The sequence below is a fragment of the Panthera tigris genome, chromosome F2, assembly GCF_018350195.1.
Source record: "Panthera tigris isolate Pti1 chromosome F2, P.tigris_Pti1_mat1.1, whole genome shotgun sequence".
In the NCBI taxonomy this organism is placed as follows: domain Eukaryota; kingdom Metazoa; phylum Chordata; class Mammalia; order Carnivora; family Felidae; genus Panthera; species Panthera tigris.
In genome coordinates this window covers 41,156,960-41,445,317 of record NC_056676.1, presented here as the reverse complement: position 1 = coordinate 41,445,317, position 288,358 = coordinate 41,156,960, and the positions used below count along the sequence as shown (strand labels likewise).

Genomic DNA, 288,358 nt, shown 5'->3' with positions numbered 1-288,358 from the left:
GATGGTAGGATTTGGGACTGGTTCACCAAAGCTGCTTAGGCCCAGTCTCAAGAAACAGCCAGTTCCCAAGAGATCGAGTCCACATGGGTCCTCCTTACTTCTGAGGTTCTCTCTGGCACCTCTGCTGTCCCCTCTGAGGACTCTGAGGTCCCCTCACTGCGGTGTCCTGTCCTCCTTCCTGGCACAGGAAGAAAAGCAATCTAGTAAAATTATAGCCTGGTAAGATGTGGGTGTCACTCTTCCCAGAAGTGAGAAGTGCAATTCAGCAGAGGGAGAGCAGTGATTGGGTAAAGGGGTCAGAACCGGGTTGCTGACTAGGCCCGACTCGTTGGGCAAGTGGCTATCACCTTCACTTTTTCTCCCTCCCCTGGCTTTCAAATCTGTGCTCTTGGTTCCCTCTTCCCCACTGGGGGACTGTATCTTAGGAAGATCCCAAAACATTTTGGCCATTTTCAGATATTAACAAATGATCCTTATTTTCAGGGATTAAAAGTGCCAAGCCAATCTCAGTGAGATCTTGAAGGTCTCAGCCAGTTTATTCCTTCACCTTCATCCCCCACCCCATCTTCCACCCCCACACCTGACCCAGACACAGAAACCTGCCATGAGAAGGGCTATCATCTCTTCTTTGTCTCTTCCTTTGAGTATTTCTACTCCTCTGTCACATTCACCACCTTCTTTCAGGCTCTCTGGGTTTGGGGCAAGAAGGAGAAATGAGAAGAGACATTTCTAAAAGGGGCAAAATGTCCTTTTAATTAAAGGGCTTTCTACTCCCCTCTGGCCAAAATCAGCAAGGAAAAAAACCCAGATGCCCAGTTAAATGTGAATGTCAGATAAACAAGGAATAATTTTTTGGTAACAGAAAGTGGCATACCATATCTGGGCATCTTGTGTTTCATTTGGAAACTATACTCTGGCTGCTAAGTGCCTCCAAGTCATGGAAGGTGTATGAGTTTCCCATTGCTGCTGTAACAAACCACCACAAACTTGGAGGCTTAAAACAACACACATTTATTTTCTCATGGTTCTGCAGGTCAGAAGTCTAAAATGGGTTGGCAGAGCTGCATTCCTTCTGAAGGCTCCAGAGGAGAATATGGTTCCTTGACTCTTTCAGTTTCTGGAGGCCACCGGCATTCCTTAGCATGTAGACAGCATCCCCCATCCACCCGTACCCCCCCGCCGCCCCCCCCCCCCCCCCCCCCCCCCCCCCCGCCATCCTCAGAACCAGCTGCAGAGCATCTTGTCTCCTCTCTGACTTCTGCTTCCATCCTTACATCTTCACTTTAGTAGCAACCCTTGTGATTGCATTGGGTCCACTTGGGTAATTCAGGATAATTTCTCCATTTCAAGACCCTCAGCCTAATCACTTCTGCAAAGTTCTTTTTGAGGTTAGCATGTGGATATCTTCTGGGGTCTGTTATTTAGTGGTTGTCTACAGGAAGACTCTTTCCCTATACCTCAAGGGGATCTTTAGTGAGTTCTTTATTTTTTTTAACTTTTTAAAAATTATTTTTAATATCCTGTACTCATTAGGAAATTTTCAAACAACAGAGAAAAGAATAAAGAAAATAAGTGAAATTTACCTTAAACCTTCCCACCCCAAAATAGCCAATTTTACTGGGTCTTTGAAATCTTCACTACCTCTGCCACCTTTGGATTGCACACAGAGGTGATGGAGCTCAGGAACCGGGATAGGAGCTGGATCCAGAATCAGTGAGCTCAGAAGCACGTCCTAATGTTAGCTCTTGCTCAAATTTTATTCAAGTCCCTTGGTCTCCTTGTGCCTCAGCTTCCCTTTGCCCCTTTAGGGAAAAATGTGTCAATGGCAGAGCCCAATAGTAATGGCTACCATTTATTGGATGCCTTTTAGATAGACATGATATTGTATTATACGTTTCTGTATCCAGGAAATTAACTTACTCTCATATTTACCCAAGGAGATAGGCACAATCACTGAGGCTGTGAGAGTGGCTTGCTTAAGGTCTTACAGCTGCTAGCAGCAACTAAATTAACATCTACCTAATGAACCCAGATCTACCCAACCTGAGAACTGTCTGCATAGCCACGACTCTGTGACTTCGTATACCATGTGTTGCAAATATCAGTCACTTTTACTGATGTCTCAGCTCCTGTCAAATACCCTTGCTTATGTTTGGGGAAACTTCAGACCTGTGCGTTTCACCTCTACAATGTAGAACCTAGAAAACTCAAATCAGATTCCAGCCTTTCTTGCAACTTGGATGAAGGCACGTGTCTCAGATTCTGTCAGATACAATCCTATGCTTTTTTTTTTATTTCTGCAATATTTTTTCTTTTAATTATTTTTTTCATCATGAGAAGTGAATTCTTTAATCTCCATCCCCTATTTCACCGATCTTCCACCCACCTCCTCATCAGTTTTTGTTTATAGTTATGACTCTGTTTCTTAGTTTGTTTCCCTTTTTTCCTTTTGCTCATTTATTTTGCTTCTTAAATTCCACATATGAATGAGATCATTTGGTATTTGTCTTTTACTGACTGACTTATTTTGCTTAGCATAACACTCTCTAGCTCCATCCATGTTGTTGCAAATGGCAAGATTTCATTCTTTTTTATGGCTGAATGATATTCCATTGTATATATATACCATTCCAGTGTGTGTGTGTGTGTGTGTGTGTGTGTGTGTGTATATATATATATATATATATATATACCACATCTTCTTTATCTGTTCATCTATAGGTGGACACTTGGGCTGCTTCCATAATTTGGCTATTGTAAGTCATGCTGCAATAAACAGTGGTGCATGTATCCCTTTGAATTGGTATTTTTGTATTTTGGGGATAAATACCCAGGATTGTGATTACTGGATGATAAGGAAGTTCTATTTTTAACTTTCTGAGGAATCTCCATATTGTTTTCCACCAATATGGCTGCACCAATTTGCATTCCCACCAACAGTGCACAAGGGTTCCTTCTTCACATCCTCACCAATACTCATTGTTTCTTGTGTTTTTGATTGTAGCCATTCTGACAGGTGTGAGGTGATATCTCATTGTAGTTTTGATTTGCATTCCCCTGATGATGAGTGATATTGAGCATATTTTCACGGGTCTGTTGGCCATCTGTATGTCTGCTTTGGATAAATGTCTGTTCATGTCTTCTGCCCATTTTTAAATTGGATTATTTGTTTTTTGGGTATTAGGTTGTATCAGTTCTTTACAGATTTTGGATATTAACCCTTTATCGGATATGTCATTTGCAAATATCTTCTCCCATTCAGTGGGTTGCCTTTTTAGTTTTGTTGATTGTTTCCTTTGCTGTGCAGAAACTTTTTATTTTGATGTAGTCCTAATAGTTTATTTTTGCTTTTATTCCCCTTGCCTCAGGAGACATAGCTAGGAAAATGTTGCTATGGCTGATGTCAGAGACATTACTGCCTGTGCTCTCTTCAAGGATTTTTATGGTTTCAGGCCTCACATTTAGGTCTTTCATTCATTTTCAGTTTATTTTCATGTACGGTAAAAGAAGGTGGTCCAGTGTCTTCCTTTTGCATATGGCTGTCCAGTTTTTCCAATACCATTTGTTGAAGACTGTCTTTTTCCCACTGTATATTTATTCCTCCTTTTCAAAGATTAGTTGGCCATATAATTGTGGGTTTATTTCTAGGTTTTCTGTTTATGCGTATTTTTATGCCAATACCATACTGTTTTAATTACTACCACTTTGTAATATAACTTGAAATCAGAAATTGTGATTCCTCTAGTTTTGTTTTTTCTTTTTCAACATCGTTTTAGCTATTCGAGGTCTTTTGTGGTTCCATACAGATTTTAAGATTGTTCTAGTTTTGTAAAAAATGCCATTGGTATTTTGATAGGGATTGCATTAAATGTGTAGATTGCTTTGGGTAGTAAAGACATTTTAATAATATTTGTTATTCCAACCCACGAGCATGGAATGTTTTTCCATTTCTTTGTGTCGTCTTGAATTTCTTTCACCAGTGTTTTATAGTTTTCAGAGTACAGGTCTTTCACATTTTTGGTTAAGTTTATTCCTAGGTATCTCATTGTTTTGGGTGCAATTATAAATGGGATTGATTTCTTAATTTCACTTTCCGCTGCTTCTTTATTAGTGTATGGGAATGCAACAGATTTCTGCGCATTGATTCTACATCCTGTGACTTTCTGAATTCATTTATCAGTTGTAGTAGTTTTTTGGTGGAGTCTTTGGGGTTTTCTATATATAGTACCATGTCATTTGCAAACAGTAAGAGTTTTACTTCTTCCTTACCAATTTGGATGCCTTTTATTTCTTTATGTTGCCTAATTGCTGTGGCTAGGACTTCCAGGACTATGTTGAATAAAAGTGGTGAGAGTGGACATCCTTGTTTTGTTCCTGACCTTAGGGGAAAAGCTCTCAGTTTTTCACCATTGAATATGATGTTGGACATGGGTTTTTCATGTAAGGCCTTTATTCTGTTGTGGTATGTTCCCTCTAGACTTACTTTGTTGAGGGTTTTTATCATGAATGAATGTTGTATTTTGTTGAATGCTTTTTCTGCATCTACTGAAATGATGATATGGTTTTTATCCTTTCGTTTATTGATGTGACATATCACATTGATCATTTTGTGAGTATTGAACCCCTCTTACATCCCAGGAATAAATCCCACTTGATTGTGATGTATGATTTTTTTTGATGTATTGCTGGATTCAGTCTGCTAATATATTGTTGAGGATTTTTGCATGCATATTCGTGAGAGATATTGGCCTATGGTTCTCTTTGCTTGTGGTATTTTTATGTGGTTTTAGTATGAGGGTGATACTGGCCTCATAGAATGAATTTGGAAGTTTTCCTTTCTCTTGTATTTTAGTGGGCTCTCTGATCCAACGGGGAATCTCCAGTGCTGCCCCATTCTCTGATCCAGGCAACATGGGTGATACCCTCTCCAGCTAACTTTCTACAAAAATTCCTCAGTACCTGCTTGAAGGTATAACCCAAGAGGTACTTTCTGCTGGGTTCTCCTCTCCTGAACAGGCAGAAATTGGGGTGGGGTACTTTCAAGTCCCTCAAGCCTGGCTACCACCCAAGGTGTCGGGTCACATTGGACCCCAAGGAAACATTCCAGCCCAGGCCCCAACAAATTCTAGAAGTGTATGCCACTCCGAAGAAACAATTTAATGGAGTACCATCAAGTGGCCTGCACATTCTTTCTGATTAAAGAAATCCTTGACTCTCTAAACAGTCTTTAGCCTTTTCTTGGAACTAGGCTGGAGGTGGGTGATGTGCCAAGATCAGAAGTTGCAGGACCAGTTTGGATACTTCTTAGCAAGCTCTTCATGGATGGTCTAGCACCTCTCTTAAAAATACATGTGTGTTGGCAGAGGTGAAAGTGGTAGGGGTGGGAGTCACTTATTATTCTAAGCCTTGGGATTTAACCAATATCCCAGAGAGCCAGAAAACTCTAGCGTATCCATCCAGACAAAGAAAAAAGTGAGCTAGAGTATAAATTCACAGGAAAGTACAGCTATCACCTAATCCCAAATGTTTTACTGGTATTTTTTTACTGGTATTTTACTGGTACTGATGTTTTAACAGAGGAGAGGGCAATGATTGACTTGAAGGTATGCATTGATAATGAAAAAATGGTCCATATCCACTTCCACTTTCACAGGAAGCCTGTTATATACCTGGTGCTGCCTTTCTGAGCCCAGCACCAGTATTCTTCAGGGGAGGTTGGGCCCTAAGATTCACCTGAGCTGGCCCAAATAGCTTATAATGACCAATCGGAAAGCAGCTTGGATAGCACTAGAATGGCTCATGGTCTTGGTCCACAGGTCCATCCTGCATGTAAACAGCCACCCACTGTATTTGGAAGGGTATTGAGGCTGCCCTGGATTCAGTGGGAGAGTGTGCCATAATCACCTTAGTGGGTTGAATCCTGGCTTCTCACTTACAAGTTGTGTTTACAAGTTATGTGACATTGCTGCTTAAACTCTGGGAGTTCGCTTCATTTTTTTTGTTGTTTTATTTATTTATTTTGAGAGAGAGAGAGAGAGAGAGAGAGAGAGAGAGAACGAGTGGGGGAGGGGCAGAGAGAGAGGGGAAGGGAGAGAATCCCAAGCTGACTGCACACCATCAACGCAGAGCCCAGTGCAGGACTTGATCCCACGAACCACAAGATCATGACCTGAGCCAAAACCAAGAGCTGGATGCTCAACTGACTGAGCCATCCAGGTGCCCCAGGAGCTCACTTCTATAAACTAATAAGACCTATTTATGGTAGGGGCATCTGGGCAGCTGTCAGAGCAGAACCTGCTTGGGATTCTCTCTCTCCCTCTCTTTCTGTCCTGCCCCAGCTCACACTGCTCTTTTTCTTTCTCTGAAAAATAAATAAATAAACTTAAACAAATAATATATTAGGGGCACCTGGGTGGCTCAGTCAGGTAAGCTTCAGACTCCTGGTTTCAGCTCAGGTCATGATATCACAGTTCATGAGTTCAAGCCCTGCATTGGGCTCTGTGTTGACAGCACAGAGCCTGCTTCAGATTCTCTGTCTCCCTCTCTCTCTCTCTGCCCCTCCCCTGCTCGTGCTCACTGTCTCTCGAAAATAAATTAATAAACATTATAAAATAAAATAAAATAAAATAAACCCATTAGGGGTGCCTGGATGACTCAGTCAGTTAAGCATCTAGCTCTTATCTCAGCTCCAGTCATGATCCCACAGTTTGTGGGATCAAGCCCCACATTGGACTCTGTGCTGACAGGTCAGAGTCTGCTTGGGATTCTTTCTCTCCCTCTCTCTCTCTGCCCTTCCCCCACTCGCTCTCTCTTTCTATCTCTCAAAACAAATAAATTTAGAAACAAAATACTGTACTAAAGACTTACTTATGATATGGAATTTTATGAAGATTAAATGAAGTGATGTTTGCGGAACACCTAGCACTCATTTGCACCCAGTAAGTGTTATCTTCCTTCTTTCCATATCTAAGATCGGTCTACCTTCTCTCCATGTCTATATGTTGGTGAGTGTACAAACTGGAAGCAGTATTTACCATTTAGTCCCTGCATCACATAGATGCAAACCCACCTGGGACTAAGGACAGAGACATCATTAAATCCATCAATGGCCCATCTTGGGTGTGACAAAATTCCTTTGGCATTGTCTTTCTGGTTGGCATTCTGAAGGGACAGGTTTTCATACCTGAAGAGACAGGTATAAGAATTAGGTGGTTTTGCCATGAGCCCGTGAGATAATCACCCCCTCCGTACTGAACACGGACACACACATACACCACTTCCCAGAGGTGGTTGGAGGGATCGGAAAGAACCTGTCTCCTAGGACATCCATCCCCAGGACACCTGTAGAAAGCAGGGTATGGGGGAATCTTTTCAGCTTACTCAGGGAAAACCACTTAAACTCAACTGCAGAGTTGCTTTTCCTTGTCTTATTAGCGAGGTGCTAGACTAAGTGCTTTGGTTCCTTCTCACACAACCCGGTGAAGCTGGCAGTTCATCGTACCTAATTTGCACAAGGAACTGGGCACAAAGAAGTGCTCATATGGGGTTATGGTATGTGCACAAGAGCTCAGCACTGGTCTACAGGGCTCTGTTCTCCCCTGGGCGAGAGCTGCTCCCTGCAAGTCATCTGACCCGATACAGGTCTGTGCAGAGCTCCCAGCTTGGTGTGCTTCCCTCCCTAAAATGACTGACCCGTTTTGCCTCACCCACACCCCAAGCACCCCCAAAAGGCAGAAGGAAAGTGCACTGCACTTATCCGCCCTGTCCTCTGACGCTGGTAGGTGGCTCATCACTTTACCTACCCAACAGGGACCTGGCCACACGGGGAAGCCTTTTTTTGGCTTCAGCAGGCCACCAGGACTGGGGAGGTGTTGAGTAGACAGCACAAGGCCTGGGCTCCGCTGTGCCTCTTCCTGCGAAGGGGATGTAGCCGACACAGCACCCAGGGGACATCTGAAGTTGTGGCCCAGGGCAAAAATCTGCTCTTTGACTTTATCGTTCTCAAGAGCCCAGAAAGGAATCTCTACCGTGGGGCAGGCAGGAGGGTTCATGCCTTCAGAGGGCCTAGAATAAAGTGCTGACTCATGGACAGGTGTGAGCAGAGCTAGGGAGGGGTTGCTGGAGGGGTGCGGCTTTGCTAGCCTGGAGGTGCTAATCCCAGCTTCTCCCCTGACCTTCTGATGACCCGAGCCCTCCCTCTGCACTGATGTCAGGCTTCCTAGGGATCTAGGAGAGGTGGAAGATACCACATTAAGCTCCTGAAAGAGATCAAATGCCATTCTTTTGGAGTTTCCAGTTTAAAAGGAGGCCTGCAGGGGCGCCTGGGTGGCTCCACTGGTTAAGCGTCTGACTTCAGCTCAGTGCATGATCTCACAGTTCGTGGGTTCGAGCCCCATGTTGGGCTCTGGGCTGACAGCTCAGAGCCTGGAGCCTGCTTCGGATTCTGTGTCTCCCTCTCTCTGCCCCTCCCCTGCTCACACTCTGTCTCTCTCTCTCTCAAAAATTAATAAACATTAAAAAATACTTAAAAAATAAGGAGGCCTGTAGGGGCACCTGGGTTGCTTAGTCGGTTAAGCAGCGTCTGACTCTTGATCTCAGCTCAGAACTTGATTTCAAGTTCAGACCCTGTGTTGGGCTCTGTGTTGAGTGTGAAGCTTATTTTAAAAAAATAAAAATAAAAAATAAAATAAATAAACAAAAAGAGGCCTGCAAAAAAAATGAAATAGTTACTACAATACCAACGGCTCATGTTTGAATGGCACTTAACCTTTTTCAGGGCATTTCATAATGCCCAAGCCAGAAACCTGGTTAATCTGTATTCCTTTCCCTTCACAAACCTTTCTGTACCAGCCCAACAATGCTTTGTTGGTTGAATCCATTCATGGGAATTAATGAGATCCTCACAGTGACCTGGGAGGCAGCCAGAGTTACAAAATCATGCTTACAGATGGTAAGAAGGAAAGGGAACTGACATCTGTTAGGGGGTAAGGGTGCCACATTTAGCAAATCAAAGTATAGGATCCCCAGTTAAAGTTGAATTTCAGATAAATAGCCAATAATTTTTTAGTATAAGTGTATCCTATGAATGTCTGGGATATACTTATACTAAAAAATTCACTTGCTGTCTATCTGAAATTCAAATTTAACTGGGTGTCCTATATTCTATCAAGTGACCCTAGTCAGAGGCCTACTGCACACCAGAAGTTGTCTCTATATTCTCTCATTTGATCCGCATTCAGCCCTGAGAGGAATCGATGATTAAGTTACATTGACCTTCTTGTACGGATGAGAAAAGGGATACTTTGGGAAGTAACCTGATTTGCTTCATGTACCACAGCTCAGAAAAATTGGGTGGTACTGGAACCTCCAACCCTTGATCTCTCACCCTACTTTTTAGTGGGTTGGGGTTTGCAGGGTGAGATAAGGTTATGGCTGGCCTGAGCCATAGGGGGCAGCGGGAGGGGGGGGGTCCCACAGTATTATAGTCAGAGAAGACAGGTCCCAGGCAGGAGACTCAGTTCTTAGAGTGGAGCCCAGGCACATAGACCAAGTTCACCTGGGTCCCTGTGGGCAACACTACACAGGCAGGCAGGGATGCCCCAGTGGCACCTGTCCACAGTTCATAACTGATGCCTTTGCACCCAAGTGGTTTAAGATCATACGTGGAATGCTTGAATGCTACACAAATAATAACAATGCAGTGATGACAGTAAGTAGTGTGTATGTACTAACCAACATACTAGTGTATTCATGTATTGGTATAAGTATGCGCCAGGCATTGTGACAACTCTTTATATCCATTACTTCTTTTAATCCCCACCACCACCAAAAAAACCCCAATAGTTTTATTACTAGTACTGATGGCCACCATTTGTTGAGTGTTACTTCCAAAAAAATATTTTAATGATTCTCGCAGTAGGCAATCATATCATCTTCAAACAGAGATTATTTTGCCTCCTTACCTCCAATAGTTAGACATCTTGTTTAGCAATCTTGTTCGTTGTGTTGACAAGCGCTTTTTAACAAGGAGATGACAGTGACACATGTCTTTTTCTGACTTTTTGAAAAAATTTTTTTGAATGTTTACTTATTTTTGACAGAGAGAGACAGAACATGAGCAGGGGAGGGGCAGAGGGAGAGGGAGACACAGAATCCGAAACAGGCTCCAGGCTCTGAGCTGTCAGCACAGAGCACTACACAGGACTCGAACTCATGAACCACGAGATCATGACCTGCGCCCGAGTTGGGATGCTCAACCCACTGAGACACCCAGGCACCCCTCTTTTTCTGACTTTAACAGGACTGTCTAATTAAGCATAATTCAGTTTGAGATTTTTTACAAATCACATTATAAATTTTTATATGACTTTTCAGTATCACGATCATAAGAAGTTTTTATATAAGACTGATTATATTAATAGATTTCCTAATATTGTTATCTCTGCACTCCTGGATGAACTTCACCTGGCCATAGTACATTTCTTAAGTTATATTCTATTGCTAATATTTTATTTGATATTTTTCATCCACGTTTATAAATAAGTTTGAAATGTGGGATATGTGTGCATATGCTGTGTGCTATCGTTTCTGTCTTGGACAATTAAAGTTTGTGCTCTGCTTTTTGTTTGGGAAAACGCATAAGCTGTAATGCATGTTCAGTGTTTGCCTTCATATCCAGGGCAGAAAAACAAAGGGCAGCATAATGGTAACAGTGGTTATCTAAATACTGGGATTACAGGGTTTTTCCCTTCATTTTCTATGCTAATTGGGTATTATTTTTATAACAAAATGTTCTAAATACATGCCTTTAGAAAAGATTGAATGGCATTCTGCCAGCAGTTATCTCTAGAAGGGGGAATGAGATAGGATTTTTATCTTCTCTCTCTTGCTGTGAATCTCTCCAGCCATCAGCACCTCCCCATTTCTGTCCAGGCCTCCACCCTGCTGACCAAAAAATATAAATATACATGCTTACATAATTACTTTTGTAAGTGCTACCAACTCAGGACTTCTCAAATTAGAAGAAGCCAATATAAACAGATATAATGTATTCTCAGGACAAAATGGACAGGAGATTCTGTGGCTATTAAGGGAGGGTAGGTCAGAGAAGGCTATCAGCTCTGAATGTCACATTTTGGAAACTGGAGTCAGGTATAAGTTATGCCTTTTTATATAAATCAGACAATTTGTCTCGGGATCTCAGCAAAATTAGGAAGTCCTGCTTCCTTTAGGAAGTTAGCATCTTCACTTTAATGGGACAAGAGGGATTTTATTATTATTATTATTTTAATTTTTATAAGTTTATTTCTTTATTTGGAGAGAGAGAGAGAAACAGAGAGAGTGAGTGGGGGAGGAGCAGAGAAAGAGAGAGAGAGAGAGAGAGAGAGAGAGAATCCCAAGCGGGCTCTGCATTGTCAGCGCAAAGCCTGACACAGGGCTGGAACCCACGAACTATGAGATCATGACCTGAGCCAAAATCAAGAGTCAGGTGTTCAACCAATTCGGCCACCCAGGCGTTCCGGGATAAGAGGGATTTTAAACAGCTTGCAGACTTATACAATGCACCTGCAGCCTTATATTATGCACTAGTATGTAGATACTGGCATCTTTCTTCCAAAGATTCTCAAGTACTGCACCCATTTTGACTAACTTTCTTGAGCTGTTAAAAAAAAAAAAATTGCTGGAGGTGTGAGTCTTAAAAAGTAAAAAAATGTATTCTCTTTATCTGGTTGATCAGGTTAGCTCTAGACTGAAGGCAAGGGCAGGGCTTGGCCCAGCAGGGTCCCCTAGCCCCTGAGGACATTTTATCAGGCCACCAGGGGACTATACAAACTGTTAGAGTAGAAAAATTAGTAGTTCCGCCAGCAAAGAAGTTCATTTTACTTTCCATCCCCAAAAAATGTCATAGCTTACCGACTCTGCCACTGGGCCATGTACAGAAGGTATAACACCACCACTACTCAAATCCTGATCTCAAGCTGCCCTTGTCTCCCTCAACAGCATTTGGAGGCCAAGAGTTTTGTCATTGCTCTGAGTTGGTAGATCATAATGCATATTCATCATCTGAAAAGGTCAAAGTTCAGATTTTCCAATGCAGGGTCATGATATAATTTCAAGTTGGCCAGACTAAAGAAGATTATTTTCAAAAACAACTTGCTCTGCGAGGTCAGATTTTGCATTCTCTGTGTCTTCCAAGCATTAAACGTTATTTGACCTCTATCATGAAAAATGTTTACTCATTCAACAGTTTTCTTTATGCACTCACAGCCCTGGCATTCGCTGAGTATTGCCAGACACGGCTATCGACCATGGCAAAATAAAGAGATGAAGAGTTTTTCTTCCCAAAGAGCTCATAGTCTAGAGGGGAGACAGATTTTGAGAACACAATTACATTGAGATCAGGACCCATAGAACGATAAACACAGGGTGTGATGAGAACACAGAGTTAGGGCGCCTACTGGCCTCCCAAGCTGAAAAGATACGTCAAGGCAGCCAGGCCAAGGAGGCTCCATAAGGAGGCAGGGACAGAACCCCGGCCCCTTGGGAGAACCTCAACCACTGTGCTTCCTTGATTCTAAGGCACCATGGACTGTAAGATACACCATGGATTTCTCAGCTATTGAGGAAGAAATAATAAGCTATATTTAAACTCAGGGCCAATCTAGGGTGGAACAAGTGAGGTACATAGGACACAAAATGTAAGGAGGCACTCACTCTCACTTGTGCCAGACCCCGAAAGTGACCTCCTTCGTATATTTCTTCCTAGGCACCGCTCCCCTTACTCTAATTCTGCTTAAATTACATAAATTTTTCAACTATCAATAGCATACATTGGTCAAAATACCAACATGTCACTTTCTTCTTTATATTATATTAATGATATATTATATTATGTTATGTTATGTTATGTTATGTTATGTTATGTTATGTTATGTTATAATTAAGTCAAAGCCTGCTTTGTATTCAACATCTGAAGAGCCTTGGAAATTATTTTTGGCCATTGGCAGTTTTGCAAGATTATGCAAAGGCATCCCACCTTCCATAACCAGGACTTGTGACCTTGACTTCTATAATACCTATAAAATTAAGAGTATAAGTTCAAGGTCTGTGGATGAATCATAGAATTGCTTGCATTTTCTAGGTCCCCTTGACGTTTCTGAAGTTTTTGGCAAAGTGTCCATTACTCTAGCTTTTCGGAATTTTGAAAATTTGGGGATGTATTCTGAGGGACTTGGCCATATCTACTGTTTCATTTCCATCACCTGGCATGCGCAAGCCATCTTCTGAACTTTCATTTCAATGCCGTGTCATTGTGTGATCTTTCTGAAGATGTGAAGTAATAATTAAGAATCTAAAGTTAAAATTCAGTCATGTGAGGTACCATCTAAGTAAATAAGTCAGTGAAGTGCACATCTGATAAGCAGATGCGTCAGGCCAAGTTCTCACACATACAGATGCTAAGATACTCATGATAGAGCTTGTCCTCTGCCTGGCTGGCAAATTTCTTTTGACAGGTTTAAAAGCCCCAGGGTTGGCAAACTAGGGCTGAATTCCTGCTCCTGATTGGCCCAGGGGCCCAAAATAGTTTCTACATCAATAAATGGTTTTAAAAAATTGAAAGAATAATTCTTCATGACAAGTGAAAATTATGGGAAATTCAAATTTCAGCATCTATAAAAAACATTTTATTGGAACACACATAAGATACAGCACAATTTTAGAAATAGTACAATGTGAAAAGCTGTAATGTCCTCGGATAGAACTGATAAGGGAATAAAAAGTCTCCATTATCTCCCCAGGTATTTGGACAGAAGGGATGTGAAGAGATGGGGCCGTAGATGGAGAGGGAAAAAAGGGAGGATTTTATTTGCTGATGCTTTTTTTTTAAGTTTATTTATTTTGAGTGGGGGATGAGAGGCAGGGTGAGGGGGGAGAGAATCCCAAGAAGGCCAAGCAGACTCCAAGCTGTCAGCACAGAGCCTAAAGCAGGGCTTGAGCTCACAAACCATGAGATCATGGCCTGAGCCGAAATCAAAAGTTGGACACTTAACCGACTGAGCCACCCAGGTGCCCCTTGCTGATGCTTTTCTTAATTTTTTAAGATGAGAGATGCCTGTGGGCATTTATATGAGAGTCAGGAGAGACAGAAAGAAATACAGAGGGAGAGGAAGAGAGGGAAAGAGGAAAAAAGTGGGCGGGGGAAGACAGAAACAGAGACAGAGAGACAGAGATAAATAGAAATAGATTGGCTAAAAATACAATATAGAACGGAATGAACTAATAGAGCATGTCCTGGAAATCTAGCTTGCCTTTTAAGCTCTCAAAAACAAGCTTTTAGAAACTATTGATTTCACATTTTTTATGATATCTCACAAAATTGTTCATGAAAAACAAACGGAATATTGAGTGGAAGTCATGCTCCTTCAGAAAGCAAACATTTTAGCCTTAAAGAGACAGTAAAAGTGTTTCCAAACAATCATCTTGTATGTATGTCCATCTCCAGGTTTCCCAGTGCTTTTGAAAACAATGCTTAATTTGATCCAAAAAAACCACCTACAATGGAGACAAGGCAGATACCCTCATTCCTGATGTAAACAGCTTTAATTTTGCCAGGGACCACTAGGTGCCCAGGACTGGCCTAAGTATCAAAAACCTTGTATCATTTAATCCTCCCAACAACACCCTGAGGTTAAGTACAATTATTACCCCCAGTTTACAGCCAAGAGAACTGAAGAGTTAAGGAAGTTAAGTAAATGCAAATTTGCACAAATTCCTTCTTCTTTTTTCTTAATGTTTATTTATTACTGACAGACAGAGACAGAGCATGAGCATGAAAGGGGCAGAGAGAGAGGGAGACACAGAACCTGAAGCAGGCTCCAGGCTCCGAGCTGTCAGCACAGAGCCTGATGTGGGGCTTGAACTCAAAAACCACGAGGTCATGACCTGAGCCAAAGTCGGATGCTTAACCGACTGAGCCACTCAAGCACCCCAAATTTGCACAAATTCTTAAGTCCTCTTGATACAAATGAGGGAACTGAGGCCTGGACAAAGTCAAGTTACTCGTGCAAGTTACTCATATTCATAACTGGTTGAAGCAAGTCTTAACCCCATGCAGGTCTGACTCCAAAGCCCATGTCCTTCACCACCAGATTGCCCACCTCTCCTAGGTCATAGGTAAGTTAACACAGAGACAGTGCCTAAGGTCAACAGTCAGCATGGGAGTCAGAAGCCTGGCTACTCCTCATCAAAGATCTGTTTCTATACCACACCACTTCCCTGTTAAGACCTACACTGCTGATTCTGAGATTTCTAGATAGAGTTTTCAAACTTTTTCTGGTGAAAATTTCCCTTGGGAGAATCAGATGATGTCAAATATCCTTCTACTGCTGACATGGAATGATTCTAAGAAAATGTACAGAAACTCAGAATTTTAATAACAGAGGGCATCCCTCTCATGTAATAAAAGAAAAACGGACTAATGGGGCACGTGGGTGGCTCAGTTGGTTAAGCATCTGACTCTTGGTTTTGTCTCAGGTCATGATCTCAAAGTTCCTGAGTTAGAGCCCCATGTCAAGCTCTGCACTGACAGGACAGAGCCTGCTTGGGATTCATTCTCTCTCTCTCTCTCTCTCTCTCTCTCTCTCCCTCTCTCCCTCTCTCCCTCTCACCCTTCCTCCCTCCCCTTCTCTCCCTCTCTCTCTGCTCCTCCCCTCTCAAAATAAATAAATAAATTTGAAAAAAAATTAAAAAAGAAAAAGAAAAGCAGACTGAGTGCGACTTCCTCAGGGTTCATGAATATATTTTAAGAATGTCCCCAAGAGGCCAAACAAGCAAAGGGAAAATGCCAGGGACACTGGGCATATACCCAAGTGTATCCACAGGAGCAGCACAGGCTACTGCTGTGACCAGTAAGCCCCTGGAGTGTGACTCCTTCCTACCCAAAGGATGATGCTTTCCTTGTCATCCTCTCCAGCCGGCTAGTGCCAGGTGGCACCCTAAGTCACACGGAAGGGTCTAGAGTTATCACTTCCTCCTTCCCACAACAGAGGCCCTCTGCCAAGTGGTTGTGCCCACACATGCCTCCACCTACAACTTGCAAGGAACCATGAGCCTCACACTCTGGAATGACTCCCAAAGCTGGGGTGGCCACTTCTTCCTCAGCACTCTGTTGGATGACAGGGGACAGTGGAACCAACATGAAACACACTAAGTCAAGATAAAAGAGAGGAAGCGATGCAGCAGTGACTGATCTCGTAATAATTGCAATTCAAAAATAAAACAAGTCCCTGCTCCCAGGGTGTCTCATGCTCCAGCCAAAGGGAGGTTGGCTCAGGCCACTGAAGGAATCCATGCACCTTGGCAAGGCTTTGCAACTAGGGGCCAGAGGTGTGACTTCACCACTTAGTTGTGGCCTGGGGATATACAGCTGAAGTATTTTTATCTGTCCCTTTTTCTTTCCATGCAGGGACTGGGGGTAGGAGGAGCCCTAGAGGGGTCACCAGGCAGCCCCAGCAGGGGAAGAAATAACAGAAGGATGAAGGAATTCCAGCCCAATCTTCCTGGTTGTTCTCCACCTCCTCTGAGTACTGAGTAGCTCAGTATATTTGTTCCAGCAACAAGCCTAAAATTTCACTTGGTAAATAAAGGGGGACTAAGACGCTGCAGAACACTTATCTTGAGCTTCTAGAGAAAGAATAAGCAGCTTGACTACTTTTCAGACAATAAACCCATGAGAGAGGAACACCCCCACACATAGCCCTCCTACCCCTGGGAGGTAGTGGCCAAGTGTTTATGGTGGGGCTTGGCCAGGTTAAGGGTTCAAAAAAGATCCACTCTGTAATCCTGGTTACATGTTCACTTAACCAGGGGAGCTGTCAATAAACTGATGTCCAGGCTCACAAGACAGTTAAATCATAACCTCAGGGAGAAGTCCCCGGGCATTGGTTATTTTTACAGAACCTTCTCCTCTCCCCACCCCACCTCCCAACCAGGCCAGGTGTGCAGCCAGGGTTGAGAAGCACTGGCCTCAAAGCTAGGAAAGCCCATAGCAGCCGTGGTGATGTTCAGACATGAAGCATGTCTCAGCATCCCCAAACTACAGACCCCAACCTATGAAATAGTGTTCCAGGCACATTTCTTTCCTCTCCACCCATCCCCCAAGGCTGCTCCAATAGTGGCCATGTGGGGTTATGATAGACATCTGTTGCTTTTGGAGACAAATATCTCCTTGTTTCTTTAGGGGCAGTCCTTACTAGGCCTGTCCATTATGGTCCCTCTTCCTGGCTGGCGGAGGGGCAGACCCAGACTAAACCAATGCAGCCCTTTCTTCCTGAAATCTGATTCTTGTGGGGAGTACCACAGGAGCTGAATTATGTTGGTATGTGCCCATAAATAACTGAGAGTCCTCGAGATGCTCTGCTGCCTAAGACCTGGATGTTTCTTCAAGCCTCTGAGCTGCCCCAGGATCTAACACATCCCTTTATGCCTTAATTAGCTGTAATTGGTTTCTAGTGCTTGCAATCAAAGAACTCTGATTAATGATTTTATCGATCAGAGTAGGTCAGGTTATGCTCTGGTAATGCTCCATGCCATGGAACTGGGCTCTGTTCCATGTTATCCCCTCACCGGGCCCCAGGCTGATGGAGTAGTCATCCCTGGAATATTGCCAGTCACTATAACAGACGGGAAAAAGCACCTCAGAGGGCCTCACCCCGTCCATTAAGTGCTCATGCCCTGAGTGGCACATGCCAGTACTCACAGCTTAACGGCTAAAACCAACCAGAATTCCCACCCAACTGTTCAGTGCAAACCTGGAGGGCAATACTTGGCAAACAGCACTAATAGTCTTCAGCTACATTAATCCAATAATTCAAATATACTAAAGCAACCTGCCGTATTACTGCTTCAGTAGGTTTTTGAGAGCTAGCTCGGCAGACTGACCACTCTTCAAAACAGTGTTCCTATGAGAAAATACATGCCAAGTTCCAAGCAGCTGGCTTATAAAATAAAGTAGAATGCAATCTGTTGGTAAGTTGGGCTTCCTGTCCTTACAATTTTATTTTAGAAACATAGTCCCAGAATTTGACAGTGTGGATTGAAGTGCTCAACTGCAGCCATGACAAACAGATCCGGCCACATAATTTGTGGGCCCCGATCCTGGGGCCCCTTGTTCAAAAAGTAAGGGAAAAGTGCTGTTAAAGGTACTGAAATATAAAGCTTTTTCCTTTCTTCCATGGGTGTTTTTAATTTACTATTTAATATTGTTCTCAGCAAAGAAAAGTAAACTTTTAAAGTATTAGCATGAATTAGGGCACCTGGGTGGCTCAGTCAGTTAACCCGGCTGGATCATGGTCAACTCAGGTCATGATCTCACAGTTTGTGGGCTCAAGCTCTGCTTCAGGCTCTGGGCTGACAGCATGGAGTCTGCTTGGGATTCTCTACCCGCCCCCCCCCCGGCTCTCTGCCCCTCCCCTGCTTGCACACGCTCACTTGCTCTCTCTCTCAAAAAAAATAAACTTTAAAAAGAAAAGTACTAGAATGAATTATACTGTTCATCTTTATATTGTGCAATGCCAGTTTTAAACGCAAATATAAAAGCATTTTACAAAGTTTCTATTTCAGAGTTGGTACTTGCATATGTATTTCATTTTTAACAGTGGAAATGTACAAAACTAACTCAGCTGATATTATTTCACTTAATACAAAACGGAGTACCAACAGAAATGCCAAAGGATATGATAAGAGTCCTTTGTTCACTCGTGTTTCTCACCTTCTTTATGTGTTCAAAGCAAGTCCTGATTCAAACAAAAATGTACAGTCCCCCAGGCTGTTAGAGCTCCCGCTCACCCAGGCAGAGATCACATACCAACCTTGCACCTGCTTTAGTCTCACTGAACTCCTGTACATCGTGGGTCCACCAGAACGCTGTGTCCCGAGGGCATCATGAACATTATATGTAAATGGGATGGTGAGGAGTGGCATTGAACACTCATATTGTGTAAGTCTGTCTCTCACGTGCATCCTCCATTGTCCCGCTGGACTTCACTTATGAAGCAGAAGTTCAAAGAAAACAGTTATTAGGAATTTTGGCACAGTGACAGCAGAGCATTAAATCCAGCACAGGACCTTCTGAGACCCTATGCGACTGCACAGAGCACACCCAGGAAGCTGACCGTGATGACAACCATATCCCCTCTCGTCTCATATTTAGCAACTCTGAGTGACACTGATCTAAGAGGTGTGAACAGAGCTTGAGCGATATGGCCTGCCATTATTTGTTCATCACAAATATTTATTGAGCATTTACTATGTGCCAGGCACTGTTTGGAGTGCTGGAGATAACACAATAAACAAAACAGAAAGCCCTGGCCTCATAAAGCTGAACTTCTGCAAGAGAGACAACACAGTGTGTAAACAAAATAAATAGTGTGTTAGATGCTGGTAGATGCTAAGGAAGAAAAAAATAACAAGGAAAGGAGTAGGAAAGACTGGAGTGAGGGTACAGCTTTATATATTCATGTTTAACCTTTAACAGCCATTTACTGCCACAGTTAAACATAGATAAAGTATCATAAGAGAAAGCTGAGAAAGCTGATGGGGAAAAAAGCAGATCCTGGTAGTTAGAGAATAGGAGGGTTTTCCAAAGAGGGGGCCTATGCTGGACAAACCAACCCTCCCCCCACACAGGCAGGGTGCCTGAAAGGGGGGCTTCCTGTCTTTTCCAGCCAAGATCATCTATTGTGTGTAAACGTGAAATGAGACTCGTTAAAAGAGTTTCCCTGAATGTAAGGACTAAACAAATTATGAGCTTTTGTAGCACCAGGAAAGTTCGGTAACCTACATTTAAATCAACTTTTCAGTCAAACCGTTCACATCCATGGTTAGATGAGCTCGTAGATCAGGCACCATAATTTAAGCCCCAAATGGGGGGGGGGGGTCCCAAGTCCTGGGAACCAGATAGCCAATTTTCCTAAGTGAAAGAGAGAAGGTGAGGTATCTTCTGCCAGGGCTTTATTCTGCTGGTTGAGTACAAAGCAACACCAGACCTTCAAGAACACTGTCCTTGCCAGTCTGTCTTTTTAGACATCTCTAAAAGTCATTCAATTTACTCCAAGAGAATTGCTCACTAAGCAGATTATTTAAAAAAATTTTTTTTAATGTTTATTCATTTTTGAGAGAGAGACACATAGAGCATGAGCAGGGGAGGGGCAGAGAGAGGGAGACACAGAATCCGAAGCAGGCTCCAGGCTCTGAGCTGTCAGCACAGAGCCCGATGTGGGACTTGAACCCTTGAACTGCAAGATCATGACCCAAGCTTATATTGGATGCTCAACCGACTGAGCCACCAGGCGCCTCTCAGATTATTTTTTAAATGAGGTTATAATGCATTTCTCGACAAATGTAACATTTGACAATAGGCATTAAGATGGAAAACTTTGGAAAAAACAAAAATTTCCTCTTTACCCTTTGCTTTTATGATGTTTTTCTACTCTTCTAGTAAATTAATGGACAAAGATTATCAGAAGGCTCTCTGGGGGACGCCTGGGTGGCTCAGTCAGTTAATCCACCACCTCTTGATGTTGGCTCAGGTCGTGATCTCGAGTCATAGGATCAAGCCCCTCATCTGTCTCTTCACTGACAGAGCAGAACCTGCTTGGGATTCTCTCTCCCTCTTTCTCTGCTCCTTTCTCTGCTCATGCACTAGTGCATGCTCTCTCTCTCTCTCTCTCTCTCTCTCTCTTTCTAAATAAATAAATAAATGAACTTAAAAAAAAAAAAGGCTCTCTGGGAACTTGTTCTTGAGTCACTTTCACATCCTGGGTTCAAATTCCACTTCTATTAATTTTTAAGACACCCGGTAGTTTGGGGAGAAGAAATTATAATTTCTGCAACTAAAGTGTGGTGACCTTGTAAAAAAGAAATCAGCATCAAATATGCTAACCATCCAGGGACACCTGGGTGGCTCAGTTGGTTAAACGTCAGACTTCAGCTCAGGTCATGGTCTCAGGGATCACGAGTTCAAGCTCTGCATCAGGCTGTCCATTGTCAGTTTGGAGCCCACTTGGGATCCTCTGTCTCCTTCTCTCTCTGCCCTTCCCCTGCTCATTCTCTCTCTCTCTCTCTCTCTCTCTCTCTCTCTCTCTCTCAAAATAAATAAACTTTAAAAAACTATGTTAACCATCCAGACACAGAGCCACGTACTATTGTCTCCTCGTCCCCTCTTTAATCTGGGCAGAGCTTGACTTGAAAATTAATGCTTAGCCAAATCTTCCTGCCTGGCTCCCCAAACTTGTGCCTGCAGGCTGGCAAGGGAAGAGGCGCTGGGGCAGCCAGCCGAGGAAACAGTCACTGGAGGTTGGGGAGCGGCCCACATGGGCACCGTTTATTCTGTGCTCTCAGGCAGAACGAAGAGGGCTGGTGGGGATGCTCGTTACTCATTCACCACTCCTACTCAGAACTCGGTCTGAATGGCTTCGTGTTATTATTTGTTGGCAGATTCTGCCCACGTCCCTTCAGCGTAAACCCTGGCTTCTCTGAAGCTGGCTTTGTCTCTCACCCCATGGTTGGGTGCGAGCTGCTTGCATTTTGAGGCCCTTAAAGAACTTCACGAAGTAGAAGAGACAAGAAAAGAGGCAGTCACACAGGACACACTGGGTGTACTATTCTTACCAGTCCTTCTAATTCCAAGGAACTCCCACATCTTGAATAGTTAATGAAAGTTAATGCACAGCTGGGCCCCACTGACCTGATAACCTTATCCTAACATGCCGGATAAAGGGTGTCCTTAGGAGGGCTCCCGGAACACAGGGATGACAGGACGACCACTTTACAGAAAAATTTATATTTGCAAATAGTATAGTTAAAAAAATAAAAAGCCAATGTAGGCTCATTGATTATAACAAAGGTATCACTCTGATGCCCCATGATTACTATGGGGAAGGCTGTGAGTGGTGGGGAGAGGGCACACATGGGAACTCTGTACTTTCTACTCAATGTTTCTATGAACCTAAAACACTTCAAAAAATAAAGTTCATTAAAGACTAAAAAAAAAAAAAATCTATGGGGATATCTCCCTATTCAGAATAGTTTCATAGCCCAACCATTTTTTTTATCTTCAGGCAGCAGCTATTTGCTGTAACTTAAAATACAAGTGTTAAATTTATTATTTTTTAATGTTTATTTATTGTGAGAGAGAGAGCAGGAGGGAGGGCAGAGAGAGAGGGAGAGAGAGAATCCCAAGCAGGTTCTGTGCTGTTAGCATAAAGCCTGATGTGGAGCTTGAACTCACAAACTGTGAGATCATGACCTGAGCCAAAATCAACAGTTGGACATTCAGCTGACTGAGCCACCCAGGCACCCACAAGTGTTAAATTTAAAACTCAAAATCTTGGGGCATCTGGGTGGCTCAGTCAGTTAAGCATCTGACTCTTGACTTCAACTCAGGTTGTGATCTCACGGTTCATGGGTTCAAGCCCCACATTGGGCTCTGTGCTGATAGGCCAGAGCCTGCTTGGGACTCTCTCTCTCTCTCTCTCTCTCTCTCTCTCTCTTTCTGCCCATCCCTCAGTCACACACAGTCTCTCAAAATAAATAAATTAATTTTTAAAAAACCTGAAAAGCTTAATGTTTTTAATGTTTATTTATTTTCAAGAGAGAGAGAGAGAGCAGGTGAGGGGCAGAGAGAGGGAGACACAGAATCCAAAGCAGGATCCAGACTCTGAGCTGTCAGCATAGAGCCCGATGCAGGGCTCAAACTCACAAACCATAAGATCATGACCTGAGCCCAAGCAACTGACTTGAGGCCAAGTCAGTTGCTTAACTGACTGAGCCACCCAGGCACCACCCCCCAAGAAACTGAAAATCTTAATAGTTACCATTAGTTAAACATTTGCTATTTCCAAGCTAAGCACTTTAATTATCTCATGGGCTTCTTAAAAACAACTCTACCAGAAAGGTGCTATTATTACTCCTATTTCGCAGAAGAGGAAATAGGCTTAAAAAGGTGAAGAAAATTGTATCCAGTCATACAACCAATAAATGACCAGCTAGGAAATTAGCATTAACTGAAAAAAAAAAAAATTAAGGCGAGGAGAAGCCATCAAATATTTTTTGCCTAAAAACAAACAAAATAAACACTCAAAATTTTAAAAAAAATAAAATAAAAAAAAACCCTTACCCTAGAAGATAAACAAGCTGTAGTTGACAAGCTTGGGCGAAGGGAGAGATAAAGGAGTAAACAGAGGGACATAGAAAGTGGGTATCATTTTCTAAGCAAGATACAGCTAGTGGGGGGAAGGGGTGGTTAAAAGAATTCTCCCAGAAAAAAAAAAAAAAGCTAAATTTGGAGAAAGAAAGGAAAGGGAAGCATAGGAGAAGAGAGAGAGAAGAGTATCGAGAGGATGGGTCATCTCATTTATTTGACTTTCATATTAGAATTAATTGGTTTCGGGGGGCCTGGGTGGCTCAGTCGGTTAAGCGTCCGACTTCAGCTCAGGTCACGATCTCGCGGTCCGCGAGTTCAAGCCCCACGTCGGGCTCTGGGCTGATGGCTCAGAGCCTGGAGCTTGCTTCTGATTCTGTGTCTCCCTCTCTCTCTGCCCCTCCCCCGTTCATGCTGTGTCTCTCTCTGTCTCAAAAATAAATAAACGTTAAAAAAAAAAAATAAAGAATTAATTGGTTTCAACAAAATCATAGTCTCTGGTGGCATCAAATGGGCAAATATGCCTTAAAATACTTAAATTCAATTATACAGTTCAATAAAAAAGGCTTTAAATAGTTTTTAGTTTTTATGTAGTGTGGCTGCTTCTGCCTGCCTTCTGTGTCTTAGAGTTTACACTACTGTGTCCGGGGCCCCTGGTGGGGTGAGGATCTCACTGCGCAATACTTAAAATATGTGTTTTGGGAGACACCTGGGGGGCTCAGTCGGTTGAGAGTCCAATTTTGGCTCAAGTCACGATCTCACAGTCTGTGATTTCGAGCCCCTCATCGGACCCTCTGCTGTCAGTGTAGAGCCCACTTTGGATCGTCTGTCCCCCTCACCTGCCCCACTTGCACTCTTTGTCTCAAAATAAATAAACATTAAAAAAATTTTTTAAAAAAAAGATGTGTGTCTGGGGTACACCGTGGCCCCAAATGCAAGCCAGTGGCTTCACCTGGTGCTTAAATGAAGAAACAGCCACCTGTTCCTAAACTGGAGAAAACGCTGTGTTTGTCTTCCTGAGGCTGTATGCTGGTCTCTTCCTGAAGGATTTTCAGAAGGAGCCTTAACTTTGCTGGAATTCTGCCCCCATGTGCTATTGTAGAATGTAAGCCCCACGGATGGATGGACTCGAGGGGCAGCTGTCCTTCTACTTCCTACCCAGCTGTCCCCAAACACTAGAACCATGTGTCAGGAGAAGCCACACCCAATATCAACGATGAATCTCTTGCTCTCTGTTCTCTTCATTAAGACATTCATTTTAAAGGACACACCTTCATTTCAGAATTCTTTACCAAAATTACACTGGGACCTCAATCATTCCAATTAGCAAATACCACCAAGTAACTAGGAAATTGGGTTGTCGGCAGGCCCCTGTCTCACGGCCTCAGGTAGGTCATCACCTTGCATCTCACATTCCTTATCTGGACACACAGGAGTGGGTCAGGTGACCTTAAGCCCTTCCAGATACAAACTTCTATTATTGTGTTCACCTCGAGCCGCATAGCAGGCAAAAGCTAGAGTTAAAAAGAACTCTAAATCTCAAACTCTGACCAATGAATGAACTTTGGATATATTACCCAAGACAGACCAGTTCACACTCAGACATAAGATCACACACACTGCACAAATATACTCATGTACATGGCCTCTACCTTATATACCGCATGCAGCCTAAAAAAGTTGTATCTCAGGGCACCTGGGTGGCACCAGTTGGTTGAGCGTCTGACTTTGGCTCAGGTCATGATCTTGTGGTTCATGGGTTCAAGCCCTGCATCAAGCTCTGTGCTGACAGCTCGGAGCCTGGAGCCTGCTTTGCATTCTGTGTCTCCCTCCCTCTCTGTCCCTCCACTGCTCGCACTCTGTCTCTCTCTCTTTCTGTCTCTCAAGAATAAATAAACATTTAAAAAAAAAGTTGTATCTCATGCACGTAAAATAAGAAAAACAGTCTCTGTTATTGCCCTGGTATTCCATGAGAACATCTTAGGACAAATTGATAATAAGGTCAGCAAAATGAGCTGTCCTTTATGGGTCATATGACTGAACTTCCAAACCTGTACAGACTCCTGCTGTTATTATTACAAAACAGCAAAAGGAATAAAATAGTGATGAGTTAATATTTAATTGTTGAGCAATCGTGGAGAAACCCAGACTGAATTCAGAATGTTTAAACATCCAAATGGTGGATGACTCTGAGAATAGCACATCTAACAGTCACTGTGTGAGTTTACTGATCCCTGTAGCACTTCGGAGCCTCAAATCCTGCATTGGCTCTCTAGTTAGATTTTTACTTCAGTTACCTTTTATTTATTTAGTCTGTCTTTTGTTTCTGAATTACTTACCCCTGGATTTTTAATTAAAGAAGTCCAGGCATGAATAAATTCATAAATCAAGAATAACAATGTCTCATTTAAGGATTTTCAGGTGGCGAGGTCACTGCAGCTTCAATGACGTACATATATTTGGTTTCTAGTGAGTTTGGGGTCTTAGATTAAATTACAAGAGATTTAGTACAGTTAATAATCACCATTTACAAGAAGGGAGGATAACAAACTACATCTGCATGTTCACGTAGGTCACGTAGGTCCTGACAAAAGCAAAATGTACAGAAAAATCTGTTCCTATTTAGGGTGGGATGGAGTCAGTGCAGCAAGGGTCAGAACCTCAGCATTCTGGAGCTCCCCCCAACCACAGTCTGCATTCAGCCACTGTCCCCACCGGCATCACGTAACTAGTCACGGCACATCTCTGCTTACAAACACTTGAGCAGGCGCTGTACCAGTCACTCTTCCACAAACACTGTGTCCCAGCCCCACCAGTCACTCTTCCACAAACACTGTGTCCCAGCCCCACTGAACTACTTAGTCATTGGTCCCTGGTAGTGTGAAACTCCCTCTTGTGCCTCGGACCATACCCTTCCCTCATTGGGAAAATCTACTCTCTCCAATCCAGAGAAGGCTGCTTTTTTCCAGAAATACCTGAGTCTTAATGGCTCTCCCATCAACTGAAGGGACTTCTGAACTTGTGTCTTTGGAACACTTACAGCTCACCAGTTCTTCCAAGCACCAGATTCCTATTATCTTTGAGCAATGGCCAAAAGGTGAGCCCTTCCCACTCCCTGACGGCCCTGGTCATCTCTTTGCCTACTCTAACGCCCAAAGAGCTCTGAGCTTCCTTGCCATTGATCAACTTCCTACTGCTCCTTTCTCTCTGTAACCTTTACCTGAGCCCTATACAACTTCATTGCATGTTACAATGTCTCTCATCCGTAATCATGTCATCAATGTGTCCTTCCCTCCACCTCCTTAGGCTAAACGAACTCCAGCTCATCCCTACAAGGACACCACTTTTCCTTGGCAATCTTCCTGAGGAGATGCCATTCATTCTCCTTCACCCCACAAACTATACCCAGGAGTTGAGAGAACCCCAATGTCAGTTTCAGATAACACAATTCCTTTACCCAGTCAGGCTAATGCTAAACTAGCCTTTACACTACATCCTGTCAACGTCAAAGTGCTGACCTCCAGACATTCCTCCTCCTCATTCAAGGAGCCTTTGGCACTTTGCCCAATCTTCCTTTCCACCCCAAATCCTGCCATTATGCTGGATAGCTTCAAGATCTTGGTTCTGTGGTCTCAAAAGAATGTCCCCTCAATGCCACTTAAGCTATCCTTCCCCTGGCCACCTCCTAAACCTTGTCATCACCCAGAATTGTTCTACCTATGAAGTCTTAAATTCAACAGCCTACTCTGATCACAAACTATCACTTTTCATTTCAATTACCATCACCATATCTGTATTTTATTTCAGCAAGACTTTCAGGATCCTGACTCCTCTGCTGTCTCCTTTTCTATCAACCTATTTTTACTTCCCTCCCTGTCAAACTAAGACTCTATGACACATCACATTAATCACTGTCTTACAAATACCCTCAACTCCACTGCTAAGTTCATTATCTTTCCATTGCACTCTCCCTTGATAATCTCATGTCCTCTGTTTGGGTATTTCTGATATATAATTTCTTTTTCTATAGAAGATGTGAAGTCATTTGCTTTGCAATTTCTTTTCACGAGACTGTAAAATCTCTGTACTTAATTTTTTTGAGCTAGAGAATTATCTTGACACAAATACAGGTATAAAATACTGCCAAAAATTTGCTCCCGATGCATGTTTATAGCATTTTTATGAGAAGTTTCCCAAATCATGATAGCCACATGTTTTGCACATTTATTGCATGCCAAGCATGAGTATTCAAGCTTTGTGAACTCTAGGGTCTACCCCAAAATTCTGCAAGATATTTTCTTTTTTTAATGTTTATTTACTTATCTGAAAGAGAGAGAGAGTGCACACGAGCAGAGGAGGGGCAGAGGGAAAGAAATCCCAAGCAGGCTCCATGCCGACAGCCAGAGCTGGAAAGGGGCCTTGAACTCACAACCCCGGGATCATGACCTGAGCTGAATCCAAGAGTCGGAGGCTCAATCGACTGAGTCAGCCAGGCATCCCTCTGCAAGGTATTACTGACCTCAGCTCTCAAATGAAGAAACTAAGACTCAGACCGATTATATGAAACCAACAAGGTCCTGCTGCAAGTCTGCAACAGCATGGGCTGGGCTGGAGTTCTGGTTCTGAAGGAAGCTAAAGTCCATCTGCTTCCCACTTGCTTGCTTCTCCAGTGTGGGAATTTCTGTACCCATCCAGTTCAGTGATGGTCTTCTTACCAATGCTAACTGGAGAATATTTGTTATCTGTGACATGGAAACAATATGCAACAGTATAATCAATAGCTAAAGGACCAGAGATTTTCCCTAGAGTTGACGTTATGGATGACATCTCTTTAATTTTTTTTTTACATTTTCTTTAACATTTATTTATTTTTGAGAGACAGAGACAAAGTGCAATCAGGGGAGGGGCAGAGAGAGAGAGAGGCAGACACAGACTCAGAAGCAGGCTCTAGGCTCCAGGCTCCGAGCTGTCAGCACAGAGCCCGAGGCTGGGCTCGAACGCACGAACTGTGGGATCATGACCTGAGCCGAAGCTGGACGCTCAACCGACAGAGCCACCCAGGCATCCCATGGATGGCATCTCTTAAAGAGATTACTCCATGCCCAGGCCACGTATTTTTTAATATTACATGATTTCCTTTACTGAAACATACCATACCCATATCGTGCTTTATAAAGCCTTACTATAAGGAAATCCTATTAAAAAGCCAGTTCCCAACTTTCTTTTTTTTGCCATTAGAAACAATATTGATACCAACTTTCAAAGTTCCTTTTTTCTAAATTCTGATCACCATAACATCTGGGAGAGATTTCTAAGATCTTGAATTTTTCTTCAGTCATACAGCCTACAATGGGATACTGACTAAAATGTTAGCAGTCACCAGAAGAAAATGATATTTTTCTCTATACACATCCCTGATCCCTTTAACATGCCATATTTTTTGAAGCTACAAACTGATCAGTCTTACCCTCTGCCTCAACAAAGAGGCAAGCTTTTGGTTTCTCTGTTCATCAGAAAAGAGAGAAGCAGGTCCTCGAAATTTAAATAAACAGATCCAAATTGTTCCCAAAGGGAAGTCAGTAGCAAAGCTTTTCCAAAGCTTTGCAAGGCAGTGGAAAGCAATTTGAAGTCTGCCTAAACTTAGTATTCTTATACTGGTTTGAGGGGGGATTTGAGTAGCTGAGGTAAGAAATCAGGAAAGAGGTAATGATGAGTAGCAGAGACATTCTTCACTTTGGGTAGGATAGCTTTTGTCATTTCCAAAGCGCACTTTGAAAAGGAAAAACCTGCTGAATCTTCTTTTGCAGATATGTGAAAATCAAGAAAAGGCCCCTGCTTGGCAAAGGCAGAGCACAGAACTGTGAAGAGGCCCAGATGCCTTGCAAAGGGAAATCCCTGCCATGGGCTTCTCCTTCTGACACTTGGAACACAAGGCTGGGAGAGCCGCCTCTCCTGTCACACCCACAGAGCTGGCCTGTTAAGCAGGAACAAGCAGCCTGGCATTCCTTGGCACCCTGGCACTGGATGAATTAAAATGTCAACAAGCTGTAGCACTTCCTTTAAGCTTGCAACACTTGCTTCAAGAAAATAATGTATGTATACAGGCTCAGGAGACATTTATCTTTCTCCTGAGAGAGGATGTTCAAGTGGATACTTTTATCACATTTAATTCAATTAGCAATTATTGAGCACCTACTATATGTCAGGCACTGACTGTGTGAAGTGCTGATGATAAAAGTAATGAACAAAACAAACCCCGGCTTTATGAGTCCCACAAAAGCCTAAGAAAGAGCCATGAGAAAGCAACTCTAAGACAACAGAAGCAGATTAGACTAGCAGATGAGTGCAGTTCTGTTGGGAGGCAGGGCATGGAGAGGGGGAGGGGCTAAAGGGAGAGCACAGCAGGGGAAAGTGGTCACTTTGGAGCTGGGTTTTCTCCAAAACTTCAAGCCAGGAAGCCCATCTCAATCTTTCCTTTCAAGGTTCACTGTTCTAAGAACTCACAAAGGCCTGGAAAGAGCTACATTCTTTAGATACATAATATCCTAATTAGTGGCCATCCTCGGAAGCCAAACAAATCAGTGGGGCAGCAGACTTCAAAGCCACTCATCTGATGACAGGCTAGGACACAGAATGACTTTAAATAAGAATAAGCCCTGACTGTGCTGCATTTTGCTAACATCCCAGTTATGACCATTCCCAGCATGCCTAATTTTTTCACTCCTAAATTTTTTTTCTCTTTGTCATGCCAGAGCAAGATAAATCTGTCTTCAGTAATCCACAAAGGGAAATCTTAACAATTCATTTATTTTTTATTTTTATTTTATTTTTTTGAGACAGAGAGAGACAGAGCATGAGCAGGGGAGGGGCAGAGAGAGAGAGGGAGACACAGAATCCGAAGCAGGCTCCAGGCTTCGAGCTGTCAGCACAGAGTCCGATGCAGGGCTCGAACTCACAGACTGTGAGATCATGACCTGAGCTGAAGTTGGACGCTCAGCCAACTGAGCCACCCAGGTGCCCCAACAATTCATTAATTTAAAAATGCATATAAACTTGATCCTAAAAGTTATCATTCTGTTTGAATTTAGTAAGTGAGCAAAAGTTCTTGAATCCAACTGACATATTTCCCAGCAGGGCCTAGCTTCCTCTTGGTCTAGAGGCCAACTTTATTTTTTAAACTATAGGTTACGTAAGCAAATGTTCAGCCTTCAGAATAGAATTATAACCTAATAGTTGGTTCTAGCTTAGGACAGGAGACTACATCTCTATCTTGAGCTGTAACATGCATTCATTCCAAAATTTCTGAAGTACCAGTTATGTACATTAGCAGGGGTTCAAAACTGGAGCCCTCTCCACCTCTCTCCATCTGTCACACCAACCTCATTTTCATCATAGAATTTATCCTAGCTGGCATTGTAGGATGTGATATACTAGAACAAAAGCTTCATGAGGGCAGGAACTTCAGTACCTTTGATTTTAGCTTTGATCACTGCTATAATCCCAGAGCCTAAAACAGTGCCTGGTGGAAAGTACTTGCTCAATGAGCTACATGATGGTTCATCCAGGTGAATAGATGAGCCAGGCATTGTGCTGTGTAGTTGACATGAATTTACAGGACACAGAAGTAGCTACCTCATTTCTACATAAAAGTAGTTGATGGGTTTCAGTCTAGAGCAGGATGGAAGGATGTGCCTTCAGGCTGATTTGCTTTAGCAAGCACATTGTTTCCACTTAGATCATGGATTGATTTGGGGTGATTTGACGTAGAGAATAATGGAGATTATGGAAAAGCAGCTAAATTCCCTCCAATAAGTGGATAAATAAATAAAAGAATAAGTGTGTTTGATTGAATATCAAAGTTTCTAAAATAGCAATCTGGGATCCTTTCCCTCAGGATGTTACATTTAGTAGGGTAAATAGACACATTATGGTAAACACAGTGGATGCAAAACACACATAAATAAAGTGTTGAAGAAGCCCCAGAAAATCAACAATTAAATAAAAAAGACAGGTGAGGTTATTGAGCTGAGGCTTATCGTAAGAATAAGAATTTGCCAGTTTTGCTCATTTGCAAAAATCTTCAGTAGTTCCCTCAAATACCCACAGAGACTTCCCCGACTTTGTGTAGCCTGTTCAGATTAGACATAGCAGCATGACTTTGAGCCAAACTGGCTGGGTTCATATCATGGGCTGGCCAATTATTAGATGTGTAAACTATGTCACTATCCTTACAAGTTATCCAACAATACTAATATACCTACCTCACAAGGTTGACAGAAGAATTAACTGACTTAATAACTGTGCTTAGAATAGGGCCTGTCATTAGAAGCAACATCAAGTGATAGTTGCTATGATCTGTTATTGTTATTAATGGAATCACTATTACTGTTGTTGCTATGAACAGAATAGCATGCCTAGAGGTGAAAAAAATTACCAATTATGATTTAAAGGCAGTTCTAGTTTCCATCCTAGGCAGTGAGGTCAACGGGGTCTGCAAACGACGACCCATGCCAGAGAGAAAGCCAATTTTAACAGTCTAGGTAAATCTTGCCCCCAAAACACATAGCACAGCCTTTAATATAAAGGGATGTTAAATTGAGCTAGTCACATATATACAACATGAGCTTAGATAACAGATGCATTACAGAAGGGAAGTTCCCCAGGACGCCTAGTGGCTTAGTCTTTTAAGCGTCCTGACTTTGGCTCAGGTCATGATCTCGCAGTTCACAAGTTCGAGTCCCGCGTCAGGCTCTGTGCTGACAGCTTGGAGCCTGGAGCCTGCTTTGGATTCTGTGTCTCCCCTTCTCTCTGTCCCTCCCCTGCTCATGGTCTGTTTCTCTCTCTGTTAAAAACAAATTAAAAAAAAAAAACTTAAAAAAAAAAAGGGGGAAGCTCCCAATGAAAATACATAATTACTACTTATTGATAACGGGATAATTAATTGGTAAAAGGAAAAAAAATGGGAAAACCTAAATGTTCAACAGCAGTGGAAGATGTAGAATACTATATAGTCATTTAAGAGTCTCATGCTTTACCAACTGAGCTAGCTGGGCAGTTTATAGTCATTTAAATAATTGTGCACAATCCATCTTCTGCCTCTATTGTTGACTCCTAGTTGAAAATTAAGCTTTTCGAAGTCGCTGTGCTCTTAAAGAACTAATTTCTAGAACTTAAAGTCACAGACTGGGAAGCCTAGGATGTGATGACTGTGGAGTGCTTTGGAAAATCCTGCTAAGTGGCGACTCACCTGTTGCTTGTTAGGGATCTTGAGGGCTGCGCACATTACCAGGACCTACTTTGTTTTCTGAAGTCAAGCCCTCGACTGAAGCAGAGGATGGTGTACAGACCTACTTTGTTTCCTGAATTCTAGAGCTGGGCTGGAAAAGAGGCTGCTGTTGCAGGTGTTTGAGAGAGATTTCTGGTCGGTTCTGAATCCCTTTGTCTGCAGTTGCTATGAAACATTTAAAAGGTGAGAGGCGGTCCTTTATTTCCTATAGCTCCTTGTTTATAAAGGGTTTTATACAGGTGAGAGCAGCTGATGCCTTAGTGGGAATATTCTGATCTGGAGTCTCTTCTGCTTCCCCAGAGTGAATTTCTTAACAGATTGAAAAATTCAAATTAGTGTTCATTGGCTACATCTTGAGTGTTCCCCGAATTGGGAAGAGGTGTAGAGAGCACTGAACAATGAAACAATGAACTGGCTGCAGTCAGGGGGAAAGGTGTGAAACCTCATCGACCACAGCTTCTTAGACCACAGAGGGAGAAAATGCAGAGAAAATTAGTTGAGCCGTGGCTATGGGGCAGCTGGAAAACCTCGTAAGTGCAGTGGCCGCGATTTCTGAGTTAAATATTGGTGTTCTGAGTATAGACCAAAACTGAGCTCTGTTGGAATATTTGGAATATGTGATTTCCTAATTCTGCAAAATCTTAATGGGAAATCAGACAGATTGTGTCCCAAGAAGAAGAAAACCTAGTAGCTGCACTTGAGAAATCTTGAGGAAGTTGAAAAGTAAATGGATGATTTGAGAAATCTGAGAAAACTGGAATTTGAAGACAGGTGTTTAAAAATTTTTTTTCTTAAGGTTGTTTATTTGAAGAGAGTTTGAGCATGCGTGTGGGGGAGGGGCAGAGAGCAGAAGAGAGAGAATCTCCAGTAGGCTCTGCATTGTCAGCTCAGAGCTCGACTCAGGGCTCAATCTCACAAACCAAGCGTTCATGACCTGAACTGAGGTCAACAGTTGGATGCTTAATAGACTGAGCCACCCAGGTGCCCCTAAAACTATTTTTTAATTTAAAAAATGTTTATTGTAGAAAATTTGGAAAATACAAAACAGCATAAAGAAAATAAACTGTCTGTAATCTCACCACCGCGAAGTAACAACTCCTGGTGTTTTGTTGTATTTTCTTCTAGTTTTGAAAATTGAATGTGTAATGTTTAAAAACTATGGTAAAATACACATAACAAAATTTATCATATTGCTCAGTTGCTAAATTTTTTCTTTAATGTTTATTTACTTTTGAGAGACAGAGTGTGAGTGGGGGAGAGGTAGAGACAGGGGGAGACACAGAATCCGAAGCAGCTCCAGTCTCTGAGCTGTCAGCACAGAGCCCAACTCGGGGCTCGAACTCACAGATCATGAGATCATGACCTGAGCCAAAGCCGGAAGCTTAACCGACTGAGCCACCCAGGCACCCCTCATTTTACTCAGTTTTAAGTGTGCAGTTCAGTGGCATTAAGTACATTCACACTATTGTGCAGATACTACCACCATCCATGTCCAAAACACTTCTCCCCTCAACACACTGGAACTCTGTGCCCATTAATCACTAACTCCCTCCCTCCAGCTCCTGGCAGCCACCATTCTACTTTGTCTCTATGATTTTAATCGAACACATAGTTTTTATTTAAAATTAAAATTATACTGTATATAGAGTTTTGTGCCCTGCTCTTTTTAACTAATATTGTATCCCTCATTAATAGTCTTGTCAATGTCATTTTGTAATATATTCTATACGGATGTCTCTTCCTTTTTTTTTCCATTTTCTTTTAAAATTGTCCATATGCATACTTAAACAAAGTTTTGTGAGTAAGCGACATTCTGTAGAGTGTTTAAGTAACTCCATAAAATTAACAGCTGTTGAAATCTTTTGGGAAAAACAAGATTAATGCTGTCACGCAGTGTCTTCTCGTTTGATTTTGATAAACAAGCTACACTTGTTAGAACAGAAACAAGAAAAATACTTACCTAATCTAAGTGAATTTTCTGAGGCCATCTTAACATGATAAACACCTGTGCCAACATTCTACATTTGTTCCCAGTATAATTATTTACATAGAAAAAGAGAGGATTATAAAACATAAAGGAACCTACAGTTTTCTATAACACTATCTTTCCTAGGAGAGTTATAAGATTTTTGGCCTTACTTCCACTATTTTTTTTTAGACTAAATGCAGAAAAACCTAGGTGGTGGTTACTCTTAACCTAAAACACTTACCAAGAAGAAAATTTTTCAATTGTGACATGAGACTAGGAAAACAGGACAGTCTTCTTTGGAGGCCCCATCCCACTCCCATCACCCCTTGGCTCATCTGTTAAGGTATTAATGGGATTTTCTGTGTGGTGTTGGGATCTTTGTGGAGCAGGCATTGCGTCACTCCCTTCCCTGGGTCTAGAGCGCCTCTCCTGAGGGAAAGAGCAAAATTTACAGTTGTGGCCTAGGTGAGGGAAAATCCCTGAATCTTAAAAGCCTGTTTCTTCCTAGGGCCTCATTTTCCAACAAACCAAGCCCTCCCCAGGACTGTGCACTATGAAAGGAAGTGTCTTTTTCCTTTAAACCTTAGAAAATACACCCATGCTGAATCAGCCATGTTCCAAGCATATTAAAATAAGCCATTGCTAATGGTAGATTTCAACTAGATCTGTTCTCCACTGTACAGACCTCAAAGTCTTCAGTACCATTGAGGACTCTGTTCTTATTTTCCAGTGTGATGGGAGCACCACCCCAATCCAGAGAAATCTAGTTTCCTTGAAAGCTGGCTTTGCTCTCAGGGCATGTTCTTATGGGTGGCCACCGGTTCTCCCGGGCTTCCGATTGGCCAACAAAAATGGCCATGTTCACCATCCCTGCCTCCACATTCTCTCCATTCCATGACTTCCACTGCCTGGCCAAAAACTTCTATGGTTCATGCCAGGGGTTGATGACGAAGAGTTCCTAGTACTTTCCCTGTCCTAAATGCAGAGGAGAGCTCCTGTAGTGATGGTCCCTGGAGACCAGCCTCTTGAATGTTCTACCCAGGTTACAGAGCCCCAGCTTTCTCACTGGGGCTTTCTGGAGCCACCCACCCCCTCCCTGGTGTTTGGTTCTCATTCCTAACCACCCCATTTCTACTGTCTCATCTCTAAAGTGTTTCCTATAATTGGGCAACTTCAAGTGCCTGTACAATAATTAACCTTCCATTAGTAGAAGTTTGACTTCTAATGCTTTCTCTGGTACCCCTCTCATTGCTTTAGGCTTCTGGAGAATATCTGCAATTGTGCTTTCCCAAGCCCTCTCCCTCTGAGGCTCCAAGAGTGTGGGATCTTTTGCATTGGTCTGGGCTGCAGAGAATGATCCCCTCAATCGTACATAAAGCATTAGGATGAATTGAATGTGGATGAGCCTGTCTGATCTAGAAATTGATTTTAACCAATCAGGGAAGCTACATTGTAAAGGCTCAATCCAGAGGCAGTCTCTACCCTTCTCAGCTCCTAATCAATTCCTGTTGTTCCTCATCCTGTGTGAGAAATAAATTGGCAATTGCAAAAAGTTCCCGAAATGAGGATATCCGTAAGAGTTAGGTTTTAACAGTGATTTCCTCCTCAAGTCGATATTCAAAATATAAATAGAGGGAACAATAGTAAACAGAAGGACAAAGCAAATAGTTAAACTTGAAAGCAAGTTTGCCTCCACAAAAACCCTGACGGAGTTGTGGTTGCATTTATTTTTCCTCTTAAAGAAAAGAAAATGAAAATTATTGATAGTGAAAAGGAAATGGTCTGAGTTGCTGAAATGTTTGGTTTAGAGGATTACTTCATATAAGGTCAAATGCAAAGTTGCCTTTGGCTTTCTGAATATCTTGTACCTTTGAGTACTGATTTTCTATAGGTTTTAGTTTCACTTTCTGTGTGTTTTTCATATATGTTAAATCAATTTATATCGTATGCTAATAACTGGCTAGTTTGGGATCAGGTATTTTTAAAAGTTATATTAATTCAGAAGGTGTTGGGAAATATTGGCCCAATAATGCAGCTTTCAGTATAATTTATGACCAGAAATCTTTGCATTAAAAAATCTTCTGAGTCACTGTATCAATTATGTCCATAGAAGAATACATTGTTTTCTATTTTTGTAGGCATTTCCTGTTTCACTTTTACATATTCTGTAATGTAGGTACAACTATTGTTTTGTTGATTCTTGTACTTGGACAAACCAAAGTTCAGCAACACCGAGTTTTTTTCTTCTTCCCCTCCACGCCTCCCTCTCTTGCCCCAAGGTCACTATAAAAAGCAGGAATAAAGTGCATGTTGGCTGTCTCCCAGCTCAATGTTCCATACTTTGGGTGAAGCCGGATCTTGGAGCACTTTTCAGTTACCTACTCATTTATGCAATCTGAGTCAGGTAAATATGCTTAAGCCAAATCAAAGCCAAGTGTTTAATATGCTTATTTTCAGAATGATTTTATTTACAGTAATTGCTTTCCTGTTTTTTACGCAATACATTGTGTTCTTAGCAGGGCAGAGAAGTGTATTTAAACCCCCTATCTGGTGACTTGGCCCATTTTCTCTGCATCTGATGATAGCATCTGGCAGGACCCAAAGCTCCAATCCCAAGTGATTCACATAATGTACAATGTTACCCTTGTCTGGTTTTCTCTTCACTAGGACTGTCTAATAGGATTTGGACTAAAGAATTTCCACAAACTTAAAAGTTGAATCTTAGATTTGGATGGGATCTTTCAGTTCATTAAGTGCATTTCCCACCCAATGCAATAATCTCTTCCATAGCCTACCTGACAGTGGTTATCACCCCTTATCCCCCAACACCTCCAAGGACAGGCCCTCACAGTGGATGAGGCCGTTCATTCCACTCTGAACAATGAATTCCTGGAAAGTTCTTCTTCAGGTCTTCATGATGAACAGATATTTTTGTCTCTAATTTCCACCCATTGGTCCTACTTTGATCATCAGATGACAAATTACATCATGGTCATAAAATTAGAATTGACCTTAACATTTTTTTTTCAGTGTATTTACTTATTTTGAGAGAGAGAGAAGCAGGGGACAGAGCCCAACACGGGGCTCAATCTCACAAACGTGAGATCATGACCTGAGCTGAAATCAAGTCGGTTGCTTAACCAACTGAGCCACCCAGGCACCCCTTGACTGTAACATTTAAATTCTTCTTTCACACAGTGAAAATGTAAATAATTCTCATACTACCTCCTAAGAAGGTGACCTTTATTATCCAGGTAGATATTTCTCGTTCTTTTAACTGTTCATTCTCCTTTTATGGCTCACATAATTGAGATTCTTCAACTTTCCAGAGGCAGGAAACCCAACTCAAAATGGCTCAAATGAAGAAAAAAAGTATTGATTTACTAATTGAAAAGTCCAGAGGAAGAGGAAGGTTCTGGCCCAGCCAATGCCATTAGGGCTAGGTCTCACTTGCCATCTGTGTCATTCAGTGTCCCATCAGGAGAAACAAGCCACACAATCATTTGAACAGGGAAATTTTATTTATTTTTTTATTTTTTTAAACTTTGTTTTAAATATAATTTATTGTCAAATTGGTTTCCATACAACACCCAGTGCTCCTCCCAACAAGTGCCCTCCTCAATCCCATCACCCACTTTCCCCTCTCCCCAACCCCCATCAACCCTCAGTTTGTTATCAGTATTTAAGAGTTTCTTATGGTTTGCCTCCCTCCCTCCCTCTCTGTAACTCCCCCCGCCCCCTGGGTCATAGGGTAGATTTATTTTGAAATTTTTTGAGGAACCTCCACACTGTTTTCCAGAGCAGCTGCACCACCAACAGTGCAAGAGGGTTCCCATTCCTTCACATCCTTGTCAGCATCTATAGTCTCCTGATTTGTTCATTTTAGCCACTCTGACCGGCATGAGGTGGCATCTCAGTGTGGTTTTGATTTGTATTTCCCTGATGAGGAGCAACGTTGACCATCTTTTCATGTGTCTGTTGGCCATCTGGATGTCTTCTTTAGAAAAGTGTCTATTCATGTCTTCTGCCCATTTCTTCACTGGATTATTTGTTTTTCAGGTGTGGAGTTTGGTGAGTTCTTTATAGATTTTGGATACTAGCCCTTTATCCAATATGTCATTTGCAAATATCTTTTCCCATTCCGTCGGTTGCCTTTTAATTTTGTTGATTGTTTCCTTTGCAGTGCAGAAGCTTTTTATCTTCATGACGTCCTAATAGTTCATTTTTGCTTTTAATTCCCTTCCCTTTGGAGATGTGTCGAGTAAGAAATTGCTGCAGCTGAGGTCAAAGAGGTTTCTTCCTGCTTTCTCCTCTAGGGTTTTGATGGTTTCCTGTCTCACATTCAGGTCCTTCATCCATTTTGAGTTTATTTTTGTGAATGGTGTAAGAAAGTGGTCTAGTTTCATTCTTCTGAATGTTGCTGTCCAGTTCTCCCAGCACCATTTGTTAAAGAGACTGCCTTTTTTTCCATTGGATATTCTTTCCTTCTTTGTCAAAGATTAGTTGGCCACACATTTGTGGGTCCAATTCTGGGGTCGCTATTCTATTCCATTAGTCTATGTATCTATTTTTGTGCCAATACCATACTGTCTTAATGATTACAGCTTTGTAGTAGAGGCTAATGTCTGGAATTGTGATGCCTCCCACTTTGGTTTTCTTCTTCAATATTACTTTGGCTATTCGGGGTCTTTTGTGGTTCCATACAAATCTTAGGACTGCTTGCTCTAGCTTTGAGAAGAATGCTGGTGCTGCTTTTATTGGGATTGCATTGAATGTGTAGATTGCTTTGGGTAGTATTGACATTTTAATGATATTTATTCTTCCAATCCATGAGCATGGAGTATTTTTCCATTTCTTTGTATCTTCTTCAATTTCCTTCATAAGCTTTCTATAGTTTTCAGCATACAGATCTTTTACATCTTTGGTTAGGTTTATTCCTAGGTACTTTATGATTCTTGGTGCAATTGTGAAAGGGATCAGATTCTTTATTTCTCTTTCTGTTGCTTCATTATTGGTGTATATAAATGCAACCAATTTCTATACATTGATTTTGTGCCCTGCAACTTTGCTGAATTCATGTATCAATTCTAGCGGACTTTTGGTGGAGTCGGTCAGATTTTCCATGTACAGTATCATGTCTTCTGTGAAAAGGGAAAGTTTGACTTCATCTTTGCCAATTTTGATGCCTTTAATTTCATTTTGTTGTCTGATTGCTGATGCTAGGACTTCCAACACTATGTTAAACAACAGTGGTGAGAGTGGACATTGAACAGGGAAATTTTAATCTAAAGAATTATTAACTATAACAAGGGATTGGAATAACAATTTATTTCTTGGCTTTCAAGAAATAAGGAGAATTCTAAAAAATGCAGGAGTAGCACATATAAGGAGCAATATTCCGCCTGGGGCTGGGATAGAGTACCAAGGAAGAACCAACCATTCCCATCCCCTGACCCTGAGATGAGATCCAGACCTTGTTGGAGAGGTCACAGCTCTATCACAGCTCTATTTCACTGATTGTCAGAGGAGTAGCTCTCATGCTGTTTCAGGGGAACTTCCTGGAAATTTACCCCCTGGAATTTGCTGGAAATTCATCTTCTTAGGATGCTGGGGAAAGTGTAGATGCTGATGAAGTATAACATTATGACAGCTACTAAAGAAAAAATATTTGAGGGCCCATGTACATTTTTGCAGAGCAGACAATAAATTGGGGCTGAATAAATTGGGGTTGAATCTGGGGCTAAGAGACAATAAATTGATAACTGGCAAACAACCATTATATTCCTTTCCTTTCTTCAGGCTCTATGCTCACTCTCCCATGGTAACAAGATGGCTGCCAGCAGCTCCAAGTTCCTATCTCTTCCTCTAGGTGACTCAGCTGGGAAGAGAAGACTCTCCCAAATATTACACTGGATCACGGTTAATCAAGTCTAACACAAGGTTAATCAAGATCTTGTAACACAAGAATGTGTTCATTCCTGAACCAATCACAGTATCCAGGTGGCTCTGTTGCCCTGATTGGCCAGGCCTGAGATATCCTACCCCTGGAGGTAGGGGTGAGTCAACCTCACCCCTATCAAATGTACAGAGAAAGTTCCAAGTAAAATCAAGCTGTTGATCCAGAAGAGGGAGTGGCTGATAAGCAGGCAAAACCACACTTACGGTCGTTAGGGGCAAAAATCTCAATCAGCCAATGCCTCTCTTTTCTCACCTTGGTAAAGTACAAACAATAATAATGTCTATTTGAGTTAGAAGGGATTTTTAAAATGCCACACCTTTATTCCTGCTCACATTTAGAAAAACTTGACAAATAGGCTCAAGAGCCAGTGGGATGCAGTATAGCATGTTAGCTTTATTAGGGAGAAAGGCCAATATCAAATGCCATTCAGGGGCTGTCACCATCTCTGGTAGCACTAAACAGCCCACAGGACCCTACATACCTCCCTGCCCCTCAGGCCATATGAACTGGCAACTGTAAAACTTATGAACTTATGGCATAGACAGAGATGAGTAGACCAAATCTTGTGTTCTTTGTAGCTAGACAAATCTCAAAGAGGAGAGTAGTGAGCTGATCCAGATATGCACAATTCTTTTTTTTTTTTTTGATGGGGGGGGGCACAAGTGAATAAAGGGAAGAGAAAGAGAGAGAGAGAGAGAGAGAGAGAGAGAGAGAGAAAATCCCAAGAGGGGCAGAGGGAGAGACAGAAAGAGAAAGCGGGGCTCACCCAAAGCAGGGCTTGTGTTTTTATCCCAAGTGGGGCTTGTGTTCACCAGAAGCAGGATTTGTGTTCTCTCAGTGTGGGACTTGAACTCATGAACCGTGAGATCATGACCTGAGTGGAAGTCAGGTATTTAACAACTGAGCCACCCAGGTGCCCCACAACTCTTCTTTGTAAACACTCCCTGCCCCTGCAAAATAAACTATTCTTCTTCCCCTGGGAAGAATACGTGAGGGTGGGGCAAGAGAACAGGAATGTAATTCTAGCAGAGTCCCATCTACACTCTCTAGCTTGGTTAATTGGGTTTACCCATTAAGATTATGGTTACCTGAAGTTTTAGCTACCTCCTTGGAGGATCAGGCATCTGTCAGATCTGGCTCCCTCCTTAATGGGGCTCTGTCAGTTCCAACCACTTTTCCTATGGGTTATTTTCTGGGCACTTGCAGTATTTTATTTTATTTTATTTTATTTTATTTTATTTTATTTTATTTTCCAATATACGAAGTTTATTGTCAAATTGGTTTCCATACAACACCCAGTGCTCATCCCAACAGGTGCCCTCCTTAATACCCATCCCCCACCCTCCCCTCCCTCCCACCCCCCATCAACCCTCAGTTTGTTCTCAGTTTTTAAGAGTCTCTTATGCTTTGGCTCTCTCCCACTCTAACCTCTTTTTTTTTTTTTTTTTCCTTCCGCTCCCCCCATGGGTTTTGTTAAGTTTCTCAGGATCCACATAAGAGTGAAAACATATGGTATCTGTCTTTCTCTGTATGGCTTATTTCACTTAGCATCACACTCTCCAGTTCCATCCACGTTGCTACAAAAGGCCATATTTTATTCTTTCTCCTTGCCATGTAGTACTCCATTGTGTCTATAAACCACAATTTCTTTCTCCATTCATCAGTTGATGGACATTTAGGCTCTTTCCACAATTTGGCTATCGTTGAGAGTGCTGCTACAAACATTGGGGTACGGCACTTGCAGTATTTTAAATTTGCATTGGTTGCAACATTTAAAGAGGGGGTGATATCACATACAAATCTCATTTCAGGTTCTTTGGGTGAAAAAAAATAAGTGACTTAGAACCCTCATTCTCACAATGAAACGATCTGCTCGACCTGAGTAGCAGCTGCCACCTTGAGATTGAGGATGATCTCTCCTGTTTGCTGTAGTCCACACAAATCCCATTTATTACAACTGGCCACCTCACTCATTTACTTACCTGCCTGGCCAATGTAGGCATTTAAACATATAACCCCTGTGCTAGACCCCCTATAACTGGTGCCTTCCCTGCCATTCTGGGTGGCCTGGTTCCACTAGGTGGATGCCCATCCGTACTCTTTTAGGTGGGACTAGCCAACTCTTACCAAGTGAGCCTAGAAGGGCGCAGGCAAAGGCTGATCTATTTCTGTAATTCTTAAAAGAATAAAATGACAATAGGCATGTTACCTGTGCAGTTAAGCATGGCTGTGGTTATTATAATGGTATAACCACCATGCAGAAAAGAATTTAGAATGTCCACATTCACATTCATGAACAGCCTGGAATAGAGGAAGATGGCGGCGTAGGAGGACGCTGGGCTCACCGGGCATCCTGCTGATCACTTAGATTCCACCTACACCTGCCTAAGTAACCCAGAAAACCGCCAGAAGACTAGCAGAACGGAGTCTCTGGAGCCAAGCGCAGACGAGAGGCCCACGGAAGAGGGTAGGAAGGGCGGTGAGGCGGTGCGTGCTCCACGGACTGGCGGGAGGGAGCCAGGGCGGAGGGGCAGCCTGCCGGCCAAGCAGAGCCCCCAAATCTGGCTGGCAAAGCGGAGGGGCCAGACGGAGTGTGTTCCGACAGCAAGCGGGCTTGACATCTGGAAGGTTATAAGCTAACAGCTCTGCTTGGAGAACGGGAGGGCTGGAGGACAATGGGAGGGAGAGTTGTTGAGCCCCGCACGACAGAGTGCAGTTTGGCGGGGAACAAAGGCTCTCGCCAGCGCCATCTCCCTTGCCCATCCCCCAGCCAAAATCCCAAAGGGGACCAGCTCCTGCCAGGGAACTTGCTTGCACCGCGCAAACACCCAACGCTGTGCTTCTGCGGATCCATCCCCCGAGTGGGTCTGACTCCCTCCCGGTGCTGCAGGGCCCCTCCCAAAGCAGATCTCCGAAGGAAAAGCGAGCTGAGCCTGCCCCTCCCACCCCTGTGCACCTTGCCGATCCACCCCGGCTAATACGCCAGATCCCCAGCACCACAAGCCTGGCAGTGTGCAAGTAGCCCAGACAGTGAATCCCGCCCCTAGGAGAGGGGAAGAGAAGGCACACGCCAGTCTGACTGTGGCCCCAGCGGTGGGCTGGGGGCAGACATCAGGTCTGACTGTGGCCCCGCCCACCAACGCAAGTTATTCAAGACAGCACAGGGGAAGTGTCCCTCAGTCCCGCACCACTCCAGGGACTATCCAAAATCACGAAACGGAAGAATTCCCCTCAGAAAAACGTCCAGGAAATAACAACAGCTAATGAACTGATCAAAAATGATTTAAACAATATAACAGAAAGTGAATTTAGAATAATAGTCATAAAATTAATCGCTGGGCTTGAAAATAGTATAAAGGACAGCAGAGAATCTCTTGCTACAGAGATCAAGGGACTAAGGAACAGCCAGGAGGAGCTAAAAAATGCTATCAATGAACTGCAAAATAAAATGGAGACAACTACGGCTCGGATTGAAGAGGCAGAGGAGAGAACAGGTGAACTAGAAGATAAAATTATGGAAAAAGAAGAAGCTGAGAAAAAGAGAGATAAAAAAATCCAGGAGTATGAGGGGAAAATTAGAGAACTAAGTGATGCACTAAAGAGAAATAATATACGCATAATTGGTATTCCAGAGGAGGAAGAGAGAGGGAAAGGTGCTGAAGGTGTACTTGAAGAAATAATAGCTGAGAACTTCCCGGATCTGGGGAAGGAAAAAGGCATTGAAATCCAAGAGGCACAGAGAACTCCCTTCAGACGTAACTTGAATCGATCTTCTGCACGACATATCATAGTGAAACTGGCAAAATACAAGGATAAAGAGAAAATTCTGAAAGCAGCTAGAGATAAACGTGCTCTAACATATAAAGGGAGACCTATAAGACCCGTGACCGATCTCTCTACTGAAACTTGGCAGGCCAGAAAGGAATGGCAGGAGATCTTCCATGTGATGAACAGAAAAAAATATGCAGCCGAGAATCCTTTATCCAGCAAGTCTGTCATTTAGAATAGAAGGAGAGATAAAGGTCTTCCCAAACAAACAAAAAGTGAAGGAATTCGTCACCACTAAACCAGCCCTACAAGAGATCCTAAGGGGGATCCTGTGAGACAAACTACCAGAGACATCGCTACAAGCATGAAACCTACAGACATCACAATGACTCTAAACCCATATCTTTCTATAATAACACTGAATATAAATGGACTAAATGTGCCAACCAAAAGACATAGGGTATCAGAATGGATAAAAAAACAAGACCCATCTATTTGCTGTCTACAAGAGACTCATTTTAGACCTGAGGACACCTTCAGATTGAGAGTGAGGGGATGGAGAACTATTTATCATGCCACTGGAAGTCAAAAGAAAGCTGGAGTAGCCATACTTATATCAGACAAACTAGACTTTAAATTAAAGGCTGTAACAAGAGATGAAGAAGGGCATTAGATAATAATCACAGGGTCTATCCATCAGGAAGAGCTAACAGTTATAAACGTCTATGCGCTGAATACAGGAGCCCCAAATATATAAAACGATTACTCACAAATAAAAGCAACCTTATTGATAAGAATGTGGTCATTGCAGGGGACTTTAACACTCCACTTACAGAAATGGATAGATCATCTAGACACACGGTCAATAAAGAAACAAGGGCCCTGAATGATACAATGGATCAGATGGACTTGACAGACATATTTAGAACTCTGCATCCCAAAGCAACAGAATATACTTTCTTCTCGAGTGCACATGGAACCTTCTCCAAGATAGATCGCATACTGGGTCACAAAACAGCCCTTCATAAGTATACAAGAATTGAGATCATACCATGCATACTTTCAGACCACAATGCTGTGAAGCTTGAAATCAACCACAGGAAAAAGTCTGGAAAACCTCCAAAAGCATGGAGGTTAAAGAACACCCTACTAAAGAATGAATGGGTCAACCAGGCAATTAGAGAAGAAATTAAAAAATATATGGAAACAAATGAAAATGAAAATACAGCAATCCAAACGCTTTGGGATGCAGCGAAGGCAATCCTGAGAGGAAAATACATTGCAATCCAGGCCTATCTCAAGAAACAAGAAAAATTCCAAATACAAAATCTAACAGCACACCTGAAAGAAATAGAAACAGAACAGCAAAGACAGCCTAAATCCAGCAGAAGAAGAGAAATAATAAAGATCAGAGCAGAAATAAACAATATAGAATCTAAAAAAACTGTAGAGCAGGTCAACGAAGCCAAGAGTTGGTTTTTTGAAAAAATTCATGAACAGCCCATCACAGCGTACCCAATAGAATCCTATGATCGTCACAGTATTTACACACACGCACACACACACACACACACACACACACACACACAGTGAGGAGAAGAGATTTGCCGGTAACTACTGTTGGGAGACAATTCTTCATGGATCTTCAGTGTTTCTGTATGGCTTGCAAGGACAGGTACTGACCTCCCTTTATTCTAGATCGTATTTCTTAGCCTCATCTAAGGATGTTTATACAGTGAATAGCCTTGGAATATAGAAATAGTGTCTCCCTGCAGAGCAAAGGGCAGTCATGTTTACAGTCCAGTATAATAAAAGATGATGTCTCCTCAGGAGCAAAGGGTATTATTACTGCCCATTGTAAAACAAGATTTGTGTTTCCTAACCATAGGCTTCCCTCCTGTAACTTACCCCATTGTGTGTGTAGTTCCCACTGGGTTCTCTTCACATTACACCAACAGCTGTGTTTCTTTATTATGTGACTTCAGTCCCCGCTCATGGCAAAGAAAATTGGGCCAGTGTGGGCCCCTAATTCCAGGACAGCATTACATTAGCTGGTCAACACTTACCCTGTGGTCTGGCTGGGCAAGATAAGCCTGGCCAATCAGAATTCTCTTTTGAGAGAATAAAGTTGCTAGTAACAGGAGCAGGAAGGGAAAGGATGCCTAGAAAGACTGAAGACAAATTAGAATTGGGGACACAAAATGGTAACAGCAAGTCAAATTTTGAGCAGAACAGATCCACACAGAGAAACAATGTTGCTATAGGAAACAGAGACAGAGATAGAGTAGCCCAAGAAAAAGAGAGAAAAAGTAGCTTTGGTTCCTGATGGCTTCCTAGTTTCTGTTAACAAATATCTTTATCATAAATGCTCTTTTTCTAAAGATTTGAGTGACTCTTTGTTTCAATCAACCAAAGGACCCTGACCAAGACAGCTGGCCATGCCTGTAAACAGGCATCTAGCTGAGAAACAGTACACTATTGCTCTATCACAAAATACTCCTCTTCAGAAAGGGACCGTGAATGTGGGAGCAACCATGTTAATTACCCTTAGGAAACAGAAAGTTGCCTTTAAGAATGTTACTTTAAAATGATGAATTTTGTGGTATTGAATTATATCTCAATAAAGCTGTTGATTTTAAAAAGTGTTTTTTTAAGGGGTGCCTGTGTGGCTCAATCAGTTAAGCATCTGACTTGGCTCAGGTCGTGATCTCGAGGTTCATTAGTTCTAGCCTGGTGTCAGGCTCCATGCTGACAGCTCAGAACCTGGAGCCTGCTTCAAATTCTGTGTCTCCCTCTCTCTCTGCCTCTCCCCCACTTGCACTCTGTCTGTCTGTCTGTCTGTCTCTCAAAAATAAATAAACATTAAAAAAAATTTTAAGTGCTTTTAAAAGAAAAGCTAATGTAATACAAATTATTGGGTTTTTTGAAGGTACCAGGGAAGTCATTAAGGACAAATGTGTGGGACAGATTGAGTCTGCCTTTAAGGAATAGGAGGAGCTTGGGAGTGTATAACCACATGCCCTGGGTCATTTGGATTTGTGACCTAAGAGCTTGGACAGTCCCAAGGAAACCTGAGGGGACCAGGATGGCCCCTGACTGTGGTATTAAATAGTCTGGGCAGCAGGTGTCTACTTAGGTAGTATTGACAATCCCTCCCACTCAAATGATCTTAACATCTGCTAGTGTTTCTCATCCATTAGGATGGCTATTAACAAAAGAATAGAAAACCGCAAATGTTGGTGTGGATGTGGAGAAATTGGAACCCTTGTGCTTTGCTGATGGGAATGTAAAATGATGCAGCCACTGTAAAGAAATTGCTATACTATTTTGTACAGAAAAGGAAACCAGTTACATGGAGGTGACTGTCTAAGTGGAGACTGTGGAGTGGAGAATGCCTAAGAAGGAATGCAGTGAGATTAACCCAGATAGGGCATTAAATGACACCAGAGACCATCACTCAGGTTTTAGCAAAATAAAGGACCCAGAAGAATTGAGCAGAGGCTTGAGATGACTCTCAGACCAACATGGAATTCTTAGGGGCTCTTCTCTCTGTAGCTCCAAGCTCATGCATAAATATTCATATTCATATTGTTTTGAGTCTGCAAATTGGAATATCATAAATGTACATGGCATCTAGGCCCAAGAACATTGGGACAGGCTAAGGGGAGGACGTGCTGTGTGAGACTTGAGGAGAAAAGCCTTGTCTGAGCCAGGTGAACTTTGCTGCAGGTGCACTGGGGGCATCATAAATGAGATGCTCCTCACTACAGACCCTCTAGGATAGTGTTTCTAATGCGTCATGTGAGATTCTGCATGTTCTAGGTAAGAAAGGATTTGGTCTTCCAATAAGGCTGATCTAGGTCACTGTCTGCAACCTCCCTACTCCCTTTGCTGATAAGGAAACAAACTTTAATTTGTGAAATAAAGGTGACTTATCCAAGATTATGCAGGCAGGGCCATCTCTGCCTCTTCTCATAGAATATTTTGCTACACTTCCAAACAATTTGAAGTTGTGTATCAGTAGGTCTTTATAACAATTCTACTTTTCTCTATTTTCTTTGAATTACCTTTATCCAGCACCCTGAATGATGATAGAATGCATTCTTATTAATTCAGGAAGGGGATCCTAATGTTGCCCATGGAGTTGGGGCAGTTTCTCCAATAATGGCGCCCTTAGCCCAATAGTAGCAAATAATGGTGGCCAGGCATCCTTAGGACTAGTGGTATATACCTCAGAGATGGTTAGAGAAGCAAAGGCCTCATTTGGGGGTCATGGGACAGAATGAACATATTGAACTCTACAGCTGTGGTCCCATTAGCATCTTGCCTAACCAAAAAACCACACACCAGACAGAATATGCTTCGGGTCCCTACCCAGCAACTTTTAAGATGCCTTTGCGAAACTCTGTATCAACAGACACAATTTCATTGCTCTGTGATGTATCTATCATTCATGGGTGCCATTTACTTCAGACGCCAGACGGGCTGCTTAAGCAGTTTCCACTGTCAGTGGTGTAGAGTGTTGGACACATTCCAGTAAAATTAAAACTAATACGTGTTGAGTGTTTGCTATGTCCCAGGGACTGTTCTAAGTGTTTTTTAATTTTGTTTTAACATTTATTCATTTTTGAGAGACAGAGCACGAGTGGGGGAGGGGCAGAGAGAGAAGGAGACACAGAATCCAAAGCAGGCTCCAGGCTCCCACCTGTCGGCACAGAGCCCTACGTGGGACTCAAACTCACAAGACTGTGAGATCATGACCTGAGCTGAAGTCGGATGCTCACCCGACTGAGCCACCCACGTGCCCCTCTAAGTGCTTTCTATACATTTATTCATGTAATCTTCAAAACAACCCAGTAAGGTAGAGGCTATTATTATTCTGATTGAGCACGTGTAGAAACTAAAATAAAGAGCTGTTAAGTTAAGTCACTTTTCTGAAAGCGGCAGCCAGTAAGTGGCAGAGCTGGGATTTGAGCCCAGAAAATCTGGAGTCAGAATCTGTGCTTTTAAATCTTTACACTATTCTGCCTCTCGTGTACTATATGGTTTAATATAATGGGTAATTATACATCAGAACTACATTGTCTTTCAGTCTCCTGAAGGGCATTTTGACCTTCTTCAGGGTTGACTATCCCCCCCCACCCCAACCCTTTATCAAGAGGCCATTGGTTAATATCCTTTCTGGATCCCAATGTTTAGTGTCAGTGCTATAATTTGTGTTGCTATGGAAAATTTCTGGCTGAATGCAGTTTTCCTTATGTTGATTAGTAAATAACTTGTAATTTTTTCAGGCAAAGAGTTTCTAAAAAGGAATTACTGGGTTTTTTTAAGATTTTATTTTTTTTAAGTAAATTCTACACCCAATGTGGGACTCGAACTCACAACCCCTAGATCAAGAGTCACATGCTCTACCAACTGAGCCAGCCAGGCATCCCTAGAAAGGAATTATTATCCCATGTCTCTAATCCTCTACTTGGAGGTGAAGCCTGGTGGGCTGTCCCTGCTTATCTGACCCAGAGTAGCCTGGGCAGGGAGCCTGAGGTTCTCACCATGGCTATGAAGTTGGAACCAAGACTCTCAGACAGATTGGGGACATACATACAGACAGATAATGAACTCAGGAGTTTTATTCTAGCAGGGTCACCTAAACAAAGTAGCACTGAGGTGGGTCAAAAGAGCTAAAGCAGAGTGGAATGGGTTGAGAAACCCAGCAAAGATAGGAGAAGGAAGAGGCAAGCCAAAAGGAATCATTAGCGGGCTTTCCAGGCAACTTTGACTGACTCTGTGCAAGATCAGAGAAAGGAAGCTGTTGCCAGAAGTACTGACATGTTTGAATAAACTTCCCAAACTTCAGAGAATGCTTAAAACTCTATTCAAATCTTTATTAATTTTCACATCCCTTAAATATGCATATAATCAGTGTGAACAATTCTGTGTGCTCTTTCACTTAGTGTTAATAAAGCATTTCTAGGAATCAACACAGTCCACATTCTTGGCTCTTTGATGACATTCCTTCCTATTGCTCTTTGGCCATTTCCCTACCCTTGAAGCAATTCCAATATCTTTCTCTACTGGACAATGCTTGATAAGGTGTTGTGGACCTGTGCCTGCTAAGGCAGAATTCTCCCAGGCACACGTACACCTGGGCTCGTACTCATTGTGGGCATAGAATCTTGAATTCTGAATAGTCATCCGGGTCCACCTTGCCCAGCTGGCTACCTCCAACAATAACCAAAGGTGTCCTGGGACTCAGGGCCTCATAAAATCCATAAAGAATTAATTTAAAAAGACCAAACCCAGATTGAAAGAAGAAAAACTTATTATGTACCAGTTATCCTACACATAACCAGATATCAAATATTGTCTAGAGTGATTCTATGTTAACTTTAAAAATCCTCTGGTCGTGGTTAACACTTCTGTCCTTGCAATCCAGTGTGATTCTTCTTCTGCTTCTGTCATCCTGATTCTGTTGATTCCATTCTCTTACTTAAAACCCACCACTGAGTTCTGGGCTCTTAGGATGAAACCCAAGTTCCCAACTCCGGTCAACAGAATTATGGCCCCAACGGGGTTCACATCTTAATCCCTAGAGCCTGATTATATTATCGTACATGGCAAAAGAGACTCTGCTGATATAATAAAATAAGGATCTTGAAACAGGAAGATTACCCTGGATTATCTGGGTGGGCCCAACATAATCATAAGGGTCCTTATAAAAGGGAAACAGGAGGGCCAGGGTCAGAGAAAGAAGATGTAAATAGGTAGCCTCCAGAAGCTGGTAAAATGAAAAAACTGATTCTCCCCTAGAGCCAGAACAGAAGAATGGTGCTGAGGAACATTTCTAAGTGCCGAGGTTCCCACATTATCCTCTTTGATGTCATAGAATTAGTCTTCTGAAAATCCGTAGACATATATCAGCCACAATATTTATTAAGTGCCCTCTGTGTGCAAAGATCTCTGCTTTAGTACATAATTATAGTTGGTTGAATAGTGGTACCCCCAAAATGTGTTCAAGTCCTAACCCCTACAACCTGTGAATATGACCTTATTTTGAAAAAAAGTTCCTGGGGCACCTGGGTGGCTCAGTTGGTTAAGCATCTGACTCTTGATTTCAGCTCAGGTCATGATCTCACGATTCGTGAAATTGAGCCCTGTGTGGGGCTCTGGGCTGACAGTGCGGAGCCTGCTTGGGATTTCTCTCCCTCTCTCTCTGCCCCTCCTATGCTCTGTGTGTGCATGTGCTCTCTCCCTCTTTCTCAAGGTAAGTAAACTTAAACAAACATAAATTTTTTAAAAAGAGAAAGAAAAATGTCCTTGCAGATATAATTACATTAAGGATCTCAAGATAAAATCATCCTGGCATTGAGGTGGCCCTAACTCCAACAACAGATGTCCTTATAAGAGAAAGACAGAAGGAGGGGTGCCTGGGTGGCTTAGTTGGTTAAGTGCCAATTCGGTTTAGGTCACGATCTCACAGTTCATGAGTTGGAGCCCCACGTGGGGCTCTGTGCTGACGACTCAGAGCCTGGACCCTGCTTCAGATTGTGTCTCCCTCTCTCTCTGCCCCTCCCCCGATCACACTCTGTCTCTCTCAAAAATAAATAAACATTAAAAAAAAATTTTAAGAGAAAGACAGAAGGAGATTTGAGGCACAGAGACGCACAGGGGCAAGGCTATGTGAAGACAGTGGTAAAGATTGGAGTTATGTTGCCAGAAGCCAAGGAAAGCTTGGAGATGCTAGAAGCTGGAAGAAACAAGGAATGATTCTCTTCAGAGGGAGTACAACCTGGCTAACACCTTCAGAGGGAATCCAGACTTCTGGCCTCCAGAACTGTGAGAGAGTCACTTTCTGTTGTTTTAAAACCCTTTCTGTGGTCATTTGTTATGGCAGCCACAGACAATACTACAACAACCTTCCCTACACTTCTCTGTTCTGTAAGCCACTAAGATCCTGTTTGCCTATCACACTACAGACAAAAGACACCTTTCCATCCTGCTCTTTCCCATCCCTCCACGCTTCCGCTTGTGGTTCCTGTCTACCTCTCCTGTGCTTTAACCACCTGTTAGTACACACTTCTCTGAGTGACTTTGCTTTCAACACAAAAGCAACCGGTGCTGACCGGCCTGAATGGACGCTGGCTGCCATGATGGAGCAAAGTCCAGGAGGCCTCTGCTGTGTCAGGCATTACCTCTTTAGGTGCTGGATCATGGCTAGCAGATATTGGCAAGAGTCCCAACGGGAATTCTTGTTGTGTACCCAGAACTGTGCTAAGTGGCCTATATCTTTGAAACCACACCACAACTAGATGGGTGAGGAAACTGAGGCTAAAAAAGGTTCAGTGATGTGCCATATGTCACTAGTTAGCAAGCAAGTAGCAGAGTAGGGGCTGGAAGCCAGGCAGCTTGACTCTGAGTTCTGTTGTGGAGCAGCTGAGGAAATGCATGGAGACGGTCATTTCTCTATGGAGTAGAGAATAGTTGGAAAGAAGTGCCATCCAGTCTGGGACCCTCAGAAACAGGAATTATTTATTTCAGAAAAATGGCATCAGAGGAGATACAAGTTGACTCATCATTCGGTCCCAGCTGGAGCCTCAGAGCCAAGGAATGCATCAACCCCAGGGGAAAGTGAGCAGGGGTGTGGAGCACTCTCCCACTGGTACCCCAGGGAGGGGTGAGCTCCAAGCTCGGGATACAACCATGGCAGAGAACTCAGAGTACATGGAAGGCAGAAGGACTTTTGGGGAAGCTGGGAATGACAGCCAGAACCCCAAAGGCGGGAACTTGGTAAGATTCCCTGAGGCCTGAGGTTTCCCGCATTAGCCGTTCTTTCCCCTCCCGCCTCCCTGAGCTGACCCTGTGAAACCTTGGCACGGAAAGGACACATGCGCTTATTTGAGTGATGCGCAGACTGGGTAAAACAAGCCAACCTGTGTCTCCAGCCTTGGAGTGGAGAAGTGAAGCCAGAGATAGAATGGGTAGTGTTGCCTTGAAAGAGGGAAGGGCCCTCAGCAGCCCGAGGCCTGTAGTAGAGAAAAAGGAGAACCAAGGAGACCTACCTCAGCCTCAGCCACAGGCATGGCCCCTGGGGCTTAACCACTGAACACTCAGTGCTCCCTGCACAGACAGGTGGAGGGAAAGTGAGGGGAGCCGACTTAAAAGTGAAGAGCAGCTGGTACCATGGAACTTACCAGTGCATGACCTCCTTGCTTTTACTCCCCAACCCCCCATATTATGATGGCCATGTTTGCTGACAGTCGGTGGCCTTTTCTGGTACTACGTATGTAGGTGTGCCTTACAGGGATTTTAAAATAAATCTAGTCCCAAGTGATTCATTATTCTATTACATTAGTTAGCTGTTGGCAGATTTGTCACACCGTATACAAAAGCTGAGCTATTTTTGTGCTTGTACTTATGAGTCATCTCGCCAACTTTCTGTATATATTTTCTACCACTGTTCTATAATCACATTTTTTCATTCTGGGAATACAGGTGTTAATTATGTTTTTACTTTCTCCTACATTCTTTTTATTCTGAGACCAAAATAGCAACAACAAACAAAAATATCTTTATTTCTTTAATATCCCATGGAGATGTCTAAAACTGACTTTGACACCCGTGCTGCAACTTAGATCTGAAGTTAGAAATAAGCTACTGTAAATGATCTTCTGAGATTTGCAATCAGCAAAAGTGTATATCAAGATAGCCTTGCATTTGTAGAGCCTGTCATAGTGTGTGCTCATCTTACCAAATGACTAAGTCTTCAAAAATTCTTTTTTGTGTTCACTAGATCTGCCTTGTCCATCATTGCTATTGAACTTTAAAAAGTTCATCTTAAACCCTCAATATGTGTTTACACCAAGAGAGCTGAAGGAGAGAGGGAAAAATATACAGTGACTCAAGAAAAGATGGATTTGGGGGCGCGTGGGTGGCTCAGTCGGTTGAGCGTCCGACTTCGGCTCAGGTCATGATCTCTGTCCATGAGTTCGAGCCCCGCGTCGGGCTCTGTGCTGACTGCTCAGAGCCTGGAGCCTGTTTCAGATTCTGTGTCTCCCTCTCTCTCTGACCCTCCCCCATTCATGCTCTGTCTCTCTCTGTCTCAAAAATAAATAAACGTTAAAAAAAAATTAAAAAAAAAAAAGGAAGGATGGATTTGTATGGCAGAGAAGACTACAAAACATGTGTTTCATTTACTACACTATTTCTGGAAGGTCTCCCTTTGGCAACTTTAAAAACATTTTTTTTTCATGTTTATTTTTGAGAGAGAGAGAGAGAGAGAGAGAGAGAGAGAGAGACTGCGCATGTGCGCGTGTGCAGGGGAGGGGCACAGAGAGAGGGAGAAAGAGAATCCCAAGCAGGCTCCCTACTGTCAGCACAAAGCCCAACGTGGGACTCAATCCCACCAACTGCAAGATCATGACCTGAGCCGAAATCAAAAGTCAGCCACTTAACCAACTGAGCCACCAAGGCGCCCCACCTTGGCAACTTTTAAGTGTTGTTATATCATTTCTTGGAGGCTTCTCTAGCTGTTCAAATGTGGTGAAAAGATGAGAGAATTGTAATATGAAGGTAAGGGAGGGTCTGGCTCCTCTGATTGAAAAACGTTTTTCCATTTTCCCCTTTTATGTCACCTCGAAACCCTGTCGAGTTGACTCAGTCACACTGGCTGGAGCTGAGTTGCAGATACTTGAAGGGACACACACTTCCCCATTCATATGACCACACTGGGAAGTTAGAAGCATAACTTTGACTCAACAGGAATTTTTCTGTCCACATACTTTCCATATCCAAGCTGTCAGGCCTCAGATGAAGGTCTTTACACTGTGCCAAAGTTTATTCTCATGGGCATCAAACCCAATTGCTCAACAGATAGCTTGTTGTTGCTGCTGCTGTTGTTGTTGTTGTTATTTGTTTTTAAGTAAACTCTACACTCAACATGAGGCTTGAACTCACGACCCTGAGATCAAGAGTCACATGCTCTACCAACTGAGCCAGCCAAGCACCTCTCAACAGATAGTTTTGAGAGAAATTTGGACCTCAGAGAGCTTCCCATAGTCATTTGTCCAGACCGATGCCCTAAAATTACTGATGTCCACAAGTCAACTTGTGGACTTAAGGGATGACACTTAAGGAATGACACTCCTCAACAGCTGAAAATATGAGATGTTCTTGATTTTTTAAAATATTTCATAGATGCTGCAGATGATAATTTTGTTCTGCAACCATAACAACAGGGGCCCGGACCACTCTTTTTGTGGTAACTATTCTCAATATATTTTCGGCTCAGTTTCACCTTATTTTGAAGTGAAAATACACATATTCTAGAGAACCGAAGGTAGTGCAGGGTGGCTGGATCATTGTTGGTATTAATTAATAACAATCAGTCTTTTTGTTGAAATCAACAGAAAATCCAATTTACACTGATTTAACAAAAGAAATTCATTGTCTCACCTAAAAGGCAAGAGGTTGTTCAGGCCAGAGATGATTCAGGCCATAGAGATAAGTCTTGATGGTGTCAAGGGCCTCATTTCTTTTCCTCTCTCTGTTCTGGCTTCTACTATGGAAGCTGTACCCCCAGGCAGACTTCCTTCATGGTTGCAAGATGAATGTCAATAGTCCTGAGGTCATATGATTCCTTGTTCATGTCAGAAGGACAGAGAACATCTTTTTCTTCAATTATCAAATAAACTCCTGGGTTTCATTCCAGGAATGGGACCATTTACTGGATCCAGGAATATGGGGTAGCATGCTGGGCAAAAGTAAGCTCATCCCTGGAGCAGAGGGAGAATTAATCACATGTAAACTGTTTTGCTGAGAATGGGGTAGAAATGGTTATGCAAAAGAAAATGGGGGCAATGTTTTACCAAAAGAGGAGTATATGGATACAAGGAGGGAAAAACAACCAACATCCTTTATGGAGTGTTGGGAGGAAAATTGTAAACTACCCAGAAAAGTAGTCATAGTTATGCCCAGAATTTGTGATCCCCCAAATACCGCCAGGGAGCCGAGTCCGATGTAAAAGCAAAAGAGCCTTTATTCAGGCTAGCTCGAGCTCAATCCCCTACCTGCACCGACGCAGCGGTGAGATACCGGGGAGAGAGAGCAAGTTTCAAAAGGACAAAGGTTTTATTGGGGCCTAGGGGCAGTTGGTGAGGTAATGGCTATGGCCTCAGCCAATTGGCTGGGGAAGGGTCTGAGTCCTGTTAGGCAGGTGAGGGGGGGGTTACTCAAGGGGAGGAGGTGTGGTCAAGGTGAAGGACACAGAACAAGATGGAGTTGGCCTGCGTAGGCCCGCCCTTTCATTCCCCCCTTGTCATGTAGCTGAGGGACCCAATCATGGGACCGGCTGCATTTATGGTGACAAGGGGAACAGAGTTTGGAGGTTTACGCCAAGTTCTGGGAACCAAGTGTCCCTGGGGTGGCTCTGGGAGGTCTGATTAAGTATTGTCCCCAAGCTGGTGTCTATGATCTGCCAGGTGATGTTTTGAGGGGCGTGGGGACTCCCGGCAGCATGAGCAATGACAAGCAGAGTTAACAGAGTTACCAATATTAGGTGGGTCGAATGCGCTGTAGCTTGAGCTTGAGCAGGTTGTGTTGGTCCCGACTGATGGCCCATCGCGTGACAAAGTCCTTCCGGATCGAGGAGGGGTCCGCTGGCCGAACGTGGGTGTGATGGACCCAGGTCGCGATGCTGTCTACCTTGAGAGCGGTGGGGGTTGTCAACACCACGATGTAGGGTTCCTTCCAGAGCGGCTCGAGGGTCTCTCGGTGGTGCCTCTTGACATAGACCGTCTCCCGGCCTGTACTGATGAGGTGTCGGGGTCGGGCCAGCCTCATAGATGGCACGGAGGCGCGGCCAAATGTCCTCGTGCACCCTCTGGAGCCCTCTCAAGGAAAGAAAAAGTTCTTGATCTTTAAACTCTGCAAGAAGTTCAGCTCGAAGGCTGGGAATAACAGGGGGTGGCCTGCCAAACATGATCTCGTAGGGAGTAAAACCCAGAGTGTAAGGAGTGTTTCTAACCCGGTAAAGGGCGTACGGTAGGAGAGTCACCCAGTCCCCGCCAGTCTCCATGGTTAATTTGGTAAGGGTCTCTTTTAGGGTTCTATTCATTCTTTCTACCTATCCTGAGCTCTGGGGCCTATAAGCACAATGTAATTTCCAGTTTGCCCCCACCGCCTTGGCTACTGCCTGTGTTACCTGCGAGATAAAAGCTGGTCCATTGTCTGATCCTACCATGGCAGGAAAACCATACCTGGGTAAGATGTCTTCTAGTAGCTTCTTAGCCACCGTCTGAGCCGTTCCATGCTTGGCTGGGTATGCCTCCACCCAGCCAGAGAAGGTGTCTGTAAATACCAGGTCCTCGTGTAGTGCCTCGTCAAAGATGGTGGGTGAGTTTTTGAATCCCTGAGGTAGCCGTGTCCAGGTGAGTTGCCCACTGTAGCCTTCCTCCAGATCATGCCACTCAAAGGCGAACAAGGGTTGGCTCTGGGGTGCCAACGGCAGACTGAAGGCGTCCTTTAAATCTAGTACAGTATACCAGACCCTGGAGGGCGCCAAGGAGCTCAAGAGAGTATATGGGTTGGGAACAGTTGGGTGTATGTCCACGACCCTCTTATTTACTTCCCGGAGGTCTTGTACCAGTCGGTAGTCATTTGTGTGAGGCTTTTTGACCGGCAGTAAGGGGGTGTTCCAGGCAGACTGGCAAGGAACTAGTACCCCTAGGCTTCGTAGTCTCTGGATGTGTGTCTGGATCCCCTTCCAGGCCTCCTGAGACATGGGGTATTGTTTGATCCTTACCGGACTCTCTCCTGGCTTGAGCTCTACCAGGACTGGGGTCCTGTGAGCGGCTAGTCCCATCCCCCCTGTCTCTGCCCAAACCGAGGGGAATTCTTGTAGCCATCTGTCTATATTATTCTCTCTCGGGAGCGCCTCCTGGTGGAGGAGGTATTCATCCTCCAGTTTCATGGTCAGGATCTGGATGGGGTGGCCCTTGCCATCGGTGACCTGAGGCCCCCCTTGTCTGAAAGTTATCTGAGCTCCAATCTTGGTCAGTAAGTCCCATCCTAACAGCGGGTAGGGGCATTCTGGTATTACCATAAAGGAGTGGGATACCCGGCCCGTTCCCAAATCTACTGTTCTTCGGGTAGTCCATGAATACTGGCTCATACCAGTTGCCCCTTGTACCCAGGACTTCTTGCTAGCTGGTTTTCCTTGTGGGGTGCAGAGGACCGAATGTTGTGCTCCGGTGTCGACAAGGAAGTCAACAGGGGTCCCCTCCACTTTAACAGTTACCCTGGGTTCGGGGAGAGGGTCCGAACCCTGACTCCCCTAATCACTTAGTTCATCTAGCTCTAGGACTTTTACTCGATCAGTCTTGCTTCCCTTCTCGCCGGCCCTTTTTGGACAATCTGGGGCCCAATGCCCTATCTCCTTGCAGTATGCGCACTGATCCTTCTGCAGCCTCTGCTTCCCCCCCTTGGTGGTTCCTTTACCTTTTCTTGCGTCGTCCGCCAGCTGCCGGAGACGGCGGTCTCGTTCCTCAGGGAAGTCAGCAGTGGTAGCTAGTAGTATTCTGGCCAGGTCTCGAGTCTGCTTACTGCTGGCAGCCGCCATGGCGCGAGCCTGCTTGTCCTCAGGAGGCTCCCGGTTATTATATACCTTTTTAGCTACCACCAGTAAGTCCTGCAGACTTTTTTCTCCTAGTCTATCTATTTTCTGTAATTTTCTCCTAATGTCTATGGCCGATTGGTTTACAAAGGCCATGATAACAGCTGCCTTGCTTTCCGGAGCCTCTGGATCCATGGGGGTATAGGTACAGAATGCCTCCATGATCCATCCTAAAAAGGCAGCCGGAGATTCATCTTTTCCCTGTTGTACATTTCCTACCTTGGCCAAATTGGTTGGCTTTCTAGCAGCCATTCGGAGACCCCCCATTAGAGTCTGGCGGTAGACCCGGAGCCTCTCCTTACCTTCTGCTGTGTTGAAATCCCACTGGGGCCGAGTTAAGGGGAAGGAGGCATCTATCTGAGCCTGGTTGGTGGTGAGATTCCCGTCTGCGCCCGGAACTAGTTTTCGGGCCTGATTGAGGATTCTTTCTCTTTCTTCAGTCGTGAACAGGACCTGCAAAAGCTGCTGGCAATCATCCCACGTGGGCTGATGGGTAAAAAGAACAGAGTCTAATAAATCAATAAGCCCTGCCGGTTTCTCGGAAAACTTAGGATTATGAGCTTTCCAATTGTAGAGGTCACTAGTGGCGAAAGGCCAATAGTGATGGGGCTGATTCCCCTCCGCGTCTGGGGGTTTGGTGGCTCGCAGGGGCAGAATAGTGGAGTAGGCGGCGGAGGCGGGTTGCTCCCTCTGAGCCCTTTGTCTGGTAAAGGGCGGGCTTCCCACTGGAGCGTTTCCGCCTCCCGCTCTCAGAACAGCGTCTGCCTCCCCCAGAGGGGGAGGATGGTGTTCTTCCAGCATCCTAGAGGGGTTATACGGGGGAGGAAAAAATTAATTTTTCTTCAGTACCCCCCTGTAGGACAGGGTAGAGGGGTGCTCAAGGCTGGGTAAGACTTTTCTTCTTCTTTGTCCCCTGCAAAGCAAGAATGGGTTTGGCTCCGGAGGGAGCGGGGCTAGGAAGGGCTTAAGCCAAGAGGGTGGGTCTTCTACAAGGTCCTGCCAAGTGATAATGTAAGGGAGCTGATCAAGATGGCCCATCTTAGGCTGAGAGATGATACTCCTGACTCGGTGGATGGTAGGGAGGTCGAAGGTCCCCTCTGGTGGCCATCCGACATTGAAAGTTGGCCACTCGCTAGAACAAAAAAACTGCAACCGACCCTTTCGGACTTCCACACTGAGGTTGTTAGCTCTTCCCCTCACATCCTTAAAGTGATCAATCATAATACTTAGAGGAGTAGTCTGAGTCTGTCCCATAATGTCCATCAAGTCCACAGAACAAAACAGAGAAACACAAAAACAGACAAACAGAGGGCCCCTAGAAAGTCTTCCAACTCCATAGAAGCAAAACTGAGAGCTAGCTTAGACATTTGAGGGGATTCCACGTCCCTCCAAAACCGATGAGGGGATTCCACGTCCCTCCAAAGACGACGGCCTCACGCCGACCAGTGGGAGCGACCCGCCTCGTCTCAGACCTTTGAGGGGATTCCACGTCCCTCCAGAAGGGAGGATCGGAACGTCTTCCGAAACTCCCAGCCCATGGTCCTCCAGTGCGTCCACTTAGACCACGTCGGGCACTACCAGAATTCCAGAAATGAGCTCACACAGAAAAGACAGAACAAACAGACACTAACCGTGGCCAGTCAGGCTCTCCGGGTGGGGGCTCCCTCAGGGGTCTTGGGGATCCCGGACGAGCCCCCAAATGTTATGCCCAGAATTCCTGATCCCCAAATACCGCCAGGGAGCCGAGTCCGATGTAAAAGCAAAAGAGCCTTTATTCAGGCTAGCTCGAGCTCAATCCCCTACCTGCACCGACGCAGCGGTGAGATACCAGGGAGAGCGAGTTTCAAAAGGACAAAGGTTTTATTGGGGCCTAGGGGCAGTTGGTGAGGTAATGGCTATGGCCTTGGCCGATTGGCTGGGGAAGGGTCCGAGTCCTGTTAGGCAGGTGAGGGGGGGGTTACTCAAGGGGAGGAGGTGTGGTCAAGGTGAAGGACACAGAACAAGATGGAGTCGGCCTGCGTAGGCCCGCCCTTTCAACAGTGAAGGGGTTTGTTAAGGAGTCTGAACTCGACATCCTTTGAAGGGTTATAATCAGCTATTATCACCCAACATCTACAGAAAGATCTCCAGAGCCATTTAATAAGGCTTTTTTTGTGTGGTTGTAAGAGTTTGATGTCTGGTTAGTGAGTACATGGATGCCTATTATTTTCGTCTTTGTATTCTTTTGTTATGTTTAGAATATTTTACAATTAAAAAGTGAAAGTAATGTAAAGTCATAGTAGACATTATATCATTTTTTCTCCTTGCCTCATACCCAAGAAACTATATTTCCTTGTTTACCTTGTGCTGACCTATAGGCTGTAGGCAGCCTATATGATATCTATCCCTTCTGGGCTGAGGTAGAGAAAGGTCCTGTGTAAACTTTTAGTTCTGCCTTCTCCTTTAGGATGATAATGATGGCCAGCTGTTGAGATGATGGAGCCACAAGAGCAAAGCAGCTTCCTTGGAAAGTAAGTAGTCACATACTCTGGTTATCAATTTCTGTGTGTCAAATAACTCTAAAACTTACTGGCTTAAAGCAATAATTTTGTATTACCTCCCATAGTTCTGTGTGCTGAGTGGGCTCGGCTTGACCATTCTCCCTAGGGGTCTCTCATACTGTTGCAGAAAGTTGTTGGCTAAATCTGCAGTCTTTTGACCACTCACCTGAGTTGGAAGTCCAAAATGGTTAGAATTGATGCTATCAACTGGGTGCTCTGGAGCTATCAACCACAGCACCTGTATGTCTTGGGCTTCTTACTGCATGGGTCCTAGGTTCTGAGAGGAAGCAGCCCAAGAGTGTGTGTCCCAAGAGACCCAGGAGGAATTAAAAGTTTTCTTATGACCTATCCTCAGATGTCACACACCATCATTGCTGCCATATTCTATTGATCAAGGCAAGTCACCAAGACCAATCCAGATTCAAAGCAAGGGAAATTGGACTCCTACATTTGATATAGGGAGTAGCATGTGGTACAGGGAGGGTAAATACTGATAGTGGCCATCTTTTATTATCTGCTATATCTGACGTGACCTACAGTGGACTTGAGATGAGCAAAAAATAAATTTTATGTGTGAAGCCATAGAAATTTGGGGGGTTGTCTGTTACCTTAGCATAAGACTCACTTAAGCTATCAAACAGAATGGGAATTATAGAAAATATGAAAAAGTCCAAAGAAAAAGAATGACCGTGATTAACCTTTCATATTTCCTTCTTACCTTTTATTCATATTTTAATATAGTGATCATGCCATGTGGATAAGTTTATAGTGTTTTTTCCCCACTTAGAATTTTAATATAAATATAGCCCTTTCTTATACAGAAGTCTTAGTAAAGACTTTAAATTATTATTTTTTGAAGATTTTATTTTTAAGTAATCCCTACACTCAACATGGGGCTCGAACTTACAACCCCAAGATCAAGAGTCACATGCTCTACAGACTGATGCAGCCAGGTGCCTCAAGACTTTAAATTATTGAATATTTCATTGATAAAGCACTCAACTGCTTCAAAATACACATTTAGTGTTTTCCCCCTTTACTTAATGTCATAAATAATGCTGCCATAAATATCTTTGTGCATAAAGCATTATTTCTTTTTGATAAATTATATTCATTCATCTTTAGATCCTTGATTTTATAAGGTTTTATCCTAATAAATGTCTTGACATCATCCCTAACTGTATTTCCTGTGGACAGTGCCCCAGTTTATAGTTCTAGTCCTGATCTCTCCACTTACTCTAGACTTGACATCACTAGTTGTGATCACTAATAGGCATTTCAAACCAAATATGTCAAATTATTCTTGATTCTCCTTCCATTTCTCAAACCAGTTCCTTTCCTAGGCATCCTTATCCCAGTCGATGAGGCCATGATCTGCTCAACTGCTTACGCCTAAGCCTGGGAGTTACTCTGCATTCCTCCCATTCCCTTGCCTTCTTGCAGTCAGTTAGCAAGTCCTACCTGTTTTATCTCCAAGGTATACCTCATTTGTCCATTTCTCCTTCCAAAGCTGCCCACAAGGCCATGCTATCATCATCTTCCTCTGAGCTACTGTGATGTTTTGCTGAGAGGTCTTCCTGTTTCCATTTTTGTTTTCAATTCTGAGTTAAATCTGTTAAAACTGTAAATCAAATAGCGTCACTCTCCTGCTTATAGCCAGGCCCCTCTGGTTCAGCCCAGAACGCTTCTGGCTTCTACCTACCTCACTTAGCTCTTAACACCAGCTCCTCCCCTGCCACACTGATCTCTCTACTCTGAGTTCACTATAAACTCTTTCTGCCTCAGGGCCTTTGCATAATGTTCCTTCCTGTCCTTGAACACTTTTCTCTACCTCTTCCTGGAGTTGCCTCTTTCTCATCTTTCAATTCGATTGTCTTGTCGATTGTCGTCTTCTTAGAGAAGCTGTATGGACTATTCTATTTAAAATAGCCAGTCACTTTCCATTAAGTACTCTGTGATGGCTCCAGAACTTTTATTGAAGAATAGTTTAGGGACAATAAATAATCTGGTTGAGAATGTGGGATGGTGGGAAGGGCTATGACACGTGTCTTGAAGATTCATTTACATAGCAGTTTACATTAGACTGAGAGACTATCAGTAGTCTTCTCAAAGACCAGTAATAGTGGTGGTGAGGTTGATGAATATTATGGGGATAAAACACCTCCCACCCTAAACACTCCTGGGTGATGTCATTGTACTTACCATATCTGTTTCCTTTACTGCACTCATCACTGTCTGTAATTATCTTATTTTCTGTGCTTTCTCCCCTTGCTAGAATCTAGGCTCCTTAAAAACATAGTTCTTGTCTGATTTCCCTCCATACCCCATGCTACCCCCAACTCTAAGAACAATATCTAACTCATAGCAGTCAATAGATATTTTTAATAAGTTAATGAATTGCTTTATAGATAAATAGGACTAATTTACTCTATTTTATATTTCCACCCCAACCTTATCACCAAGTAGATGTCCATGGATTATTTTGGTTTTCAAATCCAAGATGTGCATATTTATGTTTCTATACATATACATGACACTCCATTTCTGGGAAAGTAGAATGTGTGTCAGGATTCCTCACACAGGAAGGCGGAAGCTAGGAGAAAATAAGGTAAAGATATGCTGGAGATGATATGGAAAAAAAAAAAGACAGTAAAAGGGTTCAGTACTTGGAGAATATGGAAAGAAGGTGCTGCATGCAGAGGAGACCATTCATACCTTTGCATTATCATTAAAAAGCTATTCAGTGTTTTCCAGATCAAAATGTTCTTTCTAACCTTTAGGAGTTTTGACCCCAGCTTTAGAAATAGTACTCTGCACCACGTCCTATGGTCTCTGGCTGTAAGCCTGTCTCTTGACTGTGTTCCCTGTTTCTTGGCTGGTTTCCTGCCTTGCCACTCAGTTTCATTTCCAAATTCGGGTTTCCTTATGTGTGAGTCATAGTTCAATAAACAGTGATTGTATGTGCTGAGGCTCAAATGAGGCAGAGCAGGGCTACTACTCTGCAAAGACTTTGGACATTTTCTCCAGAGTACTCTTGGTCCAGGCACCTCACCCCTCTTCTAGAACCAGGGGCCCTGTTGTATTTGGCCATGCCTGCCTGTTCTGGCACCCACCGGGCCTGGTGGCTGAACTTGGGCTAAGAAGTGAAGAAACATATGGGTGGGTTTGGATAGAAGTCAGGGACTGAGATGGGTGCTGGGGGCTGCTCCATACAGAGCCAGAGGGAGACTAGGTAAGGAGTGCAGTTGGGTGGTTACAACTGAATGATGGCTTGTTTTCATAGGATTTGTTCTGCTTGTGAACATTCTTCATTTTGTTGTCAATCTAGAGTGTATGAAGAGTCACTAAAGAGGCACAGATATGAAGGAAGGACCTTTGCAAGAACTGGCCAGAGATCTATAAATCAGGCATGTCAAGGTTTAATATACTATTTCCTGCCTTGTCACATAAGTGATAAAATTTATATTTTATTAATAATTTCAACAGCAATAACATTTAGTACTATAACATTACCACCACATCCACTGTTTATTTAAGACCCTCTATTTTCCAGGCATCTACTATTTGCTATGTGCTTTGCTTATATTAGCCCCAATCTTTATAATCCTAGGGCATAGGGGATTATTTTCCCATTTTTACCAATTTTTACTAACAAGAAAATTGAACAGAACAGTTAAGCCATTTACACAAGGTTATAAGCTAATAAGTTGTAGAATCAGAATTTGAACTCAGGTCTATCTGGCTTCAAACTATGAAAGTTTTTATTTTTATTTTAAAATGAATTTTTAATTAAATCATGCTTAAATTTCTTCCCTTTCCATAAAAGTATGAACAACCTGTTTACACTACTACTCCAGAAAAGTATATTGCTTTTTAAAATAGATTCTTTCAATAATATTTGGATTTAAAGTTACTGTTGGATTTTATTTAATCTGGCACCAACTTTTAAAAACATAATACAGTATTCTCATTTTGCAGTTTCCATACTTATTTTAAGCTAGTTTATAGAAGGTAAACTTTTTCAATAACTGCTTGTGGAGGTCAACGTTTTGTCATTTACAAGAGTTAATGTTGAGAAATAAGGCATTTGTTGTATAATTCCACTCAACTGGCAGGGAAGGTAATGTGCAAATAATTTAGGAATTTTCTACAGAAGAAAGCAGACATTGTGCCTTTTTGTGTATAGAGTACTTGAATATGATTTTTACTTCATTGAAAAACTTACCCATGATTATGCCTTGTGTTTTTTTTTAATAAAACAATACATACTTATTGTAGAATATTGGTAAAACACATAAGAAAAAGAATCATGTATAATTCTACCAAAGATAAAAAAAATTAATGTAGTTGTATATTTTACATGTCCCTTTTATACAAAAGTTTCCATATTTTACATGTAATTTACTATCCTACCTGGAATTTATTTCAGGATGGGGTGTTGAGCCTTATGTTTCTAGAAAAACAGAGATGAGCATGGAACTAGTTCCTTAGTTTCCAATATGACGTGATGTCCCTGTTGGAAATATATAAACTCAGTTTGAAGTGAGACAAATCCCTGATCAATTTATACCCACTGTTGGAAAAATTCACAAGATTCTTGATGTATACTAGATGCATATGTTAAAACTCCCAAGATCAAGATAAAAAAAATTTAAGTTTATTTATTTATTTTGAGGGAGGGAGGGAGAGAGAGAGAGAGAGAGAGAGAGAGAGAGAAAGCACACGCAGAGGAGGGGCAGAGAGAGAGGGAAACAGAGAATCCCAAGCAGGTTCCATGCAGGGCAGAGTCCAACGTGGGGCTCAATCCCAGAACCCTGGAATCAGGAGCTGAGCTGAAATCAAGAGTCAGATGCTCAACTGACTGAGCCATCCAGGTGTCCCAACATCAAATTTCTGCCAAGAAAATTTATTTTTTTTTATATTAATAAGGTTCTGTGTTCAAATTTAAATGTCATTTTTGAAGGGCATCTTGGTGGCTCATGGTTGATTTCGGCTCAGGTCACGATCCCAGAGTTATAGGATCAAGCTCTGTGTTGGGCTCTGCCCTGAGTGTGGAGCCTGCTGAAGAGTCTCTCTCTCTCTCTCTCTCTCTCTCTCTCTCTCTCTCTCTCCCTCTGCCCGTCTCTCCTGCTCACACTCTCTCTCTAAAATAAAAAAAAATAATAATAAAAATGTCATTTTTTGATTCTGAGGTAAGATAGCTTGACAGATTGTTAAAAGCGCAGTAGTCGAGAAATACAATTTACAATAAATCTTTCAAGAAATGAATTAAAATTCCTTCCAAAAAGCTTCTCAACTCCCCAGCCTTAAATTCTAACCTTTCCAAGAGACATATGCAATATTTTTTTCCCTTTGTATGGATTTTATTTTTTAGAGCAGTTTTAGGTTCACAGCAAAATTGGGTGGAAAGTACAGAGTTCCATAAATCTCCTGCCCTTACACAAGCAAGCCTCCACCACTCTCAACAGCCTGCACCAGAGTGGTGCATTTGTTACAGTCAATGAACCTACACTGACGTGTCCTTATCACCCAAAGTCCATAGTTTATATTAAGTTCCCCCCTGCTATAAATTTTGACAAATTATATAGTGACATGTATCCACCATTATAGTATCATATAGAAGTTTCACTGCCCTAAAAATCCTATTTATCCCTCCCTTCCCCCTAATGTCTGGCAACCACTGATCATTTTACTGTCTTGCAATATTTTTGAGAGAATTTTCTTTGTCATTTAATCGGAAAACATTTCTAAATGATCTTCTAAGACATGACTATAAGGCTCTCTAATAAAATAGCATAGAACTACATTTCCACGAATCACGAGGCCTTCTTGCGTTAAAGCAAAAAGTAGACAATGATGCAATTGGGGGATGTGGTTATAACTTGGATTATTCTCTTCACATAATGAAGTTTTATAAGGAATATAGTATCTGTTCCTACTTCCTGCAGCCCAGGATGTGATTGTGCCAAACTAGTTTGTACGACACAGTGGCGAGCAAAGCCACAAACATCCCATATTTAAATGTTTAGAAAGACCCACTGTGTATGATAGATTATAGCCAGGGAGCATCTTGTCTTCTGCAAGAAGAAAAAATTCACTTTTTGTTCACTGAGGAATTAGAAAACATAAAGTACATTGTTTTTTAATCATGTTGCTGTCAGTCTGGACCTATTTTGAGACTGGATATTTAAGACAGCTATCCTAGTTTGTTTTGAATTATTTAGTATTGTTTCTTTAGTGCTTTATTATATATATATATTTTTTTTTTAAATGGGTTTTTTTGTTTTTTTGGTTTTTTTTGGGGGGGGGGGTAATTTCAAACTCACAGTTTGCACAAACAGAAATTATAGCAAGAACATCCATAAACTCTTTACCCGGATTCATCTACTAACATTTTACTCCATTTGCTTTATCAGTTATGTAAGTGATTTCTTTCTTTTAGAGGTAATATTTACATTATATGTTATGTATGAAATATTTTCTGAATCATTTGAGGGTATATTATATACCTCATCGTCTTTTACCCCTAAATAGTGTGTATATCCTAATAGGGACTTTCTCTTAAATGACCAAGACAGTAAATTTAACTTTAATATAATACCTTTGTCTACTTTTCTGTTCATATTCCGATTTTTTCAATTGGCCCAATAATGTCCTTTGTAGCGTTCTTCCCTTCCTCTAGAGGGCCTAGTCTAGGGTCAGGTATTATATTTAGTTGCCATGTCTTTTCACCTCTTTTATTTTATTTATTTATTTTTTAAGTTTGTTTATTTATTTATTCTGAGAGAGACAGAGACAGCACAAGCAGAGGGAGGGGTAGAGAGAAAGGGAGAGGGAGAATCCCAAGCAGGCTCCACACGTCGGCGCAGAGCCCAAAGTGGGGCTCAAACCCACAAACTGTGAGATCATGACCTGAGCCAAAACCAAGAGTTGGACGCTTAACAGACTGAGCCACCCAGGAGTCCCTCACCTCTTTTAATCTGGAACATTTCCACTGCCCTTTTTAAGAATACAGCCCCACCACCCCTTTCAAAAACGGAATATTACGTTTTCAGGTTTGTCTGATATTTTCCCAGAAGTCTATGGAAACAGCCCTCTCTAATCTGAGCTGTTTGAAGCTGTGCTGGAGAATAATGGTTTCTCCTTTTCTTCTGCTTTTCAAATTTCACACATGTGTCTCCATTGGCGGGATTTAACCTGGAAACATTTAAGGAAAAGTCTTCTGGAAAATGGAATTCTAAACTTTCTCCCACAGTGCACAGAGGGGTGGCAATAGTGCTAAGTTGACCATGGAGAAGCTGGGGATAGAACAAAGAAGACCGTGAACTCCCCGTCCTCATGGAGCGTACTGTCTCCAGGGAGATCTATAAGTGCCATGAGGGAAACACAGGGCTGTAACCCAGAATAACAGGGGCACTCTCTCGGGGCACAGAGAACTGAAAGATGACAAGGAGCCACAGCTATGTGAAGGGTGGGGTGCGATGGGCTTGACTTTCTAGGTAGAGAAGTGGCCAGGACAGCGGGTCCCCTAGCAGAAAAGAGCTTGGTATATTTTTAAAACAACAGGAGATCAATATGACTGGAATTTGGTGGAGCTTGGCATTATTTTATGGTGGAGAGGATGGCAGAGGTTGTATTGTGCTGGGGTTTATAGGACCTAGTGATCAACTGGCATTTTGTTCAAAGTGAAATAGAAATGTTCCTACCCCATGTGGCACCTTTGGGCAAATTAGAAAAGAGCATCCACTTCTCAAAGCATTTCCATCTTGTTGGGAAATTGTTGTAAAATACTTTTAGTAGAACAAGGCACTTCACTGAAATCTGCCAGAGAATACTTGTAATAAATACAAAATTTTGGGGCACCTGGGTGGCTCAGTCAGTTGAGCGTCTGACTGCGGCTCAGGTCATGATCTCACGGTCCGTGAGTTCGAGCCTCACATTGGGCTCTGTGCTGACAGCTCAGAGCCTGGAGCCTGTTTCAGATTCTGTGTCTCCTTCTCTCTCTGACCCTCCCCCATTCATGCTCTGTCTCTCTCTGTCTCAAAAATAAATAAACGTTAAAAAAAAATTTTTTTTTAAATACAAAATTTACAGTGTTCCAATTTGAAAGGCAGTCTTCCAAAGGGTGGGTTGTTCTACTACAACCTGTACAACTGCATATTGCAGCCTCCATGGGGAGTCATAGAAGGCTTTCTGTGGGGAAGTTGAACAATCCTGTGTTGTCCCTCTGTGGAGGGGACACAAGGAGAGGAGAGGATTTCAGATGAGGTGTTTTGCAGGCAGATCCTACAATATTTTAGAAGCAAAGAGACTGGATGAAGGAGATAGGAAAGAGGATGAGATGGTGATGACTCATCAGGTTTGAGGGTAGCAGTGCCATTTTGCTGAGATGGGCACAACTGGGAGAAGACGGGGGCCTATGGGTGGGGAGAACAAAGAAATCAAGGAGTAATTAAAATCCAGGCGTTTGCCATCTCCCCTTGAATGCTCTTTTCAACTAAAAGTTTACCAAATTCTTAACTTTTTAAAAAATAAATATCCTTGAAAAACTTACCCATTAGAATCAAGGACAATTATAAACCTTTCAGGTTTATCAAATTGGGTAAAACTCAAATATTACCAATATTTTCAAGTTCCTCTATGTTTTAAGTATTCTGCCAGAGACTTTACATACCTTATCTCATTTCCTCTGCTCAGCAGTCCATGAGGTAGTTCCCATTTTATAGAGGAGATGTGAGGCTCAGAGAAAGATCTTATCACTGGATTTGAACATGGTGCCATGGTTACAGGTCCTAGTCACAAGTTGATCCTACTGCCTTAGTCCCTTGTTGATTTCAGCTTTATCAGTGCTATCCAAGAGTACATTCTGCAACGAAGGAAATATTTTATATCTGCACTGTCCAGTAGTCATGTGGCTATTAAGTACTTGAAATGTGGTCAGTGTGACTGAGGAACTGAATTTTTAATAACTACATGTGGTTAGTGGCTACCATATTTGTCAGTATAGCTCTAAATCAGTGAGGTCCAAAGAGGGTTGTGCTACAACCCAGGGAAGGTACAGAACACGCAGAGTGCAGAAAGAAAACACAAACAATGTTTTACATAATTACTTCTGATTTTTTGTGTGTATGTTTTATAATGTACCTAATATAGATATACTAGGTATATAATAATAGATGTATATCTGCATACCATATATTACATACATTATTACATATGCAATTAATATACATCCTATACAATTTTTATCTAGCACTTACATAGCACTTACCATGTACCAGGCACTATACTTTACAAATATTAACTCATTTCACCTTCATAATGAGACTATGACGTAGATACTTTCATTATAGTTCTTTTAGTTTCTAACTCCATGCATTTTACGTTAAGCTAAATAAGTATGCTGGGAAGGGAGAGAGGGCAAATATGTTCACTGATGGCTGAATGACCAAAAATGTTTGGTGACTAGACATAGCAATTCCTAATCTCAAAATTTAAAGAGATTTTGGAGATGATCAAGCCCATCTTTTTCCCCACTGAAATGTGCTTTGCACATAGAGGGATGAGGCTGAATGAAGGTGGGGTAGGGTGATGGTTGAGACAAGTGTCCTGGAGACATTTGTACTTGTCTACAGAGACAACCACAGCTAACATATGTTAAGATTTGTGTAATGATCCTAAAAGTTTCCCCATTAAAAAAAGTTCATCCTTGGGGCGGGCACCTGGGTGGCTCAGTAGGTTGAGCTCCAACTTTGGCTCAGGTCATGATCTAGTGATTTGTGAGTTCGAACCCCAGATTGGGCTCTGCGCTGACAGTTCAGAGGCTGGAGACTGCTTCAGATTCTGTGCCCCCTCTCTCTCTGCCCCTCCCCCCTAGCTGTCTCTCTCTCTCTCTCTCTCTCTCTCTCAAAAATAAAAAATAAAAACATTAAAATTTTTTAAAGTTCACCGTTGCTAGTTTTGTTCTAGCTACTAATTAAAAAAAAAATTTATTTTTGTTTCTGAGATGTTGAAATAGGAGAGGATAGGAGCCGAAGACCTAAAGATGATAGAATCCCACATCAAAAGAAAGCGGATCAGGATCAAGGCCTGCTCATGTTCCCTTGGTGGGTGCTCAGTTATGTGCAGCTCGGATGCTGGCGGCTCTAATTCAAGAACTGTCAAACAAAGGTTAAATATTCTTGAAATAATACCCGAATCTAATTTACACCTACACACTTTTTGTGTTGAGTATGCCGCAGTCCCCTTCCCCCATTCCTTGTCCATTCTCAGACATCTTTGATATTTCTGCATGTACCCATCAGCGCGCTTAGCAAACAGTTGCTGCGGTATGAGGAAGGGCGGGTTAACCTTATATACTATCATCACTGTTTCCAAGCCTGTTGAAGTAGGTAGATGAGGTTTTGCAGCGTCAGAGAAAAGTTCTGGGAAGACGAGAGTTCTAAGGCAGGCAATAAAGGCATGCCCTTAAAGGGCTGTGCAAAGTACATGGGGTAGGTGTTGTAACCGCAGTCCTTTCGGTTTCAAGAGGTAGGGGCTTTACGGAGAGCAAATGAAACATGTGATGGGCAGGAACGCCGCGCTAAGCGGAACTAGCAAACAGACGTACGCCCGGACGCCTTTGCGAATCTACATTTACAAAGCCTGTCTTTCCCGCCTGTAGAAAGTTCTTAAGTTCCCTGGGGAGGCCCGTTCGTGGTAGGGGAAAGGGAACCCAGCCTTCCTTCCCTTCTTCCCAAGAACCTCGTAAAGAGATGAACAATCCTTTCCAAAGGAATGCCAGAGCCACGCAAACCAGGTAAGCCTTCCCACGTGCACCCGAGGGGCCCCGGAGAGCCTGACTGCACAAGGAGCGGAGGAACGAACCCTCTGCCTCGGACTGCCTAGGTGGGTGTGTCCACTACAGAGGCCCCGCCCCCTCGAGCACGTCGCGCGGGCCGCACGGGCGGGGCGAGGGAACAAGCAAGAAAGGGCGGGGTAGTGAGTGGTGTGGGTGTGCTCGTGCCCGAGCGCTCGCGTCTGGCGTGTGGGCGGCGGCGCGCCCGTGCACGCGCAGGGGAGAGGCCAGCCCCGGCGGCCGTTGTGGGGTTCGACTGGAGGGGCGGGGGAGTCACCTGCGAGCGGCTGTGCCGGTCGTCCGCCCGCCCGCCGCGTCCGGATCGCGCCGCCTGCGCGGGGCCGCTGGCTGCACACACCCTGGGAGACTGGGGCGGAGGAACGGGCAGAGTCCGCGCCCGGCGCCCGGGACGACGAGGAGTCGGACCTTCGCTGCCGTCGCCGCCGCCCGCGCCCGGCCGGGTAGGTGAAGCCCGAGGTTGGTTGTGCGCCCGTCCCTGGCGGGCCGGGAGAGGAGAAGCGAAACTTTCCGGCGCTTGCCTCCGCGGTCTCCGGGCCGTCTGCGGCGCGGGGAGGTGTCGTCGTCGCGGGCGGCGGCCGACGCCATGTTGGGGTCTGTGAGAAACGGGGCGCTCCCGGGCCGCTCCCCGCGCGCTGGCGTTGGCCCGCGGGCGCCGGCAGCGAGCCTCGCCCGCCCGTAGAACACAGCCGCCTGCGCCCGCGGGCTCGGGGGCCGTCCGGAGGGTCCGCGCTGGTGCCTGCCGGGGCCGCGGGACCGCGGGCGGGGGGCGGGCCGAGGCGCCAGCGGGGCCCCGAGGTCCGGCGAGAAGAGAAGTTGCGGGGCGTGAGGACTGGGGTCCGGTTCGCGGCCGGTGGCGTCCTGGGGCCCCATCGTTTTTCTTTCCGAAAAGTTTGCAGTGTCTGGGCATCAGGGACGGTGTAAGTCGAACAGCATATTTTTATGTGACTTGGCAAAATACGGCACCGCAGAATTTGCTCGGATAGAAGCGTTGGCTCCAACGCATTGTTTATTTCGAGTCTTTTAAAGTTGTATGATCTTCTGCCGAATTTATTTTTTCTTTTTTTTAAAATGTTACGGAGGGCCAACAGCTTGCTGCTCATGTTGCTTGAATTCCCTTGTGTGTTCTTTCATCATAGCAATCACTTGTGAGTGTGCGATGGCAATGGTAGTATTAAGGTTACAGATAACTAAACCCTTTTGTAAGACTCACAAAGTATGTAAGTTGTTAAATAGCTTCTTTGTTGTGTTTTATAGTACGTTACAGAGGAGACTAAAGACTTACGAACTTTGAGGGACTTACAGGCATGTGTCATAAGGTGAAGTGATCTTTTTTCATTACGAAGTTTTTTTTCTCCTTTTCATTTTTTAAAGGTGCATGCCTGCCATTTTTTTTGAGCATTTACCTTTTTCTGTATTCTCGTGGCTCACGGGGTCCTCAGGTTAATTCAGTATTAACGAAGGCTTCTATTTTTAATCTATTTGGGTCCTGACGGCGCTGGAGGTGAATGGTATTAAGTTTCTGTCCTTAATTGGAAAGCACATGCTATCGCCTCAAAAAATAAAACTGGTGTACTCACCAAGGCATCAGAGATTCAGCTGGAATTACCCCAGTAAATGAATGTAAATTGATATTTTTAAACAGAGGCATCTTAGCTTTAAAATTCTGTTAAATGAACTGAGGGGACTCTTAACCACAAGTAAGATAAACCCTAAATCATGTCTTGGAGAATTTCTTTTCTTAATCTAAAGGTAAAGATAGTTTCTGCTCAGATTTGGTTGCTAATTTCCTTAGTTCTTAAAAAAAAAAAAAAATCCTTTTTGTTTTGCTTCATTGTCAAGTAAACACCATTATACACATTTGTTTTTCTGGATGAAGAATTAACCTAGAAATGAGGTGACTTAACTAACTTCACAGATCTAGCAACCAAACTGGTATTTCACTGAGGTCTTTAGGATTCTGAAGCCTTCTTGTTTTTCCTGTAGCATAACTTTGTAGAATACATAACTCCCAGTTGTGGGGCAATCTCTGTCCACCTTGTCTCCTCTGTCTTTGCTGCTCTTCTTGATTTTAGTTCTTCAGTATACTTATTTCCTAGAGAGCTGACTGACAGGGGTTCTTGTGGTGAAATTTTCACTTGAGCCTAACTTTTTGAAACCTTTCCTATGCTGTTCTCCTTACCATAACCCCCTTTTCTCCTCAAGAATAAATCACTTATCACATTGCATTCCAATAAATATTACATTGATCTGTCTTCGCACCTCCTTGACCACAGACACCGCACGGAATCTGATTTACGTCTTCATCCCCAGTGTGCCGAGAACACAGCAGATGCTCACTCAGTAAAGGTTTGAATGGATGAAGACACACATGTCCCATATAAATGTACTTCATGAATTTCTTATTAAATTGCCCTTTCCATGGGCATAGAAGTTAAATCTTCTCTAATGCCTCTTTCTTTCTTTTTTTCTTTCTTTCAGAATTTGTTAACTCAATAAATTTTGGCCTAGGGATACAGAACTTGAATGTTTATGAAATTTCCATGTAGATAATGGGCTGAAGTATAATCAACAAAGAAGAAGCAGTGTGTCAGCAAAAGAATAATCATTTTAAAGTGTAAAATATAGAGAGAATGCCGGATAAATTTGAAGGTCATGTTTATACATTGAAGCTCTTTGGTAGAGCAACTCTCATTTCTCTGTCAATTTTTCAGAATTGTCTTAAAATTTTGGTTTAGAATGCCTTACTCGATGCAAAGCATTTAAAAATTGCTTTTCTATTGATAAGCTTATCTTTGAGAACTGGCTTTGTATGCCAGCTGCATGCTTAATAGCAATGTTCTTGTTGGCTTAACTGAATAAAGCATATATGTAGATACACTTTCAGAGTGCTGTTTCAAGTTGCAGGTCTCTCTAGGTGAAGGGGTTTAGTAATTCTATAATGAAATTACTGTAGAATTTGAGGTCAATTTTCTGCCCCCATCCAAAGTAACTTTCTCTCCAATTGATCCATAAACCAAAAATTGGTATGCTCAATTTGGGAAGCATTCAAGTAGTTGCTGTGAGTGCTAGAAAAAGCAGGTTGCTTATATGATAGACTTGAACAAATAACCAACAAATTTGAATTCTAGCTCTCCTCCTTACTAGCTTGTGACTCCTGAACAAGTTGCTTCATTTCTCTAAACTTCACTGGACTCATTTTTGAAATGGACACAAATATTGCCTCAAAGAGTTGTGAGGATCTACTAAAATATGTTTGTGAAAGTGCCTGGTGCATGATACTCAGTAAGTTATATTAGCAAATGAACAAAGTGGCTGTCATTTACATAGAATCATAGAATTTTAAAAGGAAGCAACCTTAGAAATAGGCAGTTTAGTTCTCAGCCTTGCCGGCACATTAGGATTCCTTGAGGAGCTTCTTAAAAATACTGATGCCTGAACTCCACCCTAGAACAAATCAGAATTACTGACTTTGGGGTCAGGCATAGGTAGTTTTGCCTGTTTTTTGTTTGTTTGTTTGTTTGTTTTGTTTTTTTTAAACCACCCGTGATTTTAATGTTCTGTCAGAGTTTGAGAATCATTGATTTAATTCATTATCCCATCTCCTTATTCTCCTCATTTCTGGTTGAATCAAATGCAGAGAGAAGTTAAGTGCCACCCAGATTCCTATCTCTCAGGCTGAAAAGGATGTATCTGAGTCAAAGGAAAGTAAAGGATTGCAGAGGTTAAAGTAACAGTTATAGTCATTTCAGACCATAAAGGTGGGCCACATTTGTAACTACAGTTCACTAACTCCAGTGACCTTCACCTCTACTCTACATCAGTAACCTACGTGGATGACTGAGTTACTTAACCTTGTCATCATCCTTAACTACCTCAAGTCTTAAAATCACCAGAGGTGATGATTCAAGAGCCCGTGTTTCTGTTTCTGTTTTCCATCATACCTGATGAACCAGCTTTGTGTCCTCATTGTCACCTCCCAGGCTGTTATTTTTCTTCCTTCTTTCCAGTACTGAACCTTATAGTTCATATTCTGTGAACTCACTAGCACCTCATATTCTTCTCCTTGACCTTTGCTGTGTATAACTGGTCAATTCTCAACCTGTAAATACCGCCATTTCCTTTTTCTGCCTAGCACTCCTGATAAAAGTCACAGCTTTGGTAACTTAAATATTTCTTTTCCAGCTGCCTGTGTACTAGTTGCTTTCTAATCCTTTTCTCATCCCAAAGTTGACTCATTTTCTCTGTTCTGTTTTTACTTTAACTCAGGTTGCAAACCCCAATCTTGACATTGTTGTCTCTTAGAGATGAACATGCTTCCTTCTAATATGATTAAGATTTTGTGATGTGAATTTTCTATTTTCCTCTTTGTATCAACTTTTTCATCTTTCTTTCTTTACATTTTTTGTAAGTGGAGCTATCCTTTTTTTTTTTTAATTAAAAAAAAAATATTTTTATTTATTTTTGAGACAGAGAGAGACAGAACCTGAGCAGGGGAGGGGCAGAGAGAGAGGGAGACACAGAATCCGAAGCAAGCTCCAGGCTCTGAGCTGTCAGCGCAGAGCCCAACGTGGGGCTCAGACTCACAGACTGTGAGATTGTGACCTGGGCCGAATTCGGACGCTTAACCGACTGAGCCAGGTGCTCCTATCCTTAATTCTTTATACTTGTTTAATTTAACAGTAGTTGGGGGGAGGGGGGGAATTAAAAAGATCTTTTTTTTTTTTTTATCAATTGTACCTATAACTTTGCATTTGTTTTTTTACACCTGATTTTTTCTACATGTTCTTTGCGTTTTGTTACTTAAGAAGGTTTATTCTTTTTTTTTTTTATTTTTTTTATTTTTTTTATTTTTTTTCAATGTTTTTTATTTATTTTTGGGACAGAGAGAGACAGAGCATGAACGGGGGAGGGGCAGAGAGAGAGGGAGACACAGAATCCGAAACAGGCTCCAGGCTCCGAGCCATCAGCCCAGAGCCTGATGCGGGGCTCGAACTCACAGACCGCGAGATCGTGACCTGGCTGAAGTCGGACGCTTAACCGACTGCGCCACCCAGGCGCCCCCTTTTTTTTTTTTTTTTTTTAATCAGAGAATATGTGTTCATTATAAAATAATTAGGCAGTACAGGAGTGCCTGGGGGGCTCAGTGGATTAAGCGTCCGACTTTGGCTCAGGTCATGATATCACAGTTCATGAGTTTGAGCACCCTGCATTGGGCTCCACACTGACAGCTCTGAGCCTGGAGCCTGCTTTGGACTCTGTCTCCCTCTCTCTCTGGCCCTCCCTCACTCGCACTTTGTCTCTCTCTCAAAATGAATAAAAACATTAAAAAAATAACAATTGGGCAATATTGGCATATTTTACCCTAGTGCTCAGAGACAACCTATACTAAATTTTCGATGTGTATTTTCTAGACTTAAAAAGAAAAAAAGTTTATATGTGCTGTTTAGAAACCTTTATTTAAGAAACTGCCTTATTTAACAACTTTCCACATTAAATATTAATCTCTGTTCTGTCAAGAAAATCCATTATATAGATAATGCCATTATTTACTTAACCAGTCTCCTATTGTTGAATGTTTAGGTTATTTCTGACTTTTCAACATTACTAAGACAAAGCCACAGTATGTGAATAACTTTGTACAATGATTTAAATTTTTTTGCATATATACTTGGAAATAGAATTTTTGTGTAAACTTTCTAAAGTGCTTCTGTTGCCAAAAATGGTATTCAGAAAAGTTGTTCCAGTGTGTTTTGTCAAGAATATGAGTGCCCATTTTCCCCATATCATGGAGAGGTGAATAATACATCATTTCCCTTTTTATTTCTTTGATTAGTACTGAGAACCAACATTTTTCTATTTACTGGTCATTCTTATTTGTTTTGGAAATTGCCATTTGTATCTTACCCATTTTTCTTTGGGGATATTTTACTTTTTTCTTATTGATTTAATTACATGGGCCCTTTGTATCTTAAAAATGTTGACCCTTTGTCATAGGTTACAGATATTTTTCTTAACATTAATGCTTTTTCCTTTCAATGTTGAAGTTTTAAAATTTTATGTGGTAGATGTTTTCTTTTAAGATATTTGGCTTTTCATGTTACATTTAACCATTCCTGTCTATGGCTAGGAATTTAGATTCCATTTTCACTATTAGAGTTAATGCCAGAGGGAAAATTTTTTATGCACAGATGTGTGCCCCTCCCCCTGCCCTCCTCAAGAGTTTCTCAGGATAAATTTCTGTGATTAAAAATTCCAGGGTCAAAGGGCATTGCTTTCTGAAGTATTTTATTATTATACATTACCATTAGTCCTCGATTTGTCCACATGTTTCACTGCTTATTGTGGCCTTTTGGCACAATAAGGTTATTTAGTCTGTGAGGCTTGTGAGACATGTGCAATTATGTTGAAAAGGTGCTTTGTGCTCTGTTTTCTCCCCTTCTCTTGCTTCCTCTCTAGGTGTTCCTGAGAGGTCAGTCCTTTGCACTCTTCTTTCTTCCAGAGTATCAGTCAGTATCTCTACATGAATGACTACTCCATCTTTTTAGTCCTGGAGCTCCCTGCTCATCCTAGCATTTCTGTTTGTCTGACAGATGTCTGTCTTGTGGATATGCTGAAGGTACTTCAAGATAAATATGTCCCAAACTGATTTCTTGTCCCTCCTGAAGCAAAACCAGCACCTGCCAGTGGCTTATGCTTAGACCTTTGAAGTCATCTTTCACTCACTTTTCATCCACATGTTCAGTTGGTCTCTAAATACTGTCCTCTATACCTCACTAATTCTCTCTTCCCCTTCTTATTTCTGCTGTTAATTATTGTGACTCAGGCTTTTGTTAATTTTCTGGGTTTTTGGGTTTTTTTGTTTGCCTTCAGTCTAGTTTCAGGAGTCTCTCCAGTCCATCCTGTGTACTGCTTTTGTATATGGATTGATATTTTCCTATTTGAAGGCCTTAATCTTCCTGTTGCCTGTATAATAAAGTCTAAACTGTTCAGTCTGATACTTACTTTTCTTTGCGGTTTGCTTTTCCCTATCTTACCAGATTTCTATTCAACCACTGTACTTTCTCCTGGCCCTACCCCCTCTAGCATGGACTCAACTGTTTCTTCTGTGGGGAAAATGTTTGTACATCATCGTCCCCCTTGTCTTCCTCTCTCCCTCTCCCCCAAATAGTTTGACCTACTATTGCATTAAGGCCCAGCTTGAATTTCTAGTCATTATAGAGTTGTTTCTAGATGTTCCCCCTGTCTACAGTTATCTCCCAACTAAACTTTTTGGCCCTGGGCTTTATCACTCTTAATTTTTTGAAAATATTTTTAGTTTGTTCTTCTCTGCTCCTTTATTTTTTTTTTATAATGTTTAGTATTTATTTTTGAGAGAGAGACAGCATGAGCGGGGAAGGGCCACAGAGAGGGGGAGACACAGACTCTGAAGCAGACTCCCGGGTTCTGAACTGTCAGCACAGAGCCCAATGCAGGGCTTATACTCACAAGCCATGAGATCATGACCTGAGCCAAAGCCAGACATTTAACCGACCGAGCCACCCAGGCGCCCCTAGTTTTGAGTGCTTCTTTTATCACTACTTTGTACAAAGTAAGGGTCAATAAATGTTTGCTACTACTTCATGTTTATTGAAAGTTAATACTAGTTTTACCAGCTTCCTCGCTGCTTAGACCAAAAATCTGTGGAGTTAATTTCAGCTTTATTCTTCCATATCTAGTCAGTCATAGCAATCCTGGACCTGATCTCTATTCTTTCTTTTTCTGTTGCAAACTTCACTCTTATCAATTCTTACCAGACCACTCCTTCCAAAAGCTTCAGAAAAAACTGTGAGGAACAAAAACTCACCGTAGTCTTGTTTTTTCCTCTCCCCATTTTTCTACTAAATGTCTCTGTCTAGCCTCGGCTGCAGACGTACGTGTGAATTTCTGTCTTATTTTATTTATAATGTTTATTTTTAAGAGAGAGACAGAGTGGAGCGGGGGAGGGGCAGAAAGAGGGGAAGATACAGAATCTGAAGCAGGCTCCAGGCTCCAGGCTGTCAGCACAGAGCCTGAAGTGGGGCTCAAACTCACGAACCGTGAGATCATGACCTGAGCTGAAGACAGACGCTCAACAAACTGAGCCACTCAGGCACCGCACATGTGACTTTTTTTTTTGAAACAGATATTTTCCTGTAGAGCTTTGTGCCTTTACCATTGTTTTACTTTCTGAGGTTCCACATATTGTTCACACCTATTTCAAGTGTTCAAATGCTACATTCTTTAAGCCATATCTTCACTCTTCCTTTTTTGCTTCCTTACCACTTTATTATTTTTATCACAGTATTTATCTTATTGTGCTTTTCATTAAAATTTTGTGGTAACGTGTCTTGATTCCCAGCATCTCATTCATTCTTTCCCTCTGACACAAAGCATAAAGCCTTGAATGTGGTGAGCAGATTATAACTGCTTTGAAAAATACTAAAGAAAATTTATTAGGGATGTGATGGAATAATCAACTCCACAGTAGCATTTTAGTTGAGCTTTACTAGCTTTGTTTTTCAATATTATACGGTGGGTTTTTTGTTGTTGTTTTCAGCAGTCAGCCCTGTACAGCTGCCCCTGTACAAATACTTTTTGAAATGATGCACTTTTTTATCTGAATTTTGTTGATGGTAAAAATATGCACACATCATCATTTTTTGTTTGCTAACTAAACAGCTGTGCTTCTTGGCAAGAGAAGAAATAATTTTTATATATTATCATGAGATTGAGATTTTTTTAAAACAGGATCTGCCATGCTCAATACTTAGAATTTATAATTAGATGCTAGCTGAATGGACCTGAACATTTGCTTGTAAATTTAAATTCTGTGGGTCTAGTGAAGCAGTTGATGTATAGGGTGTGGTTCCTGTTTTCTGTGAATATTAGTACAGATGTCAAAAATGAAGTCTTTGATTTTCTTTAAACTCTAGGTTGAGAAGCTTCTGCTTCTGCTGGTTATACTCACCTCAGTACAGATTGATGGCATATATATGCAAGCATTTTTGTAAGTGTTTTGGGGAATACAAAATTGTACGAAATAATATTCTTCTAGGAACCTCCAAATATTTTAGGGAAAAGTAGGTATATAAATCTTGATTCAAACCTGATAGAACATAAAGTGCCGTGAAGTGGTACAGATAAAATGATAGGAGAATTTAAAGATGAAACAATATCTCTGGGTGTGAAGCTACTGAGCTGACTACATCTTGAAGAATTGGTAAGATTTCAGAATGGCAGGGGAGAGGGGCACATATTGGGCTCAGAGGTAGGTGAGGAAGCCAGAGTATATTCTAGGAACAGGTGGTAATCTGGTTTGATTATAATAGAACATATAGAAAGAGGTAAAACTAGAAAAATAGACTGAGGACAAGCTTAGGCATGACTGATGGGCTTTGAATGCCAGGTTAAAGATTTTTTATTTGATTTGGTTGGCCAGGGAACCTTTGGTTTTTGAATAAGGAGTTAACCTGATTATAGTATAGTTAAAGAATATTAATCTTGCCTTGGGTTATATGGCTTAAATGCTAGTTAAAGTCTGGAGGTCTTGTTTAAAACCTGAGGTCCTTATTCTTCCCTCTATCTCCAACTTTTCTAAAGATCTTTTGTAACTCCCAGTGTCTTTATTCTGTTTTTCCAATTTTTTTAAAATTCTCAACTATGACTTAGTTCTTACACACCATGGTGAATTTCTCTACCAAGCCTAACCTGTTTGAAATTGCCTTTACTGACACCCTAAAGTAGTCACAGCTTTTACTTTTTACTCCCTTATAGTATTTGAATGATTACTTTTAGCATTTTAATACTTATTACCATATTTCAGTTCTTTTCCTCAGTGGCTTTCCCCAAATACATAATAAGGTTCACATAAGTTAAATATTTCTATAATGTTTATTTCTGAAGGTAACAATGTATATTAGAAAAAAATTGCATTTTTATAAAAACTAGCTGTGAGACCATGGGAAAATTGTTTATACATGACTCAATTTATTTTTTTGTAAAACGTATGTAATTACCACTTAACAAAATTTAGATCATTAAAACAGTAAAATGTGGAAATGCCTAACACTTGTATAGGTGTTGAGTACATGTTAATTTTTCTTTTTTCCTTTTCTGGCTAAGCCTGTAGAATAATGCATTTGAGTCTGCTCTTCAGTAATGGGCAGATTGGTGCCTAGAGGAGACTTCTTAAAAAATTACTGTGGCTTCTCTCTATATGTGGTTTAAAATTTTGGTTTCAGTTCCTCTCAACTCAGCTTTATATGAGTTTAAAATTAAAATACAAAAGCTTGTCCCTCTTTTTCTTATCTAAGAAATGTACTTTTTAAAAAATCATTACTAATTTCTGTAATATGTTGTGGAAGAGTGTTCAAGATGCTGGCATAGGAACTCCCTCCTCCGATGGACACATCAAATCTACAGCTACCTATGGGACAGTTTCCTCTGAATAAAACTTGAAAACTAGCCAAACAACTCCTTCACAACAAACTGTTAAAAGGACCACATTGAGACAGGTAGAAAAGGCAGAGATACAGTCTTGCCAAAAACTCCACCCTCATTGTGGGAACCCTCAGTTGGGATGGATCTCACAAATGGAGCTTCTCCCTGAGGAACCAGGGGGTTCTGCCCTGATAAAGTAATGATCATAAAGATGCTCACTGAACTTGGGAGAAGAATGAACCCAGTGAAGACTTCAGAGATAGAGAAGTAAGAAAGTACTAAACAAGTCACAGAACTGAAGAATACAATAAGTGGACTGAAAAATACTCTAGAGCTGTTCAGCAGCAGACTAGATGAAGCAGAAGAAGGGATCAGTAGTCTAGAAGTCAGGGGAGTGTATAACTCACCCCAACACAGCAGCAAAAAGAAAAAAGAATTCTAAAAAATGAAGATAGTTTAAATGACCTATTGGATAATATCAGGCAGAATAGCATTTGCATTATCAGGGTCCCAGAAGGAGAAGAAAGGAGAGAAAACTTATTTGAAGACCTAATGGCTGAAAACTTTCTTAACCTGGGAAGGAAACAGACATTCAGATCAGGGAAGCCCAGAGAGTTCCAAATGAGATGAACCCCAAAAGACCCACACCAAGACATATTGTAATTAAAATGTTCGGGGTACCTGGGTGGCTCAGTTAGTTAAGCATCCGACTTCAGCTCAGGTCATGATCTCACTGTTCATTAGTTCAAGCCCCACATCAGGCTCTCTGCTATCAGCGTAGAGCCTGCTTCAAATCCTCTTCCCCTTTCTCTCTCTGCCCTTACCCCACTCAAGTGCACTTTCTCTCTCTCTCTCAAAAATAAGTATAAATTAATAAATAAGTAAAATGTAAAAAATTAGAGCACCTTAAAAGCAGCAAGAGAAAAAACAACTGGTAACAAAAGAAGGCACTGTCAGCGTACTTTTCAGTAGAAGCTTTGCACACCAGAGGGGAGTGTGGCACAGTGTATTGCAATGCCGAAAGGTAGTAGTAACTTTCAACGAAGAATGCTCTACCTGACAAGGTTATCATTCAGAATTGAAGGAGAGAGTTTTTCCAGATAAGCAAAAGCCTGCTTCAGATTCTGTATCTCCCTCTCTCTCTCTGACCCTCCCCCATTCGTAGTCTCTCTCAAAAATAAAAACGTTAAAAAAAATTTTTTTAATAAAAAAAAAAGAACATCCTATCAAAGAATGAATTGGTTAACGAGGAAATTAAAAAGTACATGGAAGCCAATGAAAATGATAACATGACAGCCCAAAACTTGTGGGATGCAGCAAAAGCAGTCATAAGGGGGAAATATATGGCAATCCAGGCCTTCCTAAAGAAGAAAAAAGGTCTCAGATACACAATCTAACCTTACACCTCAAAGAGTTGGAAAAAGAACAGCAAATAATACCCCAAACCAGCAGAAGACAGGAAGTAATAAAGATTAGAGCAGAAATCAATGCTATCAAAATTTTTAAAAACCAGTAGAACAGATCAGTGAAACCAGAAGCTGGTTCTTTGAAAGAATTCACAAAATTGATAAACCAGTGGCCAGTTTGATCGAAAACAAAAAGGAAAGGACCCAAATAAAATCAGGAATGAAAGAGGAGAGATCACAACCAACACTGCAGAAATACAATAATAAGAGAATATTGTGAGCAACTATATGCCAATAAAATGGGCAATCTGGAAGAAATGGACAAATTCCTAGAAACATATAAACTACCAAAACTGAAACAGAAAGAAATAGAAAATTTGAACAGACCCATAACCAGTAAAGAAATCGAATCCATAATCAAAAATCTCCCAACAAACAAGAATCCAGGACTGGTTGGCTTCCCAGGGAAATTCTACCAAACATTTAAGGAAGAGTTAACACCTATTCTCTTGAAGGTGTTCCAAAAAATAAAAATGGAAGGAAAACTTCCAAACTTGTTCTTTGAGGCCAACATTACCTTGATTCCAAAACTAGACAAAAACTCCACCAAAAAGGAGAACTATAGACCAATTTCCCTGATGAACATGGATGCAGAAATTCTCAACAAGATGCTAGCCAACCAGATCCAATAATACTTTAAAAGAATTATTCACGATGATCAAGTGGGACTTACACTTGGGATTTAGGGCTGGTTCAGTATCCACAAATCAATCAATATGATACATCACATTAATAAAAGAAAGGACAAGAACCACATGATCCTCTCAATAGATATAGAGAAAACATTTGACAAAATACAGCATCCTTTCATAATAAAAACCATCAAGAAAGTAGGGATAGAAGATCATACCTCAAGGGGGCACCTGGGTGGCTCAGTCGGTTGAGCGTCCAACTTTGGCTCAGGTCATGATCTTGCAGTTTGTGAGTTTGAGCCCCACGTCAGGCTCTGTGCTGACATCTCAGAGCCTGGAGCCTGCTTCAGATTCTGTGTCTCCCTCTCTCTCTGCCCCTTCCCTGCTCACACTCTGTCTGTCTCTCCTTCAAAAATAAACATTAAAAAAAAAATTTAAGAAGATCATACCTCAAGATCATAAAAGCCATGTGTGAAAGATCCACCACTAATATCATTCTCAGTGGGGAAAAACAGCTTCCCCCCCTAAGGTCAGGAACACGACAGGGATGTCCACTCTCATCACTGTTATTCAACATAATATTGGAAGTCCTAGCCTCAGCAGGCCGACAACACAAAGAAATAAAAGGCATCCCAGTTGGCAAGGAGGAAGTCAAACTTTCACTGTTCACAGGCAACGTGATACTCTATATGGAAAATCCAAGATTCCACCAAAAAACTGCTAGAACTGATCCATGAATTCAGCAGAGTCGCAGGATATAAAATCAATGCACAAAAATCGGTTACATTTCTATACACCAATAATGAAGCAGCAGAAAGTGAAACCAAGGAATCGATCCCATTTACATTTGCACCAAAACCCATAAAATAACTAGGAATAAACCTAGCCAAAGAGGTGAAAAAGCTACACATTGAAAACTATAGCAAGCTAGTTGAAAGAAGTTGAAGAAGACACCAAAAAATGAAAAAATATTCCATGCTCATGGATTGGAAGAGAAAGTATTGTTAAAATGTTGATACTCCTCAAAGCAATCTACATATTCAATGCAATTTCTATCAACACTGGAATTCTTCACAGAGTTAGAACAAACAGTCCTAAAATTTGTACGGAACTAGAAAAGACCCCAAATACCCAAAGCGATCCTGAAAACGAAAGCTGGAAGCATCACAATTCTGGACTTCAAGTTGTCTTACAAAGCTGTAATCATCAAGGCAGAATGGTACTGGCACAAAAATAGACACTTAGATCAGTGAAACAAAATAGAGAACGCAGAAATTGACCCACAAACGTATGGCCAACTAATCTTTGACAAAACAGGAAAGAATATCCAGTGGAATAAAGACAGTTTCTTCTGCAAATTGTGTTGGGAAAACTGGACAGCAACATCAGAAGGATGAACCTGGACCACGTTCTTATACCATACGCAAAAATAAACTCAAAATGGAGGAAAGACGTAAATGTAAGACAGGAAGCCATCAGAATCCTAGAGGAGAAAGTAGGCAAAAACCTCTTTAACCTTGGCCACAGCAACTTCTTACTCAAAATGTCTCTGGAGGCAAGGGAAACAAAAGCAAAAATGAACTATTGGGACCTCATCAAGGTAAAAAGCTTCTACACGGTAAAGGAAGCAATCAGCAAAAGTAAAAGGGATCCGACAGAATGGGAGAAGTTATTTGCAAATGACATATCGGACAAAGGGTTAGTATCCGAAAACTAAAGAACTTATCAAAGTCAACGCCTAAAAAACAATAATCCAGTGAAGAAATGGGCAAAAGACATGAATAGACACTTTTCCAAAGAAAACATCCAGATGACAGACAACATGAAAAATTCTCAACATCATCATCAGGGAAATACAAATCAAAACCACAATGAGGGGGCACCTGGGTGGCTCAGCCAGTTAAGCGTCTGACTTAGGCTCAGGTCATGATCTCATGGTTCTTGGGTTCAAGCCCTGCGTTGGGCTCTGCTGACAGCTCAAAACCTGGAGCCTGCTTTGGATTTGGTGTCTTCCCCTCTCTCTGCCCCTCCCCTGCTCATGCTCTGTCTCTCAAAAATAAACATTAAAAGAATAATAAAAAACCACAATGAGATACCACATCACACCAGCCAGAATGACTAAAATCAACAACTCAGGCAATGACAGATATTGACAAGGATGCAGAGAAAGAGGAACCCTTTTGCACCATTGGTGGAAATGCAAACTGGTACAGCCACTCTGGAAAACCATATGGAGTTTCCTCAAAAAATTAAAAATAGAACTACCTTACAAACCAGCAATTGCATTACTAGGTATTTGTCCAAAAGATACAGGTGTGCTGTTTCAAAGGGGCATATGCATCCCAATGTGTATAGTGGCACTATTGACAATAGCCCAAGTATGGAAAGATCCTAAATGTCCATCGACAGATAAATGGATAAAGAAGATGTGGTGTGTATATATATATATACACACACACACACACACACACACACACACACACACACACACACAATGGAGTATTATTCGGCAATCAAAAAGAATGAAATCTTGCCATTTGCAACAACGTGGATGGAACTGGAGTGTATTACGCTAAGTGAAATAAGTCAGAGAAAGACAAATATGACTTCACTCATGTGGAATTTAAACAGATGTGGAATTAAACATATGTGGATATAAAAATGAACATAAGGGAAGGAAAGCAAAAATAATATAAAAACAGGGAGGAGGACTAAACATAAGAGACTCTTAAATATAGAGAACAAACTGAGGATTACTGGAGGGGTTGTGGTGGGGATGGGCTAAATGGGCAAGGGGCATTAGGAAAGACACTTGCTGGGATGAGCACTGGGTGTTATACATAGGGGATGAATCACTGGATTCTACTCCTGAAATCATTATTGCACTATCTGCTAACTAACTTGGATATAAATTTAAAATGTGTGTGTGTGTGTGTGTGTGTGTGTGTGTGTAAAATGGTGTATGCCCCCACCCTAAGCAGTTAGGTAATTTTTATGAAATCTCTCATTTTAGTGCCTGAGCTGAGATTAGAATCCAGGTCTTTTGGTTCATAGTTTATTAGTTTTTCCAACTATAATGCACAGTTGAATATTGAAGTTCACTGATATCAGATGTCATGGGTATGTGTAAGAAATTAATTAGATGACTTTTTGTTTTAAACTCAACTGCAAAGATGAGATAGTAAGTTTTGATTTTCATTGAGAACTGGGCCATAGTACTGTGACTGTTGGGCTCTCTTCTCCATTGTAAGTAGTGTTCTCTTTTTTTTTAGAAGAATTTTTGCCTCTTCTAGTGTTACATTTTTAACAGGTGGTAGGCCTCCACTGAAGAGCATATTGAGAAACAAGATGTAACCAAAGACTAAGGTGGAGCTTGAACAATTGAAATGTAGTTCTTGTCTGCAGTTGTGAAGGAGATAACTTGAAGCTTTGGATTGTTTAATTTTTTTAATTGGTATGTAAATCTGGCTTTATGAAAGTTAAAAGGTTTTTTTTTTGTTTTTACAATTTTTTCGGTTTTTTTTTTTTTGGTTTTTGTTTTTTATTCTTTTGCCTTAGTTCTTCCCTTTGTAATTATGAAATAGTGCTGCCAGACGCTGTTTGCTGAAAAAGAAGACAAAGGGGAAATCATTTGGAAAACTGGGAATTTATAAATTTCTGTGAAATGGCTGGGCATGGGGGAGAAAAAACAGAAATATCAGTAGTTTTCTTATCAATAGTAGTAATAACAAATTAGAAAATACAATGGGGAAAAGATTAGATTCAAAATAGCAACAAAAAGCATGAAATACCTGGGAACCTACTAAAGAAATGTCTCTTGTTAGAAGAAACCTACAAAATTATTGGGCTACCAAGGAAGATTTGAAACCTTAGGAAAAGAGATTATCAACCTGGCTAGGAACAATAAAAACTTAGGATGTTGGGGTGTCTGGCTGGCTTGCTCAGTGGAGCATGTGACTCTTGATTTTGGGGTTGTGAATTTGAGCCCCATGTTGGGTGTAGAGATTGCTTAAAAATAAAATCTTAAAAAAGAAAAAGGAAGATGGGAACTTACTCTAAATTAACATATGGTTGTAGCATGAAGTCCATAAAAATTTTAGTGGATTTTGTTCTTTAGTTATTGTAATTGAAAAATGGTCCTAATCCTTGGCTGCACATTAGAATTACCTGCAGGAGGGGTGCCTGTGTGGCTCAGTTGATTAAGCAGTTAGACATCTGACTTCAGCTCAGGTCATGATCTCACGGTTGGTGGTTTGAGCCCCGCATCCCCAGGCTGTGTGCTGACAGCTCAGAGCCTGAAGCCTGCTTTGTTTGGATTCTGTGATTCCCTCTCTCTCTCTGCCCCTCTACCACTCGTGTTCTCTCTCTCAAAAATAAATAAGCAGTAAAAAAAATTTTTTTAATAAAAATAAAAAATAGAGTTACCCAGGGAGCTTTTTAAAATATTCCAGTGTCCAGCCATACCTTTCATACCCCAGACCAATAAAATTAGAGTATTTTATTTTGGGGGAGGGACCTAGGAATCAGTATTTCTGTAACACTTTGTATTTATCATTAGTCCATTAGTCCAAAATGGCTTCCATTTTGGTTTTTGAGTTTCTATTTTAAGCAGTTCAATTATCATAGTAATTGATGTTTTGTAACCTTTATTTCTTAGAGATCTGCAAAACAAACAAGAAAATTACTTAATAAAAAGTAGAATAAGGGGTGCCTGGGTGGCTCAATTGTTGAGCATCTGACTCTTGATTTCATCTCAGGGCATGGTCCCAGGATCGTGGTTCAAGCCCCATGTTGGGCTCCACATGCAGCCTGGAGCCTGCTTGCGATTCTTTTTCTCTATACGGGATCTTAATGATCTTGCTTTTCTGCATTTTGAAGCATTTAACTATTTTGGTGTCCTATCATACCTTTCAGTTTTATAATGGCCTTGCCGAAAGTACTGCATCATCTTTCAAAAAGATACAAAAACAGTGTGCAGATATTCATCCTTCTTATTCTTTTGTTTGTTTTAAGCCTACATTTAACATATTTGAGAATTTAGATTTTTCAATTTTTAATTTTCCATCTTTAACTGCAAAGAAAAAAATCAAAAGAGGTAGGCATTTCAGAACTAGTCAGAAGATGAGTGTAAAGAAACAGCAATACTTAAACTAATAATATTGGCAAATCATTATAGTGAAGTCTCTGAGTGTTCAGATGATTTTCTAGATGAGGTTTTTCCAACTCAGAATTAATAAACAGTACTGAAGACAGAAATGAATATATTACAGGGGCACCTGGGTGGCTCAGTCAGTTAAGCCAACAACTTTGGGTCAGGTCATGATCTCAAGGTTCGTGGGTTTGAGCCCTGCCTCAAGCTCTGTGCTGATAGCCTAGAGTCTGCTTTGGATTCTGTCTCCCTCTCTCTCTGACCCTTTCCAGCTCACACTGTTTCTCTCTCTCTCTCTCTCTCTCTCTCTCTCTCTCTCTTTTTTCCCCTCCCTCCCCCCATCCCCTCCTCCCCCCTCTTCCCCCTCCCCCTCTCCTTCTCCCTCTCCCAAAAATAGTTTTCTAAATTTTTTACAAAAGAAATGAATATATTATAGACTCAGGTGTTATAATTTATGAGCAATTAGTTGCTTTTTTGGATATATATACCTTCAATAACAAATGTGGGATAAGAAATTTGCTGTTTAAATTCTTATAGTTTTTAAAATCTTTTTTTTTATTATTCCTTTATTCTTATTTCTATAAATTAGTCATAAAATGGCTTAAAATATAGTAAGAGGGGTATTTTAAACTTAGTAGATTGAGATGGTTGGTTTTTTCCGGTATATTGAAAGTCAGTGCTTTCCTGTGGTTCCAGTGTGCAGCTAAGGTTGGGAAGTACTCTCCTAGTAAATTTCACCTGGACAAATAAACAGAGGAGATTAGGTAAAACGTTTTTAAAAGGTTAAGTAATGAGGATAGCCTGGATTAGTCCTACCAGATGCATAGTAATCACACAAGAATTAGAAAACAGGATAATGGATTAGACCAAACAGCCCAGAAGCAGATGTTAGAATATATAAAAGTTCACTATAAAGAGGGTGTTGTAAATCAGTAGCTTAGATTAATACCATTAATAAATGTTGCCACTTTTTGACTACTTGCTGAACATTTTATATGCATTATCATTTAATCCTCTTCCTGACAAAGCTGTTGCTATTATTATTCCCATTTACAAGTGAGGAAACCTGAGGTCACTTAGTATTTGGCCATTCTAAAGCAGTTGGCTAGCTCTTTTAGAATGCAAATGTTCAAAAAGAAAAAAGGAATTTTTACCTATGTCAGAATAAATTTCAGGTAGATAACAGAATTAAACATAAAGTTCATATCATAAACATAGATAATAAATACAGGTATCCCCCACTTTTTGAACTTTATGAAAGACCTACATTAGTACTTCTGTTCACTGGCTGAAAGAAACCCAAGGTGGATTTTTATTTTTACAAAAAAAGGTGAAACAAGTGAAAATAGTGTTTGTTTTGTGGCACCTGGCTGGCTCAGTCAGTAGAGCATGCATCTCTCTCTCTCTCTCTCTCTCTTTTTTTTTTAACTAGGCTCCATACCCAACGTGGGGCTTAAATTCATGAACCCAGGATCAAGAGTTGCATGCTCTACCGACTGAGCCAGCCAGGCACCCCAAGCATGCAACCGTTGATCTCCAGGTTGTGAGGTTGAGCCCCACATTGGGTGTAAAGATTCCTTAAAAATTAAAATAAATAAATAAATAAATAAGTAAATAAATAGGGGCACCTGGGTGGCTGAGTTGGTTAAGTGGCTTGGGCCGTGATCTCACAGTTTGTGGGTTCAAGCCCTGCATTGGGCTCTCTGCTGTCATTGCAGAGCCCACTTTGTATCCTCTGTTCCCCTTTTTCTCTATACCTCCCCCCTCTCAAAAATAAACATTCAGAATAGAGAAAGAGAAAGAAGAGAAAACAGAGAAAAGAAATGAGAAAAGAGGAAAATAGTATTTGTTTTGCAGTGAGCCATCTTAGAGTTAGTACATACCCCGAGCAGTGACAGTGGCACCACCAAGCTCCTCTCCTGGAGTTCAGCATCTCTGCATCAAGCCACATAGTTTTGAACTGTGTCTTAGATAATGCATCTGTGTTTTATCTTGATTTATTTTTGTGTATACATTAGCAAGATTTGTCCTAAGGTATCAGAAAAGCCTAAAAGTGGGGGATTTTTTTGGTCTGGGAACACCCAAAAATGTTTCCATATAAATTAATGGGAATTGCTTTTTTGCTTTTAGCCTTTTCGGTTTACAAAAGGTTTCCTGGGAAGGCTCTACTTTCTAATAGTAGATGAAACCTGTAGGTGCACCTGATATCTGGATAAGGAGAGCTTAGGAGTAATGGAAGACAGATCACAAAGGGAAATGTCTAAGTTTAACTAAGAAATAAAACTGCCTCTGTGTCAACCACCATAAAATACAGTTTAATATACTAGGAAAAGCAAAGAAATAAATGGGTTAATAGCCTTTATGTGTGAAACACTCATACAAATTAATAATTCCTAAATATACAAGCTTAGAAATACAGGTGGTTAATAAACACTTTAGAAAGTGGTTGGCTTCACTAGGTAGCTGTGAAATAAAACACTGAATTAAATTAAAAGTAAAAGATGGGATTTGAAGAGGGCATTTGTTGGGATGAGCACTGGGTGTTGTATGTAAGCGATAAATCATGGGAATCTACCCCCAAAACCAAGAGCACACTGTACACACTGTATGTTAGACAACTTGACAATAAATTATACTAAAAAAAAAAAGTAGTATATTATTTTTGTCTCAGGACCTTTGCCCGTAGTATTAGGTCCTTTGCATGGCTGACCTCCCTATCCTTTAAGACTCAGTGTGTTGCACCATCTCAGAGAACCCTTTTTGAATTACTTAGTAAATGAGTTTTTCCCTGTATCTTGACACCCTGCTGATTTCCTTCATTGCACTTCACCTTTCAGAATCGTTTACTGCCTTTCTCCTTCAGTAGACTGTGCTCTGAGAGGAGAATAAGAATGCCATCTAAAAAGTGTTCAATAAATGTTAAATAAAAAAGTAAATGAAAGTAATAGAGTGACATGCCATTTTTGGTATCTAGTTTGCTGACATTTTTGAGGAAAAATATGTGAGACAAGATTAGGTATGTACAGTCATTGTGCTGCTTGGTAAATTGGTGTTACCTCTCAGAAGGGAAATTTTGTAAAAGGTAACAGCCTTAAATATTCATGCCTTTTGACCAAGTAATTTTATTTCTTGGAAACTGTTCTAAAATCATCTCTGCCAGAGGATGGGGAAGCTTTCTTCCTAACTCTTCGTATAGTCAGTGGTATTCCTTCCTAAGAAAAGTAGATAAAAATTTAATTAGGCCATGTCTTAGAGTTGTCTTCTCCTTTTTCTGTGCCCCTCATTGAGTAAGTTATGCAAAGGACTCCTTCCTTGACTGGCTGAGTAATCTTACATTCTATATTCTCACAAAAGTCTTTAACAGTTCTTACTGCTTGAGGCACCTCACTGTGCTCTTGGTAAATTTGAATTTGGGCTTTGGGGGAAGGCAGAGGCCCTGTTTAGGCCCTGAGTGAAAGGGTAGTACCCTAATCCAGTTTACCAAAGAACCTTGCTTTGGGGTATCTAGCAGTAATCCAGCTAAAAGTGGTACTTTGATTTTGCTTTTGGTGACTTCCCCCTATTCTCCCATCCCTCTATGTGCTGTCCCTGCTGGACACCCAACTATTTCTGTTATGTGTGTGTGCTTGCGCGCACAGGGCATTTGTGTATTCCTGGGTTTTTTAGCTCAGTGCTTCCCTTCTTCATGTCCTTCTTCATGTCCATACAGAAATATTTTAGGACCAACAGGGATAATGGAGAGGTCTTTATGCTCATTGTTGTTCAAATATAGGTCACAATCCATTAGTGAAATCAATCAAGTGGGCTTGCAACTATCATTAAAATAAATGAAGATAACAGAATACATTATTTATAGTTGGAAGAATTATGAGTATGTATTTGTAATCCTGCAGTATGAAATGTATTTTTTATGTGGGTCACTGTCAAACTTTGAAAGCTATTTGTTCTAGCCAAATATCAATTAATGATGCCCAAACATCTCTTTTGTTTGTTCATTCTTAAATGGGGCAAGATTTATGAACAGAGATTCAGGCTTAAAATTGTAAAATTTGAAGAATGATCCATTCAGGAGACTGGCTAAATAAAGCATGATGACTTGTCCTTTCAGGTTATTTTTTCTCAAGTTGGTATTCTTTTCTTTCTTTTTTTTAGGGTTTGCAGTGAAGGTCCAAAGGTTAGCAATAGCTTTCTTAATTCTTGTAGAATCAATGGAGCCTTAAGGAATAATTAGTGTACCATAATATACTGGTAACAGCACAGAGGAATCACATTGGAGCCCCAGTTCTGTGACAGCCTTGGACAGCGTTCTTAACTCCTTTATATCTGTTTACCCATCTATAAAATGGAGCTAATAGTGCATTTCTATTGTAAGGTTGCCCTGAGTAGGATATACAGTAATGCATGCAATGCTCAGCCGGGTGCTTGGACTCCCAATGAGTAGAATAACTTCCAGGCTGTTTTGCCTTGGACATTATTGAATGTCTGTCTTTGTGCCTTAGTTTCTCCTTCAGCTCACATTTCAGCAAATATTATTAGATGCTTCTTTGGAAGATGTAAAAACTTGTTTAATTACTTCACAGGAATTTGAGACCATTAAAGTCAGAAAATAATGAATGTAAAAAGTATTGCACAAATTTGGATGGTATTAATTCCAGTAGTAGCAATAATAGGAAACCTGTTTGCACTGCATTTGAGCTGATTAATATCTGTATGTCCAAAGAAGTAAAATCTGCCGTTGATTTAGATGGAAATAAATAGATACTTTCAGTTCTCTAAAAGCACCAATCTCTTCTGCCTTAGGACCTTCAGTTACTTCTTTTGCTTGAAATATACTTCTCTGTCTCCACGCCTCATGTCTGTGTATCTAGTTCCTCCTTATCAGCTGAAAGAATACCACTTTAGAAAGGCCTTCCCTGACCATCTAGTCTGAGTAGCTTCTTAGTTCTTTTTTTCAAAAATCACTTTAAGGGGTGCCTGGGTGGCTCAGCCCGTTAAGCATCCGACTTCAGCTCAGGTCATGATCTCATGGTTGGTGAGTTCGAGCCCTGCATTGGGCTCTCTGCTGACAGCATGGAGACTGGAGCCTACTTTGTCTCCCTCTCTCTTTTACCCTTCCCTGCTCACGCTGTCTTTGTCTCTCTCAAAAATAAACATTTTTTAAAAAATCACTTTAAAAAATCAGTACATTAATTTACAACTTGGTTCTCGATTTTGTTTTCTGTTTCCCTTCTCACCAGCTAGGATGTAAGCCTTGAGCAAGGACATTGCATGTGTTGTATATTATTTTTTCTCCTGCACCTAGATTAGTGATTAACAAAATAAATACTTGTTGAATGTTTAAAGATAGTGTAAAGTATGAAAATTATCTATAATTGTACTTCTTAGAGATAAGTAACCATTGTTGACATTATATAGTTTTCTAGTTTTATTTTCTTTTTTTTTTTTTTAACATTTATTTATTTATTTTTTTTTTTTTTTGAGACAGAGAGAGACAGAGCATGAACAGGGGAGGGGCAGAGAGAGAGGGAGACACAGAATCGGAAGCAGGCTCCAGGCTCTGAGCCATCAGCCCAGAGCCCGACGCGGGGCTCGAACTCACGGACCGTGAGATCATGACCTGAGCCGAAGTCGGACGCTCAACCGACTGAGCCACCCAGGCGCCCCTCTAGTTTTATTTTCTATGTGTGTGCTTACATATTTATAAGTGCCTATGATTATATGTTAAACCATATTTCACTGTGTGTAAAGATGAACATGTTTTACTGATGTCTCAATTTGGGGTGTCATATAATCAGGGGCATGCCATGATGTAATTGTCAGCATTTTTCATTTTCAGTGGCACATAAAATGAGGATGTGTCTTATAGTATCTTAGATTTGATGAAACACAGTATATATTTGAAACAAATGAGATTATGACATTCAACTCTTTCCCCACCTAAATATCTTGAGCATTTTCCCATATCACTATGTTTAGACCTATCTCATTATTAACATATACTTAGCATATTATTATGAGTGTATCATAAATTGTTCAGCCAGTTTCTCTTGTGGACACATTTGGAGCTTCTCCAACTTTTTTGTGTGTGTTACAAACAGTGCTATGTTGGATATACTTGCACATATGTTTATGCACTCGACTGGAATTTCTTTTGATAAAATACTTAGATCAGTGAGTATACATATTTTCTGTAGTGTACAAGAGTGCCTGTTTCCCTGTATCCTCAGTAGTACTTCATCTTAGGAAATTTAAAAAATTTGTGTTAATCGGATTAGTAAAAAATATCCTAATGTTGTATATCATTGAATTATGAATGAGATTGAGACTCTTTTAGTGTTAATGAGGTGTTTTTATTTCCTCTCCTGTGACGCACTGTGCATAGAACAGTAAACCTTTAATTGGTTGGCACATTTGCTGCAATTAGAAAAAGAAGTCATCACAGTTTGGAGCCATGCCTTATCATATAAATTCTTTGGAACAACTTTAAGGGTAGAGCCTACCCTTGTGGAGGGCAAGAGAGCTTTATAAGGACCCAAGATTGGAGGAGAGACAAATTCAGGAATAATCAGAATCTTTGTAATGGAGACCAAAAAGTGGTACAGTGTCATCAATTTATGAACTGAATACTGGAATTTAGACTGTGTTCTTCATCTTTAAACTTTAAATGCTCCTCTTTAATATGATTTGGTTGTGGTAGTATTAGGTTAGTAAGTTTGAAATAGGGCACAACTCAAGGACTTGAATGAAGTCAATATTGGATCTAGAGATTAAATCTATGGTCATTTAAGATTAGATTAATATGAAATGCCAAAATGTTCTTGTCAACATTTTTGAGCACCTTTGCTGTGCTGGAGGGTGTCATTTTCGGAGATAAAGATCAGATAGCCTCTGTCTTTTAGGTTCCATTGCAGCCTTGAAGGAGACAGATTTCATCCTTTGGTAAGAATGAAACCAAAAGGTACATGGAATGTAAAGAGCATAGAGGAATGTATTTAGTCTAATAGAGTTTAAGGGAGACTTCTGAATTAGATATAACCTAAACTGAGTCTTGAAGGATCAGTAAGAGTTAGGTGTGAGTAGTAAGTATTAAAGGATATACGACAGCATAAGAGAAGGTACATGTGATGAAATGGACTGTAAATAGTAGGATATTAGAACAAGTTTGAGGTGAAGAGTGACTTCTGATGAGTCTAAGAGGGTAAGCAAGAACTAGATAATGAACAGCCTTGTATGCCATGCTAAAAATTCTGCATTTTATAGATCAAAGGGAGTTCTTTTGAATAATGACATGGTGAGATTTGCATTTGAGAAATCACTGCCTGAAGATTGATTTATGGGGCAAGACCAAAGGCAAGGAGACACGTCAGGAGACAGTCTGGTAATCCAGATGAGAGGAATAAGGCCTTAGCTCAATGGTAATAGCTTAATTAATTTCTCTTATTCAGAACCCCTCTGAGATTAAATTTCATGGGACTGGGATTATTATTTTGCAGAGAGGACTTCTATTTATCATCCAGTTGCTTATTCCTTTATGTCTGTAAGAAGTTTATGCTTTTCATAAGTACCTAATTCAGTAGTATAGTGCTATATTGAGATGGTTAACCTTTTTTGTATGCTTTGTAATTTTCTTAGAGGGAAACAATTTTGTTGGAGTATTTTGCCTATAAGTAAAAGTATGGATTTGTTAAATTTAGGTTATATAATCTTTAACTTACATAAATTTCCAATTTCTATGTGCTAATTTCTTCTTCTTTTTTTCCCAAAGGCTACTAGCAGAAGATGGTGGATCGCTTGGCAAACAGCGAAGCAAATACTAGACGTATAAATATAGTAGAAAACTGTTTTGGAGCAGCTGGTCAACCCTTAACTATACCAGGAAGGGTTCTTATTGGAGAAGGAGTATTGACTAAGTTGTGCAGAAAAAAGCCCAAAGCAAGGCAGTTTTTCTTATTTAATGATATTCTTGTATATGGCAATATTGTCATCCAGAAGAAAAAATATAACAAACAACATATTATTCCCCTGGAAAATGTCACTATTGATTCCATCAAAGATGAGGGAGACTTAAGGAATGGATGGCTTATCAAGACACCAACTAAATCATTTGCAGTTTATGCTGCCACTGCCACTGAGAAATCAGAATGGATGAATCACATAAATAAATGTGTTACTGACTTACTCTCCAAAAGTGGGAAGACACCCAGTAATGAACATGCTGCTGTCTGGGTTCCTGACTCTGAGGCAACTGTATGTATGCGTTGTCAGAAAGCAAAATTCACACCTGTTAATCGTCGTCACCATTGCCGCAAATGTGGTTTTGTTGTCTGTGGGCCCTGCTCTGAAAAGAGATTTCTTCTTCCAAGCCAGTCCTCTAAGCCTGTGCGGATTTGTGACTTCTGCTATGACCTGCTTTCCACCGGGGACATGGCCACGTGCCAGCCTACTAGATCAGACTCTTACAGTCAATCATTGAAGTCTCCTTTAAATGATGTATCTGATGATGATGATGATGATGATAGTAGTGACTAAGGACATATTTTGAAATATTTAATTGGGTGTGACTACCTGAGAAATCAGCTCTGGGGGAACATAGAATTCTGAGCTTTCTCTCAGTTTTGCTCTAGCCGTGAATTTGCCTGAGAATCTTTTAACCTATGTGCCTCGATATATTCTATAGACAATAGGTCCTGTCATTTTGTCCCCCCACCCCCACCCAACTCCCCGCTCTTCTACAGGGATAGACTTTTGCAAATCTACCAGATAAATTTTTGGTTTCTTATTCTTGTTTAATTTTAGATTATTTTGTTGGAAGGTTGAGAAAATATTTTTTTTTTAACAGATCATGTATTACATTGATGTTTACTATATGTTCTGTTATATGGAAATACTAAAAGCAAAAAATGATGGAAAAAGTTGTATAACGCAGTTAGCTAATATTATTAGCTTTTTTCCTAACCATTCTATGTAATGGTTAAGACACCAGTAACAAAAAAACGTGATTTGAAAATACTTTGTTCGGCTTTTTCATATACCAAGTGGTGCCTTATCGTAATAGCACTGTTACATGAAATAAGCCCCTACCTTCTCACTTTTAGTTTGTTTTGAAAATACACTGGTGCTCTTTGAGGTGATAAAATGAGCGTTTATGAATGGGTATACTTAGAAAATACTTCTCATCTGCAAGCTACAAATAACTAAATTTAGAGCTTCTTCATTTTATATGAATATTTTTCCATAAAATAGTTGTGATTATATTTTTATGTTTTATAGGTACCAAATTGTCAAATATATATTTTAAATTAATAGGTTGTCATTCTTAGGGATTTGATTTGAAATTTATCAAATACAGAATTGTCACACTGCATTAGTTTCTACTTTTAGTAAAGCATATTTGTAGGTATAAATTCATCTGCTTTAACATTATTTCTGGAATGAAAAATCTTACAAAACTTTTGAAATTAAACAATCTCTTTAAAAAAAAAAAAAAATCCCACGATAGAGCATAGATCTACTTGGGCTGAAGACTTGGAAGAAATAATGTGTAAGAATGATGAAGACGGACCAGTTAAGTTTGACTAGACTTATATTGGTGGAAGTATTGTCTATTTCAGTGTGAAACTATCTTGAATTTGCAAATATAGTGTTATATTTTATAAAGTTTTGTAAAGTCCCAAATGATACTTCTATTTTTGTAAAACAATTATATGTTAATCTGTTTCTGAAATCATTTTGCAATCTATAGAAATAGAGTAGCAATTGATCTTTCTAAATTGTAAACTTTATTGAGTCAGCCTAGATTGCTTTTGAGAATTAGTAATTTTTCACTTTTTGCTTTTGAGGCAGCCATTTAGGTTGAAAGTATATTTATCATATAAAACTTGATGCATTTTGCACTATTCTCTCCATTTGTATGCTGCAAATAACTACAGTCTTTCAAATATGAAAAAATCAGCCTAAAGTTTATTTTAAATTCCAAACTTCTGTGTTTTTAAATATTTAAATCTGGATATATTGCAGATGTCATGACTGTTTGATTCAGTAATATGACAGAGAATTTTTGGGTTTGGTTAAGGCACTAACTTTACTGTTAGATTGTGAAAGCATCTGAGATACATAGATTTCCCTGTAGGAAATGTGAAACAAAGCCACAACAGGTTTTTTTGTTTGTTTTAATATCATATGGACATTTGTTTCCAAGCAATATATACAGTATAATTGCAGTATAATTAATCAACATATCTCAAAAAGACCATGAAGCCTGAGAAGTGCTAATGGAGACTTTCTGGTACATAGCAACCCAGCAAATTCAAGAACCAAGGGGAAATCTGGGATGACATTTGCATTGTCAACCTCTGTTGACTGTTCTTACAATAAAAAATATTTTACAACTTAACTCTCTGTTTCTTGCATACTGTGACTTGAAGATTTTTCTCCCTTTCTAAGGTAATGAAGATATTCTGCATATTTTACCTCTTTCAGTAGCTGTGGGGTACCTTTTATGTGCCAGGCATTGTTCTAAGCACTAGGGACAGAGCAGTAAACAGAATTTCCCTCCTTTTAATAGAGTTTACATGCAAAATGGAATCCAAGATGTATTTTCTTCCAGAATTTGTTCTGTAATGTTTAAAGCTTCTGTAAATCTTTGGTGCCTATTTCTTATGCCATTCCTCTTGAATAAAATTTACTTGGACTGTACCTGCAGTACATTAACCAAATTGGTAACTTTTGATGTAAAGGAAGCAAGATTCCATAGATGCCAACCAAAAATATTAAATTGAATACACCTTATTACAGTACATAAAATGTCCATAGTTAAAGTCATTTTGTTTCTATATCTTTATTACCTTCATGCTGAAATTCTTATATTCAATTATAATATTGAATTGTAATATTCAATTATAAGTACTCAATTGTATACCTAATGATTCTTGAAAGGTTCTAGTACTTTAGCCACACTCTTTTCTCTCAGATAGGCTAATTTTGTTCTCAAATACTTTGTATCTTTAAAGCGTATAATAGCAATGATTTGCACATCCACACGTATTAGATTGCTATACATTTTACAAGATAAATAAAACTTAAGAGTGAAGTCTAGGATTAAAATGCATGAAATTTATTGATGGTAATTTTAAGGCTTTATTTCTTATTTTTTTTATTTTTATTTTTATTTTTAGAGTGTGCGCCAGCAGAGGAGAGGAGCAGAGGAAGAGCAGGAGTGAGAGAATCTCAGTCAGGGCCCACACTCATCCCGACAAAGTGCTCGAACCCTGGAACCATGAGATCATGACCTGGGCCAAAAATCAAGGGCCACTCGGGCACCCCTAAAATAACTTAGTTTTGAAAGAAAGCCTTGGGGCACCTGGGTGGCCCAGTTGGTTGAGCGTCTGACTCTGATTTGGGCCCAGATCATGATCTCACACACAGTTTATAGGATTGTGTGTGGCTGCAGGCTGACAGGGTGGAGCCTGCTTGGGATTCTCTCTCTCCCACTCTCTGCCTTTCCCTCGCTTGTACGTGTGCTTGCTCTCTCAAATAAAAAATATAACGTTATTTTAGATCATTTATTAATTATCTGTTCTGTCAGGCTCCATAGATTTAGTGTTGGGTGTTCTAAACTTTAAAGGTACATTTTTGTAAAGGTTATTATCAGTGGCATTCTCTTAAACATCAAGTCAAATTTCTTAAAAATTACGTTATACTTGGCATCTGCACTAATTGAAAATGTTTACAACAGTATACTCATATATACAATTGGTTGGCATGATAACCCTGTCATTTTAATTTATCAAGAATTAAAGAGCAGAGGAAGTTGGTTGAAAATATTGCTAACATTGTCTTTGCTTCAGCATCCAAACTGTTATTGTTACATTATTTATACTAGTTAAAATGATTCTCTAGTAGTTTTTTCAAGAACAAAGTAGCAGTAAGTACCACTTTAATCAGACTTTGTATGCTCCTGTTATCTTAGTGTTGAGAGAAAATACATACTTTACTATTCTTTATTTTTAGCAGCTTTGAGATATAATTCACATACCACACAATTAACTGATTTAAAGTATAAAAGTCAGTGGCTTTTGGTATATTCTCTAAAACCGTGCCACTATTTCCAGAACATTTTCATCACCATAAAAAAGAAATGCTGCACCATTAGCAGTCTCTCCTTGCTCCTTCCCCAATCCCCTGACCCTAAGCAGCCGCTAATCCACTTTCTATCTCTGTAGATGTCCTTATCTAGACATTTCACAAATGAAATCATACATTATTTGGTCTTTGCTGACTGGTTTCTTTCACTTTTTATGTTTTTAAGTTTCCTTCATGTATCAAGCATGAGTACTTCTTCCTTTGTATTGCCGGATAATATTCTATGATATGGATGTCCTGTATTTATTCATCAGTTGACATTTGGGTTGTTTCCACTTTGGGGCTATTATGAATAATGTTGCTGTGAACATTTTGTGTTCAGGCTTTTGTGTTGACCTGTGTTCCTTTCTCTTGAGTATATACCTCAAAATGGAACTGCTGGGTTATATGTTACCTCTATGTTTAACTTTTTGAGGCATCGCCAAACTTTTCCAAAGTGGTTGCACCATTTTACTTTCCCATTAGCAGTACAGGAGGGTTCCTCTTTCCCAACACCTGCTGTCTCTGATTACAGCATGTGAAGTCTCTCTGGTTTTCATTTACATTTTCCTAAGGGTTAATGACGGTGTGGATCTTTTCATGTGCTTATTGGCTATTTGCATGTCTTCTTAGAAGTGTCTATTACATCCTTTGTTCTAGGTTGTTATCAGTGAGTTGTAGGAGTTATTTATGTAATCTGAATACAATACTCTCATCAAAAGCACCATTTACAAATGTTTTCTCCCATTCTGTAAGTTGTCTTTTCACTTTCTTGGTGGTATTGTTTGAAGCACGAGTTTAATGAAGTCCAGTTTATCAATTTTTTCTTTTATTGGTTGTGCTTCTGGTGTCATTGCCTAACATAAGATCATGAAGATTTACTTCAGTGTTTTCTTCTAACTCTGAGTCTGATTAGGACTCTTGGTTATTGATACCCAGAACATATCGTTAATATTACCTCCAAAATTAGAGTTGGAAATGATTTCCTAGTAAATTAAATCATTCGTTAGCAAATTTCCAGGCAAGTGAAACAGCAGTGCGTTCCTATCAGCCTTCTGTTTCAAGCCAGTAGGGTAAAACCTTTTGGATGTACTGCGGGCAGACTCAGAAAAATATTCCATATGCTGATGACATGGTTTATTGTTATTTGGAGCTGCCTTAATATATATTTGGTTTTGTACTCCAATTACTATCAGAATGTCTCAAGATAAACTAAGTTTTTTTGTTTGTTTGTTTTTTTGGGTGTGTGTGTGTGTGTGGTTTTTTTAAGAGCGAGAGAGCATGAGCTAGCAGGGCAAAGACAGGAAAAGAGAATCCCTAGCAGGCTTTTCCCTGACAGCACAGAGCCTGACTGGGGGCTTGAACTCATGAACCGTGAGATTGTGACCTGAGCCAAAACCAAGAGCTGGAGGCTTAACTGACAGAGCCACCCAAGCACCCCTAGATAAACTATTGTGAAAGTAATAGGGTAAAACTGTTAAGTTTAAATTTTTTATATATTTTATAGGAATATTTTGATGACTTGAAGAAACCAAAATTCCAGAGCTACTTAAGGCAAACTTTGTACCTCATAAACATGTATTGAGCACTTTTAATGTGTCTACTACTGTGGAAAAGAATGAGCTGTTTAAACTCACGATTCTCATGATTTTCATGACCTTGGTATTTCTAAAGATGATGCACCAGTGATCTTTAGGATGCCCCTCAGTGGAAGTTTGTCTGATAATTCCTTATTATTAAATTCAGTTACGCATCTGTGTAGCAGGAGTATCACAGAAGCTGTGTTTCCTCATCATGTCAGGTGTGCTCAATTTCAATTTGTCCCATTACTTATGTTCACTTTGATCGCTTCATTGGGTGGTATATGCTAGACTTTTTCATTATAAAGTCACTTTTTCTAATAAGTATTTTGTGAAGTTATACTTTGGAGACTATGTAGAAATTATATTCCTCATCAAACTTTCATTTTGTTCATTTCTTTAATGGACTCATGGTTTCTTAGTTCAGTGGTTCTCAAACTTGAGTGTCTGAGAATGCCTTGGAGGGCTTCTGAAAACAGACTGCTAGACTCTCATCTCCAGAGTTCCTGATTTTGTAGGTCGGAGTAGGACCTGAAAATTTGCATTTCAGACCAGTTTCCAGGTGCTGCTGTTGCTGCTGGCCCAGGAACCATACTTCATTACCCTTTATTATCAGAATTTATTTTGATGCTCCTATTGTCCCTAAATTTGGTCAGTGGCAAGTTGGCTCCTGTGGTCTACTGACAAGTCATTATTTGAGTCCTTTACATTTTTGCTACAATAGTATGTTCTAGACTCATCTTGAATTTTCCCTGCCGCAACCCAGGAATTGGCCATTTCTCCAAAGAGCTGTTGTGTTTTTTAGTGGAGAGTGCTTTAAAGCCAAGGTCTGGGCAGTAGGTGTGCCTGTTGCTTTGGGAAGAGTACCACCCCCAGGTCCGTTTAGGAGACAAATCTAGGGAACATGTGTATGTGTGTGTGTAGATAGAAATCTAGATTTCTACCTATCTCTATTGAAATTATGACTTCATACTGATACTCCAAATATAACAACACTATAGGGTTTCTCTCTTCTCTGAGAGTAAAAGACTGGTTCTCATTAGCTTTAGTATTTTTAAATTATTTGATCAGTCTCCCTGTAGGTAACTTGTCTCTCATCACCACTGCTACCTCTCTCTCATATGGATACCTCTAACCCCATTCAGGCTCTGATGCTTCATACCAGGCTTTTCCTATCATGGATGCCCCCCTTATCCCACTTAGGCTCTAATACCCCATGCTGGGCCTCCCCCACTTCCACACTTCTGTGGATGTCTTCACCATGATTGTTCTCTAACACCTCATTCTAGGCTGCCCTCACATATGGATACCCTCCACACTTGGGTTCCAGTCCTCATTAGTGGACTCCTTTTCTGTGGGGATACTCTCATCACCCTGCCTATCTCTGACATCCCACTCTGAGCCATCCGCACACAAGGACCCTTCACCCTGTGAGGTCTCTGACTTCCTCATACCTGAGCACCCTCCTCACCCTGCTTGGGCTTTGACACCAGGCCCCCAGCCTTCCTCCTGTGTGAATGACCTTTTCACCATGCTTGGGATATAGAACTATGCTGCCCCCATGGAAGGATACCTCTCTCATTCTGCTCAGGTTCCAACCACCAGGCTATCTGCCCTCCCCCACCCATCACACCCCCTCCACACACTCTCCTCTAGTCTCTGACACCCCACACCAGCTGCTCCTTTGCACAGACCCCTGCTTTGTTCTGGCCCACCTAACGTCTGTAGGACTGAATTGTGCAGATGGAGAAGGGAAGGACTGCACATTATGTAACTCCTAACAAAGAAAGGGAGGTAGAGGAGAGAAAAAAGAGCAAGCAGGCAAAATGAACTCACTGGTAGCATATACAAATAAGACAGATAAAAGGAGAGGTCCGGAGGCAGGGTTGGAAAGCAGGAACCAGGCCCGCCCCTCACTCATCCTAACTTCACCCTAAGACCCCAAGGGGATTTGGAAACCATTATCAGTTGATATTTGTCAGAACACCCAAGTGTTAGGTTTCCCAAGATAACTTGGTTCCCACTTGTTCTTATTTAATGATGATTAAAAAGTAAAGGCGTAAAGTTATTTTCAGAGCTTTAGTTTAACTTACAAGTAAATCTGGGGCGCCTGGGTGGTTCAGTCGGCTGAGCGTCTGGCCTTGGCACAGATCATGATCTCACGGTCCGTGGGTTCGAGCCCTGCGTTGGGCTCTGTGCTGACAGCTCAGAGCCTGGAGCCTGCTTCGGATTCTGTGTCTCCCTCTCTCTCTTCCCCTCCCCTGCTCATGCTCTGTCTCTGTCTCAAAAATAAATAAAAACATTAAAAAAATAATAACTTACAAGTAAATCGCAAATCAACTTGCTTTAACAGTGGTAGGACCTGACATAGAGTAAACTTGAGGTAGGAGACTTAGACCTCAGTCTGGATGAGGACTTCATGAATGAAATTTATTAAACTGTGAGAGAGTTTTAGTGAAAGGGCTTGAAGTGGATTTGAAGCACTCAGTTCTCTAGAAATTACTTTAAAATGTATTTCTGTGTTAGGAAAAATAAGTGGCCACTGTTACATACAATCCTATGCTTGCACATTTGAGCCAATATGATACACCATGGTGTGTTTCAGAAAAATAAAATATGTAAATAGAAACTTTGGTATTCACATGTACAAACGGAATGTTGCGAAATAAATGAACGTAATTATACAGAGCATTGTGTCAAGAAATAGAAGGAGAGCAAACTGCTATAGCAAGGGCAGTGAGGTTACAAGATTATATTTTTGAGTAGCTGGCTTTTTTTGAAACCAGTTTATTTTTAACTTGGTATAATAAAGCATATTTTGGCTTTTCAATTTTCATATTTGGCTTCTCAATTTTATAGGCTTCTATCTTTTAAAAGCAGTTCTCAGGGCTATTTTATCTAAATCTGCCAGTAGAGAAACTAAAAGCTGTGCTAATAAAAGTCAGGTTTTGGGGCGCCTGGGTGGCTCAGTCGGTTGACCGTCGGACTTCAGCTCAGGTCACAATCTCGTGGTCCGTGAGTTCGAGCCCCGCGTCAGGCTCTGGGCTGATGGCTCTGAGCCTGGAGCCTGTTTCCAATTCTGTGTCTCCCTCTCTCTCTGCCCCTCCCCTGTTCATGCTCTGTCTCTCTCTGTCCCAAAAATAAATAAAAAACGTTGAAAAAAAAATTAAAAAAAAAAAAGTCAGGTTTTTCCTTGTTGCTTTGCATGAATAAAGGAGTGAAAAAGCATATCTGATGTATAAACAAATGACTTATAAAATTGTTAATGGTTTCCTAAGATTTAGATACCATTATAGAGAAGCATCAGTGTAACATCAAGTTTACAGTGATAGTTTGACGTTTTACATCTAATGGTTTAGAAATACCTCTTGTGACTTGGAATATTTTGTAGTAACTTTTAAGATATTAAAACCAGAAAGAATCGATGGCAAATATTAAAAGCAGTTTTCACTTGGCCAGTTGCTGAAATGCCAAATTATCTTAATGCCAACCAAAGCAAGTTGTAGAGTCTAGACTAGAAGGTGTAAATTAATATATGGTTGACCCTTGAACAACAAACACAGAGGATGGGGTGCCAATCACCACGTGGTGGGACATCTGTGTATAACTTTTTACTCCCCCAAAACTTTACTAACAGCCTACTGTTGACCAAAAGACTCACGGATAAAATAAAGTCAAGTAACAAATATTTCGTATAAGTATTTTACACTCTATTCTTACAACAAGGGGAGCTAGAGGAAAGGAAATTATTAAGAAAGGCATAAGGAAGAGAAAATGCATTTGCAGTACTGTACCATATTTATCAATACCATAAGTTTATATTTTCTGTTTACAAGATGAATCATCTGTCATTACCTATGTCAATATTGTCTCGTATGATACAAAACACTGTAGCTATTATTATTGTTAACACTGGGCATCAAAAATGAAAAGATAATAAGAAAAAGAAATTCTTATTTACAAATACAACAATTCATGCATTGATAGTGAAGAAGCAGCAATATGATTGCTCTATGGTATCCCACTGTAATCAGTAGGATTGCTTCACAGTAGCCTAGTTTGTACACTAATGAATGGTTACAAACGTTTTTACGGCATACCACATTACCATCATATTTATAATACAGTATTAGAAGCATTGTTACATTTTTAAAAAACCACTTGCCTGTGATAACAGGCTAATGTGTAGTTTCTCCAATTATGAGAGAGGCACACTGTATGGCAATGTAATTCTCTGAAAGCAAGGTTATAAAACAGTAAGATAACTAACATATTACTTATTTTCTATTAACTATCACTCACTTCATGCCTATGTGAGGATAAGCTATCTACTTCCATACAAGTCTGGCACACGATGTTCTCCACAATGAATACTTAGGCGTGATGATGATGATGGCACCAAAACGTCTCCTACAGTTCTTGCTGGACAGTTATCAGGTTTTCACACAAAGACACACACATACACAACAGATAGGTTTTTCAGCTATACAGCATGATGATTATTTACTATTCAGTAAGTGGAAGTGGATCATCATCACGGTCTTCATCCTCCTCGTCTTCACATAGGCTGAGGAGGAATAGGGGTTGGTCTTGCTCTCCCAGGGGTGGCAGAGACACAAGGCGTGGCAGACGTGGAAGCAGAGGCAGGTGAGGCAGGCACACTGAGTGGAACTTTATGGAAATGCATCAAATTCCTGACTGTCTCACTTTTTTTTTATTTCTCTAAAACTATTTCTATATGGTACCGATCCTTCCACCATTTGCTTTCGTTTCAGTGCCCATGTCTCAGAAGGGTCCGTGTCATAACAGAAGTCAAGAGCAGTCTTGAATAACCAGAACCCTTCCACAAGTTTGTCTAATGTCAGTTTGTTTTCTGGCACCGCTTCTTGTACGTCTTCTTCCTCATCAGCTGGCCCTGGTTTGGACTAACTCATCTCCATTGGGTGTTCTTCTGTTAATTCCTCTGGTGTGGTGTCTGTTAGCTCTTGAATTTCTCTAAGATCCATATCTTGAAACCTTTCACTTTCCACCTTTTTCTTTTCTTTCTTTCTTTCTTTTTTTTTTTTTTTTTTTTTTTTTTTGCTATATCCACAATCTCTTTCATGATTTCCAGGATTGGTTCTGCTGTAAATCCTGTGAAGTCATGCACAACATCTAGACACAGTTTTCTGCAGCAGGAATTTATTGTTTCAGGCTTGATGGCTTACATAGCTTTTTCTGTAACAACAGTATCTTCAGTGGTGTAACTCTTCCAAACTTTCATGCTGTTCTGTCTGTTGGGGTTCTCCTCTGTAGTGTTGACAATCTTTTCTACAGAGTACCATATGTAATAAGCTTTAAAGGTCCTCACGACTCCCTGATCTAAAGGCTGAATTAGAAACGTTATATTTGGGGACAAGTAAACACCTTCACCTTTGAACTCATGGAGTTCTAGGCGGTCAGAGCATTTGTCCAATATCAAAACAACTTTAGAAGGCAGTCCCTTATTGACAGGGTACTTCCTGACTTCAGGGACAAAGCATTGATGGAATAAATACAGAAAAGTGTTTCTCATTGTCCATGCCTTCTTATTGTACAACCAAATACCTGATAGCTTGTGTTTTACCTCTTTCCTTCAAGGCTTGGGTGTTAGCAACTTTATAAATAAGGGTAGTCCTGATCATAAACCCATAAACTACATTTGCATTTGCCTATCCCTTCCTGCCTTAAATCCTGGTGCTCGCTTCTCTTCCTTACTAATAAATGTCCTTTATGGCATTTTTTCCCCACAGAATAGGGTACTTTGACCTGCATTAAAATTTTTTCAGGTAGATATCCTGATTCTCCTCAGTGATTTTCTTTTCTTTTCTTTTCTTTTTTTCTTTTTTGTTTTGTTTATTTTATTTTACATAGAGAGCAGGGAGGGGTGGGGTGTACGGGTAGAGGGGCAGAGGGAGAGAGATGATCCCAAGCAGGCTCCACACTCAGCATGGAGCCTGATGCGGGGCTCCATCCCACAACCCTGGGATCATGACCTGAGCTGAAGTAAAGAGTCAGGTGCTCAACTGACTGAGCCATCCAGGCGCCCTTCTTTTCTTTTCTTTTCTTTTTTAAGTTTATATATTTTTCTTTTCTTTTTTAAATATTTATTCATTTTGAGAGAAAGAGAGAGAGAGCACAAGCATGAGTGGGGGAGGGACAGAAAGAGAGGGGCTGTCGGTACAGAGCCCAACTCAGGGCTCAAACTCACAAACCATGAGATCATGACCTGAGCTGAAGTCAGATGCTTAACTGACTGAGCCACCCAGGCGCCCTTGTTTCTGCTTTTTTAAATGTTTGTTTGGTTTTTAGATTCTACCTGTAAGTGAAATCATATGGTATTTGAGATATTTCACTTAGCATAATACTCTCTAGGTCCATCCATGTTCTCAAAATGGCAAGATCTCATTCTTTTCTATAACCAAGTTATACTCTATTTTATATATATATATTTATTTACATATAAATATATATTTACATATAAATATATATAAATATATATATATATATATATATATATATATATATATATATAATATGCCACATCTCCTTATCCATTCACTATCAGTAAACATTTAGGTTGCTTCCATATCTTGGCTATTGTAAATAATGCTGCAATAAACATAGAGGTGCATTATCTTTTTGAGTTAGTGTTTTCATTTTCTTTGGGTAAATACCAGTAGTGGGATTACTGGATCATATGGTATTTCTATTTTTAATTTTTTTTAGGAATTTCCCTACTGTTGTCCACAGCGGCTGCACCAATTTACATTCCCAACAGTGCACAAGTGTTCCTTCTCCACATTCTCGCCAACATTTGTTATTTCTTGTCTTTTTGATATTAGACAGTCCAACAGGTGTAAGGTAATAGTGATTTTAATTTACATTTCCCTGATGATTAGTTATATTGAGCATCTTTTCATATATCTTTTGTCCTCAACAGTTTTCTTATTGGTGTCTGGGATGTCATCTGTGACCTCTCGGTCATCAGAAACTGCTCCTCCTGTTATCTTGACATTTTTTAAGCCAAACCTCTTTCTAAAATTATTAAACCATCCTTTACTGGCACTAAATTCTCCAGCTTTAGATCTTCCACCTTTCTTTTGCTTTAAGTTGTCATATAATGACTTTGCTTTCTCTCGAATCATATTAGAGTCCATAGGTGTGCCTTTCTTCTAGCAATCCTGCACCCACGTGAAAGCTGCATTTTCAATATATAAAATAAAACAGTATTTTGCAAAGAGTGCAAGGTTTTTGCACCTGCTGGCATAGCTGCAGCAACAACTTCATGAATTTCCTTCTCTTTTTTTACAATGATCCTGACGCTGGATTCATTTATCTTGAAATGGTGGGCAACTGCGAGGTGCAGACCTTAGTCTATGGTACATACCTTGCAATTCAACTTCCTCTTGTAATGTCACAACTTTTCTCTGCTTCTTGGGAGCACTTGTGGCATCACTAGTGGCACTTCACATGGGTCTCAGGATGTTATTCCAGGTTTATGGTACTGTCCTCACATGATAAAAAATATGTGGGAACCATGAGAGATCAGTGTTTACGGTGATACACAATCACTGGAAAGAAGCTCTTCACGGAGATGATTAGCATCACATGACTTTTTAGACGGGTCCTCACATTGGAGCTCAGTGCAACAGCAGCAACAGGAGGTGGCTATGAAATTATTGCAGTAGCACCGTAATTTTATGCAATTATGATTTAATACCACATCTGTACGTTTGTTTATATTTTCTCAACTGCGAATAGCAACATGTACAATCGGTGTTTGTGTGCATAAATTTTGATAAGTTTTAACTTTGTATAAGACATTTGTGTATATTTTATGGTAGTGATAAAATAGCCTAGAATCTATACGTATTTTATACATTCATGACATACTTAATTTTCTTCGATATTTCTAGGCTACACAGTTTGTAACTTTCTCTAAATTTTCACAAATCTTCAAAAACATTTCCAATATATTTATTGAAAAAAATTTACATATAAGTGGACCCATGCATTCAAACCCATGTTGTTCAAGGATCAGTTGTATTTTGGATATTATTTCTACACATAAGGATGGATGTAGGAGAGTTTTAAGAGGCCTTATGAGCCTAATAAAAGGTGCTTGACCAAGCTTGGGGTCTAGCCTGGAGATGATTAGTACAGAATCAAACTATGTCAAAGAAAATTAAAAATAGACTTACCCTATGACCCAGCAGTAGCACTGCTAGGAATTTACCCCAGGGATACAGGAGTACTGATGCATAGGGGCACTTTTACCCCAATGTTTATAGCAGCACTCTCAACAATAGCCAAATTATGGAAAGACCCTAAATGTCCATCAACTGACGAATGGATAAAGAAGTTGTGGTTTATATACACAATGGAGTACTACGTGGCAATGAGAAAGAATGAAATATGGCCCTTTGTAGCAACATGGATGGAACTGGAGAGTGTGATGCTAAGTGAAATAAGCCATACAGAGAAAGACAGATACCATATGGTTTCACTCTTATGTGGATCCTGAGAAACTTAACAGAAACCCATGGGGGAGGGGAAGGAAAAAAAAAAGAGGTTAGAGTGGGAGAGAGCATAAGAGACTCTTAAAAACTGAGACCAAACTGAGGGTTGATGGGGGGTGGGAGGGAGAGGAGGGTGGGTGATGGGTATTGAGGAGGGCACCTTTTGGGATGAGCACTGGGTATTGTACGGAAACCAATTTGACAATAAATTTCATATACTGAAAAAAATAACTATGTCAAAGAGGAATTTGAGGTTAACCACATGCTAGATAATTCCATTTAGACACAGTAGAAGACACACAGGTGTGATTCAAAACCCTTGGGTGCAATGTGACGTTGGGAACACTGGTCTAGATGGAAGTGAGAAAGTATAAGCATGAAAGATAAACAAGACCAGTTGTTTACAGCTAACATACAGTTAGGCAAATTGCTCAAGAGCATGACAAAATTAGAAGGAGGTGGGCAGAGTCGGGCTTGGCTGAAGGGCATATGAAAGAAAGGGGAAGAGGAACAAATGAGTTATTTTCATTTGTCCGAAAGAATGAAGGGAAGAATTTCGGGGAGGGGGGGTGGTACGTAAAAGAATGGGGAGTTTTCCTGGAAAAGCTTCCAGGAGAAAACATAGAAGATAGATCTCAGCTTGGTGTGGGTGTTGGGAGGATGGGACAGATGACTTTCATGACAGTAAGCAATAAACAAGAGCAGCAGCAAGAAATAGTAAGTGGGAGAAGATTGCTCTTAAGAGGAAACGAGAGGACCGTGATTCAAGTTTGTCTCAAGCCAGCAGAGGAGGAAAAGGAGGGAGAGGAGACCACCCAGGGGAATTAACAAGGGAAAGGTGAGATGGGATAAGAATAAGAGGTTCACTGTAGAAATGTCAAGTCTCCCAGAAAAGAGATATTGAAGCATAGAACCAGAGAAACCAGTAGAACATGAGATAAAGGCAGAGCAGGAGAAGAAGGATATTAACATCGTAACACTTGAGTAGGGGGTACAACCATGCTACTTAAGTAGGCGAGGAATGAGAAATTCTAGAGATGGGGCCTCTAGATGGAAAACTCCAATGTGATACAGAGAGGGCTGCTTCCTGTGCAGGGGGTTCTCCCCCACCACAATGGGTTATTTGGGAAAGGGGGGGCCCGGTGGGTAGATTCGCGTGTGATCTGAAATACCTAACAAGAGCTTCCCACACCAATCAGAAGGTGACACCTGCTGAGGCACAAGGTCCTGGAGCCCTCACACTGTGCCCGGGACACAGGAGGTAGGGGAAGACATCCCAGAGGAAGGGCTGGGAAGAGCCCATCGTCGGGGGGGGACCAGGGAGGCAGATATTTGCCCAACCAGTAGGAAAGTACAGTAAACTGCACAATAGTATAATAAGTGGTGGCCAGTATTTAAACACAAAACACAGTCCTCACTATTGTGAAGTTAATTAAGAATAGTATTTTTCAGGGGTGCCTGGGTGGCTGAGTTGGTTGAGTGTCCCACTTCGGCTCAGGTCATGATCTCATGGTTTGTGAGTGCAAGCTCCACGTCGGGCTCTGTGCTTCAGATTCTGTGTCTCCCTCTCTCTCTGCCCCTCCCTGCTCGTATTCTCTCTCTCACACACACAAAAATAAAATAAAACGTTAAAAAAAAAAAAAAGAAGAAGAAGAAGAAGAATAGTATTTTTCAGGGCACCTAGGTGGCTCAGTCAGGTAAGCATCTGACTCTTGGTTTCAGCTCAGGTCATGATCTCACGGTTTGTGGGTTCGAGCCCTGCATCCAGCTCTGTGCTGACAGTGTGAAGCCTGCTTGGGATTCTCTCTCCTTCTCTCTTTGCCCCTCCCCTGCTTGCTCTCTCCCTCTCAAAAGCAAATCAATAAACTTTAAAAAAGAAGAAGAATATTTTTCAAAATATTTTCACAAAAAGCACACACGATAGAGAAGCTTATTCTGAGCCCAGCTGACCCCACACTGAACTCAACAAGCGCAAATGATCCCCAGGCTGTGAGCTGACTAACCTTGCCCCACCCCCAAGATAGGAACTACCACCAGCTTGGAAGACAGGTGCCCATTGCCGGTTGTGCCACATCCCACTTCTCCCATGGAAGGGTACCACCGGGGTTTGAGGGAGCAAGTGGGGCACAGCCATGCTGGAACTTTCTGAGAACGACTGCTTCCATCCAGGAAAAAAGCACTAAAGCTCTGAGGTTTAAGAGGATGGTTGGAGATATAAATTGTAGAGGGAAAAATTCTGTTATCAAATATGAAAAGTAAGAATATTGACAACTCCCCCTTCCTTTCTCTCCTAAATAGTTGATAACCTATGTACATTTCTTCTAAATAAAGTGGCACCGGAAGGGAATTTCAGAGGGATGTTTAGGAAGGTAGTTTGGCTGAAAATAATCTTATGCCCGATTTCTGAAGCCAACGCCTTAGGTCACTGTGTGAGTAGTAGAGCCAGAATCTCCAGCACACTGTGAACAAGGGGAGTTGGCAGAGAGGAGCTACCACTGCAGACCCATCCTGGTGGGTTTACAACGTGTGGGAGACTTAGTGGGGGGGGGGGGGGGGGGTGTTGTGGGGTGGGAACTGAGTGAAGTCGGGGTAGAAAGAAGCAGAACCAGTCAGACAGTGTACAATAGAAGAATATTCAGCTCTTGCACCACTTGGGGGAAGGTAACGACTTTGAACCTTTCACTTCCATTTTCCGGAGGGAATCTAGAAAGAACCTAGCATGGGCGAGGCGTCACATTGGGACGCCATCTAATGTACATGCCTGTCCCTCTCCAGTCCTGGCAGGGCTCTAGGGGTCCAGAATCGGCCAGTCTGCAGCAGAGGTGAGAGAGTGATCACAGCGGGTAGAGGCCGTCAAGCCAGGTGGGCGCCCTGGACTCTAGGGCTCCGGCAGTAGGGAGGACTGCAGGGGGCGCTGTGCGTGGCAAGTGCAGGCACCTGCGATAAGACCCCGCGTGTGGACGAGATACTCCGCCCTGCGGCGGGAGGGAGGGACGGAGGGCTGGTGAGCGTTGGCCTTCGGCCTTCGTCTCCCAACGCCCCGGGGCGAGACTGGACTTTCCACAGTTAGCTGGACGAGGGGAGTCTTGAGAAATGGCGTTTTGTTGTAATCGGGTGTGTGCCACTCCCCGGCCCTGAACCGAATGTGCAAGAAAGATTGGAGGTTGTGAAATCCAAATCGGAAGACGCTGCCTCACTGCGGATACTGTGGTAAGAGTGGAAATGGGGGCCTCAAAGGCCGGGGGAGTGGGGGGGGGGGGTCAGCGTTACCCAGCACTTGGCGACTGTGTGTTACAAAGAAATGCAAAGTAAAATAAAAGGACAAGGGAAGGATATTTGGATCTCTTTTCAAGGAAGTACAGAATGGTAGGCAATGTTTTTTAAATGTTTTAAAAACACTTGGGGAGCCTGGGTGGCCGAGTCAGTTAAGCGTCCGACTTCGGCTCCGGTCATGATCTCGCAGCCTGTGAGTTCAAGCCCCGCGTTGGGCTCTGTGCTGACAGCTCAGAGCCTGGAGCCTGCTTCGGATTCTGTGCCTCCCTCTCTCTCTGCCCCTCCCCTGCTCATGCTCTGTCTCTCTCTCTCTCTCTGTCAAAAATAAATAAAACATTTTTTAAAAAGTTTTAAAATAAAAACACTTAAGGTGAAAGCCAACGAAAGGTTTTAAACAGCAAGCAGTCATATGGCTGCACAGAAGTTTAAATGAAAGGCATAGGTCAAGGACACAAAGGCTGAGAAATGATACAGCAGCCAGAAAAGTGCAATTGTCATAGCCAAATGATAGAATGAAGAAAAGGTCTAGGGGATTTTAGGGGAAATATAAAAGGGAACAGAGTGTCTTACAACAAGAAAGAAAAAAAAAAGTACCAAGTATCAGATATGGGGATGAAGAGTCTGGATAGCAGAAATATGGACTCCTACAAATGTGTAAGAAGCAGCCAGAAACAGGAAAAAGCAATGTAGAAAGGAGAAAGGGGAAGGTGTAAGCATGAAATTTGGCCCCTGGTAACCCCCCAAAACAACCATCTGTTCACCCAGAAGATAGCACACCCCTCCCTCAGGCGATGGTGGTGACCACCTTACAGCCATAGACTTCCTGTGGCTGGACATTAGGATGTACTGACCTGATTGCAGTGAGGGAGGGCGCTCCAGAGGACCACAGCATCTTTCCTCAGGATTCTGAGGAGAGTGTAAGAGAAGGGGCCACTTCCAGATTGACTGCTGGTTCTCAGGCAGCATTAGGAGAAGCTGAGATTAACTGAGAATTGAGTGCTGTTTGTGGCTGAGCAGTGGGCTATCCACAATGATAAAGGTAAATAGCAAGGTAGATCTGGGGGCGTCATTGATACGAATCAATTAGCACTCAGAGAGCGTTATTGAGGCATTTTACAGCCTTGACAGAAAAATATTTTCTGTTTATTTTGCAGCCGGCCTTATCTGTCTGTCCTCCCAGCATGGTTAAAGGTAGGGCTGCTTTTTTTCTTTTTCGATTTGAGCTGGTTTTTACTGTTAAGTATCAGTCAGGTGTTTCTCTTTCAGTCCCATTTTGGCTGAGAGCAGACAATGTCAGTCCATAGGACAGTATTCTGTGAAATCCAGATCTTCCCCATAATCTGGGTTGATCTAAAGGCAGTTCAGAGAACATAACCTACAGTCAGATGAAAGGAAGCTTCTCATTCCTTCTGTTGCCCAATCAACTGTTGCTCATGTGATAGGGCAATGGCTATGCACTAGCTTCTGATCTCTGGAGGTCACACATTTGAATACTGCAACACAGACAGGTAGTAGTAGAATAGATTATGATCAGGGTGTGTTATCCATTTCTAAACCAAGAGCTAATTTACTCAAAATTATGCCAAGAAAACAGGTTCCAGCCCCAATCTGCAGAGCCTGTAGAACCAGATACAGGGGTATTAGCTAAATTACCTAATCTCTTGATTTCCATGTTTGTCCCTCAAATCTTTTTAATAATGTTGAAGATTCTAAAGAGGTCTATAGGAATGCAGGTACAACACTCTTCAAAGATGACCTGTGTTCTACCTTGAGAGGCCTGTATGGCATCTAGAGGGTTCCATCCTCAACCACTGCCTGTCTGATTTTATGAACCTTCTGGATGAAGCTTTCCATCACCTTAGTGACAGTGTCTAGTTCTCTTGCTATTCTCTGAGCCAGGGCTCATAGGATTTTTCTCATTCTTCAGGTCTTTTGTAAAGTATGGAATGAAAAGGCATGTGAAAAGATAGCCCCAGATTCCTTTTGAGTGGTGAAAGTTTTTGAACTCAGATCAAAATCTAGTTTTTCTCATTCTTAGAATCACACAATCTAAGGGAATTTTATGGGTCAAGTGGACCCTGGATGATCCTGAAGGCAGGCATTAGTTTACCAAAATAGCAGATCTCTGTCCAATTTTCATGTGACAGCTAATAGGCTTTTGTGCTGCAAATCTGATCCCAGTTACTAGGGGCCGTCAGAAATCTGTCTTTGGCCAAAATGCTACTATGGAGTTGTCAGATGGTATTGTAATTTGTCAAGTGTGATTCAGGACCAAGCAGTGCAGTTTTTAGTGTAGAGATCAAGTAGATCTAAACCAGAATTACTTGGACCTGAGCCTATATACTATATTTAAAATAAGATCTGTAGGGGCGCCTGGGTGGCTCAGTTGGTTAAGTGTCCAACTTTGGCTCAGGTCATGATTTCACGGTTTGTGGATTCGATGCAGGCATCAGGTTCTGTGCTGACAGCTCAGAGCCTGGAGCCTGCTTCGGATTCTGTGTCTCCCTCTCTCTCTCTCTGCACCTCCCCTGCTTATGCTGTGTCTCTCTCTGTCTCAAAAATAAATAAAAGATTTAAAAAATTTAAAAAAAACAAGATCTGTAAAAGGAAAACAGCCTCTAATATATTCCCTCTGTTCCCCAGTACTCTCTCAAATTCTATTTCTGTGGAAGTTTGGTTATAAGAGCTCACTCCCATGATAGGCACCCAAGTGCATTTACAAGAATTGGTTTCTCTGCCCCCGTCAGTCAGTCAATTAATCATAATGTATTCTATTCTTTTGAGAAAAGGTCCGCAGCAGGGTTTGGGGGGTTTAGGGGAATGTGTGTGCCTGTGTGTTTGCCTAAGTGTGGGGAAATAGGTTCTACTTCCATAAATGGATCAGAAAAAAAGCTTAGGGTGGAAAGCCACCACCACAGGGGAAAGTGCCCAAGGTTAGGTAGTGAGATATTGTAATGGAATCACAAGTAACTTGTAATATCACCTGCAGGAAATTACTTTCCATCTGACACTAATATACTATTGTACTTTGATTACAAATCCACGTGCCACCCCCCCCCAGACCCTTTGCTTCTTACGCATACAAGTTATGATTACTGTCTGATTGTTTTCTCCACATTCATCATGTGTGTAAGATCTTGTTTTCTTCACATTCACCACGTGTGTAAGATCTTGTTTTCTTTCGTTCACCATGTGGGTAATATCTTGTGAGCTCAATAAATACAGAGACAAAACACCTGTTCGGGGCTCTTGTCCCCTCCCAGACATTAGCCTTTCTCGTATTCAGTTCTGTGTCTGCTCTCTTGCTGGACAAGGGAGAACTCCAGACTGATAGTCTGTGACACCCAAGTGCTGGTTACATCACATCCATCTGACTTTCTCCTCAGGTCACTTGTTGGATGTGTGACTTTAAGCAAATCGCCTCATCTTTCCTCATCTGTGCATAATGAGTACCTATCGGTCCTTCACTCAATGAATATGTACTGAGAACCTATGTGTACCAGGCACTGTGCTAAGTCCTGGGGATACTAAGTGCAAAAGTGGACTCTGTACCCCCAGAGCTTATGCTCTACAACAATTAACTGATTACTAATAATTAATCAGATTATTAAAATAGTCGCAATTGGGACACACCAAGGTACAAGGGAAGATGTGTGCTGCCCCAGGTCTGGGAAGATCACCCAGGGGAGGTGATGCTCCCTGCAAAGGATGGGACAGGAAGGAAATGCCTACCGGGCAGAGGGAAGGCACAGGAAGGGGTGGGAAGGGCCTGGTGAGTCAGATGGCCTGGCCGCTGCCTCCCCTCTCTGATCCTCCAGCTAGTTCCTTCAGTGTGCTGAATCTGGGAAGGTCATGAAAAGGGACCCATGTCCTAAAAGTAATTAGCCTCACAGAAAGTCCTCTCCCGTCCATTCCTGGGAAATGAAGACGCTAATAGGCTCCATGGCAGCAGGGGAGGTGCCTGCCTCAGGGGAACCAGTCCCAGCAGAAACCCTCATAGCTCCCTGCTGCTCAGAGACCCCCACACACACCTATGGCTCCTGCCTCCACTTCTCGTTCTCTCCACTGGCTCCTTCTGCCTGCCTGACTGCTTATTCTGACCTCTTCTGCGCCTCACCAGTTTGTTTTATGAGTGGCCATTATGGTCTCCTTTAGTAGCTCTCGGCTTCCTCCCCCCACCCCACCGGCTCCCCCTGCTAAGGGAGATGGGCTTGCTCAGTGGCCCACTGTCTGAAGTTCATCTCCCTGGGTCAGGCATGCACCTGACACAGGCTCCAAGGTGCTTAACCTGGTTGTATGGGGTTTGGAAGTAGGAAGGTGAAATACACAGGAAGACCACTGCCCCTGGGCTCCTTGGGAAAGGCAGGCACTTCTCAAGAGCTTTACAACCCAGAGTAAATCCCCCCGAGAAAGTTCCCCACAGCTGAGGTGGATGCGCCTCCTGGCATAGTGCTTGCCAGTCTCTGTTGTACCTGCTGCCCTGCTTCCTCCCCGGATGTTAGCCCTCTCTGTCGGTTGGCTAGGGCAGCTATAACAAAGCACCACAGACTGGTTTCAGAGTCAGTAGCTTAAACCACGCTGTGGAAAGGCGTGAGCATGACCAGCGTGAAGGGATGCAGAGAATAGCACGGTCAGTATAAGATGTTTATTTTGTTGAGCTGTAGGAAATGAAGTTGAAGGTTAGGCCCATTTCTGGAAGCCCTGAGTGCCCAACTGAGGCATCTGGAAATTACCCTGCAACCAACATAGCTGCCCTGAGAAGTCTTGAGCAGAGGAAGAACTTGAGGCAAATGGCATTTTAATGTTAGTGAAAAATCTGGCATTAGGCAGCTTCTGCCTAAAGATATGCAACTTTTATTAAGAATTTGAGAAAATTGTGAATTATGCAGGGGAGGGAGGGGGAACCTGCTTCTTTCTGGTCAAAGGTTGATCTTTCTCATGATGTAACATTAGGTAACAGTATCACTGAGGCCTCATTTGAAAATCACATCCTTTAGGGGCACCTGGGTGGCTCAGTCGGTTAGGCATCCGACTTTGGCTCAGGTCATGATCTCAAAGTTTGTGGGTTCGAGCCCCATGTTGGGCTCTGTGCTGACAGCTCAGAACCTGAAGCCTGCCTCAGATTCTGTGTTTCCCTCTCTCTCTCTTTGCCCCTCCCCTGCTCATGTTGTCTTTCTGTCTCTCTCTCTCTCTCAAAAATAAATAAACATTAAAAAAAAATTTTAATAAAATAAAATGGACTCCTTTAGAGGTACCTGGGTGGCTTAGTCAGTTGAGCGTCCAACTCCTGATTTTGGCTCAGGTCATGATCCCAGGATCGTGGGATTGAACCCAGTGTTGGGCTCCACGCTGAGCCCCTGAGCATGGAGCCTGCTTGGGATTCTCTCTCTCTCTCCGTCCTTCCCCCACTTACATGCACACTCATTCTCTCTCTCTCAAGTAAAATCAGCAGCTCCTTTTATGACATGACAAGGTCATTTTCTAGGAGGTGTCAATCACTACCCTTGCTTAAAACTTTTAAAGAGTTGAAGTCTTTCTACTGCCTTCCAGGAGACCCCAGCAAGTGGCTCTCTTCTTTTATTGTTTTGATTTCACGTGGTTACTTTGCCCTGCTCACGCTATCACTGATCTGTGTTTGTCAGAGATTCTCTTATGGTAATTGATTAAAAACAAAAACAAAAGACTAAAGCTACCAGTTAAAACCAAACGCTTTCTAAGCCCAAGTAACTAGAGAGGTAGGGATGCAGCTGGCCTCAGTCATGCTTGGAACCAAGAACTCCAGTCCTTCAAATCTCTCTTATGTTGGCTTCATTCTTTCAGGCTGGCTGGCTGCACAAGACCCACAACCTGAATAGCTACATCCTTAATTTCCTCCAAAGAAGACAGAGGACCCTTCCTTACCAGAACCAATTAGAAAATTCTAGGGAAACACTGGTTCATTTACCCACCCCTGCCCCAAGAGATGCTTATGATTGACCTAGGAAGGAGAAAATCCCTCCTCAAAAGAAGGGGGTGCTAATCTAGGCTGATAATAAAGGTCTCTTTGGGGGCCTCAAAGAAATTAGTTTTATTTTCAAGCATCTTGAGGCTGTTTGGCCCTGGTGACCCCATAGCCTGAATTTTCCTGGACGGTTCCAATTTCATTTAATGTAAGTTTTCCTCAATAAAGATGATTTTTAAGTATATGACAATATGATTTTTGTACACTTTTGTACAAATTTCATATGAATGAATGAACAAATCTGAAAATGATTTGTCAAATCTTATGTCCTTGGTTTAGAAAACCTGACGTATTATTGCTCTACTATAGAGCATACTAGAGAAATTAGCAGAAATCTCTGGATCTTCCTTCTGTCATATGAGTTCTTTCATTTGTCTGTCAACCCACTTGAATGGAATCCTTTTGACCTTGAATTCTGCTTGATGATCAACCAGGTCTGGGGTATTATGGACATATCAACAATTGGTGAAGGATGTATTGAGAAATAATGTTTTGCACATTAGACTCTTTGAGGTGTGGAGCCCTTTTTGTTGGTTGCCTGATAAACATCATCCCAGGTTCCTCTGAATGAGACTCCTTTGAGATTGTCAGGCACCTTGCAATGCCTACATCACGATTCCCCCTCTTTTGGCTTCAGACTAAACCTGAGGCTCTTGATCTAATGGCACTCTCTAATGGCCAAGGGTAATGAGATGGCTGGAAGGATGACACTAAGGACAGGAGCTCGTGAGAAAGTAAAGGCACACAGGACAGAAAGAACCCACACCTGGGATTGGAGGATCACTGTAAGAGTGAAAAGGAAGAGATGAGTCTGAGGGACACTGTGAAAGAAGAATCCATGGAACCTGCTGACTAAATGGATATACAGAGAGAAGAGTGGGGAGTTGAAGATGGCTCAATAGTCTGGCTCTAGTCTGTGATAGCAGCAAAGGAACTACTCAGCCATTAATAGAAATGGGGAATTTGGACAGGGTGCCTGGGTGGCTGAGTCATTAAGCATCTGACTTTGGCTCAGGTCACAATCTCACAGTTCGTGAGTTCGAGTCCCACACTGAGTGAGCACTAGCCCCACTTTGGGTGAGCCCCACTTTCTCTCTCTCCCCCCGCCTCTCTCTTTCTCAGCCCCTCCTGGGATTCTCTCTCTCTCTCTCTCTCTCTCTCTCTCTCTCTCTCTCTCTGCCCCTAGCTCACTTGCACCCTCTCTCTCTCAAAAACAAAACAAAACAAAAAAACAGGTCAAAGATCAACCCAGTTAGGGGTCAGAGGGCACCAGAAAAGCCACACAAGTCAGTAACAAAAATCTTCTCAGGTTATCTTCACATACTTGTATGTAGCCCTGGCAATGATTGAGACTAATTAGCTGGAACATAGCCTTTTCTTCCTTTTTTCTTTCTATTTTTTAACTTCTTATTATAGAGAACTTAAAAAATAAGCAAAAGTAGAAAGAACATAATGAGCACCCGTGTTCCCATCACCCAGCCTTGACAATGATGATATCATGGTCCATCTCGTTTTCTCCCAACCTGCACCCACTTCTCCCTGCACTGGTTTTGAAGCAAATTCCAGACATCATATCTTTCATAATAAATATTTCAGTATGAATTTCAAAAGATAAGGACTCTTTTTTAAGAAACATAAGCACAATACCATTATTGTGCCTTACCAATTGAGTAATATATTATTAATATCAAGTCAGGTTCAAATTTCCGTTAAAAAAAAACAGTTTATTTGAATCAGAATTCATTTTAGACCATAGATTGGGATTGTTTGATAGGCTTTTAAGTGTCTTTTACTATGTGGATTCTCTCCCCCCCCCCCATCTTCTCCCTTTATTTTTGAAGAAATGGAATTCTTTGCCCATAGAGTTTTCCATGCTCTTGGTGTGCTTTAACATGTTCCTCTGTCTCCCGTATGACCTACAAATTGGAAGCCCTGATCAGATTCAGACCCATTTTTTATTTTAAATGTTACACAAAAGATGCCCAGAGAAGGTGTTAGAGGGAGCCATGGCTGTGGATGGAATCAGCAAGAAGGAGTATAAGGAGAGGGCTCCGAGAAAGGGCAACATGGAAGGGGCGGGCAGAGAAAGAGACTCTCCTGGGCAGGAGAGGTGACAGAGCAGGTAGAGCAAGGCTGAAGTGGGATGGCCAGCTCACACCTGGGGGCTCTTCTGGGACCATGCTGGTGTCTGCACCTCGGAGCTGCCCATGGGAGCAGGGGCATTGCTCACCCCTCCTCACCTTCCATAGAAAGCAGCCGGCTGGCTTCTCCTCTAGGGGCCCCACTTCTCTCCTCTTAGGGGCTCTGGCAGTCTGGGAGGAGAAAACAGGAGGAAACAGGGTTGTCCTCTAGAAGTACAGAAACACAGCCTGGGGTGCATGTGCAAGACCATGCTTTTCCTCACTACTTGGGACTGGGCTCTTCTTCTGAGTGCCTCCTACCCACTGTCCTCACTGCTGTGTACCGCTTTCTTGCTGCCTGTGAAGGTTATCTGTAGTCACCCTTGTTCTGGGGCCTTCCATGGTAGAACCTGTGGACACCCCATCCTGCAGCACAGGCTACTACTACTGGGCAGACACGCCTGGCCTCGGGCTGGTGGATCAAGACAATGTGGTCACCTGTGTCCCGGTAATGCCCATTTGGCTGTTTTGCTCTGCCTTGCTGCAGAGCCAGGAGCATCAAGTTCTTTGTCTTGGAAAGTTCTGGCAAGAGGTTGGGCCCATCACAAAGGTCTCTCTTTAAAAGGAAATGCTGGTCAGGGCTTCTGAGCCCTAATAGTAGAAACCTGTGAGCTGAGAAGCACAGTCCACTGAGCTCCCCTTTTCCAACTGCCCAGACACTTCCAAAATCTCAGCATCAATCACAGCTTTATTTGGCATCGAAGGCCTCTGGCACAAGGTTAACTCAGTACTAACAGATACCCAATGGCTCTCAAATGTACTATAAAATACAGATTACTATAAAGGATACCGTGGCTTCAACATGAAAATTAAGCTGTTTAGGGAGTGGGACAAAGGATAGTTCAGTTCTGATGAGGGTTGAGAGGGTTCTAGCAGGGGGAGCAGCCCTGGGCAGGTCCAGGTGGGGCTGCAAAGTGGGGGCAGCCCAGCAGGAAGGCCCTGGGTCTTAGCAAATGGCCAGGATGGGGAAGGCAGGACATATGCAAGGAAAGGAAACTATCATTTTATTGAGCGTTGAGAAGGCGTTGTGCTGGTGCAGAGATTCATACAAAGATTAACTTCTGGGGAAGAGGGGTTAAAAATTGCTGAGGTGGAAACCGGCATCTTTTGTTACTCCTTTCCCTTGAAGATAAAACCAGTCTGTGCTGAATGAAAGAAGACTTGAAAGAAGCGGATGTGAGGAGCAAGAAAACCCCTCGTGACTGGCACCAAACTCGCTGCCAATATAGCTCATTCCTCAGCCTCAAACAAGGCCGGGGCGTAAGGCTGGCATTAGTCACAGCTGGCTCTGAGGTGCCTCTGGGCTTTGCTGGAGCCAAGCCCAGGGACCAGGAAGGGCTTTAGCCCACTTCCCTTAAGATTCCCACAGGCCACCCAGTCACCACCTCTGAAAGTAGGAGGGATACCTCTCCACCAACCATCCAAACTCATTCCTGGCAGGAATTCTGCCAGGAACTACTTACAGCCAAATGGAGCCAGGCTGGCTATTTTTAGGACGGAGGCCATTTTCCCTGTGCCCACTGAACAGGATGCAGGACTCTTGAAGCCCTCGTGGAGAAGCTGCAAAGGCCGTTGGGTCCGCCTTGGTGAACGGCCAACCTCTTGAATTCCCCTGCAGGCCCGGAGCCCCCAGGACAACCTGTGGTGGTGTGCATGGGAGACTGTGATGCTGGCTGACTAATGGGGGCTCTGTGCTGGTGAAGTCTGCCTTAGGCTTTCAAATGACTGTAGGGTGCTAACAGACGCAAAGCAAGTTGGTTTTACCACAGAGTGTAGATTTCACTTTTTTTTTTAATTTTTTTTAAAAATATTTTTATTTATTTTTGAGACAGAGAGAGACAGAGCATGAGCAGGGGAGGGGCAGAGAGAGAGGGAGACCCAGAATCGGAAGCAGGCTCCAGGCTCTGAGCTGTCAGCACAGAGCCTGACGCGGGGCTCTAACTCACACACTGCGAGATCATGACCTGAGCCAAGTCGGACGCTTAACCTCCTGAGCCACCCAGGCGCCCCTGTAGATTTCACTTCTAAGGGATCTGGATTATCACCAGTTTTGTTTCCCTGTAATAGAAATTGCTTTTTACTGCTTGTTGCTTTGTTATTTTCTCCCTCTGATTTAGACAAATAATATAGGGAGAGTGATTAGAGGGGGAAAAAGTCATGGGAAACATGCTTCCAAATCACAGACCTGAGAAAAGGAGAAGAGTGGGAGAGGCTTTTTCTGCTTTTAATTGCAGGTGAATTACACAGCAAAGTGCTATAGAAGCGAATTATGACACCAGAAATTCTCTGCCCAGCTCTGGTTGTTGATACATTTTAATCCTTATGTGCGACATTAACAGTTTTAGTGTATCTTAATTACCTGCCATCTGGCCTATTTATTTTAAATATAGCTTCTGAATTCATGGATTTTTATGTGCTTTTTTTTGTTTATATATAGATATGTGTATATATATCTATATGTGTACATGTATATATATATCTTTTTTTCATAATCTAAAGTAGAAACTCAGCACTTATTTTTAGAAGCTCATTCTTTGAAGTCGCAAGAGACAAAAATGTATTTCCTCTCTTAAAGTTATTTGTTTGATAACCTGAAATCATTAAAGCATCCAAGATATAAAAGTCCAAGATTCAAACCTTAATGTCTATAAGATACCAACAGATAAAATATAGCGACCCAGTTTTCTCTCAAAGTGAGATAGATATGTATATGGATAGATTAAAATGGCCAGCATGCATGTAGCACTTACTAAGTGCCAGTGTTAACTCATTTAATCTTCACAACAGTTCTAGGGAGTAGGCACTGTCATTACCCCACTTTATGGATGAAAACATTGAGGCACAGAGAGGTTAAATAACTTGCTGGGGGTCAAACACTAGGAAGTGAAGGAGCCAGCGCATAAATTCAAGCTGCCTGGTTCTAGAGCCACGTTCTTGTTCTATATTCAGTGTCTCTCAAAAAAAAAAAAAAAAAAAGGCCCTCCCCTCCTTAGGATACAGAGGACCCTCAAGACACCTGCTTTGAACTGAGTCATTGTGTGGGTATGAGGTTCACGAGTTAAGGAGCTTCTGGGACAAGAATAAACAAGGTGCAGAGAAGTGAAGTCTGCCCCAGACAGTGTGGCTGGTATGTGGCTATGGCTGGACAGGTTTCAAAGTCATTGTGTAACATCAAGCACACACTAAACTGCTTTGAAGTATTTGTAAATAAAGTTCTTAGAAAAAAATATTTAATAATTCAAAGGAGTTTTAAAATCACCAGCTGTGTGAAAGCACATCTTTAAAGCAAACCATAGTATAAATAAATATAAGGTGGTAGCATTGGTCTTACGGAAATAACACAATTCTTACCCTCAGTAATTTTAGAATCTAATAAGTCATTGTGGTGATGCACACAAAAGTTTACAGGTTTGATTAATATTGTTGAAATGGCATCTGGCTCCATAACTAAGTCCGTGACAAGTCCATGACTTGTTGCTCTTTGTTACACTCTGTATCTTCCTCTAGATTATAAGTTCCCTGAGAATGGCCACCTTACCTTGTTCCCTGCTCTAGAACAGTGGCTGCTACTCAGCAGGTGCCCAATAAATGAACACTGAAGAAAGGAATGAGTGAGTGAGTGAATTTGCCAGTCTTGTTGAGGCCATGGACTTGGGTAAGCAATTTGAGGATGAAACTGCCATTGAAAGGATGGGGCCGAAGGAGGAGACGGATAGCAAGCAGCAGGATAACGGTGACCCCAGAAAGTAGAGGTCCGTGAGAGCCAAGACTACGGATACAGTTCAGGAAGTGGTGAGCAGCGTTAGGAAGCACCGCAGAAAGATTTAAAAGGGTGAGAATTGGGAAGACACTGTGGCTTTTGGTTTGGGGGCTGAAAAGAAAGGGTAGCTGCAGGAGAGAAATTGCAGTGGAATCCCCTTTGCACGGGACTTAAGGAGTAATTGGGACACTAGACAGGAAATTTGGCAGCGAATGGAAGGAAAAAGAGATGACAGCACTGGACATTTTCTTGTAAATGCAAGGACATTGTTAATTCACTAGAAAAGTGTCATGTTGTCACTTTGTTGCTGTCTCAAGTGGAGGCTCCCTCTCACTTGTCCTTTGTCCTAAGAGAACAAAAGGGGCCTTGAATTTCACAAGTGCCCTAGTGATGCATCTGAGAGCCTGGGCTTTGGAATCAGAATGCCCTAGTTCAAATCTCCATTCTTCCTATTTACTAGCCAGCCTTGAGACCTGGGAGAGATTATTTAATTCCTTAAATTTTCTCATAGGTAAAGTGGCGATTCAGTCACTGAATGTTATGAAGCTCCTACCGTATGCCAGATACTATTCTGGCGGGGGAGGTTAGCATATCACGGGAAATAGGTCTCTGGACAATTCCAAAAACATGAAGCCAACTAATATTTTTAAATTATGTCTTGGCTTCCACTTCCAGGAAGATGGAGTTAGATGTGCTGTTTCCTAATGCTCCCACTAAGTACAACTAAAAACCTTGGACATTATTTATAAGACATAAGAAGACTCTGAGGGTGCCTGGGTGGCTCAGTCCTTAAGCATCTGACTTCGACTCAGGTCATGATCTCACGGTTCGGTTCGTGAGTTCAAGTCCCACATTGGGTGAGCCCCATTTCTCTCTCTCTCTCTCTCTCTCTCTCTCTCTCTCTCTCTCTCTCTCAATATCTCTCCCCCTGCCACACCACCCTCTCCCTCTCTCTCTGCCCCTCACTTGCACCATCTCTCTCTCTCTCTCTCTCTCTCTCTCTCTCTCTCTCTCTCTCAAAAAAAAGAGAAGACTCTGAAAGGTGGAGAGAAGACAACCAGACCAGAGACTGTGGGATCCAAGGCACAACCTAGCAATGAGTCCTCCGAGTTTTCTTTTAGCTTCATATACACAGACTTCTAGCTTTAAGAAGCTGGCAACCTAGAAGTTCCAACAGGAGCAAACAAAAACTCCCCAACACAGGCCTATTCTTTCTAAGCAGAAGTCCAGGAAAGGGGCAGCCTAACAAGACGAAAACCTTTTAGACAGTAACTACTTGCTCCAGCTAAAAACCACAGGAAGAACAGTGGCCCCACTCTCACCCACAGCAGCAAAAGGGGGATCAGGAGCCTAGACTTCCTGCTTCACCAAGCTATATCAAAGGGCTCCAACTGCAACACACACACACACACACACACACACACACACGCTGAGGTGCTATCAGGGAAGGCCATAGACAGCTGGGACTTTTATCCTCACATGACAGTAACAAGGCCCCTGCCACCACAGTGTCAGTGGAGACCATATGGGGAATCTGAACTCCACCCACAGACAGCAGTAACAAGGGACTCCTCCCCCTCCCTGCTGGAGTGGTGTCAAAGGAGGCCTAGTGGAGAGTTAGGACTTTCGCCACTGCCCAGGGATAATTAGGCCACCTTCCTGTGATGTCAGCGGTAACAAGGCACTTCTGCCCCTCCCAGCCAGGGTGGTATGTATGAGTGGATGCCCAGTGGGATCTAGAACTCCCATCGCTGCCCAGAAGTAACTAGGAGCCCCTAACAGTGTGAACTCAGGTCAAGTGGTGAATGTGGGCTCCTACCCCCCTCACCCCCAGCCTCTCTGACCTTGGCAGTAACAAGGCAGTGCTCCTCTCTTCCTCTGCCAGATTGGCATCAGAAAAGCCAGTTAAGGGGTGCCTGGGTGGCTCGGTTGGTTGGGCGCCCGACTTTGGTTCAGGTCATGATCTCACGGTCTGTGGGTTCGAGCCCCGCGGCAGGCTGTGTGCCGACAGCTCAGAGCCTGGAGCTGCTTTGGATTCTATGTCTCCCTTTCTCTCTTCCCCTGCTCTGCTCATGCTCTCTTTCTCTCTCTCAAAAATAAATAAACATTAAAAAAAATTTTTTTAAGCCAGTTAAAACACAGGTTTAAGTAGGATCCAGACTCTCATAATATCCAAAATGCCCAACTTTTCAATTGAAAACCACTCATATACCAAATATTAGAAAACTCTCAGAAGAAAAAAAATCAATATATGCCAACACTAAAATGACAGAGATGTTAGAATTACCTGACAAAGGTTCTAAAAAAGCCGTCTTAAAAAGCCAATTACAGACATGCTTGGAACGTGAAAAAATTGAAAGTCTGAGTAAGGAAATATAGTCTCAGTACAGAAATAAGAAGATATAAAGAAGAACCAAATGGAAACTTAAGGACTAAAAAATACAGTAACTAAAGTTAACTCAGTGGTCGGGCTCAATAGCAGGATTCAGGGACCAGAGAAAAATAAAATCTATGAACTGGAATATACAGCAATAGAAATTGCCCAATATGAATAAGAAAGAAAACAGACTGGAAAGAAAAAAAAAAAAGAAAAAAAAGAAGAAAGGAAGGAAGAAAGGAAGAGAAGAAAGAAAAGAAGGAAAAAAAAGAAAAAAAACAACAACAACAGAGGCTCAGGGACCTGTGGGCCCATAACACAAAAGTCTAAAATTTGTGTCATCCAAATCCCAGTAGGAGAGGAAAAAGAGAGCAAAGCTGAAAAAATACTTGTAGAAATAATGGCTGAAAACTTTCCAAATTTGGCAAAAGACAGAAACCTACAGATTCAAGATGTAAGCAAATCAGAAACAGGATAAACCAAAGAAATCCATACCACGTCAAATTTCTCAAAACTGAATATAGTGTTTGTACTTCTATCTGTTTCAATATAATTTTATGCCTGCTGAGTATAATTAAATTTAGAGCTGATTTTTTAAAAAACTAAGACAAAAGAATCTTGAAAGCAGTCAGAAGCAATACCTTATACAAAACAAAAACAATTTGAAGGATAGCAGATTTCCTATCAGAAACCATGGAGGCCAGAAGGAAATGGTACAATTTGCAAGTGCTGAAGTGAAAAAACTGACAACCCAGAATTCTATGTCCAGTGAAAATATCATTCAAGAATGCAGGGAGGGGTGCTTAAGTGACTCAGTTGGTTAAGTATCTGTCTCTTGATCTCAGCTCAGGTCTTGATCTCAGGGTTGTGAGTTCAAGTCCTGCATTGAGCTCCACACTGGGCATGGAACCTACTTGGAAAGGAAAGGAAACGAAAGGAAAGGAAAGGAAAGGAAAGGAAAGGAAAGGAAAGGAAAGGAAAGGGAGAAGGGAGAAGGGAGAAGGGAGAAGGGAGAAGGGAGAAGGGAGAAGGGAGAAGGGAGAAAGAAAGAAAGAAAGAAAGAAAGAAAGAAAGAAAGAAAGAAAGAAAGAAAATGGGAAAATCAAGACATTATCAGCTGAAGAAAAACTAAATGAATTTGTCATCAGCAGACTTATCTTAAGAGAATGGCTAAAGGAAGTTCTCCAAACAAAAAGGAAATGAAAAAGGAAGGAATCTCAGAATATCACAAAGAGAGAAAGAACAACAGAAAGTAAAAGTTATGAGTAAATACATTTCCTTCTCCTCTTAAGCTTCTGAATTATGTTTAATGGTTAAAGCAAAAATTATAACACTGTCTCTTGTGCCTCTAAATGTATATAGAGGAAATATTTAAAAGCATTTATAAGCAGGGGAAGGCAAAACGATGTAAAAGGATTTAAGCTATGGAGATTCCTCAAAAAATTAAAAATATAATACCCTATGATCTAGTAATTTTCCTAGTAGGTATTTACCTGAAGAAAACAAAAACACTAATTCAAAAAGACATATGAACTCCAGTGTTTATGGCAGCATTATTTACAATAGCCAAGATATGGAAGCAACCCAAGTATTTATCGATAGATGAATGGATAAGAAGATGTGGTATATACGTACAATGGAGAACTAGCCATAAAAAGGATGAGATCTTGCCAGTTGCAACAACATGGATAGACCTAGATGGTATTATGCTAAATCAAATAAGACAGGACAAAGACAAATACCATACAGTTTCACTTCTGTGTGGAATCTAAAAAACAAAACAAACAGAAACAGAATCATAAATACAGAGAACAAACTGGTAGTTTCCAGAGGGGAAGGAGTTGGAGCGAGGGGGCAAAATAGGTGAAGGGGATTAAAGGTACAAACTTCCAATTATAAAATAAATAAGTCACAGGGATGAAAGCTACAGCATAGGGAATATAGGCAATAATATTGTAATAACATTGTATGGTGACAGATGGTAACTACATTTATCCTGGTGAGCATAGCATAATGTATAGAATTATCAAATCACTATGCTGTACACCTGAAACTAATATAACATTGTATATCAACTATACTTCAATAAATAAATAAAAATAATTCAAAAATGTAAATAATCTAAATCCATCAACTGAAAGAGATTGGCAGAATGGATTAGAAAATATGACCCAACTGAATGCTGTCTACAAGAAACTCACTTAAATATAACAATATAGGTAGGTTGAAAGTAAAAAGATAGAAAAAAAAACATGCAAACATTAATCAAAAGAAAACAGGAGTGGCTATTATAATATCAATAAAGTACACTTCAGAGTGAAGAAATTTACCAGTGATAGGCATATTATGTAGTGACAAAAGGATTAAATCCACCAAGGAGATATAGCAATCTTAAATATGATGGAGGCACCAAACAGCTACAAAATATGTAAAGCGAAAGGTAATAGAATGAAAAGGAGAAGTAGACAAATCCACAGTTATAGGTGGAGAATCCAACATGCCTCTCTCTACAGCTGACAGAACAGCTAGACAGGATCAGCAAGGTTATAAAACATCATCAAGTAACAGGATTTAATTGACGTTTGTGGAACACTTCACCCAACAACAGCAAAATACATAGTCTTTTCAGTTGCCCGTGGAATATATGCCAAGATAGGGTTATGACCAAAGCTCACAATTTTAAAAAGTCCATTAATCAGACCTATTGGCCCTTTAAATATTTAGATATACACATTGTGTTTATATTGGAGTTAGTTCATCAAAAACAAAGATTTAAAATAAAATTTATTTCACTTTCATTATGAATTGATACTGACTGAATCTTATCTGCCACAACTGATAACTCCTTTCTTCCTCTCCCAAATAGGGGGCAGCAACCCAAGACAGGGGAGGCACTCTAAGAAAACCAAAATGATGAAAATCTGGATTTCCAAAGATGTTTCCACATTCACAGATGTTTTAAAAAATGATTGGCCAAAATGTTGCTCTACTGGAAGCTCCCCTATTTAGCCTAACTTCTCTTTCCTAATACTAGGTACATTCAACATCTATAGGCAATTTCCTACCTTAACTAAAGTGCATGTACAGTGGCTATGATGAAAGTTTGCCATTTATCTCTGTGCGTGCAAACAGACTCATAAGCACACACTTGGTCCCCACTGTCATATAGCAGCAAGATGACGGTTGTGCCTTTTAACTCAGCAAAGGATATGGCACATATATCTCATTCCTTCAGGCTCTCAGCCCCTCAGTTGGCCAGACTATTGTGGTTATGAGTGACAGAAATTCAACTCTCAAACTTGCATAAGCAAAAGGGAAGAATTTGCTGGAAGGCTCATAAAACCAAACTGTTGGCATGACAAGGGGTGCTGTGGCACCATAGATATCCTTGCTTCCCCAGCCCCTAACAGAGCATCCAGTTTGCTGAGTGACTAACAAATTTTTTTTTTTTTTTAACTCCCTGGGCAACTCATTCCAGGTGTAGACAATGAGGAGTTGGAACCACTGGATGTACTCAGTGATGTGCATGAAGAAATTGCTGATGTTCACAATCAGAATTAAGAGGTCTATCCCTAAGATAGGGTCACACTTAACATTTAACCACATTCTCTTCTCCCTAGTGTGGTTTCCTTGGTTCAGGGAAGATAAAACTCCCACCAGGAAGTGCCATGTCAATGTAAATAGCGATTTAAGTTGCTACCACATATCTAATGAGTTATATCCCAGAAATGTCACTGGGAAAAAACAAACAAACAAAAAATCCTCCCATCTGGGGAGTTTGCATCAAGATTGAAAAATTTAAAAATCAAGACAAGGATGCTTCTCCTTTCTCCCTTGAACAAAGAGGGAAAAAGATGGAGGAAGAACCAGATGCTTTTTTTTTTTTTTTCCATTTAATTACGGGAGAAAATTTACCAGTGACGAGAAAGTGACCTTTGCCCCAGAAAACAACCTCTCATGCGCTGGGCATTCTGGACAACTGCAGAACCAGGCCCAGGCCTCTCAGTGGACTGCTCCGTGGTCAGGACAAGAGAGCAGCCTTTCCGGGAAGCAGTCATCCCTCAGATCCATGCCTGCCTCAATTTCCTCTTCCTTCTTGCTTCTCCGTCCTCCTAGGTGTATTTTCTAGGAACATTCCATGAGCCAGGACCACTGTAGCTGCACTGGCGATTAGTTGCAATAGTAAGTCTTCCTCTGGCAGGAGCAAAATAAGTGTCTTTCACCTCCAGTTCTCACCAGGACCCAGCTGGGTTTTTCCTTCAGAGCCCACACATTGTAGGCACATACTGGTGTAATTTTGCCTCTGACATTCAGGCAACACAAGTGTCATCTATTGCTCACCATCCCCGCCCCGCCCCCCCCCCCCCCCCCCCCCCCCCCCCCCCCCCGCCACCACACACACACAGAGGCCCGCTCATGAAAAAGCTGGAGAGAATAAGAACTCGTGCCCCCAGAACTAGTTTAAAAGGTGAGCTGAACAACTGGGCGGGGTCTCCATCTATATGAGACACTAAACATCACAGAAATAACAGATCCCACAAGCATCTCCTCACATAACCAGTAATGGAAACTGGTCCCACTCCCACAGAAGGAGACGATGCCTTGAGTGGGGAAAATGGTCCTCATGGGCACCAGCTCCATCCACACTAAATGAATCGTGAAATTTTACTTAAGTGAACATTCGTTTGGATAGAGCTAAATTATTGTTAATCTGTCTCACATTCCTTGGTCAAGCCCGGCACCCAGCATGCCACTTCTCTTACGATGGCTCACCACTGAGCTAACTCGTCAGGAAACAAAATGAAAATCCTGTTTTACTTTGTACCTGTCCAAGACCACAAGAAAAAAAGAAAATAGTCAAGGAGATTTAGAACTGTGTAATGTGTTGAGAGTGACTGCCCAATTCTCAAAGCATCTTTTATTTTTAACAAAGTTAGAACATTCCTTTAAAAAGTGACCTCCTCTAAATTATTTAAGTTACCCTTCAGATTCAACTTGGATATTGAGTATATGCTTAGCATGGCTGATGGCATTGGTTCAATCAGGCAACTGTCTGTAGATCCACATTTCACATCTTGCCTCAAATTCATTTCATGTGGTTTAAATGTGAAAATATCAAAACACAAAAATATTAAAAGAAATTGTTTTAAGAATACGGAAAGAAATTGAAAGGCAAATGAAACTGTATGGAAAAGTTATAGAAGTATAGAAATCCTGTGTTCCATTCTAGCCTGGAAATCTTACAAATACTGACAAAGGCTAGTATGCTGGCTTTTCAAGGAACATCCCATGGGATGTCCTATACCACTTTATTTGGTTATTAAAGGAAAGGTTGAAGGGCACCTGGGTGTCTCATTTGGGTGAGCATCCAACTCTTCTTTTTTTTTTTTTTTTTTTTTTTTTTTAAGTTTATTTATTTATTTTGAAAGAGAGAGAGCATAAGCAGGGTAGGGGCAGAGAGAAAGGGAGAGGGAGAATCCCAAGCAGGTTCTGCACTCACAGTGCCCATGCAGGGCTCGAACTCATGAACCACCAAAATCAAGAGTCGGACGCTCAACTGACTGAGCCACCCAGGTGCCCCAGAATGTCCAACTCTTGATTTAGGCTCAGATCATGATCCAGGGTTGTGGGATCCGAGCCCTTCATTGGGCTCCACGCTGTGTGGAGCCTGCTTAACATCCTCTGTCTCTCACTCTCTCTCTCTCTCTCTCTCTCTCCCCTGCTCGCTTTCTCTTTCTAAAATAAAAATTTAAAGGGCACCTGGGTGGCTCAGTCAGTTGAGCATCCGACTTCAGCTCAGGTCATGATCTTGCGGCTCATGGGTTTGAGCCCCACATCAGGCTTGCTGCTGTCATCCTGTCACTGTCTCCCTCTCTCTTCCCCTCCCCCACTGGTGCTCTCTCAAAAAATAAATATTTAAAAAAATAAAAAGATAAAAATGTTAAAAAGAAAGCTTTTTAAAAAAAGGGAAGGTTGACCTCAGGAGGCTGAGGGCCCTAGGTGCAACTTAGATTATCATTGCAAAATAAGAAAGAAAACATACTCCCGCTAATGTTCTGTAGAATAAAAATTAAGAATATTTTTCTAATATCTTTTTACACTGTATTACTTTACATTGTATTACTAAACTAAAATGCAGACTAAAAACAACACACAGAAGATACCAATTTTGTATATTTTGTATGCCAAGGAAGAAATTGGAAGAACATAGACCAAAATGTTAATGGTAGTCATCTCTTACCTGGTAAAGTTATAGTTGATTTTAAAAATATTTTTCCTTTATATTTTTGTATTTATTTTTTTCCCAATATTTCTGCAGTGAACACACGTACATTACTTGTGTAAAAAAACAAACACATTAGTTACCAAAAAAAAAAAAAAAAAATCTCAGGGGGAAAAAAATCTGTCTCAGGAAAGAGTACATTATACATTCTTCCAAACCAGGACTGAAACAGATTTCTAACAGCCATATGGAGGAGCTCACAAGGAATGGAGGAAGTGTCTTTATGTTCATTCATTGGAATGAGAACTTTCTCAACTCGTTTGTCAACCTACAAGATTAATATAGGATAAAACCACTGCAGCAAGGAATTAATATAAGAGAGTGAAATAGCTCCTCAAATCGTTAATGTCGACTTCCTAAAAAATCTTTGTAGCACCCGTAAAAGAGATCCTGTGGTTCTAACTTGCTGTCTGAGAAATTCAATCTGTAGGCCTGTGTTTTAAACACACGGGATATTATTATATAACTAAGCAGCTGGGAAGATTAATCGTGATTAAAAATAAAAAGGGAAAGTGCACAGTACACCAAACAGGACTGTTTAATGAGAAAAGGGTGACTCAGAGGAAAACAGTATTTGTACAGGTAATCAAAGTTCCCCTCAGACTTATCAACTAAGAATAAAGACACTGTATCTCATATTTGACTCAAAGGTACTCCTTATCCAAGAAATGATTACACCAGTAATACTGCAAATAATATCCGTGTGCATATACACAAAATACATGTATTCTGGACCATTTGCAAAGTATTTATTTTCAAATTTCGTGCCCGTTCTTAAAATCCAGACACCCGAGTGTGTCTGTGATTTCTTTATCTTTCCTTCCTCATTCACACCCTGCTTTGCACGGTGCCCAACAGCCTTGTTTCTTGAACGCCATTGTGTACCACGCCCTTGACACGCACCCCCAGTTCGGCCTGCACATACGAGCCCCATCGTGTTCACATCCCCTCAGCGCCCATCACCCCTATGCCACAGCATGTTCATTCAGATACAAAGGTGCATGGAGCGGCACCAGGGTTTATGGGAGGTTCTGGGGACACAGAGATGAATAAAACATTGTCTTGCACTCAGAGAACTTTGAGCGAGGGACAGATGCACCAACAACAGTTACCATATGGTTGGGGGAGAAAGTGGGCCTGCTTGTGAAGCCAGCCTCAGATTGGCGTTCCCTTGTTATTAATCCACCACCCACAAATTCTCCAGCAAGCACGACTGCTTAGAGAGCAGGCAAGTAACACCGACACAGGAGTCGGGCTGGGTGGGAGACCCCTGTCCTGGGGCCTGAGGCCGGATGCAGAGTACACATTCTGCCCAAAGGCATTCAGTGTCTTGTTCTTTTTCAGAGGCCCTGCCTGCCGGCCTCATTTGGTTCGGGCTGCCGGTGTGTGACTTCTGTGTATTACGGACACATCATTTAATGTTTATTTAGAACATCTAAGTCATCGTTCTAGGCACTTTACGTGTATTAATTCATTCACTCCTCATAACAACTGCTGAGATAGATATAATTTTGCCCATTTTATAAATGGAGCAACTGAGACACTGGAGTTCATGTAACTCGCTGCAGTTACACAGCTATCAGGGTGGTGGACCTGGGTTTTGCAGCCAGGCAGTCCACACTCTTATAAGAAGTGCTTGAAAACACCATACTGCTCTGTATCTAAACTTTTAAAATGTCTTTACTCAGCTTATACTACAGATGAGTTACATATTTAATGTGCCAAATGTCCCTTTTACTGAACAAACCCCTTTACCTGGTATATACCGATTTGATGGAAAAATTCACATCCATCTATCCATTGTTCCATAAATGTAATGACATTCCCTGCTTATCACCCTCTTTCTGATCTGAAGGGTCTGAATTTTTTAGAAATACCTTTTTAGGTAGCCAAGAAATATGTTTCTCAGAGGAGAAAGCAGGCCTTGTTGAAGTGCCAGTTACTTAATGGATTCTTCCCTCACTCCCCAGCTCCTCCCCCCTCCTTCCAACCCACTGCCATTACCCTTCTCAATTCTGGGTGTTAGTGGTTTCTTGCTCAGTCCTCCTTACAGGTACAAACAGGATAATGTTTTGTTTTCAATAACTGCATAATGTTTACAACTTTGTGGATCTTTCTGGACAAGGTTATTAGGCCAGTGTCTTCAGAGAAATCCTATTTATAAGAGCTAAAACAGATCCAAGGGCACGTAGGGATTTGGTGAAACAGGCAAAATATAAACTCACAACTCTTTGAACTTCATTCAGAATGTCTCACTGGACCAGAGGATGTGGCCACATTTTATTCACAGACTTTTCTGAGAACTCTGGACATTACATTCTGTTCTTTTTTACTTAAGTTAAAGCCAAAATATTGGGTCTTCACACAGGCTATCCATTTTGCCTCCTGGCCTTTGTTCCCACTGCCTCCTCAGCCAGGACCTCCCTACAGCTACACCCCTCCCCAAACTCTGGGTCCTACCCAACCTTCCTGACACTGTCACATGCTGCCTTCTCTGGGAGACCTTTTTGACCTCCAAAGTGGCGACGTGTCTCTCCTGTATAGACCCCATGGCCAGCACTTAGTATCTATTCCAGTTGCCTATTTATTTCTCTTACCTAATTTGTAGTTGGAATTTATGTAACCGTACTTTTTAACCTAATCTGTACCTAAAATACATACAATAATACTCCTTTTTGAAAAAGTCGTGCCCTGAAGCTTTTAAACTTGGCCGTTTATTTTACAGTCTCAAGAATGGTAAAAATACATGGGTTGTGGGCTTTGGCAATGAACTAATGTGGGTTTGACATCCAGCTCTAGTTATAATGGCTATGTGACCTCGAACTGAACATCTCTGAGGCAGTTTTATCCTTTGGAAAATAAATACAGAGAAGTAACTCTGTGAAGATTAATGCATAATGGTACAGAGCTTTCGTCTGTCCAAATTCGGGCTCCGCTGAGTGTTAGCTGCTGTTACGTTTCTCAAAAGTAATTTAATTTTGTCAAAAGGAGACATTTAATCAAAAAGAGAGGAAGAGTCCTGCCAGTTGAGTGGGAACTACTCAGAACGTATTTTATGACGATGTGCACCTTTACCTACATTGAGATTAATCTGTAATTTATACTTAACATTGGTCATCTGTTGCTCTCCACCTGTTCAATACCAAAATACATCTTACATGGTTTGAAAACGTATCGGACTCCTTTACAATGCTCTAATAAAAAAAAAATCCCAGAAATTTGAAAAGTGAAAAACAATGTTGGCACCATCTAAGGGAGTGTCTTTTCTGCCGTGAAGTTAATAGTACGGTAAATGTCACTGAGTAAGACCCCACTTTAATCTCCAGGAGACTGCAAACTTGAGTTCATCCAAATTTCTAAGCATCAAATTTAAAATGGCTTAGAGAGTATTTTGAAATTATTTACCTAATAGTAAATTGGTTTCTGAGCCAATAAGGAATCCAGTAATCCACTTGCATGTTTAAACCCTTCTTTTTAAGACCCTTAGGAACCAAGATGCTTAGTAGACGATAGCTGCCAGATTTGACCTGGGAAGACCCACAGGCAATGCTTCCTAACAAAGAATGTCTCTGATGAACTCTTCAGCTCTGGGCCATTCCGAATCCCAAGAGGAACGTGTCCCATTTCCTTGTACTAGCCGCTTGTAGATAAGCTAAAAGGCTCTAAAGTCACAGAATCAAACTATAAGGATATTCCTTCAGCATCACTGTCAAGAGTATACTCACACATACAACCACCTTGCATGTTCACACAGACACACACTTGTTATTCTCTACGTACTCTATATCAGAAGCCATTCTGGGTGCTGTGGGACCCCACGATGAATAAAACAACGTAGTCTTGCCCTCAAGCAGCTCTCGGTTTGAGTTTTTTTTGCAAAAATGTAGTATTTTAAGCCATCACTGATTCACAATGGAAGTAGGCACTAATTCCAACCGAAGGTTTAGAGATGAGATGGAGGGACGGAACACCAGAGGTGTGAGTGGGCAGGAGACAGGACCACCGAAAGGGCGGGAAAAGGAAACGGTGGCATAACCCTGGCCTTGCAGTCAGAGACTCAGAGTCCAGATCTTCCAATGACCAGCAAGTGCACACAACTACGTTTTTTGTGGTTAGTATATATTTTATGATTAATATTTTTTAGTTACCCCCCCAAAATCCTTAGTTCTCTTTTTCAAAATCAAATGAGAACATGGATGAAAGTATACAGCCAGAGCTTATACTAGTAGCTCAGCTAGTATACTAGTTTTTAAAAATGTAGTATCCCCTTTATGAATGCTCAATACAATTTTGGTAATATACTTTACATTAATACACATTTTGTTAATGAAGTTTTGGTCATAACGCTGAGGGACAGATTGTAAAGCGGCGGGGTTAAAAAAAAACAGTGAAACTTTCAAGTCAGCTTTTTAAAGTCAAATTAGGGTTCTAGCTCTTGACAGCCAGCTAGCTTACCTTAAAGAAGTTCTTTTATCATGGTAAATTTTCACAGAGTCGTAAAGACGAAATGTTAGGGAGATAAAGCCCTCACGATAGTGATTGACACTCCTCAAATATTAACTTCGCTCTTCATGACCCCCAGCTGTACTGGCCCCTCGAGTTGTGGCTGCTCCACACGCAAGCTGGGTGCTCCTTGAGCCCCTATGCTCTTCTCCTGGGGTGAGGCAGGGAGGAGACGTCTCGTTAACTCTCCTGCCCCCTGGTGGCTGAACACGGCCTGCAGCATCAGTACAGCTCAAACCACACTCCCTCCCGGGGGCTCCGACCTGACAGAGCACAGCAGACACCGACACTGTCTGGGCTGCTGGTTGACAGCCCTGGTGCCTGTGGCAGACCCTGGGCAGTGTTGTGGCACTCTGGTCCCCCAGCAACATCTCATCAAGCCTGTGAGCTGCACACACCCATCCTAAAAATTCTTAAGTAAACACCTCCTGTTATTTGTAAACAAGAACCGTTAACTAGTATACTTTTGTAAAACTAATAAAAGTAAAGATCAGTGCCATAAAATTATTTTAATATCTTTTTCTCCATGATTGAACATACAAAGATAATGGTAGTAGTGTATTCTTCTGCTGTAAAGATGGGTGGAATATGTCAAAATCCACTTGTTGAATTTTCTTTAAATAGTCCTCCAGGGCAACCTAGAAAAGGAAAAGAATGGTCATTAGATCATAGAATAATTAAGTTTTTAAAAGAAAATGGGGAGCCTGGGTGGCTCTGATGCTCATCGGTTAAGCATCAGACTTCAGCTCAGTCATGACCCTATGCTCTGTGAGTTGAAGCCCCGTGTCAGGTTCTGTGCTGACAGCTCGGAGTCTGAAGTCTGCTTCGGGTTCTGTGTCTCCCTCTCTCCCTGTTCCTCCCTGGCTCACACTCTGTCTCTGTCTCTCAAAAGTAAATAAAGATTTAAAAAAATTAAAAGGAAAAAAAAAAGACCATGACCTGAGCCGAAACCCAAGAGTCAGATGCTTAACCAAGTGAGCCACCCAGATGCCCCAAAGGCATCTTCTAAGAAGTTTCTATTAGGCCAGTAAAACAGGATCAAAAAGCTAGTACTAGAAATACCAAGCCAATCCTGATCATAATTTATACGGTTATGGCAGAAATGTGTAAAAGATTAGAGAAATTACTGTTTGTCAGGTCTTATTACTAGATTCTGTAGAAAACAAAAGGGGTGTTTCAGTCAAGGACAGTGAATTCCATCACCCCACCCCACTCCCACAGAAAGGAGGAGCTCAAGTTGTTCATTTATAAACTTATTTTGTGGAAAAATTTAATGGATCTCCATGTTCTTGCTAGAAAACAATTTGCAACCTGGGAGAACCATCACAGGTCCCTATAAATATCACCCCATGCCTCCTCCCGTCACATAAAACTCGATACAGCTTTCATGAGGATTGAGGAACAGGATGGAACACAGTGTTCTTTATGGTTTTCAGTTATTTTTATTAATCTGTACCTTTTAATCTTATTTCAATAAAATTTATTTTATTAAATATTTATTTATTTAACAGAGAATCCACTTGGTTTTGCACAAACTCCTAAGAGGCACCTCTTGCCCTCTAGGTCCACATGCACAGCTCCCCCTAATGTCTGCAGTACAACCTGTGTGATCCAACAGAGATCCTGCTGTGGATTCTCTGCACTATGAGCCAAAAGACAACAAGAAGGATTGTATTTTCTCCAGACTTTTTTTCTATACACTTAAAGACAGATGAGGATACGTACAAACTCAGCATCTACTTTTTAAACCCTAAACTTATATATAACAGGAGATATATGCATGAATGTGCACAGCTGCTGTTATATTAGCAAAAAACCTGGAAACAATCTAGAATGTCTCTGATCAAAAAAAAAAAAAAAGGTATACTATTCACAAAATGAAATATACTGCAGTGAAATGAGTGTACTATAGCTAGATGAAGTAATATGGATGAGTGTGTGTGTGTGTGTGTGTGTGTGTGTGCGTGCGTGTGTGACCTAGAAGACATAAACAGGTATGATCCATTTTTATAAAGCTCAAAAATAAAAGTAAACAATGTATTGTTTAGGAATATATAAAATGGGGAAAATCCTTTGTGGAATAGAAGAAAAAGGTTAATAAATTCAAAATTCAGAATACCTACTTGGAGGAGGCAGGCAGAGGCAGGGGGATGAGATGGGGGAAAACACATGAGTGGGATTTAATGGTGACATTCTAGCTCCTGGATTGAGTGGTGAGTTCATGGGTATTTGTGATGTTAGGCTTTGTAACACATGCATACATATATAGATATATCCGATTCATTTGTAGCATTAAAATTTTTAAAAGAGGGATGCCTGGGTGGTTCAGTCAGTTGAGCATCTGACCTGCTCAGGTCATGATCTCATGGTTCATGAGTTCAAGCCCCACATCAGGCTCACTGCTATCAGCTCCTCTGTCTCCCCCTCTTTGTGCCCCTTCCTGCTCACGATCTCTCTCTCTCTCTCTCTCTCAAAAAAAACAAAATATTAAAAAAATGAAAAAAAATTTTAAAGCGAATGAAAGGAAAAACTTTGAAGATATTTTGATGTACTTTCACATGCTGTCTTTTTTTTTAGAAAAAAGAGCTCACATTCATAATGTTCTGTAACATTAAGTGATAGTTAATATTTTATGATCAACTTTCCATCTCTAAGAATTCTATGTTCATTTTTAATAGTTTATAATATCCAATTTAAGGAATAATGAAGCCAAGGTACAAACATGATAGAATATTATATAGCCATTAAATATTGTAGTTACAAATATATTTAATGATGTGGCTAGACGCTTGATAAGTAAGACAATGGCATGTAAAGTGTGATTTCAACTATATACAGAAATTCATTTAAAAAAAAAAAGAACAGAATAAATAGTGGTTATGTCTGGGTCCCAGAATGATAGGTGATTGTTATTTTCTTTTATTATTTTTATATTGTCTAAGTCTCCATTCTGAGAATTTAGTTTTTACAACTAGGAGAAGATTCCATTAAATACAGGTGAAACATGACCTCATAATTAGAGCTCAACTGGACATTCACAAATTAGGATTTGGTTCAAAGGGAAAGTCTGGCTAGTGGTGTGTGTGTGTGTGTGTGTGTGCATGTGTGTGCGTGCACACACACGCACCTGTATAGACCTATGGAGTCTGGCGACTCCACTCACCCGCCTCTGCGAACTACAGCCATGACTGTAATCAAAAGCTGAATGTAACTCACAAAACCCACCATTAAGGGAGGGAAGCAAACACAAAGACTCCAAACTAAAGAACTTCATTGGGAACTTTATAAAACAGAAAAAGAGATCGTACACATCTGCTTCAGTAATTAACCAGCCTTCTCTGTTAATCCACTTACCGTCTGAAGAAAAGCAGGAAATGCTTTCACAGGAACACTTTTGTGGAAGGACCTAGCCTACAAAGGAAGACAAAAGGAAACCGGTTTCAAACATAAATATTTCTGGAGATAAACACTCTCCTTCTGAAAGTGAACACAAAGCAATACCAGAAGTTTAACAACACAGCTAGGGCTTCTCTGAAAGGTCAGAAAATAGCTCTCCTGCCAATTAAAATTAATCTCCTAAGCCTAAAAGACTCCAGAAAAGGTACTTTAATAAGAATCTCATTCTTTCTTATGGATTGGCTTTGGCCTTTTCCAGCTGCCTAATAACACCCACAACTTTGGCCCTCCAGCTCTGTGGTGAGGGGTGAGTGAGGAAATACTTGCATTAAGAAGTCCCTGCACCTCCCTAGCTTCGATCGTCAGTATCTCCTGGTTACATGAATGTAAGAGCCTCCTAACTGATCTTCCTGCCCGGTTCTCGACCTTTAATTCAGTTTATACAGGCTGCCAAATGAATTATTTTACTTTCTGTTTAAAATTTTTTTTAATTTATTTTAATTTTTACTTTAACTTAACCCCTTGATTAACCAAGTCTTATCTCTTCATTTTGGAATCCCAGGGCTTCTACATCTTGGTTCCAACCTCTTCTATCCCGCCTAACTCCCTACTACCCTGGACCACGAAGCCCTGATCCACTCACGCTGATGCCCATCATCCTGCCCTCACCAAGCCCACTCTTGTCTGCGGGTCTTCATTTACATGGTCAGATACTGCCTCTACCTCCTGACATCTTAACCCCCTGCACTCTGGTCTTACCCTCAACCATCTACTAAAATTGGTCTTTTCAAGATCACCCAAAATTTACTAACCGCCATACCCATCTTTTCAACCTCTCTGTAGCATGCAAAACTTTAATATTCCCCTTTCTTAGAATTTTCTCCTCCTTTGGTTTCCAAGACACTGACTCTCAGTGCACGTACTTCTTTGGCCATTAGTTCCTTTCCCTTCTTCTTAGTAACTGGCCCTTTTTTCCCTTCTACCTGAGAAGTGGAGGTGGGCCTTGGGTCCTGCCCTTGGTCCTCATGTCTAGATGTACTTTCTTCTCGGGCAACACCACCCACACTTAGAACTTTAACCAGAGGCTTTCTATGTGGATGACTCCCCAATCTTGATCTCCAGTTCTGACCTCCCTTCAAAGTCCCAATCCTGCAGTCTTCAATAGCCCATCTCCCTAGGTGGCCTCAAATCCCCTTAAATTCAGAGATGTCCAACAGCTGGCCAAGAGGCTCCTGGTTAGCACCAGCACACCGCTGCTTTTCACAGTAGTCTCTGAACGGCACCATCATCACCTAAACCTGAACTCCGTGCAGCCTTCCCTCTTCCCGATCCTGCTACCACCCAATCCGTCAAGTCTAGTTGATTCCTCCTCTGTTGTGTGTGTGTATAAATCTATATAAACATATCTAAACATTTACCCTAAGTCAGACCTTCTTTCTCTCTCTCCTAAATAAGCCTCCTAACTGATCTCCCACCCCCCAAATTCGTCTCAAACACTGCTGGCCAGGTTCTCTAATGTGCAACACTACTGTCACTGCTCTACTTGATGGTGGCGATGATGAAGGGAGCCCACTCACATGTCACTTATGATATGCCAGGCATGGTTATAAAGTCTTACACACATTAACTCATTTATCTAAATCACAGCTCTTTGAGTTCAGCCCTAATATGACCCTCTTTCCCAGAGGTGGCAAGTGAGGCGCAGAGGTGAAGATCATGTGATCAGGAAATGGCAGAGCTAGGACTGAAAGTCAGATTCTGGTTTCAGAGTCTGCACTGTCATCCACTGCGTTCCAGTGCCTCTCAAATCTTCCCGAACTCTATTATCTTCCTTCGGTCCACCCTTCCAAGCCTGTGTTCCAGGATCCTATTTCACATAACCTACAAACCAGTAGTTTTCAAACCTGGTGTTTAAAATCATTTGGAAATTTTAATTCCTGGCCCCATCCCAGGTTTACTGTATCACCAGGGGGTAAGGCCTGGGAATCTGTATTTTTCAGATGCCTTAAGTGTCCATCAACTGGGACTGGTCAGGTTCCAACTCAGGGCATTCCTGCATTTATGATTCTGTTGTGTTCTCAGACCTCATGTAAAACTCTGCTAGTTTTAAGTGATTTCTCATCTAAAGTTCCATGTATTTTACCTATACCTCCATTGGGGTGGAGAACTATGCTTCAGAAAATTTAGAAAAAGATTAATATAGAATCTTGGCCCTCAAAAAGCTTACAATCTGATTACCTATTTAATATTTCACAAAAATTTACTGAGTGCCTATAATGTACCAGGCACTTTAGATGTTGAAGAATGCAGCATAGAACCAAACAAAGTCATTTACATTCTGTGTCAGGCAGTGAGAAGTGCTAGGCCAGGTAAAGGGACTGAGGGAATGGAAAAGGAGGCTGTTATTTTAGATAAGGTAGCCAGGAAGAATCTTTCTGATAAGGTGATATTTGATACTGCCTATGGGTTTGGGAGTGGAGGAGTTGGGGGTGAAGAACATCTTCCAAGCAGAAAAACAGCAAGTACAAGGGACCTGAGGTCTGCAGGTAAATGACAAGGTCTTTAGGATCCACTGAGGCTCAGAAAACAAACAAACAAACAAACAAACAAACAAACAAACAAACGGAAAAGAAAAAGGTTCACAAGAAGAACCAGGGAGAAAGAGCATCATGAGAATCAGGGAGATAAAAAGTTTCCACCAAGTTTTCAGGAGACACTAAAATGAAGTAATGGTTCTAGGAGAATCAGGAAGGAATAGCATGATTCAGATGAAGGATGTAGTTTCAAGAAAGGGGAGAAGGGGGCACCTGGCTGTCTCAGTTATTGGAGCCTGAGACTTGATGTCACGGTTGTGAGTTCAAGCCCCACATCAGGTGTAGAGGTTACTTAAAAATAAAATCTTAAAGGGTTGCCTGGGTGGCTCAGTCAGTTAAGTGGCTGATTCTTGATTTTGACTCAGGTCTGATCTCACAGTTCATGAGTTCAGGCCCCGCATTGGGCTCTGTGCTGAGAGTGCAGAGCCTGTTTGGGATTTTCTCTCTCCCTCTCTCTCTGCCCCTCCCCTCTCTCAAAATAAATAAACTTTAAAAAAAAATTAAAGGGGCGCCTGGGTGGCTCGGTCGGTTAAGCGGCCGACTTCAGCTCGGGTCATGATCTCGCGGTCCGTGAGTTCAAGCCCCGCGTCAGGCACTGTGCTGACAGCTTGGAGCCTGGAGCCTGTTTCAGATTCTGCGTCTCCCTCTCTCTGACCCTCCCCCGTTCATGCTTTGTCTCTCTCTGTCTCAAAAATAAATAAACGTTAAAAAAAAATTAAAAAAAACAACTAACTTGATGTAAATTAAAAAAAAAGAAAAGAAAGTTTCAAGGAGCAAAAACGTCTATGATGTCAATAGCAGAAAGAGTTAGCATGAATGAGAGTTTTAAGTGCCCCCTAATGTGGCAATAAGGAGATTATTTAGTGATGCCTATTATTAGAATAGGCAGGATGGAAGCGAAATGATAGCACAATGAACGGTGCCATGGTGCTGCTGGCCTTGAGGTAACAATGAATGTAGCCACTTACTCACAAAAGTTTAACCGGGAGGGGGGAAATGTGCCACAGAATATCCGAAGGCTGCCTAGAAAAGGGGTGAGTTATCAGGCCAGCTGCGGACACTGAGAACATGAGCTCCTGGGAGAGGAGCCATCAGCCCTGGCAGGGCCTGTCCCCTGAGAGTGAGAGCTGGTGGGTGCACAGAGCACAAAGGAGCTCACCGAGGAAGCTGAGGCTGGGCTTGCTCGGTAAAGGATGTGTTCATCTGCTGAGAGGGAGACAGGGGGACCATAAAAAACTGGAGAAAGTTTTCAAGAGTGCCTGAGATAAATCTGGGATTTCAATGAGAAATGGAGTAAAGACCAGGAACCCTAACTATGCTCGAGGAACAGCCACATCTAGAAATAGTAGTTTCCTAAATAATTTGGCAGAGAGCCTACTTACATGCTTTAGGTGCAAGTGTGCCTGGCTGGCAATGTCATATATCACATCTCTCACATTTTTAGCTTGGTTCTGCCGTAGAAAATCCTCTTGTGAAACGCCATGCTGTGTGGGAAAATACACATTACGTTAGGAATCTAAAAGCACACTTTACCTTAGTTCAAGAACAACAGGTGACAGAATAGAATCTACAGTACAATGTTTATTTTGTTTTTGAAAATACATGTACACACACTTGTGTTTGCACCTACAGACACACATACACACACACTCCTAGAAGAACATGCGACAAGATGTTAATTACCAACAGTTGTGGGTAGAACAAAATTATACAAGCAAGGAAACATGGATCCACCACTGGTCTCAGGTGCCCGACTGATAAAATTCTGATGTGATAACTGGAGCAAAAAAGCAATTAGCATTCATTTCAAAGCAGTTACTTGAACAGATGAAGCAAAGAACCAAGAGATAATGTCCCTCCCCATGTTCCTGAAGTAAATTATTAGAGGAAACAAGTAACAGCCTTACCAGCATACAAATTTCCATGGGAAGGAACACTCTTCTTCTGCTACCATGATAGGGCGTTGCTCTCAAGCAAGTGACAATGCCCTGCGCTTTTCCAATGTGACTTGCGGCATGATCTGCATGAAGATCCTTTACACCTAGGATTTTAGAAATGAAGCAACATGGCTTACATGCACAACAGATCAATAGAGGCAGCTTGGAGAAATCACCTAAACATGTAAAAGTAGGTGTTTATCTTGTGTGTTATATCTGAAAAACAAGACTTATGTGAGCAAAACTGGGCACAAAGACAAGCTGACTGTTTACCACTGAACAGGTTTCTGAACCTCAACTTTTAAATGAAAGTGTTTTCCTCAGACTACAGAACACTGAGAACACATTTGGAATTTTAATCAGCTATCTTGGAAAAACATTACAAGTCTTCCATTTCTTCTCCTCAATGCAATTTCCATATGACCTCATTTTAAGTATACGCTTGACAAACCGTCTGCTCTTTGCTCCCTCCTTTCATTGTGTTGGCAAACATGTCACCGGGCACACAGGCGGAATGAGCCTGGGAATCTCAATAGGGACTTGTGTTACTCCTTTAGGGTGACATAAAGATATATTACCTTCTTCAAAAGAGAGGGTATTGTCCTTGATCCAAACAATCTCCTCATTACAATAAGACCTCACCAACTTAAAACAAAGTAGATGAGGAAAAGGATCATCTAAATTTGTTTGTTTTATTGATTTTTAAGAGGACAGAGAAAGAAAAGTCTTGCAAGAACTTTGAGAAACGCAGTTTTATATTTTCTACTTTTTATTTTTTTTACACGGGGAAGTTTTATTGACAGGGAAGGAAGAGTCAGGCCCCAGGTCTTCCAAATTGTAGGAGACACTTGAAAAAGAAAAATCACCTGTAATTACCAGATTATTAATTACAGCATTCCCATGAGGTAGCTAAAGTACTTTTATGAGAGCCTGAGTATTTTGATTAGTCTGCACTCCAAAGAAAGATATATATATTCCCCTTTCTGCTAAAGAAAAACAAACAAAAAACCATTCCTTTACAGATGGTGTGAAGAAAACCTTCGTGTTAAACCAATTAGACTGTCAGATTATGAAAGACTGAAGTCTGAGAGGTATTTTCTTTGAAAACAGAATTATAAAACTGGAAAAATGACTTACCCAATATTTCTAGTGTTAAATAAAGAAGAGAGCTCTGAGTGTTTTCAGCATAGTTTTCCAGTTCCTGGATATTACGATATGGTTTGTCATCCAAATTTTTTTCCTATAGTCAAACAAAATGCAAATAAAGTTTGATGAATTATCAATATTTTATAAAGAAAAGCACCATTTTTTTGCCCTGAAGAATTAATAAAGAATAAAAATAATTAGTATATATTGTTTAGTACACGATAAGATTAAAATAAAATTAAAATATTAAAGTCCTACACATTCAGTAATTACAAATCACCCCTCAAAATAATACCTTGGGAATAATCTCAATGCACAAATCACCCCAGACATGGGGTTAGCTTAATTTTTAATTCCTTCAAAAGCCCAAGGAATCATGAGACACTGACTTAACTGAGCTCTGACTTAAGCACTTTAGACATTATCTTTTTAATCCTAGAAACCTCCCCCCCCCCCCAAATAAAGAATTAATGCTTTTTCCATGTTGCAGATGAGGAAATGGAGCCACAGGTCACATAGCTAGTAAATGGTGGGGATAGGATTCAAATCTATACATTTTAACTGTTAAGCCCATGTTTTTAATAAAGAAAAGGTGCGTAGAAAAGGAAAGGAGATCATAACCAGGCCCTACCCCAAAGAAACCAAGCTCCATAAAGTAACGGGGGTGATTACTTTACCTGATCACACTATATTCCAGAAACCGAAAAATGTAAATCTCAGGCTAAGAACATCTAGCCACTTTTATCATAATACATCCACAAAGACCCTACTGCCAAGGAAATATACCCCTTCCTCTTTATTTTTTAATCAGAAGAAAATGGCACTAGCAATGATCCCAGGAGAAAAAATTATGTCCAATCTTTTACATTTTTTAAAAATTGAGTCATAATTCACATACTGTAAAATGTACCCTTTTAAAATGTACAATTCAGTGGTTTTCAGTATATTCACAAAGTTGTACAACCATCACCACTATCTAATCTCATACTGTTTTCCCGCCTCAAAGAGAAACCCTGTATCCATTAAGCAGTCACTTCCCACTTCTTCCTTCTCTCATCCCCCAACAAACCACTCACCTACTTTCTGTCTCCATGGATTTGTTTGCTCAGGACATTTTATAAAAATGCAGTGATACAATATGTAGTGTTTTGTATCTGGCTTCTTTCAGTTAGCACATTTTTAAGGGTCATCCATGTTGGAGCACATATCAGTACCTGATTCTTTTTAACTGGAGAAAGTATTAATAATATTCCATTGTATGGATATACCACACTATGTTTTTATTCACTCATTGGTAGACTATGGGTTGTTCCCACTTTTGGACTACTATGAATAATGCTGGTGTGAACATTTGTTACAGATTTTGTGCAGACACATGTTTTCATTTCTTGGGTATAAATATAGGAGTGATACTGCTGGGTCTTTGGTAACTCTATGTTTAACTTTCTGAAGAACTGCCAAATTTTTTCCAAAGCAGCTATACCATTTCACATTCCCATCAGCAACGTATGAAAGTTTCTAATTTATCTATATCCTCACCAACACTCATTATTGTTCATATTTTTATTATAGCCATCCTGATGAGTGTAAAGGAGTAATTTATTCTGGTTTTGATTCACATTTCCATAATGAAAAGATGTTGAGCATCCTTTTAGGTGCTTACTGGTCACAGGTAGATCTCCCTTGCAGAAATGTTTACTCAAATCCTTTCCCCATTTTTAAATTGGGTGATCTGTCTTTTTATTGTTGAGTTTTAAGAGTTTTACATATTCTAGGTACTTATTCCTTATCAAATATATATATATATATATATATATATATATATATATATATATATAACTTGCAAATACTTTCTCCAATTCCATGGACTGCTTTCTCACTTTCTTGAAATTTTTAATTTTGTTTAAGTCCAGTTACCTGCTTTTTCTTTTATTGCTTATCCTTTTGATATTGTATCTAAGAAATCACTGCCTAACCTGAAGTCACAAAGATTTATATCTATGTTTTCTCCTAAGTGTTTTATAGTTTTAACTCTTACATTTAGGTGTTACATTAGGTGTTTGACCTATTTTGAGTTAGTTTTTTCATATGGTGTTAGATAGGTGTTAGATAGGAATCCAAATTCATTCTTTGCATGCAGATATCTAGTCGTCCTGATGTTATTTGTTGAAAAGGCTATTCTTTACCCATTGGATTATCTTCACACCCCTATCAAAAAAATCAACTATAAATTTATGGGTTTATTTCTGGACTTTCAATTCTGTTCCATTGATCTATATGCCTATGCTGTGCCAATAATCCACAGTTTGATTACTATAACTTTGGAGCTTTCTTCTTTAGCAGGATTGCTTTAGCGATTCTGGGTCTCTGGTGTTTCCATATGGATTTCAGGATCAGCTTGTTAATTTCTGCAACAAGGCAGCTGGAGTTTTTATAGGAATTGCACTAAATCTAAAGATCAATGTGGGAGACTTGAGCCTAGTCTTTTACTCTTAAATATCCCTCCCTACAAATGCCAAATGTTATTTTCCATTAAACCAAAAAGTTATCTCTGTCTTGAATTTTCTAATTGTCTTTACCTCATAAAAACAGAAAACACCTGAAAAATAGATCTTCTTAGTGCTAATTAACTCTGTAGGCCAACAACTATTTCTTTTATTTATTTATTTTTAAAGGCTTTATCTATTTTTGAGAGAGACAGAGTACGAGCAGGGGAGGGCCAGAGAGAGAGAGGGAGACAGAATCCACAAAGCAGGCTCCAGGCTCTGAGCTGTCGGCACAGAGCCTAATGTGGGGCTTGAACCTGTGAACCACGAGATTATGACCTGAGCCGCAGTCGGACGCTTAACTGACTGAGCCACCCAGGTGCCCCAACAACTATTTCTTTTAAATGCTCAAGTCGTTATCTCCTGTTTTGGTTTGTAATTACTATAGCCTATGATTATTAATAGGCTGTATCCAAATAAACTAAGTGAACTCACATTTTCATGACAACAGTATGTGATAAATATCAGGCCAATGAGGACACTGAGCCAACCATGTGTCAGAAAGATTACATAAATTAGCCCAGGCCAGAGAGTAATTTGTATGCTTGGTTGGAAGTAGAACTCAGTTCTTAGAACATAGTATAGCATTCCATTCACTAGAATAGAACCATCAGACTTTCCTATTCCCTCAACTATCTGGACAGAGATCCAAATATTGTGTGTACATAAAGGTATGTGTATGACTACTCAAGTTTTGATGATATTAAGGAATTATCTGTAATTTTTTAAGGTATGATCATTTATTGTGGGTATGTTTTCTAAAAGCATTTTTAAAAATCTTTTCAAGATATAATATATATTTGCAAGCTAATAATATGCTGGTTTATTTTAAAATAATCCAGTGGCAAAAAAATAATAATAAAATAAAATAATCCAGTGGCATTTAATGAGAAGAGTTGGTAGAATATAGATGAAACAAGATTGGATATGTATTTATAACTAATTAAAGCTGGGTAACAAATACATGAAAGTATATTACACTATTCTCTCTACTTTTGTATAAGTCCAAACATTTCCATTTAAAAACCAAACAAAATAGTAGAGTGGGGGTAGGGTGCGCATACCCGTCTCTGCCTAGGTACCTGTGTTTGCCTGTCTGACTCAAGGTGCAGGGGCAGGGGGCTGAAATGAGCGCATGTAATGATAGAGAATGGATACAATGACAGTTCTCTAAAATCTCCTTCCTCCAGAATGTAACATACATATTAAAACATTTCCTCCCTGAGGAATTAGCTTACAGATAAAAAGGAAGAAAACACTTACGACTTGAGCAATTTCAACTTACTCTTTCATCAATGATTTTCATAAGCCATCTTTTAGTCAGATTATGTCTTTTGACAGCCTGAAAAAAACAAGAGTGTTGTAAATTTTTAGAAAGTACTAGAAATGACTTCAGCAGACTGAAAGTGAACAAACCAAATACAAAACTAGGTAAGGAAACTTGTAATAACTATCACCAGATAGCTATGTTAAAGTATCAGGGGAAAAGAAAATGTCCCTAGAAAACATTTCAAAACATTTCCAAGTATAGATAATACATCCAAAACATTTCCACTAGACTTTTTTTCTTATGCTATTAGTAATTTAACAATTCCACTTTAAAAATAAAAACAAAACAAGAATTAAATAACAAGCTTCTGTTACGTGATTCATCTTGACTTCTATGCTTATTTATTACACACAAACTTTTTTCCATAGGACAAAAATTTTACTTAGTGAAAATAACCACTTCTCCAAACACGAAAAGAGTAACTAAAAGTTCAAAGAAAATAATCTGTAGGGTACAGTTTTATCTTAGCAAATAGAGATTCCAGTAGGAAAAAGCACACCTAGTGCCCAGATCTTGGTCTCCAGTTCCACTCCCCCCGAAGGAAACGGGGCTCTGGAGAAACAGAGGCAGGGGAGATTCAAGGTGATCCTAGAATATTTTACTGTGCCAGAAAATACAAAGTGTCCCAAAAAGTGATGAGGATGCATGTCATAAGGACATAGGACCCAGTTTGATAAGACTCCCACTATCCAAGTCTGGGACAACTTGAACATCAAAATAATCATATATAGTAATGAATTATAAAATACTGGAAAACAATAGGAATTCATGAGTTCATAGCAATAATCAATAAACAAATACAAGAGATTGAGAGCTCTTCCTTATATTAGAATGCCAAGTGCCAACCAGTAATGTTGACCGAGTGCTAGAGTCTGGAAATTACCTTTTTGCAATCATAACAAATAAAGACTGAACCAGACAAGAACCATCAATGAATGCTAAGTTTAGGAAGAAACTGACATGGAGCAGGATATGTGCATAGTCTTAAAGTTGATTAATTTATGAGAGGAATTATAATTACAGACTGGGAACCCAAGCAACATCTTGACCAGGTGATGAAAACAGTGCCAACAAAGAACAGATGGGCAAAGTGTGCCAACAGATGTGATACCCTAAGAAGAACACATCACCTTTGCAGTATTCTGGCCAAACATGTATAAACTGAATTAGTCATGAGAAAACATCAGACAATTCCCAAATGAGGAATGTTCTAAAAAAGCAGGGGAAGGAGGCTATACTCTTCAAAACTGTCAATGACAGGGCACCTGGGTGGCTCAATTGGTTAAATGTCCGATTCTTTTTTTTTTTTTTTTTTGATAATTAAAAAAAAATTTTTTTTAACGTTTATTCTTGAGAGGGAGAGAGGCAGACAGAGCATGATCGGGGGAGGGTAGAGAGAGAGGGAGACACAGAATCCAAAGTAGGCTCCAGGCTCTGAGCTGTCAGCACAGAGCCTGATGCGGGGCTCAAACTCACGAATGGTGAGATCATGACCTGAGGTGAAGTCGGACACTTAATTGACTGAGCCACCCAGACACTGCAAGTGTCTGACTCTTGATTTTGGCTCAGGTTATAATCTCACAGTTCATGAGTTCCAGCACTGCATCACACTCTGCACTGAAAGCGTGGAGCCTGGTTGGGATTCTGTCTCCTTCTCTCTCTCTGTCCCTCCCCCGCTTGCTCTCTGTATCTTTCTCAAAATAAATAAAAATGAACTTTTAAAAAAAAAGTCAATCAATGTCATAGAAGATAGAAGCTACAGAAATGTTCCAGATTAAAGCAGGAGAAAGAGACGTGACAACTAATACATGATCCTAGACTGGATCCTATACTCGAGGGGAAAATACTATTGTGGACATTACTGGGGAAACTGACAAAAGTGGAATATAAATGGAAAATTATATAAAAATGTTACATCAAACTTAAATTTACAAAAGTTAGTAGCTATTCAGATAACATAAGAGAATATCCCTATTCTTAGGAAATACTTAAAGTATTCAGGGATGAAGGGCCATGAAGTATAGAACTTATACTCAAGTGATTCAGATAAAAATTATGAGTGTGAAAATGCACACACACACAGAGCACACATGAACTTGTATGTGGGCACTGCACAAATCATTAACAGGATAAAAATGTTAACAACAGGTAAATCTGGATGTAGATTATGCAAGTGTTCTTTGTACCGTTTTAAATTTTGCAACCTTTCTGAAAGTTTGAAATTATTTCCAAATAAGTTTTAAAAACATTGTTTTCTTGCCAAGTGAACAATAAGTAAGATATATTTTCATAAAAAATAAATATGGCAGGGGCACCTGGATGGCTCAGTCAGTTAAGTGTCCAACTCTTGATTTCAGCTCAGATCATGATCTCACAGTTCAGGAGTTTGAGCCAGCATGAGGCTCCGCACGCTTGGGATTCTCTCTCCCTCTCTCTCTGCCCCTCCCCTGCCCTCTCTCTCTCTCTCTCTCAAAATACATAAATTTTTTAAAAAGAGAAGAAAAAATAAATATGGTAGTGAAACAAAGTCTCAGGAATATCCTATACTCCATCTAAGACTCTAAGACATCATTGGTACTAATGACTAATGATACTAACTGGAAGCACAGAGAACAGAGCCCATTCTGCCTTCCAGGAGCTAACAGAAGCTAAAGGAGCTGCACGGTGTTGGTTGCAAAGCTCTCTCAGCACTGTTGCTATTACATGGCAGGACTCCCTGCAGGCCTCTCCCCAGTCCCAGGAATCAGCTTGGGATTCCTCAGTCATTACAGAGTCCTGATCTTGTTCTATTTTGTACATGTCTGAGTGGGGCACAAGGCATGTTTGATCTTTGTAACCACCATCAAGTACCATTCCTGGCACATAAAAGTACTAAATACATATTTAACCATAGAAAGTCAGATTTTTGTTTACTCAAGGCTGAAGCCATAACAGCTATAGTTCCTTGACCATAAAATATAATTCTTCTGTCTGATTCTGAAGGAAATCAGAGATCAAGGTAAAAAAAAACAAACACAAGGATTTAATAAGCAGCTGAAAATCTGCTGAATAAAGTATCAACAATTTTTAAAACAGAAGCCAAACAGAATAAAAACCTTGGCTATAAACATAAGTTCAAGCTTGCAACTAACATTAATACACAGAGAAATGGAGAAAACCATATGAAATACACATGTAATTATAGATATGCAATTATCTTGCATCCTAAAAGCACTAATGAATCACTGTGGCAGAAGAGTTCTCCCTGCACAATACACTGTCACTCTTTCCCCACTTAATCTTCTAAAAGAACCTGATGCTCTCTAAAGAACCAATGAAAAGTTTTACTGGACAGTGTGCAAAAAGCATGTGCTCCAACAGAGTGTGGAAGGGTAAACATGCAATCAAGACATCTGCTATGACCACCACCTGCTTCTTTCAAATATTCATATTAACCTTCAACACTGGTCATATCAGAAAGCTGGTCAACAGCAATCATCAACATTTAAAGAGCTATTAAAATCGGATCAATTGGCACATGTGTAAACATTCTACAATTCAGATGGGTCTTCTGTTTTTTTTTTTGAGAGAGGCCAAGACAAGATAAATTTGTCTTGAAGGAATCTCTAAGGATGCAAGCCTTAGCATAAACCCCCACTGCGGGGATGTCTGAGTGTAAAAGAATAGTTTTTCTAGATTTTAGAGAAAATTTTTCTCTAAATGGAGTCCCCAAGGTTGAGGTTCTTAAAGTGAGGTAAACAGAGATAAACAACTAATCTAATACTCACAGCTTCCCATCCACTTTTTCTTCTCAGTCCCAGACTTGGGGGGGCCTGGCTTTTTCCATCCTTACTGGGGCTCTGTGAAGTCAGTCGGGGGCCCAGGAACGGGGCCTGCCTCTGCTGGTACACAGACCTGAGAAGAGGGGCACCCCTGTCAGGCCTGTCCGTGGCTCCGTTACAGAACCTGTCTTTTAGCACTCATCACACTACAGTGGGGACACAGATCAGTGACAAAACGCACCTAATTCCCTTCCTCCAGTCATGGTGCAGCACATTTCAGAACTCTGCGTGGCTGTTTATGAATGAGGGATCCATATAACTGCTTTAATGTGAAACTATTCACTGTATACATCTAGCTGTCCGAATAATTCTCCAGCCCATAAGTTTCCATTCTCTAATACTTAAAATTCATCAATGAATATGCAACAAGGCAGTTTTACATTTGTGTCTGGACAATGGTGATCGCAAGTCTCCCTTCACAAAAGATCAGTATGCGTTTTTCTACAGCCCGCAGAATGGATTGGAGCACTAGAATAAGGAGCTGCTGGGCAAATAGAACAATTAACCTGCCACTGCTTCAAAATGTATGGGGTTTGGGGTGCCTGGGTGGATCAGTAGTTGAACGTCTAACTTCAGCTCTGGTCATGATCTCACAGTTCATGGGTTTGAGCCCCACATCAGGATCTGTCCTGACAGCTCAGAGCCTGCCTTGGATCTTCTGCCCCCCAACCCCCATCCCTTCCCCATTCGTGCTCTCTCTCTTAAAAATAAATAAAACATTTTCTAAAATGTATGGTGTTTAATTTCTACAACCAAATATGTGGAAAACAAATAAGTAGTTGGTAACACAAAGGGACCAGATTCTTTCTTTTTTTTTCCTTTAATAAAGAAATTCAGCAAAGATCTGTGCAGGTTATTAGCAGATGATTTAAAATTCCTATCAAAACTAACAGCTTTGAACATTACATGAGCCTAAGATTTTTTCAGGATAGATTCCCCATAGCCACTAGCCAAATTGTATGCATCAAAAAGTATGCTCAAGGGGTGCCTGGGTGGCTCAGTCGGTTAAACGTCTGACTTCGGCTCAGGTCATGATCTCACTGCTCATGAGTTCAAGCCCCACATTGGGCTCTGTGCTGACAGCTTGCAGCTCAGATCCTGGAGCCTGCTTCAGATTCTGTCTCATCTCTCTGCCCCTTCCCCAAACATGCTCTCTCTCTCAAATATAAATAAACATTAAAAATAATTTTTTTTTAAGTATGCTCAAATAACACTTACAAATTAAAGGTAGCATTTTGTGGGGCTCCTGGGTGGCTCAGTCGGTTAAGTGTCTGACTTCGTCTCAGGTCATGATCTCATGGTCCGGGAGTTCGAGCCCCACATCGGGTTCTGTGCTGACAGCACAGAGCCTGGAGCCTGCTTCAGATTTTGTGTCTCCCTCTCTCTCTCTGCTCCTCCCACACTCACACTCTGTCTCTCTCAAAAAATGAATATATGTTAAGAATTCTTTTAAAGTAGCATTTTGCTTTTACCTTCCACAGCTCGATGGCCACAGGCTGCTGGGGTGGGTTGTCACTGTATATGTCATCCACAGTTTTTCTCCAAAACTCCATTCGCATCAGTCCAATTGTTTTCTCAGAGACTGAGTCCTTAACCTGTAAACAGCATTCAAAAACCTTAATAAATGCACTCTTCCTTCACAGTCTCAAAATCAGTATTTGTGACTGCATAACCACATGATTCAGCCAAAAACGAAGTTTAACTCTGTATATTTGTTTTAATTTTTCCTTGAAGCTATATATCAATCAAATTCTTGTCATTAAGAGGTTCCTAAATAAAACTGCAAATTACTTCCAATATTTTCAAGGTCTGCATTCAAAAACAGGAGATCGTCTTCTAGAAATAAATTGCCAAGAAAAAGAGTGGGGGCAGACAATTAGATTAAAAGAAATTTGATAGATGAACCAGTTGTAGTATGTGGACTTTATCTGAATCCTGATTTGAAGAGAAAGAGAAAACTAGGAAAAATCTGAACACTAGATGTTTAATGATACTAAGGAATTATTAAATTTTTAATGTTGGACAATGGTTTTGTAGTTATTTTTTAAATGAGTTATCTTTTAGAGATACATATGGCAATATTTACAGACGGAAAAATTTATCTGAGACTTACTTCAAAATAACTTGGAGGTGAGGATGGGGTAGGTGGGGAGAGAGATGAAAAATCAAGATTGGCCATGAGCTAGTAACAGGTGGAGCTGGGTGATGGGTTTATGGAAGTTTACTATACTACATTCTCCAATTCTATATATATTCAAAATTTTTCCATAATAAAAACGTTTTTAAAAGTAAGCATAAGAGAAGAAAAACAATCTTCATTAGATTAGTGATGGTAAAATTATGTGTAAGTCTGGAGATGAACCTAGGAAATAGGGCCAGGGGCTTTCTAGAGGAAGCAGTGAAGGAAGTAACATTTACCAAATGTCTATGAGTGCCAGGCCCTTTGCTAGGTACTGTCCCAGAGAGTATCTGATCTCAGTCCTCACTACATACCCACAGGGTCATTACCAATATACCCATTTACAAATAGAGAAATTATGGCTCAAAAAAGTGGTAGTTTAGAGGTGCCTGGCTGGCTCAGTCAGCTGAGTGTCTGATTCTTGATTTTGGCTCAGGTCGTGATCCCAGGATCAAGCCCCACATTGGGCTCCATGCTGAGCATGGAGCCTGCTTATGTATTCTCTCTCTCTTTCCCTCCCTCTCTCTCTCCCTCTACACCCCTCCCTCATCTGATCCCTCTCCCTCACTCGCAAACTCTAAAAAAGAAAAAAAAGGAGTAGTGTATCTTATGCTGTGCACACTCACAACTCATAACGGAACCAGAAGGACTTGCAAAAGATTATGGGGGAGGGGAGTGGTTGACTACAAAGGGGCACGTGAGGGAATTTTTTGGGTTGATGGAATTGTTCTTTTTTCATGACCACAATGGTGAACGCATGACTCTACGCACGTTTCAAAACCTATAGAACTGAACACCACAAAAAGTGACTTTTACTGTATGTCCATTTAAATAAATTTATTCATTCATAAAGTAATTTTTAAAAAGAAAATTATTATACCATCTCCCCACTACTGATTAAGAATGGCCTTGTTAGATTCAGACAGGAGTAACCAATGCATGCTAAATCTAGGAGGTAAGGTTTTTTTCAAGACAGAATTGACATATACTAGTTTCAGGTGTACAACATAACTTGATATCTGTATGAATTGTGGATGATCACCACAGTAAGTCTCCATTACCATATGCAGTTACTAATCCTTTTCTTCTTGTGATGAGACCTTTAAGATCTACTCTCTTAGCAACTTTCAAATATATAATATAGTCACCATGCTATATATTACAGCCTCATAACTTACTTATAACTGGAAGTTTATACTTTTTGATCACCTTCACCCATTTCTCTTACACCCACGCCCTATCTCTGCAACCACCAGTCTAATCTATGAATTTTGGGGATTTTTTTGTTTTTTAGATTCCACATGAGTAAGATCATATATTTGTCTGACTTATTTAGCATAATGCCCTCAAAGTCCATCCAACTTGTCACAGATGGCAAGATTTCCTTCTTTTTTATGGCTGAAAAATGTTCTAATGTATATTTACACATTTTCTTTATCCATTCACCTATCAACAGATACTTAGGTTGCTTCTGTATCTTGGCTACTGTAAATAATGCTGCAGCGAACAAGGGGGTGCAGATATCTTTTCAAGTCAGTGTTTTCATTTTCTTCAGATAAATATCCAGAAGTGGAATTGCTGGGTCATAGGGTAGTTCTATTTTTTTTTTTTTTTTAATTTTTTTTTAACGTTTTTATTTATTTTTGAGACAGAGAGAGACAGAGCATGAACGGGGGAGGGGCAGAGAGAGAGGGAGACACAGAATCGGAAGCAGGCTCCAGGCTCTGAGCCATCAGCCCAGAGCCCGACGCGGGGCTCGAACTCACGGACTCACGGACTGTGAGATCGTGACCTGAGCTGAAGTCGGACGCTCAACCGACTGAGCCACCCAGGCGCCCCGGGTAGTTCTATTTTTAATTTTTTGAAGAATCTCCTTACTATTTTCCATGGTGACTGCACCAGCTCACATTCTTACCAACAGTGTACAAGGGTCCCCTTTTCTCCACATCCTTGCCAACGCTTGTTATTTCTTGTGTTTTTGATTCCAGTCATTCTAACATGTGTGAGGTGATATCTTGCTGTGGTTTTGATTTGCATTTCCCTGATGTTAGTTGTATTGAGCAACTTTTCATGTACCCGTTGCCCATCTAGGAGGTAAATTCTGATGAGGACCATGGTCTTAAAATGTCTACTCACATTTAACAAGGAAAAAATATTAATATTTTGACTGTGACCAAAATTAGTATCACCAATAAGAGACAGATGGATATTTCATATCTCCTTATGATTTGCTGAAAAGGACATACATCACTTAGTAGTATTAGACTAGGAATGCATAATATGACAAAAAACAAAACAACTCCAAATGAGAAACATTCTAATTTTTAAAAGTATTTTAAAAATAAAAAATAAAAGGAAAAGTATTGTTTTAAAAATGTCAATGTCATAAAAGACAAAAGCTGTGAAAATGTTCCAAATTAAAGGTTAGAGATATGAAAATTAACGCAATACATGATCCTAGATTGGCTCCTGTACAGAAGGGGAAAAAAATGCCATAAAGGACATTGGATCATTTGACAAAATTGGAAACCAGACAGATTAAACATTGTATAAACACCAAATTTACTCAAATTGATTACTGTGGTTACATAAGAGAATATTCTCACTTGTGAAATACATACTCAAGATTAAAGGGATAAGGGCCATGGGTAGTGAAGATACTCTAAAATGATTCATAGAATGAAATATATAGACAAAACGACAAAGCATGTGTGGCAGAATACTAACGAAAGGGTCTATGGGTATTTTTTGTACTATTCTTACCTTTGTGTGTGTGCAATTATTTCCACATGAAAAGTTATTTTTGTTAATGGTCTTGGTGGTGGGTGGGTCTCTTAGTAATGTTTAGTATTCAGATCCCGGTGGTATATGGTCTATTCTCAATAAATATCAAGAGTAATCTTTTAAAAATGTGACCAAGCTTTGATGTCCTTTTCTGCTCAGAACCTCCCAATGGTTTCCCATCTCCGAGTAAAAGCCAAAGTGACTGCACTGGTCTCCAAGACCTTGCCTTTCGGGCCCAGATACCTCTAACCTAACCTCCCATGCCCTTCCTCCCTCATCTGCTATACCACACTGGCCTTTTATCAGGTACATTTGCACCTCAGAGCCTTTGTACTTCCTGTTCCTTCTGTGTAGAATACTCTTTGCTCACATACCTTACTCCCTTGCCTCCTTCAAATCTCTGCTCGAATGCTACCTTCTCAGGTTTTTCCTGACCACTGTAAAATCAGAACCCCTGCAACACCAAGCCTTCCCCATCCCCCTTAATTTTTTTTTCCATAGTACTTGCTTCTATCTGATACATTACACAGTACTTGTTTTGTTCCTTGAGTACATGGGCTTTATATGTTTTATTCAGTGTTATACTCCAGGATCTAAAACAGTACCTAGCATATCTGAGATAATCAAATACTTATTGAATGAATGAATGAATGAATGAACAAGACTGTGTGTGTAAAGCAGCAGCAAAACACTCCTACAAGGTGACAGACAATTCAGGGAGAACCCTAATGGTTTGTTCATTAAAAATGGAATTGTAATCACTGTAAAGCGATAATGGAAGATCACAATGGGGACTCTTTACTGCTACACTGTGCTGAAGATGCAGATGTTCAGTTTATGCCTGAAAAAGGATGAGGTAAAAAAAAAAAAAATGGACTCGTGACATCTAGAAAGACACCAACAAAAATACAGCCAGAATCTATCAGACTGTGTGCAGATTCAGTGTCTCACCTCAGTTGTGCCTCAGTGCTCTACTCACATCCTTTCACTCCTTCCTAGCTCACTTCCTATCCTATCCACTGGAGAAGCCCTGCCAAAATTTGCACTTTCTTTGAGATTTCAAACCCTCCCCTGCTCCCTCACTCTTAATGTCTGAGCCCTCCATCTAATTTACTGAGAAGACCAAAGCCACACCACTTCAACTCCCACATTTCCATCCTCCAATTCATGTTACGTCAGCCCATGATCTTTCATTCTAAGAAAAAGAAGGCTCTTTCCTTCCTTTGTAATTTTTTAGACAAAAGCGAGTTAGCATGATCTAAGACCTGGGTTTGCTATAATTACTTCTATTGCCTACTTCACGTTAAAGCTAAAACGTCATTTAAAAAGTGCTTTGAAAACTGCTATAAACAGTGAGACTGTGATTAACCTACTCAACTAACAAACATAAATGTTAATTGCATAGTTTTATAATAACCTTAGATAAAAGAAATTAAAATTCCAGAATGGTAGTTCCAGAATTGTTAAGTTTGTTAGCTGGTTTATTTTTGGAATTTAATTGATAAGCCTAACTAGAAGAAGGACAAAGAAATCACCAGCGGAGACCTTAAACACATCCAGCATATAAATTATAAATATATTTCTTTATTGTTCAGCATTAAATATTTTCACCATTTTTGCAAATAATTTTTGAAGGTATTTAATACCAGCCTGAGCCAGTTCCACATTGAAGGCCCTCAGTGCAAAGGCAGAGCTTCTGGAGTCTGCAGGGAGCAGCAGGGAGCACAAATAGCCTTCGTAGTCTCGTTTCCTATAACAAATAGGCAAAAAAAAAAGACCCTTACTTTTCACATTCTAAACTGTACACACAAAAAAAACGCTGACCAGAATTAGTCCGGCTTTGGCTCAGGTCACGATCTCACAGTTTGTGAGTTCGAGCCCCACATCGGGCTCTATGCTGACCGCTCCGACCCTGGAGCCTGTTTCAGATTCTGTGTCTCCCTCTCTCTCTGACCCTCACCCGTTCATGCTCTGTCTCTCTCTGTCTCAAAAATAAATAAAAACGTTAAAAAAATTAAAAAAAAAATAGGCCTGAAATCTCTTACTTATTTCTTTATAATTACAAAAATGTATCTGCCCCCAATCCCAGACCAGTTAAAAAGAAATAATCTCTATTATTTTTACTTATGTAGTACTTATAATTTTTTAAAATTTTAATGGGTTATTTATTTTTGAAAGAGAGTGAGAGAGACAGAGCACGAGTGGGAGAGGAGCAGAGAGAGAAGGAGACACATAATCTGAAACAGGCTCCAGGCTCTGAGCTGTTAGCACAGAGACTGACACGGGGCTCAAACTCACAAACTGGGAGATCATGACCTGAGCTGAAGCCAGATGCCCAACCAACTGAGCTACCCAGGTGCCCCTATAGTACTTATAATTTTAATTGTCTCCAAGTCACTGTGGTTTTGGTAAGAATTCAAATGAGCTACTGAGGTGGACTACTCAAGAAAGTAATCCCAGCAAGTAATGGTATGAACTCACAGTTTGTTTGTTTGTTTGTTTGTTTGAAGTTTATTTATTTATTTTGAGAGAAAGAGTGCACACATGCAGGGGAGGGGCAGAGAGAGAGGGAGAGAGAGAATACCAAGCAGGCTCCACATGGGCAGGACAGAGCCCAAAAAAGGGCTCAGTTTCACAAACCATGAGATCATGACCTGAGCCAAAATCAAGAGTCAGACACTTAACCAACTGAACAACCCAGGCACCTCTTTAATACATAGATAAAGACACAGATAAGACACAAAAACAGAAAATAATATAGGAGTGTGTGTGTGTGTGTGTATATTTATGTTTCCTAGCAGCATCTGCTGAGAGAACATGGAAGCAATGATATCTCCTAAGCCCCCAGTATCAGTGAACACACCTAACACCTAGACCTTTGGTTTCTAAATACCATTCTCTACTGAAAGAAACGAGGGCTCATTGGAGGAATGACTAAGTCCAGGGCTGGGGCAGGAAAAATACCAGATAGGCCAGAGACATCTTGAGCAGAAAGTAATGAAACGTTCAGAGTAGAGGGACTTGTCAAAACAACAAAGAAACTGGCCTGACAGGGGCACCTGTGTGGCTCAGTCGGTTGAGCGTCCAACTCTTGATTTTGGCTCATGTTATAATCCCAGGGTCATAGGATCAAGCCCTGCATCCATCCGGCTCTGCAGTAAACATGAGGCCTGCTTGAGATTCTCTGTCTCCCTCTGCCCCTCTCCCCCATCCCGCTCATGGTCTCTCTCTCTCTCTCTCAAAAATAAAAAAAAAAGTTTTAATTAATTTTAAAAATAATTAGAAAGAAAAAGAAACTGGCCTGACAAAGTTCCCATTCGCCAAGTCTGAGTCAATCTGAGCATCAAAAAAATAATGATAGTAACATTGTAATAGAACACCATAAGCCCATACCAATATAAATAAATGTATGAATGAATAGGAAGGGAAGGGAAAAACCCGACAACCATACAATGCCAACTGATAAGTCTAGAAGACATGATGAAATATTTTTTAAGTCCTCATGTGATAACAAAGTAATTGAGTCAGACAAAAATCATCAATAAAGGTCTTAAAATGTTAAATGGGTAAAAGTTTGATAGGATATTTACATATGCTGTGAAGTATCTCCTCACAAAACACTTATTACTAATTAACATTCTTTCTTTTCCTTTGTGTACACATTTAGTTGTATTGTAACAAAGCAACTTGTACACTTTTACCTTTTAAAACTGAACATCATCATTCTTCTCCAGTGAAAAAAAAGAAAATTTAAAAATAAACAGGAACAAAATGACAATAGAGAATGTCAATTCCAAATAAGGTTCTGCTGATTCTCCCATCGAGTGGCAGGGCTCAAGGCATCATTAGGAGAGAATTGTATTTTAAAAGTGTCTTCAGGGGCACCTGGGTGGCTCAGTCGGTTAAGCATCCGACTTCGGCTCAGGTCATGACCTCACAGTCTGTGAGTTTGAGCCCCGTGTCAGCTCTGTGCTGACAGCTCAGAGCCTGGAGCCTGCTTTGGCTTCTGTGTCTCCCTCTCTCTCTGCCCCTCTCCCATTTGTGCTCTGTCTCTCTCTGTCTCTCAAAAATAAATAAATCTTAAAAAGAAAATAAAAAATAAAAATAAAAGTGTCAACTGCAAGGATGTGTTAAACATCATAGTTAAACATGCCAAAGGAGAAGCCATGTTGCCAAGATGCCCACTTAAACCCACCCAAAATCTCAAACCCACCCTTTGCTGACCTTCTATAACCCCATTTTTAAAGTTTTTTTTCTTTATTTTTAATTTTTTTAAATTTTTATTGATATTTTGAGAGACAGAGTATGAGTGGGGGAGGAGCAGACAGAGAGGGAGACACAGGATCTGAAACAGGCTCCAGGCTCTGAGCTGTCAGCACAGAGCCCAATGCGGGGCTCCAACCCATGAACCACAAGATCATGACCTGAGCCGAAGTCCAACGCTTCACCGACTGAGCCACCCAGTTGCCCCTTTTTTTTCCTTTTTTTTAAACAAGAGAAAGTAGACAGATACATGTAGGTAAATGCTAACTATCCATATTCACATAGAGACACAGTGTAATCTCCAAGCCCAATATACACTAATATTCTCATCAACTAAATTTACAAGGCAGAAACCCAGAAGATACCTTCTCAACCAAGTAATAAAAGGTTCACACCACAGAAATAGGGTAATCAACATCATGTGCTTCCTGAAACGATAGTGAGAAAAGCACAGCATATTCCTGTAATATTCCTGCCAAAAAGGTATAAATCATAAGGAAACATTAAATAAACCCAAACTGAGAGAGATTCTACACAGTAACTGGCCTGCTCTCTTCAAAACAATGTCACACTCATGAAAGATAAGGAAAGACTGAGAAATTGTTTCAGCCTAGAAAAGAGTAAAGAGATTTGACAACTAAATGTAGCATATGATCCTAGATATATGAAAGAAATAACTGAATAATCAGCAAAATTTGAATGGAGTCTGTGGATTTGACAGTAAATTGGATCAATTTTAATATCCTGATTTTGTTGATTGTACTATAGTTATATGGGAGAGGAACCCTGGGTTAAGAAATACACACTAGGGGCACCTGTGTGGCTCAGTCGGTTAAGCATCTGGTTAAGCATTTTATGGGCTCAGGTCATGATCTCACAGTTCCTCAGTTTGAGCCCCACGTCAAGCTCTGTGCTAACAGAGCAGAACCTGCTTGGGATTCTCTCTCTCCCTCTCTCTCTGCCCCTCCCCCATTCATGCTCTGGCTCTCTCTCTCTCTCTCTCTCAAAATAAATAAACTTAAAAAAAGAAAGAAAGAAAAAGAAAGGAAGGGAGGGAGGGAAGAAGGAAGGAAGGAAGGAAGGAAGGAAGGAAGGAAGGAAGGAAGGAAGGAAGGAAGACACATATTAAGGGGAGGTAATGGGACATCATGTCCACACCTTATTCTGAAATGTTCAGAATGTTAACAATGAGGTAATTTGGATGAACAGTATACTGGATCTCTGTGTACTATTTCTGTAATTTCTATGTCAATTTGAAATTACTTCAGGGGCGCCTGGGTGGCTCCCATCAGTTGAGTGTCTGACTCTTGATTTCAGCTCAGGTCACGCTCTCGCCTTCATGGGATCAAGCTCAGAGAGGGATGGTGCTCTGCGCTGACAGCACGGGACTTGCTTGGGATTCTCTCTCTCCCTCTCTCTGCCCCTCCCCCACTCTCTCTCCCTCTTTCTCAAAATAAATAAATTTTTTAAAAAAGTAATGACATTACTTCAAAATAAAAAGTTTAAAACAGCATAGTCCTTATTATATATACATCATAGGATGACTGCCTATTGACAAGGCTACTTTCACTATAATACATTGGAACTTTATTATAACATTATTTCCTATAAAACAGTAAACTAAATAAAGTTAGGTCCAACTTGATTCCATGGAGTTTAGATGCTGAAATTTAGACTACTCCCAGATTTCAACTGGTTCACTTTTTGTTATCTTCCTAACAGAATTTAAACCTCTTCTAGCCACACCCTTCACAATTTCCTCCAACTTCCACGTAAACAAAAGGAAGGGATCACAAGTGACCCTGCTATCACAAAACAGCTCTACTAAAAAATCTCACCATGAGTGGTTTCAGCTACAAAATGGACAGTGTGGGCAAAACAGCTCTCTAATTTATACTTTAATTTTTTTTAATGTTTTATTTATTTTTGAAAGAGAGGGCACAAGTGGGGTAGGGACAGAGAGAGGTGGGGACAGAAGATCCAAAGCAGGCTAAGCACTGAGAGTAGCAAGCCTGTTGCGGAGCTTGAACTCACAAACTGCAAGATCATGACCTGAGCTGAAGTCGGACACTCGACTGACTGAGCCACCCAGGCGCCCCTAATTTATACTTTTAAATACATATAGATATGTTTTAAAATTAAATTTTAATATTAAAAGTCTCTGAACGTCAAAAGTGTTTAAAACACTCAGAAATTAATATGAAACAGAGAGAAAACACTGAATAGCAATCAAGATTACAATCTTAATTTCTATCCAATTAGCTGACAGAAGTGATATCTGCTACATCTATTTCCTAATTTCCAAAATGAGGCTTGATAACCTACCTGTTTCATATCTCCTAAAAATAACCAATATGTGAAGTACATCAGGTTTCTTACAGGGAAATGAAAAATGAAGATATACTAGTATGGTAACAACCTTTGGGAAATAAGATACTCTACACAAATAAGGGTTTCTCTGTAAAGTTGTTGTGTTCTGTGTTGTGTGTGTTTAATTTTGGTTGGAAATTTTTCTAACAATATTACCAACTTCTTTATATTGAGTAAGATATACTGATTACTTAACCATTTTTTCATCACTCAGGATCAGTGTTATAAATACTGATTACTGGTATGGTATACAAGGATATCTTAAGTAGCCAACCAAGGTCTAATTATTGAACTCTTTCAGATAGAAATGCCACACTATGACGGTTTTGTACAGCAATAGGGCATTTCATTCATTCACTAATTACAACATTTATTCAGGGCCTGCTATGCGCCAGCACTGTCTAGACACTGAAGATAGGTATAGACCTCAGTCTGGTAGGGAGAGACAGACATATGATAAATAAGCATATCTGCTGTCAGGACTGCTGTGCTATTTCCATGGACCTGTGCCACTGAAGCACAAAAAAGTGGTTCTCCAATGAGGTAGAGGGAGGATGGAAAACAGGTGCACTGTCAGACATCTTCACTAACATCTCCTTACCCCTTTATAGCACTAATTCCAAAGCCTGAGGCAGGCTTGGGGTTCCTCAAAACAAGCCCCAAGATGCCTATGTAAATTAGGTTTGAGATATTCCCAGGAACCTAGATTCCTAGCAGAGCTCTGGATGGCTAACCCGAATTTCTGGCCTGGTATCTTTTCCAATATTTGGAAGCCTTGCATAAGATACATGTCCAAAACGACCTCGCATGAATAATTTCAGAGGCCAAATTTTTCAAAGATTAATGGACAATCTGAAGCCAGAAAGTGCAGTCTTCCTTTCAAGTTTCATTTTGTTTTTGAATGAAACTACTATTGTGCGTTTGTTATGTACAGCATTTTTACATACATCATCGCATTTAACCCTCATAACCAGGCTATAACGTAGGAGTAGAAATTTACAAAAGAGCAAATAGCTGAATTTTAATGCAACTTTCCCAAATGATGAACCTAGGATTAATAAATGCAGATGAAGTATGCCTGTGAAATCCAGGCTTTTTAATAAATCACTAGTCAGAAGGCTCCATTCCACTCAAATATCTACATAGACAAAATAAGTATCTGCCCATTTGTGAATACAAATTTGAGAAAACTGTCATGTGATACCCATAAACTATTACTAAAAGAATAGTATAATAACTATATATACATATACTATAACATAGTGATGATACTATTACTTCTATATAGTAATACATAAGAAATTAGGAAGAGTGATTATTTACCTCTGGATACAGAAGTTAGGACGCTCCTGGTGTCAAAAATTGCCCTGAACAAGTAAGTGGATATGGGCAGTATACATTTTGATAACTTGTGTTTATCAAAAAATTATACTTTAAAATATATAAAAATGTGTGTAACTTTTTAGGAATTTTGGCTTATTGCTCTGATTTCCACTATTGTTATCTTGTTTCCCCTGTAAGTAATCCACAAATAGGGCAGAAACATTATTTTAAAAAGTGATTAAAAACAAAACAAAATGCTGAAATGCATGAGAATTCTGTTGTTATGCTACATTTTGCTAAAATTGAATATAAAAAATTTGGATTTACTAGTCCAGTCAAATCCAAGGTAGCTTAATTATTCTAGCATTTCCCAGAAGTTCTTCAGACCAGGTACTTTTTTGAGCCTTTCACCAAGGTTATAAGTCAAAGGCGGCAGAAGGGCACCAGAGGCTAAGCCATTGATCTTTGCAGTCAGGCATAATTCCAAAACTGGCCCCCGCCCAGACTCACTAGGTCACCTGGTGACCTGATTCTTCTAATGATTCCGCGCATGATTAACAGCGACTGCCATGCGCCAAGTCCTTCCGGTGTTATCAAGGCTGAACAAAATTGTCATTAGGCCCTAACTTTATGATACTATTCTACTCAACCTCTGGTAAATTCCCTTATCTCTCTAAACCTTCGTATCTTCATCCATTAAAAAAGATAATAATGGCTTATACTGTACTAACTGTGCCCTTGCTTTGTGCCAGGCACTGTTCTAAACGCGTTAATCCTCATAACCCTAAACGGTAGGTCTACATCTGTGCATCACAATCTGTAAAGAAGATTAAGTAAACTACTTGTACTTTGCATAGTGCCTGACACAGAAGAACTCACTTAGGTAAAAATTACTAGTCGTCCGTCAAACTTTTACAAAGCTGTGCATGCAGTAGGTTTAGGTAAAAATTAAGGTTCAGTCAAGGTGACAGACGAGAAGTTTTGCCACGATTTCGTGGCCTGCGCGAAAGTTCCGGTGGCCTCAGTCCCCGCCAACCGGCTCGCCCCGGCCAGCCCCGAGTCCCGCCGCGCCCACCCGGGTCCCTCCGGGCCACTCCCGGACCACCTGCCAGCGCAGGCCGGGCTCGCTCACCGCAGCAGCTCCATGCAATAGCGGTCGGTGCCCGAGGCGCCCGATCCGCTGGCCGCGGCCACGCTCCGCCCGGACCCCGCGAGCCCCGGGAGCCGCCGCGCACGAGCCCACAGGCCCCGGGGCGGCCGGCGGCGGCACAGGCCGGTAACGCCGAGCCGCAACGGGCCGCAGGTGGAACCCAGCACGGAGGCCGCCATGACACCGACGCCGCGTGCCCTCCGACCCCGCCACGCCTCCTCAGGTCCACCCGCCCACTTCTCAGCGGCGGGCTGACGGCCTGGGGACGCCGCTCGGAAGGGAGCCAGGTGTCGCTGTGCTCCTCTGCATCTGGGTCGTCGCCGCCGCGCTCTTCTGCTTTGTGGGTTCCAGAAAAGCCCCGCCGAAATCGGCGGACCCCACGCTGTCTCTCCTCCTTCCTTCCGGGTCCTTCTGAAGATGTATTTATCAAGGTAGGAGGATAGAGAATATTTTATTTGACAGTTTACTAGCTTAATTTATAACTTTTCAGTATTCACATAGTATGTGAGCCTCCTTTGGTACTCTTACCCGCAGTCTCTCAAATATTAAAGCTGGGTCTAGTTGCCATGACCTGACCTGGTCCAAGCCATCCATCTCTGCCTACCTCTGGATCCCAGTGATACCTCCTGCCTCCCAGATTTGCCCGGTCTATTCATGCAGTAGCCAGGCTGGTTCTTTCTAAAGTGTACATCCGGGGGTGCCTGGGTGATTCAGTCGGTTGAGCGTCCGACTTCAGCTCAGATCATGATCTCACCGCCCTGAGTTCGAGCCCCAACGTTGGGCTCTGTGCTGACAGCTAAGAGCCTGGAGCCTGGAGCCTGCTTCGGTTTTTTGTCTCCCTCTCTCTGCCCCTCCCCTGCTCTCACTCTATCTCGCTCTCTCAAAAATAAATAAACATAACATAAAAAAAAAAAAGTGTACATCCGATCATGATCCTTGCTTGCTTGACAGCCTTTACTACTCATTGGATAAAGCCCTTCCATGATATATGCCCTCTATTTACTTTTCAGCCTCAACCCTATTTGCATTTGTGACTCCAGTTTAATGTTTCTCCTTAAACCCAAAGGAGTGTATGCATGGTCCTACCAACTCTCTCCAATTAACCCTGCTTTGGTTTTACTGCCAAGACTGCCTCTGCAGCCTATGCAGGACCTCAGTCCCTCCTTCATAATGTTCTCTTCTCTCTCTTTAGCTCTGACAGACACACACTATTAGTGTTTTTGATACCACAATTTAAGCCTGATATGTGAAAGAAAAAAAAAATCATGCATCTACATCTCTAGTTCTGATCTCCTGCCCAGCTGGAATTTTCCATCTGGACATCTTGCCATGACTTCAAAGTCCACTAACTCCCCTTTTTAGTTTCTTTATTTAACTGGACAGTAATTCCCTTCTCACAACCAGGGGAAGTACTGTGGAGTCATCCTTCTGTCTTCCCTCTTCTATATCTAATGTAATGTGACTGATCAGGTCCATCAATTTCTCTTCCTTTACATACTCACATACTTGGTTTTGTAGCTGATACAAAACCTGGATTCAGATCCTGGTCCCACTTCCTACTATCTCTGCGACCTTTGGTGACAGATTTACCTTTTCTTGTGCCTCAGATACTTGCCCTACGAAATGGAAATAATAATAAAACCTACTTCATAAGGTTCTTGTACAAATTAAATGAGCTGATGTATTTAAGGCACCTAGGCAGTGTCTCGCCCGTAAATAGCACTCAACACAAGTCAGCTATGTACGGAAAACATTAAGAAAGACTTTTTAGGGGCACCTGGGTGACTCAGCTGGTTGAGTGGCCAATTCTTGATTTCAGCTCAGGTCATGATCCCAGGGTCGTGGGATCGAACCCTGCATCAGACTCCATGCTGAGCTTGGAGTCTGCTTGGGATTCTCTCTCCCTCTGCCCCTTTCCCCAGCTCCCACACTCTCTCTCTCTCTAAAATATAATTTAAAAATTAAAAAACAAAAGAGTTTAAAAGGAGCAAAACGATTGTGTCCCAATGGTAAGCTAGACATTGTTCAGGTTATTTGAGTCTAAGAGTTCTTGGTGCCTTTGATCATCTTTGAGCTATTTTACATTTCTCTAAGTTACAGAATATTGACAACAGTGCACATTATTCTTGTCCATAAACATACAAATTATGTTCATAGGAGTTTCAGTTGGTTATTATTCTATGAATATTGACCAGTTTCGTATGTGTTAAGCAGATTTACTTAAGCATTCCTGACTGCCCATATAGTCTGGTACTTTGATTATTTCTTTGAATTGATTGCAACGTCTTACTGGTTCCCACACTAACTAATGAGTTAAATGAAAAAATTTTTTAATATTTTATTTGTTAAGTAATCTCTACACCCAACATAGGGCTCAAACTTACAACCCTAAGATCAAGAGGCACTCTTTAAATGAAATTTTTGACATGTCTTCATTTTATAGCTGTATGAGAGTCATGTTTCTACAGTTTTGTTAAAAACTATTCTTTAACAGCTACCATTAGCTATTATTAACTTATCTTCTATTTTATTTCCATTACCCAGTTTCATATCTGTCTGATGGACATATTTAGTTTTCTCACTTCCAGGCCAATCAATCTGTATTGAAAAATACCATTTCTAGTAATCACAAATTAATGCAAATCAAAGTCATGCATACTAAAAGTGTTATGAGCCTATAGATACATAAACTTTAAGGCAGAATTCCAATTAATGGAAGTAGAGGAAAAATTAAAGACTTTTAAAATTATGCTGTGGATAACACACTGTCACCAACTAACATTTATAAGAACATCTGTTATTTGCTAATCTTGAAATTAATGTTTTTTTTTAAGTTTCTTTTGAGAGAGAGAGAGCAAGCAGGAGAGGGGCAGAGAGAGAGGGAGACAGAAAATCTCAAGCAGGCTCTGCGCTGTCAGAGCAGAGCCCAATGGAGGGTTCAAACCCACAAATCCATGAGATCATGACCTAAGCCAAAACCAAGAGTCAGACGCTCAACGAACTGAGCCACCCAGGTGCCCGTTGAAATTAATTTTTTAGAGTTATGAGCACATAAAATATTTCCTTAGTCTAATTACTTGATATCAAAACGAATATATTTGAAATAGGCATACACTTTCATTCAGTCAAGATTGCAATCAAGGCAAAACCTCAGTGCTTAACTCCAAAATTGACTTTTATAAGTAAATAACCATAGAGGCACAATTTGTTAACTTGGCCTTTAGCTGTGACAGTTGCTCACTATATCCTTTCTGAATATATGACTCTCCATGGTGAGGTGTTCCATCTGTGTAATTATGGATGAAATATAATAACATTTCTTTCCAAGCTTTAGCTCAATAAAGATTGTCCTGTGGTTGATTGCTATATTTTAAAGAGCTATGCCTTATTGTCCCATAATATTTCTCCCCCTCTCATTTTTTTCATGGCCTCTGCCAAGAAGTGAGTTTCATTCCTTCTGTTAAAAGTCAGTCTGGCATTTTGGCTTTTACATGACACCTTGAGCATCTAAATGGTCTGGGAAGGTCTACACCAGACCACAGCTGGTTAAATCTCCCAGGAGAAAAATACTCCACACACTTTCTCCTCCTTCTCCAAGGCCCTCAGGGATCAACCGACTTCTTGGTCCATTTTGTTTTGTTACATGTTTTTCATTATATATATATATATATATATATATATATATATATATATATATACACACACATACATACACACACTATATATATATATTTATGTATATATATAATATATATAGTATATATATACATACATACACACATTTGCCTATATATTTTAGACTTCTTTTAATGATATATATGTATATACTTTATATTCTTTAATTATACACACACACATATTCTTTAATGCTATACATATATATGATTAAAGGAAATATGGAAAATATAGGCAAATGTAGGGGGAAAAATCATGCTAAAACCAATAATTCAAACAGTTACTGTTTACATTTTGGTATTAGATCTAACCTTTTCTCTGTGCATAGGCTTTTTGCTTGTTCTTATATATTGCCTCTATAATATTTGAATAGCCAAACATGGTCATAAACATTTATTATGCTATTATTTCATTCATTCTAAAGCATTTATTGAAAGTCTATTATGTTCCTACACTGTACCAGGAACCAGGATTCTAGGGTAAGCAAATAGACATGTTCCATGTCTTCAAAGAGCTTTATTCTTTTTTTTTTTTTTAATTTTTTTTTTAACGTTTATTTTTGAGACAGAGAGAGACAGAGCATGAACGGGGGAGGGTCAGAGAGAGAGGGAGACACAGAATCTGAAACAGGCTCCAGGCTCTGAGCTGTCAGCACAGAGCCCGACGCGGGGCTCGAACTCACGGACCGCGAGATCATGACCTGAGCCGAAGTCGGACACCCAATCAACTGAGCCACCTAGGCGCCCCGAGCTTTATTCTTTAGTAGTAAAGACATTTACACAAAAAGTCATCACAAATAAATATATAATTACAAAATGTGATAACTGCTATTGTGTTAATGAGGTTATGAGTTCAGCTGCTCAAATTAAGACACAAAATAACAGTGCTGCAGACAAAGTAGACATTGAGTCCTCTGGCAGTTTGGGTGCAAGCAGTCTCAGGTTGCCTGGAGATTCCAAGATCGCTGAGCCCCAGGCTCTTGCAGTCTGCTCATTCTACCATCTGAGGAGTGGAGCCTTCACCTGTACGTCCAGGATGGCCCACTGTTAGTTCCACATGGCAGCCAGCAGCAAGAGTGAAAGCAGAAGGGGCAAGATGCCCTTCTCTTTAAGAGAGTAGTCATTTGGTTTGGCGGGGGGGGGGGGGGGGGGGGGGGGGGGGGGGGGCGGGGAGTGGGGCTCATTTGGTTGAGCATCTGACTCTTGATTTCAGCTCAGGTTGTGGGGTCGAACCCCATGCCAGGCCCCGTGCTGAGTGTGGAACCTGCCTAAGATTCTCTCTCTCTCTTTCCCTCTCCCTCTGAGAGGAAGCGTTTGCTGTCTCTCTCTCAAATTAAATAAATTAAATAAATAAGAAGTCATTTCTGGGGCGCCTGGGTGGCTCAGTTGGTTAGGTGACTGACTTTGGCTCAGGTCATGATCTCACAGATCATGAGTTCGAGCCCCGCGTCGGGCTCTGTGCTGACAGCTCAGAGCCTGGAGCCTACTTTAGATTCTGTGTCTCCCCCCTGTCTCTACCCCTCCCCTGCTCACTCTCTCTGTCTCTCAATAATAAATAAATGTTAAAAAAAATTTTTTTTAAAGAAGTCATTTCTATGCCATGGCATATAGCAATGCATGTGCTTCATTAAGCATTAACTAATAAGAGTTGCAGTGAGTCTAATTTCAAATTTCATAGTGGTGATGAACATGATATATTAGATATTTACAAAACTATTATGTGATATGAAAACATCTGTGATTTCATTTGGTGACAAGATCATAGTTACTGCTAATACTTTTATGCTTCGTTGCCTGTATTCCTAATTGAAGCAAATGCTAAATTTCCATTAGCCATTCATGAAAACACAGATGTAATTTTTTTTCCCATTCCAGTTCACCGACTCCATGAATTCCGTGCACAACTTCCTTGGGTTAAGAATCTCCTGCTTTAAGGGTACAAGCCAGAATCTACATGTGTCACATCTGCTCATATCGCATTAGTCAGAATTTAGTTTTCTACAAGGGAAGCTGGGAAGTAGTTTTTATTCCAGGCAGCCATGTGCCCAGTTAGAAATCACGGGTCCTATTATTACTGAAAATGAGGAGAATGGATATTGGGGTACCACTAACAAAAAAAAATGAACTTTATACTATGAAAAAATTTAATAGCGAGTCCTAATCCAGATTATGGAGTCAGGAAAAGTATCTCTGAGAAAGTGCAGTTAAACAGAGATATGAAATATGATAAATAATAATAATAATAATAGTGCCAAACCTGTTACTTATTGAGTGCTTACCACGTGCTGGGCATTCTTCTAGTGTGCTGCCCATATTAATTCCGTCTCACAACAACCATGCTCAGTTCAGGGGGACTGTTCAGGTTTTAGCCCTGAAAGTCCTGTATCCCGGGAAACCCCTCAGTCTAGGGAAGACTGGATGGCTGCCACTGTGTTGGTGCTATTGTTGTCATCCCCATTTTATGGAAAAGGAAACCAAAACATGAAAATGTTAAGTAAGTTGCCCAAAATCACACAGCTAGTATTTGGCAGAGTCAGGATTTACATCTGGGAAGGTTGCTCCAGTCTACCTGCTTACCTGCTGTGTTAGTTTGCTAGGGCAGCTGTAATGAAGTACCATAGACCAGGTGGCTTAAATAACAGAAGTTTATTTCCTTACAATTCTAGAGGCTAGATGTCCAAGATCAAAGTGTCAGCAGGGTTGATTTCTTCTGAGGCTTCTCTCCTTGACTTGTAGATGGTCACTTTCTCCCTGTGTTTTCACATGCTCTTCCCTCTATATCTGTGTCCTCATATTATCTTTTATAAGGACACCAGTCATTGGATTAGGGCCCACCCTAATGACCTTATTTTACTTTAATTGTGTCTTTGAAAACTTTATCTCTAAATAACAGTTACATTCTGAGGTACTGGAGGTTCGTTAGGACTTCAACATATAAATTTGGGGGAAACACAATTCGAGCCCGTAACAACTACTGCATTCTGCTACCAGGCGAAGAGTGTGTGTGTGCATGGAGGTGGGGGTAGTGTTCCACAAAAGAAAACTGCATGTGCACAAGCCCCGAATCAGTAAAGGGTCCGGCGCATTCAAAGAGTGAAAGCCTTGCAGCTGGCATTTACCGAATGTGCAGGAGGGTGGACCACGTGAAAATGGAGAGGTAAGCAGGAACCTTGGTGCTGCGATCTTTTGTAGGCCAAGTTGAGAATTGAGGATTTTAAGTGCACGAGGAAGGCCCTGGAGGGATTAAAGCAGGGGTTTGGCCTAATCCAAAAACTCAGATTTTAGAAGACAGCTCTGGTGCGTATTTGGAGAATAGACTGGAAGCAGGAGGACTGGTTAGGAGCTTCTGCTTGGAGCCTGGGCCAGTGTTGTTGGGGACGTGGACAGGTGTGGCAGTGGAGATGGAGAAAAGTGGGTGAATATCATGTGGTGAAGGTAGCACCAGCGGAACTTGCTGATGCACAGAAGGGGTCAGAGAAAGGATGCTTCCTGCTTCCTCCACCTGGCAGAACCCTTTTTGTACATGTATTCCCCTTCCTCCCTTAGAAGAGCCAGGTACCATCCTCAGCCCACAGATGTACATCTTACAAAAGAACCTAAGCGTGGTATTTCCACTCCCATCACCAGTGATTGGTCCAGGCCAGTGCATGTTTCCCTGCTCTGGTCAATGACACTGAAGAAAAAGTCTACTGTGGGGCTTCTGAGAAATTTGCCTCAGTAATAAAGGTACAATATACAATTTCACTTATGAAATATTATTGCCAAAAAGGTTTAACAGAAATCTAATTAAGCTTCTAAATATAATTTTGAAGTTCACAAGATATATAAAGATAAGAGGAACAAGATAAATGGCATCATGAGGAAATATATCAGAATAATTCAAAAGAAAAACACAATGTCATGAGAAATGAATTGGGGGAATGTTTTAAATTTAAAAAGACCAAAGAAATATCACGGCACCTGGGCAGCTCAGTCAGTTAAGTGTCCGACTTCAGCCTAGGCCATGATCTCACTGTTTGTGGGTTCGAGCCCCGCATCGAACTCTGTGCTGACAGCTGAGAGCCTGGAGCCTGCTTCAGATTCTGTGTCTCCCCCTCTCTCTGCCCCTAACCTGCTTGCACTCTGTCTCTCTCTCTCTGTCTCTCTCTCTCTCTCAAAAATAAATAAACTTAAAAAAAAAAAAAAAAGACCAAAGAAATATAAAACCAAATGCAGTGTATGCAACTTGATTGGATTCTGGTTTGAAAAAGATAAGCTATAAAATATATTTTAGGGACTAATGAGGAAATTTGAACATAGACTGTATATTAAGTGATATTAGGGAGTTACTGTTAATTTGTCTTAAGTATGCTGTTGTTGTGGATCTTTAGGAGACATATATATTCTTAGGAAATACAGGCTGAATCATGTAGGTGTACAGTGTCATGATGTCTGCAACTTACTGTCAAATGATACAGGAAAAAGAGTGAAGGTGGGAGGCTAAGCAATTGTGCCGTGTGGCAAATGTCATCAGTTGTTGAATCTAGGTAGAGTGTATATGGGTCGCCATTGTACCACTCCCAACTTTTCTGTACATTTAAAATTTTTCAAAATGAAGAGATGAGGGGTCAGAGAGACACAAGGAAGACAAATACCTCTTCTTCCTCTGGATGTTGTCAGTTTTGAATGTGATGCTCGTGACTGAAGCAGCCATCATGCAGCCATGAGGGAAACTAGCGTGGAGCATCTAGCTGAAATGCTGACCTGGCCCTGGAGCCCTGCTGACATTAGCAGTAGATGCATTTTCGGCCATTGGAGCTGCCTTCCTCCTAACTTTCTGTTATGTGAAAGAATCCATATTCCTTACTATTTAAGCATTTTGAGTTGAGCCATTATCTCTAGTGGAGACAGGAAAAAATACTAAAAATAGAGTAGTCAGGGAGGCAGCAGGGAAGCCAGGAGACAATGGTGGTAGAGATATAAATCATAAGTTGTGTACAGTTTTGCTCTCTGCTTATCACAGTATAACATGCATTTTCCCATATCATTAAGATTTACTTATGAACATTTTTATTCTTTTGGAATAAGTAATATATTCCTGTGTTAAATATGGCCACAGATTTTTTTGCAGCTACTCTCATCAGAGGTGGTCTATTCCCCACCCCCTTGAAGCTGAGCTGGTTGGGTTTTGTTTTTGTTTTTTTTTTTTAAGCACAGTTAACATACAGTGTTATATTAGTTCAGTTCTACAATATAGTGATTCAACAACTCTGTACATTACTCAATGCCCAGCACGGTAAGTATAGTCGTCATCTGTCACCATACAACGTTATTACAATATTACTGATTATATTTCCTGTGCTGTACTTTTCATCTCTATATTCATTTATTTTATACAGAAGTTTGTACCTCTTAATCCCCTTTATATATTTCACCCATTACCCCCACCAACCTCTCCTTTGGCAACCACCAGTTTGTTCTCTGTATTGAAGCATCTGTTTAGTTTTGGGGCACCTGGGTGGCTCAGTAGGTTAAGCGTCCGACTTTGGCTCAGGGCACGATCTCGAAGTTTGTGAGTTCAAGCCCAGTGATGGGTTCTGTGCTGACAGTGTGGAGCCTGGAGCCTGTAACCTGCTTCAGATTCTGTGTGTGTGTGTGTGTGTCTCTCTCTCTCTCTGCCCCTCCCCCACTCATGCGCGCTGTCTCTCTCTCTCTCTCAAAAATTAAACATTAAAAAAAGAAAATTAAAAGTGGATGTTCCAGCCCCTTCGGATGAACTGCAACCCTGACAACTTCACTGCAACTGCATGAGAGACCCTGTGCCACAGCTCCCCAGAGCCACCCGGCAAAGCGGCTTCCTGATCCTTGGCCCTCAGAAACCCTGAGGTATTAAATATCAGTTGTTTTAGCCCATTAAGGTTTAGGATAATTCATTATATGGCCATGAATACTAATACAGTCATTTCCTTTATTTACATACATATATACAAATATGAACATAGATTCTACTCTCTCCCCACCTTTTCATATAAAAGATAGTATATTGTTCACATTATGACATTAGCATAATTTCTCTTATAGGTATTTCCATAGAAGGTCATAGTGAGTTTCACCAATTTTTTATAGGTACATACTGGTTAATTTAACCGGTCTTCTAGTGGGAAACACTTGTTTTTTTTTCTATTCATTTCCTGTGACAACTGGCACTGAAATTATTAGCTTTGTACATTACTTTTGTATGCTAATGTATAAATAAATTCCCAGAAGTACAATTTCTGGGTCAAAATTGTGTTTTTGATAGATGCTGCTAAGTTCCCTTGATAAGGTTTATGGCATTTTGCACTCCTACTAGATGTGAGAGAACCCAGTTCTCTCAAAAGTGTTGACATTTTTGCCAATTGGATAAGTTAAAAAGTAGTATTTCAGTATAATTTTAATTTACATTTCTATTATTCAGAGGGAAGATGAGCATTTTTTCATAGTTTTAGAATTACTCTTATATCATTTCCTGTAGACTGTCTTTTCATAAGCTTTGCTCACTTTTCTATAGGTTACAGGCCTTCTGTATTGCTTTGTAGGAGCTCTGTGTACATGAGGGAGATTAGTCCTATGTCTGGGACATAGATCACAACTTTTTTCCCAGTTTGTTGTGGCTTTGACTTTTCCTGTAAAATCTTCCCATGTAGAAATTTTGTAATATATTTGTATTTAGTCAGACTTTATCAATACTTACTTTCAATGCTTCTGGATTTTGAATCATCATTATAAAGACCTTCCCATTAAATTTTTTTTAATTATTGTTTGTTTTCTTCTAGTACTTCTATACTTTTAACTTCTGGTTTTTTTTTCTTTCTTGGCTTTTTGTTTGTTTGTTTTGGAGGAAATAAATGTTGCAAAGCATGGATCCAACTTTTTTCTTTCTATCTAGTTCATCATTTATTCATCAGTCCACCTTTTCCCCCTTTGACTTGAGATGCTTCCTCTTTCATGGAATGAACTAATGTATGTGCTTTCTGTGTATACTGTTCCATTTGTCTATTAGTATTCTAGCACTGTACTCTCTTACCTATTGCAAGTTTAAAATATGTTTTCATATATATCTGGTAATACTGGTTCTTTCTCATTGCTTTTTTTCCCTTGCCAGTATTTTCCTGGCCATTCTTATTTATTTTTCCATTTGAATTTTAGGATGAGTTTTTCTATTAAAAAAATTCTAAAGTTATTTTTTTAGTTATGTTAAATTTATATCTAACTTACAAAAATAGGTATTTTTATTATATTGAGCCTTCATAAACATTTTTGATGACAATGTTATTACTTATCTTACTGATAACACCATTGACTTAACTGTGCTCTTGTTATTTGATCCTTATGTTTTCCCCAATTTTTGATTTTATAAATAATTCTTAGATGAACCACTGTAGTTGAATCTCTGTGCATATCTGTGATTATTACCTTGTGATAAATTCCTAGAAGTAAAATCACTAGTCAAATGCTGTGAACTTTTGAGACGTCTGACATTGTCACGATTCTTACCAAAGAAATTATGTCTTCCCACAAAATGTGGATGAAAGTCATAGATTTATTAATTCTTTTTAAGAACTTTAATACAGAGCTGTGAACTTTATTTTATTTAATTTGTTTATTTTTATTTGTTTTTGAGAGAGAGAGACAGGGGAGGGGCACAGGGGAGAGTGGGGACAGAGGATCCCAAGTGGGGTCTGCACTGACAGCACTTGAGCCAGATGCAGAACTTGAACTCATGAACCATGAGATCGTGATCTGAATTGAAGTCGGACGCTCAACCAACTGAGCCACCCAGGTGCCCCAGATCTATTAAATTTTTTAACACTCTTCCTATGTTAACATGTCAAAAGTGATATCTCACTTTTATTTTTCATTTATTTAATCATCAGTGAAATAGGACATTTTTTGTTTACTACGTATTTATATTTGATTTCTAGTGATTTATTGTCAACATCCTTACTCATTGTTTTTTTTGTTAAAAACCTAGTAGTTTATTTCAAAGTATAATTTTTTTTTCCTTACCCATTTTAATGCTGATGGTCTTAATGTTTTTCTTTTTGATCTGTATGAGCTTTTATATATTAAGGCTCTCAAATCTATTAAGTCTTATATTTGTGTCAACTACGTTAACACTTTATTTTTTGTTGTTTATAATATGGTTTTTGTGTCAATTTTTTTTTTTTATTTTAAAACACATACTCACTGAGGGGTGTCTGGGTGGCTCAGTCGGTTGAGCGTCCAGCTTCTGCTCAGGTCATGATCTCGCCATTCATGGGTTTGAGCCCCGCGTTGGACTCTGTGCTGACAGCTCAGAGCCTGGAGCCTACTTCAGATTCTGTCTCCCTCTCTTCCTGCCCCTTCCCTGCTCGCACTGTCTCTCTCTCTCTCTCAAAATGAATAAACATTAAAAAAAAAGAAGTTTTAAAATACATACTCACTGAATGAATTAAATAATACAGAAATAATATAGTAAGTATAGTAATAAGTGATAATATAGTAAAAAGTAAATTTTTTCTTTGCCCCAACCCTCTCACTTCTGCTAAGGGCTTTGTGTGGTGATGTTTTTTAACATTCAAGATTTTAAGCTTTCTTTGTTGTCAAATATATATAATTCTTACTTTCTTAATTTCTTCCATTAGTTTATGCTCAGAAAGACGTTCCCATACTGAAATCAGAGGTAGAGGGGAGCCAAAGTGAGTATAGAAAAACCAGTAGGTGGGATATTGAGGTTGTCTGGGCAAGAGATTATTGTGGCTTGGACTGGGATGATGGTAGAGGACATAAAAAGAAATGGACAGATCAATATATAATTTGGAGATTGACTTGCTGACAGACTGATGGGGAAAAGTAGTGGAGAGGAGAGAAATAAATGATGGTTCCTGTAGTTTTGGCATATGCAACTGTTGGAATGGGGTTATCTTTTTCACATTCCTAAGCTGAAGAATGTGAAGTCTTTATGATACTTTCTCAGTGATATTCATTGACATGTGATCCCCTTTTGCAGGGTCCTTAAATACAGGCCAACATATCCTTGGTCTGGTTATTATTTTTTTTTAACATGCCATATTTTAATGTGCCTGGCTACTTAGTAGGAATGTTCTTTTGTTTACAAAGTGTTTTTGAGTTTGTCTCTTGTTCTCATTGATGACTCTTACGTAGGTACTAATATGGGCTAAGGTTTTCCATTCCCTAGTCAGTGAGAGCCTCAGAAAGAATGTTTGGAGCACTGGAGGATCGAAAACATGGGCGGGGAGGTATTTCTCAGTGCTCTCTGCTGTTATCAGATTGTTGCAATGAGGGCTCTCAGGCAGTTCCTGAGGGCTGGTGCTGCAAAACTCACCACCTCCTTTTATTTCAACACAGGGGTCATCAAAGGAGAACCTAGTTTATGAGTGTGTGGCCTGGAATAGCTAGTTTGGAACTAATCAGTAAAAACACAGTCAGCAGGTTTGTTGTTGATATCCTTATTGTGCAGAACAGTGCTCAGTGAAGCTTCTAGTCCTCCTTGAACTCCACAAACAGGTTCAGGGGACACTGTCGTTTTAGTACATCACAGCAACATCAGAGTCCCTACCATAGGGGAAGAAATAAAGGTGATGGCCTCTGATGCCCCCACCCTATACAATCAGTCTGATGACTGCATATGACCACTCTCCCTTAATGACCCAGAGAAGCCCTCTCTAACTTCCTGCCAGAAGGACACACACCTAGTTGTTTTTCTGAGAGTCACAGTGGCTTCTGTGGAGCTATGCTCTACACATGCTTCCTCCTGATTCTTCTAGCAACCAGTAGCACAGGCCAACAGGGGGAAAGGTTCATTAGAGTTAGAAATGTAGTCTGTGGTCTTAGAACAGCTTTTCTAGGCAAAAGTAACTGATCCTTCTAGGGAAATAAGCAGTCTACGTCTTTGAAAAATTACATTCTAGCTGATCCACAATTCTATTTCATAATCATGGGTCACACCTGCAGCCAAATTAAATATGTTTGTCACTAGGATATTTCCATCTGGCAAACAAAATACTGTGGTATTATACTGCTCCCTCTTCCTGGAATGTCCTTGTGTGCTATATCTTCAAGGAGGCCATTTGGCCATGTTCCCAAATCCCTGGCCTTTGACCAGCCACCTCCTGCCTCTGCAGACTCCCAAGAGAACTATGTGGAGGGACAGTCCTGGCAAATGAACACTGTTTTTTACACTGTTTATACAAGCCTCACTGCTAAGCTTGTCTGGATCACTTCAGTGACAAAAAGAGACATAGACAAACCCAACAAAAATGGTGGGACCCAAAATCTAGGTCAAAGTGATAAAGCTGCAGCCCTGTGCTTTCCTGAGAAAGCAGGGGTGCAGGAGAGACTCTCAATCTTATCCTTGTCATCAGTGTTCTAATGCTCTTTTCCCACCTCATGAACGTCTACTCATTCTATGAACCCCAATACAGAAGCCTCTTCCTTTCTGAGTTTTCCTTGACCACAGCCCCATCCAAGAAGAATGAGTGGTTCCTTCATTTGTGATCCTGTTTATGTTTCTCCTTGATCACTGTACTAGGTCTTATTGTGGTGATCTGTTTATTTGGTCCTCTTCCCAGACACCAAAGGTAGACTCTGTCTTACTCCCCCTTTTATTTCCAGTGCCTGGCCAAGTGCCCGGCCTTGGGAGGTGTTTGGTGTAGTGTGCTGAAAGCCATGTCTTTTGGCACTGGAAACAAGGCACCTGGTTGTACAAAGTGTGCAGTGCACAAACATGCTGGGCCAAGGTGGTGAGTGGGGCTGGTGTGGGCTGCTTTGGGGCTGTCTCTGCGGAAAGGGAGCCTAGTTTTTCACACAGAGGCACTAGCTGGCAGGGCTGTCTGAGCCCAGAAGGGGTACTTCCTAATTTGCACCAAGACACTACATAGGCTTGCAGTCTTCCCGATTGCAGACCCAGGCAAACCAGACCCAGCAGAATGGCAGAATATGAAGAAATTCAAGCTTGAAAGAGTAGTTTCCCTTGTGAAAAGTTTCCACTACTCATTTAATAGGCAAGCCTTACAGTTACCTGATTTTAGAGAACTTATTGTCAATTATGAATAAGAAGAATTTGAATGTATTATGCTTTTCAGTGTAGTGTATTTAGTTCTTTCTCCTCAATTACAATTTTTAAAATTTATAAAATTATACAATTTTAGGCCTGAAAGTTATCTATTGATTTTTTTTTTTTTTGAGCTTTTAATACTGTCTCTATGCTCAGTATGGACTAGGCACCAAAAACTGTAATAAAAATTGACCAGTGTCAAATAACTATTTGGTGGCAGGTTTTTCATTTGCTAAAAGGGCATTTACCATACAATTCTATCAGAAACAAGAGGCAAAGTGGTCACTATGTTAATGCAATTGGAATTTTATCCATCTCACTCTTTGGTTTCCACTGTGGTCTTATATTGTCAATTTTTCAATGCAGAAGCTGTCATTTCTTTAGTCCATCCCCCTTTTATATGTTCACACCTACCTACTAAAAATAGACTATCAATCATTTGGGGGATATCATTACTAGATTGGGAGAACCTTGAGGAAAGGAAGTAAGTCTCAATCTTATTTGTTTTTATCCCATGGTGTGATAACATAGTATATAGTTGTTCAATAAATCTTTTTATTTTATTTATTTTCTTTTTTAAAATGTTTATTTTTGAGAGAGAGAGTGAGAGTGGAAGAGGTGCGGGGTGGGTGGACAGAGGATCCAAAGCAGGCTCCACGCTGACAGCAGCAAGCCCGATGTGAGACTTGAACTCACAAACCGTGAGACTATGACCTGACCTATGAGCTGGAGTCAGATGCTCAACCATCTGGGCCACCCAGGCACCCTCAATAAATCTTTTTAAAATGAAAGTAATGAATGACGGCATTAATGAATGAATGAGTAGGAGGTAATGAGAAGTGACAAGAAGGCTTACACTCTATCTGTGATATTTTATTTAACAAATGTCACAATATTAAATTATTTAATTTTTTTTTGACATTTATTCATTTTTGAGAGACAGAGACAGAGTGCGAGAAGGAGAGGAGCAGAGAGAGAGGGAAACACAGAATGTGAAGCAGGCTCCAGGCTCCGAGCCACCAGCACAGAGCCCAACACGGGGCTCGAACCCACCGACCGCAAGATCATGACCTGAGCCAAAGTCGGACACCCAGCTGACTGAGCCACCCAGATGCCCAAAAATATTAACATTTTCTAAATCAGGGTGGTGGATATATGGATACACATTATCTTTTTCTCCATGGTGTTTTTCGTATTTCAAAATTTCTAGATTTTTAAAAACCAAGATGAGTAGTAGAGGTGATAGCAGTATGACAAAAGTGCCTTTCTTTAAGGATCTCATTACTTAATTAGGGAGTTGTTCCAAGTATGTATAATTGGACTGTACATTTTTGGGAGTTGACTGGGGAGGGGGAATAAAGCAGCAAATAACTCTGAAACTAGAAAAGCAGGAATTGACACAACTTGTCTAGTTGTCAGGGTATCCCATGAATCAGCAGATGGGTACTTTGGCATATTTTAATACATATCCAGCATCTATGAATTATGAAATATGGTCAAGAAGAACGGGATCAATCTAGGTAGCACAATACCAGCTAAATACCTGGAGGTTGGTAGAAATCCTGTAGAGACTTCTGGCAAAATATCTTTTGACTTTTCCAGTCAGATCTGTTCTTTCTCCTCTCCATCCTGCTCTCTTCCTGGAATGTTGACCTGTATGGACTACATCAGTGGATGCTCATGACTTCTGCCTTCTACATCTAACAGGGGACGCCTGTTATTTTTGCATGTACAGCTTCCTTTCCCCATTCCTTAGGTTAGAGAACCAGGGACCACCATGTATGCTCTCTCAGGGATTGTATGCTGCAGTGAATCCCATTCATACAGACTCGAACAGGAATAAGAGTTCTGAAGCTGTACAACTTTGTGGCCCTGACATAACTCTTTCTTTTGGTAAATGTACCTCATCTACCTAGATAGTACAATCTGTGAGTCTGCTTCCTTGCCACAGAAGTGGACATGTGATTTAGGCTAGTCAGAGAACTATCTCTAGAAACCACCACTGATTATTGTAGGACAAGGCTCATGACCCAAGGAAGCCAACGGCACTCTTTGAGGGGTTGTTTGAATGGTAGGAGAGAAAGAATCTCTCCTGAGATTTCTAATACTAAGAAGCATGAAAGTCTAGAGCCTCTAGCGGTTCTTTTGCCACATAATAATAATTGATTATTGATGATACAGGTTTTATCCACAGCTCTGCCTAAATTACTCATGAGCTTTTTGGTTATATGAGCTAATAACTTCCCTCCATTGCTTAGGAGAGTTTGAGTTGATTCTGTGTCACTTGCAACCCCAGGAGTCCTGGCTAAAACAGATGCATAAGCGAAACCATAAATCAGGAACTTGGAATTTGTTTTCTCCTTAACAGAAAACTCAATGTGCTGCTTTTGACAATGATGATGGCATTTTTCTGCCCACAGCCCTCTAATGGCTTCTCTTCTTTCCCAGGGAAGAAGACGACTGTCCACACATGGCCAGTTGGTCCCTATGTGGTCTGACCTTATCTCTAACCGCCCCCTTTCCTTCCCTTTGCTCACAATGCATCAGGAAACCTGACCTTGGTGATCCTTACACTTGCCACTCATGTGCTCCCACCAGAGAGTATTTGCACCTGTTCTTCCCTCTGTCTGGTCTATGCTTCTCCCAGTTATCTTCTTGACTGTATTCTGTTCTCTTTTCATATGGAAACTTCCCTCATCACCCCATCTAAAATCTGAATATCCCTCTTGGTATTAGTTTCCTAGGGCAGTCATAACAAAATACAATCTAAAAGTTTTACACAATAGAAATTTATTGCGTCACAGTTCTGGAAGCTACAAGTCTGAGTTTAAAGTGTTGATAGAGTCAGTTCTTTTTTTTTTTAATTTTTTAAAAATGTTTATTTATTTTTTAGAGAGAGAGAGAGAGACAGAGCATGAACCAGGGAGGGGCAGAGAGAGAGGGAGACACAAAATCCGAAGCAGGCTCCAGGCTCTGAGCTGTCAACACAGAGCCTGACATGGGGCTCGAACTCATGGACTGCAAGATCATGACCTGTGCTAAAGTCAGTCACTTACCTGACTGAGCCACCCAGGTACCCCAGAGTCAGTTTCTTCTGAAGACCATGAGGGAGAACCTATTCCATGTCCCACTCCTAGCTTCTGGTGGTTTGCTGGCAATCTTTGATGTTCCTTGGCTTGTAGAAGCATAATCCAGATCTGTGCCTTCATCTTCACGCCGTGTTCCCCCTGTGTACATGTCTCTCTGTGTCAAATTTCCCCTTTCAAAACGACGCTTGTTATTGGATTAGGGCCTGCACTAATGGCCTTATCATGACTTGATCATCTGCAAAGATCCAATTTGCAAATAAGGTCACATTCACAGGTACTGGGAGATCAGCATCTTTTGGAGGGACACAGTTCAACTCATACCACTCTTCTTATCTTGTCTTATTCTTCTTTATAGTATGTATCACCATTGACATAAACTTATGTTACCATTTTTTTTTAATTTTTTTTAACGTTTATTTATTTTTGAGACAGAGAGAGAGACAGAGCATGAACGAGGGAGGGTCAGAGAGAGAGGGAGACACAGAATCTGAAACAGGCTCCAGGCTCTGAGCAGTCCGCACAGAGCCCGACGCGGAGCTCGAACTCACGGACCGCGAGATCGTGACCTGAGACGAAGTCGGACGCTTAACCAACTGAGCCACCCAGGCGCCCCTATGTTACCATTTTTTAAATTTATTTATTGATTTTGAAAGAGAGTAAGGGAGGGACAGAGAGAAGGAGAGACAAAATCCCAAGCAGGCTCTATGCTGTCAGTGCAGAGCCCAACACAGGGCTCAATCCCACGAACCATGAGACCATGACCTGAGCTGAGAGCAAGAGTCAGACACTTAACCAACTGAGCCACCCAGGTGCCCCTATTTTTATCATTTAATGTCTCTCTCTCACCCAACTAAGATGTAAATTCCATGAACATGTGGATACAATGTTACATCCACACTATTTAAAACAGTGCCTAAGCATATAGAAGGTATGCAATCTAATATTTGGTAAACAAGTGAATACTAAACAAGAAAATAGATTCTCCAATTTAAAAATATTTAAGTCTGAAACTTCTCTTTGCAAAGTCAAGTATTTGAAGACACTAAGGCTTCTCCAGTTTCTTTGATGTGCATATTCAGAGTCTAAGACTCACTGGAGATCTATCCAAAATCTCTGTCACAAACTAACAAATACCATTACTTTGAAAATAGAAGACTGGATAGAAACACTTGGAGGAAGAATGGAATTTGGGGGTGGCAGGTTGAGAGAGGACATGTGAGAAGTGGTAGAAGTTGAATGAGGTTAAAAGTGGTCAAGTTCTTGCAAAATCTTAAAGTAGTGATCTTTATGCCTGACTTCATGACCAAAGTATGCCAGTGGCCATCGATGGAGTTACCTTGTGTTCATTACACATTAAAAAGCATTTTTTTTAACATGAAAACAAGTTTTGCCTGCTGAAGATATTAGGAGTACCCCCTGTGGCATTTATTGTGATGTATTATCTGTATATAACTTTATCAAGTGGTGTTATTATTATCCATCTTTCATCTGATGCCCCCTTTGGACTGTGAGCTGAGGGGCAGGAGGTTCTGTCTTTGCTAGCCCATAGACAGTCAAAAGACAAGTGGTAAAAGAAAATATTTGTCGCATACTACACAAAAGAGAGTTAAGAGCCCTTACTTACATAAGGCTTTTATAAATCAGTAAGAAGACAAATGAGCCAGTGGACCAAAGGAAGTGCAGGTGCCGTAGAGATGTTACAAGCTGCTCCATCCTGGGGGATCCCGGGGGGCTCATTTGGTTGGGCCTCTGATTCTTGATTTCGGCTCAGGTCATGATCTCACGGCTCATGGTTTAAACCCCACATCAGGCTCTGTGCTGGCAGTGCAGAACTTGCCTAGGATTCTCTCTCTCTCTCTCTCTCTCTCTCTCTCTCTCAATAAATAGACTTTTAAAAAAGTTGCTCACTATTACCAGTAGCCAGGGAAATGCAAATTAAAATAATAACAAAATTGAATTTTTGCCCATCTGCTTGGCAAAAGTTGAAAAGATTGATAACTTCCAGGCTGGTGAGGGTGTAGATAATCAGGAACTTTCATACTTCTGGGTGTGGGGCAGTATATGGAACTGTATGTTCAGATTTGAAATATATTGACCTTCTGTCCTAAAAATCCCATGTTTAAGAATCTATCCTATAAAATAATCCCTCAAAATGATACATATCAATAAAACTCCCAAATTTCAATACAGGAAAGACACAGGGGTGCCCATTTGGTTTTTAAAAAATCACGAATATGCTATTTCTTGTACTTTTGAATTTATGGAGTAAAATTCCTGTTCTCTACAGAATTAATTAAATAGCACAATCAACATTTATCAAATGGCAAGTAGAGGCAAGGGATGTAGTCAGATTCCTCAAAATGCTGTTTTAGGGATTTAGTTGTGAATATTTAAGAAAATGATTCTTCAGCTTCTACCACTCCTACCCTAAATCAGTCTCTGGTGTAGGTAAACCATTAAACCCCAAAGCTGAGAAGGCAAGAAGTCAGAAGGGCGGGGAGTGTATCCAGGGCAGTAAACCTGTCAGCTTTTGCTCCCAAATGTCACTCTCTGTTTTTGCCATCCTTAGTTGTTTGTGTTTATAATAAAAAGGAGAGGGGCACCTTGGTGGCTCAGTCAGTTAAGTATCCAACTTGAGCTCATGTCATGATCTCGTGGTTTGTGGGTTCAAGCCCCGCATCAGGCTCTGTGCTGACAGCTCCGAGCCTGGAGCCTGCTTCAGATTCTGTGTCTCCCTCTTGCTCTGCCCCTCCCACCCCCCTTGTGCTCTGTCTCTTTCTGTCTCTCAAGAATAAATAACTGGTAAAAATAATAATAATAGAAGAAGGACAAAATCCTGGGGTGCTTGGGTGGCTCAGTCAGTTGAGCATCTGACTTTGGCTCAAGTCATGATCTCACAATTTGTGAGTTGAAGTCCCGCATCGGGCTCTGTGCTAACAGCTCAGAGCCTGGAGCCTGTTTCGGATTCTCTGTCTCCCTCCCTCCCTGCCCCTCCCCTGCCTCTCTCTCAAAAACAAACATTTAAAAAAAATAAAGGAGAAAGTCCCATTTAGAGCAAGAATTTGCCACAACCACTTTCTCATATTAAGGGAGCAGCTTTATATTTCATATTTATAGCCAGGGGAAAGACCAGGTAGTAGGTAGGACTCTTTGAATATAAAAGTTGACTCCTCTCACCAGGAAAGAAGAATTATTTTTATCGTACTAACTGCTCTGTGGATAAAAATGTGAGAAGAGTGGCGCCTGGGCGGCTAAGTCGGTTGAGCATCCAACTTCAGGTCAGGTCGTGATCTCATGGTTTGTGGGTTTGAGCCCTGCGTGGGGCTCTGTGCTGACAGCTCGGGAGCCTGCAGCCTGCTTTAGATTCTGTGTGTGTCTCTCTTTCTGCCCTTCTCCCACAAGCTCTTTGTCCCTCGAATAAACATTAAACAAAAATTTTTTAAAAAGTGAGAAGAAACTAGACTTTTAGGGTAAGGGAGAAGATGCTGGTCAGGGAAATGGGTGAGATTTGAGGGGTTTGAGAGTGAGGGGAGGCTCACCCAGCACAGGGCACTGGTATCCCTCTCTACCTCCGCCTTCCCACCAGCTGGGAGCAGCATAGGTTGACTGATAGCCTCCAGCTTATACCTCCTTCAGGATCTGCTGTAGGTTTTTTTGTTCTTTTGGTGTTTTTTGGTTTTTGTTTTTGGAGGGGGGTATGGAGGGGTTCTGCTCTTCCCAGGGAAGTCCCCAGCAATGCCTGAGGCAAGCCCTGTACAAGAGCTAGATCTTTTCGCCAGATAAAGGGCTCTTTACCATGTAAGCTGTGCTTTGAGCATCTCTGATTTTGGCAAAGCCTTTGTCAAGTTGGCCTGGGTTGGAGGGCTCCCCCTGCCCAAGCTGGCTTGCCTCCCCTTTGTCTTCACCTTTTACTCCTCCAGAAGCCTTTTCCACCCCTTCCCCATCTCAGCACCTGCTCCCTGGAGAGCCCACTTGGCACAGCTAAAGACCCTCATTTGCAACTGTAGACGGACTCACACCAGTGGGGGTTTTTAAGACACTTAATGGAACTTTTTCTCATTTTAATTTCAAGTTCAGAATTTAAAACCAAGTAATTGCCAATCTGTTCTCTACCACACAGTCACTGTGTAACCTTGAATGATGGCTGATTTTGTCTGAGCAAACAGTCGCAGATTCCCTCAGGAACATATTCCTTTTCATTTTTTTGTTGTCAAAGAGAAATGAAAGAAATTCTGGGGGGAAATTACCTACAAATATTGCTACAAAACTTTCTAAATTTTATGAAAGTAGAATCCTAGTTTTAGAATAAGAAAAGATCTTAAAGTGTGTTCCAATTAAAGTCCCTCACTTTACATTGGAGCATTTATCCATAGAGCCCTTGAAAATTATAATCTAGATCTCCAGTTACAAAAACAGACAACAAACAACACAAAACAACTTTGCAGCCATCTTAGTTAAAACAGTTGATGTTGGGGCGCCTGGGTGGCGCAGTCGGTTAAGCGTCCGACTTCAGCCAGGTCACGATCTCGCGGTCCATGAGTTCGAGCCCCGCGTCAGGCTCTGGGCTGATGGCTCGGAGCCTGGAGCCTGTTTCCGATTCTGTGTCTCCCTCTCTCTCTGCCCCTCCCCCGTTCATGCTCTGTCTCTCTCTGTCCCAAAAATAAATAAAAAACGTTGAAAAAAAAATTAAAAAAAAAAAAAAAAACAGTTGATGTTCCACATAATTATACCTGTGTTTGCATTATTCAGGATTACTGTCATTCTAGGTGGTAACACCCACCTAGAGAAACTAACATTTATTAAAGGAGAACAAGAAGTTCAATCATTAGGGTCTCTTTTTTCTAATGGATATATTTTCCTTTTCATTGTTTTCAACTTACCAATTGTATTTCCTTTTTTTTAAGTTTATTTATTTATTTTGAAAGAGAAAGTGTGAGTGGGGGAGGGGCAGAGAAAGAAGGAGAAAGAGAGAATCCCAAGTAGGCTCTGAGCTGTCAGCATAGATAGAGCCTGATATGGGGCTCGAACCCACAAACCCTGAGATCGTGACCTGAACCGAAGCTGGACTCTTAACTGACTGAGCCACCCAGGCCCCCCCAATTGTATTTCTTAAAAAGACAATTCCAGGGGCGCCTGGTGGCTCAGTCAGTTAAGTGTCCCAACTTCAGTTCAGGTCATGATCTCACAGTCCGTGAGTTCGAGCCCCGTATTTGGCTCTCTGCTAACAACTCAGAGCTTAGAGCCTGCTTTGGATTCTGTGTCTCCCTCTCTCACCGCCCCTCCCCTGCTCTTTCTCTCCCCCTCTCTCTCTTTCTCTCTCTCAGAAAGAAATAAACATTAAAAACAAAAACAGGACAATTCTGTTTTCTTTTTCAGAAAAGCAATGCATAAGACCACTTCGCCTTTCTGGTCTATTCTATGTGCTGGGGAATTTGCAGTCATATTAATGCAATACAGTGTGTTTTGTGGGGAGAAGCATTCTTTGTTAAGAAGAAAAATTACTTTAAAAATGCATAAAATGTTTTAAAATAACATTAGTAAATAGTTATTACTTGTTTAATAAGCTTTTAAATATGTTTAAGGGGAAGTTGACACTCAAAATGATTTTTCTGGGTGTGTAATAGAGAAATAATACATATCAATTCCTTTTATTCTCTAAACACTCCGTTCTCTACCCTGTTGTGTGATCTCTGCTGAAATTACATCTCCACTTGGCTCTTTCTCCTTTACAAAAAGGAGAAGCTCAACTTCAGACCCAGGCTGCTTGACCTTCATTTATCCACTTTCTGCCCCAGCTGGCCTGGAGCAGATGAGGTTACAGTGAGATTTCTTAGCCTCTTAGGATGACTCTGGTCCCTAGACCTTTCTCTGCTGCTGCTTTGAGGGTCTCTCCTGCACCACCCACCCTCTCTCTCCCATGCCACACTGACCCAGTAGTTCCCTGGACAAGATGGCTAAGGATCTAAGTCCAACTATACCTGGTTTCTATAGTTTTCCAACTATACCATGAAACAGCCAACTCATCTACAGGAAAGGGTAATTTCAGCTACAAATTACACACAGATGGTTGAGTGTTTTTCCTATGCTACTAAAATTGAGACAGAGTGTTTCCAAATCAAAGGCAGTCATTTGAGTGAACAGTATTTACTTATGTGTCCTTGTATGTATGTATGTATTATATGTTGGCTAACAGTGATGGCGTCTGTGTTCACAAGCACAGAGTTCAGAATATTTCCACATTTATAATATGTATGTGTAAGTGTTAGTGAGCCCATATCATAAATGGACAATTGTTTAAATCTTAAACAGTTGAGTGGTGCCTGGGTGGCTCAGTCAGTTAAGTGGCCAACTCTTGATCTCAGCTCAAGTCATGACCTCCCAGTTCATGAGATGGAGCCCTGAATCAGGCTCTGGGCTGACAGTGCAGAGCCTGCTTGGGATTCTCTCTCTGCCTCCCTCCAGCTCTCTTGCACGTGTGACTGCTGTCTTTCTCTCTCCCAAAATAAATAAAAATAAACTTTAAAAAAAATCTTGAACAGTTTAAATGGGAACTACCCAATAACATTAATTACCGTTTTTAGTAACAGCTCAGGATAAATAGAGTTCCTCGTAAGGAGCTTGTGATCTAAACAAGATTTATCAAACCAATACTATAAAAGTTAGCTAAGAAAAGCCTAAGCTTTGGGTACCTGGGTGGCTCACCCAGTTAAGCATCTGACTTTGGCTCAAGTCCTGATCTCACAGTTTGTGAGTTCAAGGCCCGCATCGGGTGAACACGCGCCCTGCTTTGGGTGAGCCCCACTTCTCTCTCCCTCTCTCTCTCTGCCCCTTGTGGGATTCTCTCTCTCTACCCACCTCCCCCACCCCACCGCCCTCACTCACTTGCTCCCCCTCTCTCTCAATAAAAGAAAGAAAGAAAGAAAGAAAGAAAGAAAGAAAGAAAGAAAGAAAAGCCTAGGCTTCAGCATCTGGGGGAGAAACTGGTCTTAGAATTTGCCCTTTGTTACACTTCCCAAGCTAGGATTATTCAAGGTTTTTCTTTACACAACTGGTAATGGATAAGACCTGATGATCATCATCTTTAATTCGCTATGTATTACTAAATAATAATGTACTTTCCCCATTATTGATTAAATATTCTCAGTTTATGGTGAGGGAAAGGAAGAGGAGAAGAAGCGGGCACAGAGCTGGAAAGCTATCTGGCCCAGTCCTTACATTTATAAAGGGGCTTGCATTTAGGCTTTTGACATTACCTCCAAAAGAGATTACACAAAAATATGCTCATGGGATTGAAATAAGACAGCCTCATCCAAATTTAAAATTGAGATCCCTGACTAAACTATATCACCTTTAGTGTACTATAGATTTTAAAAAGTAAATCTTGGGGTGCCTGTGTGTCTCAGTCAGTTAAGCATCTGATTCTTGATTTCAGCTCAGGTCATGATCTCATGGTTCATGAGATCAAGCCCTGAATTGGCCTGGACGCTGCTTGGGATTCTCTCTCTCTACTCTCTTAGCCCCTCATGCGCTTGCTCTCTCTCTCTCAAAAACAAACAAACAAACTTAATAAAGTAGCTTCTAAAAATTAAATCTTTAAATTTTCTTCTGACTAGCACAACTGTTTTGTATTGTAATTTTTTTTGTATTAAAGGCATTGATTATTAAAAATGTAAACATTCAAAACACAGTAATTTTCAAACCTCATTTAAAAAAATGTACTATACTAGGAACCTCAAAAATAATGGAGGCAACGGATCTTCAGCCTTTGAAAAGTTCTGAAATTATTTGGTTAGAATGCAAATATTTCCATGAGGTAGTAAGAGTATTTTCTTTTTTTTTTTTAAGCAAGAGTATTTTCATATAAACCTAAGAAACTATAGACTAAAAAATCCAGAAAAGGAGGTTACAGGAAAGAATGAATTGTATGCTTCAAATGAAAACTCATTGCAACATTTTTTTATTGGTTTTTTTTTTTTTTTTGCCTCTATATTGGATTTTGTGAATTTTAAGGGGTATTTCAATCTTACTATTTCCACATGTTAATACATATTTCAGATACATAATATCTGCACCTTAAAGCATACTTTCTCTGCATGAAGTCGCTAACTTGCTTTGGTAAACTTACAGAAATAGCACGTGTGTGAAGCTATGAATATTCAACCAGAGTAGCCTGCATGATGAACCAGTGTTCTTGGACACCTGAGGCTTGGAATGCTGAAATAAAACTTGACAGAGGTGCTTTGAAAGACAGGTCTTACAGAGAGGTCTTAAAGGAGAAAGGAGTGACAACTAGAATGATAAGAAAGTCAACTGTCATGACTTAGAAGGGAAGGTTAATCCTGGGCAGCAGGTCAACAGAGGTCATTATCTGAATTACAAATATTCTGAAAGGGAACTTCTTGTTTGCCCAATCCCCATAACTGCATTGTCTCCTGGGGAAGCATTTATGGTTCTTTCAGCAAATTCAGTACAGAGTAATAGAAACAACCATTTTGAGACCTCTTAATAGACTAAAATATGAAGGCAGCTGTCCAGTTGGGAAATTATATCTTTGAGACCCATAGCATTGGTTTGACCAAGGGAATTCAGAGAAGAATAGAGGAGAAAAAGATATAAAGGGCACCAAAGGCGAAAGGAAGGTTTGAGTCTGAATTCCATCTCTGCTACAGAGTTAATGTATTCCCACTGGTGTTAACACAAGTGCCTAAGGTAAAAGCACAATAAAAGGAGGAAGGCTCATAGCGTCAGCCCCACTCTCAAGAGCCCAGAGTTCTGAGAGCTAAAATGCAAGCTACTGAGGAACAATGACACAAGCTGTAACTTTCTAGGATTCCACAGCGGGCAGGTTGAGGAAGATTTTAAAATCTGCAGTGGTATTCCAGGAAGGAGCATAACAGCCACAACTAATGGTTTGTTTCATGGTGACCTGAAATATACTTCAAGAGAAACCCTTTGAATGTCCCTGATGTCTTTGGGTCTCTGTGTCACACCTCAAGATGTCTAGCTTGGTGAGGGTCTCACTCAGGGTGGGTGTATGCTCTGAATATATAATCTCAAGTATTCCTCATAGCAGCTCTATGAGTTGGAGAGTTTTACTCGCATTTTACAAAGTAGGAAACTGACCTCAAAAAGAGATGTCAAGTCATTTGCCCAAGGTTGGGTGGGAAAATTGGGCTTTAGATCCATCTGACCCTAAAAATGATTCTATTTCCACAGTATCTTTCTGTGTCATTCTTACTGTTACTTTGCTGCTTGTAAGTTGACTTGATTTCCCCTTTCTTTAAGGGAAATCACACAGGCTTAAACCTTTGTTGACCCTTCCAAACAATCATTCCACCACTATTTATTGAGCATGTACTAAGAGCTAGGCATTGGGGTTAAAGAATGAATGAAATACAATTCCTGGCTTGTGTTAACACCAGTGGGAATACATTAACTCTGTAGCAGAGATGGAATTCAGACTCATACCTTCCTTTCGCCTTTGGTGCCCTTTATATCTTTTTCTCCTCTATTCTTCTCTGAATTCCCTTGGTCAAACCAATGCTATGGGTCTCAAAGATATAATTTCCCAACTGGACAGCTGCCTTCATATTTTAGTCTATTAAGGGCAACTTGCTTGAGGCAGAGCAGCAGAGTCCAAAGCATGGCTTCAGTGGCTGGGCTGAGACAGGAAGAGGAACTGCCCCTAAAAAGCAAAAGGAAGAGAAGGAGAGATGAGGGCAATTGGGGATTCAGTTCTCTTGTGAAGTAGAAGGTGAGATCCACCAGCTGGGGGCAGCAGGGGGGTGAGACTGAAGGAGAGAAGTTGAAAAGAGTGGAGAAGGTTTGAAGTCAGCATGTGGGAAAGGGAGTGAGGAGTGAAGGTGGTTTGTCTTGCAGTGCTAAGGGCTGGTCATGGGTGACTTTCTCCAGCACTGCTCAGCTACTGGAGTCAGGTTTGGAGAGAGCATGGAAGGAGGGGCCTGCTCTGAGTTAGGGTTTCCCCAGATGGTACAAAATTGAAGGTGCAGGAGAGTTGAAGGCTGAAGAGGCAGAAGCCATGGGGAGTTACCAGGGGGCCCAGGGCTCTGAAGGTGGGGGAGGAGTGGCCAGCAGGGTGAGGGGTTAGGAAGTGGAGAGCATTACCGTATGCCACCCACACTTATCGGGGAGCATTTTTGAAGTACAATTTCAATCACGTCCCTCTCTTTGAATCCACCAACTTAAGTAAAGACTGAGCTCGCATTAAAAGCCTTTCCCAGTGGGGTCCAAATGTGTCCCACTTCAGACATATTCCCAAAACCTTCCCCATCATCTTCTGTCCCTTCTGTTCCTCTTGGTAGACCTACCCAATAGTGAACCAAATTGGACTATAAGTTCTCCATTGCTTTCTTACCTCTGTCCACTGCTTATGTATTTTACTCCCTCAGGAATGTCCTCTCCATGACATAAATCACACTCCTTTATCAGCATTCTTATGGCACTTAATGCACATGTCTATTACAGCCCTTGCCACATTTTATTCTAACTTTTTTGTTTACATTTGTCGAGGGTATCTGCTGTACTCATCTACCCAATATCCCTTCTACCATGGCCCCTCACTTTTTTTGGCAACAGATCCACCGTGCAGTTAGATAATTGCCCTTCCTTCACTCATCTGGATCTGGCATGAATCCCAGTGCGGCTCCAGGACCATCAGGCTATAGTTATGGGCACATGACCCAAACCAGGCCAATCAGCATCTTTTCTCAGGATCATATATGTGGAAAGTGAAAAGATCTCTCTCTCTTAGGTCTACTAGCTGAGATGATGTCATCCAGAAGTTGTCTGTGGCCAGTTTCCACACCTTGACTTCTAACCACTTCCACATAAAGGAAGCCAATTGAAATGGGGGGTCGGGGGGGACGGAAACCCAGGCAGGGATCACATTATTTGACTGATACCACCTGATGTCACCTTCTTTCCTGGAACTCACAATTGTACCAGCCATTGAAGTGCCTTTTTTGCTTAAGCCTGCATGAGCTGGTTTTGTTTACTTGCTCCCAAAAGAGTCTCAATGAGTATATATGTTGTCTCCTCTGCTAGACTCTAAGTCCTCAGCTAGACATAGACTTTGAATCCCAGCACCTTGCATAAAGGGTGACCAATAATGTGAAAGAAACATTGAAATCCTAACAATCATTCCAGGCCCAATTCAATTTCATATCCATCTATAAAAATTTTACTACACCTTCAGACCAAATAGGATCCTTCTCAGAACTCTGTGACTCCTAGTGGCCTGTTATAGACTTTGCTTCTTATTTTGGCTGTTTGCATTCTTGGCCATCTCTCCCTACCAGATAATAAATACACTGGATGCAGGGCTTAAGTCTGTGTAGTAAGTGCTCAATAAAAGTTAAGTCTTCTTCGTTGCTCTCCCATGTGCACAGAGGGAAAAAGAAAGACAGTGAGACTCAGTTTCTGCTCTGAGGCGCTCGCAGCACATGTTCAACAAATAATGGGAATTGCCTTGGCCTGAATAGAAAATGAATAGAGAAGAAAGAAAGTAACATATATCCTTCCGGAGAAACAAAGCTCTAGACTGAGAGCAAAAGATATTTTTATCAGGCAGTGTTAGAAGAATGCAGAACAGGCTCAGAAACATTTTATAAGTAGATCAGGAACCAAATATACTGGAAATATAAAACCACTCACAAATAAAGTCAAACACGGCATTTCCACAAATATACACTAGCAACCATAGGAGTCAGTAAATCCTCTTTTCACTGTCTCCAAATTTCTTTCCAATTAAATACAAGTAAGTTAATCTGATTCCCCGTATATGTGTAACCCTAGATAAACACAATTGCTATAAAATGCCCTGCTTCAAAATACAAATCAAAGTCACACGGAGATGCCACCTCACAGCAGTCAGAGTGGCTAAAATTAACAACTCAGGAAACAACAGATGCTGGCGAGGATGTGGAGAAACGGGAACCCTCTTGCACTGTTGGTGGGAATGCAAACTGGTGCAGCTGCTCTGGAAAACAGTGTGGAGGTTCCTCAAGAGATTAAAAATAGAACTACCCTATGACCCAACAATAGCACTACTAGGAATTTACCCAAGGGCTACAGGAGTGCTGATTCACAGGGGCACATGTACCCCAATATTTATAACAACACTTTCAACAATAACCAAATTATGGAAAGAGCCTAAATGTCCATCAATTGATGAATGGATAAAGATGAGGTTTATATATACAGTGGAATACTACTTGGCAATGAGAAAGAATGAAATCATGCCATTTGCAGCAACATGGATGGAACTGAAAGGTATTATGCTGAGTGAAATAAGTCAGTCAGAAAAGGACACATATCATGTTTTCACTCATATGTGGATCTTGAGAAACTTAACAGAAGACCATGGGGGAAGGGAAGGGGAAAACATAGTTACAAACAGAGATGGAGGAAGGCAAACCACAAGAGACTCATAAATACAGAGAACAAACTGAGGGTGGATGGGGGAGTGGGGGAGAGGGGAAAATGGGTGATGGGCATTGAGAGGGCACTTGTTGGGATGAGCACTGGGTGTTGTATGTAAGCCAATTTGACAATAAATTATATTTTAAAAAAATTAAATAACTTAATTGATTAATTTAATTTAATGCCCTGCTTCTCCAGAGAACACTGATGAAGCTTACATTGTTCCAACTATTCCGGCTCTATCTTAAATATGGTGGCGGAACTTCATTCAACTCTGTGGCCCCCATGCACCACCACCCTGAAGCTTTCGATCTGCAGACACTCTGGGAAGGGAATATCTGTTGGATGAATGGTGAGCAACTTAAATCAAACCTTCTCCCTCAGGTGTGATCATATCCAACTTCCTCACAGTTTTCTCTTCAGCTCCTTCAGAGGTTTAAGAGTCCAGCTGGACAGCCAAATTGAAGCAGAAGTCTATGCCAGAATCTTGGAATCTTAGTCTAATCTCTGGATAGCCTTGGGAGAATCAGGCAAAAGGCATCTGACAAATATGCCCAAAGTGATTATGTCACCTCAGCAGTAAGAGCATTGTTCGGTGTCCTCAGTCACCTGAAAGCTCTCCTTGTTGCAGTTAAGATCTGGAGAGACCAGCCGGCTGGCTGCTCAGCAGGGTGTCATCACAAAGTGGCATTACCAGGGTGAAGCACCAGAGGCTCAGGGCCTCAACTTTTCTGCATTTGATCAGAAATTTGATTGGACCTATTGTTCAAGATAGGCGTATTAGTCAAGAGTTCTCCAGAGAAACGGAACCAGGAATGCCTTGTGCAGTAGGATATTAGGAGGATATTTATCCTAGGAATTGGCTCCTGTGATTATGGAGCCTGATCTGCAAGCTGGAGAGCCAGGAAAGCTGGCAATATAGTTCTGTCTGAGTCCAAAGGCCTGAGAATGGGGGCTGGGGAAAGGGGGGAATGATGGTGTTGGTCCCTGGTGAGGCAGAAATCCAACAACCAGGAGCATCAATATCTGAGGGGCAGGAAGAGAAATGTCTCAGCTCAAGTTGAGAGAGCAAATTTATTCTTTCTCTGCCTTATTCCATTCTTCTTCCTCTACACCCTCAGTGTAGACTGGAGGATCCCCACCTCATTGGCAAGGGTGACCTTCTTTACTCAGTCTACTGGTTCAAATGCTAATCTCTTCCAGAGACACCCTCACAGGCACACTCAGAAATAATGTTTTACCAGCTGTCTGGGTCTCCCTTAGCCAAATCAAGTTGATAAAATTAACCATCATAGAAGGGTGATCAAACTCTGGGAAAACTAAGTCACACTCCCCCAAAACAGTTCCCAATGGGTCAGAGATTCAACCAACCGGAAATTTAGTCCTTCTACCCTAGTGAAATAAATACAGAAACTTTATGCACAAAAAGGTCAGAGGATTTTTTTTTCTTTTTTAAAAAAATTTTTAAGTTTATTTATCTATTTTGAGAGAGAGAGCAAACAGGGTAGGGAGAGAGAGACAGGGGAGAGAGAATCCCAAGCAGTCTCTGCCCTGTCAGCGCAGAACCTGATGTGGGGCTTAAACTCACGAATCCTGAGATCAAAATCAAGAGCCTGACGCTTAACTAACTGAGTCACCCAGGCACCCCAAGAATGTACAATTATTAAAGCACTGTAAGTTTTGAAACAGCCAAACTGAACAATTCAGGTCAGAATATACATGGAAAGACTGAATTATCTGAATTGTGCACCCTACTCCCTGTCATCAGATGATTATATGATTTTGCTTTACTTTGTGCTCTGTAGACACAAGCTTGCTCTTTAGAAGAAGCTTCTTGGGCACTTTGTGAAGGAAGAGCTTAGTGCTTTGAATGGTTTGTTGGGACTCCATCATCCCTTTGGTGCATTTACTTATATTTACTGAAAAATTTACTTATATCTAAATAAAAAGAAAAATGAACACATATTAGCATTTAGTATAAAACACCAAACCTGAGTTATAAACCACATTCTACATCATGTCATATTTTTCTTTTTTTATAGGTTCTATTGTGAAAATTTCCCTCCATACACAAAAGTCAAGTATAGTAATCCTCCATGGGCACCTGAGTGGCTCAGTTAAGCCTCTGATTCTTGATTTCAGCTCAGGTCATGATCTTACTTTTGCGGCTTTGAGCCCCCGCTTCAGGCTCTGCGCTGACAGCCTGCTTGAGATTCTCTCTCTCTCTCTGTCTCTGCCCCTCCCCTGCTTGTACTCTATCTCTCTCAAAATAAATAAATAACCCCCCCCCAAAAAATCCCCCATGAATCTTTCACCTAACTCCAATAAGCATCATATTTTGTCTTCTTGTTTCCTATCTCCCTCTTGGTTTGGCTAGGATATTTTAAAGTGAATCCTAGACATTAAATGTCATTTCACCCCAAAACACTTCATTATACATCTCAAAATATGACCTTTTATAGTCACAGTGGCAATATCACACCTAAGGATTTTTTTTTCTTGTAAGAAGAGGGGATTAACTATTCCAACTATTACATAGTTGGAATTTTTCTTTATAATAGGCATGTTTTACTGTTACACTAAAATGCACATTTTTAAGTTATTGTAGCACATAATTCATCTGTGAGACCAAATTTTGGTTCTGTGAGGGTAGAGACCATGTTATTTTGCCTTGACCCGTACCTCTAGCACATAGCACAATGTCTAAGATGCTGTAGGTGCCAAATAAATTTCCAAATAAGCTTCTTTACTCTTGTCATTCTATTCTAATTTAAAAAGTGTTCACAGTCATATAAATTAGGGAAAGGCTGTTTAGTCAACAATCAGAGTCTTTAGACACTATAGTCCATAGTTTCCCAACTTGCAGATAGTGTCTATTAGTGGTTTGTGAAATTAGTGCAGTGAATCACAGCTGGCATTAAAAAAAAAAAAAAAAAAAGAATAGAATTCAGTAGGAAAAAAAAACAGTACATTTAATGAGGATATTGTTTCATGAAATTTTGTTTCCGTTTTGCACATGCTGTGTGGTGATGTAAAATGTATTTCTTAACTCTGGGTTGCAGTCAAAAAGTTGGAGAGCCACTGGTCTGGTCTCATTTATACACACACCCTGCTCCCCAGCCATAACAAACCACTTTCAGTTCCCTAAAATGTCATGCCAGTTTCTGCTCTAGAGGACCTGGTACTTCTTGTTTCCTTTACCTGAAACGTACTTGCCCTCCTTGTCTACCTGTGGGCCCCTGGCTTTCTCTTCAAGATGCAGCTGAAGCCTCTCCCCTGTGAACCCCTGTGATCCTTCTGAGCAGAGCCAGACTCCCTACCAGGTGTTTCCCCCTCCCCTTCCACCTCATTCATCACAGTGCTGCTCACTAGACAGGTAGTCACCTCTTCTACTAGTGTGGGTTCCTGAGAATGGGGACTTCATGGTCCTTACCTCATATGCCAGGGCCCCACACAATGGCTGTAGCACTCAGTACATGACTGTCAAATAATTACAGGGCAAAGCCTTTATAAAGAACAAAGCAGTTCTTTATGTAATAAAATAGAATAACATCGGGGCGCCTGGGTGGCTCAGTCAGTTAAGCGTCCGACTTCAGCTCAGGTCACGATCTCACGGTCCGTGAGTTCGAGCCCCGCGTCAGGCTCTGGGCTGATGGCTCAGAGCCCGGAGCCTGTTTCTGATTCTGTGTCTCCCTCTCTCTCTGCCCCTCCCCCGTTCATGCTCTGTCTCTCTCTGTCTCAAAAATAAAATAAACGTTAAAAAAAATTAAAAAAAAAAAATAGAATAACATCCAAACTGGAGCATCCAAATTTTTCAGCAGAAAGTGAAAAAGCAAGATGCCATACAGTGTGGATAACATGCTGCCAGTGTGTGTGTGTGTGTGTGTGTGTGTGTGTGTGTGTGTGTGTGTATTTGGTGGCAGAGAGTAGCTTTGGAAGAATACAAAGGAAACTAAGTAACAGTGGTTGCCACCTGGGGACAGGCATAGAAAGGACACTATTTCACTCTCTGCCTCTTGATTTTTGTGCTGTGTGCATGGGTTACCTGTCATGAAAATTAATTAATAAATATTCCCCCAAAATACTTTTATAAGCAGTGAATATAAGAAAGACAAGATTAAAAAAAAAAAAAGACAAGATTCATGGCTTCCAAATATCCCACATGTAGAAAGGCATAATTATTTTTTCTCGACTGATTTAAAAAAAAAAAAAAAAAAAAGCCTGTATCGTCTGTGACACTTAAAGATAAACCTAGACTTTTTCTGATTTACAGCAAAAAGGAGAAGTTGCCTCTCCGTCTAACCAGGACAGCCTGGGTGTAAGGGGGAGACTGGGGTGGATGGAATTGCAGTTGCCCAGAAATAAGCAAACCTCCAACCTTTATGGAAAACCACAGGTCCTTAGGAAAGCCTGACTAATGAACACTCAGCAATTGTCAAAGAAGGCAATGGTAACAAAGGAGAATCTAAGCTAATTTTGTAAGCATTTGGAGAATAGGGTTCTTCTTCCTGCATTCCTCTGATGGGGCTCTCCAAATTCTTCACCTCATTAAAATATTCCTTTATATAAGGCTAATTATGAGAATTAAAAGAGCTGCTTATTACAGATCTGGGTTTCTATGACAACAGTAAATGCCCAAGTGTCTGAAGCATTGAGAAAAATAATATACACTAATAATAGGTAACCCTGTGAATCCTTTTAATAAAACAACTAATTGAGAGCCAGCTACTCTACATGTTATAACAAGAATGACTGTGGAGATCTGCATACTTCTTAAAACCTAGCAAAACATCCTCTGTTAAAGTCACTGAAAGGATTCTGAGTCAAAATACATCCTACTTTACGAGTATCATTGAGGTGTTCCAAGCATACCTGTTGTGGAAGGAAAGATAGTTTTCCCTTTTACATTACATTACAAACCTGTCCTTTCCATTTCCTCCCTCCCTCCCTCTCTCTTTCTGTTTTGTTGAAGTGCCTGCTGAAATCCTGGCAGGGGTGACCCTGGCCCCAGGTCAGGGCCTGCCCCAGAGCTGTGTGCAAAAGCAGCAGGGAACTTGCTCCCTCGTGCTGCATCTGGTTCCTCTCCTCAGCATGGAGGATGGACTCCACATGGGGAGCCCTGAGATGGGCCTTTTCGGATTAATGTTCTCAAACGCACATTCTTTTCTGAAACAAGTTATCTTCCAGACTTATTGCAAAGCAAATGGCATGATCCTCTATATTCATTTGCTATGGCTTCCATAACAAAGTACCCCAGACCAGGTGGCTTACACAACGGATGTTTATTTGCTCACAGCTCTGCAGCCAGCAGTCCAAGATCAGGGTGTCAGTGGGCTTGGCTTCTTCCGAAGCCCCTCTCTTTGGTGTGTGGGTGGCCATCTTTTCCTACCTGTGTTTCCCATCATCTTCCCTTTGTGTGTGCCAGTGTCCTAACCTCCTTCCCTTATAAGGACACCAGTCATATTAGATTAGGGCCCACCCTGAAAACCTCATTTTAACTTAATTACCCCTTTAAAGACCCTGTCTCCAAATACAGTTACATCCTGAGGTTCTGGGGGTTAGGATTTCAACATACGAATTTGGGGGAGCACAGCAGGATCAGTTCATACCAACTAGCACGCTCCTTTCCAAGGTCATTTTGCTGTCCTTTCCAGTAAGGTGAGCACCACCCAATATAATTGTTGTCTTTGTAAGAGGAGGGGATTAGGACACAGATACACATAGAAGGACAAATGCCATGTGAACATGAAGACAGCCATCTACAAGCCAAGGAGAGGGGCCTCAGAAGAAACCAACCCTTGATCTTGGACTTCTGGCCTCCAGAACTGTGAGAAAATAAATTTCTGTTTAAGCCCCCTGATCTGTGGTATTTTGTTACAGTAGGCCCAGCAGACTAGTGCACTTAGACCGGAAGAATTGTTGCGGCTATAGCTTATCCGACAATCTGCCACACCCTCCAAGACCTTATGTTCCTTGTGGTCTGGAATTCTGTTGTTCTTGTGCATCATTGGCATTAAATAAATATTACGTGTTATTAAGCCTGTTTTTCAAGGCAAGAGAAGAAAGAGAAGCCAGAGAAAATGGTAAAGGATCAGAGAAATATGAGGGAACTAGAAGAATGTTTGTGTCACAGAAGCCAAAGAAAAAGAGAATCTTGGCAAGAGATCTTTGGAAATCTCAAGAAGGATGAGGGCTGAGAAATGGCCATTGGATTTGAAAATTGGTAATTGACACACCAAATAGTTTGCAGCGTGAGAGGGGCTGAGATGGGTGGCAGGGAAGAAATTCACCAAGGAGAATTTTACATTTTTACCATATATTTCTACTGCTTGATATGTTTTACATTAAGGATATATCTACATGTAAATTTTTTCTTAACATATAATCATTTTAATTTATTTTTTATTTTTTTTTCGAGAGAGAGTGCACATGCAGGCACATGAGCTAGGGAGGGGTAGAGGGAGAGAGAGAAAGAGAGAGAGAGAGAATCTTAAGCTGACTCCACACCAAGTGTAGAGCCTGAATATTTAACTGAGCAACCCAGGCGCCCCTCTCCCATATAATTTTTAAAGAAAGAAAATGAAGTCCTCTCTGGGCCCTCTACCCCTACCTTTTGGAAGTACAGACTTCCAGGAGTTTAGTGCACATTCTTATACGTTGCTGGGGAGTGCAAAATGGAAGAACCCCATTGGAGGGCGATTTGGCAATAAAAGAAAAACCAAAATTATAAATGCAGTTAACTACACTTTAATAAAATTGTTTAAAAAACATTACAAATGCATAAATCCTTTACACACACATACAAAATGGCACTATGTACAAGGATATTCACTACAGCTTTATGATAGGAAGTCGGAAATAATCCAAGTGTCTTCCAATAAGGGACAGTTAAATAAACTGTGCTACAGACACACAATGGAATCTTATCCTGCTGTTTAAAAAAAAAATGAGGAAGCTCTTCTTGTACTGATATGGAAAGATTTCCAAGATAGATTAAATGAAAAAAATAAGATACAGAACAGTTGTATGCTCCTTTTATGTAAGTAAGTAGGCAAAAGAAGAATACATTTATAAGTATACAAATAATATATGTATTTTTAAATTTGCTTATATTTGCATAAATAAACTCCAAAGGGATAAGAAGCAAATAGAATTGGTTACCTGGAGAGGAGGGTGTAGATAGAGACAGAGGATCATCCTAGATTATTTTCCCATTTATATACAATGTTATTAGATCCTTATAACACATCTAAGGCAAGTATTATTATCCCCATTTTACAGATGAAGATTAGAAAAACTAAGTCACTTGTCCTGTTTATCAGTTTAGGCAGCTGGTAAACAAGGAGCCTGATTCCAGTCTAGCTCTGCCTGGCTCCAAAGTCCATGCTGTAACATCGTTCAAACTGTTCCCCAAATAAACACAGGCCCCTGGTCTTCAGATTTATGATCTAAAATAAATGACATCAAAGGCAGAATAATCAAAAGTAATAGCCAAACATATTTTAACATGTTTATGCAAATACAAGGGGCTAGAGATTGGGAGATGTTTTTTTATTAGAGGGGCTGGTCTTACTGGTGGTTTGTGTTTGTTTATTTGTTCCTTTGTTGGCTTCCTGGCTTTTTAGATGTCTGGTTTGGAAGCAATAAGTGGAGGAGGGGATGGAAAGATGATCTACTTTATGTGGTATATACGGTTCCCTTAGGCAAATAATTTTTTTGAAGCTTTTGAAGTTTTGCATTTGTGCTGTTTAGCTCCTGTACATGTGGTCCAAGAAAGCCTGGAGATAAAGGAAGGGAAATAAAAGGTGAAGAAAAGTCCCTTCCTGGTTAAGACTTCTGCTATCACTGCTACAAGTCTTCTGGGTAGAAAGGACTTACTGTCTGAGCATAAATGGAAAAATCTGGAGTTCATCCAACGACAAGAAGGTTTTGGCTCCCAGTTAAGTTATACTGAGTGTTCTAGATCTTTTCTTAACTAATTGTGTCCTTTTTTCCATGTCATAAGGAAATCTCTCTTAGGCCAGAATCCTTTTCTAAATGGAAATATCCAAGCCTTGAATGAAGTAGCTCTTACTCTGAGTAGTTCACATCCTGAAGTCCATTGGTTACATATTCATGGTTGTTATTTATGTGTAAGACCTGAGTGGTCCTTCAGAGGGGTTCTAATTAGAACTCTCTGAATGGCAAGGATTTTTTTTTCAAGTTTAGTGAAAAAGAGGGGAACCTTCAGAACCCATAGTAGAAAGTGGAGGGTTCTCCATGTCTCAGTTCTCTGATAAAGATGGAATAATAGAGTAGTCGCTTCTTCCTGAGGTGACTCCTGTCCCCACTGCAGTGACTTACAATGCAAGGACCACACAAAATTGTTGCCCTAGTTCCAAACTACCTTATGAATACTTTGCCTTTGTCTTGCAGCAAAGCTGACATCCGGGCTTGACCCAGGGGCCTTTGGTACTCCCAGCATGACTAGACCACACCTTGTGGTGCTTTTGTTCTGGAGACCAGCCTCTCCTTGGCTCATGACAACTAATAGAAGATGAAGCAATCTTAGCTATGACACTGCTAAAGTCAATGTAGGGTAAAACTTTCCTTCTTTGTGGTCTTAAGGGGAAATAAGAACCACTGTGATCTGCAACACTTGAAAGAGACTTAGCACTCCCTTGGTAATGGATTAAGTATGACACCCAGATCCCCCCCACCCCCCCACCCCCATCCACTGTCAGCATCAAAGCAAAAATCTGAATGTGTTGGCTGGTGAAATGGTTTATTGGCTGGGCAGTGTCTCACTGTTTTCATTCAGGGACCCTCGGTTCATTAATTTCACTACTTACTCATTCATTGCTCATTTTCTCATTCATTCGTATGTATTGAGCCAGACGTCGTATTAAGCACTGCGCTTGCAACAGAACAAGACAGAGAAGCAATCCCTGACCTCAAGGAGCTTATGGTCCAGCTGTAGTTCTCTCCCTCACCACTCCCAAACTTCAAACTGCTCCCTCTCACCTGATCTTCAGGCTTCAGAGCCAGAGCTCTGTCTCTCAATCTGCACGAGTGCCAGTTGTCACTGGAGAGCCCTTAGCCTATCAGCTTCCAGCTGAAGGAAGTAGTGAAGTCTAAAAATAATCAGCATTATATAGTTTGAAATACCTTTCTTATTTGGAAAACAACTCATTTGAGCCTCACCACATATTTGAGCTGGGTGGAAATTTCTTTCTTTCTTTCTTTTTTTCTTTCTTTCTTTCTTTCTTCCTTCCTTCCTTCCTTCCTTCCTTCCTTCCTTCCTTCCTTCCTTTCTTTAAATAACAGCCTTATTGAGACATAATTCACATACCATACAACTTAACATTTAAAGCATGCAATTCAGTGGCTTTTATTTTTGTAATGTTTATTTATTTTTGAGAGAGAGAACAAGCCAGGGAGGGGCAGAGAGAGAGAGGGAGAAGCAGGCTCTGTGCTGAAAGCAGAAACCCCTATGCAGGGCTCAAATCTGAATTGTGAGATTATGACCTGAGCCCAAGTTGGACACTTTAACCAACTGAGCCACCCAGGCGCCTCATCATTAGCCATTTTAAAGTGTACATTTAGTACACTTTAAAGTCAGTAACATTTAGGGGTGCCTGGGTGGCTCAGTCGGTTAAGCGTCCGACTTTAGCTCAGGTCATGATCTCATAGTCTGTGAGTTCAAGCCCCGCGTCAGGCTCTGTGCTGACAGCTCAGAGCCTGGAGCCTGCTTCAGATTCTGTGTCTCCCTCTCTCTCTGCCCCTTCCCTGCTCATGCTCTGTCTCTCTCAAAAATAAATAAAAACATTTAAAAAAAATAATAAAGTCAGTAACATTTGGGGTTTTCACAGTATTGTATAAACAACACCTCTCTGTAGTTTCAAAACTTTCATTATTCCAGAACTCCTGTACCCACTAAATAATCACACCCCATTTCCTCCTGTCCTTAACCCCTTGCAACCTCTAATCTGCTTCCTATCTGTATGGATTTGTCTATTCTACATATTCTTAAAAAGGAATCATAAAATATGACCTTTTGTGTCTTGCTTCTCTCACCTAGCATCATGTTTTCATGGCCCATGCATGTTGTAGCATGTGTCAGTACTTTATTCCCTTTTATGGCTGAATGATATTCCATTATCTTGATATTTCATATTTTATTTATCCATTAATTAATAGATGGTGTATTTCACTTCATTTTATACTTTGGAGTATTTCATTTTATATGTGAAGAAACTAATGCAGATAGTTGGCTGGATCGTTCAAAGCCAGGTTTCCTGGCTCCCAATCCAGTGCTCATCCCAGAAAATCCACTAGGTCCCATAACTTAAAAGTACACGTTCATTTCTATCTAAAACATTTATCAATCAGATTGTGCAATAGGGAATGAAGCTAAGAAATGCAACATAGATTCTAGGACCATCACCTCAGCAGCCTCCTCACTATTTGCTATTGCCTTTTACAGGTTTTTCCCAATTTCCAGGGAAAAAAGAAAAGTCAATAAAAAAATGGTCCTTTGCCGGACATAGTTCTCACTCTTGCCCCTGTCCCTTTCTCTGATTCTATGTCTCTCTTTTATGTTGTTGTCTGTGAACAAGCCATAGGTCATTAGAATGGGCCCGTGAGAGCTAAGACTGAGAAAAAAAAGTTCCTGATTAAAAAGAAGTACATCAGAGGTCAACAGCCATCATCATTCAACTTCAGTTGCCAAGGCACAGGCTCCAGAATCCACAGGCCACATACGCAAATGTTAAGAAATTCATCCCAATTACTCTTGTCTACCCAATAGTTTTATACACTTAGATGAGGCACTTGGTGGGGAGATATTGTAGTGGAGGCTACTACATTATAATAATTATTTCTGTATATGGAGGTTTTATTCAATTTTAAAAGAAAACAACTTTAGACCCTATAACAAAGCAAATCTGTCCAGCTTTAGATCAAATTCCAAGAGTAGCCAGCTTCTGTTTTTCAGTAGCTGGCCAGAGCATCTGGCCTTAATGAGCTCCACTGACATTTCTTCATCCCATATAGTGTAAAACAAAACCAATCCAGACTCCTTGATAAGCTTTACATGAGTTTTACAAATGGTTTCTCTAATGGTAAGCCAAAATCATTTTTTGTATTCTCTCCAGATAACTTTACTGTAACATATAGTAATGTGGTGAGTCTTGTGTAAACTGTCAACCAACGCTCTATGATATAAAAATCAATATACTGTATATGCAAGTGAAACAGTGCATAGATTCTAACCTGGACCTACTAGGAAAACAGTCTCAATACATTAATCACAACACTGTGAAAATCTGTTCAGGCTGCTATAAAGAACATCATAGACTGGGTGGTTTATAAACAACAGAAATTTCTCACTGTTCTGGAGTCAGAGAAGTCCAAGATCAAGGTGCCGACAGATTCAGTGTCTGGTGAGGACTCACTCCCTGGTTCGTAGACGGCCATCTTCTCACTGTGTCCTCAGACAGCAGATGATAGGGCAAGAGAGCTCTCTGGGGTCTCTTTTGTAAGGGCACTGATCCCATTCGTGAGGGTTTCATCTTCATGACCTAATCACATTCCAAAGGCACCATCTCCAAAAGCCATCATATTAGGGATTAGGATTTCAACATATGAATTTGGGGGGGACACAAATATCCAGTCTATAGCATGTAGCAAGGCTAATAACGTTGAATAAATTAACTCAGAAACATCACAATTAAATACCAGCGTAGTAAGCCAGGCTAAGAGAAGGAGGCTGATATAAACAAGAAAATGTCAGAATTTACTGTGCAGAATACCAAATTGATGTTTCAACCCCAGTGAGTTTTTTGCAGTTCATCTCTCATTTCCCCTCTGTCTCCGGCCTTCGTCTCTTGGGGTTTCCTATTCCAGGACTCAGTTAGCTAGCCAGCTTAAATCTGGGTACATCTGCCAGCCGGGAACTATTCCAGTCAATAGTGACTGCTGTTCCTCTTATGAATATTTGTGTGCTAAGAACTAATTCTAAACATATTCTAATGCCAGTGCACCTCCTATTCTAATGGTTTGCTCTGTCCTGGCGTGGCTGGAGACATAATGAGTCCCACAAATCAGCACTCTTGGACAGCAGACCTCCTTCAGGGCAGGAAGCTCCAAGGGAGAGGAGTGAGTGTATGTCTAAAATGAAAAACCTGGTCTTTCCCTCCTGTTGTGGGAGGGGGGAAACCCTCAGTTCAGTCTGTCTCCTGAGTGTTTCTTTTACTACTCACACAAAACACTTCATTTCTGACACTTCTGGTCACCAAATGTGTGGGGGGAGGGGTTCTCCCACAACAACAAGCAAGTCTCCAGCACCAGCTGGATGTCTTACAATTTGACTCAATCCTGACACTATCTAGCCAGAAACACACCCTCATTTCAGATGCCAGTTGTTAAGCCCAGGTTATTACCTGTGCTTCTGAACTACTGACTATTGATAGGAGGTTCCAGTGACCCCCTCCTTGGGGTTGGTTAATTTGCTAGAGCAGCTCACAGAACTCAGGGAAACACTTACATTTACCAGTTTATTGAGGGATATGATAAAGTATACAGATGAACAGCCAGATAAAGAGATACATAAGGCAAGATCTGGGAGGATCCTGTGCACAGGAACTTTTGTCTCCATGGAGTTGTGGTACAAAATCATCCTCCCAGGATGGATGTGTTCACCAGCCTGGAACCTCTCTGAACCCCACCCCCACCCCCAGTACTATTGGCATTTTTTTGGAGGCTTCATCACCGTAGGCATGATGAGTCATTAACTCCGTTTTCAGCCCTTCTCCCTTTTCAAAAGAATGGGGGAGGGGAGCAGAGCTGAAAATTCCAAACTTCTAATCATGGCTCGGTGTTTCTGGTGACCAGCCCTCAACCTGGAGGCACCCAGGGTTGCCTTCTTAGAATAAAAGACACTCCTATCACCCAGGAAATTACAAGGATTTCAGGAGCCCTGTGTCAGGAACCAAGAGCAGAGATCAGTGTATAGTTTTTATTATCTCACAATGTCCTACCACAATTTCTGAAAGAGACTAGGAGCAAAACATCAAGGCATATTAATACAGTACTAGGAAGAATGCATCTCTGATTTGCTTGTTCATCTGTAAGGGCGAACAAACCGAGAATAACCAGTACAAGTTGAAGAATACTGCATATAGTATGATTACATTGGCTTAAAATTTCAAAACTATATGTCCCCAGGGATATATCCAAATTTAGAAATACAGTAAAGAAATACATCAGAATGTAAACACCATCCTGGATAGTTGTTACCCCTAGGTGACAAAGAAGCAGTGCTTTCAGGGAAAGGCAAAGGAATTCAATGGTATCAGGAGTTTAATTTCTGAAGCTGAGTGATGGGTACAGGAGTGTTAGGAGCACCATCTGTTCACAATGGAGTTCCTTTTTTTTTTTTTAGTTTGTCAGCTTTAACGATTAACAAAGTAGATGTTGAGAGACACCACCACATAAATGAGAGCTCTTTCCAGTCCTCAATTTGTCTGTTTCATGTGCCCAGTTAGTCTTTTTTTTTGTTTGTTTTTTGAGAGAGAGTGTGTGCATGCATGCAAGCAGAATGGCAAAGAGAGAGGCCAAGACAAAATCCCAAGCAGACTTCTTTCTGTCAGCAAAGAGCTTGGCACGGGGCTTGATCCCATGAACCTGAGCCAGATGCTTAACCAACTAAGCCACCAGGCGCCCCCAGCATCTTTTCTTAATTGTGGTAAAATATACATAAGATTTACCATTTTAACCACACAGGTGTTCTTTTAATGATACTGGCTCACATGTGACAGGTGAATATCAACATGACACAGAAATGCAGTTGGTTCATACACAACTTTTCCAGTATGTTAGTATTTTGAAATGATCAGGGCAGACCTTCTCACAAAGAGGAAGTGTTCATCATATTTGAGGACCCCAAGGAAAGAGCTGAAAATCCCACATCAGCGCCTTCCTTGAGTGGATATAGGGGCTGGTTTTGTGGCTTCAAGAACCTCTGCATTTTCCACTACCTGAAGCCGTCTGGGGAAGTTGGCAGTGCAGATGGCAAATTATGAAGACCCTTCTTATGTTTAAATAAAGTGATTCAAGAAAGTTAGATTGTATTTTTTATAAGTTTTTAAATTTATTTTGAGAGAGAAAGAGCGAGCAAGCAGAGGAGGAACAGAGAGAGGGAGAGAGAGAATCCCCAGCAGGTTCTGTGCAGTCAGCGCAGAGCCCAGCACGGGCCTTGAACCCACAAACCCCAACATCTTGACCTGAACTGAAATCAAGAGTTGGACGCCTAACCAATTGAGCCCCAAGAAAACTAGATTGTATTTTTAATTATGGTGATGAGCATCTGTTTTGGAAGCAAATGCCTTTAAGGACCCTCATCTTAAGGAGGAAACAGGGGTGCCAGGATACAGGCTGCAAAGAAAGGCCATGTGTTTGGTTGCAAATGCGAATGGAGAGTGAAGTGTGCCAGGATATTTATTAGGATGGTTATTTTTATTAGGGCTCTGCTTACAAACTTCGTAAGATTTTGAGTGCCTGTTCTTAACTCTGTTCTTCCCATAAGCCCTTTTATTTGTCATGCATGATTTGGCTTGGTACGAGGTTTTTCAAAACTACAGAAGAATTGTTCTTGCTGTCTACATATACTCGTATATTCTAAACAAATCTTAAAAGTAAGAAAAGGCTGTAATAAGGAGAAATAATCTAAGTAGGAGAGTGACTTCTTTTCTGTCTTCTGGGCTGATGTTAACTCAGGGGCGAAGCAAATCAAAATGGCTTAAACAATAAGGAAAATATATTATTTCATACAACATAGAGTTCCAAACATAGGGTGGCACATGTAGAGTAACATAATGATGTCTTTGAGGTCTGAGTCACTTTCCATCTTCCTCCTCTGCCATCCTTACCACCTTGGCGTTCATCCTGAACTTGTGCCTTCTGGACACAAGATGTCTGCCATAGCTTTAAAACTCAGTGTCATGTAACTGTGTTCAAAGGCAAAAAGAAGTTTTTGCTTTAGAGTCTTTTTTTTTTATTAGGGAGAAAACTCTTTCCAGAAGTCCACCTGCAGATTTCCTTTCAGGTTTCTTTTGCCAGAGTTGGATCACGTGGCCATCCCCTAGCTGCAAGAGAGGCTGTTTAATTTTTAGCCTTTAGAGAGGGAGGCAGCTCTACCAGCAAGGAAAACACGATGGGAATGGCTCTTGGGTTGGCAACCAGCACTGTCAGCCAAGGTAGTAGGTGACCAGTCAGGTCTATCAGCAGACATAACCAATGCTTTACTCCATGATGTCACCTTTAAGATTATTCCAGTTCTTAAATGGTCTTTTCATCACAAAGTCTGTAATGTACCACACCCTCAAATTCACCCTATGCCTTTCTGCCTCCCATCTTTTGCACATTCAGTTCCCTCAGCCTGGGCTTCTGTCTCCTTCCCCATCTGCTTTTAGACATAGAGTCCACTCTTGAAGATGCCACTCAAACACCACTGTCTCAGTAAAGCCTTCCAAATAATTGGTCATTCTTTGCAACTCTCTCCTCTGGTCTCCCATAGCATGGGGAAATTCCCCGACACAAGGTCTAGCACAGGGTCTACAAAGGCTCAACAATTCTGGCGGATTGAATTGAACTGTTTTGCCCTCTGAGCTGAAGAAGGAAATTTAATAGAAAACAAGTTTCTCTTCATATTATAGTATTTGAGGGGATTTGAGTGAAGTGATATTGCACAAAGGAGCCACCCTAAAAGCTTAACATTGTCTTTTTCTGTTTTACACTGTGCTTTAACTATAAAAATATTTCTTGCCCAAATTATTTAGGAAGTTGACCTAAAAGCAGTTGTTTTCCTCTCCCAAATTATTGGAGTGACTGTTTTCACCCTTTCAAATTCTTTAACTTATAAGCACTGGTCTTTATCGATTTTTAACCTGCTTCTCAAAATTAGTAACATGTTAATAGTTGTTGAAGTTGGATGGTAGGTGCACGGGAATTCATTACACTACTCTACATTTGTGTATGTTTAGAATTTCCATACAATTAAAAACTAATTGGTTCTCCATGTTTCAGAACCTTTGAAGCTTATGGTTATGTATTTAGTAGAAAGTATAGTAGATATTCAAATATTACACATGGGAAATTAGTTTCCATTCAATTCAGACACAAAATCTGCAGTCTTTTTGGTAGGGTTTTCTTCTTTCCTTCCCCAGATTCAATGAGTCATGAAGCTTTATTCTTCCATTTACTTTTGGGAAAAAAGTGCCAATGCAGAGTATGAACATGTGCCAGCTCGTCAATGATGTTAAAGTTCTTCACTGTTGAGGGGCACTTGGGTGGCTCAGTCAGTTAAGTGTCCGACTTCAGCTCAGGTCATGATCGCATGGTTTGTAAGATCGAGCCCCATGTCAGGCTCTGTGCTGACAGCGAGGAGTCTGCTTGGGATTCTCTCTCCCTCTCTCCCTCTCTCTCTCTCTCTGCCCCTCCCCTGCTCATCCTCCCTTTCTTGCATGCTCTCTCTCTCAAAATAAACATTTTTAAAATGTTCTTTATTGTTGATATGTACTTTTTTCTTTTGATTAGATACTTCTGTGGCCGTGTTGGGTCTTTGTCAGGTGGGTTCCAAGTGTGATGGTTTCACATTTGCTCAAGTAAGCTAGAGAGCTTTCATATAAGGGAAGGGAAGAGGAGAAGGGAGAAAGAAAGAAAGAAAGAAAGAAAGAAAGAAAGAAAGAAAGAAAGAAAGAGAAAGAAAGAAAGAAAAAAGAAAGAAGAAAGAAAAGGGAGAGAAAGAAGGAAAGAAAAGAAAAGAAAAAAAAAGAAAAGAAAAAAAGAAAAGACCTTTGACTCAGCTGACACCAAATTTTGGCAACAATAGTTAACCAAAGGCAAAATTAACCAAAATTCTTTTAGGTGAGATAACAACTTTACTCTTTATGTGATCTCAGTAAATGTGTCTTTCAGTTCATATAAAAGGAACTACAGAGGTTGCATTTTATCACATTTTTTTGTAGAAGATATACACAGCAGAGCTTCCTCCCTTGTTCCCTTTTTACAAAGTTCTGTCTGTTCTCCACGGCTTAGTTTAAATTCTGCCTCCTCTGTGAAACCCAAGATTGAGGTCTCTATTGTAATAAAAATAATTATTACAATCTTAGCCAACTTGTATTGAACTCTTACTATACCAGAGGCCACAAGTTGAAGAGCAATTATCTACCTACTCACCACATTCATTTGGGAAGAATAGCAAGAATAGAGTCCCAAGTCCTTCCTCTAGAGAGCCTAATTTGGTAGCTCTGAGGTGAGCCATGGAATTTCCACTTTAATAAGAACCTTCTGGTGATTCTTCAGCCCAGCTAAGTTCAGGGAACCAGGTGGAATGAATAAACCCTGGGCCCTGGACACCCTTTGGATGCAGACTGCCTGGCCTGCAGACTATGAAGATTCATTAGCTTCCTGTAAAATCCGCTGCTAAGTAGCTTTTATTGTGCTCAAGCTTCATGTATATTCTTCTACTTAGTTCTTGCAACAACCCCATGAGAAAATTATTATCTCCACTTTATAGTAGGAGAAGACAGAGGCTTCAAAACAGAGGCTGAGGGAGATGGTGACCTGCCCAAGATTATACTGAAAGCAGTGCCAGGAAATCCAGGTGTGCTGTGTCCCGGAGCTGACTAGTGTTGTCAGAACCACAATACTGAATGTTCACACTCTGCCTTTATGAATCTTCTCTTTATGTGAATGAGCCTGTTAAAGTTAGAGATATAATGAGTCTTAAGTTGGTTGGCTCCTCTGTATTACTGTGGGTCACCGGTGAGTTGGGACTCTTCTCAGCTTTGCAGCCAGAATCTCAAGGTTTCCAGTTTATGCAAACTCTAGCAACTACTTGCTTAACCAAATTCATAGGAGGCTGACCAAGCACATGCAATGCTAGTATGTTCATGGACAACGGGAGGGTACCTACCTGAATATCAACCCAGTCAAGGGACTAAATCACAGGTCGGAAGATAGTTGGGTAAATCTGGAATCAGAAATAGGAGTGGGATGCCATGCGGCAATATTTTCATCATGCTAGGTTAAGCAAACAAATGACTGTTTCTGCATGGGAGGGATACATCTGTCCAACCAATAGGGGTGGAGGTCAAGAAACAGAGCTCTTATCAACTCTCTTAAGAAAGCACTGAATAAAAGGTAACAATTCTTATTTTCTAGTCTTCCTTTTAAAACAACTCTCCATAGGGGTGCCTGGGTGGCTCAGTCGGTTAAGCGTCTGACTTCAGCTCAAGTCATGATCTCGTGGTCCATGAGTTCGAGCCCTGCGTCGGGCTCTGTGCTGACAGCTCAGAGCCTGGAGCCTGTTTCGGATTCTGTGTCTCCCTCTCTCTCTGACCCTCCCCCGTTCATGCTCGGTCTCTCACTGTCTCAAAAATAAATAAATGTTAAAAAAAAATTTTAAACAAATCTCCATAAGCACAGTTTGTAAAACTATCTTGATTATAAGCATCTAAGAGCCCAACTCACCTGGCTTACTGAAAATCTAAGTTGCAGAAGACCTGGCCTCACCATGGCCAGATTGGGGTTCAAGTGGTTTGCTGCTTTCCATGTACTGTGTAATTCTCAGGCTCCACGTGGAAGCAAGATGGCTACAGCTACAGTTGCTGCAGCCACAAGGTCCAAGTACAACATGAAAAAAAAGGAGCCTCTTTACAGTGGCTTCAATTTAACTCGCTTAAATTACTTGCTCACCTTTGAACCAATCATGAGGCAAGAGGAATGTGAAATGCTGATTGGCGTGGGCTTAGATCATGTGCTATTCCTCTTGAGGCAAAGGTGGAGCCCCAGACACTTCATGGGCTATGGAAGGATGGATGCCCAATCCAATAAAAGGCACTCTTGCTGAAAAAAATGGGAATAGAGGTAAACAAAGATCAACTAAACTATGGCTTCATGCCCAATACAGTTAAGGTATCAGGTGACAATGTTAGTTTTCTTCTGACAATAACCACAGGCACACCTTCCTCAGGTACCCCAGTCAGCTTCTTTGAGCTTGGGTATCTCTCACAAACCATTTCTTAACATGGGCAATTTCTGCAGTGGACTAAACTCCTTCAACATGAGTAGTTCGACTTCCCCAGCATTATAAAATATATATAAATATAAATATAAATATAAATATAAATATAAATATAAATTATTATTTATAATAATAATTATTTATATATATAATATATATAATATATATAAATTATTTATATTTATAATATATATAATATATATAAATTATTTATATTTATATTTATATTTATATTTATATTCATATTTATATTCATATATGTATTTCATCCCAGTCTGTTTTCCATGGATAAAGTTTGGTTTTTTTCACTGCCTTGTTTTACATTATTGTCATCCTCCTACACATATTTCTACTTTTCTCCTTAGCATTATATCATGAACATCTTTCCAGATTATTACATAGACTTTATGAGTGTAATAAATTTTTATAAAAATATTTTAAGGAGCACCTTTTTATAAAAATATTTTAAGGAGCACCTAATATTTTAAGGTGGCTCAGTCGGTTGAGTGTCCGACTCTTGATTTTGGCTCAGGTCATGATCTCACAGTTCATGGGATCGAGCCCCATGTTGGGCTCTGAGCTGACAGCAGCAGGGCCTGCTTGGGACTCTCTCTCTCTCCCTCTCTCTCTGCCCCCCACCCCCATGCTTGCCCAAGCTCTCTCCCTCTCTCTTTCTCAAAATACATAAATAAATATTTTAAAAATATATTTCAAAAGATTATTACAAAAGTAATATGTTTGTGGGGGGAAAATTCAAATAACACAGAAGTGTGTAAAGTTAAAAAGTAAAATCATCAGGTTTTAAGAATGTGACCTAAACTCATGCTGAAATCTCTACCTCCTTATAAGACCTTGAGAAGAAATTTTAAAGATACGAAAAGGAAGGAAGGAACGGAGGGAGAAAAGTAAAAACAATATAGCCACTCCTGGAAGTAAGAAAGGCCCCTCTCCATAATGGCTTCCTTAAGGAAGGGGAGATGGGAAACCATGTGAGGAGCTGAGGCCCCCCCATCCCAGAACCTCCACATGGGCATTAACATAGCCAGACCACAGTGGACTCAGGGTGGAGGCAGAGATACAGTCCAGGTAGCAGGTGAGCTCACCCAGCCTCTGAAAAAGGCCAGCACCATCCAAAAGAGACAGAAACCTCCACAAAAGGAGGACCTTGCACCTGAGAAAACACAGATACCAGAACAATGAGGATGTGAAAATTAGGGATTTCAGATCCTCAGAGACACAATTCTCAGTCTCCATTCTGGAATAGCCCGGGAGCTTTTGCAGATCAAGATACCTACTGCTCCCCAGACCACATTTAACTGCTCCCTAGACTTCACTAACCCCCAGTTAAGTCAGAATTTCTTGGGACTCAAGCATCAGTATTTTTAAAGTTTCCAGGTGAATCCAGTGTGCAGGAAAGGTTGATTTCAGCTATCCAGTAGGGAATCACATTCATGAAATGAAAACAGAAGGCTTAGGGCACCTGGGTGGCTCAGTCGGTTAAGCGTCCAACTTGGGCTCAGGTCATGATCTCGTGGTTTGTGAGTTCAAGCCCCTCATTGGGCTGTCTGTTCTCAGCACAGAGCCCGCTTTAGATCCTCTGTCTCCCTCTCTCTCAGCCCCTCCCCCACTTGTGTTCTATCCCTCTCTGTCTCTCTCTCAAAACTCAACATTAAAAAAAGAAAACAGAAGGCTATAAAACAACAACACATGATCCTAAGAAAGAATCAGCTAATGATGCTGAAAATAAAATAAAATAAAATTGTAGACAGAAAAAAATTAATAACCTGAATATCTGACTGGAAATGACCTGAAGGCAGTCCCTTCAGATGAGCCATGTCCCAGCATTCGTTCTGCCTCTTTCCTCCCCCAAGCCCTCCCTCCCTCTCTTTCTCTATTCCCAATCTTAGATCCTGTAAATACAGTCAAAAGAGCACCATATAAAAGTCTAGCAAACACGAGCAACAAAAAAGTTTCTGGGAGACCAGCAGCTGCAGGTCACAGTAATTCTGTGAAAGTGTGCTCTTTCTAACTGCCTTGGCTCCCCTTTGCCTGAGCCTTGGTGGGATTCAAACTCAGGGCCTGGGAGGCACACCTGGAACTTTCAGTGAGGGTACAAATGGGGAAGCCTTGAATGAAGGAATAGTTCAGTAGACATCTCACTGTGCCTTCATCTACTCTTTTCTCCTCCCACACCTCCCTCCTAGGAAGATAAAATCTGGCAAAAATGATCAATTAGGACAGCTTTAACGGGGAAAATAGACTCAAGAAAGCCACCTGCAGCATGTGGATGAAAGGGGACCTCCATCCCACCCATCCCCCCTCTCTATCTCTGCTGGCCCCAGCAGCATCAGGGCAGGCAGAGAAAAGCTTGCTCTATCCTACGGACAATTTAGTATTTGCATGACACAGGTGGGGCTGGCAAGCACCCCACACAGTAAATTTGGAAGGCCAGAAAGACAGCAGTGAGGAGCTAGAGTTTTGGAAACAAACCTGGGTTTGACTTCCTGGCTGCCACTTACTCGTTTGGGACCTTGAATGCCTTGGGTTTCAATTTCAGGTCAATGCTTGAGGCAAATGTCTTCACTGAGGCATTCAGAGACTCAGTACCTGTTCCGGTGATAATATCGCCCACCTCCTAGCATAGGGCTAGAGATTAAACTGGATAATGTAAAGCCCCTAGCACAGGGGAGGTACTCAACAGATGGTCATTCTGCCCTTCTGAAGGAATCCCTACAACCAAGTCTCAGTTACTAACTGGAAGCTGTTCTCTCTCTAAGACCTGAGAGCTGAAACACACAGGTGAGATCTATAATATTCTCCAAACTATTTATAAGCATGTGCTCTTGCTATGCACATATGTTTCACATAGTTATAATGCCTTATGGATATCTATTTTTAGGGGTGTAAAAATATCTGGATTTATACAACTTTCTCCAGATGTTTTTATATACACTGGATTTCATTTTATCCACAATAAAGGGAGTGAATTTAGTTTGGGAGGGACCATTAGCACTTTCAGTCTACAAAGACCCTCTGAAAAAGATAGTTCCATCCACCAATAAACTTGCCTCTGAAGGATCTTGGGCTGGGATCTTGCTGATAAAATATTAATCTGCATGAGACTTCTATTTGGAAGTATATCAAGACACTCCTTGCAAAGATTTTTTAATTAAACTTTTTATTTTGAGATAACTGTAGATTCATATGCAATTATAAGAAGTAATACAGAGAGATCTCCGGTATCCTTTACCGGTTTCCCCCAATGGTATAGCATCTTTCAAAACTCTAGTACAGGATCAGAACTGGGATATTGACTTTGAAAGAGTCAAGATACAGAACATTTTCATTGCTGCAAGGATCCCTCTTGCTGCTTTTTTCATAGCCACACCCACCTCTGGCCCCAGCAGAGGACCCCCAGCAACCTCTAATGTGTTCTTCTTGTCCATAATTTCATTCTTGTCATTTCAAGAATGTATAAATGGAATGATACAGTATGTAACTTTGGGAGTTAGCTTTTTTTCACTCAGCATAATTCTCTGGAGATTCATCCAGGTCATTGATTCTATTTATTTTCTTAATTTTTCTAAGTGCTTATTTTTGAGAGAGAAAAAGAGAGCAGGAGAGAGTGGAGGGGCAGAGAGAAAAGGAGACAGAGGATCCGAAGCAGGTTCTGTGCTGACAGCAGAGAGCCCGACGCAGAGCTCAAACTCACAAACCATGAGATCGTGACCTGAGCTGAATGAAGTTGGACGCTTAACTCACTGAGCCACCCAGGTGCCCCAGGTCATTGCTTTTATCAATAGTTTGTTCCCTTTTGCTACTGAGTAGTTTTCCATGCACCATAGTTTGTTTAAACATTCACACATTGAAAGACGTCTGGGCTATTACAAATAAAGCTCCTGTAAACATTCATGTGTGGGTTTCTGTGTGAATATGAGTCTTCATTTCTCTAAATGCTTGGGAGTGCAATTGCTGAGTCATGTGATAGTTACATGTTTAGTTTTAAAAGAAATGGCCAAACTAGTTTTCAGAGTCGTTGTGCCATTTTACATTCCTACCAGCAATGTATGAGTGGCCCAGTTTCTCTGCATCCTCATCAGAATTTGTTATTGTCACTATTTTTGTTTGTTTGTTTAGCCATTCTGATAGGTGTACATAATATTTCACTGGGTTTTTTTTTAATTTTTTTTAATGCTTATTTATTTTTGAGAAAGAGAGACAAAGCACAAGCAGGGGAGGGACAGAGAGAGGGAGACACAGAATCCGAAGCAAGCTCCAGGCTCTGAGCTGTCAGCACAGAGCCCGATGCGGGGCTCAAACCCACGAACTGCAAGATCATGACCTGAGCCGAAGTTGGATGTTTAACCCACTGAGCCACCCAGGTGCCCCAATATTTCACTGTGGCTTTAATTTGCATTTCCATAATGGCTAATGATGGTGAACATCTTTTCATGTGTTTCTTTGCCATCTGTATTCCTCTTTGGTGAAGTGTTTCTTCATTTTACCCATTTTATAATACGATTTACTTTTTATTGTTGAGTCTTGAGAGTTCTTTTATATTCTAGATACTGGTCCTTTGTGGAATATGTGATTTGCAAATATTTGCTCCTGGTTTGTAGCTTCTCTTTTTATTCTTTTAACAGGGTCTTTCTCAGAGCAAGTTTGTAATTTTGATGAAGTTTGGTTTAACCGTTTTTCCCTTTACAGATTATACTTTTGGTGCAAGTCAGAGAATCCTAGATTCTGAGATTTTTCTCCTTATGTTCTTTTCTGAAAGTGTTGTAGTTTCACATTTAAGTCCATGAGTTAATTTTTGTGTAAGGTATGAGACATAGGCCAAGATTTGGGGGTTTCTTTTTTGGTTTTGGTCTGTGATTTCTAATTGTTCTAGCAACATTTGTTGAAAAGGTTATCTGGGCCACGAGGCATGGGAGGAAGGGTGTGCCTTCCTTGCAGCACAGCACAGCCATCCCTCTGAGGGGATGCCACCACTTGGGGCTCTGCAGGGGCATGCTAGCTCATAGGGCTCCTCCAGGAAATGTCTTCCTGCACCCACATTCCTCACTCACCTCCACCTCTCCAGGGACACTCAGCATCACCTGTCACTTCACTGGGCTTAGGCTTTCCTTAAAGAATGGAAGAGCTACTGGGTTCAGGCGCCCATGGACTTCCCAGCCCGCAAGAATCCCTCAAGCCACAGGCATGAGCGAGCCTGGCTCCCTGCTTGAAAGGGGGAGAGAAGGATGCCTAGAGAAAGAGGAAACATAAATGAATACTCCAATATTTTGTCACAGAACTATTTTACATGCTAGTTTTTACTTCTGATGATTGCCTTATTAACAAGTGATAGCAAGAAAAAATCAGCAGTTACTTTTATTTTATTAATATTTTTGTTTAACAAGAAACATATATAGCAGGTATCATATACCAGGTGCTGCTCAGAGCTGTTTATGAATACTAATCCATTTGGGGCACCTGGGTGGCTCAGTCGGTTGAGCACCCAACTCTTGATTTCAGCTCAGGTGATGATCTCATAGTTTGTGAGATCAAGCCCCATATCAGACTCGGTGCTGAAAGCCTGGAGCCTGTTTGGGATTCTCCCTCTTCCTCTCCCTCTTGTGTGAGTGCACACTCTTTTTCTCTCTCACAAAATAAATAAATAAACATTAAAAAAAATCAATGCTAACCCATTTAGTTCTCATAGCAACTTTATAAGGTAGGTCCTATAATTGTCCCCATTTCACAGAAGAGGAAAAAACGATGACACAGAGAAATTAAGTAGCTTGCTCAATCAAGGTCACACAGCTAGTAGTGGCAAAGCCAGAATTTGAACCCAGTTTGTCTTTAAACGGTGCAATCCTAATTACAATGGCAATTCCTGAGAATTCCTCTTGAGAATTGAATTTTTTAAATGTACTTATTTTTGTAATTAGAAGCTCATTTTCCTTTAGCTTGACCTTTATGACCAATTTTAAAGATCACATCTCTGTTCTCTAAATCTGTCTTGCATGCTATTGACTAAAAATCACTTAATCATTTTGAAAAATAACCTCTTTCATCTTTTCAGAAAACAGCTTTCCAGGAGAGCTTTCTCCCTGATGCTATCAGAGCCACTATTTTTCTTATTTAGCATTTGTCAAATGGCTGCAATTTGATACGTGAGGGAAGCAAGGTTGAGGTGACACTTGCCAGAAAATAAATAATAGCTGGTTGGTTTCACAACTAACAACACCATTCTTCAATTTTCAGGTGAGTCAGAATTTTTAAAAACATATGTGAAATACACATAAAGGACTAGAGAAATAGAAGTTATGGCTGTCTGTGCTCTTTATCCACGAGAACCCCGAAAACAGAAGCATTCCCACCAGCCTGACCCTGACATCACAGCAAGAACCTCCAAAGCCAGTCTTTGCCAAATCAGTAGGATAGAGAAGCAACCGCAGAGGAAAGGAAAGGACAACAATGACCCATACGTTATTGCCCAAGTGCTTTTAAGCAAAGGCCTGTGGAGGCAAGGTTGCGCCAAACCTGTTACAGGAAATTAGATAACACGTATTGTTTGGAAGCTTCAGCTCTATCCTCCAATTCCATTAGCTATTCCTTGACTCTCAGTCCTTTGGGGGTCAGGGCCACCTCAACTCCAGCGCTGGGGCTCCAAGAAGAACTCAACTGACAGCTACGACTGCCCACCCAGCACCCAATCACTTGGACCCTAGGGCTGCAGGTCTAGGCAGGGCCCCCGAAGGCCCAGCTGTGTGGCTGGTGTTCACTTGGTGGCTCATTTTTGCTCTGATATTTTGGGATCCCAATTAATGTTCATACCTTTTGAGACTTTATTATTTACTCCCAAAGAACAGTTTGTTTGTTTTTTAAGTTTTAGTTAGATGCAGACTCCTCAAGGGCAGAAATTTCTGAATTATCTTTGTAATCCCAGGACTTGACACGTGGAAGCCAGCACAGAGGACAACAAAGAAAGAAAGGTAGCCAGTCTTCCCGAGAGACCTGGAGGGAACATTTTGATAGGTCTCCTTTCTTCTATAAATGTTTTTCCCAGGGTGAGAATATAAAGTATGTACAATTTGCAATCCTACTTTTTGCTTTCAATTAATGTGATACAGGCATTTTCCTGTGTGCTATCAGCTGAATAATTGGGCCTCCCACCCCAGATTTACGTGTTGAAAACTTGATGCTCTAGGTGGTAGTATTAGGAGGTGGGGCCTTTGGTCAGTAGGCCATGAGGGTGGAGCCTTCATAAACGGGATTAGTGTTCTTATAAAAGAATCCTCAGACAGCTTGCTTCCCTCTTTTACAATGTGAAGATATCACAAGTGTGCGACCTGAAGAGGACCCTTACCCGACCATGCTGGCACCCTGATCTTGGACTTCCAGGCTCCAGAACTGTGAGAAATAAATTTCCATTGTTTATAAACAACCTAGTCTTGGGGCGCCTGGGTGGCTCAGTCAGTTATGCGTCCAACTTGCATCCAGCTTTGGCTCAGGTCATGATCTTGCGGTTCGATTCGTGAGTTCGAGCCCCACATCAGGTTCTGTGCTGACAGCTCAGAGCCTGGAGCCTGCTTCAGATTCTGTGTCTCCCTCTCTCTCTCTGCCCCTCCCTTGCTCATGCTCTGTCTCTCTCTCTCTCAAAAATAAATAAACGTTAAAAAATTTTTTTAAACAACCTAGTCTCTGGTATTTTCTTACAGCAACCGAAATGCACTAAGATACTGTGTTACCATAAATTCTTCCCATTTTTTTTGTGTGTGTGCATGTGGTGTGCATGTGATTAATACTAACATTTGTGTGAATGTACCAAAATTTTCTAAGCCATTTTTTTGGTGTTTAGCATTTGGATTATTTCCTCTTACTGTTGTAAATAAAACTGTGGCCAGCTCTTTCATCTGCAGTGTGGCTTAGTTTCTTAGGATTCTCTAAACTGGAATTGCCGGGTTAAAGGGAATAAACAGCTTTTGCTAATTTGATAGTTTAAAACACGTCATCTTGTGGTTTCAGTCTGTATTTCTTTCCTTGCTAATGGTGCCAGACATTTTTCTCTATCTTTGTTTACTAGCTATAGTTCCTCCTTTGTGAATTGTCTGTTTGTGTCCTTTGTCCATTTGCCTGTTAGGGTCTTAATGTTCTTCTTATCGATTTGCATGAGTTTTTTTCCATTTAAAAAAATTTTTTTAAGTTGATTAGTTTATTTTAAGAGACACAGAGACAGAGAGAACACGAATGGTGGGGGAGGGGCAGAGAGAGAAGAAGAGAGAGAATCCCAAGCAGGCTCAGTGCCAGCAGCACAAAGCCTGATGTAGTACTCGATCTCATGAACCGTGAGATCATGACCTGAGCCGAAATCAAGAGCTGGCCACTCAACCGACTGAACCACCCAGGTGCCCCAAGTTTTTTTTCCATTTTAAAGATTCTAAACCTTATCATATTTTCTGAAAACAATTTCCCTCTTTCTGTGGCCTGGGTTTTAATGCTATAGTGTTTGTTTATTGATATAGAGATTTTCTACTTTGTATAACTTAATAAGTGCTTTTCCCCTGTACTTCTATTGTTTCTCACATTGAAATTCTTGAAAGAGGGTCATATGGGTGGCTCTGTCAGATGAGCATCAAACTCTTGATTTTGGCTCAGGTCATGATCTCATGGTTCATGGGTTTGAGCCCCATGTCGGGCTCCATGCTAACAGTGCAGAACCTGGTTGGGATTCTCTCCCTCCCCCTCTTTCTGTCCCTCCCCCGCTCTATCTATCTCTATCTCAATATACATAAATAAACTTTAAAAAAAGAAGAAATTCTTGAAAGAGAAGCTCATACCCAGGTTGCTTTTTTAAACTCCACTATTTTCCAAAATTCACCATCATCCAGCTGTTGAGTCTAGGACTCTTTACAAGGTGTTCTCTGTAAACTCACCAATGATCTTCTACGACCTTGGAAATCTTACGGCTCCCACGTGACCTGGAAGCATCTGGAAGGTGGAGAGCACCTCTCCCCGTGACCTCCAAGGTAGACCCTGTTGATTTTACCTCCCTAGCATCATCTGCTGTTTCTCATGGGCTGCTCCTTCTCAGTCCCCTTCACCAGACCCTCCTTATCCTCCTAATCCTCCTAATCCTCCCATTTCCAAAGGTTCTGAGAGATGTCTCCTCTTGTTCATTAAGTCTTATTCCCCAGGTGATTAATCTCATTTAGTCCTTGGCTATAAATGCCAACTCCATGCTGGTGACTCCCAAATTTCCATTGCCGACTGGGACCTCACCCCTCAACTCCACACTCCCAACTTCCTCTGCACCATCTCTACTAGGATATATAACAGGCATCTCAAACTTCACACGTGGCCACAAGACCAAAGTCAAATCTTTGATTTACTCTCCTAGACTTGTCCTCCCTATCCCAGCAAAAGGCAACTTCAACCTTATAGATACACTAAAAACTTTGGAGTTATCTTTGACTCCACTCTGTCATACCCTAAATCTCCAGTCTATTAGAAAATCTTATCAAATGTATCTGGAATCCAATCACTTTTCACTTCCACCCAATCCAAGATCTGTCACCTAGGCTACTGCAGTAGAATCTCAACTGGTCTTCCTGCTTTCCCTCTTGGTCCTTTCACCATCTGTTCCCCATACCACAGCCTTTTAAAAGGTGTCACACCACGGCTTGGAACCTTCCAATAAAGTCTTTACCACGTCCCGTAAGTCAGCACATAATCTGTCTCCCACCTCACCTTTTTGATTATTTTCTCCCTTGCTTACTCTGCTCCAGCCAAGTTGGTTGTATGATTCAGTCAAGATAACCAAGCATGCTCCTGTCTCAGGAGGTTTGCACCTGTTCTGCACTCTACCTGAAATGCTCTTCCACAGATTCCCTTGCTGCCTCGTCTGCTTCAGTCTCTACTCAAATGTCATCTCATGAAAGAGGCCTTCCTTTACTCTGCTTTATTTTTCTCCATAGCGCTTGTTGTCACTTACATATGATGTATATATTGTTTATTGTCTCTCTCCACTGACTAGAATATAGCTCTATGGTAGAAACCTTAAAGTGGTTTCCCATGATCCTGACCTCCCAGTATTCCTGCCCTTAGATAATCCCCTCCCCTTGAGTGTGAGCTGAACTTAGTGACTTATTTCAAAACAAACAGAATGTGGAAAAAGTGATTGGACATCACTTCTAAGATTAAGTTACAAAAGACTAACTGCTATCCTGCTTCTTACTTGACCTCTAGCCCATTGGAAAGGCCCACATTGCAATGAGTTGATGTCTCTGGCCAACAGCCAGGAAGACATGAAGCTAACAACTACATTGAGTGAGCTGGGAAATAGATCCTCTTCTAGCAGACCTTGAGATGACTACAGCCTTATGTGAGACTTCAAGTCAGAGGCACCCAGAGTCCCCAAGTCATGCCCAAATTCCTGATCCACAGAAACATAATAATAATAAATATTATTATTTATATAATAATAATAAATGTTTGTTTTAAGCCCTGGGTTTTGGAGAAATGTGTCACACAGCAGTAGCTGACTAAACAAGGTCCAACGGAGCAGGATTACTATTTGTTTTATTCACATTATCCCCGACATCTAGAAAAGGCACACAATAGTTACTTAGGATTTTTCTGAATGAATGAATGAGTTTCAGTTGTGCTGGGAAGACGGTCTGTTTTGCTCAGGACAGTGAGGTATGCCTATGTGAGTACCAGAAACTACTTCAGCCATTTAATTACCATTTGTTAAGCCATCCTGAATGCAAGGCCAATACAGAGGGGGCAGAGCCAAGAAAATACATTCGCAGAGTCAGAGACCCAGGGAACACACCTGGCCTACCTGGGAAATTTTTTGGTTACTTGAGCAAAGTTTAAACTAGCTTGGGCTGAGTTCTCAATTCTTTGAAATGAAAAGCATCCTAACTATTACAGTTTTTATAGCATCATTCTCTCCCCTGCCCCAAATATTCTTTATTTTTTTCTTTCCTCTGCCTACCCCCTTAATGGCAGAGATTACAGTTGTGTATGCAGTTTCCATTCTCCCTTCTTCTCTATCAAGAGAACGTGATTTGGTTAAAGGAATAAGGGGCCTAGCTAAAGAACTACATTTCCCAGCCTCCTTTGAAGATAGGGCATGTGACTGAGTTCTGGCTAGTGTAAGCAAAAATTACGGGGTGGGTCTTCTGGAAAGACATTCTTTTTTTTTTTTTTTTTTCCAATATATGAAATTTATTGTCAAATTGGTTTCCATACAACACCCAGTGCTCATCCCAAAAGGTGCCCTCCTCAATACCCATCCCCCACCCTCCCCTCCCTCCCACCCCCCATCAACCCTCAGTTTGTTCTCAGTTTTTAACAGTCTCTTATGCTTTGGCTCTCTCCCACTCTAACCTCTTTTTTTTTTTTTTTTTTCCTTCTCCTCCCCCATGGGTTTCTGTTAAGTTTCTCAGGATCCACATAAGAGTGAAACCATATGGTATCTGTCTTTCTCTGTATGGCTTATTTCACTTAGCATCACACTCTCCAGTTCCATCCACGTTGCTACAAAAGGCCATATTTCATTCTTTCGCATTGCCACGTAGTATTCCATTGTGTATACAAACCACAATTTCTTTATCCATTCATCAGTTGATGGACATTTAGGCTCTTGGAAACACATTCTTAAAAGAGGCTCACTTGGCTGTCCTCTTCCGCTCTCCTGCTGCCTGAAATGTGATGGTGGGATCTGATGTGGCCATTTTATGATTGAAGCAAATTTGAGGATGAAACACACACACACTAAATATGGTGGAAGAAAAGAGAGGGCCTATGTCTCTAATGAAGCCAACATACTAACCCTGAGAACCCCACCTCAGAACTTCTGTGATGAGAGAAATACAAATCCTAATCTTGTTTTTTCTGTTCTCTATAGCATAGCTGGCATAACCCTTAAATATGAACTTCCCCAGAATCTGTCCTTGTCTTCTCTTTTCATGCACACACCTTTCCTAGCTGACCTCATCTGCTCCCATGACTTCAAGAATCTCCATGACTTCTATGTAATAAAGACTCCCAAACTGATGCCTGTGCCTCCTGCCAGTTTTCCAGACTCCAGACCCAGAGTCACAAGTGACTCCTGATATCGCAACTGGATAGCACTTTAGAAGCATTGGGGGGATCACATGGATTGTGGTTCAGGTAGATATCTTTTCCAATCCTGACTCCACAACTCGGAGTAACCTGGAGTGAGCAACGGCATCTCTGAGCCTTAGCTTTCTTACCTGTGAAATGAACATAGTAATACTACTTCATAGGGTTTTTTTGAAACAAATATATGTAAAACAGTGCTTGTCATATAACCAGCCCTAAATACCTTTAATTCTCTCCTTCCTGTCACCCATCTCCACCCCCTACCCATGTCCATTCTCTTCTTCTTACCTTCAGGTACATGTCTTCACCAACTACCCAGTCTCCCAAGATAGAAATCTCAGAATCTTCTTCAGCTTCTGTCGGTCCCCATCCTTCCCTCATAGCCAATCAGTGACCAGATTCTGTTGATTTTATCCTACAACTGTGATCGTGCTCTTCTATCTCCAGTGTTACTCTTACCAGCCCTTACCTGGCTTCTTTCTTTTCTTTTTTTTAATTTTTTTAACGTTTATTTATTTTTTTGAGACAGAGAGAGACAGAGCATGAACGGGGGGAGGGTCAGAGAGAAGGAGACACAGAATCTGAAACAGGCTCCAGGCTCTGAGCTGTCAGCACAGAGCCCGACGCAGGGCTCGAACTCATGGACCGCGAGATCATGACCTGAGCCGAAGTCGGCTGCCCAACTGACTGAGCCACCCAGGCGCCCCTACCTGGCTTCTTTCTATGGCCAACCATAGGCTCTTCACAACGTAATCTTCCACCTTTCTATCAGAGTTGTCCCTTTGGGAAACAAAACACAAAACAAAACAGGATCTTGTCTCTGCATAGCTTACGGACCTTTCCTGAATTTTGTTGCCTACAGAATAAAATGCAGATTCAAGGAACGGTCATCCGAGGCTGTCCCATCGCATCCCATTCAGCTTCTTGCTCCTCTCTCCCCAGGAACTCACCATTCTCCAGACATATTAGGCCATTTCCTGACTCTGTCTTCACAGCTTTTGGGATGTGTATGTTCCACCCTTGATCCTTTAAACCACACGGTCACCATCAATAGGTGGCCCAATAACCGTTCGAAAGTTTAAAACGTTACTCCCTGCACTTCCCCCTTTTCCTCCACCCATTCTAAAAGAATCTGTTCTTAGTCTCAGGGGAGGTTAGGCAGGTGGACAGCAGAGTTGGCCTGGAGACACTGCCCTCCTGGCTTGCATTTCCCAAGCCCTAAGCCCACTGAGCTGAATAGGTGAGAGTGTGCCCCTGGAGGAAGCAGGGCCAGAGGGAGGTATTTCCCTAAAACCAAGATGAGATGCCTGGGCCTGGGGAGAGGAAAGAGGTCTCTGGGACCCACCAGCATCAGGGAACCTGTGCCCTGCTTTCTAGATGCACCAAAAGGTATAGCAGGCACTTGGTGGGATTACCCATGATACACCAAGGAGAAGAGATTCTACAGCCAGGGTTTTGTGTCATTGAGACAGTGGTGCAGGGGACTGAACAGCCCTGCAGGCTGAATAGCACACCAGGATTTTAGCACAGCTGTGGGTGTGGGGGGAAGCCCCAGGAAGGACTAAGATTAATTTCATACAAGCCTAATAAGATAGGGCCTGGGGCTGAAATGAAGCTGAATGATAAGAAATGAAATGGGGTATTTAGTGCTCAGAATTTCTTACTTCCTTGAGAAGCAAGCCTTGACCCATCTTCTTGGGCTCCTGCCCTGCCCCTCCCCACTTGCCCTGTGATCTCTTGCTCTTGTCTTTCTGCCCCAGATTTCTGGCTCCCTAGACCTGCTGTCAGGGGGTTTTGCCAACCCTCACAACTTCCCTCCTGGTTCTTTGGACTTTGAGCTTCCTGCAGAGCTATTGACTCTGCTAGCAGCTTGTTCCAGCATGCCCCCACCCAGCTAGGCCAGCCTCTGGCCCTGAAGGATAGGGGTGAGAAGGGACACAAGCCCAGAAAGCTTTTTTTTTTTTTTTTATCTGTATGTTTTTTTTTTTCGATATATGAAATTTATTGTCAAATTGGTTTCCATACAACACCCAGTGCTCATCCCAAAAGGTGCCCTCCTCAATACCCATCACCCACCCTTCCCTCCCTCCCACCCCCCATCAACCCTCAGTTTGTTCTCAGTTTTTAAGAGTCTCTTATGCTTTGTAGAAAGCTTTTTTTCTCTTCTCTACCTGGCAGAACTTTACTTATCCTTCAGGGCTTTGCTCAAATGTCACCTCCTGGGAGCCTCCCCTGACCTCCCTAGGCAGGGTTCCTTCTCTGGGTTTCACAGCATCTTGCTCATACCTCTGTGCTTGTCACAATGTATTATTATTCATGTATTTACCCTGTGGCTTTTTCACCTGGAGTATGAACACTTTGGGGATAGGAACCATGTCTCATTCACCTGGCACAGTGTCAGCTGAAGAACAAGTCCTCACAAATGCTTGTTAAACGTCATTTCTCATGCGGTCCCCTAGACTCTCATGCACCATTCTATCCCGTTCCTCTGTATTGGGTAGGGATGCATCTGGCTGCAAGTAACAGAGAACCTGACTACAGTGGCCTAAATAGAGATTTATTTTTCTCACACAGAAACAAGTCTATAGGTAAGCAACTCAGAACTGTCAGACACAAAGCTTCTTCATATCTTTCTATCCTGCTGGGTTGTTTTTTTTTTAAGTTTATTTATTTATTTTGAAAGAGAGAGAGAGCAGGGGAGGGGCAGAGAGAGGGAGAGAGAGAATCTCAAGAAGGCTCAGTGTTCTCAGCACAGAGCACAGAGCCTGACTCAGGGCTCAAACTCACAAACTGTGACATCATGACCTGAGCCTTAATCAAGAGTCAGACGCTTAACTGACTGAGCCACCCAGCATCCCTATCCTGCTGGTTTTAATGTGTTGGTCCTAAGATGACTACTGTACCTCTGAGCATCACATATCAGTTCTAAGCAGGAAGAGTTAGGAAGGGTGAAGAGCCAAGTATAACCCTTCACATCAGGAAAACACAGGTTTTCTCAGAAAACTTCTGCTTATATCTTATTGTCCAGAACTATGTCACATGACCACCCCAAGCTGCAAGGAAAGCTGAGAAGGGAGGGGTAGGCAAGGGAGAAAGTGGAGGAGCAGGGGTGTGAATGAGAACATCCTTGGGCCCAACCCCAGGCCTATGGAATCACAAATGCTGGAGGTGGAGCCCAGCATTCTGTGCTGTAATGAGCCTCTGAATGATTCCGATTCAGCTGAAGTTGGAGAACCCTAGTCCTATATTATGGCCAGTTGTATGGTAAGGAAACAGTCCTAGACTGGAATTGAAATCACCCTTTTTTTCTTTTTAATGTTTATTTATTTTAGAGAGAGAGCAAGCGAGCAGGGGAGGGGCGAAGACAGAGGGACAGAGGATCCAAAGACGCAGGCTCCATGCTGACAGCAGAGAGCTTGATTTGGAGTTCAAACTCACAAACTGTCAGATCATGACCTGAGCCGAAGTCAGACACTTAACGACTGAGCCACCCAGGTGCCTCACCCATTTTTTAAATATAATTTTTGCTACAGGCCAGCCAGGAGACCACAGTTTTCTGATCCATAAAATGGGAATAATAAAGGTTGTCCCAACTTTATTCACTGAATTGTTGTGAAGACCAATTTAAATATTGCAGATGAGGGGCACCTGGGTGGTTCTGTCAGTTAAACATCTGATTCTTGATTTCGACTCAGATCATGATCTCATGGTCTGTGAGCTGGAGCCCGGCATCAGGCTCTGCACTGATGGTACAGAACCCGTTTGAGATTCTCTCTCTCCCTCTCTCTCTGCCCCTCCCCTGCTCATGCCCCTCCCCTCTCTCTCTCTCTCTCTCTCTCAAAATAAAAAAAAATAAATAAAAAATAAACCAAAACTTTAAAAAATAAAATAAATATTGCAGATGAAAACATACTGAAAAATTAAGTCATGGGACAATGGTACTGATTTTGGAAATTTAGAAGTTCTGAGTTCAGTTTATGTAACTGATGTATTCAGCAGAGTAGAAAAGCCTGGGAAAAGCAAAACTATCTGTACAAAGTATGAAGAGATAAAAAAAATTACGACAGTAAAGGACGAAAATAGAAATTGAAACCACAGACGTTCAAAATACACTGTTATCAAAAACAAATGTTTGCATCAGCCCCAGTTGTTGCTGCTACAGGTGGTTTCCATGAGAGGAAAGAGGACATTCGTGGTTTCAAAACAAACACTTTGGAGGATAATGAGATGGAGTATTTAAGGGAAAGGGTTGGTAAGAAGATAGAAGACAAATGTAAGGGATTTGGTGTTCTACCATTTGGATTAAAAATACTGAGATGCCGGGGCGCCTGGGTGGCTCAGTCGGTTAAGCGTCCGACTTCCGCTCAGGTCGTGATCTCGCGGTCCGTGAGTTCAAGCCCCGCGTCAGGCTCTGTGCTGACTGCTCAGAGCCTGGAGCCTGTTTCGGATTCTGTGTCTCCCTCTCTCTCTGACCCTCCCCCATTCATGCTCTGTCTCTCTCTGTCTCAAAAATAAATAAACGTTAAAAAAAAAAAATTAAAAATAAATAAATAAATAAAAGATACTGAGATGCCATTGAGCACCAAGTAGATTGTCCGTCCCTCACTGTAGGAAAACCTGCTCATTCAGTTCCATGTTTATTCATTCCACAACAGTCGCCCATGCAACCAACACTGTATTTCATCGGTGAATTGGGATGGTTCATCAGCTGCTCACCAGGCCCCAGGGAAGTCACAGAGTGACATTTGCCTTCAGATAAACTCCTTAGGTTGGGTTATTGCTGTGACTGAAATAGCAGAGCCATCCCAACAGCGGGAGATTGACCTGTCCGCTGAAGTGAAAACCACAGTGTCAAGAATGAAGTGTTGACAAAACAAAAAACATACACTGAAAGACAAGGACTTGTACACTACAAATGGGTGGATTCTGTAACAGGTGAGTTGTAGCTCAACAAAGAAGAAAAGAAAGAAAGAAAGAAGAAAGAAAGAAAAGGAAAGAAAGAAAGGAAGAAAGAAAAAAAAGAAAGAGAAAGGAAAGGAAGGAAGGAAAGAAGGAAGGAAGGAAGGAAGGAAGGAGGGAGAGAAGGTAGCAAAAGAGAATGAAGTGTTTACAGGCGGAGATCCTGTGACTGGGAGTCTGTGCAGCCGCTAAGAGACACTGTGTGGTTGTGTGTGTGTGTGTGTGTGTGTGTGTGTGTGTGTGTGTGTGTGTTAAATTTGTCCGTACAAAATGTGAGGCCAAGGTTTATTTACTGATTGATTTGTTTAACATCTGGGCTCCAGCATGCAAGTGCTATGATAAGAGAGTTTGTAGAAGCAAAATCACAAAGCCACATGCTTCTTGGCTCTGGTGAAAGAGGGTAGCAATCTGCATACGGAAAGCTGATGATGTAACTGTCTGAAACTGGTGGTGACCTGAAGCCAAGCTTAGTCCAGATAAATAGGCCAATTCCAGGGCACAGATCAGAAATATTCAACCACTTTGGGGACTGGACTTCCTGAGGGTGTTTTCTTTCATCAATCAGTCAAATAGAGCCTCACCCGTTTCTCCTCCTTCCCCTTCTGTGAACCCCTCACAACCTCCCTCACCCCTGCAAGTGGTAATAGGTGGCCAGGACAGCTATAATTCCATATGTGAACACGTTTCCTTTGTTGTGTTACTCTCCTTCCTTCCTAGGGGATTGTTCTGGTTATTGCTGCTCCCAAGAACAGGTATTGAAATGTAGTCAGTGGGACAGTATGTTTTGGGGTTAAGATCACAAGTTAGTGACCTGGATAAGTCATTTAACACCTTTTGATCCCATCCCTTCTCTGGTATTCAAGAACTTTCTTCTGAAATAACCCCCTCTCTCCTGCAGCCACAGTCTCAGATTCTCTATCGTGCCGTTCTCACCAGCAATACCAGTGACGGGAACTTCTCCCGTAGTAAAAATCCAAAATAAATACAAAACCTCCCTGTCTCCCCATTTGGAGAGAATGTCTTTAGTTCCACCTTAATCCTTTGTTCTGTTCTCCTTCACAACAAAATTCCTAAAAAAGAATTGCTTAGGGGCACCTGGGTGGCTCAGTTGGTTGACTGTCTGACTCTTGATTTTGGCTCAGGTCATGATCCCGAGAGTGGTGGGATCCAGCCCTGGATCAGGCTCCGTGTGAGAGTGCAGCCTGATTAAGATTCTCTCTCTCTCTCTCAGGGCAGCTGGGTGGCTCAGTCCCTTAAGTGTCCCACTCTTAATTTCGGCTCAGGTCATGAAGTGGTTCGTGAGACTGAGCCCCACATCAGGCTCTGTGCTCACAGCACGGAGCCTACTTGGGATTCTTTCTCTCCCTCTCTCTCCCTCCCTCTCTCCTTCTCTCTCTCTCAAATAAACTTTAAAAAAAAGATTCTCTCTCCCTCTGCCTCCCTACCCTGCTCACTCTATTATATAAAAGAATTTTAAAAAAAAAGAATTGCTTAGTGTACAGGCTGAATTGTGTGTGACCACCCCCAGCCCCAAAATTAATATGTGGAAGCCCTAGCCCTCAGCACCTCAGAAGGTGATTCTATTTGTAGACAAGGCCTTTAAAGAGGTTTAGGTTAAACCAAGACAGTCTGATTGGGACCAATCCCAATCTGCCATATTTACCAGAAGAAACTAGGACGCAGACAACACAGAAGGAAGTCCATGCAAGGACACAGGGAGAAGGCAGCCATCTGCAAGTCACGGAAAGAGGCCTCAGGAGAAACCAATCCTTCAACACCTTGATCTTGGACTTCCAGCTTCCAGAACCGTGAGAAAATAAATGCCTGGTGTTTAAGTCACCCTTCTGCAGCACTCTGTTATGGTAGCCATAGCAAATTGATACTCTTAGCACCACTGACCACCATCTTGCTGGAGCCAGAGACCATTTGACTGTCCTTAATCATATTTGACTTCTCCACACTCAGTCCCAATTTCCTTTCTAAAGGCATTTTTGGCACTTAGATTCCAGGTTACCTCACTCTAATTTTTCTCTCACCTAATCAGCTGCTACTTCTCAGTCTTCTCCGCTAATATTCCTTATCCTTCTTTCTTCTAAATATCAGAGCCCTAGGCCCAGGCCTCAGCCCTCTTCTCTGTTTAGATCCTCTCTCTGGTCATTCCATCCAATTCTGTGGCTTTAAATATTATTTAAAAGCTGGTAAGTCACACATTTATGTTACCAGCCCCTACCTGTGCCTTTAGCTCTGCACTCAAATATGCAATTGCCCACAAGATTTCCCCCTAGATTTCCAAAGAACATCTCAAACTCAACATGTCTGAAACTCTAATGGCCCATCACATTTAGAATGAAATCCAAACTTCTCATCCCTGCTTGCACGTTTCCTCATGACCTTTCTGACCTCATCTTCCACTGCCCTCCTCCCTCACCACCCTCCAGCCACACTGCTGGCCCTCTATGCACACACTTACTGTTCCTTCTGCCTCTACTACTAGTCACTGGATAGAGCCTCACAGAGCTTACTTACTCCTTTACATCATTCAGGGCTTGGCTCAAAATTCACCTTCTCGACCCACTGTCTCACATATCACTCTCCTAAAGGTTGTAGAACTCAGTACTCTCAGGTTACCCTTACAACATTTTAATAACCTCATACTATAGTGTCAAGCATTATATTAAATGCTTGATATGCATGATCTCATTTAATCCTCAGGACCACCTGGTAGAGACAATCTTATCTCCACTTGCAAATGAAAAACTAAGGCTAAGAGAGGTCAAATCCAAGGTCATAGAGCTTGCACTAAGGTCTGATTCCAAAACTAGTACTCTTAACCATTAGAAACAGCTGCTTCTCACTTTAAATGCTATTCTTAATTATGGACGGTATGGCCTCCAGGCTTGATTGGTTTCAGTTGCACTTGTGTTTGAGCAGCTAAAGTAACTCAGGGGTATCGGTGTGTGTTGGGGAAGGTCTTATTTTCCAAACTGTGGCTTTAAACGTTCAGATAATACAAAATGCAGGTTAAGTAGGGACAAATTCAAACATGGGTCTAGACCTCTGTGGCTTGCTTGTATAGACTTATTAAAGAAGATGAGAGCATTTTGTCCTTAACCTTGTTGGGTTTTTTTAGGCTCAAGTTCTGAGAAGCTATTAAAGCTTTTAAGCTTTAGATTTTTCCTTTAAAAAAAAATCCCATTTCCACAAGGTGATTAGAAACAAAACCCTTACAATAAAGTCCTTAGGAAAAGGTCTGTGTGCTGGTGAAAACAAATATTTATCGAACACCTAATGTCCCAGACACTTTACTGATTTCATTGTCTCTCCAAGTTGGTATTATTTTCCTGCTCTTCCAGTTGAGGACACTGAGGGACTCAGAAGGTAAGTAATGTCCCCATACGGAGCAGGAACCCCCCAGTTTCCTCCTCTTGCTTACCACATGCTCCAAAGTGGTTTTGCCTTCCCAGCATGCAATGTAATTGATTACCTGAGGCCCATTCCATGACTCCTGTTCTCCAGGCTCTGAAATTTGGTTCCATGCTATGGTAAACATGAAAAGTTACTTCCTAGGGACCTATGTGCCTTTCTGGAAGTGTTGCAGAAACCCAAAAGACTGCAAAGGAATTTAAAGTTCTCATAGATCTGTGGGTCTGCTCAGGTAACCAACAGATACCAGATCACACCCAATTCTCAGTTGACACTGTTTCGTTCAAGAACAGTGCTATTCCTCGAGCACAAAAACTCTTCTGCCTTCAGCCTTTGCAGTGGCTCTTCTGGCTGCCTAGGCTACCCTTTCCCCTCATGTCTGCCCTCCTGTTCTGGCTGCTCAAGTGCTACCTCATCAAAGACGCCTGCCTGACCATCCTATGTCCCCACCAGCCTCTCTAACCCTTTACCCAGCTTTGTTTTTCTTTGCAGCACTCATTGCATTATATATTTACTTGCTTATTGTTTCTCTTCCACTAGGTGGAAACTTCTTGATGGCTGAGAGTTTGTTTTGTTCACTACTGAGTCTCTGGTGCCTGGCATAAACTAGGTGCTCATTAAATAATTATTGGAGGCATGAATGGATTCTGTGAATACAATAGACCTGAATGAATGGGTGGATGGGGCTTAACCACTACAGGTCTATGTATTTATGTGTTCCCTCTTCCTGAGCTACAAAGGGAAAGAAATGGCTACTCCTACCAAAGAGGACTAAAGCAGAAGAGGCCCCAAAAGAACAGAAACCAGGGGCGCCTGGGTGGCGCAGTCGGTTAAGCGTCCGACTTCAGCCAGGTCACGATCTCGCGGTCCGTGAGTTCGAGCCCCGCGTCAGGCTCTGGGCTGATGGCTCAGAGCTTGGAGCCTGTTTCCGATTCTGTGTCTCCCTCTCTCTCTGACCCTCCCCCGTTCATGCTCTGTCTCTCTCTGTCCCAAAAATAAAAAAATAAAAAAAAAAAAAAAAAAAGAACAGAAACCAAAAACCCTCCTGCCTCAGATTATCAACATGCTTAGGTCTTTTGCCAAAGCCATGAACAATCTGGACATTTAAGAACGTAAATTAATCTTGCAAAATGTAGTAGATATTTAAGGTAGTTAATTCCAGCAAAAAGAATAACCCAAAAACAAGTTTCCTTAAATAGGAAGACCATGTAAGTGGTGTACAGCTTATGTAAGTACCAATCATATTATCTGCATCATCCTTTTAAGAAGAGCAGAAAGACACATTCTACTCAAGCTGTCCCCATAATAGAGCAATTCATGGCTACAGACCCCACCCGGGGCTGCCTCTGGCACATGGCAACAGTTGGGCAGTGACCCAGAAGTAGGCATGTGAGTGAAGAGTTAGCTTTGGCAGCAGGAGTTGTAGAAGACCTGACCTGCACTCACACAGGTAGCCACTGCAACTGCCCTTTCACCCGGTTGGGTCTACCCCACGTAACTGGTCCCTAGGGCTTTGCGGCTCCCTAGGGCTGGGATGGTGTATACAGGGACATTCTGTATCATGTATCCAGGCCATATGTATTAAGGATGTGATTAAGGATAATCATCATAAGGATGATTCCCTTTCTGCTCTGCAGCTAAGTTTTAATACAGTTTAAAATAATTGAGTACTTATTTGTGCATTCACCTAAAAACTAAGAAGCCTTTAAATTCAGGACTTTAGAGGAACTGGAGAGAGCACTGTGTGTCTGGGAGACTGTCATCGATCACTCATAATCCAGCCTATGCCACCACAGCCCCAAGGGCTCTTCTCCCCAAATACTGGCTGCTGAATGGGCTAGGCCCACCTCCCTTCTCCTTTCTGGTGCCTCAGCCAGAACACAGGCTCTTTTCATTTTGAGGATTTTGTTTCTAATCACCATGTGAACATAGGTAGGATATAGGGTTAAAAAAAAAAACGAATATGCAAGAGTTATAAGGTTCCAGGGGCTGGGAAAGCTGTTAACACCTATGGCCCTGGTATCATTTCTCACTTCTTCCTGAGATGGTAAGGGCATCCCAGTTAGATTTGTTTTCTGTTTTTTTATTTCAGAAAGTAGAGCACCAAACCTCTGGCTTCCTTCTGTTTCAGGCTTTCTGGAGACCATGAGAGACCCTTTCTTTTCTTCTCTTAGAACAGATTTCACTGGAATTCCAAGTGATTGCTCTTCTAAAATGCAATTAAACAAAAACTCTTCTGTCTTTCCCAGACACTTGACAGCATGCTGGATGGACGATACAAGCCCAACAGGCTGCATTTGCTGATGGACCGATTGTAAATTGCCTGAGCGGACTTCACTTTCAGACCCTCCTCAGTATAGACTGGGCAACTTGTTGCTTTATTGTTCTGAGCTTGCCCTGAGTAGCCACCCAGTGGGGTTCTCCATCTGTGGCTTGATAGGAAGCAACATTCTTTAGCAGCCTTGAAGCAACTGGCAGGGCAATGGCCACAGCCTGCCTTTGTAAGCAGGAGGCAGGGGCATTAACTGTATTGTTTCTGGATGTTGGCATAAATGTGGCCCTGCCCTGTGGTCCTTCACAACAAAACTTGAGGTTGAATCCCTTTTGTTAGGGTAGATAAGGGAGTGTATTGAGCTCCATGGAAAACAGACAGGAGGACTCTGACAGATGGGGAAAGGGTCACCCCCACAGCAGGGAGTCAGCCTGGACGTGGGTACTATAGCAACCTGCTGAGAATTATCCTGCCTATTAAAGGATGGTTGGATTCACTGGGTCTGCCCAGGCAGGGAACCTGGCTGGGTCTTTGTCAGCAGACAGACGAGAAGCTGGTGTGCAGCTGTGTGATTTGACAGTTTGGTTGTATTCAGACAGCTCTATGTTGTGGAGATGACATTACTCCTGGGTCTGACCGCATGCATCTATGTAAACCAGTGGCATACCCGAGGAGGGAGTCAGTGGGAGCAATCCACTCCCGGTGCAGACAGTAAGCAGAAAATTTCTGTGTGTGTGCTTGTCTGTAGAAAATTTTCAAACAATAATAAAACTAAGTAAAAGTCAGTTTGCTTTTTATTATTTTCATGCTCCAACAGTTCCAAACAATGCACAGGGATAGAATACTTCTCCCTCATAGGGGCAGACTTCTCCCACACCCCCTCTCTCACCCCCTTGGTACGCTACTGGGATAAACAAGCACCGGGTGGGGAGATTACAAATCAGTGAGAGGGTAAACAGAAAGCAAATGACCCCTGAGATAAGAAGTTTTTTTTTATCCCCCAAATTCTACTTTGTGGAGTTTAGAGAAGGTTGATCTGTCTGCCAGGGGCCTTCCTATTGTTTAGCTTTGCGTTTTGGTTATCTATTGCTGCTTGTAAAACCATGCCAACATTTAGTGCCTTAAAACAACAGTCATTTATTTGTTTGTGATTCTGCAGTTTGACAGGGCTCAGTGAGGATGGCTCATCGTTGTTCCCTGTGGCGTCTGCTGGAGTTGGAACTTCCTAGAGGGCTTTTTCACCCCTATGTCTGGTATCTCAGGTACCATGAGCTAAATAATCTAGGGGCTGGCCAGGCATGTCTCTCTTTCCATGTGGCCTCTCCACATAACTATATGCTTGGGTTTCCTTGCAGCATGGTGTTCTCTTCTTATGCGGTAGCAGGCTTTCCCCAGAATGCAAAGCAGAGGTTGTCAGATTTGCTTAGTGTCTGGTCTTAGACATGCTAGAAACATTATGTCTGCCACATTCTATTGGTCAAGGCAGTCACAGGTCCAGCCCAGATTCAAGGGGAAGAAAAACAGTCTCCACTTCATGATGCAAGAAATATTATTGTGACCCTCTTTGGAAGCATCATCTACCTCACATTGTTTTCTCCATCATAACAAAGTATTGTATGCTTTCACATTTTGCCTTTAACAGTGATAAACCTTATCAGATTGGAAAAGGTAGGTCTCAAATTACGAATTAGACCTTTAGAATTATCGTGCCTTTATTCTGAATGGGAAGATGGTCTCTTCATGGATTCCTAAGGAGCAAGAGTTTATGGAGCTCCAAAGATAGCAATGATATTAGAAAATATTGGGGTGAGCCTGATTTGCCAAAACCTAAAATCTAAAGCACACTCAATTCCATGAGATTGTCCAATCCAAGTTACAGCCTCAGTCTACCTCCTGAGGAAAGTTCAAATGGCCACCTTATTTTTGTTATTACTTCTGGGTATCAGAAAATCCCCTGAACTTTGAGTTACATCCTTTAAAACCAGGATTCTTGTGAGAGTCAGAATGGTGAGAGCCCTTCAGACACTGTATGATTATATCTGTGAGCAGTTGCTATAAATTTCGCCCTGGGTCAGAGAATTGCATCTCAGTCCAAACAGGAACCAGGAGAGAAGAGATGCATCAACATGACTCCCTTGTCTCTGCCAGACACAGTTAATCCATCCATCTGCATACAGAACTTTGATTTGGAAAGCATCTGTTGGCTCACCCTTTCATTCTCTTCTCACTATAAATAACCGGTGAGCAGGTAGGCCCCATGTGAATGCCAACGGTATGCAGGTATGACAACAGTAAGAGGTCAGAGCTTCCGTGGGTCACTCTCGAGCTTGGATGCAGAGCCTAGGGAAGAAGCAGCTCTCCACGCTCCCCTCCCTCCAGGGTTCTTCAAGTCTGCTGGAGCAGAAGCCCGGCCAGATCACTGACCTCACTGCCTTCAGGTTTGGTCTCATGGCCTCTTCTGCTCTGCCTGCCTGCAGGTTGAATCCTGAGCCTGCAGGCAAGTTCGGTCAGCTCCCAGTGTCAGTCACCACAGGGTGCTGGGGCCTGGCTCAAAAAGGAGGCTAAGGGGGCCAGCATCCCCTGTACCTAGAACCAGACTTTCCTTCCCAAGAAGGCCAAGAAGCGGGTCTGGAGCTGCCTTTACAGAGCCATGTCTAAGGCTTTACCCCTATATTGGCCTGAACAGGCCTCTTGGGGTCTCTGGCCTCCATCACTCTCAACGCCTTTTTTTTTCTTTTTTTTTTCTGCTCACAGCAAAAACTGCTGTGTCCCTCAGTGCCCCAACCCCTTGGCCCCTGCCCCCTTACTGGGGCAGACGGGCCACTGGGGTCGGGCTCTTCCTCTCACCTTTCCCGTTCTCCTCACACTCCCGCGGGTTCCCATTTCTGTTCGCCCCCAGGCCCGCCTGGCCTCCCCTCCCCTCCCAGTGGCCCCAGTGCCGGCACCCACCCCCTCACACCCTTCTCGCCCTCCCTTCCGCTCGCCCCTCTTCTCGCCCCTCGGCTTTTGTTGCCCGGGCTTGTTTCTAACTTGAGAGCGTCGCCCGGCTCGGCGCCAGGTCACGTGCGTTAGTGACAACCTCTCGCAGGGCGGCCCCGGGCCCCCCGCGCCGCCGATTGGTGGGATCGGGCCTGGCGCGGCCCCGGGGCGGGGCGGCCGGGCGGGCGGGCCCGACGGGCGGGCGCAGCGGCCGATCAGCTGTTCCGAGCGCTGCACAACAACAAAAGGAGCGAGACGGGAGGCCGGCGGCCAGCCGCTCAGCACCACGACCGCCGGACCTGCCCCGCGCCCCGCGCCCCGCGCTCTGCGCCCGCCGGCCGGGGAGCCGCAGCTACCTCAGCAGAGCCCCGCGCCCGTGCGCGCCGGTCCCCTCCGAGCGGCGCGCCCGCTTCCCTCGCCGCCGGTCCCCGCTGCCGGTGGGGCCCACGTAAGTGCGGGCGGGGCCGGCGCCCCGGGCCGCTCTCTCCCGCCGTCCCGCGGGCCTCGGGCCGGGCACCCTCCGCGCCTCCCGCCTCCTCCCCTGGCGGCGGCCGGCCCGAGGCCCCGGGTGCGGGCGGAGGCGGACGAGCCCGGCGCTGGGCGGCGGGTGGGTGTTCAGTTTCTGTCTCCTCCCGCGAGCTTGGCCTGTTTTCTTGGCCGCGGCGGGACCTCCTCCTCCCCTTACTCCTCCTCCTCCTCCTCCTCCTCCTCCTCCTGCTCCAGCACTCGGCCGTTGGACTGGCGTCGGGGGCTGCGGGAGGAGCGACCTCGGCGCCCCGCTCCGCCGGCCCGGCGGCCCTGCGCTCCTCGCCTCCTCCGCCAGCCCTCGCGACACCGGCTCGCTCCCGGTAGCACCAAGGGTCCTGCGGCGCCGGGGAACCCCCCTTTCTTGCCCGGCGACCAGCGCCTGAGTGTCCCAGGTGTCCGCCTGTCCGCCGCATGTCCCCTGACCCTGCCTGATCTTACACATCACTATATGAGATTGCACCTGTGGAAAGGACACTGCACTTGCCCGTCAGGAGTAAAATCCTAATCGTTTTGGTCGCTGACGCCGATTGGGACCTTACTCTGTGCCAGATACGACATCGAGGGCTTTACGTGCATTATCTCCGTTGCTCCTCGCAGAGACCCTCTGAAGTAGGCTTTATTATCTTGTGGATAGGAAACCCGAGGCCCAGAGAGATTAAGTTATTTTACTCGAGGCCACACAGCCAATTAAAAGGAAACGGTGTTTTCTCTTTCAAAGTTGCAGATGAATTTATATGTGGGCATGCCTCATTTTGTATTGTATTTCGCAATTACCTCTTTCGTCATCTTATGTGCCAATTCCAAATTAGAGTGGGTTAAGGAAGAGCCCCTTTCCATCTGTAACTTCCAAGAACTTGGGCATTTGTTGGTAAAAGAGCCTTTTCTGAATGCAGAGTAGTTTCCGAAAAGGGGAGGAGAAAGTGACCCATAGGGTCATTGAACAGTCCTAATAATGAGGTACCCCCAGATCCTGAAATCATTTGCGTGGTAATTGAAATACATTTTTCATTGCAGATGTGAAAATCCCGGGGAAGCTTTTGATTTTTAAGTCACAGCCACTATCATTCTGAATGTGCAGCATAATTTTTAAGAGCTCCTATCTGGAACCAAGACCTCATTAATTTATATGACCAAGGTCTCTTTTGTTTTTTCATCCCATCTTTTGTTCTTTTCTGTGAATGCTTGCTTGCTCACTCAATTGTTCCCTCCTGTTTCTCTTGGGAATGGTCCTACTTTCAAAATTTGAGGTTAACAGGCTAGGAGTTACCGCTTATTGCTGTCTTTGTCCACTGGCATTCAGCCTTCAGGGCAGACAGTAGTGGGTCCCTGAGAGGAAAAGCTCCCCATGACCAGTTGAATAGGCGGAGTAGGAGTGGAGCAAGCAAGGGCAGCTTTCTTGGCTTGGTTTTTCTGCAGTTTAAAATCAATTTTAAATTGAATGAGCGTATTTATTTTTCTAAAATAGGGAGGGTGGGATATAAAGAGAAAAATCATTTTGAGGCTGCTTTTCAGTGAAGACGTGTTAGTTCAGCCACCTGATATTTCGAAACTGTCAAGAAGCCACAACTGTACACATAGTTCGAAGTTAGATCATCAAAGTTGTGGTTTTTTTTTTTTTTTTTTTAATTTAAAAATGTTGTTTTTGGAGCCGCCTACTGGCAGCCAAAACCAACTGAAAAGCACTGTTCTCTGAAATTCATAGAGCCCGAGTTGAGGCTGGAAGGAGCCTGAGCAAAATGATGTGCAGGGAAAAGCAAGACACTTGGAACCACACAGACTTATGCTCTATTGCTGGCTCCACACCTGACCAGCTCTATCACTCTCAAGCAAGTTACTTAATTTCTGAGCCTAGTTTCCTTATTAGTAAAATGTGACAAATAAGTACCTCAACTCACTGTTATATATCACAAGTATTCAGTAGATTGTAGCTGTAATTATTATATAAACAGTTTGTAGATAAAGGCATTCTGACCCAAAGGTGCTAAATGGCTTACAGTCACACAGCTGGCGTGGAATGGAGTTAAATATTCCAAGTTATATTTCATATTCTGAGTTAATACTTAACTGGCTGCCTGCTATGTGGCAGGCTCTATTCTAAGGGATACACACTTAATCCTCACATTGGCACTATCTTCTCCATTTTAGGGATGAAAAAACTGAGGCACCAAAAGGTTACTAAATATCTTAACTTCATACAAGTTGCAAGTAGCGTAGCCAAGACTTCATACACAGCAGGGTAACTCCAGAGCCACACTACCTGTTGGTTGTTTGCCTGTCTCAAAAATAAGATAAATTATACTAACAAGCTCTTCTAGACTAGCAACGCCTTTTCTGAGTTCTCGAACTAGAATGCTCTTCCTCTTAAGTATTAAACTTAAAGGTATTAAACCACCTTTCTGCCCACTGAGCATTTCTAACTCATGTAATAATATGAAAAACATTAATGATAAAATGTTAAGTAACAAAGCAGGAAACAGCATTGTGCCTTCACTAGACTTTATGGTAAAAAGAAACCTTATGTGTAGAAGAAGCTAGAAGGAAATGCATAATACACCAACAGTGATTGTAACAAGGCAGTGGAATAATTGTTTTCCTTATTTATTTTCCAAACTTCCTATAATGTAGTTAATTTTATAAGGAAAAAGACGTGTGTGTGTGTGAGAGAGAGAGAGAGAGAGTGAGTGAGTGTGAGTAAGTGAGTGAGTGAGACAGGGACAAAGCTGCCTTCTTAAAATGCTGGTGCCCAGATACTTTGTTTCTTTTCTCCACTGGGATGAAACTGCCCTGGCAGGTTGGCTGAGGTTGGTTAGTTATCGTGTGGAAAGCTTGCACATGCCTCAAACAGCAGTACTACCTTACCAGTCTTCTTTGCCCCTCCCTCTTTGCTGAATTCCAGAATTTTATTTGTAAATTTGTCCTCTTAGGACAACTTCTTTCTCTGGAATTTTCATTTTAGTTTTATCCATTGCCCTAGAGTTGTAAATATCAACAAGTCCACAACAGGGGTGACTGGCTGGCTCAGTCCAGTAGAGCATCCAACTAGATCTCAGGATGAGTTTGAGCCCCATGTTGGGGGTTTACCTTTTAAAAACTTAAAATTTTTTAAAAAGTCTGTGACATGTAGTGAGGAGTGAAGTCTGAAGTTCTGCTTTGACTTACGGCTTCACATAGAACCAGGCCCATCAAGAGCCTCCATTCCCGGGCAGGAGCCAAGGTGAAGAATAGCAGAGACTGGAGAGGGACGGTCCCTGGGTCGTCAGCAGGATAGGCTCTCAAGATTCTGGAGAGATTTTTCTAGAACTGCATTGTCCAGTATAATATGTAATGTGAATTACAGGTATGTTTGAATTTTTTAAAATATTTCTTTATTTTGAGAGTAGAGGGAGGGGGAGGGGCAGAGAGAGGGGGGGAAAGAGAGAATCCCAAGCAGGCTCCATGCTATCTGTGCAGAGCCTATGTGGGGCTTCAACTCACAAACTGTGAGAACCTGAGTCAAAAAACAAGAGTTGGCTGAGCCACCTAGGCACCCTGTTTAAATTATTGAGCTATCTTACATTCTTTTTGAGGGGGTATTAAGTCTTTAAAATATACTCTGGTAGGGGCGCCTGGGTGGCTCAGTCAGTTGAGTGTCCAACTTCAGCTCAGGTCATGATCTCATGGTCCGTGAGTTCGAGCCCCGCATAGGGCTCTGTGCTGACAGCTCAGAGCCTGGAGCCTGCTTCTGATTCTGTGTTTCCCTCTCTCTCTGCTCCTCCCCTGCTCACACTCTGTCTCTCTCTCAAAAATAAATAAAGATTAAAAAAAAATTTAAATATACTCTGGTATATATTTTAACCTATATCACATCTTAATTCACATGTAAAAATTTCATTGGACATGCTTAATCAATTGTTCTGAACATACTTGAAATTTTTCCAAGAATAGCTCAATTGTCAACTTCCAAATTTGAATTTTAAATGGGTTAAAATTAAATAAAATTTGAAATTCGGTTTTTTGGTCATACAAGTCATATTTCAAGTGTTCATCCACCCAGGGTGCCTTGCAGCCACCTCATGAACCGTTCTAGCATGTTGGGGTCTCTCCCGACAGCTCCTTTTCCTTTGTGATACCTACAGAAAGCAGGATAAAGGAACTTTGCATAGTTAGCCCAACCCCACTTCTTCATTGTGCTAGAGGTCTGTGGAGAGAGTAAAGATGTGATCCATTTTTCCAGTGGTAAGACTGAGGCTCAGGAGGGCTAAAATTGTTTAGTCTGAGCCACCTGTGGTAGAGGGAAAGCCAGAACCCCCTACTGCTGGGGCCCAGGCCAGCACTCCTTCCCTAAGACGACTCTGTGTCCTGCCCGCAGGCTTCAAAAGGTGTGTCATGTAAATACCAGCTCTGACTCAGGACAGATGAGAATGAGCTCTTCCCTTGCCTGGCTGGGCTCCTGAATACTCTGCCCACCCACGGATGGTTGCTCTTGCAGGAAATAGGGGATATCTTAAGGCAGCCACTGACTTCAGGAAACCAAAAGAAGATTGACTTGTGCTGCCCTGTGGAAAGTTCCTCCAGAGACACCTTTCCTGTGGCAGAATTGTATATGTTCCAGGCGTAAGCTGGCTTCCATCACATGGGTTTGGAGCTGGAGCTAGAGGAGCGCAGTTTGCAGTCAGGAACCTGCAGCTAGCTGCCCGACCACCGTGGCCCCAGCATTGTTCTCTGCCTTCTCGCTGCCACCTAACTGGCCTGGGCCCTGTTAAGTTACCCTGATGTGACATCGCTCTTGGGGGACACGGTGCTCACTCAGGATGAGCAGGGGTTTTCTTGTGAGGTGCTCTGCTTCCTGCCCAGCAGCTCTACCTTCCTAGCTGATGCAGGGCCTGCAGTCAGCCCTATACTCTGGAGAATTGGGATTATTCTCTCAACTATTTCAGCAGACACAGAATTGTACTTGGGACCAATGTATGCCTTTGTAATTTAAGATAAGGGGGGATTTTTTAAGTATCTTTTTTTCCCTCCTCACTTACGTGTTCAAAATCTTTACTTATGTCAGAACTTGTGGTAGCTCATCACCTACACCACAGTAGTAGGTCCAGCAAACTACACAAGCCCACTTTTCTCCTAATTTCTTTTACATGGAACATAAAGCTGAATTTGAATTCTGTACTAGAGCTCCAGCCTTCATGGTTTGGCCCTGCTGCTTTCCAGAAGGCTTTCAGGAAGACTGGTTATGCAAGTAACATTTCCTGTTGACTCTCTTTTAATAATTAATGGCTGATGATGATGGATTGTGACCACAACAGTGCTCAGATGTCATTTATTTGAACACACACTCGTAGTATTACACATTCGTAGTAGCATGCCAAACAGTTGTAGCACTCCCATTTGCACATAAAGAATTCAACCAAGAATCTCATCAAATACAGATTGTAACTACATGTACTGCTAAAAATGATGATTGTTTGAAAGTGAAGAAGGGTCGTGGCGCCTGGGTGGCTCCTTTGCTTGAGCATCCAGCTCTTGATTTTGGCTCAGGTCATGATTTCAGAGTCGTGATATCAAGCCCCGCATCAGGCTCTGTACTGAGAGTGGAGCCTGCTTAAGATTCTGTCTCCTTGCTCTCTGCCCCTCCCCCACTCATGTGCATACACATGCTTGCGTGTGTGCTCGCCTTCTGTCTCTCTCTCTCTCTCTCTCAAAATAAATAAATAAATAAATAAATAAAAGAAAGTGAAATGTCAAGAGTCTGAAGTTAGATTCAAGGCTGATGCTGGTGAGAAAGAGTATCATTTAGGAAGATGCTTTTCACTATCCCTGGATGGTCTCATCTACTCATGGTTTCTGTCACTCCCTTTTGTTGACAACTCCCAAATCAGTGCCCCCAGCTGAGACCATGCCCTTGAACTCCAGAGCCCTATATCTAGCAGTCTACTAAACATCTCCAGGTTCATGACTTGCAGATTCCCAAATTCAGCTTGTCCAAGATGCCCAGCCTATGCCTTCTGCAGTATGCCTCTTCCACTAAATGGTCCCACCATCTCCCCAGTTGGCCAAGCCATAAACCTGGGTCATCCTTGACTTTTCATTTCTGGCTTACATGGTCCTATAGGATCTGTTTCCTGCTTAGCACCCCTAGCGCGCTCTCACACCTGTCCATCTGGATCTTCAGCCATACAGAAGCTGCCACATTCTCACTCATCTGCAGGTTTCCGGTGTTCCTTCTCCCCCTTCCTCCATTCTTGATCTTCTCAACCACTCCAGGTCAAAGTAATTTACTGCAGGAATCCTTCCTGACGTCTACCTGTGTAGATATGAGGAACACTCAGTACTTTTTCCATGGCATTCATCACATTACCTGTCTTCCCCTGTGCTTAGCACTCTGCTTGATGCATGATACGTACTCAGTAAATATTTGTAGAATAATAGTTGACACTGACTGAGAATTTGTGCCAAGTGCCTTGCTAAGTAGGTTGCCTGCATTATCTCATTTCACAAGAGTGGGGTCAGGGAGACCATCTAGGAGGTGGTGATTGGCAAAGTCCAAAGGGACACCAGATTGGTTTCAACTAGGATAAAAGTGGTGGCAAGAAGTGGGCAGATTTGAGGCACGTGCTCAGCTAGAGTCAACAGGACTTGGTGAGAATTTGGTTGAGGGGTTGGGTAGGGAGTGGAAGGAGTCAAGGGTAACTGCTGGGTGCTGCTGCTTCTCCTTGCTGAGAAGAGAAAGAAGGACAGTGTAAGTTTGTGGGGAAATAATTAAAAGTTCTCTTTGGTATGTATTAGGATTGATATGCCTATCAAGTAACCAGGGAGAAATGGATATATAAATCTGGATTTCTGGAATAAGATCAGACAAGCCTGGAGTTCCTCGTTTAGAACTCACAGAACTCCATGAGGTAGAACTATTGCCAGCTGAAGTAGTGTAACTTCCTAACTCGCGCAGAGCAAAAGCAGCAGAGACGGCATTTGAACCCAGGCACACTGACTACAACACCTTCCTGCTTGCCACCACGCGGTGAATGGTTTCCAGTTCTAGTTGCTGTCGTCCTCAGTTTTCTATGGCATAAATTTCCCTGTGCCAGCTGTAGAAATTGTTTTGAAGGCCAAATCATGCTGTACCTACTGATTTTAAATGGAATTGGGTCTGCTTGCAGCCCTGTAGAAGAACAGAACAGAAGAGAAAATGAGCCAGGGAAACATGGCAGACATCTGGCCCTGCTGCAGCCTTCCTTTGGCAGCTTCGGGGCAGTTGAATATCATATAGCAAGACCGTTAGTATCTAGTTTTTCTCTTCTTACAGGAAAGGAGTATGTCACCTTGAAATACATAATTCAGATTGATCCCTTATAAAAGCACAGATGTGGAAAAGAGCCTTTCATTTCACATGTAAGATGTTCACAGGTTGCATTGAGAACTCAATTCATAATGGTTTATAGATGAAAGGTACTGCATTTCTTGTGTTTGATGCCTGCTGGAAGGGAACGGCTGTAACTGTAGACTAAGGCATGAGCTTTCTTCTAGAGGGGTGTGCACGTGTGTGTGTGGGCACATGCTTTTGAAACCACACACACATATTATATAAATATATACTGATTTGAAATAACCTTCTTTTCCTGTTTTATTTTAGGGATAATGATTCTTCTTGCTTCCCACCTAAGTTGAATAAGCACCTCGTGCACTTTAATCTCCTGTCGTGCCATCAGGCTGACTGAAGACAGTGTTTTGAAATCTCAGCTATAAAGACATCCCGCCAAAGTCTCAATCTTGCCTTAACGATGTTCCAGAGACTGAATAAAATGTTTGTGGGCGAAGTCAATACTTCTTCCAATCAAGAACCAGAATTTAGTGAGAAAGAAGATGATGAATGGATTCTTGTTGACTTCATAGGTAAGGTATTCTCAGCAGTTAATCATCACAGCAAAAATGGAAACTCTTGCATCTGAGTTTTTGCAGAAGTAAACCAGTAACTCTGAAGGTTTTTAAGCCTTTAAAGTAAATAAGCAAGAATTTGTCTAAAATAATTGCAGGAAACATCCTGTGCCAGATAATCAGTCAGTGAAATTGATTGACGTCAGATCTTCCAGTTTTGCAACTCTCATACCCTGCTCAGATCAGATGCACTTTAATAGGAAATCCTTGTAACCCACATTGCTCATCATGTTTACTTTAGCAGGATAGAAAAATCGTCTCCTGCAAAGCCACCGTAATACATCTGATGCAGTGATACACCACACATACACACACACTAGGTGCTCAGAAGTTCTTTTATAATCATTGAGTGAATGTAGATGCTTTTGTGTCTGACCTAAAAGAAAGGAGAAATGTGAACATCAGCTAACAGTATCATCTCTTCTTTTTCTGTGCTCTCAATCTGCTGTCACTGTGATGCCCGTCCTCCCGTGGGACTTCACCAACGTATGTGGACTGTGATGTAGACACTTGCACTGGTTTCTCAGCAGCAGAAGATGAAGAAGAAGACATCAGTGAAGAGTCACCTACTGAGCACCCTTCAGTCTTTTCCTGTTTACCTGCATCTCTTGAGTGCTTGGCTGATACAAGCGATTCCTGCTTCCTCCAATTTGAGTCCTGTCCAATGGAGGAGAGCTGGTTTATCACCCCTCCCCCATGTTTTACTGCAGGTGGATTAACCACTCTCAAGGTGGAAACCAGTCCTATGGAAAACCTTCTCATCGAACATCCCAGCATGTCTGTCTATGCTGTGCATAACTCCTGCCCTGCTGTCAGTGAGGCCAGCTGTGGGGCTGATGAATTTCATAACCCAAGTAGCCCCAGGTACGTTGTAAGTACAGCTGACCCTTGTACAACGTGGGTTTGAACCGCATGGGTGTACTTATACACAGAGTTGTTTTTCTTTTTTTCTTTTTTCTTTTTTTTTTTTTATGAACACAGTACAGTACTGTAAATGTATTTTCTGTTCCTTATGGTTTTCTTAACATTTTCTTTTCTCTGGCTTACTTTATTGTAAGCACACAGCAGGTAATACATATAACATGCAAAATATGTGTTAATTGGCCGTTAATGTTATTGGTAAGCTTCCCAGTCAGCAGTAGGCTATTCGCAGTTAAGTTTTTGGGGAGTCCAAAGTTGTACATAGATTTTGAACTGCACAGGGGCTGGTGCCCCTAACCCCTGAGTTGCTCAGGGGCCAACTGTATTTTATTCTGTCCATGGGCAGTCTGTTCGGCATGCATTTTATTTGTTTCTACTACAACTTGAAGCTAATTTTTTAGAAGATGCAGAGTAATATTAGAGATTTATGAAGGCATGTCTATAGTGCACAAGGTAGTAGGTGGTATAAAAAAAAGTGTTCATTTTACATTTTCAAAAAAATTCATTAGAATACAGCCCCAATTATATAATGCAGAACTGTTGCATTTATAGTACTCTGCTGGTTGGGGCGGCTGGGTGGCTCAGTCGGTTAAGTGGCCGGCCGACTTCGGCTCAGGTCATGATCTCACGGTCTGTGAGTTCGAGCCCCGTGTCGAGCTCTGTGCTGACAGCTCAGAGCCTGGAGCCTCCTTCAGATTCTGTGTCTCCTTCTCTCTCTGCCCCCACCCCTCCACTCTCTGTCTCTGTCTCTGTCTCTCAAAAATAAATAAACATTATACACACACACACACACACACACACACACACACACACACCCGTACTCTGCTGGTGACCAGAAAGAAAAGACTAGCATTTCTGCTAAGTGTCTTAGAATATAACTCTGGCATTTTATACACTGAGTTATTTGGTGTATCAAATTCAACAAGAATAGTATATCTTAAAATAAAACTCTTATTTTCTTCCAAGTGGTCTTAACTGGGTTGCATCAAATGTCACTTAACCTCAAAAACCTGGCAGATCTCAACTATGAGTTTTCTGTCTTACGGAGGAAAGGCTTCATACCCAAACAATACTTTTTTGTTGTGTGGAGTTCAAGGGGTCTGAAAGGCTCTGTTTGAATGGCAGATGGGTTGAGGGCTTGGAAAGGTTCAGGGAGAGAGTACCTTGTCAATAAAGATTGACATGTTCCCAAGCAAACTTACAGAAATACTGTCACCTTTATCCAGCGAGCATTTTCAAGATTGCTCCCACCTGCTAAAATAAAGTCTATGGCCTTGTTAATCAGCTCGAATTCTGGCTAGTCATGATGCATGGTAGTGAGCTGTGCCTGTGGTATTACGATGTTTTGGTGATGTTGGTACCGACTTAATTCTCTAAATACCTGTCAAGGCTACAGGTGAATTGGAATCTTTGGAGCAGCTCAGAATGTTCCTGTAGTTAGTCCTGTAGTCCAAAGGGCCTCTTTTTAGATTGTCCAGGCTCTACCTTGACTAACTGGATCATTGTATATATCTTCTACTATTTCCTGTTTGCCAGATAATAAGCAAAACCCAGGCAGCTCATTAATTTAACTTTACCAGAGTTTGCTGCACTCATAAGTCTTAATATTGTAGATAACCTCATCATCTTCTATGAGGATAAACATATCCTTTACCAAATTGAAAAATAATTTGCTTATATAGTTACCCAGGCTTTGTACTGGGTAAGATCTTTGATGGGAAATGTTACTTTAACTGGCACTTTGTTCAATGCTGTAAGTTTATCAAGAGATCAGTGTCTCAGGCATTTCAACAAAAATTTAAAATGAGATTTTTTAGACATGGTATTGATTAAATTGCCATATAGTCTATTCAAATTAATTTCTTCACTTCTTAGAAATCCTTCCCACCTGGTTCTGATCTCACCTCTGTGGAATTGGACTCAAGAGTTTCCCATGATTAATAGTCACTATAAACTTACTGGGATTTGTGTACTTACTTCTCAGTGTTTAAAGCATGTGTGTATGTATATACAGCACTTTATAAATAACATTATTACAGAAGCAGTACATATGCATTGCAGGAAGTTAGAAAATGCAAATATGTAAAAATTAAAAAATTTAAAAAGACACTTGTACTACCTAGAGATGGATGCTGTTAACACCCTAGAGTGTATCCTTCCAGGTGGTTTTTTCTCTATATGCCCACAAGTTTGTACATGCATGCACACACACACACATTTTTAACCTAAAGGGATCAAGTTGTATATACTTGTATATAGTTGTGTAATCTGCTTCTTTAGGCAATGGTCTCCACCTTTTTTTTTCCCAGTAAAATTTCATTTCATCTACTACCCAAACTATACTCTGTTTTCTGCACCAGAGCCCAGAATATTTCACCTAGTTTTGCCCAGACAAGCATCCAGTTCAAGACCATGCGCTGCATCTGGTTGTGTGTTTGAGGTTTTGATGCAGTCATTATGCTCATTGTCTGTATCTTGTTTGTTTTTATATCTTGTTATATGTTTTGGTATAACATGTAAGAAAGTTAAATAAATACGTGCTTTTCCATATATATAGGATCAAAAGAATACCCTTAACTTCATATGAATTCTTTCTGAACATAGGAAAGTACTGCAAACTATCTTAGTTTTATAAAAACTAAATGTTTTTAACATCTTTATTTCTGGATTTCAAATTCTTATTTACAAAAGCCCACTAAATCAAGATAGATCAGGTGTTACCAACATTAGGATGGCTATGTAGTAAATATCTGTATTTTCTGAGCAGGAAACAAATCATGTCTTTCAGAAGTTAGATTGCTTCCATCCTGTCTATCCTTGGGAATATTACCATAAAGCATTATATAAAGCATGTAAGAATAAGGTGCTTCATAATTACTGTAGATGGGCTTCAGAGTGTGTGTTTTATTGCATTTTGACCTTTATAAGTATTGTTTATGAAGGTTTATGTGCTATCATAATCTCAAGTAATACATGTGCCTTTAATGACCCATAGTAAGCCAGTTTTAATATAGAAAATGCACCATGTCCTAACAGTAAAATTAAGTAGCATTTTAAATCTTACTAGTGATTTAATAGTTCACCATTTAACATTTGTAGGGCCAGGAAAAGCTGCTTATAAGACTCACTGGCACAGAGTAAGTATATTCCCTTTGAGACTGTGTGATATGTGTTATCAGTCTGAACAGGAAGGTTAAGAACTCAAAATGCCCACCTTTTAAAAACTGCTCTCTTTGTATTAACTTCTTTCTATTATTTTCTTAATGTGATTCCCTTTAATTCTACTATTTTTTTTAAAAATCTTTAAAACATAATAGCATTTTCCTCTAGTGATTATAGCCACAATTTATAACTGCCCATGTTGTGTAAAATAACCCTAAAACTCTTAAAACTCTTCATGTTATGTGTTAATTTAGTTTACATCTATCCTATTAAATTAGCTTTTAATATATAAGACAGATAATAACCACATGGTTTGTAGCCGGATTTTAAGATATGTTCTCCTCAGGTCTTTGTAACATTTCTATGCAAATGCCATTCCAAACTGTGCCCTGTTGTGATATAAATTTTATAGTAAGCAGGTAGCTTTTTATCTATAAAAATGTTAAATGAGTAGAATTTTCTATGCATGTTTCTATTACATAGAGACCTGCAGCTTATTTCCTGGAACTGTTACTTAGAGACAGAAAACGTGTGAAGGTGCAGTTAGCATAGTTCACCAGTGTCAACCTGCTTCATAACAGTCTTTGGAGTAAGACCTGTACTAGAATCTTGGTTGTATGAGGTAGTAGTTGTGACTTTATCGTTGTTGAGCCTCAGCTTCCTGATCAGTAAAATTTGAGAATTAATATGTTTTCCTTTTAAGATTATGTCAAGAATTAAATACATTATATTTGCAAATACAGATATGCAGTAAATGTTAGTTCTCCTCACAGAAAAACTTATCTAATGCTGCATAATTGAAATTCATTCAAAATGTAAAGCACTTTTTAAAAGACAGTCTACTTAATCCCCCCCAACCCCCGCTGTGGATTATATGGCATATTTCTGTGAAAAGGTGGTTTCTCCTTTCTAACATTATCAGTCATTGTGGTTACAAAATATAAACTTGTCTGTCAGCCATCAGACAGTAAGATCTCTTTCAACCACAAATCAGTGTGGCAAATTGAATCACTAAGTAACTTCTTCAAGTTCATGAATAACGTACTCTGTTACTGAATGCATCCTCGTGTTTTTCTGTTTCAGAGTGGAAGCTCAGGATGAGATGGGGCAGCACATTCACTGCTATGTTGCAGCTCTTGCTGCTCATACAGCTTTTCTGGAACAACCCAAGAGCTTTCGCCCTTCCCAGTGGATAAAAGAACATAGTGAAAGACAGTCTTTAAACAGAAATAGCCTTCGTCGCCAAAATCTTACCAGGGACTGCCACTCTAGGCAAGTCAAGCACGGTGGCTGGGCCGTCCATCAGCCCTGCCCACGTCAGTACAATTACTAAGAATTTCAAGGTTGATTGGTTTCTCTTGGTTTGTGCATATGTGTGTGGATGTATGTGTACGGACAATGAAGATGTTGTTTCAGCCAACTGATGACCAATCACATAGTTTTATCAATGTGTTTAGACACTATCTTGAAAACCAGATTTACATGCTGTGTATCACATAATGCCTTGCTTTTAACATTTACTTTTTTGTAAATTTTTTCAGAATATTTTTGGAAACATATCAATACAGTTACAGTGTTTGGTGTTTTGGGATGTCTTTAAATCTGTTAAGGTGTATATGAGTTAGCATTCTAAAGACATTTCTTCCCAAGTATGAGGATAGGCATCTTTCAATTTCATTTTATTTTGTATTAATCAATATTTCGAGTAAGCAAAAATTTATTCTCAGGGTCAGCCATACACTTTATTGACCAGTACTTGATAATCTTTTCTGTATATAGCGAATACATTTTTACACACTAACATGAGCATTAACAGGTGATAGTTGCCATGGATATAATGGAATTATGGCTGAACTTTCTCTTGAAAGAAAACTTGATATATTTCTGTGTGTACAGGTTTTTTTTTTTTTTTTTTTTTTTTTCCAGATTAGCCATACAGTTCATTTTGGAATTCAGGTACATTAAGTGTTAGTGAACAGTGCTTTCAGTAATTCCGATGTGACTGTGTGACGTGGTACAGAGACATTACAAGGATCGTGGGACAGAAGCGCTGTCTCACATGCAGAGGGGATCCGTCAGATCTGTGAAATTGTGTTTGGGAAAATGTATGTCTCCACCTACCCCATTAGTCCACCATTTGACTTATGTGGATTCTTTCCTGCCGGCTCTGCCCACTTGGCACTTCACATCAGCTGTAAATTCAGAAGTACCTGTCCAGGCACTTTAGCGACTTCTTATTTATAACTGTCCAAGGAAAAAGAGGTAGGCTTTGTATTTCTGATACGGTGACGGATCATCTGCCGTGGAGCCTGCCCTGCTGAGTGGCAAGCGAGGCTGAGAAGGAATTCCTGGTGACAACTTTTCCTAGCATCTAGATGAAGAGTGACGGGTTGGCTTCCTTGAGTTCTCTTTTTTTTTTTTTTTTCCCTAACTCGGGCTTCAGGCAGAATCTTTAACCACTTTGGCCTCTGTTTCCTCCACCTGTGGGGGAGTAGTAGTATTTACCTCCCTCACGGTCGTTGTGCGCACTGTGTACTGATGGAAGTGGGCTGTCCAGGACTGAACCTTGTGTGAAATCCCAGGGGCCTCTCTACTGAACCTGATGGTGGGGGTGGGGCCACAACTGTTCTTCAGAGTGTTGGTGCTAATGAGGCCAGGGTTCAGGGCTCGAGTCACATGGAGGCCAGTTATTTATCATTTAGAGAAAATCTATCTTACCTCTAGCCGGTCACTTTATTTTTTTAGCGATTGTGATGGGTTTTGCTGAGCCATCCACATTCACCAATTTCCTCTCAAACTAAACTAAACATAGACAATCCAAAGCACATTCTACTGACAAACAGTAGTATCACCTTTGTGGTCAAAGAGCTTATTTTTCCAATGTCTCTGCAATCCTAATTAAGTAAATACATGTCTATACAAGGTTTTCAAGGGAAAAAGCAGCATATAGTTATGTGAAGTATTATATTTTCTAATAACCCTGTAGCAGCTGGATGCAGGGAACTATGGGAGACTTTTTCAAGTGAAGAGCTGAGCTCTTTTCTGACCAGGGCTGGGAAGTTTGGAGGCGGAAGACGTCACACAGCATCGTCAGATGGTGGCGGTAGGTGGTTCTTCCACTGGCTGTGACGAAGTGCCAGGAATGTCTCTTTAGAACAAGAGTCTAGACCCCCTGCTTTCCTTATTCCCTTTCCATTTGAACCACCCCTTTATTTATTTGTTTTCTAACTAGGGGCCAAGTCTGTAAAGTTTTGTCAAACTGAGCTAGAAGTTATTTTGTTACTATTTGTGTTTACGAGAGTTGAGAGGTGAGGTAGAGTTTTCATGAAGGTGTGTATGTTTTACATCGTGTCTGTCTCTAGGGCCATATGTTGGTAACTTGAAAATATACCAGCTAAATGTTTTCTGGATGTAAGCCTCTGACTATATGGGGGTCTCTTTTTTCATATATTACATGCAAGTTGTTAGTACCTCACAAACTATAGAAGTTCAGCCATGAGAATTTGTTTGGCAGCATGAACAGATTTGTGTATAACATAGCTAGGATCTTTTCTTTTCTTTTTTTTTTTTTTTACTATTATTTTTCAAACTTCCTGATACCTGAAATACATCTACATCTCTGTCAGTTATTGACTTTTTTTCTGGCCTTCTCTGGACCTAGTTTTTTATGGTTTATACCTGGAAAACAAATACTTTCAGGCTTGGGATTTTTTTTAGGGTTATCATGCCATCTGTCATATCATACTGTGGTTTTTGTATCAGTATCTAAGTTTTCTGTCTTAAATTGGCACATGTTAGAATGGAAGAAAGTGGTTACGTAATTCATTTGAAGTTCTTGGTCATTAGGGGTTTGTTTGGCATCTACTACGTGTGGTACCAGGATGATGTTGACCTGTTAAGTATTCCTTGAAACATGGCCAAAATGCAATTTATTATAAGTTAATTATTATTTTTGCTCTTGTAAATATTAGTGGTTTACATAAATGTGCTTCAGTGCATATTTCTTAAAAATTCAAGCAGTGAGAAATAAGACCCCTCCGAATTTAGTGCTCTACTTCTAAACTGATAATATATAGAACGTTACTTGGAAAAAGTCTGGAATGTGTGGTGCACAAGCAGTGCTTCATGGATGAGTCCCTTAGTTTTTATAACGCACCGTGTTTCTCAAAGTTTGTGTTTTCATTAATAAAACATTTTATAATGTGTATTCTATGTTTGTTACTTTTTCTTTCTCCACTAATTATGTATTGCACTGTGAGCTGAAGATTAACCCTGCATTATTTATCTTCTGTGGCAATGCATTTATATGTCCGGGCAGGTGGGGGATTTTTTTTACAGAAAGGTTCACAGTGATTGGATGTTTGACTTTCTACTCCAGCGAGCTGTTTCTACATTAATTTCCTGTACATTTTCCCAGTTCCCATGCAGGCTGTTCCTGTTTACATACCTTCTCTGTTTTATCAGTGCTTTGATTCTAGTGAGAACACAGTTTACTGAAAACTTGAGAGGGCGCTCAGCATCGCCTGTTGTTTTTCCTTCTCAAATCTGTGTAGTACAGTGGTTTGTTATCTTTACATCTTCATTGAATGTAAGTGTTTTCGCTATCCTCTTCTTCAAGGAAATATATTGTCTTTCTATATCTTGAGAAAAAAAGAACAAAAAAGAGTGTCTTTCTTATCCTGTTTTTCTTTGAATTGTAAACAAACAAACAAAAAAATGAAGGACTCCAACTAGAAGATAAACATTGAAGTTTAAATAGGTTAGTGGAGAAAGTTTAAGAGTTTCCAAGTGTCTTTGTTTTTAGAATCAGTTAAGAGACTGCTCCTTGTACTGGAGACACTAGCATGTTTGTAATGTTACCTTAAAACTGTCTTCATTTTATAAGGCCCATTCATGCTGGCTAAATTCTTTTAAAAGTTGGGCTGTTCTCATGGATGGCTTCACTGTCAGCCATGTTGATGCATTATCAATGGCATCCTTATCTACTTATTTTAATGCTGAAAATTTTATATGAAATGCTTTATTTAGGAAACCTACCTAATTCAGTGGTGTCAGCCTTGCCACGTACCAATTTCACTTGAAATACGACACCAGTTACAGTGGTTTGGGGTGGAGAAAGAGGGACCGGAAAGCATACAGATAAGGATATTTCTTTCTCTTTGCAACAGTATCCTTTATGGGGGAGGAGAGGTTACTATTCAAAGGAAGGCAGCTTCAGTGGATGTTTTATATATCGTTTATAATTTTCCTTACAACATATTTTTTTAATTGTATAATTGTTAAATGCCCCGTTTTGCTCTGTATTTGCCTGAAGTTTTAGTATTTGTTTTCTAGATGGACTTCTAAAAACCAAATCAGTACTTGGGGAGCTAGATGTGTGTGTATCTAAGCTTGATGTGTATGAGTGGTTCTTGCTTGCTTTTTGGTTGCATTTTCCTCCAGAAGTTTGGAATTTTAATCAATAATTGTGTGTTGTTATTACTTTTTTGAGTGGCTTGGTTTTTTTTGTCTCAAGTAAAATTGTGAACACATTTGCTTTTCAAAGACAGGGCATCAGTTATAGAGACTGAAGAGTATTGTAGATTGTACTATGTGCCTTCTTGATGTATTCCTAAACACAGATTTTTTTCAACTTGAAAACTCAAAAGGGACATTTGGTTAGATTATATACTGTACATCATCTATGCATAAATGGCAGCTTGTTTTCTTGAGCCACTGTCTAAATTTGTTTTTATAGAATTTTTTATACTGATTGGTTCATAGATGGTCAGTTTTATACACAGACTAAACAATACAGCACTTTGCCAAAAATAAGTGTAGCATTGCTTAAACATTGTGTATTAACACCAGTTCTTTGTAATTGAGTTCAGTGGTGCGTTTTGCACTACTTGGAGTTGTGGTTTTTAATCTGTCAGTAAATAAAATGTTCTTTAACTTCACATTCGTCTGATTCTCTTATTTTATCTTTATGGTCATCAGCCTTAAAACTAGATACAACTGAATGAAATTACTTGCTGTTTAGTTTTACTTGCCCAGAATATATGTTTACTATTCACTTTAAATACTGTTTTTGAAACTTGTATAAAATTAGTATGTTAAAATTTTTCACCTGAAATGCATGAACATTTAAGTGAACATGAATTTGAGAATGACTTCCAGCCAGTACCTTTCCTTCCGACCAATCTGTGTTTAAGAAAAAAAAAACAGATTAAAAAAAAATTTTTTTTTAATGTTCATTTATTTTGAGAGAGAGAGACAGAGCGTGAGCAGGGGAGGGGCAGAGAGCGAGCAAGACACAGAATCCAAAGCAGGCTCCAGGCTCCAAACTGTCAGCATAGAGCCCCACACGGGGCTCAAACCCACAAACCGTGAGATCATGACCTGAGCTGGAGTCAGATGTTCAACTGACTGAGCCACCCAGGTGTCCCCAAATAGAGAATTTAATACAGAATTTAATACACTAGTTCTTAGCCTTTGTAAAGCTAGGTTGGCGAATTCTCAATGGCTCTTTCCCAGTTAAATACAGACACAAGCTTATGCAAACATTTTAGGGCAATATGAACGTTCCTGGTGTCCATTAATACTCTTATTGTGGAGCTCTAGTTTAATTAGGCCAGTAAACATTCAGACAACCCAAAGAATATCTCCCATGTTAATGAATCCTTGGGGAAGCTCTTCGTTCTAGAACTAGCCTATGTCAAGACAGATTTTTATCATTTCTGAGACTCTGAGCTGAGAGGTAAAGATTGCGACTGGGAATGAAGAGGGGTCACCCCAAAGGTGGAAAGAGCATCTTGAAATGAAAGACCCAACCCTGGAACAGCAGGTGAGTAGTCATTGCTGAGAAGTGTTTGCCAGGCCTACTTAACAAGGTAAAGGAGTGACTGAGGTATCTAGCAGCTCCATCACATCTCAAAGGCAGTGACTACATGGAGTCTGTAAGGTAAGTTAGAAGTGAAGGTGTTTTGTGGGGATGGGCATGTCAAAGTTTCAGTTTGACATGTGGCTTAAGATTACCTAGCTCCTGGGGTGCCTGGGTGGTTCAGTCGTTTAAGCATCTGACTCTTGATTTTGGCTCAGGTCATGATCATGAGATGGAGCCCCAAGTCGGGCTCTATGCTGACGGCGCAGAGCCTGCTTGGGATTTTCTCTCTCCTTCTCTGCCTCTCCCCCTCCCTCTCTCTCTCTCTCAAAATAAACATTAAAAAATAAAAAAGATTATCTAGTTCCTTTGTACTTACCAGAAGGTTATTCATTTCAGCATTGTCTGTGAATGCAGCATCTCGAAAACCACCTATATCCTTATACAGGGGAGAATGATGGAAAATATTATGGCACACCAAAAATCATCAACACCTAGGAATAAAACTAACCAAAGAGGTAAAAGGTCTGTACACTGAAAACTATAGAAATCTTATGAAAGAAATTGAAGAAGACACAAAGAAATGGAAAAATATTCCATGTTCATGGATTGGAAGAAAAAATATTGTTACAATGTCAATACTATCCAAACCAATCTACACATTCAATGCAATCCCTATCAAAAAAAAAAACCCTAGCATTCTTCACGGAACTAGAACAAACAATCCTAAAAATTGTATGGAAACACAAAGGACCCCAAATAGCCAAAGTAACGCTGAAAAAGAAAACCAAAGCTGGAAGCATCACAATCCTGGACTTTAATCTGTATTATAAAGCTGTAATCAGAACATTGTGATACTGGCACCAAAATAGACACAAAGATCAATGGAATAGAATAGAGAACCCAGAAATGGACCCACAAATATATGGCCAACTATCTTCAACAAAGCAAGAAAGAATATCCAATGGAAAAAGGTCTCTTTAGCAAATGGTTCTGAGAGAACTGGACAGCAGCGTGCAGAAGAATGAAACTGGACCGCTTTCTTACATCATACACAAAAATAAATTCAAAATGGAAGAAAAGACCTAAATGTGAGGCAGGAAACCATCAAAATCCTAGAGGAGAAAACAGGCAGCAACCTCTTACCTGACATGTCTCCAGAGGCAAAGGAAATGAAAGCAAAAATGAGCTATTGCGACCTCATCAAGACAAAAAGAGCAGAAAAGGAAACAATCAACAAAACTAAAAGGCAACCGACAGAATGGGAGAAGATATTCATAAATGACCTATCAGATAAAGGGTTAGTATCCAAAATCTATAAAGAACTTACCAAGCTCAACACCCCAAAACAAATAATCTAGTGGAGAAATGGGCAAAAGACATGAATAGACACTTTTCCCAAGAAGACACCCAGATGGCAAACAGACAATAAAAAGATGCTCAACATCACTCATCAGGGAAATACAAATCAAAACGACAATGAGCTACCACCTCACAACAGTCAGAATGGCTAAAATTAACTCAGGAAACAACAGATGTTGGAGAGGATGTGGAGAAAGGGGAACCCTTTTGCACTATTGGTGGGAATGCAAACTGGTGCAGCCACTCTGGAAAACAGTATGGAGGTTCCTCAAAAAATTAAAAATAGAACTACCCTATGACCCAGCAATTGCGCTACGAGGAATTTATCCAAAGGATACAAAAATGCTGATTCGAAGGGGCACATGTACCTCAATGTTTATAGCAGCACTATCAACAATAGCCAAATTATGGAAAGAGCCCAAATGTCCATCAACTGATGAATGGATTAAGAAGATGTGACACATATATGCAATGGAATACTACCTGGCAATAAAAAAGAATGAAATCTTGCCAGTTGCAACACGTGGATGGAATTGGGTATTATGCTAAGCAAAATAAGTCAGAGAAAGACAGTTATCCTATGATTCCACTTGTATGTGGAATTTGAGAAACTCAACAGATAAATATAGGGGAAGGAATGGAAAAAATAAGACAAAAACAGAGACGGGGCAAACCATAAGAGACTCTTAAATACAGGGAACAGACTGAGGGGTTGGTGGAGGGGAGGTGTGTGGAGGGATGGGTTAAATGAATGATGGGCATTAAGGAGTGCACTTTTCAGGATGAGCACTGGGTATCGTATGTAAGAGATGAACCACTGGGTTCTACTCCTGAAGTCAAGACTACACTGTATATTAACTAACTTGTACATAGATAGATAGATAAATAAATAAATAAATAAATAAATAAATAAATATCAAGTGCTAAAAATAGAAGGAAAAATTATGACACATCCACACAATGGAGGTCTATGCATATCAATCCAAAAAAAATGAGGATAACCTCTACAAACTGATTTGGATTGATTTCTGAGACTTTTAAATGAAAAAAAAAAAAAGCAAAGTGCAAAAGAATATAGTAAGTTACCCTTCATGTAAGAAAGAATGTTAGAAAACACACACATATCTATTTGTGCGGAATATTGGAAGAATAAGCCAGAAGCTAAAGAGACTGGTCACCTACAGAGGATGGGTAAAAAAAGAGTTGGACACAAGGGAGGAGGTGGATCAGGTCTCTGAGGATGAGGGAGTGCCTCATTTCTCTGAGCATCCCCGTTTGTACAACTTCAGCTTTTAGAACCATAGAAATGCAAAAAAAAAAAAAAAAAAAAAAAAAAAAAAAAACCATAGAAATGCTTCCAATACCTCCCAATAAAAAATGAAAATCAACCAGGGTGTTTGGAGGACAGGAAGAACCCCAAAGGTGAAGCAAGGGCAATTGAACCTATTAGAAATGAGTACATAACCACACTGAAAGGAAAGGGGCGGGGGAGAACTAAGCAACAGGAAGTCAGTATTTTGACCAGGTATGCAAAGCTGGGACAAAACTGCACAAATAACCTGCTCTAATTAGTAGATCTATTTCTCACAGACATAGCAGTGAGACATAGCAATTATGTCATTATTTTATGTGTATACCAGGACTGAACAGTGAATGTGTGATAGAAAATGAGAGCCGGGTTTCTCACAGTCTGTGGTGGACACCCACCTAAGACCCTGTGTAAGTTACAGCTTCTACAACCAATCCCTTCCCTTTCAGTGAGGGCTGAACCTGTTGCTTCCCACCAATAGAATATGACAAAGGGGATGTTGCTCCTAGATTAGGTTACATTCTATGGCAATGGTAGGGATTTTGCAGATGTAATCACAGCCTTAATCAGTGGACTTCAAGATCAAAAAAGAGATTCTCCTCGATGGGACTGACCAATCAGGCAAACTCTTTGAAAGAGACTCTAGGGGTCACGGACTTGAAGCAGTTTGCTGCTGGTTTTGAAAGAGACAGCTGCTATGAATTCTACAGCCACAAAGAAAGCCAACTGCCAGTGACCCAGAGAACATGGGGGCAGATCCTTCGTCAGTCAACCCAGTACCACTACTCCTCCATGTAGCTGTTTCTCCCACTTTACTTGTTTCCAGTTACTAGAAATATTCAGGCTCCCACCCACTTTCTCTGTGGCCACCATCCCCCCATTCAGCCTACACCTCTTTCTGCACCATTTGGCCATTCCCACAACTACATGCTCAACTGAATCTCTTATCTTTCCAACATGACTTCATGTCATGACTTCATGACATGACTTCATGTCAACCTCAGTCTAGGACTTTGTTCCTATGATCGAGCTGCTCAAGAGCTACTGTACAAAATCACACAATTGTGGGGAGCAGGACCATGGGATACTTAGGGTATACAAGCTCAAGTGCCATTCTTTGGCCATTCTGCATGCCTCTGATCAACTCTATGCACTTCCCTTTCTCTACTCTCTTCGAGCCCCCAAGCCCAATGCTATCAAACTTTAATGTGCAAACGAACCATCTGGGCAATCTTAGTAAGGATGCAGGTTCAGATCCAGTAGGTCTAGGGTGGGGCCAGAGATGCTGCATTTCTTTTTTTTTTTTTTTTAATGCTTATTTATTTTTGAGAGAGAGACAAAGCCTGAACGAGAGAGAGCCAGAGAGAGACACACACAGAATCAGAAGCAGGCTTCAAACTCTGAGCTGTCAGCACAGAGTCAGACGTGGGGCTGGAACTCATGAACAATGAGATCTTGACCAGAGCCAAAGTCAGACACCTAACCGACTGAGCCACCCAAGCGCCCAGAGATGCTGCATTTCTAATAAGATCCCAAGTGATGTCCATGCTGTGAGTTCATGGGCCACATTTTGAGTAGCAAAGCTCTAACCAAACAGTTCTGAAATTTGAGTGAGCATCAGAATTACAGGAGGGCTCTTCAGGCACTCTGGAAAACAGTATAAAGCCTCCTCAAAAAATTAAAAATAGGGGCGCCTGGGTGGCTCAGTCGGTTGAGCGTCTGACTTCGGCTCAGGTCATGATCTCACGGTCTGTGAGTTCGAGCCCCGAGTCGGGCTCTGTGCTGACAGTTCGGAGCCTGGAGCCTGCTTCGGATTCTGTGTCTCCCTCTCTCTCTGCCCCTCGCCCATTCATGCTCTGTCTCTCTCTGTCTCAAAAATAAATAAACATTAAAAAAATATTAAAAATAGAACTACCCTATGATCCAGCAATTGCACTACTAGGTATTTACCCAAAGGATACAAAAATACGAATTTGAACGGATACATGCACCTCTGTGTTTATAGTAGCATTATCTACAATAGCCAAATTATGGAAACAGCCCCAGTGTCCATGGACTGATGAATGGATAAAGAAGATGTGGTATATATATACAATGGAATATTACTCAGCCATAAAAAGGAATGAAATCTTGTCATTTGCAACAATGTGGTGGAGCTAGAGAGTCTAATGATAGGCAAAATAAGTCAGTCAAGAGAAAGACAAATACCATATGATTTCACTCACGTGTGAAATTTAAGAAACAAAAGAAACGAACATGGTGGGGGTAAAGAGTGGAAAACCGAAGAAGACTTAACTATAGAAAACAAAGTGATGGTTACCCGAGGGGAGGTAGGGGCAGGGGATGAGCTAAATAAGTGGTGGGTGGGGATTAAGGAGTGTGCTTGCTGTGATGAGCACCAGGTGTTATATATAAGGGGTGAATCACTAAATTCTACACCTGACAGGCACCTAGCTGGCTCAGTCGGAAGAGCATGCGTCGTGAGTGTGAGCCCGGTGTTGAGTGTAGAGATTAAATAAATAAACTTAAAAAATTATTTTAAAAAATTCTACAGGGGCGTCTGGGTGGCTCAGTCGGTTGGGCGTCCGACTTCGGCTCAGGTCACGATCTCACGGTCTGTGAGTTCAAGCCCCATGTCGGGCTCTGTGCTGACAGCTCAGAGCCTGGAGCTTGTTTCGGATTCTGTGTCTCCCTCTCTCTGACCCTCCCCTGTTCATGCTCTGTCTCTCCCTGTCTCAAAAATAAAAATAAAACGTTAAAAAAATAATAAAAAATAAATTTAAAAAATTAAAAAAAAATCTACACCTGAAACTAATACTACACTGTATGTTAACTGGAATTTAAATAAAAACTTGGAGGGAAAAAAAGATGACCTAGAGAGCTCGTTCAAACACAGATCACGGGGTCCCACCTCCAAAGTGTGTAATCAGTAATTCTGGGTTGGGGCCCCAGTATGTGTATTTCTAGCAAGTTCCTAGGTGTGGCTGCTGCTGTGGGTCTGGGGAACACACTTTGAGAGACCACTCAAACCTAAAGCTGTCCTGATCTCTCAGCAGATGATTGTGTCTTCTCTCTGACAAAGGCAAGGGAGAAGCCTGCGTGGGCTCCTGTGGCACCCTTCCCTTACTGCAGCCACCATCACACCACTGGAGGATGTTATCAAGAGGAAGAATATGTCTACTAGGGAAAACATCGAGTGAAGCAGAGATGGGTTGTTTTGTGGAAATTCTCAACCATTTTCCTTCTGATGGTAGCATCCCTATTTTCAGCTAGGGATCCTCTATTCTCCTGCCATGATCCACATTAGTTAGAGATGGCCTGAACGTTTCCAGATCTGGGAGTAAGTGTATGAATGAGGCCTGGCCTGGCAGAAATGCACTCCCCTTGGCCACAGCGGTGAGCCCATGGATAGGATTGTGAGCTACCCAAAGCTAATGAGATGCATTTGAGATTCTTTCTGGGCCTGCAGAGAGAGAGAGTTTGAGGCCCATTTCCACCTGACTTCAGTCAAGGAACACCTGAACCTAGAACTACAACCATGCTCTCAGCCCAGAAACGGGGAGGCTCTTGGGAGCAGAGCCCGTGTGGAGGAAGTGAAGAAGGGAAGGAGAGACGGCCCTGCTTGGTAATATACCCTACTGCCTTGATCAAGCTCTACCTTTGGACTATTGTGTAGGTGAGTAAGATTTCTCTTTTTGCTTAAACTGATTTGGGTTGGGTTCTCTTTATGCCCTCTTGGCTCCTAGTAGAGCAATCAAAGAGCTTTTAGTTCAGCCTCACTGACCAGGGTTAAGCTGGGTATGCCCTAGAGAATGGGTAGAGGTGAGTGCTGGGAGCCCAGGAGCGTGGCTGAGACCATGAGCAGGGACAGGAGTGAAAGACCTTTGTTTATGGAGGTTCAGCCCCCCTCTGAGTGTGGTACCCCACATGGGGGGTTGCTGTGGGTTGCTGGCAGAGGCTGTTCAGTGTAAAACCCAGCCCTTGAGGCAACAGCTCTCTGAGGGCAAGGGGCTGAGAGCTGGGAGGCAGAGCTCTGGAAGGGCACTGGAGCTCCTGCAACGTGGGGCTGCCTGGCAGTGACGGCAGCCACAGTGGGATCCAGCTCCAGCTGCCCCCCCCCCTTTTATTGTACCATCTGCTGGCATTCTTGCCTGATCCTGGGAGAGGGACACAAGGGGCTCTCTCGCAAGCCAGTAGAAGGGGTGCTTGGAGCTCACTAAATTTGACTTGCAATGTCCTAACATCTGGTGTTATGTGGTCCAAAATTTTTATCTGCTGCTCTTGTTTAAATCTGCTTCTCCTGGGGTGCCTGCGTGGCTCGGTTGGCTAAGCATCCGACTCTTGATTCCGTCTCAGGTCCTGATTTCATGGTTCGTGACTTTGAGCCCCGAGTCAGGCTCTGCCCTAACAGGGAGCCTGCTTAGGAGTCTCTCTCTCCCTCTCTCTCTCTCCCCCTCCTCTGCTCCCTCTCTCTCATTCTCAAAATAAACATTTAAAAAAAAAGAGTTTTTTAAAAATCTGTTTTTCGGGGCGCCTGGGTGGCTCAGTCGGTTAAGCGTCCGACTTCAGCTCAGGTCACGATCTCACGGTCCGTGAGTTCGAGCCCCGCGTCCGGCTCTGTGCTGACAGCGCAGAGCCTGGAGCCTGCTTCCGATTCTGTGTCTCCCTCTCTCTCTGCCCCTCCCCTGTTCATGCTCTGTCTCTCTCTGTCTCAAAAATAAATAAATGTTAAAAAAAAAATTAAAAAAAAATCTGTTTTTCCTGCTAGGTATTCTATTCCCTCTGAATTGTCTACATTTCTTTCCTTCCATTCCCCTTGTTGTGGAAACTTCCGTGTTCCACCACTTTTAAGATGCACATTGATTCTCACTTTAACACCTGTGATATCCACACGTGTCCCACAGTCAGTGGCATGCCATAGCACAAGTGACTGTTTGTTCTTTCTTAGTGACACATAAAATGGGCTTTCTTACAATTCGTGGTATCTTAGATGCAATGAGACCCGATGCAATGAGGCCCTTCTCTGGGCAGCACGCTGATCTCTCCGAACACATGTAATCCTGCTTCACTTAGGGGTTCTTGGAGCTTGGCCACAGGTGGTGGTCACTCACTGGAGCATCGCCAGTGTCTTGCATTTAGCAGATCCTCAGCATGACCTTAACTCACGTTTTCATTTGAAACTGGGACTATTAAGATTCTTCCTTCTTGCTTGGCTACCTCCTCTAAACTTGGAGTGTGACCTGCCAAAGTGAGTAAGGCTATAAGAGATTGTATATTTAAAAAATATCTATCTATATATCTATCATCTCCATGGATACTTCCTGAATCAGCTCCATTTTATTTAGAAATTTTGGTCCTAATATATTGCTCCAAGTGTAGATTTCTGAGTGTTTCTTTACTATATTTTATTTTTAAATTCACTGCTGTATTTTAGACTTTGTTGCTAACTTGACTGGTTTATAGTGTTGATTGTGGATAATGAACTCAGATAATACAAACCATCTGGAACTCAGGATGTCTGCAGAAGCAGAACACTGGCCTGTGGGAGACCTAGTACTGTTCCGCACCGGTCGGGGGGCCTAGTGGATTGGGAAGAGGGGACATCACTCTTGAAAGGTCTTACAGGAGCCTCTCTGCCGCTGGGATGGACTAAGTATAGACAAAAGCAGTGGGTGGGCTCAAAGATATGAATGCCTGGTCTCTCTGAAAAGGATAGAGCAAATCATGGCGACTACACCAAACAAATGACATTCCCAAGTACTTGATTTCTTACTTGAGAATAAGTAACAATCAGTAATTATGGGGTACATTTGATAAGGAGGAAAGTGATGGGTATTTTTAAATGCTTTTATTCAAATGATTATGCTGGTGCATCTAGTGGGGTGATATTTTATTTTCAAGTTCTATAAGCTAAAAACTACGTATTCAAAGGGATAGGAACCAAAGGGATTCCTACAAGAAGTGAGGGGTTTGTTTCCTATAAGAGGAATAAAACTTTGAACTTTTTGTTGTTGTTGTTGTTGTTGTTGTTGTTGTTGTTTTTGATGTTGAATGATTTACCTGAAGAGAATATGTCCTAAAGTTGCTTCAATACACCCTGGCCTGGTGGTTTTGCATAAAATTTAATGTTTGACTAAATTAAAATTATCTCCTATCCAAATATAAGGAATGAAAAGGAAGATGGATGTTATCAGATGCTCGGCATTTACTGAACACCTCCCTGGGGCAAAATGTGGAGTCTGCGTTGGAGAGGAGGGTGTTGGGGGTCCTGTGAGGACAGAACTATGTGTAATAGAGGTGGGGGTGAAGAGGATAGGAAAAGGAGGCTTTTTAGTTCGGGCAGGCCTGGGGACAGAAAAAGGATACACTCTACCAACCTCCATGTGGGGTGCTCTGAACAATGAATTACAGGAATAAAATTATTCGTGTCAAAGAAACATTCGAAAACTATATTCAAGAGTAAATCATCATACAGAAATCAATGAAGTGATATTTTATACAGCTATCTCATAGGCTAAAAATAGCCTCTAGAGAAGTTTACAAAGGTGAAAAATGGATTGGTAATTAAAGAGCTGACCAGGCTTTATCTGTGATAAACAAAGCCTCTAAAATAACACTAATAGAGTCTGTTGTGGTGGCTTCCCTGGACAACTTCTTTCTCAGCCAGCCTCCCAGGACCTACCCTGTCACCACTGCCTCGGAAATCCTGGGAGGCCCAGGCCAGGGTTACCTGCTTCAAACCAAGCCTGGGCCCCAGGGAGCACGAAGAAGAGTGGCTTCTCCCAGATGAGCCTGGATCGTGTTGATGGCAGTGATCAGAAGGGGAGTCCAACATGCTTAGAAGTTCTTGAGTTTTACAGGTCAGGCAATATTTTTTCTGAGGGGGGGGGGGAAGAAAGATTACAGATATTTATCCAGTAATCCAGAGCAAGTTAGAAAGCCTTGCAACTAAAAAACAACTGAAAAGAAACAAAGAGACAGCTTTGCTGATCCTAAAACATTTGACAAAGAAAGCGTTTGGCAACAACATGTGCTAGAGAATGTCCATTTGCAGCCCCAGAGTGCTGCAGAAATTCTCGGGGGTAAGGGGATTGCTATTAGCACACAGAGGCTGCTATTGATACCTTGTACTTAAGTAGCAAACATGAGAACAAGATTGATGTATATTCTTTTTTTTTTTTTTTTTAATATTTATTTATGTTTGAGAGAGAGAGAGAGAAACAGGGTGCAAGCGGGGGAGGAACAGAGAGGGAGACACCGAATCCCAAGCAGGCTCCAGGCTCTGAGCTTTCAGCACAGAGCCTGATACAGGGCTCAAACTCAAGGAACTGAGACATCATGACCCGAGCCGAAATTGGACGCCTAACCGACTGAGCCACCCAGGCACCCCAAAATTGATGTACATTCTTAAAGGAAAGTGAATAAACTTAAGAATTATTTCTTATACCCTTGCTATAAAATTGGATTGGTAAGCCATTAACACATGAGGTTATAAAATTTAGGGGAAGATTTGACAAAGAGTGGATGACCTACTTTTATGTTGCAACTGAATTTTTGCCCTACTTTTTAAGTAGAATTTTTACACTTATTGATGTTTTCTAAAATCTCTATAGTGTTGATACATTAAATTTTTTCTTAGAGATTCTTTGTGGTTGCATTTTCTTTTCCTTATTTATTTACTTTTTTTTGGATTTTCTTTTCCTTTTTATCCTTGCATTTTCTTTTTTCTTATTTGTTATTATTTTTCAGACAGAGAGAGCGCATGAGCAGGGAGAGGGGCAGAGAGAGAATCCCAAGCAGGCCCCACACCCAGTGTGAAGCTTGATGCAGGGCTCGATCCCATGACCCTGGGATCATGACCAGAGCTGAAGTCAAGAATCAGACACTCAGCCAACTAAGCTACCCAGACAACCCTTTTGCATTTTCTATTTTAGAGCCAGTTTGGGGGCAGGGTGCCATTGTCAATATACTTATAATTCAACCATCTTGTCATTACACAAAAATAATCCATTTCAGACCAAAAGCGTTATACATTTCATTGTCAAATTTTGACAGAGCTTACTTTTACTTCTCTCAGTTGTTATATTGGAGGAAAATACACTAATCTGGAAACTGGGAGATGTGGGTTCCTGTTGTATACCATAGCAACGCCTCTGCTGTAGCTGAAGTTCCAGGAAGGGTGTTCCAGGAAGGGTGTTAAAGTACCAGAGGATGTGCGGCTAATGCAAAGATGTTGGTAAATGCCTCTGCCGCTCTCATACGGGATACTCTGGAAAAGGTAGGCACCAGAGGATTGCAATCCTTAGATTATTGTAGTGGGGTTAAGTTTTACCACAGGAATTTATAAGCTGATACTACACCGTCCAGTGATCTGTCTTCTGCGTCCATTCTTTGTGGCTGTTCTTGTTTAATAGGTAGAGTAAGCTGAAATTGGGCCTATTCTGTAGTAATTCTTTTACATGTAAATACTAAGTAAAACCTAAGTGGCCGACAGGATGACAGTGGGATAGAAAAGGGACTGGGCCATTTATGAGGCAGGGCACTGGCCCTCCCCTTGGGCGGGTGGACTAGTGGACAATGGTTCTATTAAGGAAGTTTCTAGTTGTTGAGTGGTACTGATCTCACGGGACAAGGGTCTGGCTTGCCTCTGTGTTGTTTGTTGTGTTAGGACCACCTCAGATTCAGTGTTGAACTGCTATTGAGAAATCACAGAGAGAAAAGCATTGCATCAGGCTCTAAGAAATTGCACAAGGCTTTATTTCTGCTCTTTTTTTATACCGATCTTGCTACTTCCCTCTGCTATTTTGTGACCTTCAGACCAGCCACACATTCATGCCTCACTGCCTAAGTTATATACCCCATTTCTGCTTACATTGCACTAACTCAAATTCAGTCAGTGGCCTCCCCTCGCTGCAAGGCAGAATGGGAAACTGTCTTTATTGCAGCTGAATTAGATGTATTACTGACAGGTGTCAGGGGAGGGGGATCCCCCACATCCCCCTTATCCTACAAGGTCTAGTACTGGCGTCACTTCCGACAGGTCTTCCCTGCTTCTTCTGGGCAAACTCTTCATCACTCACTGCTCTCAAGTCCCCCGTTTATCTCTACTTGCTTTTTGCCCTATGATGACATGATCTGGGTTCTATTCAGGTCTCATTCTAAATTGTAAGTCCTGAGCCATGGACACCTATGACTCACCTTTGTATGTGTGAGTTCTCATGTTACTCACTTTTGTACTTTTAAGGGCCATACATTTCTTTCCTGTTTTTTTTTTTTAATGTTTATTTATTTTCAGAGAGAGATCTATCTATCTATCTAGAAAGAGTAGGGGAGGGGCAGAGAGAGACGGCGAGAAGGAATCCCAAGCAGGCTCCATGCCACCAGCACAGAGCTCGATGGGGGGCTCGATCCCATGAACCATAAGATCACGACCTGAGCTGAAATCAAGAGTCAGACGCTTAACTGACTGAGCCACCCAGGCACCAGTAAGGGCCATACATTTATTTCTGAGTGCAGAGCCTGACACATATGTGGAAGTTTGCAGCCTAACACCCTCGGACTTCCGGCAAGATTAGTAAAAAGGAATGTGTGTTATGTTCAATATATATTTAAACTATAATACAGGGGCACCTGGGTGGCTCAGTCGATTAAGCATCCGACTTTGGCTCAGGTCATGATCTCATGGCTCGTGGGGTTTGAGCCCTGCGTCGGGCTCTGTGCTGACAGCTCAGAGCCTGGAGCTGCTTCGGATTCTGTGTCTCCCTCTGTCTCTACCCCTCCCCCACTCACACTCTGTCTGTCTCTCAAAAATAAACATTAAAAAAATTTAAACTACAATATAAAGCCAATATATTTTCTGTATAACCTGAGTTGGTATGCCAGTCAAAATGTTTCTTCCTATAAATGACAACCTTTCAGTGTGATTAGGCTGGTTATCCACAGCAGTCAGAACCTTTGACCATTATGTATACATTGTTCCAAGACTAAAGGGGTCTCTGGTTAAAAAAATTAGGAGTCCCTGTCCTCAGTGCTCAGGAAGCATTTCTTAATATATCAGGAAACTGATATTTCTTCCACTGCATAATAAATTCTCTGCAAAAAAATTAGGCCCCCAATTCCTTATCTGAAATTCTGATCTGAAAAGCCCTTAAAACCAAAAGTTATCCCATAAGTTTGGCACCAAAACTTATTTTGCAGCAAAACAGGCTTGAACTGACCAAAGACTCAGCTGTCACAACATCCCTCTCAAAATATCTGCTGAGTGCTGGTATTCTGTTGCCTTTTTTTTGTTGTTGTTCTTTGGTAACCATGAAACATCAGAGTCAAAGACACCTTTCTGGTAATAGTGAGAAGACAAAAAGAAGAAAAGAAGCACCTCTCATTCACAATAGCACAGAGAGTGAAGTTATTACAGAAGCTTGATCCTGATGTGTTTGTGAGGCATTTTACTAAAGATTATGGACTAGAGTCATTACTACATATGAGCTGAAGAAACAGAAGCTAAGTTTTATACTGATGGATGAACAAGAATCAATAAAAATAAGAAAACATTGCATAGGACAAAAATTTAAGATTTTTTAAAAGTAATCTCTACCCCCAATGTGGGGCTCGAACTCACAACCCCGAGATCAAGAGCCACATGCTCTAACGAGTGAGCCAGCCAGCTGCCCCCCCAGAATTTAAGATCTTGACCACGTTTTGCTTGAGTGAAAGTGAATATGTAACTAGAATACAGCTAGAACACATCCTGAGGAACTGCACCTTGAAGGTGCATCTGAACATTCATCAAGGTAGCTACAGAACTCGAAGAGGCATCGTTGTGTAAAATCTGCAGATCAGCTGGGAGAAGCTTCTAATGATCAGGAAGCATCGGAAAATTATATTAATGAATCTGATGAAATCCTATCTGAGTGAAACATTTTTCTTGAGAAAACGGACAATGCTGATGAAACAGCTCTTTCCCGAAGCTGCATTCCTGGAAAAACCTCAGTAACACTGGTGGGTGACCAGTGAATGAGAAAGAGCAACAGGCAAACTATTCAAAAGGTGTATGTAATTTCCCTGGGTTTTTCTATGCAAACAAAACACGGTAACCAGAGAAATCCTCCCACTGGTCAATAATGACTGTATGGCAGGAGTGGGACTTCCTGAAGGCAGGCTGGTCAGGAAGGCCTGTGAGCTTTTACTGTTCCTACAGAGGTACTCCCCACAACCGCCATAACTTCTCGTGATGCCGATGTGCAATCGTATCCTCTGTGATGAAGCAAAAGCACCTAAAACATTAAAAGTGTCTTAGGTGCTTGCTTGCTGCAGTTAATAAGGGCCTCGGAGTCAAAGACTTCTTGGAAGCGGTGCCTGGCTGGCTAGTGGGTGGAGGCGTGTGACTCTTAATCTTGGGGTTGTGAGTTCAAGCCCCATGTTGGGTGTAGAGATTACCTAAAAATAAAATCTTGAAAAAAGAAATAAAAAGACTTCCTGGGGCTGGGGCATTCCTGCCTTCGGGATGCCATTAATACAGTTAACTAAAGCTTGGAATGATGTTGATAAATTAGTATTAAAAATGCTAGGGGCACCTGGGTGGCTCAGTTAGGCATCCGACTTTGGCTCAGGTCATGATCTTGTTATTCCCAAGTTCAAGCTTGGTGTCGGACTCTGTGCTGACAGCTCAGACCCTGAAGCTTGTTTCAGATTCTGCATCTCCCTCACTCTCTCTGCCCCTCCCCCACTCACGCTCCGTCTCTCTCTCTCTCTCTCTCTCTCTCTCTCTTGCTCAAAAATAAACAGTAAAAAAAAAAATATATATATATTTTTTTAAATGCTTGGCATTGATGGGGCTCCTGGGTGGCTGAGTCAGTTGGGCATCTGACTTCGTCTCAGGTCATGATCTCGCAGTTCGTGAGTTTGAGCCCTATGTCTGGCTGTATGCTGACACCTAGTAGCCTGGAGCCCGCTTCGGATTTTGTGTCTCCCTCTCTCTCTGCCCCTCGCCCACTCACACTCTGTCTCTCTCAAAAATAAACATCAAAAAAAATTCTTTTAATGCTTGGCATTGATGTGATGCATAACCACACACTGATTATGAGAAACATAAAAACAGACAGACTCAAATCGAGGGACATTTTATAAAATATGTGACCAGCACTCCTCAAAAGTTTCAAGGTTGTGGAAAACAAGGATAGACTGAGAAAGTGCCATAGACTTGATGAGGCAAAGGAGACACGATGATTAAATGTAGTGAAATGTCCTGGACAGGATCCCAGAACAGGAAAAAAAAAAAAAAAAAAAAAAAAAGCCATTAGCGGAAAACTGGTGAAATCTGATAAAATGTGGACGTTAGTAAATTGTACTGTGCCATTATTAATTTCTTAGCTTTTTAAAAAATGTTAACTAGTGAATGAGTAAACTTTATTATTTTTTTTTAATATTTTATTTTTAAGTACACCCAATATGGGGCTCAAACTCACAACACCGAACTTAAGAGTGGCAAGCTCTTCTGACAGAGCTAGCCAGCCACCCCTAATTTCTTAGTTTGACAAATGTGCCATGGTTATTTAATGTTAGCAGAAGATGGGTGCCAAACACACGGGACTCTGTGCTGTCTTTGCAACTTGTCTGTAAATCTAAGATTACTTCAAAAATAGAAATTTATTTTTGAAAATGCTTGGCATGGACTTTGGCTTAGGGTGATGTTTGAAACCAAATCTATAAAAACTTTGAAGGATTTCATATCACTAATGAGAAGACCACCTTATGCCAAAAGTTTGTCAGCTCAGCTAAAAGTATTAGGCTGACATCAAAGAATGTTCCTCATTGCGAACGGTCCTCCTGTTGTATGTCTTGAGTGAGAAAATTGCTGAAGTGTTTTTGAAGATTTTGTGTGCATAAAGGTTTTTATAATTGTGGCAAAATACACATAAAATTGGAGTGCCTGGGTGGCTCAGTCTGTTGAGTGTCTGACTTCAGCTCAGGTCATGATCTCACAGTTTGGGAGTTCAAGTCCCACATCGAGCTCTCTGCTGTCCGTGCAGAGCCTGCTTTGGATCTTCTGTCCCTTTCTCTTTTCCCTTCCCCTGCTCACACTCTCTCAAAAAGTAAAGAAAACATTAAAAAAATGCATGTAATATTTACCATCTTAACCATTTCTGAGTGCACAGTTCATTGGTATTAAATACGTTCACATTATTGTGCAACCTTTGCCACTAAGCTTCCCCATTACTCTTTTCATCCTGTAAAACGGAAACTCTACACCTAGAAACAGTAACTCCCTATTCTTCCCCCCACACCCCCCACCCCCGGCAACCACTATTAAAATTTCTGTTTTTTATTTTGACTACTTGAAGTACCTTCTATAAGCGGAATCATACAGTATTTATCTTTATTGTGACTAGCCTGTTTCACTTTGCATAGTGTCCCCAAGGCTCATCCATGTGGTAGCATATTGCAGGACTTCCTTCTTTTTTAAGGCTAATTAACATTCCATTGTATGTTCTACATTTCGCTTATCCATTCGTCAGTGGACACTTGGGTTGCTTCCATATTTAAGATATTGTGAATAATGCTGCTATGAAAATGGGTGCATATATATCCGAGACCCTGCTTTCAATTCTTCTGAGTACCCAGAAATCTGACTGTATGGAACTGTTGACTATGTGGTGATTCTGTCTTCTGAGAAAATGTCATCCTATTTTCCACAGTGACTACATCATTTTAACATTCCCACCAACAGTCCACAAGGGCTCGGATTTCTCTACATCGTCACCGATACCTGTTTTTTTAATGGTAGCCAACCTAATGGGTGTGTGAAACGGTTTTAAATGTAGATGATCATGGGCGCCTGGGTGGCTTAGTCGGTAAACCATCAGACTTTGGCTCGGGTCATGATCGCGCGGATCGTGAGTTTGAGCCCCACATTGGGCTCACTGCTGTCAGTGCAGAGCCCACTTCAGATCCTCTGTCCCCCTCTCTCTCTGCTCCTCCCCTGCTTGCATTCTCTCTCTCAAAAATAAACACTAAGAAAATGTTAAATACAGGTAATCATGAGGATAATGGTGATGATGAACATGAAATTGTAAACAGGTGGGAAAAAATACCTAAATGATATGGTGAAAATGTGTGGTGTGTCAGTAGTTGGCCTTGAACCATGCACATTTATCAATGAACGTGAGTTTATGTTGGTTTTTGTAATTAATGAGGAACTGCTTAAATGGAAATCTAAATTAATTAACCATCTGACATGGGGAGAAGTCTTTAAAGAAGCCCCTATTAGAGTGCTTCCCTTGATCCAGCTCCTGATGTCATCGGTAACCCAGCTCCTTTTAGCCTGCTGCCAGCAATAGGCACTGAGGTTCCTCTCCTCTGGATGCTCAGGCAACCAGAGGTAATAGATGTTCATGGTTTGCACATGTACAGGCATATTTAGCTGAATCTGAACTGGCATATTTAAAAGACTTATAAAATGTTTTCTTAGAAATAAGAGTATTAGGAGCGCCTGAGTGGCTCAGTCGGTTAAGCACCCAACTTCAGCTCAGGTCACAGTCTTGCGGTTCGTGAGTTTCAGCCCCACGTCGGGCTCTGTGCTGACAGCTCAGAGCCTGGAGCCTGCTTTGGATTCTGTGTGCTCTGTTTCTCCTCCACTTATGCTCAGTCTCTCTCTCTCTCTAAAAAATGAGTAGACATTAAACAATTTAAAAAAAATAACATTAGGGTATTTACAATCTATTTTTATCCCACTGTTTCATTTAGTGGTTTATTATTATTTAAATAAACTACATACTATTTGTCCTAATGGATGTTTCACTGTAGAAGTATTAGTATGTTTGATTATGATTTGCTGAGTTAAACCCTGCTGGGGCTATTATATAACATACAATGTTATATACATGCTACCTTTCAAGAGATCTGAAAAATTTTGAGTTCCAAAACCCCCCAGGTCCCAAGGATTTTGGATTATAGATTGTGGACCTTATTTTAGCAAAAAAGCAAATAACTCATTTGTAGGAAATCATTCCATTATTCCAGGTCAATATCCTTTTTGAACAATCTCTAATGCCTCTCTTGCCTCTCTCTAATGTCACTCTTGACTATGCAGCTTTCTATCTTGCCCTCACAGTATAAAGACCTCTGTTATATTCTGTCACTAATAGGAAACCAAAACTTACTTTTTATTTTATTTTTTTACATTTATTTATTTTTGAGAGACAGGGAGAGACAGAGCACAAGTGGGTTCCAGGCTCTGAGTTGTCAGCACAGAGACCGATGCGGGGCTCGAACCCACAAACCATGAGATCATGACCTGAGCTGAAGTCGGACACTCAACCAACTGAGCCACCCAGACACCCCCAAAACTTACCTTTTGAGCAGCAAAGCTGAAAAAGTTTAATCATCTCTGGTGGTAATACTTCTGGACTGCATTACACTCTAATTAGGGCATTTATAAGATCATATAAAGGATGAGGAGCGCCTGGCTGGCTCAGCAGGAAGAGCATGCAACTCTTGATCACTGGGTCATGAGTTTGAGCCCCATGGTGGGTATAGAGATTATTTAAGTAAATGAAGAATTTTAAAAATATTATGTTAAGCATGAATTAATTTCTCCCTAATAATTCAGCATCACCACCATGAAGATAAGTTATGCATTGTGAAAACAGGGCCTGGCTCCAGACCATCCAGCTTGCACAGTCCTTGTGTCTTCCAGGCACCCCTAGGCTCAGACCAGCTGTCCCTCCTGGCTGCTGTCAGGGTGCTGCCTGTCATAGCGTCCTCACTAATGTGTTAGGGCTGGAAAAGCTTATTGGGGTTGTCTAAAATAAGAATAAATGATCCAGTAAGAGCTTGAACTTTAGAACATCTGTTTTGGCTATTCAGAGGCCTTCACCCCTTCCTACTTCTCACCTGGGTTACTGACTGAGGTTCCAGGTAAATAACCCCCAGAGGGCCAAGGCAACATCATGCATTACTCTTATTTTGTTTCTGTAAGGATTAAGGAGGGAAAGAGAGATTATCACCTGGACATTTTTTCCCAGAGAAGTACTAATCCACCTCTTTGGTAAGCCCATGTCAAGTTGAGAACATTGGGATAATATAGCCTGGTAACATTGCCAACACATTTTATGTGTGTTCTAATATTCTACTCCAAACTGCTCGTGTAGAAGGAAAAAGAAACAGAAGGATTACAATGTGAGACATGCTTTGTATACGTCCTTTAATCAAACACACTGAGGTAGATATTATTCCCTTTTTACAGATGAGGACTGAGGTTAGGTAATTGACCAAACCTCTCACAAGTAGTAAGGGATAGACAGATGGGTTATAATCTAGTCTCTATCTCTCAAACTCATTGTCTCACATTTTTTCACTTTATTTAAAAAAAAAAAAAATCACAGTATCAATGCATGTTTGTTGTAACAAGTCTAGCTGAGATGGTATCCTGTCACTTCTTTCTCCATACTCATGTAATCACGTAGACACACGTATGAAGATTTATTTTCCCCAAAATGTAAGACCATTTAATTAATATTAGTCTGCAACTATTACTATCTCACATGATAACACAGCTTTCTTAGTCCACACAAGGAAGCCTAATTCCGTTTTTAAAAAATAATTGCACGACATATTCTGTACTACAGATAAACCACACTTCCTGACAGAAATTCAAATTGTGTTTAGGCTTTTGCCATTATAAATAATGCTGTGGTAAACTTTCTTGAACACATGACCTTACAAACTGGAACATTGATTTCCACAGGATGAATGAACAAAAATAACACTGCTGAATGTAATCTCTGTATTTTTTTTAATAGATAGTAGGCTGCATTCCCAAAAGATACAGCAATTCATGTTTACAGCAGCAATATCTGAGTGTTCATTTTCTCACCCTCTTGCCAGCACAAAATATTATCTTTTTTTTTTTTTTTTTTTTTTTTTGGCCTATTGGATGGTTGAAAAATGGCATTTCATTGCAATTTTCTGATTACTGGTAAGATTGAGGCTTGTGCTCTTGTTTGTCAGGTTCTCACTCATAAAGAGTGACGTACAAGGCCAATCAATGGAATTATCTTCTCTAAGGCCTGGTAAACTCACTCCTACTGGACAGAGGCAAGATTCCATTAGATTCCAGGCAACGCAAACCCCCAGTATGCAGGGTCTACAGCAGAGGGCATCAGAGAAAGAAAGAAAAACAGAACTAGGTTCTGAGCTGTGAACAGTTCAAAGCCAGTAAATAAATGGAGAGTGAAATGAGGTTACTTTTACTAACTCTCGGCAACCTTTATCAAAACCAGGGGAGGGAGCAGGGAACCTTGGCTAGATGCCTCTTCCACAATTCTCACCCTTCACCTGCAAGGTAATTAAGAAAGAAGGAAAAAGAAATGACAGAAAGAGGGAGACAGAAGAACCTTCAGCCAGGGCCACACTCCTGTCAGAGCTGGAGGCTTCCAGAGGGGCTGGAGTTCCAGAGGCTTCCGGGGGCTCTGATGCAGGGAAGCAGAGGGCAGCTTGGCCTCCTGCAAGCTCCATCCATTCTCTCCAGCTGAGAGTGAAACCTGAGGACAAACCAGAGGCAGTAAGGGGAGGAGCCAGCTAAGGTGTAATTCCTTCTTCAGCTGGAGGTGTCCCTTTGGATACATCACAGGACCTCTCTGAATCTTACTTTCCTATTTTGAAAAATGAGGGAGGAGTTCGGAAATGTTGATGTACAAGGCCACTTCCATTTCCAAGATTCTACAGTTCCAATTATAAAACGTTGTTTTCTATTACCCTTGTCTCACCTTCTATTGGTCTCCATGAAAAAGCAGAACGATCAGAAAACCTGGAGTCAAGTCTTGGGTTCAGTTCCAACCCGCAAGCTATGCCATCTTAGACAATCCCTTTGATTCCTCTGAGCCTTTTTGCTCATCTATAAAACTTACCAAATAAAGCTTCAAGGACTGTTGCAAGACTCAAATGAAGGGGTATTTATGAGAGCATTTGTAAACTCTAACACTGTTCAGACAAATGTAGTATAGTGTTCTTACTAAATCTGAGCCACTCACTTCCGTTTCTTTGCTCAATTTAAGCTTCACTCAACAAATATTTAAATCATTCATTCCAAATCATTCATTCCATAAATACTGACAGAGTGTTTGGGGCACTAGAGTTACCTTAGTGAATAAGATACTGGAATTCACTGACATCACGGGACTTGGATGTGAAAATTCTTTTAACATCTGGATCAGATAAGGCAATCTGTGCACATAAATATTTCAGCAAGGTACATAAAAGGTAAAAAAGCTGTATCCAGTATATAGCCAGTAAATGTCTCCAGTAGAGAGACGAATTCAACAGAGTTCCTCCTATGGCCCCATAGTGATCGGACACTGTTTCAGGTATTGGGAGACTGAACATTGAACAACACAGACCAAGTCCCTGGCCTTTTGGAGTTTACATTCTATCAGAAGGTTTAACCGGTCAGACTATACTAACCACATATGGAACATACAGCCAAAGAAAGGTATGAGGCCAATTGTGAGAGGCAGGAAACCTAGTTCTGGACCCAGAGCTTCCAGCCTCTTGGCAACATTCAGTTTCCCCTTATCAGAACTGAAGGCATTACGAACTCTGACTTACACTTCCCTTGTGCCTCATTTCTAATTCCAAGTATTCAGTTTGGACAAGTTAACAGTCTTTACCAAGTAGTGAGATATTGGGGATAGGGAATAATCACAGCTATTTTTCAGCCATGGTCAGTTGTCACAGCTTAATTAGATTTTTAAACAGCATTCATCCATACATTCTGCAAATGTATGATTGAGCTTTCCCCTTTTTTCAGGTTCCTCTGGATCTACCCCATGGCTCACTTAACATGAGGACTCCCATAGCTAATAACAGACCACCAGCTTCTATGTCACCTCTAAAGTATTGATCATTATGCATTCAGCTGGATATTCTACAACTGGAGATTCTTTTGTATGAGGCACTGTGCCAGGTCCTTGCTTCTTGGCATTTATAATATTTGAAAATTTAAAAGAAAAATGCAAATAACTCTGGTATAAGCACTGGATTAAATGAGATAAAGGAGGGAGATATCACTTCCGACTCAAGGAATTAGGGGCAAGAAGGATGCAGCTCTGATGAGAGCTTGCTCACACATCAGTGCTGCACACAGTGCTGGACATTTTACATGGATTCTCTCACTTGATGTGGAAGGCTCCACAAATGACTTGGACTCTAAGACTTTGAGTGATGGGAGGAATTAAGAAAGGCAGAAATGTAATTTCAGTTGAATATCTATTGACTGCCAAATGCTGGCCAGGCACAATGCTAGGTACTGGGCACCCAATGGTGAACAAGTGTGGGTCCTGTAATAAAGGGCTTACAGTGGGGGATACGGACAAATACAATAACCATGCAATTATAATTACTAAACAGTGTGTTGTGTGTTAAAATAGGTAAAAGCACCAGGATGATAGGAAACAAAGGTGCTTTCAGTTGCACGTGATAAAACTGACTCAGTTTCTTATGCTAACCTGTAATAGACTGTAATAGACTGGTTTATGTTATTAGGAACCTCAGAGTGGATCCAGGACTTAAGGAAACTCTCTCTCTCTGCTCTACTGTCACCACAGCCTTTCATACTGCCGAAGGGTGTTCCTCCAAATGAACACTGCTTGATACAGTGACCTTGGAGCAAGAGACTCTTCGAGCAAGAGATCAGCTGGCTCTCAGGGAAGGAAAATTCAGGGAGGGACTCTGGCCCTGCTTGGACCATTCAACTCTCCCTGAAACAACTGTTGCCCACGGAAGGGACACCATGATTAATAA

The 288,358-nt window shown here is 41.4% G+C and overlaps 3 protein-coding genes, 2 long non-coding RNA genes and 1 other non-coding gene across 32 annotated transcripts; 2 read left to right on the top strand and 4 right to left on the bottom strand.

The window, feature by feature from the left end:
- Nucleotides 1-7,093: 7,093 nt before the first annotated feature.
- Nucleotides 7,094-11,994, bottom strand: LOC122235108. The gene is made up of 2 exons (XR_006213237.1): nt 11,914-11,994; nt 7,094-7,183 (listed from the first exon to the last, which is right to left on the bottom strand). It is a non-coding gene; the product is annotated as an uncharacterized LOC122235108 (long non-coding RNA).
- A 20,515-nt stretch (nt 11,995-32,509) lies between these two features.
- PLEKHF2 (pleckstrin homology and FYVE domain containing 2) lies at nt 32,510-100,343 on the top strand. Of its 7 annotated transcripts, none has more exons than XM_007073284.3 (3): nt 32,510-32,669; nt 61,294-61,357; nt 97,716-100,343. In XM_007073284.3, the coding sequence occupies exon 3, from the start codon at nt 97,730-97,732 to the stop codon at nt 98,477-98,479; it is 750 nt and encodes a 249-aa protein (XP_007073346.1). In that variant the 5' UTR covers nt 32,510-32,669; nt 61,294-61,357; nt 97,716-97,729; the 3' UTR covers nt 98,480-100,343. The 7 variants fall into 7 exon arrangements, with proteins under 7 accessions (XP_007073346.1, XP_015390919.1, XP_042828637.1 ...); XM_015535433.2 differs by lacking the exons at nt 32,510-32,669; nt 61,294-61,357 and adding exons at nt 71,412-71,493; nt 72,051-72,185; XM_042972703.1 differs by lacking the exons at nt 32,510-32,669; nt 61,294-61,357 and adding an exon at nt 71,656-72,185.
- On the bottom strand, nt 55,108-55,180 carry TRNAK-CUU. The gene has a single exon. It is a non-coding gene; the product is annotated as a tRNA-Lys (tRNA).
- Nucleotides 60,830-70,431, bottom strand: LOC122234861. The gene is made up of 4 exons (XR_006212800.1): nt 70,062-70,431; nt 65,801-65,900; nt 62,849-63,008; nt 60,830-61,349 (listed from the first exon to the last, which is right to left on the bottom strand). It is a non-coding gene; the product is annotated as an uncharacterized LOC122234861 (long non-coding RNA).
- Nucleotides 100,344-114,785: 14,442 nt separating the features above from the next.
- TP53INP1 (tumor protein p53 inducible nuclear protein 1) lies at nt 114,786-264,967 on the top strand. 13 transcript variants are annotated; one of them, XM_042972927.1, is made up of 8 exons: nt 114,786-115,400; nt 116,618-116,654; nt 180,800-180,945; nt 183,726-183,779; nt 201,886-202,039; nt 254,644-254,903; nt 255,452-255,809; nt 260,112-264,967. In XM_042972927.1, the coding sequence occupies exons 6-8, from the start codon at nt 254,792-254,794 to the stop codon at nt 260,359-260,361; spliced, it is 720 nt and encodes a 239-aa protein (XP_042828861.1). In that variant the 5' UTR covers nt 114,786-115,400; nt 116,618-116,654; nt 180,800-180,945; nt 183,726-183,779; nt 201,886-202,039; nt 254,644-254,791; the 3' UTR covers nt 260,362-264,967. The 13 variants fall into 13 exon arrangements, with proteins under 13 accessions (XP_042828861.1, XP_042828860.1, XP_042828863.1 ...); XM_042972937.1 differs by lacking the exon at nt 183,726-183,779 and adding an exon at nt 258,966-259,003 and having other exon boundaries at nt 114,788-115,400; nt 260,112-260,196; XM_042972926.1 differs by lacking the exon at nt 183,726-183,779.
- On the bottom strand, nt 135,698-171,626 carry NDUFAF6 (NADH:ubiquinone oxidoreductase complex assembly factor 6). Of its 9 annotated transcripts, none has more exons than XM_042972921.1 (11): nt 171,389-171,412; nt 170,257-170,447; nt 163,951-164,050; nt 158,810-158,932; nt 157,284-157,410; nt 153,472-153,528; nt 149,632-149,734; nt 148,465-148,598; nt 147,940-148,041; nt 143,922-143,978; nt 135,698-141,205 (listed from the first exon to the last, which is right to left on the bottom strand). In XM_042972921.1, the coding sequence occupies exons 4-11, from the start codon at nt 158,863-158,865 to the stop codon at nt 141,077-141,079; spliced, it is 765 nt and encodes a 254-aa protein (XP_042828855.1). In that variant the 5' UTR covers nt 158,866-158,932; nt 163,951-164,050; nt 170,257-170,447; nt 171,389-171,412; the 3' UTR covers nt 135,698-141,076. The 9 variants fall into 9 exon arrangements, with proteins under 9 accessions (XP_042828855.1, XP_042828853.1, XP_042828852.1 ...); XM_042972919.1 differs by lacking the exon at nt 171,389-171,412 and adding an exon at nt 171,136-171,358 and having other exon boundaries at nt 163,947-164,050; XM_042972918.1 differs by lacking the exon at nt 171,389-171,412 and adding an exon at nt 171,136-171,358.
- Nucleotides 264,968-288,358: the final 23,391 nt, after the last annotated feature.

What these genes read in the sequence shown, in the direction of transcription:
- TP53INP1 (XM_042972936.1), top strand. Translation starts at nt 254,792, where the DNA reads ATGTTCCAGAGACTGAATAAAATGTTTGTGGGCGAAGTCAATACTTCT. An exon ending in GATTCTTGTTGACTTCATAG is followed by an intron (nt 254,904 to 255,451) that starts GTAAGGTATTCT and finishes ACTGTGATGTAG; the next exon opens with ACACTTGCACTGGTTTCTCA. An exon ending in CATAACCCAAGTAGCCCCAG is followed by an intron (nt 255,810 to 260,111) that starts GTACGTTGTAAG and finishes TTTCTGTTTCAG; the next exon opens with AGTGGAAGCTCAGGATGAGA.
- PLEKHF2 (XM_007073284.3), top strand. Translation starts at nt 97,730, where the DNA reads ATGGTGGATCGCTTGGCAAACAGCGAAGCAAATACTAGACGTATAAAT.
- NDUFAF6 (XM_042972917.1), bottom strand. Translation starts at nt 171,585, where the DNA reads ATGGCGGCCTCCGTGCTGGGTTCCACCTGCGGCCCGTTGCGGCTCGGC. An exon ending in TCAATGTGGAACTGGCTCAG is followed by an intron (nt 158,933 to 163,950) that starts GCTGGTATTAAA and finishes TGCTGTTTACAG; the next exon opens with GTTAAGGACTCAGTCTCTGA. An exon ending in TTCCTGCTTTTCTTCAGACG is followed by an intron (nt 141,206 to 143,921) that starts GTAAGTGGATTA and finishes TTCCTTTTCTAG; the next exon opens with GTTGCCCTGGAGGACTATTT.